General features: G+C 45.8%; 4 protein-coding genes, 1 long non-coding RNA gene and 2 pseudogenes across 14 annotated transcripts; 3 read left to right on the top strand and 4 right to left on the bottom strand.

Annotated features, from left to right (window-relative positions):
- The first annotated feature begins 38,376 nt into the window (after positions 1-38,376).
- GPR173 (G protein-coupled receptor 173) lies at positions 38,377-62,924 on the top strand. Its single transcript, XM_047716094.1, has 2 exons — positions 38,377-39,312; positions 58,871-62,924. Exon 2 carries the CDS (start codon positions 58,968-58,970, stop codon positions 60,087-60,089), a length of 1,122 nt encoding a protein of 373 aa, XP_047572050.1. The 5' UTR covers positions 38,377-39,312; positions 58,871-58,967; the 3' UTR covers positions 60,090-62,924.
- Positions 62,925-64,067: 1,143 nt separating this feature from the next.
- Positions 64,068-71,298, top strand: TSPYL2 (TSPY like 2). Of its 2 annotated transcripts, none has more exons than XM_047716093.1 (7): positions 64,068-65,033; positions 66,289-66,366; positions 66,495-66,606; positions 66,694-66,839; positions 66,975-67,072; positions 67,596-68,431; positions 70,585-71,298. In XM_047716093.1, exons 1-7 carry the CDS (start codon positions 64,233-64,235, stop codon positions 70,746-70,748), a joined length of 2,235 nt encoding a protein of 744 aa, XP_047572049.1. In that variant the 5' UTR covers positions 64,068-64,232; the 3' UTR covers positions 70,749-71,298. The 2 variants fall into 2 exon arrangements, with proteins under 2 accessions (XP_047572049.1, XP_047572048.1); XM_047716092.1 differs by having other exon boundaries at positions 67,584-68,431.
- A 3,722-nt stretch (positions 71,299-75,020) lies between these two features.
- On the bottom strand, positions 75,021-75,548 carry LOC125092261 (proteasome assembly chaperone 4-like; annotated as a pseudogene).
- Positions 75,549-132,651: 57,103 nt separating this feature from the next.
- KDM5C (lysine demethylase 5C) lies at positions 132,652-164,753 on the bottom strand. Of its 5 annotated transcripts, XM_047715349.1 has the most exons (27): positions 164,132-164,753; positions 160,226-160,303; positions 157,889-158,011; positions 157,419-157,589; positions 156,750-156,884; positions 155,902-156,025; positions 155,610-155,791; positions 154,400-154,558; positions 152,496-152,615; positions 152,206-152,364; positions 151,412-151,593; positions 151,156-151,318; positions 144,914-145,033; positions 144,610-144,804; positions 140,238-140,419; positions 140,025-140,149; positions 139,749-139,896; positions 139,034-139,139; positions 138,027-138,385; positions 137,295-137,433; positions 136,640-136,819; positions 136,356-136,493; positions 135,569-136,168; positions 135,215-135,293; positions 134,887-135,086; positions 134,657-134,782; positions 132,652-133,531 (listed from the first exon to the last, which is right to left on the bottom strand). In XM_047715349.1, the coding sequence occupies exons 1-27, from the start codon at positions 164,279-164,281 to the stop codon at positions 133,394-133,396; spliced, it is 4,581 nt and encodes a 1,526-aa protein (XP_047571305.1). In that variant the 5' UTR covers positions 164,282-164,753; the 3' UTR covers positions 132,652-133,393. The 5 variants fall into 5 exon arrangements, with proteins under 5 accessions (XP_047571305.1, XP_047571301.1, XP_047571300.1 ...); XM_047715345.1 differs by lacking the exon at positions 132,652-133,531 and having other exon boundaries at positions 133,566-134,782; positions 156,750-156,881; positions 164,132-164,752; XM_047715344.1 differs by lacking the exon at positions 132,652-133,531 and having other exon boundaries at positions 133,566-134,782; positions 164,132-164,751.
- Positions 164,754-171,350: 6,597 nt separating this feature from the next.
- IQSEC2 (IQ motif and Sec7 domain ArfGEF 2) lies at positions 171,351-247,719 on the bottom strand. 5 transcript variants are annotated; one of them, XM_047715605.1, is made up of 16 exons: positions 246,771-247,719; positions 223,752-223,781; positions 211,280-211,375; positions 191,063-191,324; positions 189,732-190,133; positions 186,318-187,213; positions 184,753-184,914; positions 184,155-184,277; positions 182,988-183,154; positions 180,279-180,418; positions 179,221-179,346; positions 177,205-177,304; positions 176,555-176,716; positions 174,809-174,982; positions 174,268-174,317; positions 171,351-173,668 (listed from the first exon to the last, which is right to left on the bottom strand). In XM_047715605.1, the coding sequence occupies exons 1-16, from the start codon at positions 247,475-247,477 to the stop codon at positions 172,703-172,705; spliced, it is 4,563 nt and encodes a 1,520-aa protein (XP_047571561.1). In that variant the 5' UTR covers positions 247,478-247,719; the 3' UTR covers positions 171,351-172,702. The 5 variants fall into 5 exon arrangements, with proteins under 5 accessions (XP_047571561.1, XP_047571557.1, XP_047571558.1 ...); XM_047715601.1 differs by lacking the exon at positions 211,280-211,375; XM_047715602.1 differs by lacking the exons at positions 223,752-223,781; positions 246,771-247,719 and adding an exon at positions 213,198-213,342.
- Positions 200,319-211,261, bottom strand: LOC125091722 (uncharacterized). Its single transcript, XR_007124737.1, has 2 exons — positions 202,712-211,261; positions 200,319-201,038 (listed from the first exon to the last, which is right to left on the bottom strand). It is a non-coding gene; the product is annotated as an uncharacterized LOC125091722 (long non-coding RNA).
- Positions 247,720-249,221: 1,502 nt separating the features above from the next.
- LOC125091488 (40S ribosomal protein SA-like) lies at positions 249,222-250,212 on the top strand (annotated as a pseudogene).
- Positions 250,213-288,358: the final 38,146 nt, after the last annotated feature.

Below are 288,358 nucleotides of genomic sequence, written 5' to 3'. Positions count from 1 at the left end.
GGATATGCTGGGAAAGGACGGGAAGAATTCAGTGGGAGATGCTCATCCTGTGATCTGCCAGGAGTGGATGAACAAAACCAGCTTAACGGCTGCCACTTTGTTTCCATGTCTGTCTCCCTCACCAGAGTCGTACCTCCTTCTCGGAAGGCTGGAAACAACCTTCCCGCTCATCTTGGTGCCCTCGAGCCAGAGGACCTGACACTCAGCAGAAGGCCAGTCCACACTTGTGGAACTGAGGGACTGGGAATGGCTGGACCCCGCGTCATAATGACAAACCCACGACAGAACCATGTCCAGACTGAAGCACGTCAGGCTGTGGAGGGTGGGATGCAAAGTGCCACAGGTCTCCGTCTTAAGACCCCTGCAGCAGGGTCACAGGAGCCTGCGGTACTCACCTCCATTACATCCCTCAGGGGTCCCCGATTTGACCGGTTAAAACAATTCTCACCAACCACAGAAGTCTAACATAGAAAAAGAGATAACTTACTGCCGAAGTGTCTGTATGAACCTGGTTCTTAGCCGGCCTGAGGCACAAATTCGGGCACAGCACACTCTGGTCGGGAAGCAGAGGCTGACCCGAAAGTCTTCCAGGCTGAGGCAGTGTCGGGCTAGTCAAGGAACACACACAGGATGTGTAATCGCAGAGGGCACACGGGACACTCCTGAAACAGAGTTTACAACTGTTAGGGAGCCCAGAGCTAGACACACACGAATCAGGCGATGCACCTCACCAGGGCCTCGACGTGGCTTCCCAACATGGGACCTTCCCCTCCAAGACTCCCTGTCCACTTGCTATATTCATCTGAGCCCTTGGTTTCAGAGGGCTGCCTGGAGGCAGTCGGTTCCAAAAGTACGGTCTGTCCACAACACCAGTTCACCCTCTTTCCGAGGGAGGAGGTCACGGGGAAGTGCTGTGCGTGCAAAGCCTGAGAGCTGGGGGAATGCCTGCTGTCCCACACTCAGAGCTCTGGCAGGTGTGGTGGGGAGATGTGGGGGGATCAGCAGCCAGTTTGCATCAAAGTGCTCACAGACACTTGGAAAGACGGCACCGCCAGTATTTTCTTTCTTTCCTTTTTTTTTTTTTTTTAAGATTTTATTTATTTGACAGACAGAGATCAGTAGGCAGAGAGTCAGGGAGAGAGAGAGAGGGAAGCAGGATCCCTGCTGAGCAGACAGCCCCATGCGGGGGCTTGATCCCAGGCCCCTGGGATCCTGACCTGAGGGAAAGGCAGAGGCTTTAACCCACTGAGCCACCGAGGTGCCCCACCGCGAGTATTTCTTTAAAAAGGTTTCCAGGAACAGTTTGGGCAAAAAGAGGACATTAATGTCTTTGCTTCCTCCCTCTGCTCTCCCCAGGTGCTAGGTTTGGGTTTTCTCCACTGCTACAGATTAGTATACGATTCTGAAATCGAACCTTTACGTTTCTTTACTCATCCCCTACTCTCCTCCAAACCCCTTTGTATGGAGGGCTGCTCTCAAAAGGGACAAAAGCATTTTCATAGAAAAACCTATTGCATAACCACAAAGACTTGTGATCATTAGGAACCGTCAGGATGAGATCCCGAATTTTAAACATTTTCAGAATGGGTTTACATCACCTCCTGCCTCCTTTGTCTCTCTCATTCACACAGTGACCAGGCTAGACTAGGTCGTTCCCTTCCTTGCTGGGCGCAGCTGCATTGAATAGCGGCCCCGCCTCACATCTTGAATCAATTTTCTCAATACATGCAGACGCTACAAGGATCGAACGAAGCCATTTTGAAATCCTCCCTTTTCCCCTCTCATTGAAAGCTTAGGCAAAAGGCTAGCAGTAAACTGACACTTACCGGGTGGCCACACAGGGGCCAGGGGCCTTTCTGGTTGGAATGCTGGGAGAGGCAGCCACAGCAGCAGGAAGCAAGGTGAAGAAAAGGCTGGAGTGCCTTCCCGCGTCTCTGCCTCTAGTTTATGGAAAGCTTTTTCTGGCTCAGGGAACTAATTAGTTTCCTCCCACTTGGGAGGAGAGAGCAAGTTAAACCTGCAACATTTTTGGCTGACCCAAAACTCACCTTTGGGAAGGCTTGTATCCTTTCCCCGGGCCCTGAGAAAATAAAGCGCTAAGTCACAAGGTGGCTACAGGAGTTCAGCCGCGGTTCCGTACCATGGGTACATCCACAGTCACCGGGGCACAAAAGGTTCATCATCTCTACCACATCACCCTTCCCTTACTCAAAGAAGTCTTTCACCATATTTTAGTTGAGTCAGGGTCTTCTCGCTAGTGAGTCCCACGGCTACCACCGCTCTTTCCGACGTCCCAAGACCACCCTTCCTTTTGGGGAATCCCCAGGAGGACCCAAAGGACTCAGCACGCACAGTCATTCATCTTCAGGGCTAAGATTTATTACAGCAGAAGGATACAAAGCAAAATTACCCAAGTAACATCTGGAGGAAACCAGTGCAAGCTTCAAGAGTCCTTTCCCAGTAGAGTCATGCTGTTTGTGCCTCCACCAACAAATCATGACGTCGCACACGAAATCTTGTCTACATGGAAGCTCATGCATGACTAACACCGTGTCGGGAGGTTTGTTTTGGGGGCTGGTCACGTACGTACTCTCCGCATAGCACGTACCAAGATTTCAGATGTCCAGAGGGAAAGCAGGTGCTCAGCATGAAACGTATTGCTTGGACAGTTTAGGAAGAGTAAAGCATCCTGCTTGGGTAGGGAATGGTGGGAAGCCTTCCGACACTCAAGTTCCCAGATGCAAGGTAAGGGCCAACATGCTGATCTCTGCAAGGATAGTGGTGGTCTCAGGCCTGCTCTGTTAACTCTTCTCTGCATAACACCCAACAACAAAGCTTCAAGATACATAACCAGGTCAGAGAGAACGGGAGGATAAATGAACAAACCTACAAATGATAGCTGTAGAATTCAACACTCACTCAGTAGTATCAGAAGGAACGGAAGAAAATCAGCACTATGTAGATGAACCGAACAACACTGTGAACTACCTGGATGTAAGTGACAAGTACGGAACCCTTCCCATAGCAGCGGCAGAATACACATTTTTTTCAAGGGAGTTTCACCAAGGTACTCTGCATCCTGGGTCATTAAAGAAATATTACAAATTATAAAACAGTTGAAATTATACAGAGAATGTGGTCTGAGCAGAAGAGAGAAACTTCCAATATGTAAGAAAGAGTGAAGAGGAAAATCTCCCAATACAAGGAAATTACACCATATGCTTCGAAATAATCCATGGTCCAAAGGGCAAGTCTCAAGGGAAATTAGGAAATATTCTGGATACTAACCCTTCACTAGATGAACTGAATGGAAAGGAAAATACAACATATCCAAATTTGCAGGATGCAGCTACCCCAGCGCTTAGCAGGAAAGGTACAGCATCAAATGTTTGTATTAGAAAGAATCAAGGATCCAAATCAATAATGAAAGCTTCCCCCTTAAGAACTAGAGAAAGAAAATAAAAAGAAACTCAAAGCAAGTAAATAAGGGAAAGAGACATTACAGCAGATATCAGGCAAAGAACAGTGGGTGAAACCAAAAGCTGGTTCTTTGAAAAGGTCAATAAAATTCCTAAGTTTCTATGCACACCGAGGCAGAAAGAAAGATAAGGAAAGATACAACTTAAGACTATGAGGAAAGAGGGGCACCTGGGTGGCTCAGTGGGTTAAATCCTCTGCCTTCGGCTCAGGTCATGATCCCAGGGTCCCTCGTCGGGCTCTCTGCTCCACAGGGAACCTGCTTCCTCCCCTCTCTCTCTCTGCCTGCCTCTCTGCCTACTTGTGATCTCTCTCTCTGTCAAATAAATAAAATCTTAAAAAAAAAAAAGACTATGAGGAAAGAAACAGGTTACAGACTCCACAGAAACTGAAAGGATTCTAAGAAATAACTCTGTGCACCTACATTTGGTAACTTAGATCAAACAAACAATTGCTTGAAAGGCACAAACTATTAAAAGTCAACCAAAACCAAGCAAACCAACCAACCAACAACCAACGACAACAACAACAAAAACCCAACTCACCCAGATAATCTGAAAAAGAAACATAAATTTAAAATTTTTATCTTTTAAAAACTTTCAGGAAAGAAATCTCCAGGCCCTGCCGGTTTCTCTGGAAAATCCCACCACACATTTAAGAAGAAATAACAGTAATTCTATGCAACCTCTTCAAATAGAGGAGAGGGAACATTTCTTGAATCATTTGATCAGATCAGCATTACCCCGATGCCAAAATCAGACAAAGACAGTACTAGCAAAACAAATTCAATAATATACAAAAACAGTAATACAACATGATCCAGTTGGGTTTATCCTGGAAATGCAAAGGCAGTGCAGTATTCAAAAACTCAACGAATAGGGGCGCCTGGGTGGTTCAGTTGGTGAAGCGTCCCAGGGCTTTAGCTTTAACTCCTGGTTTTGGCTCAGGTCAGGATCTCAGGGTACTGAGATGGATGGAGCTTTGCCTTGGCTCTATGCTCAGCAGGGAGTCTGCTTGTCCCTATCCCTCTGCTCCTCCCCCCCACTCCCTCTCACTCTCGCTCTTTATAAATAAGTAAATAAATCTTCTAAAAAGTCAAATAATAAATTCATTAGTGTATCAAAAAAAAGGAAAAAGAACCACACGATCCTATCAATTCATTCAGAGAAAGCATTTGACAAAACTCAACAGCCATTCATGATAAAAGCATTCAGCAAACCAGGAACAGAAGTGAGTTTTCTTAACCTGGATATAAAGTATCTTAGAAAAATACCTACACCGTCCATTCTACTTAATGGAGAAAATCTACATACTTTCTCCCAAAGACCAGGAATGAGGCTAGGGTAGCCACCCTCCCCTCTGTTATTCAATATTTGCTGGAAGTCCTAGCCATTCCACAAAGGAAAGAAGAAAGAAAGATCAGAAAGGAGGAAATAAAACTATTTCAATTCACAGATGACATGATTATGTACATAGATAATCCCATGAAATAAAACAACCACCACCACCTCGTAGAACTAATAAGTGCAGTCAACGTTGCCGCAGCATACAAGCTCAACACAAAAAGTCAAGCGAATTTCCACATGCTAGCAACGAACAATTACCTAACCAAACAAAAAGCAGACATCACTCGCACATACCATTTACGACAGCCTCCCTTCTCAAACCTAGCGAAACGTACACAGGATCCGTGTGCCCTAAACCACAAAAAGCTGAGGAAAGAAGTATAGGAAGACCTGAATAAATGGAGACACGTACTGTGTTCAGGGGCTGATAAAGTCAGTATAATTTAGATGTCAATAGGTCCCAAAGGGATCCCTCATTTATTTGCTTTTTAAAGATTATTTATTTATTTATTTGACAGAGAGAGAGAGAGAGAGAGAGATCACAAGTAGGCAAAGAGGCAGGCAGAGAGGGAGGGGGAAACAGGCTCCCTGCCGAGCAGAAAGCCTGATGTAGGGCTCGATCCCAGAATCCTGAGACCATGACCTGAGTTGAAGGCAGAGGCTTAACCCGGTGAGCCACCCAGGTGCCCCGGGATCCCCCATTTAAATACAATTCCAACCAAAACTCCCAGTAGGACTTTTAGGAAATATACACTGATTATGCAGTTTAGGTGGAAAGACAAAGGAGCTAGAACAGTCAAATAATTTTGAAGAAGAAAAAAATAACTGGAGGAGTAACACCAATTTTATGACTTTCTATGCAGCAACAGCCAAGATATGGAAACATCTGTGTCCACGGAGGGATCCATGGATCCTGAAAATGTGCTATAGATACACGACAGAATATTATTTGGATATACAAAGGAAGAAAATCCTGCCTTTTGCAACTACATGGATGGACCCTGAAGACTTTATACTAAGGTAAGTCAGACAGAGAAAGACAAACACTGTATGTTCTCACGTATGTGGACATTTAAAAAGCAAACTCATACAAATAGAGATGAGAATGGTGTGTGCCAGAGACTGGGGGGAAACGGTGGTTCTGGGTACCAAATTCCAGCCATAAGATGAATAGGTTATGGGGATCTAATGTAATATAGATAGCATGGTGACCATCATTCACAATACTGCATTAGCTATGGCAAGTTAAGAGACTAGATCTTACATGTTACCAGCACACAAAAACGGTCATTACGCGAAGGAACAAGAGTGTTAACTAACGTTACATAGTAAATATTTTACAGCATATACATGTATCACATCATCACCTTGTATACCTTCAGTTTACTTATGTTATATATCAACAGTACCTCGATAAAGCTGAAAACACAAAATTATCCCCAATATGTTCCAGTGGGAGCCCCTTCAAGAGATTTTCTGTGTCCTTCTGACACCAGCCAATCCTTCCTTGACCTGGCCCTTATTACTGGTACCACAAGTTGAGCCAGGCTCATTTCTTCTTTCCCTCTGCCATCCCAACACCCACGCGTACCTATCAATCACACATCTGTATCTATCAATCTATGCGTATATGCACACGTACATACTGAAAAGCACGAGTTCACATGCTTAAGAACTCCAATCCCAATGTAACACCTCAGAAATTGTTTTCTTCAGTGAGAATCATGTCTCCCAATATCCTTCCTCATTTACTGAGCTGACGAATCCCACTGGATATAAGCCATACCACCTGCACAACAGAGGCCCCCCCCTCTCATGCTCTGCTGAACCACTCCCCAACCATGACCACCGTACACCACTCCAGTTGGAATCCTTGAGCCAGTAAGCCTTCTCCCCATCCAACTCCCAGGGACATCGTCCTCACCACCGTGGGCTCTGTTCCCCATACAGCCTGCTCCTATGTATGGATGCCCTTCTCCCCGTGCCTGGGCTCTGACTCCTCAAGTGTCGGATGCCCCTACACACATACACTTGCCATGCTCTGTAGCCGCAAATGGCTTTAGGGCTGAACTGCTCAGGTACAGAAGAGAAGAGAAGAGAAGAGAAGAGAAGAGAAGAGAAGAGAAGAGAAGAGAAAGGAAGGGAAACAAAGGGGAGGGGAAGAGGTGAATACATCTCAATACAATCAGTTAATTAAGGTGAATTGGGCCAAATCTGGGCAGTATCACGAAGCCAGTGCTTTTTGCTTCTTTTCTTCCTCACTGCTCTCCACCTTTCTCTTTCTGCCTCTCTTCTCTACCCCTGTGCTTTCTCAGTCCTGTCCTCCATCAAGTGTAGAAAGGTAATGAGGGTCGTGATTCCCGTATGATCATTTCTGTGAGCTGGCTGACTGACATCCAGTGTGAATGGCGTCTACCCTGCGGCTCCGACACTCAAGCCCTCCGTCTCTCGTGACCGAGCACAAGGTTTCCCCCTCTTTTAGCAACTTCAGGTGTAAGCAGGAGAGCAGATTCTGTGTACTTCTTGGAGCCTTGCGTCCTTTGTCTGTGAAAAGGGGATGAAGACCACCTCTCTCTCACAGGTTGTGGGAGAATCAGAGACACCACCACCAGACACCTCTCGATGAGCTCTGTGTGTCAAACCCCGCGATGAAGACTTTGAGCAGCATCACAGGAATCCCTGATATCCAGGAACACACCCAGTGGATGTCCCCTCAGCACTACTGCACCTGCTGTACCTTCTTCCTGTGATGTTCTAACAAGGCAGGTGGTTCCATGGCCTGCTCCTTCATTTCCTCAGTCCTCTGCTCAGTCATTACGGCGTGAGGGAGTCCTTCCCTCATCACCCTGAATAAGTAACAACATGCTCCCCACAAACTCTTTCCTCTAACTGGCCTTATCTTTCTATGTAGCACTTGCCACCCTCTGATACTCAATATATATTTACTGGCTAACTATGAAATGCGGGACTTTGTCAGTTTTGTCCTGTATTCTATGTGCTCCTAGAAAAGTACTCAGGCTCACAGCAGGTGATCAAAGAAAATTCTTGGGGAAGGACGGCTGGGAGTCAGGACATCTACACTTCTAAGTTGCACAGGTACCCTCCAGGGCAGGCACTGGCCCCACTTGTTTTTTGACTGCGGTCCGTATTTAGGCTTCAGGAGACAGGTGACTTGCCCAACAACACAAACAGGACTTGGGGCTCTGGACTTTGGAATCACATCTGCCAGGTTCCAAGACCCTCAGTTCCTGGACAGAGACCCCAAAATTAGAAAGGTAAAAGATTTCACTTCTAAGACACAGACCCCCAAACAGCTCAGATAGAAACAAAACAGATCACTGAACACAACCTAAAAAGCATTCCAAAAATCTCTGCACAAAGAGTTCACAACTGGAGTCACAGATTCCCCAAAGCAACAGAGATCACACACACTGAGACAACTCCCACACCTCAACAAGCCAACGTCTCCACTCTAGGACACAAATTAAATCTACTCAGATATGTCACATCTTAGAGAGACTCCCAAACCATGCAGACACCTCCCAGACTAATACAAAGACCTCCACAAAAGGAGAAAGACAGAAGTTCAAATAACTCGGAAACATACAGAACCTTCCGATAAAGCCCCCAGACCAATCAGAGAACCTACACCTTGGACACAGACTCCCAAACAGCTCAGATCCTTAAGACAGTGCCCCCCCGCGCCCCGGTAGCTCATGGACATCACAACTTACAACCCCAAATCACAAACAGCTCAGAGACCTCACACCCTAGGGTGCAGATGCCAACATAGGGACCTCAAACCCAAAGACACCAATGCACAAAGCGCTCAGAAAGCGCACCCCCCGATATACAGGCACAGACAGCCTACGACACTTTATCCCATGACGAACACAATCCACTCCGGTATCCAAAAGGCTCAGAAAGATCAAATGTACCCAAACTGCATCTGTACTGACCTACCTAGAGCGATGCACATCCCCAAACTGCCTGACACACTTCACTTCCTAGGTAGGGACGCCAACCAAGCGCACAGACCTCGCCCTGACCATAACTGATGGCATCTGTACGACTGAGGCGCCGTGCCAGACGGGCCCGATTAGGCTTGTGACCGAGTTAGGTCTGAACAAGACTGAAAGCGCTCACGTGAAGACGGTACAGTCACCGCGCGCGTCCAGCGCCAGACACTGGCTACCAGCCAGCTGTTGCGCCGAACTTCGCCACCGACTAAGGTAGCATCTTCATTCCCTCGCAGCAGCCGGTCCCCGAAGAGTTCAACTCGGAGAAAAACTGCACACTGCGAAAGGCACGCGCATGCGCGCGCTCGTACGCACGCTCGCACGCACGCTCGCACGCTCGCACACCCAAACACCACACACACCCCTCCCCCTGTGCTCCAGCTCAGCCGCCGTACTGCCTCTCCCATCCCGATGACCAATGGGAACTGGGTACTCGAAGACAGAGGCGGGGACTAGGGGGTGCAGCCGGAGGCACTGTGCACCTGGGAAGGGTTTACTCTGATTAACTCTCCGGAGCCAATCACCACCTAGAAAGTCGCTGTCCCCGCCCCCTACAATGGAGAGCCAATCTCTCGCCCCGTTGTTTCCCAGCTGGACGTGACCATGTAGAGACGGCGAAGTGAGATGAAGGCTGCGGGCTCAGACCGGCTGCCCACTCTGGCTCAAATGCGCCGGGAGAATGGAGTGGAGCGGGTGGGGAAGGGCTCGGAGGCGTATTAGCGCCTCCGCTGGGGGCCGTGGCTGATGCAGACCTTCGGCGTAGTCTCCTACACCGTGGGTTATTGCAAAATCGGACCCCGCGTCTCTAGTGGTACCTTCCTGCTCAGATGGTCCTACCTCTGTGCCCGTTGGGAGGTACGTCCGGAGAGTCTTCCTGGTCCACCTGGAGCGCCCCTTAGTGGTGCGAGCCTGGAATGGCTGGTCGATGTGGACGCCCATGGGCTCTTCCAGGCTGGCCCCAAAGAGAGGAAGGCAAACCAGGATGCAAACCCCACAGCTCACTGCAGTCCTGGACTCGGGGGGAAAAGTCTTGCTAAGCTGAAGTTTACGTCCCCCCAGTGGCCACCATTGTACCAGGGAGCGTTACAAGCGTTTTCAATGTGCTGGGCGTTACGCTGGCTTGTGTCTTCCTGAGCAATGCGGAATGGGTCTAGTGGGGGTGTTAGAGGCCTGGTGTGGGGCAGGCCTCTGTGGTCGACTATCAGGAATAGATCAGAGAGATAGCAGAATCTTTGGTTTTGTTAGGGAAGGAGCCATCTCCCAGGGCCCCGAGGACACCGAGAAAGTGAGAAAAAGACCGCCGACTCCGTCACCATCCTGTCACCCCTGAACTTGTTCCCTAGGAGAATCCATTACCCTTTGTGGCTTTGGGTCTCATCGCCCGCCGTGCATTTATTTATTCATTCTGTCATTCATTCATTCATTCATTCTCTCCAAATTAGGTATCAGACCATATAATGGTTGTTAGGAATACAATTGTATGGATATAGGGGGAAAAAAAAAGAAAACCTTGCTTTCATGGAGTTTACATCCTACTGGGATCATACAGCACAAAAATGGTAGGAAGTTGTCAGGTTTTGGCAATTGCGATGGAAATTAAATCAGCAAAATGAAATAGAGGGGTGAATTTCTAGAAACACGTCAAGGAAATTCTTTCAAAGCATGTGATCCTTGAGCAGACCCCTAAAGGAGATGAATATCTGCAAGAAAAGTATCCCAGACAGAGGTAGGAGCCAGTGGAAAAGGGCAGGAGTGGAAATTGGCCCAGGGTGTATGAGGCACTGTGAGGTCTGTGGCTGCCTCAGCTTGGCTGAGGGAGAGAGGATATGAGGTCGGAGGGGCCAGATCTTGTAGCGCCTTCAGAGCCAAGGTGAGGAGTTTGATTTACTCTGTGAGCCCTGGAGGTTTGGTTTTGGGGCTTTTTGTTGGTTGGTTTGGGTTGGGTTTGTTGTTGTTGTTGTATTTTGTTTGTAGTAGAAAAGCCCCTAGGGTTCTTTCAGAGGCAGAAGCCCAGGGCACCCAGCTCACGGGAAACAGCTCCTTGCTTGCCCCAAAGGAGAACCTTCTCTCTACCCTCCCTGCAGCTGAACATGCCTTCCTTGGACAGTTCCACAGACTCACGAGCAAACCCCCCCCCCCACCAACGGTTCCCCATGAACAGCCATGTGAAAGGATGATAGCCTCAGGAGAGGCCAAGCAAGGGCCTCTGGCATGACTGAGGTCCCACACAGGTGGGTGGGCAACAGAGACAAAGTTACAGGCATGGAGAAGCCAGAGAAAGAAGAGCGTTAGAGAGACCAGGACAGAGACTCTGGCCGCACACTCTCCCCACTGAATTAGTACCCACCTAGGGGCCCCCAGCTCTGCTCCTGGAGGCTGTCTGTCTCTCCAGAGCAAAAGATGCCCCTGACGTAATAATTTCAGCTGTCTGTGATCTGGGCCTCAGTCACACTGCCTTGACCCACATTGGGACGCTCTGCTCCTCAGGACAAGGACACACTTCAGTTACGGGGAGGCTTATGCTGTACACATGGTTCCTCATACTCCCTCATGCCCTTGATGACCCTCCTGCTGATCTCAGTGCCCAAAAATGCTGCAAGGAGGGAAGCAAAGGCAGGAATCTCTAGGTTTGCTTGAGGCTTTGTGCAATGTGATGCACAGAGGTACTTCCCTCACCTCTGTACCTTCCACCCCCACCTCCACATTTCATACATCAAGCGCTGAGCCGGGGAACAGGGTGTGTGCGTGAGAGATGGGGAGACAGACATCCTGAAAGTGAGTCGGTTACATGGTCTTTGTGGCCTTGGGCAACCCTCGCCCTTCCCCCTTCCTGGTCACCCCCTACCAGGCGTTGCTGTGCGGAGCTGTGCCTGCCTCCTTCAAAGAGCTTAGGTCACATCCAGTTTCTCCCTCCTCAGGAGCTGAGATTGCCCTTCCTCCCTCGTCTTCAGCCCCCTCATGTACAAATGATGACCTTCTCCTTAGTTGTTGGGAAATTAACTGAGTTGGTACGGGTACATCAGTTTGTGACAGCGGTTGGCCCCTGGCAGGGACAGGGATAATGTTAGCTGATATGCGTCTCATCTGTATTGTTACCGTGGGTTCCCAGGAGCTGCATGTGACTGAGGAAAGGCCCCCCTGAGGATGGGGAACCGAAGCTTTCATCCCTGTTGTAGCAGGCCAGGCATGGGGACAGCACAGCAAATGTGAAGTTCCAGGTCTAGCGCTAAGCCCTCTGTGACTGAGGTCTATCCTGCTTTCCTCTCTGCCACATTCTCAGATGCAGATACATGAAGAGCTCAGAGACCCAACTCTCTGGACAATGACCACCCCCCCTCCCCACCCCAAATAGTTAGGAGACCTCGTACGCTGGGATAGAGACTCACAAGTCGTTCTCTCATCCTAGACATCAACCAAAAAACAGCTTGAAGCTTGTCACACCTGACAGCATAGTGCCAACTCTCTGAGAGGTTTCCTAGTCCTAGGAACAGCTGCTCTTCTGCTCAGAGGCCTCCTGCACCCACTCCCAGAGCCTACAGGCTGCACCCGGTGACACAGAGCGCAAATCTGCAGCTCAGAACTGCTGTATGGGCAGTGACAGTGACTCTCTGTTCCGTCCACCCTGTGGGGGACAGGCCTGGTGTCTCGCCGTGCTCACTGTCTGCTGTCACCACGGTGTCACCCAGAAGTTGGGTTCACCTCAGCGCTGGGGGGTTCTCTGGGACTGAAGGGTTCTGAGAGTCACCTCTCAGGTCTGGATCCTGGGGATGACCGTGATCTGACCCACTCTGGTCACCTCTGGTCACAGTGACTTCTGCATCCTGCCCCTCGGGGTGTTAGGGTGAGTCCTGGGTGCAAAAGGAGACCCATGGATCCTGTCATCTCTCCCATCTCTCAGCACCCACTGTAGGATACTGTATCGTGGAGAGTGGAGAGGCCTTTCCTTCTCACTGCCTCTGCCCTCTCCCCTTAAATCCCTCTGAACAGTCTCTTCCTTTCCCCAAACCTCCTCTTCTGGTGGCAGCTGCTACACCCCTTCTCTCTGCAGACAGCTCTCTTTTCCCCTTGCCAGCCACCAGGCATCCCCTTCCACCCCGGGAGCCTCTTTAACTCCATTCCCGAGTCCTAGTCACGGGGCCTCGGGTACACCCCACATCTGCCGTTTTCATCCTGTCAACCAGCACCCCAGCTCTGCCTCAGAGCACCCACGCAGGACCTTTCCTGCTCCCTGCTATTGCACAGCATTGTCCAGGACAGAGCTCTTTTCTTTGTCACGCAGGGCTCTGTCATAACGTCCCTGTTCGGGAGGAACTGAAATTCTCCAGGATTCAGGTGAAATTCTAGCCTTAGACTGGGAGTCCCGGGCAATGAATTCCCCAGGGCTGAGGGTAAAGGGAAGGTTTTCTGAGAGGAGGAGCTGCAGTGAGGCAGGTTGACACTGTGCAGGGCTGGGGCAGTGAGCACAGAGAAGGGTCCCTGGAAGGGACTGGGGCCTCATGATCACATTAGTGTTCCTGTGGCTGTCCTTAGGGGCTTTTTAGCCTCTGGCCAGCTGTGCCCCAGGGCAGCTGGACAACCCAAGTCTGTTACCTGCTTTGTCTGGGCCCGGGTGGCCTCATCGGTGACTGGGTTTTCTTGTAAGGGGGCCTAGTGAGGATTAAGTGAGCTGGGAGCTAGGAAGTTCTTAGGACACTGCAAAACAGATCAGTGATCACCTAACACTCAGCACCAGGTGCACAGGGTGCTATCTGACTCCTGGAGTGATCTCACTTAACCCTGCCCTGATGGGCAAGTGTCTTCAGCCCAATTGACTGGACGGAGGACCACTCCTGGAGTTGGGCTTAGATGGGTCCTCCAGAGCTGCACTTCAAATGCCCACCCATGGACCACAACACCTGACCACGTGAGCACAGGCACCGGGCTTGGGGCTCCTTCCCTCTGCCCTGCAAGAGCCAGAGCTGGCAATCTTCTGGTGGACCACCCAGAGCCGCCCTGGATTCCTGCCTGCCTCATCCCACCATCCCTCACCTTCCCCTTGGCCGCCTCCCGTGTCATTCAAATGTGTCAGAAGTGGCGTGGCCAAAGTGGGACTGGAGTGGCCCCGTGGGGATATCCTAGAATTGGTGTATGCCCTGTGCTGGGCTTGGCGTCTGGGGTGCAAGACAGCATCATCGTCACTTCTGTCAGAGGCTGGGACTGATCACCGTAGGGTGGGATGGACTTTATGGCCCTGCCATACACAGTATTTGCAGTGGTTGTGGTCCTTCCCTGGATCTACAGTGCTGAGTCTCACAGGGAACAGTTTCATCCTCACACCTCATCCGCAGTATACCACCAGGAGGCGAGACCTCAGAGGGGCTGTTTCTCACTTAAGTCCTGTGGCTCATTCTGGTGGTTCTAATGCTAAGGCGAAACTTTAAGAGCACCTGTTGGTCTTGTTCAAACATGACTGCTGGGCCCTATCCCCAGAATTTCTGATTCAGTATGTCAGCGGTGGGGTCCAGGAATTTTCATTTCTAACCAGGCTGAGCTTCCCCCTCACACAGCTGAGTGAAGTCTGATTCCCGTCTCCTTCCACCTCATCAGTAGTGGACCAGTCCTTTCCTGTTTCTCTCCCTCTTCACCCCATAACACACCCAGATGATGAGTCTTATCCCTAGACCCTGAAGATCTTGATGAGGTTAAATTTGTAAGTGTCTCGTACCCTGCATCAGGGCTCCTGCCCCATGAATGATGTGACGGTGTAAGTGAAAATGCTTTCCCCCACCCTGGACCGTGATGAACAGCATTGTGGCCTCATCTACCAACCTAAAAAAAAACCTTGCAAGTCTAGGCTCCTGAGGATAAGGACCTTTTTTGTTCAATATCCTTAGTCTCTCTAGTGCCCAGCACATAATGGACGCTGACTGGATGCTCACTGAATGACTGATCTTTGACCCAGTAATTCCCCTTAAAAGGATGTATGATCAACACCCACATGAACAGAGCTGTGTGTATAGGCGGGTAGTAGATTTCAATCAGGAACAACCTCTAAATGTCCATTAATAGTGATCATTGGATGGTAACTAAAAGATGAGGGGTTCACTTTTACCATGGAGGGCCCACTGACTATGGAACTGAATGAAGAAATTTGTCTATACAGATTAGAGGGATATTTTCAGGATATGCCAAAAATAGCTGGAGCAGAGAACAAATGGGAGATTCTCATAGTGGGACCTGGATGTGTGTGTGTGTGTGTGTGTGTGTGTGTGTGTGTGTGTGTGCGCGTGCGCGCAGTTTAAGTACAGAGAAATATATTTGAAAGAAACACCCAGAACTAACTCCAGGAGTAGGGCCAGGAAGGCACTGATGTACTAATGGAATCTTTCACATTTGACCCACATTCATATATTCTTTGAGTAACTTTATAATGCAAAGTTATGTGATGAAAACAATACCTGTTCCACAGAGCGTTTGTTTGTGAGGGTATCTGGAGGGTGTCCAGGAACAGGGTTCTCAAACTTATATGCCCCAGGGTCAGGCAGTTAATGTGCATAAGACAACCCAGCTCATCTGAAGGTGTGGAAAAGCAGCCCTTGGGTAGGTTTTATGTTCCCTGCCAATCAGCTTCTGGGATGGGTAGCGCCCCCATCTGAGGATACATCCACAGTGCAGCTACTGCCTACTATCCTTGTGCAGAAATGAGATCCCTGCATGGCCAAGGGCTGTAATTTTCCCAGTGAAGCTGGAAGTCGGGGTTCTTGTTATTTCCTGTTGTTGTAAATTATAGAAACAAATTAAATTGACAAAAACTGTGGATCAGTCTAGCTCTGAATATGTCATATAGAACAATGTGTCTGGGAGTGAGAATGGGTCTAAGAGCTCTCTTCCAAGACAGATCTTTCTGAAACCCTTCTGTATCCCTTTCAGAACACAGCAAGAAGTGAGAAAATGCTATTGAAATGATAAATGTGTGAATGAATACACCCTGGGTCTTTTTCTCCTCTGTTCTTTGGTCCTGGATCAGTACTCTGATTCCCACTATCTGGAGGGCAGCATCATTTGCCTTCTGACCCCTTCATCCTCTTGGTGTATCTTCCCAGTAATCACTCTGCACATAGCCCACTCTGATCCCTTCTCTGAGTTTTCAGCCCCAGCAGAGGCCCTTCTGGAATGGACCACTCCATGCCATACCCCTATCCCTGGCAGTGGTCTGGAACTTGCGTACTGATGTTTTCCTGAGTGCCAATCTCAGCTTGTTCCCTTCATATCAGCTATGTGACTGGAGATCTGCCCTCACTCTCTCTGTGCCTTAGTCTTCTTCACCGTGAAACAGTGTCAATCCTCACAGGTTATAGTGAAAAGCAAATGAGATTATCCCAGCAAGGGTTTTCACAGGACCTGACACAGAATAAATGTGAGGAAAACACTAGCCAGTATTATTATTGTTTTTGTCACTATTACTGTTTCCAGAGATGCCCTATTTTGACCATCAGTTAACTCTGGTAGTAGTCGTAACATCCTTGGGAGGTGGTTATTATTATTAATCACCGTTTTACAGGTGAGTAACTGATGTACTATGTATTAGCCAACTATCTTACTCAAGCTTACCAGAGGCAGGAGAGGAGATGTCAACACTCACTCCCAGAAATGTCTGACTCCAGAGCTCCTGCCTGTAACCCCTGGCTGTGCCTCTTCCCACAGCAGTGTCAGTGACAGCAGTAGCTGTTGACATCATAGAGGTAGCCAAAGCCGAGCAAAGACCCTGAAAGAAATATGGTCCCCATAACCTGAAGTGGAAAAACTAGATAAGCAGAGTACTCTCAGTCTCAGTCCATCACTCCTCCCTGTACATGTCCCATGGGCTAGAGAATTCATCTTGTGGGTCTTGTTTTCCAGGGGCCTCTTAGCCACTTGTAGGATCATGTCCAAGGCTGATCCAAGGAACACCCACCACTCCCTCCTATGCTGGCTTGGACATGCTGATGTCCCATGTTCTAGAGACCCTCTGCTCCTAGACCCAGAAGAACCTTCACAATCTACTTCCTGGCACTCTCCCCTCTGAGTGGGTGCAACAGCCACATTCACCCCTGATTCTGTTGATAGACCAGTGGATAAGGAGACTGATGTACCAAGGCATTAGACATGTTGACCAGGGTCCCCCTGCTAGTCCACAGCAAAGCCTGGATTCACACACTGCACATTGTGACGCTAGGTTTACTGACCTAAAACTGTATTCCCTTCTGCCCTTAGTAATAACAGATGCTCTTTAATGATGCCCACATGCCATATTCTTTACACACAATTTTATGACATCCTCATTATCATAAATAGTGGTCATTGTTAGGATAGCAACAACTGTTATGCCCTTGTACTGACAAAAGTTCAGGAGTTTCCTTGAACTTCTTCATCACAGGACATGCATGTGTCATATGAGAAAGATAGCCGATCATCTTAACACGGCATCCGAGGATTAAGTCAAGACTGACAGGATTTGGATCTGGCCATGATAGAGAAACAAGTCTGGTTTTTCCTCCCACTTTAAATAATTTTAAAAATTGGAACAGATGGTTCCTAGAGATGGTACAACAGGCAGTTTAGGACCCTGATGCCTGAGAGAAAGGGAGAAATGAGGTAAGTAGTATAATTTCCCACATCTTACTGCCCAGAGAAGGTTTTCAGGCATCAGTGCAGGGAGAGGAAACCCAGAGGTCCATGGTCTCCAAGAGTTGAGGAAACAGTTGAAATTTCAGGGAGGCCAAGACAAGCAAAAGTCCTAGAGTAGGGGCACCTGGATGGCTCAGTGGGTTAAGCCTCTGCCTTCACTCAGGTCATGCTCTCAGGGTGCTGAGATGGAGTCTCGAATCAGGCTCTCTGCTCAGCAGGGAGCCTGCTTCCCCCTCTTTCTGCTTGCCTCTCTGCCTACTTGTGATCTCTCTGTGTGTGTGTCAAATAAATAAATAAAAATCTTTAAAATAAAAACAAAGTCCTAGAGTAGAAGACCAGAGAAAAGAGCTGCTTAGATGGCAGAGAAATGCAAAGAGAGAGAGCACACGTGCTCTGGAGATCTGCATAGGGTTCCCCTGGAGTCTCAGGCTGAATTCTGACCAGTGCACCTGTGTGAAGAAATTACCCAAGTCAGGGAGAAGTACCACCAAAAAAGAATGGGTGGGACAACTCCAGAGTTCACAGAGGGATGGAATTCATTCATCTTCTCACCTACCAGAGGTGAGAAAACCTCAAAATACACAGGGTACTGGGTAGAGCTAATTACCTCAGTAATCAAGAAATTTTACCCTGGACTATAGACTGTTCTGGTTATATCTAACAATGCTAGAAAGCAAGCCTCAAAAGGATAAAACTGTTTCCAAGTAACTTAGCTGCATCCCAGCACATAGCTCAAAATTGCTTAAAGGAATTATTACTATTATAAAAACCGGAACCCAACAGGTAAAATTCACAATGTCTGGCATCTAATAAAAAACTATTAGGCAGGGGTGCCTGAGTGACTCAGTCACTTAAATATCCAACTCTTGATTTCTGCTCAAGTCATGATCTCATGACGAGCCCCATGTCAGGCTCCATGCTCAGCAAGGTGTCTGCTTGAGATTCTCTCTCTCCCTCTGTCCCTCCTCCTCTTTAAAATAAACAAATAAATCTTAAAAAAATATTAGTCATGCACAGAAGCAGAAAATGCAACCAACAATGAGTATAAAAAATCAGTCAGTAGAAACGAATCCAGAAATAACACAGGTGATACAGTGAACAGATGTGGACATTAAATCAGCTATTACAAATGTATTCTGTATGTTGAAAAAAATAGAGGAAAGAGTGAGTATGTTAATAGGAGACATAAAGTTATTTTTTAAGACTGTATTTGAGAGAGAGAGCTAGAGAGACCAGGAGAGGGGAGGAGAGGGAGAAGCAGACTCCCCATCTAGCAGGGAGCCTGACGCAGGACTCAGTCCCAGGACCTTGGGATCATGACCTGCACTGAAGACCACCCAGGTGCCCCTAGAGTTATTTTTTTTACAAGACTTTATTTATTTATTTGACAGAGAGAGAGAGATCACAAGTAGGCAGAGAGGCAGGCAGAGAGAGCGGAGGAAGCAGGCTCCCCATGGAGCAGAGAGCCCGATGCAGGGCTCGATCCCAGGACCCTGGGATCATGACCTGAGCCGAAGGCAGAGGCCTTAACCCACTGAGCCACCCAGCACCCCCTAAAGTTATTCTTTTAAGAGACTCCCATTGAACTGCTAGAAATTAAAAATACATGGACTGAGGTGAAAATTAAATTGTATGAGATTAACAGACTAGACATTTCTGATTAGACATTTCAGAAGAAAAAATTGGTGAACTTGAAGACATAATGAGATAAAAAAAAAACACTTCCTATGAAGCTTTGTTAAAAATGAATGGAGCAATAATGAGCTGTAGAACAACTTCTAGCTGCTTAATATACAAATTATTGTAGCTGCCAAAGGGAAGTGGACAGAAAAAATATTTTTAGAAGTAATAGCTGAAAAATTTCCAAATTTAATGCAAACCATAAACCCACAACCAAGATGCTCAATGAATCCCAAGCACAAGAAACATAAAGAAAACTACACTGAGTTACACTATAATCAAAATGTTTAAAAGCTGTAAAAAAAGAGAAAATCTTAAAAGATGACAAAGGGGAAAAAAGAGACTCATTATGTAACATGGAACAAAGATAAAATATAACAGCACATTTCTCTTCAGAAACAATGGGAACCAGAAAAAAGTGGAGCAACATCATTAATGTAGTGAAAGAAAAGAATTGTCAAACTAAAATTGAAAACAGACAAAATGATTTTCAATAATGAAGACGAAATAATGCCCTTTTTTAGAGATACAAATTCTCAAAGAATTCATCAGCAAATATGCAGGATTACAAAAAAAGATTTTAGGGGCACCTGGTTGGCTTAGATAGTTAAACATTTGACTCTTGATTTTGGCTCAGGTCATGATCTCAGGGTTGTGAGATCAAACCCCACATCAGGCTCTACGTCAGACATAGGGTCTGCTTAAGATTATCTCTTTCCCTCTCCCTCTGCCCTCCTCCCCACTCACCCTCTCTCTCTGGGAAAAAAAGCGTTTTAAAAGTCCTTCAGAAATAACATCAGAAATGAAATATGTGTATAAATATAAGCCACCCATTTTTTAAATTTTAAAAATAACTTTAAAATGGACAGTTTATGGCAAGAATAATATTATATTGGGGGTTATAACATAAATAAAACGAAAATATATGCCAACAAATGCAAAAAAAGTCTGGAAGAAATAAAACAGGATTATACTGTTGTAAAATTCCTATACTCTATTCAAAGTGGTATAATATTACTTGAATACATTGTGGTAAATTGTAGATATATACTATAAACCCTGAATTGACTACCAAAATAAAAGTATAGCAAATAAGCCAAGAAATTAACAAAGGAGATAAAATGGAATAAAAAAAAAACTACTGTGTCTAAAACAAAGCATAAGAAGGGAATACTGGGAATGAAGAACAGATTGGACAAATAGTAACCAAATAATAATATGCATTATGTAAACCCAGACCAATAATCATATTAAATGTAAAGAATCTAAATGACTCCATTAAAGACAATGATTATGGGGTTAAATAAAAGCAGGACTCAATTATATACTGCTTGAAAGAAACCCAATTTGAATGTAAAGGTACAAATAGGTTAAAGTGAAAGGACAAGCCATTCAAAGGATTCCACTTCCAGAATGGCAATGCAAGGAGTTCTGTGGACTAATAAAACATTTATTAGTCAAAACATTTAAAGTCTCCAGAAATTGTCCTAAGGGAATACAACAAATAAGGAAACATTTATTCAAGAAAAGTTATTAAATCTTACAATGATAGTCTGTGGCACTTGAGCCATGACCCATTCCATCCTCCACCCCCCAACTCAGCTAGATGGAAGGTCCACTTTGGGAGGATGTGGCCACAAAAATGGAGCTCCCACTCCATTCAGCTCCCAGTCAAGGACACAGTATCACTAGAGGGGGCAGGATACCAGCATTTCTCATTCACTCACACTCCATTGCAGAGGCCAAATTCCTAGTGAAAGTGTCTAAAAGGTCTGGTGTTCCCTTCCTCTATCCAGCTCCCACTCATAGGGTGGAAACCTTGCCCCAGACACAACAGGCCAAAAATACTAGAGTCTCTGTAGCCTTTGCCCCAGCTCACTCATGAGAAGACGTTTCAGTTGGGAAAGGCAGAAGCTACCACCCTCACCCAGTGCCTGGAGCAGTGGGTCAGAGATTTTGCCCAAGGAGAGAGGCACTTCATAAGGGAGAACTCCATGTTGTCCTCAAAGGAACTGATTTTAATTGAAACAGAATTTGTAGAAGTTCAAACTTAAGTATTCTCTCAAAAACAATGGAGATCCTGCTGGTGAGCAATTAAGAGAAGGCTGGTAGTTCTCTGAGAGCAACAAGCTAAACTGTCTAGAGGTTCTAGCCAGGGCAGTTAGGGTGGGCCCTAAATCCAATGACAGGTTTCTTATAAAAGTAAGGTGGAGAGAGATTTGAGACAAGGAGGGGAAGGCAAAGGCAGAGATTGGAGTAATGGATCTATAAGCCAAGGAATGCCAAGGATTGCTGGCAGCCACCAGAAGCCAATGAAGAGAGGCATGGAATAGATTATTCCTCAGAGTCTCTACAAGGAAACAACCCTGCCTATACCTTGATTTCAGACTTCTGCCCTCTGGAATGTGAGAGAATAAATTTCTATTGTTTTAAGCTATTAAGTTTGTGGTAATTTATTAGGGCATCCTTAGGAATCTAATACAACCATATTGTGAACCATAAAACAAATCTCCATAAACCTGAAAGATTGAAATCATACAAAGTATTTTCTCTCAGCACAATGGAATTTAATTGGGGGCACCTGGGTGGCTCAGTGGGTTAAGCCTCTGCCTTCGGCTCGGGTCATGGTCTCAGGGTACTGGGATCGAGCCCCGCATTGGGCTCTCTGCTTAGCGGGGAGCCTGCTTCCCCACCTTTCTCTCTGCCTACCTGTGATATCTCTTTCTCTCAAATAAATAAATAAAATCTTTAAACAAAACAATGGAATTTAATTAGAGATACCTTTTTAAAAGGTGTTTGGGAAATATGCAAATATTTTGAAGCAAAATAACACTTCTAAATATTGTGTCAAGGAAGAAATAAAAAGGGGCAAGAGAAAAAAATTCTTCAGCTTTATTAAGGTATGATTGACAAATGGAATTGGGGGAAGATGGGTGGGAGGATGGGTGAAATAGGTGAAAGGAATTAAGCGCAGACTTACTGTGATGAGCACTGAGTAATGTATAGAATGGTTGAATCATTACATTATACACCTGAAACTATGTATGTTAATTATACTTGAATTTAAAAATAGGTAAAATTTAAAAAATAAAAATAAAAGAAAAAATAAAGTGTACAACATGATAGTTTGATATAAGTTTGCATTGTGAAGGTATTCCCACCATCATGTCCACTGCCTCACATATTAACCTGTGTTTTTTTATGTGTGTGTTTTTTGTGAGAACATTTAAGTTTCACTCTCTTAGCAGATTTCAATTATATAACATAGTATTATCAACTAGAGTAATCACCATGTTATATATTATATCCTCAGACCTTATTTATCTTATAAGTGAACGTTTGTACCCTTTTACCTGCCTCTCCCTATTTTCCCCTGTCACCATTCTACTTTCTATTTCTGTAACTTCAACTTTTTTTTTTAAGATTTTACTTATTTATTTGACAGAGAGAGATCACAAGTAGGCAGAGAGAGAGAGAGCGAGAGAGAGAGAGGAGGAAGCAGGCTCCCTGCCAAGCCAGAGAGCCCAATGCTCTCTGCTTGACAGGGATCCTAGGGATCTCGATCCTAGGACTCTGGGATCATGACCTGAGCCGAAGGCAGAGGCTTAACCCACTGAGCCACCCAGGCACCCACTTCAACTTTTTTTTTTTTTTAGATTTTATTTATTTATTTGACAGAGAGATCACAAGCAGGCAGAGAGGCAGGCAGAGAGAGAGGAGGAAGCAGGCTCCCCGCTGAGCAGAGAGCCCGACGACGTGGGGCTTGATCCCAGGACTCCGAGATCATGATCTGAGCCGAAGGCAGCGGCTTAACCCACTGAGCCACCCAGGCGCCCCTCAACTTTTTTTTAATAGATTCCACATTTAAGTGATATCCTGCATAATGCCCTTCAAGGTCATCCATGCTGTTGCCAATGGCAAGATTTCCATCTTTTTATAAAGTAGTTTTCTAGAGCATCTAGGGATGAACCCTGGAAGAGGAAGATGGCAGAGCCAGAGCCAGGGGCTGAGGCTGTGACCATTTTGGTGGGAGACAGAGGCTCCAGGCCCAACATGGAACCCAATGTGGAACTTGAACTCATGATTGGGAAATCAAGACCTGAGCTGAGATCAAGGCGCAGACACTTGACTGACTGAACCACTCATGCACCCAAAGGGACCACGTTTCAAACTCCTTTACCAATTTGGGACAACCGATGATTAAGTCTATAAGATCATTCCCCGGCTGGTTAAGCCCTGTCACTAGAAGTAACAGTTGTTCTCATGTGCTACGAAATCCAGGCAGGTGAAGTCCTATTTGTAGTTTTGATTGCTGAAGGACAACAACAAGAGCAACAAAAGTGAGGTGAATAGTACTTGCTGGTATATGCTAAATGTGCCTACTGGAAAGACAAAACTACTTTAAATCAAGTTGGTTTCTGTGTCCGGCTGTGACTGCATTCTAACCATAAAAGCTTCTTACTTTGGAAGCTGAAGTTTCAGCAGGCTGCCATGATACCATCCTAGTGGCTTTAACTTCTACCCTTTCATAAAGTCCACTTCTTGTTTATCCCTTAACTGAAAGAACTTCAGTTTAAAGTATGTATATGCATCTTCACAGCTACTGAACCTCTCTTTCACCTGAACACCTTGTTGAGAACTATTTAGGAGTCTGGCTTCATACTTCCTTTATAATAAAGAACAAAATGCTCCCGGCATAGTTTTCTTTCTTTCTTTTTTTTTTTTTTAAAGATTTATTCACCCATTTTTTAGAGAGAGGAGGAGGGGCAGAGGGAGAGGGAGAGAAAATCTCAAGCAGACTCTGTGCTGAGCATGGAGCCCACAGCCCAAGATCACAACCTGATCTGGAACCAAGGGTGGGACACTCAACCGCCTGCACCACCCAAGCGCCCCAAGATTTCCTTCTTCTTTAGGGCTGAATAATGTTCTTTTTTGTGTGTATGTATATATGTTACATATGCATATATATGCACATATATAAATATAGATAACCTTTGTGTATATGTATGTGTATATATGTATATGTATGATATACGTACATACAACACACACACAAACCACATTTCCTTTACTCATTCATCTGTTGATGGACACAAGTTGTTTCTGTGCTTTGTCTATTGTGAATAATGCTGTAGTGAACATGGAAGTACAAATATCTTCTTGAGATAGTGGTTTCATCTCCTTTTGATATATACCCAGAAGTGGATTGCTGGATCATATGGTATTTCTATTTTTCGTTTCTTGAGAAACCTCCATACTGTTTTCCATAATGGTTGCACCAGTTTACATTCCCACCAACAGTGCACAAGGGTTCCTCTTTCTCCACATCCTCATCAACATGTTATCCCTTGTCTTTTTAAATAACAGACATCCAAACAGGTGTGCGATGATATCTTATTGTGTTTTTTTAAAAGATTTTATTTATTAATTTGACAGAGAGATCACAAGCAGGCAGAGAGGCAGGCAGAGAGAGAGGAGGAAGCAGGCTCCCTGTTGAGCAGAGAGCCCGATGCGGGGCTCGATCCCAGGACTCTGAGATCATGACCTGAGCCGAAGGCAGCGGCTTAACCCACTGAGCCACCCAGGCGCCCCTCTTATTGTGATTTTGATTTGCATTTCCCTGATGATTAATGATGTTGAACAGCTTCAAAAATCCTACAACTAATATTATACTCTATGGAGGAAAGACTGAATGCTTTCTCTTTAAGATCAGCAATAAGGCAAGAATGTCTGACCCTGCTTCTATTCAACATTGTACTGGAGGTTCAAGACCTTGCAGTATGGTAAGAAAAAGAAATAAATAGTATCCAAATGTAAAGAAAGAAGTAAAACAGTCTTTTTCTCATATAACAACACTGTCTATAGAAAATCCTAAAAAGCTACAAACAAAAACTAAAAACCTCTACCAAATGAGTTTAGCAAGATTATAGGATAAAAGCTCAATATTCAAAATAAACTACATGTCTATATACTAGCAATTAACAATTGGAATTTGAAATAAAAATACCATTTATGATAGCATTATAATATATAAAATACTTAGAGATAAATTTGACAAAAATGCGCAAGGCCTATAAGCCAAAAATTACAAAACATTACTAGGAGCAATTAAAGAAGATCTAAATAAATAGAAAGGTATCTTATGTTCACAGACTGGAAGACCCAATATTACAAAGATGCATAAGTTGACAACCCAATTATAAAATTCATATGAAAATGCAAAGGATCTAGAATAGCCAAAAAAAAATTTTTAAAGGAACAAAGTTAGAGGACTTACACTACCTGATTTCAAGCTGTAGTGATTAAGACAATGTGGTACTGGTGTAAAGATCAGTGAATAGGAAGAGAGTCAAGAAGTAAACCCATTTCTTATAAATATATATACATATATATAAAAATATATACATATATATGTGTATATATATATATATATGGTTAATTAATTTCCACTAGAGTATGTGATTCAATGAGGATAAGAATATTTTCAATAAATGGTGCTGGAACGATTGAACAGCCATATGCAAAAAAAATGAACTTTGACAGTTATCTCACAACATATACAAAAATTAATGCAACATAGATCATATAACTTAATGTCAAACCAAAAACTACAAAAATTTATTAAAGAAAACATAGAAGGAAATCTTAGTCACCTTTGGTTTGGCAAATATTTCCTAACTAGGACTCAAAAAGCACAGGTGTAAAATAAACATTGATAACTTGGAGTTCATCAAAACTAGAAATTTTTCTTCAAAAAGAGATTGTTAAGAAATTCAAAAGCAAAAAATAAAAAAAAGAGAAAGAGAGAAGAAAAGAATTCAAAAGCAAGCCACAGACTGGGAGAAAAATTTTTGCAAAGTATGTATGTAATAAAGAACTTGTATCCAGAATATGTAAAGAACTCTGAAAACTCAGTAATAAGAAATTGAACAACCCAATTTTTTAAAGTGGACAAAAGATCTGAATAGATACTTATCTAAAGAAAATATACAGATGACAAACAAGCATGTGAAAAAATGGTCCTCATCGTCAGTCATGAGTCAAATGCAAGTCAAAACCATGATTAAGTACAACTACACACTTATTAAGATGACTAAAATTTGAAAGACTGATGATAGCAAGTTTTGGCAAAGAACGAAGGAACTGGAAGTCTCATACACTGATGATAGGAATGAAATGTTACAGCTGCTTTGGAAAATGGTTTAACTGTTTCTTACAAAATTAAACATACATCTACTATACAATCCAGCCTACTCATTCTTATGTATTTACCCAGGAGAAATGAAAGCATATGTCCATACAAAGGTGTGTGCACTAATCTTCATGGCAGCTTTATTTGTTGTAGACAGAAACTGGAAACAACCCAGATGTCCATCAACAGGTGAATGGATAAAGAAATTGTGGTATATACATAAAATGATATACTACTCAGCACGAAAAGGCATGAACTATTGACACATGCAACCTCAAGGTTGAATGGCAAACTAATTATGCTGAGTGAAAGAAGGAAGGCAAAAAAGAAGAAAATAGATTGTATGATTTCATTTATATGGAATCTAGGAAATGCAAATGAATATGTTAGTAGACTTCAGGATGGACTGGATGTGAAGCGTGAAAGAGAGAAGAGTGAAAAAGAACTCTAAGAATGTGGCCTGAGCACTGGAAGGGCTGGAATTGCCAACAAAGTAAGAAAGACTGCGAGAGGAACCAGTTTTTAGGGTAAGGACAGGAGTTCATTGTTGGTTGTGTTGAGTTCGAGAATGCCTATTAAATATTCAAGTGGAGATGTTGAGTGGAAAGTTGGATATGAGAGTCTAGAGATCAAGAGAGAACTGGGCTGAACAAACTCTGGAAGCCTGACTTCCAGGGCTTTCACTCTTTTTTTTTTTTTTTAAGATTTTATTTATTTGTCAGAGAGAGAGGAGAGCGAGCGAGCACAGGCAGACAGAATGGCAGGCAGAGGCAGAGGGAGAAGCAGGCTCCCCGCCAAGCAAGGAGCCCGATGTGGGACTCGATCCCAGGACGCTGGGATCATGACCTGAGCCGAAGGCAGCTGCTTAACCAACTGAGCCACCCAGGCATCCCAGGGCTTTCACTCTTAACAATACGTCTCCTAGCCTCCTGCTCTTGCCCCTCCGATCCATCATTCCTGCCATGGCCAGAGGGACCCTTTGAAACTGCAAAATAGTCCATATGATGACGCTGCATTAAAAATAACGGGAAAAACATGGGGGCACCTGGCTGGCTCGGTTGGTTAAGCATCCGTCTTCGGCCTGGGTATGATTTCAGGGTCTTGGGATCAAGCCCCATGTGGGGCTCCCTGCTCAGCTCAGAGTCTGCTTTTCCCTCTTCTTCTGTCCCTCTGCCCTCTCGTGCTCACTCTCTCTCAAATAAATGAATAGAATCTTTTTTAAAATAAAAATAAATAAATAAACATAAGGAAAAAAATCAATGAGGAGGAGAGAAAACAATCTTTCGGTAGCGTTCAAATCCCCTAAGAGATAAAGTCTCATCTATATCCTAACACCCTAGGACTTTCATGACACATCCTTTGCCTTACCAACCTTCCCTGCAACTTCAGTTCTCCCCTGCACCTCTAAAAGCAGCTCCCTCTGACTCAGACTTCCCCAAAACGCTACCAGTTCCCAGATCTTCACCATGCTCTCCCTCTCTGCCTGGAAGCTCCCTGTCTCTTTCTGTCTCTCTCTTCCTGTATCTTCTTAGAGAGATCCTATCTTCTCATCCTTTAAAACTTACCTCCAATATCTCAAAGTCCATTTATCCATAACTCCACATGTATAACCCTCATGGAGAGCTTGTTCTGCAACTCTGCCTCACTTGCCTGTCTCACCTATGGGACTATGATCTGCAGGTTATTTTTTCTTTCTTTTACAAGCCATGTACACACAACTCAAGTTCCCAACAATGCCAGTGAAGCAGATATTTTAAATTGTGATGTATTTATACAATGGGATGCTATTCAGCAATAAGAATGAACTATCTTCAGACAACAGAGTGGATAAATCTCACAAACATAATTAAGTAAAAGAAGCACATATTCTCTTAGCTTTCCACTTAAATAGAGAGAAAAGTAAACCATGGTCTTAGAAATCAGACTAGTGGCTGGGAGGGGACAAGGTTGGGGCTTCTGGGGTGCTGGTCATGATCTGTTTCTTGACTTGGGTATATTGGTTTTGTGAAAACTCATCAAGTTGTCAATAATTTTTGTGCACTTTTATGTGTGTGTTATCCTTGAGTAAAGGCAAAACTAAACTAAGGTGGCTAACCATAAAAAAAAGCCAAGAAATTACATGTCAGTTGTAGTTCAATAAAAAAAAAAAAGAAAGAAAAAAGAAAAGCAAGGAAGTACATGCCATAACACTTAGGATGAGAGAGAGGGAGCTGTGATTGACAAAAGTCACCCAGAGGACTTTTAGGGTGCTGACAATGTCTATTTCTTAACCTATGTGGTGGTTATATAATTATTCCTTTAAAATGAATGTATGTTGACTCATATGTGAAATATAAGAAATAGTGCAAGTAAGGGAGGGAAAACTGACTGGAAGTCATCGGAGAGAGAGAAAAACCACGAGACAGCTTACTGGAGGGGAGGTAGGCGGGGGTATGGGGTAATTGGGTGATGGGCATTAAGGAGGGCACGTGATGTGATGGACATTGGGTGTTATATACAACTGATAAATTACTGAATTTACTACACCTGAAACATAGTATGTACTATATGTTGGCCAAGTGAATTTAAATAAAAATAAATAAATAAAATGAATGTATGTTTTATGTACCCTTCTGTATTACATTTTACCACTAAAGTGTTTTTGTAAGTATTTACATTTTCAGGATGTATTTGTAAAGCAAATAGTGCAAAAAAAAAAAAGCAAAGTGCAAGACAGTATAGTATAGTATGCTAAATTTTGTGTAAGAAAGAAGAAGAAATGAAAAACACATATTGTTTATTTGTGCAAAAAGAAACACAGTAAGGGTAAACCAAAAAGTAGTGGGATTTATTACCCACAAGGGATGAGTGGGAATGTGTTGAAAAGAATTGGAGGATGGGAATGGGGTACAGAGGATGGGACTTATACCCACTTCTTTGGTTATATTTTTTTGTATACTTTTGACTTTTAAAATCATGTTAATGTTTTACACAATCAACCAATCAACAATGATGGGGGGAAAACAAAATGGAATACGAACAGAAACAAATGAGCCCAATTCAAATGAATAACATAACTACACCAAAGGGGAAAAACAGAAAGAACTGTAAAGAAATATTAAACCTTTGTTAGTAGCTTTATTTTTCACAGTGGTGTGGGTTGACAGTTCTGAAACTACTGGATGTGTATACATTAGAATGTGTATACACTAGAACTGAACAAGTAAGTATATTGTGGATAATGAGAATCAAGTTTCTCACTGTTAGAGAAGGGAGTTAGAAATATAGAAAGGGAGAAGACTAGAATGAACATTGTGGTTTGAGATTGGAATTGGAGTACCAGGATGAACTCATGATTTTTAAGATGATAACAGAGATTGCATAATAGATAGATTATATATATATTATATATAGGAATATATATATAGGATATTCCTAGTATAGAAATAGGAATATATATATGTAAGTATTATATATATAATACTAAGTATATAAGTAAGTAAAAAAAAAATATATATATATATATATATATTCCTATTCTAGCTCTGTCCACTGAAATGGCCCAGAAGCAAAGAGTACACCTAATACCAATATCTTGGTATCGCTAACAAAAGGAACCAAGTCTGAATTCTTGGAGAAGTGGCTGATTCCAGAGCTGGGACAGGAAAAGTACAAGATGAGCCTGAACAACTTGCTGTTCCAGAAAATTAAGAAGTGTTCAGGGAATGATGGGCATATCAAAAGGACATGAAAGCAAGCTTGAAAAGACTCCCCTTGTCAAATTCTGGGACAATTTGGGCATCAAAATAAATAACGAATGTTGCAATCTATAACCCATTGGGAAAAAATGAGAATCAACAAATCCATATGACAAAACTAAATAAGTGAACAAAGAAATAAATGGAGGAAAGGTTTTTCTCTTCCTTATTATAGAATGTGAGCTAATAAATGTAGAAAGAATAATAGAATTAGAAAGATACCATTTGGGGGCCCCTGGGTGGTTCAGTTGGTTAAACGTCTGCCTTTCGTCTCAAGTCATGATCCTGGGGTCCTGGGTTGGAGCCTTGCATGACATCAGGCTGCCCGCTCAGCTGGGAACCTGCTTCTCCCTTTCCTCCCTGCTCCTGCTCTCTCTCGCTATCTCTCTGTGTGTGTTTCTTTCTCAAATAAATAAAATTGATTTAAAAAAAAAAAGAAAAGAAAATCACCACTTGGCAACCACCATCAGAATAATTATTTCAGTCAAGTGTAGTGGGATTGGGTGAGAGTGAGGGCAAACAATGGCTTGTTATTCCATACACTTCTGTGTTGTTCAAGCATCTCACGATGTGCATGTTCTTATGCATAACGTGTGTAATTAAAAATATGTTTATTCTTTTGACATGCTGAGGGACAAGTGTTTGTCACCATCCGTGCTTACTGCAAGATAGTAAGAGATAAACAAGTCACACTGAGGTGGCACCCAGGGCACCGTCTCCTGAGAAACAGAGATAACAGCAGCAGCCCTAATTAACTGTAATACTGAGAAATACACTAGAACATTGTGATAAGTGGGGTTGCTCTTGCCTGAGTTGCTCATCCCAGTGCCAGAAATATAATAACCACTGAATAGATGCTTGCAAAAGGTGAAAACAGTATATCCAGTCTGCTACCTTTGCTCAAGAAAGGGAGGAATGCAAAGTGTCAGTATTATATATATTCCAGGTCTGGAACAGGAAATGCCCAGTATGAGTTCCAGACATCTTTTCATACAGAAACCAAGAAAACTATCAAAAACTACTAGTGTCACATCAAAAAAAGCACAGAAGCAAGCCTGAACGGCTTCCCACCGGCCAAATGAGGGCTAATTTGAACATCAAGCAGAATAATGGTTACAATGGATTGAAACACACTAAATGCATATTTTTTAAAACCCATAAGTTCAGAGTGACCTTAAAAACAAGAAGAAGTAAAAAACAAACAGTCCAAACAAAAACCTCATTTGAACAGTGGAATGATAAAGCCTCAATTAATCTAAAAATTGGCATTTGTAATGTCAGAATTACATCTTTATCTTGTCTTAACTGTATTTTGGATAACACAATAGCCCAAGTTGATGAAGGAAAGTTTTTACTTACATAGAATGTAGAAAATTGGTAGAACTTTAGAAAAGTTTTCAAAAAATTTCTGATTCAGGGGCATCTGGGTGGCTCAGTCGGTTATTAGCTCAGGTCGTGACCCCAGGGTCCTGGGATCAAGCCCCACATCGGGTCCCTGCTCTGTGGGGAGCCTGCTTCTCCCTCTCCCACTCCCCCTGCTTGTGTTCCCTCTCTCACTGTATCTCTCTCTGTCAAATAAATAAATAAAATCTTTTAAAAAATTTCTGATTCAGGCAACAATCATCAACAGCTGAGATCATTAGATAAATGGTTGATGGCGAAATTTTCCATGGAGGGATCAGGCTATTACCACCTTAACCTACTGATGACCCTTAACATCATTAAAAGTAGGACCACCAGATATTGTATGCCTCCTGGTGTGATGAAATAGGAATCTCACAGCATCACCTATGAAGTGTTCTTGCAATAATAATAATAATAATAATAATAAAATAACCTGAGTGCAATAAAGCTTCAGAGCTAACTTCCATCTCCAGGAATAATGGAGAGTAAAGAACATTGTTAATGACACCATCAGGAAGCAAACAGACAAAATCAGAAGATGAGTCCATCTATAGCACAACTGCAACAAGTCAAGAGCATGACACAAAGAAAGCAAGAAGAGAGGACCTGCTCTAGATTAAGGGACCCTCAAGAGACACATCAGACAGTGCAGTGCATTCTGATTAGAACAAGCCCACTGTAAAGACATTTCACTATGAAAACAATTGGGTGACCGTGGATTTGCTTATTACTAGGCATTAACAAGGAATTGTTGCTATGCTTAAGTGTAATAATGGCATAGGGGTTTTAAAATTATGCCTCTTTTTATTATGCTAAATGAAATAAGTCAATCAGAAAAAGACAATTATCGTGTGATTTCACTGATATGAGGAATTTGAGAAACAAGACAGAGGGTCATAGGAGAAGGAAGGGAAAAATGAAGCAAGATGAAACCAGAGAGGGAGACAAACCTTAAGAGACTCTTAATCTCAGGAAACAAACTGAGGATTGCTGGGGGTGCAGATAGGGTGGCTGGGTGATGGACATTGGCGGAGGTATGTGCTATTGTGAATGCCGTGAATTGCATAAGACTGCTGAATCACAGACCTGTACCCCTGAAACAACTAGTACATTATATGTTAATTTAAAAAATAATAAAATTATGTCCCTTTTTAGAAACGCATACTAAAGTATAGAGGAATGTGATGTGATGCTTGGGATTTGCTTTGAAATACTTCCAAAAAAGAAAAAAATGGAAAAGATGGAACAAATATTGCAGAATCTTATTGTCCAATCTTTGTGGTGTGTGTGTGTGTGTGTGTGTGTGTGGGTGTTCACGCTATTCTCTTCTTTATATGTTTGAAATGCTCATAAAAAATTTGTTTGTTGAAAGAATGAATGAGAGCCCTGACTAAGAAAAATTGCAGAATAAATTGGAAAAGAAGCATTTTTATTCAAGCCTGGGGTAAAAGCCTCATCTAGATTCAGTAACTAGGACAGTTAAACATGGATGAGAAATGTACCAAACTATTCCCAGCTGTTTAGAGACCAAGTAAAACATTCCTTATGATAGGATTGTGTTCTTTTTTCTTTAAAATAAGAGAATCATTAATGCTAGGGGCTTCTGGACACCATTAATATTCTATTTCTTGAGTTGAGCCGTGGTTACATGGGTGTTCACTTTCTAACTATTTGTTAATCTGCATGCATAAATCTTATGTACATTTCTATCTGTATATTACATCTCACACTTTAAAATGTTAAACTTTTCAAAGCATAACTGAGTGGTAAAACATGGCACTCTTTCTCCCAATTCAGTATAGACGACCCATCAAGGAGAACACAGCAGCCCCACCAAGGTGTTTTTACCCACCTGGTGGTGGGTCTCAGTCATCTCATCTCAGAGATGGAACTCTTAGAGAAAGGAACATATTAGAGAAAGGAACAAGAGGAAAAAGAATTTCGAAAATCCTCTAAAAAATGTGCTTACATCCCTACCTGCTCAGTGGGTATACATAGGGACAAAAGCAGAAGGAAAACAGGGTTCTCCCATTCCTAGAATGTTGGAGTGGACCCAAGATGGGAGACTGTGGCTATAAGTTTATGACTCAGTTTCCCCTATCTTCCCCCCCGCACCCCTCATGGCCTTGCCTGTTGGCTCTTATTTTCTCATAGAGACGGGCCTTTTTTTTTTTTAAGGTTTTATTTCTTTATTTGACAGAGAGAGAGAGAGACAGTGAGAGAGGGAACACAAGCAGGGGGAGTGGAAGAGGGAGAACCAGGCTCCCCATGGAGCAGGGAGCCCGATGTGGGGCTTGATCCCTGGACCCTGGGATCACAACCCAAGCTGAAGGCAGATGTCCCAAAATTGAGCCAAACAGGCACCCCGAGATGCCTTTTTGGAGAACCCTTTTTTCCCCCTGCCAAGGGAAGAAGGCTGCTTCAGGCTGGAGGATAGGGTGGGGGGCTTGAATTCAGCTGGCCTCTCCTATGCTCCTTTGTAAGCCCTTTCTTCCTCATTGTTGTTCCTCACTGTCTCCAGTGGTCTCAGCAGAACAACCCTTTCTCCTGAGGGCCTTAGAAAGACATGGGTTGGAGGCTAACTGAGGGAAAACCAAGCTAGCAGGAATCAAGGTCAGGATCTCTGTCTTCAAGAAAAAGTCTAAAATCATCATCCTAGCATTCAGGGCCTGGCCTGTGCCAGAGTAACACCACTTATCCGGGCCACAGCAAATTACTTTCACCATGCTCCAAGTGTATCTTGCCTTCTGGGACCCCCAAACTTTTGTACAGGACCACTTTTTTTAACTTAATCATGATGTGCATAGTACTAATTATATGTCTTGGCATTATTTTTTTAAAGATTTTATTTATTTATTTGACAGACAGAGATCACAAGTAGGCAGAGGGGCAGGCAGAGAGAGGGGGGGAAGCAGGCTCCCCGCTGAGCAGAGAGCCCGATGCGGGGCTAGATCCCAGGACCCTGAGATCATGACCTGAGCCAAAGGCAGAGGCTTAACCCACTGAGCCACCCAGGCACCCCATGTCTCGGCATTATTATAAACACTTTACAAATATTACCTCATCTATCCTCACAACCCTATGCTGTAAGCATATTACGACCCCATTTAACAGATAAGGAATTTGAGGTGCAAGCTGGGTGGGAGGAAGGGATTCAAACCCAAGCAGCCTGGAGCCAGAGTAAATGCTCTTAGCCACTACACTATATTGCCTCTTAAACTTCTTCCAACTCACTTGCACTTCTTCCACACTTATCTTGGGTATCAACACCTCTCCCCACACTGCCCTGACATCCTTGAGCACCCACAGCTCCCAGTCCCCATCTTTATCTCCCATTAGGATAAAACAATCTGACTGCTTATTTTACTCTTTCTTGATTGAAGTATAACACACATAAAGAAAAGTACAAAGAGGCATAAATGCACAGCTCTCAGTGAATTGTTACTAAGTAACCACCCATGTAATCAGCATGGAAATCAAGAAACACAACGTTCCTAGCACTCCGGAAGTTTCCTTAGGCCTCCTACTCAGTCCTTCAAGGCAATCACGAATCTGACTTCTATCACCATAGATTAGTTTCACCTGTTTCAGAACTTTATCTACATGAAATCATACAGCAGGTGCCCTTTTGTGTGTGGTTTATTCTGCTCAGCTTAATGTTTATAGAATTCATCTATATTATATGTATGTGTAGGGCATTTCTTCCCATCAATGTGTAGTATTCCATTGTGTAAATATACCACAATATGTTTCTCATGTTTCTGTTGTTGGCACTTGAGTCGTTTCCAGTTTGGATTATTACAAATAGTGCTTTTATGAGCATTATTGCATATGTCTTTTGGTAAACACGTATAAGCATTTCTGTTGGGAATATACCTAGAAGGATTGCTGGGCTATGGGGTGTGCATATGGTCACCTTTAGTTGATATTGCTAGGCAGTTTCCAAAGTGATTATATCAGTTTATACTCTCATCAGCATTTTATGAGAATTTCATCCAATTCCACATTCTCAGCAACATTCAGTATTAATCTTATTCTTTTTAGTCATTTTTGTGTGTTGATTTCTTTTGTATTTTCTTAACTAATGAAGTTGTATTTTCATATCTTCCCTTCTAATCCTTATGTCCTTTATTTATTTTTCTTATTTTAGTGCACTAGCCAGAACCCCAGTACAATTTGAATAAAAGTTGTTATTGTGGGTATCCTTGCAGAAACCATTCAACATCTCTCATTAGGTATGATATTTGCTATAGGTTTTTTTTTATAGATAACATGTATTAAATTAAAGAATTTCCCTTATGTTCTTAGTAAACTTTGTCATGATGCTTTTTTTGCATATACAGAAGTGATCATATGATTTTTCTTCAATTTTCTGGAAGAAGTTGTGTAAAATTAGAAAATTGGGGGCCCTGGGTGGCTCAGTGGGTTAAAGCTTCTGCCTTTGGCTCAGATCATGATCCCAGGGTCCTGGGATCTAGCCTCACATCGAGCTCTCTGCTCAGCACGGAGCCTGCTTCCTCCTCCTCTCTCTCTCTCTGCCTGCCTCTCTGCCTACTTGTGATCTCTGTCAAATAAATAAATAGAATCTTTAAAAAAAAGAAAATTGGTGAGATTCTTTAAGTATCCTGTAGAATTCACCATTGACAGTCACCAAATCTGGAGGGCTATGGAAAGCTATTTATTTATTTATTTATTTATTTATTTATTTATTTATGAAGATTTTATTTATTTATTTTACAGAGAGAGAGAGGGAATACAAGCAGGGGGAGTGGGAGAGGGAGAAGCAGGGTTCCCGCTGAGCAGAGAGGCCGATGATGATGATGATGATGATGATGATGATGATGATGTAGGGCTTGATCCTAGGACCCTGAGATCATGACCAGAGCCGAAGGCAGATGCTTAACAACTGAGTCATCCAGGCGTCCCTATGGAAAGCTTTTAAATTTTAAGTTCAATTATTTAATAGTTATAGGATTATTTATCTTTAAATTGTTTTCTTGTGTGAGTTTTAGTGTATTGTATTTTTCCAGGAATTTTCCCATTTATCAAAATTTTGAAATTTGTTAATATAAAGTTCTTCATAATACTGTCTTATATTTTAATGTATCCATGACCCATATTGTACTTCCTCCTTTTGCTCCTGTTAAAAGTTATGTGCCTTCTATATATATTTTTTGGGATCAGTTTTAATGATTTATCATTTTTCTAGTTTTTTAAAAGAACCCATGTTCAGCTTTGTTGATCTTCTCTGTAGTAGTTCTGTTTTCTATTCTGTCAATTTCTACTCTTTTTAAAAGATTTTATTTATTTATTTGTCAAGAGAGAGCATGCACAAGCAGGGAGAGTGGGAGGCGGAGGAAGAAACAGATTCCCCGCTGAGCAAGGAGCCTGACCACACAGGACTCCATCCCAGGGCCCCAGGGACCATGACCAGAGCCCAAGGCAGACACCAAGCCGACTGAACCGCCCAGGCGTCCCTTGTCGATTTCTAATCTTATCTGTTATTTCTCTCTTTCTACTTTCATTAAGTTTAATTTGCTTTTTCTAACTTTTTGAGATGGATTTGCCACCTTTTGGAAAATAATATATAATTTAAGCTATACATTTCGAAGCATCACCTTAGCAGCACCCCACAAGATTTTAAATGTGATATTTTCATTATCAGTCAGTTCAAAATATTTGCTAATTTCCACTGTGAATTTATCTTTGGCTCATGGGTTTTTCTCTCTCTCTCCAAAGCATAGTGTCCAAACTTTCATAGGCATAAAAATAACCACCTGAGGATCTTGTCAAAATACAGGTTTTGGAGCCTCATATTGAACCTCCTAGACTGGTATTTCTGGGAAGTAGGTCTGGGGATCCACATTTCATAAGTTCTGTAGGGGATTCGGTTGCAGGTGGGCTGGCTGCAGGACCACAGATCGGTAGCACAGCAAGGGTTTTCTAAGGCAGAGAGTAAGTCTGATTCACCTGTATCTCCAGCACCCACCACTGGGCTTGGCATAAAGCCATGTTTAAGAGTGAGCCAGTGGGTGTGAGAAGGAAACAAATAAAAGAAAATTGTTTCTATGGTGTCACTTGGAGTTTTCGAGTGCTATGAATTAGCGAACCACTACTGCATCATTTGGTCCCAATTTAATCCATTCAGGACAGAAATATTTTTTTCCTTGTCTTCAAATCTCTGCCTACTAAGCTTTCTCCTCACCTGTTCCATTCTGCTGTCCTGGATCATGGCCTTAGGTATTATGTGCTTGTCTACTGGCACAGAGAAAGTAGGGGAGGCCCTGGAGGTGTCCTGAGAGGGACTGTTCCGGGCTCAGCAGCGCTCCCTACCCCTCTCCCCCCACCAGCCCACAGGCCTTGGTGGGAAAATGCCCACAGAACCCATTCTAAATGAGGTTATCTATCCTACCTCGCAGAGCTCTAAGCATCCCTCCCATCCCAAAGCTTTTGAGAAACTTCCACAGGACCTTTCTGCCTCTACGCGACCCCAATCCTTCCCTCCTCTGCACTTGTAGCCCAGGTGAGTTGCTCTCAGCAGCCCCTTGGCCGCCTCTTCCCACCTCCAGCGTGCCTCCCTCAAGCATCTCAGTGAGGCCGGAGTCTCACTTCCCCAGCCAGCTATTGTCCAGGCGGCATAGCCGCCAAGCCAGCATCCACACCCAGTCCGCCAGCCAGTGAGCCGGCTGCTCCCCAGCCTCACCAGTCCCCACCGCGCCCCGCCCCGCCCCAGGGAGGACCAGGCTGGCGGCTGAGAGTCTCCCTGCCTGCTCAGCCTCCCTCCTTCCCTCCCTCACCCTCCCGCCTGCCTCCCTCCCCCGCCCGCCCCTGAGGCAGGGACTGTGCAAATCGTGGAGAGGGGGGACAGACAGGCCGGATGGGGTCCGGCTTAAAGCCTTGGGCTCCCCACTGATACCCCGTCCAGGCTGTGGGTCCCCAACATCTTGGGACCTGGATTTGTGTGAGCTGGGGTGGTTCCCAGGCCAGAAGCGTGCCTCCGGCAGGCCCGCGGTGCCCCCGTTTTGCATCAGGACCCCCCCTTGGATGCTCTGAGCCACCCTCCTCAACCCGGATCTAAAACCCGGGACACTGCTATCAGGCCAGCCTCTCTACCCACCCCACCCCCTCTTTCTGGCGTCCATCCCCTCCCCAACACCACCTCTGCTGCTGCCTCTGGCTGTGGACCTGCACCTCTTCCCCATCCCCGCCAGGCCTGGGAAGCGGGGTGAGCCTGGATGAGAGCCCCCCAACCTGGGGCTCTCCCAGGCCATGGCCAGAGTGCTCCCAGAGAGGAGCCCTGGCCCCTGAGCATCTGCTAGAGGCTTGGCAGAGGCCCCGCGGGGACCGTGTCTTCTGAGGACAAAAGGCGGCTGCCAGCAGGCAGACGGGGAGGGGGGGGCTGGGGGAGGGGGACCGGCAGCCAGGCGGGCAGACGGGTAGCAGGGACCAGCCCTGGCCCCCCTCCCAGCTTGGCGGTGGCATGAAGATGGGGGTGGGAGTGTGTAGTGGGGGAAGCACCTGCCTGGACCCTCACCTGCCAGCTAGCTGGGCACCCCAAGGCTGTGTGCTGCCCACTTGGTGTTCCCCAGCGTCCCCAGCCCTGCCCGGTGCACCCCTTTGGTGCCTGCTCCCCCCGATGTCTGCGTTTTAGACCAGCCCGGCTGCCGTATCCACGGCAACAGAAGCAGGAGTGTCACTGGCCGCCAGATCACTGAGGGTCCCACAATGTGGCCTGGGCTGTGATTTATCCTGGGTGAGACTGCTTGAGCCCCCTACCTGGATTCCAAGACAGCCCTGCTGAGAAAGTCCAGGTAAGTAGTCAGCATCCATCCACCAAGGATGGGGGGGGGCTGAGATTTCTCTTCTGTCTCCCCACACATATTTCAGAGTCTCCATCACTGCCATGCTCTCTGTCTCTCTCTCACTCGGTTAGTGTGCCCCCACCCCCCATCCCCGCTCCATCACAAGGACTATTTGGGGACCCAAGCCTGGAGAGTCCTCTAGCCATCTCCATCTTCCCCAATCCCAAATGTCCCATGAGAAAGGGAACTACCACCTGTTTCCCCACTCCCCACACAGGGTCTGTCTTTATCATTGTGGTTGCGTTGGGGCATGAGGCTGTGTTAATATTCCTGTGTGTGCTAGCTATGGAAGGCATGCATGGGAGTCTCCTCAATGCCTGCACCCTGGGCAGGCTCAGCCTCCTGCAGCTGCCTCCTCTCCCTCTCCCTCCTCCTCCACTCTCCTCCAGGTTCCTTGGTCTGCATGCAGGGTATGTGTGTTTCTGTCTGTGTGTGTGAGCAGGCAGGTGGGTAGACATGACGGAGAAGCAGATCCCAGCGCAGACCACCCCCCAGTCTTTCTTTCCTTCTTCCCTCCCTCCCTGCTTCCCTTCCTTTTTACTTTTCCCTGTCTCTCCACACAGGTAGCACAGACTTTTGCTCGTTCCCCACTGAAGATACTGCTGTGCTTCCCAGCTAGGGGGAGGAAGCCACCATAGGGAAAGTGGGGTGGGGATGGGAAGCACTTCCAGGCCCTGGGCTGCTTGATGGCCCTGTGGGGGCCAGGACCATGCCACACAACCTGGAGGGGCCACAGTGTGGGCCTCAGCTTCCATCCAAGGCTCTCTATGTCTGTTTCGCGTGTCCATGTTGTGTTTGGGACCCCCAGATCTTATGGCCTTGTGCACAGTGGCCGGTGATCCCTGTGTCTGGAAGGGCAAGAAAGCCCAATACGTGGAGAGCGTGGATTCTCCTGGGACACTTCCTCCAGCTCCTAGCTCTGCAACTTTAGTGAGAATGTGCCATTTATTGAACCTCAGTTTTCCCATCTGTCAAAGAGACTGGTAACCCTTCCAGTCATGGGCATGTGTGGTGATTAAATGAGTTGGTGCATGCAAATAAAGGATGTGCTTAGTAGTAGCCCTGAAATGATATCAGCAAAGCTCATGGTTGATATTGTTGATTATTCATGATTAATATTGTTATTGATTATTTGGTGGAGGAACTGGTCCCTCTTCTCCAAGGTCTTGGCAGAGATCTAGAGAGGACAGCAGGTAGGCAAATGGGGGCTGGGGAGTGGAGGGGAGGCAGGAGCAGCTCAGTGTTGTAGGGAGTGATAAGTGGTGGCTATGGGCAGAGCCTCCCACCCCCACTCCACTCCAGTCTCCGTTTCCTGTACTTGCCCCTGTGTGTGTGAACACACACGCACATGCATGCACGTGCGCGTGCATGCGCACGCGCACACACACACACACACACACACAGAGGCTTAAGCTCCCATGAGCTAGCAGAGGCCTGGCTTGCAGCCTGCAGCATTCCTGGCCTTGGTGATGTAGGCGTCTCCCTGTCGAGGGGAGACTTGGCAAGAGTTGGGCCTGTGGTCAGTGGTTGGCAGTGCCAAGGCTGAAGCTTCTGAGATCGCAGAGCCTTGGGTAGAGCTGGGGTGTGGCCCATGCAGCAACCAGACCCATGGGAGTACGGGTCCCAGGGATTTGCTAACCTACAGCCTGGATTGGCGGGGGACAGTGGGGTCTGCTGTCTGGTTTCTGGGTGTGGAGATGTGTTGGAACATTGAATGAGGGGTGGGTGGCTGGAGGAAGGTCCTCAGGGCTGAGGGAGGAGGAGAGGGAGGGGAAAGTCTGAGATCCAGAAGACCTTGTGGTGAGGTTTGGAAGGGGTGGGCTTTGGGGTATAGTGTAGACTTTTCTGAAGAAGCATTTGTTGTGTAAGGGAGAGGACCTAGCCTGTGGTTTGGAGGCATCTGGGCCAGAGAGTGGGTATATATGTGTAACTGAACGTGTGCAGTCTGTGACTATGTGTCTGTCCATGGGAATTGTGGATGTATATGAGTCTATGTGTGGACCAGACCACACAGTGGTGTGTGTAAGTGAGTGAGTGTCTGGGTAGGCTTGTGTGTGCACAGGGGAGTGGGTATGACTTTGCATGTCTGTCTGGGTGAGAAAATGGGCATGTTTGATTCTGAGGCTGAGTAAGATTGTGCTTCTGTGAGCCAACAGGCCTGTTGAATGTTTAGTTGTATACGTGCATGTATCAATTTGTCTTTGGGTGTCCATTCTGGTTATATGCATATGAGCATGAGGGTTTCAGAATACCTGGGTATGCATGCCCAATTAGGTGAACATCTAGCTGTATCTGTGTACATTTGTGTGTATCTATGTGTGCACACGAGTGTAGGTATATCTAAATGGTGTGTTTGTGAGTGTAAGGGTGTGTGTGTGTCTGTGTGTCCGTGCATGTATGTGTGTGTCAATATGCTTCTGTGTGGGCGTGTCAGTAATGTACATGTATGAGTAGGTCCATTTGTGGATGTCCATGTGGATTCTCCAGCATTTTCAATTGTGTATATGTCTGTGTGTGTGTGTGTGTGTGTGCGCGTGTGTGTGTTTGAGTACATAGGTCTATAGGCAGACCTATGGGTTCACATCTGATTAGGGAAATGTTAGTGTAGATGATCACCTTCATATAAAGAGAACTAATTGTGTGGGTGGGGAGCAATGTGTGCACACATATTTTGTGCATGAAAACATCTTTTGTGGGTATGCCCATGTGTATACATTTGATTCTGTATAGTTATGGCTGTTAGGGTGGGTCTGTGCCTGTGTATATATTCACAAAAGGCTATGTGCATAGGTGAAAGAATGCATTTGGGTACATGTCCAGTTGTGTTGTGGGTACACTGTTATGTGCGAGTCCAAGTGTGGTTGTGGTATGCATGAGTAGCTAGATTTCATGATACCTGGTGCACATATTTCAATGTGTTTTGTCTGAATTTCTGAATACAAGTGTAAATGTGTCTGTGTAGATATGCCTGTGAGTGATCATTAGTGTACATGTGTGTGTATATGCTAGTATGTGTGAACATCTGACTGTGTGTGCATTTGTGTGAACATGTCTTTATACTTACCCATGTGTTCATACATCTAAGTGTGTGTTTGTGTGTGTGTGTGTGTGTGTGTGAATATGCCTGTGTGTGCCACTCTGACTGTACAGATGGGTGAATGGACCAGTTTGTGCAGTTCTAATTATTTGTATATATGTGTTTGTATTTATTCTGGAGCGTATGTCATAGAGCTGTGTATGTATGTATGTATGCCATACATACATTTGTGGGTGTGTGTGTATGTCTTTGCCATGTGTATGTGCTAAGTATTATCAATTCTTGTGCAGATGTACAAGTTCTTCCATGTGTGCATGTGTGTGAACAGAGCTTTGTGTCCAAGTCTGTCTGAGAATTTAAGTATAAATGAATCTTCATTTGTTTGCATAGCTTCTCATAGGGGTGTATGAACATGTGTTGAATACACGTGGTGTGCATTCTTACTATGATTGTGTGAGTGTGTTTTCTAAGTACATTTGCGTCTCCAAGTCTGGTTGTGTGCATATAGGAATGATTGATGTACATGTCTGTGTGCGTGTGAGTATGCTCATAGGAATACATGCCCAGGTGTATGTGTATGTCTATGTGTATTACAATGTTTGTATACGAATACATAGTCTCATTGACATGCAGGTACACATCTGGGTGTTGATGTACAGGAGTACCCTATGCATATGTGAGTGTGTGAAAATGCTTATGTGGTCACATCTAGGTGTGTGTGTGTGTATACATTTGGGAGCTAACCTCTGGGTGTCATGTTTGTTCATTGTCTCATTGAGTGTGATGTTGAGTCTGGCTGTCCATGGACATGTGGAAGTATGCCTGTATGTATACCTGTGTTTGTGAGTGAATGTGTGTCATTCATGGGCGTTATGTCATGTGAATGTGTGCGATGCCTGTATGTCTATGTTTGAGAGTAAATTGGTGTGCAGATGTGGGACCAAGTGCTGTGTGAGTGTGGATTGCTGTGAGTGTGCCTATGTGTGGAAATAAGTGTAGGTATTTGTACATATGCTGGTCTGATGGTCCATATGTAAGAGAGAGACATTTGGCCTTGGACCTATGCAAATAGGTCTAATCCCTGAGGGAGTGATAGAGGAGGGTGCTTACAAGTCTGTGTGATGCTGTGTGTACACCCCATCATGTATTTGTGCAAGTCTAAGACTCAGTGACACCCTGCTAGACCATATCAGCTCTGTGTAGATGTCCTACAGGATGGCAAGCTATAACACCTGAGTAATCCATGACCCTCTTCTAGGGGTTCCCTGGCCTCAACCATGTGCTGGGCTTTTATGGGACAGTTGGGGAGTGGGTATCTCAGGATAATTCTTGTCATCATTCACACTGAAGAAGTAGGAACCAATCATGGCTGATGTCCTCCTAGGGAAGGGGGCCTGTGACCTTTTAGAAACGGATTTCTTGAAACCCAAAGACCTCCCTTCCCATCCCCCTACCCTTGGAGGCCCAGAACAAAATGGCACTGTTGTGTCTAAGTTTGGCAAATGGTTTTCATGGAGAGCACCCAAATTATGCTATCCAGGCAGAAATCTAGATGTCAATGTGTATGTATAACTAAAGGTATATCTGGGTAGACTATAGTGTGTGTGTGTGTGTGTGTGTGTGTGTGTGTGTGTGTGTGTGTGTAGAAGGTGGTATATTTGGTAAGAGAATGAGAGAATGAGGGGGAAAGAGAGGGACAGGGAGGGAGGGAAGGGATCTAGGTTCTGTGTATGTTAGAGTCTGGGTAAGATATGTATGTGAGACATTTGGCTGTATTTCGGAGGGGTGAGTGTGAGTGTAGGTGCATGTAAATGGTGCGTTTGTGAGATGCTATAAGAACATTAGCCTATTTGGGTGGAGGATAGCATGAGAGTTACTGTATGGCTGGGTGGGAATATGTGTGAGGCTGTGTGTTTTTAAGGAGTATGTGGGTATGGGCGTATCTGGGTGGTGCAAGAGAGAGTGGGGGGTGTTGGATGATGTATGTGTTTTATAATGTAGATGTATGTGTTGTGTCTGTGTTGTGTTAAGAGAGATTGTGGGTGTTTCTGGGTAGAGTGTGTACACGAAGGAGTAGAGGTGTAATTGGGTGGGAGCATTTAAGTATGGGTCTATCTGGAAGTTTTCTAGGTGGGTGAGCATATAGGTCTATTAGGCAGTGAAATGTGCGATGGAATATATCTAGATGGTGTGTGTGCATAATAGAGAGAATTTGGGCACATCTGGGTGGTGATGGGGTGTGTGTGTGAGTGTATATATGATTGGACTATCTATGGATGGTGTGTGGGTGTGTATGTGGATGAGATGTGTGTATTGCAGGTGTGAGAGAGTATGGGTGTATCTGCATTGTGTGTGTGGAGTGTGGGTACCCTGGTGTTTAAACACTATCAGGTGTTTAAGAGAGGGGGATCTGGATTGTGTGTATGTGTAAAAGAGTGTAGGTGCTTCTGAGTGTGCTGGGCGTGTGACAGCATAGATGTATCTGGTGGGAGGAATGTGTAGGTGTAGCTGGATGGTTGTAAGTGTTTGGGTGTAACTGGGTTGTGGGGGTATGAGTGAGTGTATCTGGACATCATTTGTGTGAGGTGTGGATATATCTGGATGGTGTGTGAGAGAGTGTAGTGGTACATGTGGGCTGTGTGTGAGACAGTGTGGGGGAATCATTTGGGTGAAGCGTGTTTTAATATGAGTGTATCTAAATGGTGGGTGGGTGAAAGCACAGGTGTTTTTGGGTGGTGGAATGTGTAGTAAGGCATATCTGGGTGGTGTGTTGTAAGAGCTTTGGTCATGTATCCAGGTGTGGATATGTGTGTGAGGGCGTTTATAATTGGATGGGATATGTGAGAGTTTGGGGGACACATCTGGGTGGAAAGCGTGTTTTGGAGTGTGAGTATATCTGAATGGTGTGGAGGGGATGAGAGCAGGGATGTATCTGGGCAGTGGAGTGTTTGGGGAGGAATAAATGGATGGCATGTGTGAGAGTTGGATATATCTGAGTGGGATGTGTGTATGTGAATGCAGATGTATTATGTATTTAGATGGTAGTACAGCATATCTGGTTGATGTGTGTGTGTGTATCTCAATGGTCTGTTTGGGATGAATCTGGATGGTGTATATATGTTTTAGAGAGTGGATGTATCTGGGTTGGGCTTTGTGAGTGGGACTGTTCAGGGTGTGTGTGTGAGAGACAGAAAGAGAGAACAAGAGAAAATATGCGTGTATATGGATAGGATTTGTGTGTGAACAGGTGTCTCTGGATAATGTGTAGGTATCCGTGTGTGCAAACATACTTGGTTGGGAATTTGTGAGTGTGAGTATCCGGGTTGGCTGTGGGTAAGTGTAGTGTCTTTGAATGGTGTGCATATCATTGTGGGTGTGTGTCTTGATACCATATGTGAAAGAGACTAGGTATGCCTGGGTCAAATATGAGGGCTCTAGGTTAGGGATGTCTGTGGGTTTGAGCATATCTAAATGTTGCATATTAGAGTGTGGGTGTACTGAGTTGGGAGTTTGCATAAGTGTGGCTGCAGCTGGGTGGGGTGGCTGTGAATGTAAGTGTATTGAGGTGTGTGTATATGAGGATGGGATGTGTGTGAGAGTGTGGCTGTATCAGTATTGGGTATGTGTGTGGAAGTGGGTGTGTTGGAATGGTGTGTGTAAGAAAGAGAATGTGCACCTATCTGGGTCGGGGTGTGAGTGTGGATGTAACTAACGAAGAAGTGTGGGCTTCTCTCTGGCCGGGCGTGAGAGACAGAGAGGGTATATCTGGGTGGCATGTGAAAGAGAGTATATAGGTCAATCTGTGTGGGGTGTGTGAGTGTATCTGGGTGAGGGTGTGTGCATGTGAGTATATCTTCATAGTGTGTATGAGAGTGTTTGGGTGTATTTGGGTGGGGAATGTATCTGAGAATGTGGGTGTCTCTGCATGTGAGTGTGGGTTTATCCAGATGGTTCGTGGCTGGTGTATCTGGGTGTTTTGTGTGTTTGATAGTGTGGGTGTGTCTGGGTGGGGTGTGTGATTGTAGGTGTGTGTAGGAACATGTATATCTTTCCTAGGGCATATATGCCTCTGCTAGAGTGTCTGTAAATGTGAGCACATCCCTTTTTGTGTATGTGCTTACATGGGTGTGGCTATTGGTAGCCATGTATGTTGGTATGCAGCTTGTGTGTGCATGTGTTTGTGCTAGAGTGGTGTGAATCTGTTTGTGTGTGTGAGGTGAGTGTGTTTCTTCATGTGAGTAAGTTCAGTGGACAAGGTCTCTGGAGCCAGGCTCTGGGATTTGCATCCTAGTTCTGCCATTTATTAGCTGTGGGGCTTTGGGCAATGCACCTAATCTCAATTAAGCCCCAGTTTCTTATTTGTAAAGTAAGGGTGATAATACTATCATCATAGATTAGATGAGTTAATATTTGAAAAGGGCTTAGGACAGTGCCTGGCACACAGTAAGTCCTCTGTGCCATATCAGGTGTTACCTAGTACTATAATTATTGCACATACCTGGTGTGTAAGTAACAGTCTGTGTCCATCTGCAAGTGCAACAGAGTCGTTTCTTTTTTTTTTTTTTTAAAGATTTTATTATTTATTTGACAGAGAGAGAGAGATCACAAGTAGGCTGAGAGGCAGGCGGCGGGGGGGGAAGCAGACTCCCCACCAAGCGGAGAGCCGGATGTGGGGCTCGATCCCAGGACCCTGGGATCATGACCTGAGCCGAAGGCAGATGTTTAACCATCTGAGCCACCCAGGCGCCCCACCAGTATGTTTTTATCTGAATATGTAAGCAGGTCTGTAGTAGTCAGGATGTAAATGTGTACGTGTGAATCTTTGTTGAGTCTATACATGTAGGAGGGTTAATATCCAGGTTTATACATGATGATGGTAATGATGATGATGATGTATGTGTATAAATGATTTTGTCCATATGACTGTGTACTAGGATGTATGTTTGTGTTGTATAAGTGAATGCATAGTGTGTGCATCTGAGGGTTTGTGTCTGTCTGTGTTTATAAGCATTGGTGATTATGTGGCTGTGTATGTGTGGGTCTGCATTGCTCTGTCTATGCCTGCCTGCCTCTGTGTGTGTGGCAGTGAACCTGAGCCGTATGCCAGTATGTGTGAGCATACTGTGTGTATAATGTATGTGTACCAGGGCAACATTTGTATAAAATAGTGGATTTTTTAAAAAAAATTTATTTAAATTCAATTAATTAGTGTATAATGTATTATTGGTTTCATAGTTGGAGGTCAGTGGTTCATCAGTCTTATATAATACCTGGTGTTCATTACATTCTGTGCCCTCCTTAATGTCCATCACCAGTTACACCATCCCCCCACTTCTCTCCCCTCCAGCAAACCTCAGTTTGTTTCCTAAGATTAAGAGTCTCTTGTGGTTCTTCTCCCTCTGATTTCATCTTGTTTTATTTTTTCCTCTCTTCCCCTATGATCTTCTGTTTTGTTTCTTAAATTCCACATATCAGTGAGATCACATGATAATTGTCTTTCTCTGATTTACTTATTTCTCTTAGCATAATACCTTCTAGTTCCATCCATGTCATTGCAAATGGCAAGATTTCATATTTTTTTTGATGGTTGAGTAGCATTCCATAAAATCATGGATTATAATCTCTTAATGTAAGAGCCTGGGGTGGGGGAGGGCCTGGATCTATAGCATATGAATCGGACTTACCCTGTGTGTGAATTTCAGTTCTTATGTCTATGCATGCATGATTGTGTCTGAAAGAGTGTAGATCCATATGATTTGTTGTTTGTTTGTTTTTTTAAGAGAGAGAGAATATGGGAGTGGGGAAGGAGGGAGGAGCAGAGGGAGAGAGAGAATCTTAAGTAGGCTCCATGCCCAGCGCAGGGCCCCAGTTGGGGTCAATCTCATGACCCTGAGAACATGACTTGAGCTGAAATCAAGAGTCTGTTGCTTAACTGATGGAGCCACCCAGGTGCCCCATGCCCCTGGTCCATATGATTTGGTTTGTGTGTGTATGTGTCTGCATGTGCCCATGCACATGGTGAGTTTTCCTCTGCCTAGGCCTGTATTTCTAATGAAGGGTGGTTATCTGTGTGTGTGTATGTTTGTGTGTGTTTTGTATATCTTTGCATGATTTGCCAGTAGGTGGGTACCTACACACATACCTAACTTTCTGTATAGAAGAGGAGTGTGTGTGTGTGTGTGTGTGTGTGTGTGTGTGTACCTGTACACATTCACCTGATTGTGCTTATCAGCTGGTTTAAGTCTGGATGTGAATGCAAACTTGAATCTCGATGTACACATGTTCTTGTGTGCACTTCTCTGTCCATGTGTGCTGGTGTGTCTATGCAGTGTAACTGGATGTGAATGTTTTAGGGCACTCCCAATCTGGCACACGGAAGAAGTGAAATATCTATATGGCACATTGGAGTAAACTGAAGAAGATTAAGGGGTACTGGGGCCCGGTGAAAAGAAATTCCTTACATTTTCTTTAACACTATACAAATTGTGATGAAGAAAACAAACAATGCAAAGTTTTAGGGGAGTTATTAAATATTGAATTTGTATACAAGTTTCAAGTGAAATATTTTCAGGATTTTTTCATAGTACATTGAGCTCACTTCTGGAAACATAACTTTTATTCACTAATGCAAGTTTGTAACGGTCAGCTTTCATGCACACTTCTGAGCCTTTGATCATGACTGCCTTTATTTTATGGTAATTTGACTCCTTTAAGGACATTTTTGTCATGATTTGGTAAATTAGTTTGTGCTGAGCATCAATCTTCTACATCAAGTTATTGTGTTTCTTGGTTAACCCCACCCCCCCAAAAAAAGCCAAATGAAGCAAATAACCGTTAGTACTTCTGGCACAGATACAAACTTCTATTGTGACCTGCTACTTCTTGACCTTGGAAAGCCTGTTGATGAAGGTAAGACCTAGTCCATGGAGGTTGTGCGACACCATTTGCCTTAATGTCCTCAGTAATTAGCTTGAATATATAAAACATAGCTGCATGATTCTGCAAGTCAGCAAAACTCACCTTAAAAGCATCAGCTTTGGGGTCATCAGGTACCATTTTGGTTTCTCTGAAGCTTTCACACCATACCAACCTTTCTTAAGAAATGCAACAACTAACTGCTTATTCATCTTCTGTTTTACCTCCCTTTGGTAACTCACTTGTTTTTGCCCTGGCCAGGTAAAGACCCAGGTTTTATGCTCGAAAGAGCTAATGATCTCTTTTGTCTCATGGTGATCACCACCAACAGGAAACTGCTTGCATGAGTAGGTGGCAGCAAATGGCCAAAGAGGGTTTTTTTTTTTTTTAATTTACTTATTTGTCGGAGAGAGAGGAGCGAGAGTGAGCACAGGCAGATAGAGTGGCAGGCAAAGGCAGAGGGAAAAGCAGGCTCCCTGCCAAGCAAGGAGCCCGATGTGGGACTTGATCCCAGGATACCAGGATCATGACCCGAGCTGAAGGCAGCTGCTTAACCAACTGAGCCACCCAGGCGTCCCGGTTTTTTTTTTTTTTTTAAACTGGTTAAAACTCCTTTCTTATCAATAATTGGAACTTGGATAATTCATAGTCTTTGTTTTTTTTAAGGATTTTATTTATTTATTTGACAGAGAGAGGGAGAGAGATCACATGTAGGCAGAGAGGCAGGCAAAGAGAGAGAAGGAAGCAGGCTCCCTGCTGAGCAGAGAGCCCAATGCGGGACTCGATCCCAGGACCCTGAGATCATGACCTGAGCGGAAGGCAGAGGCCCAACCCACTGAGCTACCCAGGTGCCCAATTCATAGTCTTTGAATTTTGTGCTTCAAGGAGAGGATCCTTCTTTAAATCTAACACTTCCTTCTTTTCTTTCAATCAAACATGATGTTGAAATTTCTTGTAACAAATGCACATGAATTTTGAATCCAACCAAAAATTTTCATTTTGAGTATTTTAAAATAATTTATGAACCTTTTGCCCTAAGTAGACACAGACATTGCTCTACTCATCTTACTGAGTCTTTTGTAGTTGTCAACTTAATAACACCAACTAATTTTCACTCAGGGAACCATACATAACCTCACTTCTAAGTTGAAGTTTGGCTTTGAATCCATAAACCTTGACAGTATACATTTTTGAGTGTCTTAAAATTTTTTGATGTAATTTTATTCATGTGCTCAAAGAGCCTTTTGTTGAAATGAGTGAACATCAAATCTGCAAATGAGAATCATTCACAAAAATGCTGATAATTTTCTTTTTTTAACATTTTAATTTAATTTTATTTTTTTCAGTGTTCCAAGATTCATTGTTTATGCACCACACCCAATGCTCCATGCAATACGTGCCCTCCTTAATACCCACACCAGGCTCACACATCCCCACACCCCCTCCCCTCCAAAACCCTCAGTTTGTTTCTTTTAGCTCATAAATCTTTTTTTTTTAAAGATTTATTTATTTGACAGAGAGAAATCACAAGTAGGCAGAGAGGCAGGCAAAGAGAGAGAAGGAAGCAGGCTCCCTGCTGAGCAGAAAGCCCGATGTGGGGCTTGAACCCAGGACCTGGGATCATGACCTGAGCCGAAGGCAGCGGCTTAACCCACTGAGCCACCCAGGCGCCCCAGCTCATAAATCTTTTGATAGAATTCTTACACACTTAAGTTTAAAACAATAGAGAAAAGTGTACTGATCCCAAGGCTTCACAGAAATCCAACACACAGGTGGGTAGTAACTTGGATTTAAATCAAATTCACCTAACATCATTTACTGTGGAAATTATACCTATAGGTAAACTTTTATAGGTGAGTGCTCCTTGGTGCATGAATCTTGGCATTTTCAGAAAAACTTCCAGATGTAAACTTCATGCCATCTCAACAGCAGCTTCAGTCCACAGACTAATGCAGAGTTTCCACAATAATAGAAAATATTCGTGTATCACTTTGAATATTTCAACCTTAGTTTATTTCAGTGCTTCTTGCATTTCTCTTCAGGCTCTCTGACCAGTACTATGAATTGAGCACAATTAATCAATATTTAGGGATGCATCAATATAAAATGAAAACCCTTTTGATTCATCAATCTTCTGAGTTAGTGTCATTTTAGCGTCTTTTGACCCATCATCACTGTGTCTCCTAATAGCAATAATTGAAAGTGACCTCTTTCCTATCTTTTTACTTCATTGGTCACAAACATGATGTGCACAATTTCCCGGCAGACTGCTAGAACGTTCCTGGCAGAACGCTGAGATACTACTGGAAGGGGCATCTTAGCTTTGCTTGTTAATCATGCAATCCTGTCACTAGCTGGTTAAGCTCTATCTAAGAATATTCTAACCCAAAATAAAAAGAGAAAAGAAGGGGGCGCCTGGGTGGCTCAGTGAGTTAAAGCCTCTGCCTTTTTGTCCGGTCATGGTCCCAGGGTCCTGGGATAGAGCCCTGCATCGGGCTCTCTGCTCAGCAGGGAGCCTGCTTCCTTCCTCTCTCTCTGCCTGCCTCTCTGCCTACTTGTGATCTCTGTCAAATAAATAAAGTCTTTTTTAAAAAAAGAAAAAAGAATGTTCTAACCCATCTAATAAAAGAGTCAGATTTCTTAATTTGCATTTTCAGATGCTTTCTAGAAGTCCAAATATTTCTCTTTGTGAGAGTGCTTCATGGCCAGTTGACCAACATAGCCTACTAGGAAATAAAGTTTCTTTTTAAAAATCTTTTTAATTTAAATTCAGTTAGCCAACCTATAGTACATCGTTAGTCTCAGATGTAGTGTTCAACAATTTATCAGTTGCATATAACACCGAGTGCAAAGTTTCTTTTGATAACTATTCCATACAAATTGGACACACAGATGGCGGATGAGAGGGCTTATTTGGGAGCTGGGTCCAAATTTCAGACAATCCTTATTAAACTGCTTAAATCAGGGACAGCCTGGAGTTTTTGGAAAAGACTGTGTTTGTCTTGTGAGTCTCCTGATTTTCCAGCTTTAATTAAAAAATCCATTTTGATGGGAAAAGAAATGTCTTAAAAATTAAGTCTACTTGAGGGCGCCTGGGTGGCTCAGTGGGTTAAAGCCTCTGCCTTCAGCTCAGGTCATGATCCTGGGGTCCTGGGATCGAACCCCGCATCGGGCTCTCTGCTCAGTGGGGAGCCTGCTTCCTCCTCCCTCTCTGCCTGCCTCTCTGCCTACTTGTGATCTTTGTCAAATAAATAAATAAAATCTTTTAAAAAAATTGTCTACTTGAATATGAAGTATTGAAGGGGTCAGCAATTACTAGTGACTTCTGAAAACTGATTTAAATAAAAAAACAAATTTGAGGTCTCCTGCATTCTTAAGAGAACAGCATTTTGGAAACAAAGCCTTAAAGTTTGGCCTAGCTTTCCCTTTACTGGGTCAATTCAATTCAACCACAGTCAGGCTTTATTCTTTTATTGACAAATGTTTTTACCTAAAACAAAAGGTAATAATTTATTATGAAATAAATTATGAAATCCCACCAAGAATCAGATTTTGCTAATTTTTAATATTAAAAGCCAGTCACAAGTTAATCAATAAATAAACCAAGAAATAATAAAAATTACATTGTAACATTTTTAAAAGAGTCCTTTTCGAAACACAATATAGTTATGGATGAATGGTATAATATGCTTCTGAATACTCTGGAATTGGGGGAGTGGGTGAGGTTATAGGCAAAACAAGATCCTAAGTGTTGATCATTAGTGAATCTGGGCAATGGGTGCACTGAAATTCATTACAGGACTCTTTCTACTTTTTTTTTTCTTTTTAAGATTTTATTTATTTGTCAGAAAGAGAGAGCACAAGCAGGGAGAGCAGCAGGCAGTGGGAGAAGCAGGCCTCCTGCTGAGCAAAGAGCCTGACATGGGGCTCAATCCCAGGACCCTGGGATCATGACCTGAGCCGAAGGCAGACGCTTAATCAACTGAGCCTCCCAGGCATCCCTCTTTCTACTTCTTTATATCTGAAATGTTCTAGGAGGAAAAAGGTTTTTTTTTTTTTTTAAAGATTTTATTTATTTATTAGACAGAGAGATCACAAGCAGGCAGAGAGAGAGGAGGAAGCAGGCTCCCCGCTGAGCAGAGAGCCCGATGCGGGGCTCGATCCCAGGACTCTGAGATCATGACCTGAGCCGAAGGCAGCGGCTTAACCCACTGAGCCACCCAGGCGCCCCTGGAAAAAGGTTTTTTATAAAGGAAGAACATTCAGGGCAATTAACAAAATAGTTATATTCTCTTTATATATGCAACTCTATAAAATTAATAATAATAACTGTCATGCAACTATTTTTGTAGAAAAAAAAGTTGTGAAAAAATTTAAATAAGGTCAAATTAAAAAGAAAAACAGGTGTTGTACATGTATAGGCAAAACCAGAAAACCTCACTGACCAAAGAGTGGCAATCAAAGTAATAATCAGACTATCTGGGATGTTTCAACAAGAAGCGATCCAAACATTTACAACCTCCCTTTGACCCCCTAGAGCCTCTCTTGGTCTGGTTCCCTGCTGTGAGCCAAGCAGCTCTGCTAATGTTTCCACCTGTGCCTGAAGGAGTCGGCTGGTATGTGCACGTGTGAGGGTTTGTCTCTGGGGATAGACCTGTTGCAGGGTGTTTATATCAAGTAATGTGAACAAGTGCGTGTGTGTACACGTCTGTGTGTGCAAGAGTGTACACAGGGGCGGTTTTTCTATTTGTGGTTGGTTGTGCTTGCACATTGCAAGGGTGTGTATGTGTGTGTGTTGGAGCTGGTATACTTCTCTGCACAAGTGCGTATGTACACGAATGGATATCTGTGTACCTGTGCCAGGATGTATTTGTCTGTTTTGGTGAGCGTGCCTAATTTATGTGAAAGGGTTTGGATCAGTTGGGCTCCGTGTGTTAGAGTGTGTTAGAGTATGTATGTGTGTGTATATATGAACAGTTTTTGCTTGTCTGTTTTTGTCTCTATGCAAATATATCTGTGGATATCTGAGGGGGATTCTGTCTGTGTGTACATACGTGTGTGTGTGTGCATGTGCCGAGTTTCAAATGCATGTGAGTATGGCGACATATGTAAGTGACTTTGAGTATTATTTTGTAACAGTTTTTGTATGTGATGATATAGGTTTGTCACTGTGATGATATAGGTTTGTCACTGAGCAGTTCTCAGCCCCCTCATACCTAACACCCTATTTTACATACCATATTTTGTAACACCCATTTACTATATAAACATGAAGTTCTTAGATAATATAATCTCTCTGCACATATAATTTCAAAAGAAAATCCATACAGTATTTCATATGATATGCATATTTTCTGAGTTCTAATACAAATAAATTTATTAAAGGAAAGTGATTTATAAGGTAGTAATTTGTACTTTGATATGTGAAGGTTTGAACATGAAACTCCTCAGGAAATTCAATAAGGTAGTTAGAGGCTTGTAACATCTTACGAGTAAATGTGGATTTGGAAGGGGAAAAACCAAAAACTTGCCCCTTGCTCAAAGTGCAGGAAAATGACAGACAAAGGCCTAGGGGTGATATTTTCCGAAACAGTCAACAACTCAAAGAAAGTGCTCTCCCAAACAAAGTGCAGTCTCCTCTGGACTTAGTTGACAGCTATTTTCCTGAATAATTCAGGGTATATTAAACTAGGGGGAAATTTGTGAAATAGAGTTCTTAGATTCAAGTTTCAGTTCATTACAAGCCCAAAGTCCTAGGGGATTCGGGACATATGCTGAGTGTGTAGAACCGCCCCACACATCACTGGATGGCCAGCATCCTTGCCCTGGACCCCTAAATATTAGAAGTACATCCTGCACCCCAGCCTTGTGGCAACCAAAAATGCTCCTGCAGATTTCCAAGGTGTCCCCTAGGGGGCAGTAATGCCTATGTTGAGGACGATGCCCTGGCATTTAAGCAGGTTATACTCTGCCTGTGGACGAACATATACCGTGTGTGCATGTGCGTGTGAGGTGATGTCCCTGTGTGTGAGCCGGTTGTTGTCCATAGGTCTCCACAACAGGATCCTATGTGTCTGTGTGAGCGTGTGTGTAGTTGTCTGCATATCTTTCTTAGGGCGTCAGGGCATAGACAGGTGTGTATGTGTTTGTGTCTGCTCACACTTTTAGCCTAGGATGGGCCCAAGCTGTGGCTGCCAGTCTGCTCAGAACCCTCTCCTCACTTGTAGAGTCGCCCCAGCTTTCTAGGCAACACCAGGATTTTGTTCGTTTGCTGCTATTGTTTTGTGTTGTTTTGTTTCATTTCAGTGTGTGTTTGGTTTGGTTTGCTTTGGTTTGCTTTCCCTGAGACTCTGGGCTACAAATTATCCACCTTCTGGATCTTAGTGTGTTTCTCTGTGTCTCCCTCTCCATCTTTATTTCTGCTTCTCTCTGTCTCTATCTGCCTCTCTCCCAACCTGTCTCTTTATCTCTCTCTTCTCTTTCCTGGCATTATCCCTTGCACATCTCTCTCCCTTTGTCTCTCTCTTTCTCCCTCCCTTCTTCCCTCTCTCCTTTTGTCTCTCTCACTTTCTTCTCTTTCTTTCTCTCTCCTGTATCTCTTTTTCTCTCTCTCTGTCTCTACTTTTCTGTCTCTATTTTTCTTCTCTCATGCTCTATGTGTGTCTCTCTCTCTTTTTCCCCCTCACTCTTCTTCCTCCTTTGTCTCTATTTCTGTCTTTTCCTGTTTGTGTGGAAGGCCTGGTCCCCTTTCTCTGTTTATTTTTCCCCTTCTCCCTCCTATGTCTCAGTCTCTTTCTCACAAACCTCTCTCTTCTGTCACTCTCTGTGTGCTTCTCTGATTCTCTTTTATATTCAATCTCTCTCTGTCTCTAATGCTTTCCCCCTGCTTCCCCTCAAGGCTGAGGAGTGTGTGTGTGTGTGTATGTACACATTTACGCACACCCAGCTGTCAGCTGGTCCACAGTTCTGTGGGAGCCATCAGGCCTTGAGGGGGCTGAAAGGGGACCCACGAACCCCACTTCTCCCAAGCCCCTGCCCTAGCATCTTCTCATGGCCTTTTGGCACTGTGTCTGAGACTTCAGGGTGCCATGAAAAAGCTTGGCCCCAGGTGGCTCTGGCAGGCCATGTTGGAGCAATCTGGGAAAAAATACCAAGGGGTGACTTCCTGGGAGAGAGAAGGTAGAATGGTTCCACTCAGCCACGTGTCCCTCAACCTCAAGCCCATCCCAGCCCCCAAAGTTCTGAGCTTCTCCAGCTTGCTGCCCTCCCTTTGGAACCTACCATATTACATCATCACACTCCTTCCCCCCGTGTCCCCGGTCCACACACACCAGAAGCCCTCCTGCCCCCCACCCCCCGCCACCAAGCTTTGTCTGTGCCCTCCCACTCCTGTACTGCCCAGGCTGCTTTTTCAGCAAATCCTACCTGGATGCCTCCAGGCAGCCCTCCCTGAGCCACCAGCTGTTTTAGTCCCTCAAACAACTGATCTGACAGCCTTTGACTGAGGGCCTACTGTGCTATGCACTGCTCTTCTAGAGGAGAGTGTCTGAGTCTCTAATCCCTGTCCTGTGGAGCTTTCATTCTAATAGGGAGAGGCAGACAATAAACCGAATTTTAAGTAAATTATATAATGCATTAGAAGAGGTAAGTTCTACGAAGAAAAATAAAGAAGCAGGGCAAGGGTCACAGAGTGTTGTTGATTCTCACCTGAATTACTGTAGGAGTCTCTTATGTAGTCTCCCTACTTCGACCTTTGCCCCACCTGGTTTGTGCTCCTCATACCAGCAAGGGGGATCCTTTTCAACCCCAAGTCATATCACACCTCACCTCTGCTCCCTTGGCTCCCATCTCATTCAAAGTAAAAGTCCTCACCATGGCCTCCATGATCTGGCCTCACCACCTTTCTGATCTTACCGCCCACTGCTTTTTGATCACTCACTCTGTTCCAGGAATAGTGGTCTCCTTGCTCTTCCCCAAATACACCACGTGTGATTCCACCTCGGGGCATTTGTGCTAGCTGTTCCCTCTGCCTGGACTTCTCTTCTCTCCAATACCCACATGGCTCACTCTCACCTTCTTTAAGTCTTTGCTTAGATGACACCTCCTCCATGAAGCCTTCCCTGTCCGTTTCATCTAAAAGTAGACCTCCTCCACCCCTGGGACTTCCTAACCCCTTTCCCTCCTTTACTTTTCTTTTTAGGAACTTATCATCATCTGACCTACTATACTCCACCTATATGTCTTCTTTATCAATTAGAATATCAGCTCCGTAGGGGCAGGGATCCTTTTCTATCTGGTTCACAGCTGCGGCCCCAGTGGCTGGCACAAGTAGATGCTCAGTAAATCGTTTTTCAATGAATGAATGCACACAAGCACACTCACATCTTTATAGTCACAATACTCCCTGCCCCACTTAAAATAAAAACCCAAGTCCGGGGGGCCTGGGTGGCTCAGTCGTTAAGTGTCTGCCTTTGGCTTAGGTCAGGTCATGATCCTGGGATCAAGCCCTGTATCAGGCTCCCTGCTCAGCAGGAAGCCTGCTTCTCCCTCTCCCACTCCCCCCTGCTTGTGTTCCCTCTCTCGCTGTGTCTCACTCTGTCAAATAAATAAAATCTTTAAAAAAACAAACAAACAAACAAACAAACCAAGTCCGTGTCATGGCCCACAGTCCTATAGAATCTGGCTCCAGACCCCTCCCTACTTTATACCACTGTCTCCCCTGCCTGCCCTTTTCCAACCACACTGGTCTTCCCACTCTTTCTTGAGCATGCTAAGTGCATTCCTGATCATGAATAAGAAAGCTCATTTAATGGCTGGCTACCAGCATTAACAAAAAATCGTGAAATAGAACAGAACTAACGGAGTACATTACAGAGAGGGTCAGTCATGTTTTGTGAAACTTTTGGTTCAGTTATGTGTGCACATATGTGTATGTGTACGAGGTTGTAATGTAAAATGTTTGTCTTACTATGGGTAGCAGTCAAAAAAGTTTGAAGAACATAACCTTAGGGCTTTGCAAAGGGGGAGAAGAGCTGTACCAACACCGCTGCCCCACAGACCCACCAATGGAGGAAACAGGTAAAGGAGAACGTCCAGAGAGGTGAAACAGCCTCCTCACCCAGCAAGGAGAGGGTAGGAGCAGGAGCAGGAGTGGGCCAGGGGCAGAATCTGACACCAGCCGGGGAATAAGTGTGGAGGCCATGTAGACCCACTAACGCTGCCCTTTCTCTTTCTTCCTCACCTTTGCATCTGTATCTCGCTGTCTCTTTTTCTTGTGTTTCTTTCTATCTTCCCCCCCACCTCTCTCTCTCTCTCTCTCCCCTTCCTTTCCCTCTCTCCCTGTCTTTCTGATTCTGTTTCTTCTTATCTCTGCTCATTCTCATCCCCACATTTGCCTCTCAATTTGTATCCATTTATATCTTTGTCACCATTTTCATTTCGTTCTATCCTTTCTTACTCTCTCTCTGTGCCTCTGTCTGGGTTTTTCTCTCTGGCTCTCTCCTGCCATCATCTCTCTCTCTCTGTCTGCATCTCCGCCATTATCCCCATTTGCAGGTGCAGCCCAGCAGGACAACTGATGGAGTCCCCCAGGACCCATCGAATACCAGACTGGCTGATCCCATAGGGTTGGGAGCAGCCCCTGCCCCTCAGTATGGCCAACACAACTGGTGAGCCCGAAGAGGTGAGCGGCGCACTGTCCCCGCCATCAGCATCAGCTTATGTGAAGCTGGTGCTGCTGGGACTGATCATGTGTGTAAGCCTGGCGGGCAACGCCATCTTGTCGCTGCTGGTGCTCAAGGAGCGTGCCCTGCACAAGGCTCCTTATTACTTTCTGCTGGACCTGTGCCTGGCCGACGGCATACGCTCTGCCGTCTGCTTCCCCTTTGTGCTGGCTTCTGTGCGCCACGGCTCCTCATGGACCTTCAGTGCACTCAGCTGCAAAATTGTGGCCTTTATGGCCGTGCTCTTTTGCTTCCATGCGGCCTTCATGCTGTTCTGCATCAGCGTCACCCGCTACATGGCCATCGCCCACCACCGCTTCTACGCCAAGCGCATGACACTCTGGACATGCGCAGCTGTCATCTGCATGGCCTGGACCTTATCTGTGGCCATGGCCTTCCCACCCGTCTTTGATGTGGGCACCTACAAATTTATCCGTGAGGAGGACCAGTGCATCTTTGAGCATCGCTATTTCAAGGCCAATGACACGCTGGGCTTCATGCTTATGTTGGCTGTGCTCATGGCAGCTACACATGCTGTCTATGGCAAGCTGCTCCTCTTCGAGTATCGTCACCGCAAGATGAAGCCAGTGCAGATGGTGCCAGCCATCAGCCAGAACTGGACATTCCATGGCCCTGGGGCCACCGGCCAGGCTGCTGCCAACTGGATCGCTGGCTTTGGCCGTGGGCCCATGCCACCAACCCTGCTGGGTATTAGGCAGAATGGGCACGCAGCCAGCCGGCGACTACTGGGCATGGACGAGGTCAAGGGTGAAAAGCAGCTGGGCCGTATGTTCTACGCGATCACACTGCTCTTCTTGCTCCTCTGGTCACCCTACATTGTGGCCTGCTACTGGCGAGTGTTTGTGAAAGCCTGTGCCGTGCCCCACCGTTACCTGGCCACTGCTGTTTGGATGAGCTTCGCCCAGGCTGCTGTCAACCCGATCGTCTGCTTCCTGCTCAACAAGGACCTCAAGAAGTGCCTGAGGACTCACGCCCCCTGCTGGGGCACAGGAGGTGCCCCGGCTCCCAGAGAACCCTACTGTGTTATGTGAAGCAAGCTGGTAGACAGACAGGCAGGGAGATCATGGCTACCGTGATGGAGCCAGCAGTAAGGGAAGGGTGGGCCCCATATAGGAGCCTTTCTTTCTGAGCTCCAGCCCTAGCCCCTCGAACCACCCAGAATCTAGGCATCTTTGCCGACACCTCCCCAGGGTTGGAGACTGGGGTGGGGGACTAGAAAAGAGGCATTTCTAATTCTGTGGGGCCTGTCTCCGCTGCCTCCTTCTCCACTTCTACAATCTCTCTCATTTCCTCTCTCTCTCTCTCTCTTTCTCTCTCTTCCTTTCTCTCTCAGAAGTGACAATTCAGAAAAAGAAGTTAAGACTGAAAATGCAGGTTTTTCTACTAACAGCTGAGGAGACGGGCTTTCTTGCTTTAATGTCTCTCCTTCTGACATTGTCCAGAAGGGGGAAATTTGTTCTGTAAAATAGACTTCCAGAGCTCTTATTGCCCCCTCTGCTCCCATGCACCCTTCCGAGTCCTTTAGCAAGGGCTGGATGTTGAGGGAGAAATTCATCTGCTGACAACAGGGACCAAAGAGGGTGCTGGGTCCCCCGGGAGCAGAGACGTTTAATTGCTATGTTGTGTGCGATGTTGTTTTAAGCTAACCCTGGTCCCAAGCCTGGTTTCCTCTCCCTCCCCACCATGTCCAGACCTCCCAAGTGTTTCTTGAGCATCTGTTCAAGAAGCCAGGAGGGGAGGGAGAAGGACCTCTGGGATGGGTCCATGCTAGGTGAAGAACGGGATGTGAGCTGCACGCCTCGAGCTGAAGAGACCCGAGCTTGGCTGCATTCTTTCGAGCTGCCTCCTGGATCCCTAGTCCCCAACTCTTCTTCCTGAGGATGGAAATCCACTCCAGCCTCGCTAGGGTTGATGTGGGTGCCATATAGGCAGGTGCATTCCCCCAGGGGAAGTGTAGGAAGAGAGCAAAACTCCCCAGAGTAACTGGATCCCAGTGCCTGGGTCAGAGCAGAACTCAGCCCCAGAATTGTCTCCTGGGTTCACACTATTCTCCTGAGGATGAAAAGTTGGGGGATGGCATAAGCTCCAAGGCACTGTGGACTTGAGTCCATTCTTATTTGACCTCGTTTGGTCCCCTTCAAGCCTTGGGGGTCTGTCTCAAGCCCCTCTTGGTAGCCCTAGGCCTTCTGGGCCCTCAGCCCCCAACTTCCTTTCCCAGAACAGCCCTTCTCCCTCTTCTTCCCTCCACCCAAAATGGAGCAGACTGCAGCCAGATTCTCCAGGTGGGAGAGCCCAAGCCTCCCTCCCAGGGCAGAGTCCACTCTGGGCTCACATTACTGCCAGTTCTTATGGACTGGTGAGCCAAGCTGGCATTCCTTTGCCTGGCCTTGCCCAGATTCTTTGTCCCCCCCCCCCATTTCCTGGGGGAGGGGGAGATCTGTATTTATCTATCCTCCTTTCCCTTCCTGATAGAAGCTGTTGTCCTAAGCTCTTTTCCTACCCCCAAGACAGCCCCAGAATTGGGGAAGACTTGACCCAAGAGGAATGGGGAGGGCACTCTAGGCAGGAGAGACATTAATGAGCCTGGCTGTGGAGTGGCCCTGGAAAGGCAGGCCAGAGTGGCTGAGAGGCTGGGGTGGAGGGTACCTGTTCTCTCAGTGATAGTGATGGGGGTGCCTTTCCCAGGGATTGGGGTGGGGGGGAACCACAGGGGTGGGAGTAGGTAGGGTACATTCTGGAGGGTTTTCCTCCATTTCTTTTTTCTATCTGCCTGGATTCACCATTGGATTTTGTAAATGGAAAACTGAAAAGAACAATGCTATATTGGATGTCTTCTCTTTCTGACTCTGTGTGTGTGTGTGTGTGTGTGTGTGTGTCCTGTCTGCATGACCACATGTGGGGAGGTATGGTCAAGTGGGACTCTGTCTGTGTGACTTTGTGTGGATAGGCACCACTGCCCGGTGCACACATGTGAGCAAATGCCTGTATGTGGGGACATATGGCACACACACACACACACGTACATGTATGCACCTAATTGAAAGGAGACAAACTAGAGTATGTGCCTGCAGTAGGAAGTAGAGTGGTCGGAGAATAGAATTTTAGAACCATACATATGTATGCAGCAAGAGGGTAGACTCCCATCTTGTAAAATCTTACTCCTTTGACCCAGGCTCTGAACATGGGGGACAGGATACTTGAGAACCCTATATCTTCCCATATCCTGGAGCGCCCTGGGTTCCATCCAACTCCTGTGTCAGTCTCCTCCCCAAAACGCAAACAAGGTGTTCCTGAAAGTGGACCACTTTGGAGACTAGGGACTGGGAATTGGGGATCAAACTTGAATGGGAGAAATAACAGGGTTAGAAAATGTCCCCTACAAGTAATGGCTTTTGGAGGGACTGCTCAGTCTGGGATGGGAGCCCTTCTGAAGTGTCCACTGTATACATCTGGGACTTTGGTAAGCTTTGACTAAATTTAGAGGAGGGATGTTATGGGGGGCGGGAGGGGAAGCCAAGCCTGGGAGTCTATCCAGCTAGCCTGCTCCCTGGGCACTCAATTTACCGTTTATTTACTTATTCTCTCAGGTGCACAGAATTGAGTTGACCATAATCCTCAGTTCTTGGCACACTACATCATCATTGGTCCATGCGAGTCCCTTTTCTTCTTTGTTTTGTTTTGTTTCTTCCCCTTCATCACCCATCCCTGATCCAATACCCCCTCCCATATAGGCACCCACTCTTGTGTATTTAATGTATGTCCTTCCAATTCACCGTTCATGTGTTTATTTACATATATGTGTATCTGTGAAAAATATATGGTATTGTTATGTGTTTTAATTTACATAAACAGTATTGTACTATAAATCTTGTTCTGTTTCTTTTTTCACTAAACATTCTGTTTTTGAGAGATCCAGCCTTGTTGCTGTACGTAGATCTAATTCATTCTAGTGGTCCATCTTCTACATCTATCACATGTTTCTTCTCCATACCCTTGGTGATGGGTCTCTAGGTTGCCTCCAATTTTCTGCTACCACAGAAAGGCTGCAATGGGCAGTTTCCTACATGTCTTAAGGATGCCTAATTTAGAGGAGAGGAAACTGTCTCTGAGGACACTCCCTCAGAGAGAGGTAGTGATTTGGTTAGGGTTACAAAGTGAGGAGCACACCCGTGATGTGAATCCCAGACCAAATCCAGAACCCCACCACCACGCCAAAGGAAAGACCATCAATCTGGCCCTCCAAAATCTAAAATACAATTAAAAGCGGCATACACTGAGGAAAGGATTGGAAGGAGGGCAAGTATCAAGTGGACGAAGAGAGAGAAAATCCTAGAAAAATCTGGTGGATGAACGGAATCATAATCATTTTAATGACGCAGACGAAGTTACTTTTTGTGTGTGATTATTTCTAGAGCCATTTTGCAGAGAGGCAAAAAGCCACGTCAAAAATCTGGCTCCAAACCAAAGGTCCTAGGTTTCTAAATTCCAGGCTCCTTTAGGGCAACCCTAGCCCCGGGGGCCACATTTCAGATCTCCACAGAGTCAAACGCCGGGAATAGAGAAAGGGACAGATTTAAGAAGTGCGTAGTTGTTGAGGGGAGAGCAGAGAAGGGGGAAAACGATAGCGAGGCTCTCCCAATTTTATTTGAGCACATCCTGCTCCGAAGCTGCGTTTGTTTTTTGTTTTGTTTTTTGGTCTTCAGAGCCACTGGTACTTTTCCCATTGGATAAAACGCTGCAAGGGTGGGAGAGGGGTTTCTTCCCCCTCAGTTTTCCTTGCAGCCAATCGCCATGCAGTTTCCAACTCGTCGCTGGGGGAGTCAGCCCGATGATTGGCGGGTCCGAGAGGAGCCAATTGGAAAGCGATGAGGTGCGGTGTTGGCAAGCAGATTGCGTGAGAGCGGGCAGAGGTCGAGGGAGAGCGAGAGCCTCGGCGGGGGCTGGCAGCCAATGGAGGGACAGAACGGGCCTTTTACGTCAAGAAGGGGGTGGGTCTTGGACACTTGGCGCGGAGGGAGTAGGACAGGCGCTGTGGGAGGGAACGCCAGAGCGAGGCTGTGAGGAGAGGTGGTGGCGTGAGGTGCTGCGGCTCAGCTTCAGGTGTGACAGGCAGCGGCGGCCTGGTTGAGAGCGAAGGGGCGAGTGCGATCCCCTGAGCTGTGAGCGCGGTCACCATGGACCGCCAAGATGAGGGGCCTCCGGCCAAGGCCCGCCGCCTGAGTAGCTCAGAGCCCTCTCAGCACGACCAGCTGCCGCCGCCGCCGCCGCCGCCGCCGCTCCTGCGACTGCCCCTACCTCCACCCGAGCAGCGGCCGAGGCTCCGGGAGGAAACCGAGGCGGCACAGGTGCTGGCTGACATGAGGGGGGTGGGACTGGGCCCCGATCTGCCCCCGCCGCCGCCCTATGTCATTCTGGAGGAGGGGGGAATCCGTGCGTACTTCACCCTGGGTGCTGGGAGTCCCAGCTGGGAGCCTGCGATGGAGTCGGGGTACGGGGGGGAGCCCCCTCCTACGGAGAGCCTAGAAATATTCTCTCCTTCGGAGGCTTCTGGGGGAAGTGTGGAAATTGACTTTCAGGTTATGGAGCCCAGCAGTTTTGCTGGAGAGAAGGCCCTAGAAACCTGTAGCGCAGGGGAGTGGGGGTACCAGGAGTTAGCCGGTCCGAGGGGGAAGGAAGAAGCTATCATCATCGTGGAAGATGACGACGAGGATGAAAAGGAGAGTGTGAGGAAGAGGAGGAGGAGGAGGAAGAGGAAGCAGAGGAAGGTGAAGAAGGATAGCAAGGAGAGGAATGCGGAGAGGATAGAGTGCATCCTGCAGGCACTGGAAAACATTCAACTGGACCTGGAGGCGGTGAACATCAAGGCAGGCAAGGCCTTCCTCCGTCTGAAACGCAAGTTCATTCAGATGCGAAGACCCTTCCTGGAGCGCAGAGACCTCATCATCCAGCATATTCCAGGCTTCTGGGTCAAAGCAGTATCCTTGTCATCTATATTCATGGGCCAGGAGCCCATGACAAAAAGGGTGGGTTGGGGGGAGAGAAAGGGTGTGGGGGTGGACCCCTATTGGAAAAATAACTAGGTTTGGTGGAGGAGGAATGGAAGGAGAGGGGCAAAACATCAGAGAAGCTGGACTAGAGATGGTAAAGGGGGTAGAGGGGCACACAGCATAAAACCTGGACCACAAATGGAAAACAGGAGAGGAGGAACGTAATATTAAAAAAATATGCATCACAGGTAGTGAAATGGCTAGGGTAAGAGAGGGGCACACAGCAGAAAAATTAGACCAGAGGTGGTGAAAGGAGGAGGGGAGGGACACACAGAAGATGAACTGATTCAGAAATGATGAAGAGGGAGGGGAAGGGCACATAGCAAAGAAATTGCCCAGAAGTCACACCTAGCTCTGAAAGGCTAGATCTCTGCTTAGGTACTAGGGAGACCCCAATCCTGGCTGGAGAGAAGGGGACTAGAAAGGGGCTGGAGCCCCTTAAGGGGCAGGCAAAGGAGTATCAAATAGTGGAGATCAAGGAGTTAAATGAAGGAAATAAGAGAGTAAGAAGAATCTTGTTCGCTACTGGTGAAAAGCTTATCTCTGGGGCATATACAGACATACATACAACATGTTAGGAACACATGGGCTTAACTTCCTGGTGGAATTACATTGATATAGACCCTTGGCTCTCTCCTACAAAGTATCACATGATCACAGGCTGTTAGCACTCAGGCACACACGTATTTTGTGGCCGTGGGTCCTTGGCATGCAGACACAGAGCATCATGTGACTATTGGTCCTCAGCACCCAGACACACAGCATCACTTGGACACAAACCCTCACAGCCAGATCCACAATATCATGTGGACACAGACACCTAAATGAACATCATGTGACTCCAGGCCCTCAGCAACCAGTTACAGCATCACTTGGGCATGGGCCTTTAGCCCGCAGAAACACAATGTCTTCTGAATACAAACACCCAGACACACAGCAAATACGAACCGAGGCAAGGCAACCTAACACAGAGGTTTGACATTGCATAAACACAGGCTCACTGCATAGTATCATGGGAAGAAAAGTGTGGGTCATGTACCATGACCCACTTGCTCCACATACATCACATAAACATAGAGGGAATTCTGCTCCAGCCTCTCTGTTGCTCTGCCCTGCCTGGCCTTCCCTCCCTCCTTCTCTCATTGAACAGTCACTCCTTGACCTAAACTGCTCCCTCCATCAGTTCCTCAACCACCCCAAAATTTCAATCTTGATCAACCGACGTGATGAAGACATCTTCCGCTACTTGACCAATCTGCAGGTCAGGCCAAAGATACATTTTTTTTTTACCAGGATTGGGCAAGGAATCTGGCCCTTGGAGGTGAGGGGGGTAGGGTGGGAGGGGCCTTGGTATGGTGGGGATCCCAACATTATCTCTATCCTGAGCAGGTACAGGATCTCAGACACATCTCCATGGGCTATAAGATGAAGCTGTACTTCCAGACAAACCCCTACTTCACAAACATGGTGATTGTCAAGGAGTTCCAGCGCAACCGCTCTGGTAAGAGGCAGTCCTAGGGAAAATCCACACCCCCATCCCCCATCTGTCCTTGTCTGCTGTCCTCTCCATAGCCTCCTTTCCCTCCAGGCCGGCTGGTGTCTCACTCCACTCCAATCCGCTGGCACCGGGGCCAGGAACCCCAGGCCCGCAGGCACAAGAACCAGGACACCAACCACAGCTTCTTCAGCTGGTTCTCAAACCACAGCCTCCCAGAGGCTGATAGGATTGCTGAGGTGGGGCTCCTCCTGGCATTGCCAGAGAAAGCCTTGCTAGGCTTGCCTCTGGATGCTTGGGGAATTGGGAGTAGGCTCTGGGGCTTGTATTCATAACTGTTCCCCTCCCCCCACCCCGACCCTCTTTTTCAACAGATTATCAAAAATGACCTATGGGTTAACCCTCTGCGCTACTACATGATGGGAGAAGGGGGCTACAGAGCAAACAAAAAGAAGCAAGAAAAGGAAGAAAGGTGATGGTGGTTTTGTGGCTGAGAGGTGGTTTGTTAGGCATGGGATAAAGATTAGGCTAGTGTCACACAGGATTTGTAGAGCCAAAGGGACTTTTTTTTAAAAGATTTTTTATTTATTTATTTGACAGGGAGAGAGAGATCACAAGTAGGCAGAGAGGCAGGCAGAGAGAGAAGGGGAAGCAGGCTCCCTGCTGAGCAGAGAGCCTGATCCGGGGCTTGATCCCAGGACCCTGGGATCATGACCTGAGCCAAAGGCAGAGGCTTTAACCCACTGAGCCACCCAGGTGCCCCCCAAAGGGACCTTTGAGAGAATCCAGTCCAATATGTTTTACAAGTGGGGAGTGATGCCCATAAATGGGGTGTGATTGCCCTGAGGTCATGCAGTCAGGAGCAGAAATGGGACTTTCCCCACCCTAACCTCATCCCTGGGATCCCTTGTAGCTTACTGCCTCCCCAGTTACTACCTTTCAGTGTCTGCCTTACCTCCCACCAACCCTATACTCAACCCTAGGCTTCTCCACAGTAAAAACAGGGACAAGTGTGAGGTTGTGATCCTGGAAGACTCTGATGACTATCATCTAATGGAAGACATTATCAGTGAGACCTCAGACAGTGATGGTATCACTGACAATGAGACCATTCATGACATCAAGATCTCTGACTTCATGGAGACCACTGACTGCTTTGAGACCACTGACAATGAGATAACTGACATTAGCGAGTGCCTCTGTGACAGCGAGAGCCCTGACCACAATGAGAGCCCTGACAGTGAGACCACCGACAATGAGAGCCCTGGTGATAGGGAGACCACTGATAATAATGAGAGCTCTGATGATGAGACCACTGACAACAATGAGAGTGCCGATGACAACAATGAGAATCCAGACGACAACAATGAGAACCCTGATGACAACAGTGAGAACCCTGAAGACAACACTGATGACAATGAAGAGAACCCTGATGACAATGAAGAGAATACTGATGACAACAATGAGAACCCTGATGGTGATGAGAACTCGGATGGTGGTGATGAGAACCCCAAAGGTGGCAACCATGGCAGAAATGGCAACAACCAGGATAGCAGCGACAGTGACAACGAAGGAGACAATGAGGGCAGTGATGATGAAGATAATGACGGCAATGAAGGCGACAATGAAGGCAGTGATGATGATGGCAATGAAGGTGACAATGAAGGCAGCGATGATGATGACAGAGACATCGAAGATTACAAGAATGACACTGATGACCCTGACAAGGATCAGGATAACAGCAACAATCAGGATGACTATGAGGATGAGGTAGAGAACATCTCTGAAGAAGACTCCTCAGTGGAGGAGGAAGAAGAAGGCAGTGAGGAAGGTGAGCCTAGAACCCCTCTTGTTTTCCCTCCTTTTCTCTTCTCAGAAAAGCTGGCCCGGATCAAGGCATGAATGCAGTCTGCACTTGTGGGGAAAAGAAGCATTTTGTGCAACTTTTTAAACAAAGCAAGACCAGGGAACCTTTAACTTACAAACTTAGCAGAACCAAAGAAACAAATTCCAGTTCTAGGTGGTGGGTAGATAGGTTGTAACAGAGCAAAAGTCACAGGAAGAATGAAGAGATAGGAAGTGGGTAGAAAACTGAGAAGGACAAGTTCACACACAGAAAGCAGGGAAATGACAAACACCTTATAATTCAGCATACTCTGTACCCAGCCCAGGACTTCAGGGAACTCTCAGGCTTGTTTGTCTTTTGAGGATCCTTCACTAGTTCTGAAAGCTGCTTCTCACAAAAATGTCCAGTAAGATATGTTGGGGACATACTGCATACATTAATATCCTCAGGTAGAGTCACATGTACATTAGCACCTTAAAGGCTCTGAAAAGCCCTGCTGTAAGAAACCCTTTTAAACATTGTGGAACTTAAAATTGGAATTTCCCCAAACTTCTTGACCACAGAAACTATTGTTTAGCGTTCACCAAAACATGCATTTTAGGAAATGTGGAGAAAGGTTTGCCTGTCGGGGTCTGAGGGAGAAGGCAGTCCTTAAGATGACTCCCAGGTTTGGTCTGGCCTGGATGACTGGCAAACAGAGGTGCCAATTCTTAGGATAGGGAATAACATGGTGGCAGGATTGATGAGATACAGGGAGGAACATGGAGTTGGGAAGGCCTGTTGGACCTAAGATACAGGTAGCCCAGGCAGGTGATTGGTTTTATGTCTGGGAAGTCAGAGGATGTAAATAAAGAAGGTAATAAGCCAGAGCAGAATCCTAGCCCTGGATTCTGGGACCAGTTAGTATTAATGAAGTATTTATTGTGTACCAGGCACTATTCTGAGTGATTTACTGTTACTGGCTGATTCATTTAATCTTCACAGCAAGTCTTAAGAGGTAGGTACTATCATAGATGAGGAAACTGAAGCTCTGAGAAGGTAGAATTGGGAAGAGAACTGGGTCATGGAATGTTCTCAGAAGGAGGGGATAGTCCTCAGTATCTAGTACTGCTGAAAGGTCAGGTAAAATGAGGACTGGTATGTGTCCATCGGATTTAGCGCTGTGACCTTGGCAAAAGTAGTTTCAGTATATTAATGGGGGCAGAGACAGACCACAGTGGGGTAGGAGGAGGGAATGAGCAAGGGGCAAGGCAGTAGAGTCAAACCTTAGCTAGGAAGGGGATGGTAGAGGGCGGGCAAGGGAGATGTCTGAGCCTGGTAGAGGGCGGGCAAGGGAGATGTCTGAGCCTGGCTGTGGGCAGGCAGACCTTGGAGAGATGGGTCCCTGGGAAAGATAGAAAGAGCTGGAGGTAGAAGACGAACCGCTCCTGGGGGTTTTGGCCATCGGGTCTCTGGCAAATTTCCATTGAGTGCAGGGGCAAGGAAGGAGGCATTAGATGAGTAGATTCAGTGTAGACATATATTCAGTTACAGAAACTGAAGGAGGTGCCCCCCGGATGGTATCTTCTTTCAGAGAAGGGGAGGAAGAGCTATCTGCCCAGCCCTGGGGTGGGGGGGTGGGGGATTGGGCTAAAAAAGACAGACTGGGGCCTGTTTAGAGCAGACTGTGGAGAAAGCGGGGGAGCTGCTTTGGAATGAACAGAAGGTTTATTCAGCTGAGATCAGAACTCAGGAAGACACACACATTGACACATTACAGGGGGAGAAAAAGCAACTTTCAGAGTATCAATTTTGATAGGCCAGAGGCAGGAAGCCCACCCTGCTTTCCTGCTTCCCTTCCACTCCTCCCTTGTGCGCGCGCGCACGGGCGCACATACACACACACACACACACACACACACACACAGGTTTGTCACACACACACTGGCTTGTTCCAAGCAGAGGTGCTTGGCAAGTGTTCCAGGCCCCCAAAACCCTGGCTCTGGGCTCTGTTCCCTGTTAAAAGAGTACTGTCCTCCAGCTTCCAGAACAGTGAGAAGATAAATTTCTTTTGTTTAAACAACAAAAAAAGAATGACATCTACCTGTTCATCTAATCACCCTCCATTTTCCCCTCCTTGCCTCTCTCCCTCTTTGCAGACAGTGAACAAGAAGGCGAGGAGAGTGATAACGAGGAGGGAAGCGATGAGGAGGAAGGGATCGAAGACTCAGAAGGAGGGGAAGACTCTGATTCTGACATGGAGGAGGTGCTTCAGGTCCAAAATGCTTGGGCCAACCCGGGGAAGAGGGGCAAAACTGGATAAACATTTCACCCTTGCAAGGGCTGCCTCTCTGTATCCCTCTCCCCCTGCCCCATTTGCCCTCCCCCTCAGCTAGGGCCGCGCGGCCCCACATTGCACTTCTGGGGGGTGACCGAATTCGTACACGGGTTTAAAGTTTATTTTTATGGTTTAGTAATTGCAGAGTTCTTATTTTGGGGGTAAGGGAAAGGGGGATTCCCCCTTCCTTTTGGCCCTCCTCTCCTGCAGGCTTCTGTGTGCTGCTAAACGTATTTATTGTGATGCCTTGGTCAGGGCCCCTCTATCCTCCTCCTCGTGCTGTGTGGAGTGGACACCCTTGATCCCGAAGCGGGGAGAGCCGCCGTGGCCTTGGGGGGCTCTGCTGCCACCCTGTTCTCCCAAGCCTCTCTTTATCTCCATCCCTTGCCCTGCCCCACGCTGTGCCCGCTAGCCCGCCTTGGTGTCTATGCAAGGGCGCTTGTCATTGCAGTGTTCCTGTCCCCGCCCCCCCAGAAGCCCCTCCTTGTTCCTTGTGAAACTTGGTAATCCTAATAAAATTCTGAGCAAATTCAAAGTGCTTCTTGTAGTCTTTTGTCCCCCTTGGAGAGCCATCCCCAGGAGCCAGTCTCTTCCACAGACCCTCAAATCACTGTCTCCTCTACGCACTGGTCTGCAAGACAGTGGTATGTGTGGCGGGGTTGGGGGGAAGGTATTGGTTTTCTGCGGGAGAGCTCCGCAGGCCGCAGAGGTGCTGCGTCAGAGCAATGCGGACCATCCTGGCCAATGGCAGGGCGAGGCTGAGAAAGCCCCACCTCCTACCAGCGGCAGCAGTGGACCCCGGCAGGTAGCAAACAGCTTCCCACGCCTTTCCCTCCTGCGCAGGCGCAAAGAAACATCCTGCGCCCTAGAATATCCATTTGTTCAATGATTCATCTTTTTATTTATTGTGCGTCAAACCTTTCCTCAGGCCTAGTGTGAGCTGGGCATGGGGAATCATGGGAATCCATTTTTCTCATTTGCATGTAGTTTTTAAAAAATAGTAATCTGTCAAGACATTACATCCTAATAATTCAGGAATGCTCTCCTGTTTTAGAGAGACGGTGTAGGATTCCTGGAACTGGACCTGGAAAAAGAGGGCAAAAAAAGATGGCTCGAGCCAAAGAGTGAATAGCGAGAAGGGGAAAGCAAAGGGAAATTACGATATAGTTGTGTGATGGGTTGGGGAAGGGATCAGGATTTGGGTGTCTGAAAGGCAGACCTCTGGAAGGCTGAGTTGTTTTAAATTTTGGATAGAGTAACTTTATTTCGGCGGACACCAGAAATACCTCTAGATCCTTTGTGGCTAATAATGATAACATACAAATATCCAGGTTGGTCTTCTGCAATATACCTCCCGAATTTTCCATCCAACGCCCATGTTTTAATGAAAGGCTTCAGAAACGGTCAGATTGCAGTTTCAGAGAATGCCCTCTGCTGGATGCCAGGAGAATGGATTGGAGGGAGGGAGAGCAGTGAGGAAGTTGATGCTATTCCTCAGGTGAGAGTGGTATAATGGGCGGATACGGGAGGTTTTTAAGATATATTTTTTATTTCAAAAGTTTAAGATTTATAGAATTACTGTGAAGATATTACAGAGAGTATTCATATATCCTATAGCCAGTTTCCCCCCATTGATCTTGTATTAACATGGTACATTCGTCACAATTAATAAACCAATATTATTATTACTAACTGAAATCCATACTTTATTCAGATTTCCTTAGTTTTTAATGTAACTTTTCTGTTAAGGATGCCATCCAGAATATCATATTACATTTAGACTAGAAGTGTCAAATTATTGGGCAATTCTTTTTTTTTTAAGATTTTATTTATTTATTTGACAGAGAGAGAGATCACAAGTAGGCAGAGAGGCAGACAGAGAGAGAGGGGGGAAGCAGGCTCCCTGCTGAGCAGAGAGCCCGATGCGGGGCTCGATCCCAGCACCCTAAGATCATGACCTGAGCCGAAGGCAGAAGTTTAAGTCACTGAGCCACCCAGGCGCCCCTCATATTACATTTAGTTGTTATGTCTTTATAGGCTCCTCTTGGCTGTGACTGTTTCTCAAACTCTCCTGGTTTTTGATGACCTGGAGTCATCAATGTTTGAAAAATACTGGTCAGGTATTTTGTGGAATGTCCCTCAACTGGGATTTCTCTGATGTTTTTTCTCATGATTAGCTTAGGGTTATGGGTTTGGGGAAGGAAGACCACAGAAGGAAAATGCTATTCTCATCATATAAAGGGTACATACTACCAATGTCTTATCACTGTTGATGTTAACTCTGATCACCTGGTTGAAGTAGCAGTGTATGTCAGGCTTTTCCACTGTAAAGTTACTCCCCTCCTTGCCCCCAGCCCCCTTTCCATACCACACTCTTTGGAAGGAAGCCACAAAGGGTAGCCCATTCTTTGGGAGTGGAAAATTAAGCTCCATCTCCTTGAGGGGGAAGTATCTACATAAATTAATTGGAATTCTCCTGCATGAGAAACCTGTCTGTTCTATGAGAGCTTTTTAGATGCTAGAACCAGTGGGCTTTACATATGGGAAAAGAGGGGACTGAGAGGAGTCAGGAATGACTTCCAGGTTGTTGTGGGACCTTTGGCAAGGCCCCTTCCCTCCCTGGGCAACCTCTGTGAAATAGTTGGAATACCAGATCTTGGACATACTCCATGATTCTGACAGATGTTTTGAGGAGAGCATGAAGGCTTTGATTCCTCTGGTTCTGACCTGGGACTGCACTGTCAGAGGTGGGCAGAAGAGACTCTAGCCTGGTAAGGGGAACATCTTGCCTCATGGCCAGAGCTGAGAATTCAGGATCCTGAGTCAAAGGCATCTTGTGCGGAGGGAAGAGATACCTACATTCATAATCAGGAGCTAGTCCCAATGACCAGGGGGTGAAGTAGAGGGGAAAACAGCAGGGGCAAAGGGCCTAGAGTGGGCCAGGAGAAGAGGTCAACCTAGCAAAAGGATGCTAGCCAGTCTGAGAGTCAGATGGCTTGGGTATCCTTTTCCTCAGTGTGCTCTGCTTCACAATGTGATTCCACCACCCTCGCTAGAGGGCCTGAGTTTTCCCATCTGCAAACTTAGGTTAACCTTACTGGGGATCAGTGCTGGAGAAGCAACCTGCCTAGAATCCCAAGATGGAGACTAGCCTCGAAACAGACCTCTGAAGCCTGGCCCTCATCATGTCTTCCATGATTCTTTTCTCCACCCCTAATCAAATCCCCGGCCCCTCATTCTGGCATTAGAGACTCTTTTTCACTAACCTTGTCAGAGAAGGCCTCTGGCTTCAGGAACACTGTTAGGAGCCAATTTTGGGATTCTAATATATTTGGCTAGGGTGCTCATGTTTTGGGTTAAGGCATGGGAGAAGATGTTCTTTGCCTAAAGTGACATCTTTTCCCTGTGTCCTCACTCCTTAGTGTGTGGTGTGGCCCAGTCTGGGCCTCCAAAAGGGAAGACTGTTCCCCAAGGTCTTTAAGGTCACATCCAAGTCCAAAATATAGTCTTTGCTGAAGACCAGAGAAGACAGGCCCCCTTTGCCGGGACTCTAAACAGAAACCAGAAGGAGAACCAGGTGGAGGATAAGGAGTCATGGACCCAATATGCCTCAGGGTCTGTTACCATGCTGAAGTTACTTGTCTTTGTTTCCTTCACAGCTTACCCCACTCCTCTGCTGCAGAGGGCCCTGCGCCTGGGGGTGAGGTTCTCAGGGGCCAGGTTCTCCTGGGCTCAGACTTTTAAAGTTCCACACACTTCTGTGAACAAAAGCAGATTGTCAGGGACAAAACCAGATTCAGGAATATCCCTCCTTCTCAGGTGACCAAGAATGCCAGCACTGGCTCCCTTGGTTGAGGGTATGGAGGATGATTGGGAAGGAATCCTATTCATTTAGTAAACATTTATTGAACACCTACTGTGTGTCTGATACTAAACTGGGTGATAGGGATACAATAAAGAAACATGATAAACCAGGTCTGTCTTCCTTCCCAGAGTTTAAGACAATTTGTGCCATAGACCTGTTTGGTGATCTGGTGAAGCCTTATGGACCTTTCCTCAGAAAATAATATCTTTTAAATATATAAAATGAAATACCTAGAGTTACAAAAGAAACTGATTATATTGAAATATAATTATTAAAATATGGAAAAATCAGATATGTGCTTATGGTAATATATTTTCTCCTCACTAATCCCTTACATCATAAGACATAGTAGAGGGTCTAATGACTATCATGATATTTTTTTTTTTTTTTGGAATTCAATCCCTTTATTTCAATGTATATTGTACATAAGTTACAAATCCTCACTTCTGCCACTCTGCTAGAACTTTTCCGGAAAAGCCTCCATTTCTTCCTTGATCCTGTTTTCTACCAGTAATGCGAAGTTACTGTCTGTGTTTTGAAGGTTATAGCTGACAAACACCTGTTTCTTGGTCTTCCTGGCTAAGCGCTGTGCAAGGCCAGTAGAGGTGGTGTCAGAAGTGTCTCCGAGGAGGGAGGTAGACACAGGGATGGAATCCTGCACTCACGTAGCGGTTGCACATGGCCACGGCGAGGTTGCGCAGGTGCGGCGTGGCTCCCACCCACAGGAACAGCGAGTCCGTCAGCCGCATGACATGGAAGTGGACGAGCTGCTCCCACAGCCTCGCGCTGAAGTTGTGCAAGGAGACCTCCCCGCCCGCGGCGGCCGGCGGCCCCTCCATGCCGCCCCGCACGCCGGGCCCGGCTAGCGCCCGGAGTCCCGCTGCCCGGCCTTCGCCAGCCCGGTCAGACCCAAGCAAGCGAGCGCCCGACTATCATGATATTAAAATAAGGATGAGATTACATGATATTTCAACAGATTCATAACATCTATAATGTGATATGAAAATCTTTGTGATTTTTATTGGTGACAGAATCACAGGTACTACTACTATGTTACATTCTTTACTGAAAAAATGTTAAATTTCAATTAGAGTAAATAATGATGTATATTTTTTCCCATCCAAATTCATCGGCCCCTCCAAACCCTGGCCTTGGACTGGACTGGATGTCCATCGACCCAAATTAAGAACCCCTGATTATAGAAATGTCCTTCCTGTCTCTCCTTCCTTCTTAAATAGCTTTCCTTTGGAGCACGGAACTTGGGTTTTATTCAGGGTTTTATTGTTGTGTAACCTCAAGCCAGTTTGCCTCTCTGGGCCACGGTTTCCTCAGTCTGAAACAATGGGAAAGGTAAGAATCAAAAGGGCAGACCTTAACTATATATGCTCCAGGCAATTAATTTGTGTACTCTAAATCCTCACAACAGCACTGTTAGGAATGATTTTAAAATTATCTTCCCATTTCAAAGATGGTTAAACTGAGGCTCCTAGCGAGGCTATCACTTGACCAATGTCTTAGCGGCAGGGGCTGGTGGGTGACTGGCCAGACCCCAATAACCACATACTCCGTGGATGAAATTAGGAACTACACTCTTTTGGATCAAAAGAAACCTGGCTCAGAAATCCCTGCAGGTGGGGGGTAGAGTCGTGTCTCTGAGAGCGTTGGCTTACGCAAAGTGGCTTACGGAGAGTACGACGTCAAGAAGCCGTGGATCTATGATTGTGCAGTGACTGGCACCCAGCCTACTTTGGGCTTCGCGCCTGCGTGTTCCCAACTAATTCCCGAAGTGCTGTCAAACAGCCTGGCAAAAGGGAACGACAAGTCCTCTTCTCCTGCCAATCCTGTGAAAGGGTGGGCTTGGCTCATAAGCCAATCAAAGGCCCCCCAGGGGGCGGAGTTTTCTTCGGCAGGGATCCGGGCCTGGGGGGTAAAACTAAAGTGTTTCCATCTCCAGCCAATCCCAGGGAAGGCAGGAGGGCACTCCTCCAATGGGAGCCGGAGAGCGGTCAGTAGCTGTGGAGGCCTGCTAACCCGCTAGCTCTCTAGCCGGCTGGAGGGACGCGTCCAGTGCGTTCACTAGATCCAGCCGCCGGCCCCTCGAATCTGCTAGCGCTCGGCAGCGGCGGCGCGGAGGGCAGGAGGTGTCTGGTGAGACGCTGTAAAGACGGGGGTGTGGGGTGTGAGGGAAAGAGGCCGGGCTGGAGCGCCTGAGGGGTGGGGCCTGGGCGAGCTTTTACCTGGGCGGCCTCTTAACCCTAGGTCAGCGGGTTGCGGAGGATCGTGCGGGTAGCAAAGGGAGGGCGAGTGCCCCTGCAGCCCCAGACAACAACCAGGTGAGTACCCTGCGGAGCTCATCACCCGTGCCCATCCCTGTCTCTTGGGAAACGGTTCCGTGCAGGTCTGCAGCTCACGTGATCGTCTGCGTACCTGTAAATCTCCATCTCTCTGCTGCTCTTCTCCCTCTCTTTCTCCATCTTTCTGTCTGTGTGTCTCTGTATTTCTGCCTGTCTCCTTCTCTGAGACATACTAGACGTCCCAGACCTAGAAGGATGAACCCTGACGCTACCAAACTAGCTATGAGACCTTGAGCCATCTACATCACCCATATAGACCTCAGTTTCTTCATCTGTCAAATGGGAGTCTAATAATCTCCATCTGAGACAATTCATGTGCATCACTTTGCCCCGTGCCTGGCCCCTAGAAAATTTTCAATAAATGATGACTGTCGTGACTGAAAAAAATATATGATCTCTCTTGGTCTTTGGCTTTGTTTTCTCCCTGCCTCTCTCTGACCCTACCCCCATTGATTCTTCTTTCTCAATGGTTCTTTTAATGTTACTGTTTTTCATCTTTCTATCTGTCTCTTTCCCATCTCTAAGCAGGTTAGAGGTGCATTGTTTATAGCAATGAGTCTGGCCTGAGAGCATCTATGAGCTTAGCCTGGGGCTCTGGACTGTTCTCTGGGTTAAAAAAAAAAAAAAAAAAAAATGGAGCCTGGCCTTGGCCTGCTTCTGGCCTCACTGAGGAGAGAGCCCTCCTTGTTCCCCACCCTACTGTGTTAAACAGGGAGAGACCTCCAGAGTGGGGGAAAACTCAGATGAAAAAGTGAACCAGGCCCTTTATCCTTTATTATGTTGGTCACCACAAGAAGACCAGGATTCTCCGAGTTACATCACCTTACAGTCCTCTTTTCTGTCCCCATCCTGAAATCCTTTAACCTGACCTTCTGGAACTCACTGTCAATCAGCGGCAGAATCTCCATTCTCACCTTGCCTTCTGAATAGTTCCTTCATTTTCTTGCCATGCCTTAGTGGTTCTTATACCTATTGGACCCAACACTCTATTTTTATAATTTCTATTTTGAAATGTCCCTTTCACTGTCCTGAAATGAAGTGCATAGATAACAGAATCTGTTTACACACATAATTCCTCCCAACCAATGTAATGTCCTAATTGTAATATAAGGGAGAAGTAAACAAAGAGTAATTTCTAATAAAACAATATGTATTTCAATATGTAAAGGCTGGGATATAATTTCGCTAGAAGACATAATGAATGGTCTTGCATGTAATGATCCTCATGTCCGGGAATATGACACTTACATCTGTGTTGATTGCTGACTCAGAAACCATGGGTAGGGTGATGTGATTTTCTGAGTCATGAATAATTCTTCATAAAGTTTTAAACAAAACCAAGGGTAGTCCTCCCTCAATTTATATGGTTCATTTGATTTTCTAGAGTAGTCAGTATATACTAAAATCCATGATCTGGCCCCCATAACCTCTCTGAACTTTTCTCCTACCATTCTCCCCACTTGTTCCCTCTATTCCACCCGCACTGGCCTCCTTTATGCTACTTGAACATATTAGGCACACACCCACCTCAGGGGTTTGTACTAGGCCATCCCCTGGACCTGGAAGGCTTTTCCCCAAAATATATACTAAGCTCATGCCCTCACTTCCTTCAGGCCTCTACCCAGATGTCACTTTCTCAGGGAGGCCTACCCTGACCATCCTGTTTAAAATTGCAGCTCTCCCCTAACATAGACCCCAATCTATTTTTTCCATAGTGCTCCTCACCCTCTTCTATAACATATAATCTACACCTTTATTGTGTTTGTTATTTATTGTTTGACTCTTCTACTGGATTGTAAGCTCCAGAAGGGCAGAGATTTTTCTTTTTGTGCCTTGGTGTATGCCTATTACCTAAAACAGTGCTTAGCATAGAATAGGCTCTCTCAATAAATGTTTGTTGAATGAATAAATGAATGAAATGAACAGGTTTTTCACTTACATTGTTGTTTGGAGGGATGTTCTAAAGTTGTATGGTATGCAGCACAATTATTTGCTGTGTGGAGCTGTCTTGTGCACTGTAGGTTGCTGAGCACCCCTGGTCCATGGCCACTAAATGTCACTAGTGATCTCCAGTTATTGCAAAAATAAAAAATGCCCCAAAACATCCCTCGACTGTCTGCCCCCCTGCTGAGAACCACTGCTTGAATAGAAATTGGCTTTCTCCTGAGCACGCTGCTCCCCAGAAGTCCCCTCACACCCCTCTTACCAGCAGGCCAAGAGGTGAAGGTAGGTGTCATTACTCTAATTGGCCTACCCAGACACTTTTTCTCTCTCTCCTCCTCAAACCACCTTTTTTTTTAGAATTTAAACATTTTTTATTTTTAAATAACTTCAGGTTTAAAAACCTATAAAAATAGTATGAAGAATTCTCATATATCCTTCACTTAGATTCCTTAAGTATTAATAAATTATGCAACTATCGTTCAATTATCAAAATTAGGGAGTTAACATTGGTAAAATACTATTAATGAAAGTTTAGAACTTATTCAGATTTCATCATTTTTTCCACTAATATAAATTTTATCTTCTGGGATCTAATTCAGGATCCCATATTGCCTTCAGTTGTCATATCTCCTTAGACTCTTCCAATCTAGGACAGTTCTTTAGTCTTTCTTTGTCTTTCATGACTTTGATACTTTTGAAGAGTCCTGGCCCACTATTTTATAGAATTTGGGTTTGTCTGATGTTTCCTTGTGATTATAGTTAAGTTATATAATTTTGGCAAGAAGACCGCAGAAGAGATATGTCTTCGGTGCTTTATATCAGAAGGCACATGATGTCAGTTTGTCCCAATACTGGTTTTGTTCACTTTGACTATTTGTTTAAGGTGGTGTCAGCCAGGTTTCTCCAGTATAGCTCCTCTTTTTTCCTTGGTAACTAGTAAGTAATTTGTGGGAAGATACTCTAAGATTATGTACATGTCAACCACCTTGGGGTTTTTTGTTTTGTTTGTTTGTTTTGGTGGTTTGTTTGTTTTTTTAAGAGAGGGTGTTGGGAAGGGGCAGAGAGAGGGAGAGAGAGAACTCTAAGCTGGTTCCATGCCCAGTGTGGAGCCCAACACGGGGCTTGATCTCACAACCCTGAGCTCATGACCTGAGCCAAAATCAAGAGTCAGGCACTTAGCCACCTGAGCCACCCAGGGGCCCCACAACCACCTTGCTTAAACTTCAGACCATCAGACTAGATCATTACCCACCCATCTGTGTTTTAGTCAGGTACAGACATACACACATACCTGTTCCCATCATACTTCTTTCTAGAATTTAGCTACTAGCTCACCGTCACTGTTTAACACTACCCCAGTCTCACTTCTTGGTGATTTTAATATCCTCATAGATAATCCTTCCAATGTTCCTGTCACTTAGTTCTGTGATCTGCTTTCCTATAATGCTCTTGCCTTTCAGCCCCACCTCAGCCACGCTCTCCAACAGTCTTACCCTTCTTGTCAGCATGTATGACGGCACCACTTCTATACTCTGTTTCGGGCATCCTGCCGCCCAGCCAGTGCTTCTTATCCTTCTAGTTTACTCCCTCCAGCTCCCAACTCCCAACAATCCCTCAACACCACCAAGACTGAACATTTTCACTACCCTTTACTTCCTCCGTGTTCCCATGTCCTTCCTTTAATCAGCTTAGATTCCATGTCCATCATGATAATCATCCCTTTGCATACATCCTCGCTTCCTTGGCGCTGTGTACTTCAGCATGTTTATAGGACAAAACCCCAGCCCTGCTTAAATCCAACTTTCTGCCTGCCCCACTGCACTTCCCTAGACCGTTCACTCCCCTGTCTTGCTGACTGTTTTGTGTCTTTTCTCTCCCCAAATCTCCTGATACCGCTTCTTCCATCCTATGCTCAAGCTTCTGGCTTAACTGAAGGATCAAAACCATCAGAGGAAAACCTGTACGGATTCCCATCATCACACCTAACCACCATACAGCATCTGTATTCACACACTCTGCCTTCTTCTCTGTTATTATGAATAAACTAGCCCTGCTGTCATCAAAATCCAGTCCCTCTACTGGCACTAGAACCCATCCTCTTTTACCTCCTTGAAGACAATGCTTCAGCAATTTCCCCCTCTCTACAAGATCATTTCCATTAGCACACAGAGATTCTGTTATTGTTCTCATATTTTTGTTACGGCTTTATTGAGGTATATTTAATATCATAAAATTTCAGTGTTTTTTGTATATTCACACAGTTGGCAACCATCACTGCAATCAATTTTAGAACATTTTTATTGCCGCCCCCCAAAAGAAGCTTCATACTCATTAGCAGTCCCTCCCCAGACCTCCCCTCCTCTCAGTCATAGGTAACCATTAATCTGCTTTCTGTATCTATTTATTGATTTCTCTAGTCTAGACATTTTATGTAAATGAGATCATATAATATATTGTTTTTTATGACTGACTTCTTTCATTTAGCATAATGGTTTTGAGGTTCATCCATGTTGTTGATGTAGCATTCCTTTTTACTGTCAAATAATATTCCATTATATGGATATGCCACATTTCATGTATCTTATCCGTTTGTTAGTTGATGGACATTTCAGTGTTTTTCACGTTTGGTATTATGAATAATACTGCTCTGAACATTTGTGCACAAGTTTTTGCACAGATGTGTGTTTTCTTTTCCCTTTGGTAGATACCTGGGAAGTGGAATTGCTTGGTCATATGGCTAATATATGTTTAACTCTTTGAGGAACTGTTCACAGAAGTGGCTGTACCATTTTAAATTCCCAACAGCAATGTATGAGGGTTTCAATTTCTCCATATCCTCACCGACACTTTTTACTGCCTGTCTTTTTTATTATAGCCATCCTAGTGAGTATGAAGGGGTACCTCATTGTGGTTTTGATTTACATTTCCCTAATCACTAATAATGTTGAGCATCTTTTAATGTGTTCATTGCCTATTTGTGCTTCTTCTTTGGAGAAATGTCTCTTCAAATCCTTAGTCATTTTAAAATTAGATTGTCTTACTGTTGAGTTGTAAATGTTCTTTTTATGTTTGGGACAGAAGTCGCTTGTCAGATATGTGAGTTGCATATATTTTCTCCCATTCTGTGGGTTGTCTTTTTACTTACTTGATGGTGTCCTTTGATGCACCAAAGTTTTTAATTTGGGGAAAGTCCAATTAATCAATTTTTTTCTCACTTGAGCTTTTTGTGTCAGATCCAAGAAAACATTCCCCAACCCAAAGTCTCAAAGGTTTCTTCCTGCTTTTTTTTCCTAGGAATTGTATGGTTTTAGCTATTACATTTAGGTTGATGATCCATTTTTAGTTCATTTTTGTGTATGGTGTGAGGCAAAGGTCCACATTTCATTCTTCTGCATGTGGATGGCTAGTTGTCCCAGTACCTTTTGTTGAAAAGAGTATTTTTTTTTTTTTAGATTTTATTTATTTATTCGACAGAGAGAGATCACAAGTAGACGGAGAGGAAGGCAGAGAGAGAGAGAGAGGGAAGCAGGCTTCCTGCTGAGCAGAGAGCCCGATGCGGGACTCGATCCCAGGACCCTGAGATCATGACCTGAGCCGAAGGCAGCGGCTTAACCCACTGAGCCACCCAGGCGCCCCGAAAAGAGTATTTTTACCCCTTCGAATTGTCTTGGCAACCCTTGTCAGAGGTCAAATGACCATAAATCCTAAATGTAGAAGTTAATTTTCTGGATTCTCAATTCTACCTCATTGATCTGTAGGTCTGTCACTATGTCAGACCACACTGTCTTGATTACTATAGCTATGTTGTAAGTTTTGACATCAGGAAATGGGAGTCCTCCAACTTTGTTCTTCTTTTGCAAGACTATTCGGACTATTCTAAGTCCCCTGCATTTCCATATGAATTTTAGGATCAGCTTGTCAATTTCTGCAGAAAAACAGCTGGGATTTTTATAAGGATTATATTGAATCTATATATCCATTTAGGAAGTATTGTTTTTAACAATATTAAGATTCCCAATCCATGAATATGAGATGTCTTTCCATTTAGATCTTCTTTATCTTCTTTCAGAAGTATTTTGTAGTTTTCAACATATAAATCTTACACTTCTTTTGTTAAATTTATTCCTAGGTATTTTATTCTTTTTGTTACTATTATAAGTGGAATTATTTTCCTAATTTCAGTTCCAGAGTGTTCATTGCTAGTGCATAGAAATACAATTGATTTTTGTTTCTTGATCTTCTATCCTGACACATTGTTGAACTGATTAGTTCAAATAGTTTTTTACTGGATTCCTTAGAGTTTTCTATATACAAGATCATGTCATCTGCAAATATAGTTTTACTCGTCCTTTCTAATCTGGATTCCTTTTCTTTCTTTTTTTTGACTAATTGCCCTGACTGATCTTCTAGTACAGTGTTGCCTAGAAGTGATGAGAACAGGCATTCTTGTCTTGTTCCTGATTTTAGGGGGAAGGTATTGAGTCTATTCATACAGTATATTGGTCTAGAGTTTTCTTGTGATGTCTTTGGTTTTGGGTATCGGAGTAATACTGGCTGCATAGAATGAGCTGGAAAGTGTTTCTTCCTCTATTTTTGGAAGAGTTTGTGAAGGATTAATATATGCTTTTTTAAATGTCATTTGTCTTTTCTGTTCCTTTGTTCTTCAGTTCCTCTCTTGTGTTTAGTAGATATTTTTTATTTTAACTTTTTAATTTCCTTGTTAACTGTATATATGTTTAGTTAGATTTTTAATAGTTGCTCTGGGGATTACAATTAATATCTTAACTGGAAAAAATCTACTTCAAATTAATTTGAATTTCAATAGTAACTTTGTTCCAATATGCTTCTGTTCCCTCTTTCCTTCTTTGTAGTGTTATTATCAGATGAATTACTTCTTACATTATAAGCCCATCAACACAGTTCTATTATTATTACTTTATACAATTGTCTTTTAAAACAGGAGAAGGGACGCCTGGGTGGCTCAGTTGGTTAAGCAGCTGCCTTCCGCTCAGGTCATGATCCCAGCGTCCTGGGATCGAGTCCCACATCAGGCTCCTTGCTGGGCAGGGAACCTGCTTCTCCCTCTGCCTCTGCCTGTGCTCGCTCGCTCTCTCTCCCTCTGTCCCTGACAAATAAATAAATAAAAATCTTAAAAAAAAAAACCAGGAGAATAAGAGTTACAAATAAAAATACTTTCTTTCAGGGGCACCTGGGTGGCTCAGTGGGTTAAGCCTCTGCCATCAGCTCAGGTCATGATCCCAGGGTCCTGGGATTGAGCCCCAAATCTGGCTCTCTGCTCAGCAGGGAGTCTGCTTCCCCTGCCCTCGCCTCCGCTGCCCCCCCCACCTACTTGTGATCTCTGTCAAATAAATAAATAAAATCTTTAAAAAAAAATACTTTCTTTCATAATACCTATTTCAAGTTACCACTTACTGTCCCTTAATTTAAGCCTGAAAGTAGTGTTTCTTGTAGGATAAGTCTTCTAGCAACAAATTTTTTTCAGTTTTTGTTTATCTTAACTTCTCTTTCATGTTTGAAGAACTAGTTTATCTAGATACAGAATTCTGAGTTGACAGTCTTTTTCTGTAAATATTTTAAAGATGGCATCACATTATCTTCTGGCCTCCATGGTTTCTGATGAGAAGTCAGCTGTTAATTTTATTGAGGGTCCCATATATGTGATAAGTCAGTTTTCTCTTGCTTCAGTCAAGATTTTCTTCTCATCTTTGCTTTCATCGGTTGCATTATCATGTGTCTAGGTGTGGATTTCTTTGAGCTTACTCTGCTTGCATTTACTTCTTAAGTGTACAGGTTAATATTTTTCATCAAGTTTGCAGTGTTTTGGCCCCTTCTCTTCCACTTGCCCTTTTGGTACTCCCGTTATGCATATGTTGGCACTTTTGGTGGTGTCCTATAGATTTGTGAAGCTCCGTTTTTTTTTTTCTTGGTTCTTTTTTCTTTCTGTTCTTCAGAATGTATAATTTCTATTGCCCTATCATCACCATTACCCTTTCTCCTTTCTGCCAGCTCAAATCTCTTATTGAGCTCCACTAGGTGAATTTTTCATTTCAGCTATTATACTTTTCAACTCCAGATTTTCTGTTTGATTCTTTTTATGATTTCTATGTCTTCACTGATATTTTCCATTTGGAGAGACATTGTTCTCAAACTTTTCCTTAATTCTAAAGATATACTTTCTCTTATTTCTTTGAAAATATTTATAGTAATAGTTTAAAGTCTTTGTTAACTTCCAAACATGGACTCCCTCAGGGTCATGTTCTTTTGGCTCCTTTTTTTTTTTTTTTTGTACATGTAACATACTTTGTTATTTCTTTTCATATCTCATAGTTTTTTGTCAAAAACAGCATTTTTTAATGTTCTTATTTATTTAGGTAATCTCCATACCCAACATGGGGCCGAACTCATGGCCCCAAGATCAAGAGTCGCATGCTCTTCTGACTGAGCCAGCTAGGCACCCCCAAACCTGGGCATTTTAGATACTCTAGTCTAACTCTGGTATTAATCTCTTCTACCTTAAGGTTTGTTTTTCTGGGATATGTGTGTGTATGTGTGGTATTTGTGTGTATGGTTGTTTTTATTTTTCTCATTGCTGTTTATTTGCTCAGTTACCTTTCTCAACTAATTCTGTGGATTCTGTATTCCTTGCACTATGTGGCCCCCTGAGTTCTCTGCTAACATTTTTTTTAACTTCTTGTTTCTGTTTTTAAGCCTGAATTCCTAAGAGATCACACCTGTGTAAGTATATGTTGGTGGTCAGCCAGTGATCGGCTGGATTTCCTTAAATGCCTTGTCCATATGTCTTCCATCCTTTGCCAAGAGGATCTGTGTGAGAAGGCATGTCTTCAAACTTTAGCCAGTTTACAAGGCAGCCTTAGCTTTCACATTCTGCTTATAGTCAGCCAGAGGTGAGTGACTTGGGGCCTCTCCTTTTCCACCTCTTTTTTGGGCATGTGCATAGCCTTGAAGCCCTTTAAATACCTGGGAATATATCAGGGCTTTTCAAAGTTTCCTGTGATTGTCTCATTCTCTAGGATTTCCTTTTAAATTCCTGGTCAAAGGAGTCAGTCCTCTTTGTTGTCTTCAATTTAGTCAGCTTTTGCCTACTATACTACTGAGCTAGAGAGGGAAAGAGGATGGGAATTAGCTACAAGTTAAAATGTCACAGAACCCATTGTCTTACCAAGATTCAGTTGTTTCTCTTAGATGATTTTTCACTTCATTCTGTGTCTTTGGTTAACTGCAAGTTTTGAAATGGTTGTTTTTAGTTGGTTTGCCCATATTTTAATTGTTTTAAAGAGAAAGCCAGTTCACCAAAGTCCTTATTCTGTCATTCCATTTATTTCCTATGGCTCCCATCTTTAAAAAACTTTTAAAACCCGATTCATCACACATCCCCGTGCAACTATGACTTTCTCTATTACCCTAACAGCAAAACTCTCCAAAAGAACTGTCATTTCTCACTTTCTCCTACTCTTCTATTCTGTTTGTTCATACAAAATATATTAGATATGTAATAAAAATTATATACATGAGTTATTCAAGAACCAATGCAATGAAAACTGAAGAAGTCACAACTCCACCCAAGAGTAACATTAATGATAGCATCTGTGCCTATGTCCTTTACTGTCCTATTCCCCATATTCTCCACTGCCAGAAATTACCATTCTCTTGAGTCTTATGTTTAACATTTCTCTTGCTTTTTTTGATATATTTTTTTCATATTTGTGGAAATGTTTAACCAATACATTATTTATTTGGCTTGGTCTTGAGCTTTGTAAAAAATAGCATCATACTCTATGTGGCCTTCTGTGACTTACTTTTTTTCACTCATTATTATGTTTCAAAGATTCACCTGGGTTCTTGTATGTAACTGCAGCTTGTTCATTCTCAGTGCTGTTTATTTCATTGGGTGACCATAAAACAAATTATTCATCCACTTATCTGTTGGTAGACCTTTTTTGTTTCCAGCTTTTTGCTCTTAAGAACAGTGCTACTATGAATATTCTTTTTTTAAATATTTTTTTCAAGATTCTATTTATTTACTTGACAGACAGAGATCACAAGTAGGCAGAGAGGCAGGCAGAGACAGAGGAAGGGAAGCAGTCTCCCTGCCAAGCAGAGAGCCGAATCCGGGGCTCCATCCCAGGACCCCGGAATCACGACCCGAGGCAAAGGCAAAGGCTCTAACCCACTGAGCCACTTAGGCAGCCCCTACTATGAATATTCTTGTGCGTGTCCCCTAGTACACATACATACCCATCTTTTAAAGGTGTATACTGAGAAATAGACTGGCTAGTTAATAGGATGTGTAAACATTCAGCTTGACAGTATCATGCCAAAATGTATTCCTATTTGAAGGTTACCAGTTTATATACCTTTCAGCAATTTGTAAGAGAGCCCATTGATACACACCCTAATCAGTACTTGATACTATCCCACTTTATTATAATGGGTGTGAAATGATATCTCATTGTGGACCTAATTAGCATTTTCCCTATCACTAATATGGTGGAGCATATTTTTCATGTTTATTGGCCATTCATGTTTCTTCTTCGGTGAAATGGCTGTTAATGTCTTTTGCCTATTTTTTAAATTGGGATTTTTCTCATTTTTATTGATTTGTAGGAGTTAGTTAATTATTTGGATACTCATCAGTTGCCATTTATACATGTTGAATATCTTTTCTCAGTTTGTGGCTTTTTTTTCTTTAAGGTATCTTTGCATGAGCAGGAATTCCTAATTTTTGTTGAGTTGAACAATTCAATCTTTTCTGTATAGTCAACACACTTTTCTTTATCATAAAGACATTCTTTATTTTCTTCAAATATGAGTTTAAAATTTCTATTTTTCCTATTTATGTCCTTAATCCAAATGGAACTGATTTTTGTGTGGTATAAAGGTATGAGGGAGGGAGCCAGTTTCTTTATTTTCCACACAGATAGTCTCATGACCTGAAATGCCACTCCAGTCATACACCAAAGTTCCAGATCTGTATTGGTTCATTGTTGGGATCTCTGCTATTGGCCAACTTTCTGTCCCTGAGCCAGTATCACACGGCCTTAATTACTTTACTACCTTACCACTTTAATTGCTTTGGTTTCATGAAGAATCTTAACATTTGGTACAGCAACGTCTTCCCATCTTATTCTTCTTCAGGAATATTGTATGTTCCTGGCGCTTTGTTATTTTAAACACATTTCAGAATCATTTTGTCATGTCCTACAGGAATATTGGAGTTGCAATGCATCTATAGGTGAGTTTGAAGAGAATTGCTATGTTGGTGATGCTGAGTCTTCCTAGCTACGAACATGACACACCCTTTCATTTTAAATTAATTCTTGGATGTCTCTTGGTACGGTTACCTAATTTCCTGCATAGGGTCTTGCATATCTTGTGTTAGACTTATTCCCTGGTATTTATGGTTTTGCTGCTATTATAAGGTAGATCTTGTCATTTAACAGGTTTCATCTCATTTGCAGGGGTAGAGAAATGAAGTTGATTTTTTTATGTTACTATTCCAGCCATTCACCTTGCTAAACTTTTTTTTTTAAGCAAACTTTTAATTTTAGACCAATTTTATAGTTACAGAAAAATAAGTAAAGAGATAGTATGGAGCGTTCCTGTGTACTCCTCACCATATATTTGTCAAAACTAAGAAAGCCGTATTGGTATAGTCCTATTGACCAAACTTCAGACTTTATTTGGATTTTTCAGTTTTCCCACTAATGTCTTTTTTTCTGTTCTAGGATCCAGTTCAAAATACCACATTGCGTTTAGTTGTCATCTCTGTTGCCCTCTGCTCTATGAGTTTCTTAGTCTTCCCATGCTTTTCATGCTCCATAACAGTTTTGAGGCGTACTGTATAATGTCCCTCACTTTGGATTTGTCGGAAGTTTTCCTCATAATTAGACTGGGGTTGTTTTTGGAAAGAATGCCATAGAGTTGAAGTGCCCTTTTCATCACATTATATCAGAGGTATGTGATATCCCCATGACATCACTGATGTTGCCCTTAATCACTGGCTAAGGGAGTGTCTGCCAAGTGTGTCCACTGTAAAGTTGTTATTTTTCCCTTTTTATTTTGCCCCCCTTCAAGGAGAGGGAGAGGATTAAATGCCACCTCTGGAAGGGGCCATATTTACATGTAGTATTTGGAATTCTGTAAGAACTATATCTTCTTCTTGTTTATTTACCTGCCCATTTACTTATTTATTCAGTCGCCTGTACGTATCAGTGTGCACTGGTGCATATTTATTTAATAATTTGAATTATAAATCCAATACTTTGTCATTTGTCTTGTTGCTCAAATTGTTCCAGCTTTGGCCACTGGGAGCTCTTTCAAGTTCGATCCTTTGTCCCTTTTCAGATGCCTCCATCTTTTGTTTTTTAGCACTGCCTTACCTGCTTTGGCACTACACAATGCTCCTCCTCATCATGTTATTTTCCTGTTCCATCCCTAGAATTGACCATTTCTCAAGGAGCCCTTGTTTCTTCTAAGTTTTCTGTATATTCTTTCTTTTCTTTTTTTTTAAAAAGATTTTATTTATTTATTTGACAGAGAGAGAGAGAGATCACAAGTAGGCAGAGAGGCAGGCAGAGAGGGGGCGGGAAGCAGGCTCCGTGCCGAGCAGAGAGCCTGATGTGAGGCTCGATCCCACGACCCTGAGATCATGACCTGAGCCGAAGGCAGAGGCTTAACCCACTGAGCCACCCAGGCACCCCACTTTTCTTTTCTTTTTTTTTAATTTAAATTCAATTAGCCAAGGTATAGTACATCATTACTATCTGTATATTCTTTTGTGTTTTCTATGTTGACAACAATATCAGCTATAAACAGTGACAGTTTGGTTTTTTCCTTTCCAATCTTTATGCCTTTCGTTTGTTCTTCTTGTGTTACTGAGATGGACAGGCCCTTCAGTACAGTGTTCAAGAGAGAAGACAGTAATGGGCATCCATGTCTTGTTGGGTATTTTAAAGCAAAAACCACTAACTTTTTTCCCTATTAAGAATAATATTTGCTGAAGATTCCTCCAGGTGTTAGCAGATTAAAGCAAGTGCCAACCTGTCACTATGCTAAGAAGTTTTTTATTATTGTTTGAATTTTTTTTATATCAAATACCTTTTTTATTTCTTAGGATCATTATGGGTTTTTTTCTCAATAATGTGATAATGTGGTAAATGCTGTGTACGGATTTTCCTCATGGTAGACTACCTTTGCATTTCTGGTATAAACACTACTTGGTCATGATCTTTTCCTTTTTATATGGTACTAGATTTAGTTTGTTAATATTTGTTTAGGATTTTTGTATCTGTGTCCATGAGTAAAATTGGCCTTTAATTTTCCTTTCTCTTGCTATCATAATTTGCTTTTGGCCTCAAGTTCTGCTGGTATCCCAGAATGAGTTGGTGTTCCCTTTTTTACAATATTCTGGAAGATGCTATATGACTTTGGAATGATCTCTTTGGTAGGATTCTCCTGTAAAACCGTCTTGCCCTGGTGTTTTGCTTTTTTAACATTGAATTGATATGTAACTTCTAAATAAAATCTTTTCAAAAATTTAAATGAGAAACTTGAAGTCTGCTCCCATAACATGTTTATTTTATATCAAGTTTTATGCTTGAAGTGGCTACACACAGTCCTGATAGAGACTTTTTAATGATATGTTCTTCAAATTCTTAACAGTCACCACCACCAAGAATCTCTCTGTACAATGGAAGTGCTAAAGTATTTAGAACCAATTTTTAACATGTTCAGAAATGTTTAACAATTGAGATGATAGCAGCCTTTTTTGTTTTACTGACAAATATGTTGTGAAAATTCCTTGACAGTGTGATTAGATTTCAAATCCGACTGAACTCTTTCATATTAATTATTTTGAAATAATGATGAAGCTCTTATTTGCAGAACATGCATCCCTGTTAGAACCATCACCCTGCAGCTAGCTTGGACACCATTAAAAGGGCTCATCAGCTGCAAACGGATAGAAGTATCTGGTATTCGTGAAGACAGAGTTTTGGGGCTGCCACCTGGAGCTACGCCCTCCAGAAGCCCCTGCTTGGCCTCCCTGCACCCAGCTCTGCACCAGCCAGTCACAACTCCGGCTGTGTGTGGCGTTTCTTGGCAACTGGAACGCAGACTCCTCCAGCAGCTGCACGGCCCCCTTGTCCTCAGTGAACAGAACACCACAGAAGCTGGCTACTGAAGAGGCTGTCCAAGTGATAGAGCTCCACCTTGGCTCTGCTTAGCACATTTCCCACAAAGCAGAACTGAGTGCTGGATGTTCTGCATTCGTGTTCACTACCCACGGGGACTGTAGAGGGATTTGTCCGGCCCCATTTCCCTAAGGACCACCCTGTAAGGATCTCCACAGGAGGCTGCCCATAGAGAGAAGGGGCCTGCCTGGCTTCTCCACTGCCTTAAGGCCTACGGGGACACCTCCAGGGCTGAGGGGATCAATACTTTTTCACCTACCCCTGATCCACGTTATCAGCTGGAAAGTTCTGCCTCCTAGTTTTTGTTCTTTTATTTATTTGTTTGTTTGTTTTTGGTAGGAAGAGTCTTAACTGCTTCTTCTATTCCTATAGTAATTAGAGGGCTATTCGGGATTTCTTTTTGCTTCTTGAGTCAATTTTGGTAAGTTACCGGTTTCTAGGAATTGGTCCCTTTTATCTACATTCTCGAATTTATTGGCATAAAGTTCCCTTTTTAAAAAAATCCTCTGCTGTATATAATCTGTAACCATGTCTCCTTTTTCATTGCTAATATTGGTTATTTGTGCCTTCTCACTTTTTTTCTTGATCAATCTCACCAGAGGTTTGTCTATTTTATTAGTCTTTTCTAAGAACCAACTTTTGGCTCTGTTGCTCCTCTCTATCGTGTCTTTGTTTTCTATTTCTTTAATTTCCGCTCTTATCTTTTTTGATCTCCTTCCTTCCACATTTTTTGGATTTATTCTGTTGTTCTTTTTCTGATTTCTTATGTTGGACATGGAGCTCACTAATTTTCAGTCTTTCTTGTTTTATAATGTGTGTATTTAAGGATATACATTTCCTTCCAAACATAACTTTTCTACACATTCAAACATGTCATACTTCATTATTGTTCGGTTCCAAGTACTTCAACATTTCCAGTGTGGTCACTTCTTTTGGTGAGTGATATAGAAGTGTGTTTATAAATTTCTAAATGTGCGGGGAAGTTTTAATGTATCTCTTTGTTATTGAAATCTATCTTAATTGCATTATGGTCTGAGTATGTGGTCCGTGTGATAACAACTCTGAAATTTATTAAGACTTGTTTTATGGCTTAATACATGATCAATATTTTTGAATGTTTCCTATGTGCTTTATAAGATGTATGTTCTCTAATTGTTGAATACGGAGTTCTACACATGTCTATTATCAAGTTTGTTAATTGTAATGTTCAGATTTTCTATATCTACACTGATTTTTTGGTCGTGCTATGCCAGTAATTGTAAGAGGTGTGTTCATTTTCAGCTATGATGGTAGATTTGTCTGTTTCTCCTTATAGTTCTTTTTAAAAATTTTATATACTTTGAGGATATTTTATTAGGAATATTCAAATGAAGAATTGTTATACATTCCTGGTAAATATGTAATGACCTTCTCTATTCACAATAATGCATTTTTTGAAGTCTATCTTATCTAACCTTAACACAAGCTTTTCTTCTTGTTTGGATTTGTGTGGTATACAATTTTCCATCCTTTCACTGTTCAACATTTTCATACCCTTATGCTTCAATTATATCTCTTGAGAACGGCATGCAGCTGGACTCTTAAAAAAATCTAATCTGATGATCTCTTTTAATGGGCAAGTTTAGTCTGTTTCCATTTTCTATGATATATTTGGACTCGTTTCTACCATTGTACTTCTTTATTTCTATTTCCTACCACCACCTTTTCTATGCTTTGTTTTTCCCTTTTCTGGCCTGTTTTTTAGTTTTGAGATTTGTTTATTTGCTTTCTTATTCAATTTTTTCTTCTGTACTATTTGAAATTTACACATTCGTTTTTTTATTCTTTCTGTGTTTATCCTTGAACTTTTACCATCCATGTGTAACTTATAAGGTCTAAAGTTAAATAGCATTTTAACTTCCCTCTTGAAGAATGCAAGAACCTTCAACTCTGGTCACTCCTCTCTTTACCACATGCTATTGTCTTGAATATGTTAGTTTGTTTCTCTTTTTTTCCTAACCTCACAAATTCTATATCATCATTAGTATTATTTCATACCTGTTTGGATTTACATGCATACATTCTTGCATCTCAGACCATCATTCTGGGATCATTTTCTTTTATCATAAATACAATGTTTAGATGTCCTTTTAGTACAGGTCTCTTGGTGTTCAATTCTCCCGGTTGTTGTCGTTGTATGCAAATGTCTTTATTCTATCCTCATTCTTAAAAATAATTTGTTGTAAGTATTTAGAGGTCTGCTGTCAGTCTAATTGCTATTTTTGGTAGGTGTTTTTGTTTTCTTCTACTTGGGATACTTTTAAGAAATTCCCTTTGTCTGTCTGTCTGTCTCTCTTTCTCTCTCTCTGAGAGGGGCATCTGCAAGGGGGCATGCAGTTTCATTCTAACATGTTTAGGCATGTATTTCTTTTTTATTCTGCTTTGGAAATTGCTTCATGCTTTTGCATTTATGTTTTTCATAACTTCTAGAAAATTCTCAGCCATCATCTTTTCAAATATTGTCTTTCTTCCACCCTTTCCATACTTTCTTTCTCAGAATCCGGTCAATCATGTTTTGGGCCTCATTGTGTCTTCCATATCTCATAATGTCTTGTTGATATTTTCTATTTCCTTGTCTTCCTGCATTTCATTCTGGTCAGTTTCTTCAGATACGTCTTTTAGTTTACTGATTCTCTCTTCAACTCTCTCTGTAGGTTAGCTCTATTTAATCTGTCTACTGAGTTTTTTATTTCAGTAAGTATATTTTTCATGTGTAGAAGCTGTGTATTTTTTGCTTTCTAATTTGCCTAGTCATCCCTAATAGTCTCTTTTTTGCTTGCTCACCTTTGTGGTTGTATCTTTTATTTAAAAAGAACATCTTATACCCTTTTTGTTCAACCAATAATCACTGTTTGCATAAGTATGACATTGTCATTATTGTTCACATCTATACCACATAGTACACTCTGATTATATATCCTCTATTGTATACCTTTTTGTTTTCCTAGTAATCATCTTTGTTTCTTTTGTCTAGTGTTATCATGCCTATTACTAATTCTTTGAAATTCCTTTTAAAATCCATATCATATCATGTCTCTCGTCTGCTCAAAATTCTCCCATGGCTCCCAGCTCCCTCAGAAGAGAAGCCAAAGCCCTCACCATAGCCCAACGGTTTACACAATGTGGTCCTTGTGCCCTTGCTGACCTCATATCCTATTAATTTTCCCATTACTCACTCTTTCCTAACCACCCTGGCCTCTTTGCTGTTCCTCAAACATGTCAGGTACCCTCCCCCTTCAGAGCTGTTGTGCCTGCTATTCTCACTGCCAGAACACTCTTCTTTGCATACCGTCTCATGAGTTTCCCACCCACTTCTAGTATGCTCAAACGTCACCTCCCTAAAGAAGCATTCCCTGACCAAACTAGTCCCATTCACCAGTGTTTTCTAACCCCTTATCCTACTTGATGTCTTATGTTTTTGTACAGAACACTGATCACCACCTGATATATTTTCTGTTTATTTATTGTGATTAGTGTTTGTCTTTTCCCAGTAGACTGTAAGCTCCACAAAGCAGGGATTTTGTTTTGTTCACTATTGTATCCCCAGTGCCAAGAAAAACAGTGTATAGTAATATTTAGTAGACACTCAATAAATATTTATGGAATAAATAGTATTAATTAATTGTTAATTAATGAATGTGCATGATAGAGAAATGCATTGAGAACTAGGCTAGTCACGAAGGTCTTTTGTGCCATGATAAGGAGCATGGATGTCGTTGTTCAGAAGGGTGAGGGTTGTGAAGAAGCGGTAAGGATAGCTCCTGGGTTCTTTCGAGAAGTAAATTCCTGGTTGGTAGGCTGGTGACAAAGACCTGTGTTCTCTATGACTGGCTGTATGCCCTGAGGCTCCTGAAGGTGGACCTGCCTCTTTCTCAAACACCCCTCACACTGCTGTATTGTCAGCCTGCCTGTTACCTGGTGAAAACCAAAGCCCCAGCTCTCACTGGGCCTTCTGATTCCAGCCAGGATCCCCCTTTCTCCTGCTTTGTGAGGAACTGTTTCTTGGTCCTGGGTCAAGCAAATCACCCTCATTAGACTTTTTCTGTTACTGGATTGGGAAGTAGTTGGGGTACAGAAGCTGATACAGACCCTGGCACATAGTAAGTACTGTTATAATGGTGGACAACACGAGGAGCTAAGTCTCAGCTCAAAAACAAAAAACAAAAAAACAAAAAACAAAACCCTGCCCTTTTCTCCCCCATTGTCAAGACTGAAATAGGTTGTAAGGTTTTAGTCCTGACTTTCCCCCCTAAACTCATTGGGGACCAACATGGCTCCAGTGTATCTGCTTGCCCACGACTCTTGAGATACTAATTCTGTTGTCTAAGGTGTAACCTACTGCCTTAGTTTTTTGTCACCCACTGACTTCATCAGAATGCCATCAGTATACGCAGGGCCCTATAGCATGCCTCTAGAGAGTTCTCTCTCCAGGCCAACATGAATTCACTCATCATTACCAGTATAACCATCCAACTAGTTCTAACTTTAATTGAGCAAAATTGACTGACCACCTGCTGTGTGTCAGGCCTCCTGCTCTGCACTGAGGAGCCAGAGATGAACAAGGTGTGTCCCCTGACACAGAACTGTAATTCAGTGTGGCCAGTGCAGTAGCCATGGGTACAATAAACTGTGAGAGCCTCTGAGGAACATAGAAGTCAGGTCAGGGGACCAGGAAAGATTTCTTAGAAGAGATGGCATATCAACTGAGCTTTAAAAATATAAGTGAGAAGCTTCTGGATGACTAACAAGGGACTTCTGATCCCAGACAGAAGGGAGGAGGATAGTCCAGGCAAAGGGTACAACCTGGGCAAAGGCCCAAAGATAGGAAGCAAATGAAGTGCACTAACCTGCCTAACTATGATTACTGTACACCTGTCTTTCTTTGAGATCATCCTGAGATACTCTAATACCAAAACCCAGATATGAGGAGTTGGTGGGCCTCCGACATATCAAGGTGTTCAGACTCCTCAGAAAAGTCATGAAAAGTTGGTCAGACATGACTGCCCATGAGCTTGTCCACACTAGCTTCCAATGTCCCTGGCTTCCTTATCTAGACCACGATGTTTGTGTGAACTGCTTCCTTTAGGCTTCCCTGGGGTTGCAGTCATTCTCACTCTCCTGGAGATTAGAGTCTCCCTCAGCCCTATAGGATTCTCCCTCAGCCCTATAGGATGGGATAGGATTCTTCAGTGGGAACACGGGAAGTAGTGTTTAAGGGTAGACCCCTCTTGAGAAGTGGCCTGTTTTGGCTATTTCCTTAGTACACAGCAACACCCAATGGGGGAACAGTGACAGTGAGGGATTAATTCGGGGCAAGGGATTTCCTAAGCATTTAATAATGCTTTTCTCTTCAGAACATACCTGTCAGGTACTAAGAGGCTTTAAAGGGTGTGACAGCTCTTCAGGCCAGAACCTGCGTCTGTTGAGGGGCAAGGCTGCTGCCAGGATTCATGCTCTCAGAGGTAGGACTCACCGCATCAGAAATGCTTTCAATCTCTGTTTTAAAGTTTCTTGGGCCCTCTTGGAGTTTGGCAAAAGTCTCAGTCTTAGTAACCATCCCAGACACAATCTGGAGGATATGGACAGGAGGAGGGGATCAGACTGGTGGTGAGGCAAATTTGAGGAAACCATGTTAAAAGCGAAAGTTCAAGAGATACAAAAAAAATTTTTTTTGAGAGAGAGAGCAGGGGGAGGGACAGTGGGAAAGGGAGAGAGAGAATCTCGGAGGCTCCATGCCTAGTGCGGAGTCCGATATGGCTCCCAATCCCACGACCCCAAGATCATGACTGGGAGCCTGCTTCTCCCTCTCCCTCTGCTGGCAGCTCCCCCCTGCTTGTGCTTTCTCTCTTTCTCTCAAATAAATAAATAAATAAATAAAGTCTTCTAAAAAATCTACAAAGATAAGGGGCACTTGGGTGGCTCAGTGGGTTAAGCCTCTGCCTTTGGCTCAGGTCATGATCTCAGGGTCCTGGGATTGAGCCTCACATAGGGCTCTCTGCTCAGTGGGGAGGCTGATTCCCCTTCTCTCTCTTCCTGCCTCTCTGCCTACTTGTGATCTCTCTCTATCAAATAAATAAATAAAATCTTTTTTAAAAAATCTACAAAGATGAATACCATTTGCTTTGACATGGATGGAACTCAATGGGATTATGCTAAGTGAAATAAGTCAAGCAAGGAAAGACACTTACCATATGGTTTCACTTATATGTGGAACATAAGGAATAGCATGGAGGTCATTAGGAGAAGGAAGGGAAAAATGAAGGTGGGGAAATCAGAGGGGAGATGAACCATGAAAGCCTATGGACTCTGAGAAACAAACAGGGTTTTAGAGGGGTGGAGGGCGTGGGTTAGCCCAGTGATGGGTATTAAGGAGGACACATACTACATGGAGCACTGGGTGTTATACGCAAAAAATGAATCATGGAACACTACATCAAAAACTAATAAATGGTTTTGGTGACTAAATGGTTTTGGTGGTTAATGGTGGCACATAACATAATAAAAAAATCTACAACAAAGGAGGCAAGAATATAGAATATACAACAAAGAAAAGACAGTCTTTTCAATAAATGGTGCTGGGTAAACTGGACAGCTAGGTGCAAAAGAATAAAATTGGACCACTTTCTTATACCATACACAAAAATAAACTCAAAACAGATTAAAAACCTAACCATGAGCCCCCAAACCATAAAACTTCTAGAAGAAAACCTAGGCAGTTATCTGTTTGACATTAGCCATTTTTTTTTTTTTATTTGACAGAGAGATCACAAGCAGGCAGAGAGGCAGGCAGAGAGAGAGGAGGAAGCAGGCTCCCCGAGAGAGCAGAGAGCCCGATGCGGGGCTCGATCCCAGGACTCCGAGATCATGACCTGAGCCGAAGGCAGCGGCTTAACCCACTGAGCCACCCAGGCGCCCCATGAAGACATTAGCCATTTTAACATTTTTCTAGATATGTCTTCTCAGGCAAGGAAAACAAAAGCAAAAATAACTTACTGGGACTACACCAGAATAAAATACTTTTGCCCAGCAAGGAAAGCATCAACACAATGACAACGCAACCTACTAAATGGGAAAAGATATTTGCAATGATATATCTGATAAGGGATTGTATCCAACATACATAAAGAACTTACACAACTCAGCAACAAAAACAACAACAACAAAAAACAATCTGTGCAGAGGACTTGAATAGATGTTTTTCCAAAGAAGACATCCAGATGGCCAACAGACACATGGAAGGATGCTCAACATCACTGATCATTAGGGAAATGCAAATCAAAACCATAGTGAGGTATCACCTCAAACCTGTCAGAATGGCTAGAATCTTTTGGTTCTCTCTTTTTAGATAAGAAACAAGAAGTGTTGATGAGGTTTTGGGGAAAAAAAGGAACTGTCCTGCACTGTTGATGGGAATGCAAATTGCTGCAGCCACTGTAGAAAAGAGTATGGAGGTTCCCCGAAAAAATTAAAACTTGGGGTGCTTGGGTGGCTCGTTTGGTTGAGCATCCAACTCTTGATTCGACTCGGGTCATCATCTCAAAGTCATGAGATCAAGCCCCATGTCAGGCTCCACGCTCAGTGCAGAGTCCGCTTGAGGTTCTTTCTCTCCCTCTTCCCCTCCCGCTGCTTGCATGCTCTCTCTCTCTCTCTCTCTCTCTTCTCTCTCAAATAAATAAAAAATCTTTAAAAAAAAGTTAAAGGGGCACCTGGGTGGTCCAATCACTTGAGTGTCCTACTCTAGGTTTTGGCTCAGGTCGTTATCTTGGTCATGGGATCGAGCCCTGTGTCAGGCTCCATGCTCATCTTGGTGTCTGCTTGAGATTCTCTCTCCTCCCCCTCCCACTTGCACTCTCTCTCTCTCCAAAATAAATAAATAAGTCTTTTTAAAAACAAATTAAAAATAGAGATGCCATATGATCAAGTAATTCCACTACTGGATATTTACCTAAGGAAAATGAAAACAGTAATTCAAAAAGAAATACACATCTCTATATTTATTGTAGCATTATTTACAATAGTCAAGATATGGAAGCGACCAAAGTGTCCATTAATAGATGAGTGGATAAAGAAGTGGTATATTACTCACTCATATAAAAGAATAAGATCTTGCCATTTGTAATAACATAGATGGACCTAGAGGGTATAATACTAAGTGAAATAAGTTGGACAGAAATACAAATACCATATGATTTCACACATATATGGAATTTAAGAAACAAACAACAAAGAAAAAAGAAACAATGAAACAAGCTTAAATTCAGAGAACAAGTGGTTGTCAGAGGGGAGGTGTGTAGGGGGATGGGTGAAATGGGTGAAGGGGATTAAGAAGTACAGACTTCCACTTACTAAAGAAATAAGTTATAGAGATGATCAAAGTACAGCATAGGGAATAGAGTCAATAAGATTGTGAAAATGTTGTTTGGTGACAGATGATGATTACACTTATCATGGTGAGCACTGAGCAATGTATAGAATCATTGAATCACTATGTTGTACATCTGAAACTAACATAACACTGTATGTTAATTTTATGTTAATTTAAAAAGTAGAGAATTCAGGGGAGCCTGGGTGGGTCAGTCAGTTAAGCTTCTGACTCTTGGTTTCAGCTCCAGTCATGATGTCAGTGTCCGGAGATAGAGCCCCACGACCCACCCACATTGGGCTCTGCACTCAGCAGGGGCAAGGGAGGGGTCTGCTTCCCCTCTCCTCTGCCTATCCCCCCTAGTAGCATACTCTCTCCCCTCTCTCTAACATAAGTAAATAGATCTTTGAAAAAAAAGCAGAGAATTCAGAGGGGCCCACTTCCCAACAAACCATATTTTTACCAGACAACTAATTTCTGGTTCACACAACAGCCCCCTGGTGCCTTAACTGGTGAGCTATGGGTCTGTTTCCCCAGACTCACTCATAACCTTACCCACTGACTTCTCCAGAAGTGTGTTTTGTAAACTCTTGTAAAGCTGAAGCCAGACTATGGCCAGGTTATGCATGCCTGGGCATCTTCACCTAATAATAACCTCAGTGACCAGCTAACTGTGTGCTGGCCACTCACATTTTCAAAACAAAAGGTGCATTGCTTAGCAACATATACATGGGAGGTAAAATTTTCAAGAAAAGCTGGAGAATGATCATGTAAGGCTCAGGATAATGGTTTCGTCTGGGACAGAGGAAGGTGATACATGAAGGAATGCACAGGAGGCTTCTAAAATACTCTAATGTTCTAGCTCTTAACCTTGTTGGTGGATATATAAGTGGTTTATTATTCTTCCTTAAACTGTAAAAATAAGTTTCAGAAACTTTTCCATATGTTGAATGCAATTAAAATTTTAAAAGAAACACAGTTTTCAAACTTAGTAACATTTACCCCTGAAGGAACACATAGAATAAAAGAGAATCAATAAATGCATTAGAATGTCTTCCTATGGAGAGAGGGGTTGGAAATGGGAGTGGAGAAGGAAGAGAAAATGGAATGCTTGAATCAAGAAAAAAAGATATGTATTCTACTGATCAAAGATAACAATGTGATACAACCAGCGGAGTACAGTTTTTTCTAACTTCTGCACCTCAATATTGAATGTGATCAAAGCTGGGCCTTATTAAATCTGGTCTAGGGACGCCTGGGTGGCTCAGTTGGTTAAGCATCTGCCTTCCACCCAGGTCCTAATCCCAGGGCCCTGGGATCAAGTTCTGCATCAGGCTCCCTTCTCAGCTGGCAGTCCGCTTCTCCCTCTGCCTCTCCCCCTACTCATGCTCTCTCTCTCTCAGATAAATAAATAAAATCTTTTTTAAAAAAAAATCTGGTACAAGACAAATAGGTACAAAGTCAAATCACATGAATATCCAAAAGATTATTATAACCAAGCAGGTGGTGGCTACAGAAAGGTTTTCAAGATGGAGGATTTTGAAGTCCCCTCTGAGTGGTCATTTCTCCAAAGTTTCATCTGGGAACTACTGCCCAGTGTTCCTGAAGAAATCCAAATGCAGCCCTTGGCTCATCAGCCCGTTTTACAGTAAAACTCAAAAACCAGCAGAGAAAGCAGGGAAATAGACTCCTGTCCCTACAAGAGGAAAAGACCATATACCCTCATATGTTAGAAGTACAGTCCCATGTTGGACCATGTCTTGGAAATTGCCTCTGTAGTTTGCTTTTTTTTAGAGATGTTTGTTAGTTTGTTTGTTTATAGAGTGCATGCAGGCAGGAGTAGGGGCAGAGGGAGACAGAAAGAGAGATCTCAAGAAGACTTCATGGTGAGTGCGGAGCCCCACATGGGGCTTGATCTCACGACCCTAATATCTCGACTTGAGCCGAAATCAGGAGTCAGTCACTCAATCGACTAAGCCACCCAGGGGCCCCGGAAATTGCCTCTGTAGTTTAAAGACAAGAAACTAAAACCTGGCTTTTGAACAAATGAGTGCTGGAGTAAACCTCAGCCATCCTCAGCCTGGAAAAAAATCACGGGTGTTACCATCAGTCTACTCAGATCACCTGTAACCACACTACACCTCCTTTTGTGTCCCAGTGTTAGTGTCCCTGTCTCCTTTGATGGACAAATGAACATTTTCCCCTCTGTATTAAAGTCACATATTCTGTGTTGTCACTCCGCATTCAGTTTGCCTTGTCAGATCTATTTGCTGCAGTTGAAATCAAGATCAAGGCAAGTATTCCTTATGTGAGGAAATGACGCCCTCTTACCATGGGATGCCTCACTGAGGTATGCGCCTTCTTGGCTAACCCCTGCGTGCATGTCTACTAATATATCTGGTAGAACTATTTCTTGCAAATTAAACAGAGTAATGAGCCGTAGGCAAGTCGAATGGTAACTGGACCTCCCCCTGCCATCTGTAACAATTTGATCTGACCCACAATAGCTGACTTTCTGGGTTGGGCACTTGCAGAAGTCCGAGTCAGCTGGTGGACAGCTGGCCTTAACAAGGGATGGCAGCTGCTTAGGACACGCCCGTTTAAGTAAAAATTACACAGCACCTGTTGCCACCTCTCTGTCCCAGGGCCCACTTTCAAAACTGGCAGAAGAGGGAAGAGATCCTGTTATCAATGTCCTCCTCAAATGGGGCATCTTAATGCCAACTCAGAATCTATGCAATAGCCCTATTCTGGTAAGAAAGTCAGGCGGATGTGTTTTTTTTTTTTTAATTTTTAAAAAACTTTACTTATTTATTCATGGGGGGGGGGTAGAGGCCCAGGTAGAGGCAGAGGGAGAAGCAGGTTCCCTGCAGAGCCGGAAGCCCAATAGGGGACTCCATCCCAGGACTCTGGGATCATGACCTGAGCCAAAGGCAGACGCTTAGCTGACTGAGCCAACCAGGAGCCCCTGGGCAGATGTATTCCTTTTTTTTTTTTTAAAGATTTTATTTATTCATTTGACAGAGAGAGATACAGTGAGAGAGGGAACACAAGCAGGGGCAGAGGGAGAAGAAGAAGCAGGTTCCCCATTGAACAGGGAGCCTGATGCAGGGCTCCATCCCAGAACCCGGGGATCATGACCTGAGCTGAAGGCAGATGCCCAATGACTGAGCCACCCAGGAGCCTTAGCAGATGTGCTTCTAAGAGCAGACAGGTCTGCCACCATGATCAGGACCCATACTGTATCAGTGAGTATGTCACCCCTTTATGCTAGAGTTCTAAAGCCGCTGTCATCCTCTCCATGAATCCAGTTCAGGCTTCTTTGAGGTTGATCTGACCAATACTTTGTTTTTCTGTCTCAGGACACTCCAATTCCCCCAAATTCTGCAGGCCCCACTAACTTGACAGTGTTGGTCCTCAGTATGCCTCAGCATCACCTGAGAGCAGTAAGTCTCCACACATAAGACTCCAGGTACATTTTACTATCCTGAAATGGAATTCAGTAGTAATGAAACCCACCTCCACACCTACTTCTTAAAAATAAAGCTAAGGTGCTCACTTCAACATAAAAAAGGAATATCTCAAAGGCTTGCTCTGCATCAGTTGAGCTAATCTTATGACTCTTATCCTTTAGACCATTTATATGGTGACTTTTAATGTTGAGCCATAACATCTTTATATTTCTGAGGTAAACTCTCTCTGGTCATCAGCTTTTGAATATACTGACTATACTGTTAATATCTGTTAGCTAACATTTTATTTGGGATTTTTGTTTCATCAATGTAATAACCCTAGGATTTTCTTTTCTTGGGTTCTCCTTATCTGGTTTTACAATCTAGGTTACAGTAGGCTCAAAAAGTGAAATGGATAGGTTTCACTCTTTTGTTATGCTTAAAATCAGAAACCCACAAGTCTGCTACAACTCACCTACAAAACCAACTAGGGTTTTGGAGAAAGAGAGTTCTTTGACTACCATTTCTATTTCTCGAATACTCATTGGACTGCTAAAAACCTCTCTTTTTTGTGCCAATTTTAACATGTTCTGGTTTTCTAAGAATGTATCCTTTTCATCTAGGTTTTCAAATTCATTGGCATATCATTCATGCTTCTTTTTGGAAAGATCTATTTTGTCATAGTTACTGCCCCCTTTTTATTCTGCATCTGAGTTTTTAAATTTTCTCGTTTTTTTCTTGATCACTCTTGTCAGAGATGTGTTCTCCTTTTTTTTTTTTAAGACTTCTTAAAATTTATTTGACAGAGAGAGAAAGAGAAACACAAGCAGGGGGCGCAGGAGAAGAAGAAGCAGTCTCCCCCCTGAGCAGGGAGCCAGACCCGAGGACCCCAGGATCATGACCTGAGCCAAAGGCAGACACTTAACCCACCAAGCCACCCAGGTGTCCCTGTTCTCCTTTGTTAGTCTTTTCAGAGACCAGATTTGGTTGGGCCAATTTTTACTATTGTCTTTTGTTCTCAATTTCATTTATTTCTGCCTTATCATAATGATTTCTTTCTTGTTTCTTTGAATTTAATCATATACACTGTGTAGCTTTGGCACAAAAACAGAAAAGTAGACCAATAGAACAACATAGATGAAGACCTGTGTGTATAAAGAAACCTAGCATATGAGATCAATGGAGAAAGGACAGTTATTTAGTTGATGGTTTTGAAAACTCTGGCTCGTGAGTGACATGGAGAAAAATAAAACCATATCCCCACCTCCAACCACATATGAAACTGCACTCTGGATAGAGGACCTAAATGTGGAAGATAAAACTCTAATGTTAATAGAAGAAATTGTAGGAGGATATCTTTGTGACCAAAAGGCTTGGAATAACATCTGAGATGAAACTTCAAGACTGTAACCTATATAGTAAAGAGTTGATTAATTTGATTGCATCAAAGTTAAGGATTCATGCTTGATGAGAGACATTATGGGCAATGGCAAGACATCTACAGATTGGAAGAGGATATTTGTAATGTCAAAACCAACAAAGGGGGACACCTAGGTGGCTCAGCCTGTTGAGCATCTGCCTTCGGCTCAGGTCATGATGCCAGGGTCCACATCAGGATCCCTGCTCAGCGGAGAGCCTCCTTCCTCCTCCCTCTGCTGTTCCCACTGCTTGTGCTCTCTACCTCTCTGTGAAATGAATAAATAAAAATCTTTTTTTTTAAAGAAACCAATAAGAGATTTAATATCCAGAATATATAAACACCTTGCATGAATCAACGAGAACACCACCAGCAATATAAAATTGAGCAAAGTGTAGAATAAGCAGTTTGAAGATGAAATATTTGAAAAGCCAACAGCATAAGATGAGTATTCAAGATCACTGAAAATCTGGGATGTTAAAATAACAGTGAGATATGATTTCATATCTCTGAGATTGACAAAATTAGAAAGCAGGATGATGACAAGTGATGGCGGGGATGTGAGGTCCTACAAACGCACCTGTGTGGCTGGGGGGAGTATGGAGTTGGGCAGCGGTTCTGAAGGGCTGCCTGACAGTACATTGTCAAGTGAAATATGCATGTTGTATATAACCCAGCAGTTCTGCCCATGGGGATAGTAAATCCCAGGGAAATACACAGAGACATAAGGGGACATATGTGAGGGTGTTCATCACAACATTAAACCCAAAAAGAAAAGGCAAAACACTAAGCCTCCAAGGGCAAAAATACAAGCCCTCAGTCATTAAAGTGAAGTTTTCCAACCCATGTGCTCAGGTATCTTACAGTGCTGCAAAGCGTTTCTGGAGTGGGGGGTAGTTATTGATAGCTGTAATTTTTAAAATAATGCTAAATTTTTAAAAAATATCTCTAACAAACATTTACAACTTTTTTTTAACCTGTTTTGAATTAGTTGGAAACTGGGGCACCTGGGTGGCTCAGTGGGTTAAGCGTCTGCCTTCGGCTTGGGTCATGATCCCAGGATCCTGGGATCCAGCCCCACATCAGGCTCCCTGCTCCTCAGGGAGCCTGCTTCTCCCTCTCCTTCTGCCCTGCTAATGCTCGCTCTCTCTCTCTCTGTCTCTCAAATAAATAAAATCTGTAAGAAAATAAGTAAAATAAATAAATAAATAAATAAATAAAATCTGTAAGAAAATAAGTAAAATAGTTTGAAACCATGTTTCAACGGTACAGTATTCGGTGGTTCCCTCTGTGAACTTCTTTAGATCCAGTGGTTATTACTCTGATACGAAAGGCTTAAATTTCGGAGAGAAGCTCTGTGCAGGCTGCACCATGTAGGACTCCTCTGACCTCTGGGAATTGTTTCCCTTGATCTGATTTTCACTTTGCTCCTGTCTTGTGTGCATATGTATGGCATTTAAAATTGTGGGGCGCCTGGGTGGCTCAGTCGTTAAGTGTCTGCCCTCGGCTCAGGTCATGATCCCAGGATCCTGGGATGGAGCCCCACGTAGGGTTCCCTGCTCCGGCAGGAAGCCTGCTTTCCCTCTCCCACTTGCCCTGCTTGTGTTCCTGCTCTTACTGTCTCTCTCTCTCTCTCTCTCTCTCTCTCTGCCCAATAAATAAATAAAATCTTTTTAAAAATAAATAAAACAAAATAAAATAAAATTGCGGGGCGCCTGGGTGGCTCGGTCTTTAAGCGTCTGCCTTGGGCTCAGGTCACGATCCCAGAATTCTGGGATCGAGCCCCGCGGGGGGCTCCCTGCTCAATAGGAAGCCTGCGTCTCCCTCTCCCACGCCCCCTGCTTGTCCCCCCCAACCCCCGTCAAATAAATAAATAAAATCTTTAAAAAAAATTTTTTTAAATATTGTGTTAGATTCACTCTGTTCTTTTTACCATTTTTTTTCATGTAACACAGAAGTTATGTAAGTTACATCTTTGTTATCAGAGTCATGGGCATCTACTGATCGGTGCTGCTAAAAGGAGCACAATTGATTTTGCTTATTTTCTCAGTTGTTATTTCCCCCATTTTTTTTCTGCTTCCTCCTTCCCTCCCACCATTTCTCCTTCTCTCCCTCCCTTCTTGCCTGCCAGCCTCCCTGCCTTCCTTCCTTCATCCTTTTTTCTTCTCTCTCTACTTTCTCTTTGTAATTCTCTCTCCCCGATTTCTCTTTCTTCCCCGTCTTTCTGTATTATTGGATTTTGATATTAGCAACTAGCCGCATGCTGATTTTTGATAGAAATTCATTCTGAATTATTTCCTCTAAAAATATGAAAACGTAATATTGGAATTATTTAATTAGGTCAATTCATTAGAGTGCGCTGATTATAACCCCTTGCAGCTTCAGAAAAAATCTGTTACTGAAAATATATTCATACATGAGTATAAGTAACCTTTATTTTGAATATTTAGAATTTTTAGAGTTTTCAATTAGGAAATTAATCAACAATTAATATTTCATTTACCACATGTGGAATTTTTAAATTTTCAATGAAATTTATTTTAAAGCATTCTAAATGCATCCTGATAATAAAAACCATTTTTGAGAACCTAACATATAAATAGGTGTAATTTATACAAATATTTATTTCTAAATCCGTATTAGAGTTCTCCAGAAAGACAGAACCTATATCCATGTATATGGAGAGGGAGGGAGAGAGAAAGAAAGGGAGAGAAAAAAAGGAGGGATAGATTTATTATAAGGAATTGGTGCAGGCAAATCAGGTAGGCTGAGAACCCCCAGATCTGTGGAATAAGCCAGCAAGAAGAACCAGGAGAACTGATGGTGTATTTCCAGCCCAAAGCCTGGCAGGCTCAAGACCCACAAAGAGCTGCTACTTCATTTTGAATCCGGAAAGGATTCAAAAGGCAGGAATAAGGTGATGTCCCAGTTCAAAGGCAGTCAGGCAAAAAGAATCCTCCCTTACCCTGGGGAAGGTCTGTCTTTTTGTTCTATACAGGCCTTCAGTGGATTTGGATAAGTCCAACCCACATCAGGGAGAGCAACCAGCTTTACTCAGATTACTAATATAAATGTCAATACCATCCCAAAGCACCCTAATGGAAACACTCAGAATAATGTTTGGCCAAATAACCGACACTCTGTGGCCCAATAAAGTTGACACATTGAGTTAACCATTACAAGTTTACCCCCATCAACTTGACACTTATACACATCTCCTTAAACCAGACTTTAATCACCAAATGAAGACAATAATGAGGTCAAGCTTCCACCTAAGATGATACAGTTATCTGGCATACAACCAAAAATGCACTATCCACTTCCCCAGAATGGAAGATAAAATCCTTGAGAGATGTTAACTTTTCTTTTTGATATTTCATAACTTAAATCCTCTGGTGTAAAATTAACCATACTGAAATACCTTGATACAAAGCCAATGCATCTTATGTTACATGATAAGGGGATAAAAGAGGGCAAAAACAAAGATATAGATAGATAATAGATAGATGATAAATAGATAGATAGAGGCTATGGGATAAACAGTACACACCCACATATATTCATATCAAAATAAGGAGAAAATAGTCATGACAATTATAGTCCTCCTTTCTGTAAATAGTAACATGGTCATCGTTATATTTATAGCCCCCTTCTTCCACCACCCGCTCTATATTTCCTTTGCCTTTAACAAGCATCTCAGCTGGTTGTGCTCCTTTACTGGTGGGGTAACTCAAACCTTCATTCCTGAAGGGTCTGGGCCATTAATAGTCCTGCCTGGATCAAATTGCTGTTTTCCACTGACCTTAATCCCAGGGCACAGTAACGCTAAGAGATGCCAGAAAGGGTCATCCATACGCAGACAGACTATTCCCTACTACCAATGTGGGGGAGCAGTCCAATTTCCCCTGGGTAGTCAGGATCGATCACACAGCCAGCACAGTAACAGTAACTGTCTTCTTTGCCTGTTGAATCAGAGGCCTGGGCAGCCCAGAGTGTCGGAGTGGCAGACTCAGCTTCCAGTTCAATGGACTCGTTGTGTCTCCTGGTGGAAGCCTTCCTGCCTTTGGAACTAAGGCCTCTAGGCCAGTGGAGGATAAGATTGTTGGAATAGGAAGCAAACACTTTTGTGAATGGGTCACTGGGTGTAACAGTGAGAGGTGCCACTTTATTTCCAGTCCTTGATTCCTGGACCCATGGATTTTGGCAATGGGAGAAATAGCACAAGGGCTGATGCTGATTCAGAGCACATACAGCCTTCTGGAGAACCTTCCTCCAGCCCTGCAACTAGTGCCACTTAACTGGCCCCATAACTGAGCCTTCAAAAGGCCATTCCATTAGTCCATGAAGCCAGCTGCTTTCTAATGGTAGGGAATTCCGTGAGCATGGGCCCATTGCTGCATTTTTGGTGAGTTCTTTGACGGAACCAATGCTGTGTAAAATAGTGTGATAGTGGGTAAGGCATGCTGTAAGTCCACAGATGGTGGTTTTGGCAGAAGCATTAACTACAGGGAAGGCAACACTGTATCCAGAGTAAGTGTCTTTTCCAATAACAACAGAATCTTGCCCCTTTCATAATGGAAGGGAACCAATGTAATCAACCCTCCGCCAGGTTGCTGGCTGATCATGCTGGGGAATGGTGCCACACGGGGGACTCGGTGTTGGTGTCTACTGCTTGCAGGTTGGGCACTCAGCAGTGGCCAGAGACAGGTTGGCCTTGATGAAGAGAAATCCATGCTGTGCACAACCTCCATCCTTGCTACGATGGCCATTTTGTTCCTGAGCCCTTTGGGTGACAAGGTGAAGGAGTCGGAGAGCCATGGAACAGGTCATCTTATCCACTTGACTATTAAAACTCTCCTCTGTCGAGGTCATCCTTTAGTGACCATTCACATGAAACACAAATATCTTCTACATGGTTTGCCCATTCAGAGAGATCTGTTCATATATGTCTTCCCAAAACGTCCTTGTCACCAGTTCTCCAATCATGTTTCTTCTAAGTCTCTTGACCATCCAGCCAAACGATTGGCCACAGTCTATGAACTGACAGATAAGCACACAGCTGGACATTTCTCCTTCCCATCGAAGTGAATTGTGAGGTGCACTACCTTAACTTCTCCCCATGGGGAAGATGTCTTTTCACCACTGCCTTCAGGGATGTCCCTAAGCTCTCGTGCGTGCTGCTGCCTGTTGTGGAGAACCATCTGTAAACCAGGACTGAGTCTTCTCTCCCTCTGTCAGCTGATTGTAAGGAATACCGCATGAGGCTCCTTCCCACCCCTGGGGTTCGCTCTTTCCAGCCCCTGCAGCCACACGACTTCTTAGCCTGTTGCCTTTGACTTGGGGCCTTGGGGGCCTCATTAGCTCTAGGGGTCCCTTTGGGCTCTTGATCTTCTCAGAGGAGGGATGCATTTCCTTCCTACTCTTCCTGCACCCAAATTGGGGGGAAGCTGAGGAGGGGAGAAACAACCACAGCTTACTTCCAGGACTGTCTTCTCTGCCCTGAGCTTTGAGGAAGAGGATCCCCTTCCTCCTTTCCCTGGCCACTGCTGCTGCACCCTACATCCTTTCTGGGCTCTGGACCCTCACCATAGAGGGGATGTGGCCCGTTGGCATGACATAACCTGGCGGCAGTAGGAAAAACTCCCTTCTGTGAAGGGGAAGCAGACTGGGCCATAAGGAAACAGCGGGACTGGCTCAAGTGCCTGAGGTTTGCTTAGGGCACGGGAATTGGCCGTGTGTTACTTAATTTATTGAGAGGAGTGGAGTAGGTGGCTTTTTTCCCTCCTTCTTCCCCCGCCAAGAATAAAATTTATTAAATTATCTGGTGAAGCAAAAAAAAAAAAAAAAGAGAGAGCGAAGGCAGTGTAGCAGGAGTGAGGAGCACGGACACTGGGGCTACTTCTTCATGTAACTTACTTTTGCCCTCAGGGCTTGTCCGGGCCCCATCACATACACGTAAACACTGTTTCCATGGAATGTCGGAATGATGCTGTGTGCTGCCAACTTTATGGCATAGTGGGTCAGATAACACCCGGTTCATGATGGGTAGCTCACATCACATGGTGACTTGGTGGCCCATAGTTAAGCTTTCAGTCTCTGCTGAGGTCCAGTAGCAGGCCAAGAGCTGTTTCTCCAAAGGAGAGTAGTTGCCCCCAGAGGATGGCAGGACTTTGTTCCAAAATCCTAAAGGCTCACACCGCACTTCATCTCTGGGAACCTGCTGAAAGCTCCAGATGGCATCCCCGTCTGCCTCTGACACCCCGAGTCCCATTGGATCTGTAGGGTCATTTGGCCCAAGCGGCAGAGCAGATCGCATGGAAGCTTACATCAGTTGCAGAACCTTCTCTTGTTCCGAGCCCCACTCCAAACTAGCAACTTTTTTAAGGGCGCTAGAGGAAGGAGGCAGGGTAATACACCGAAATAAAGAATATGTTGCCTCCAAAAGCCAAAGAGGCCCATGAAGCATTGTGCCCCATTTTTAGTTCTCTAAGAGGGGCCAGCTGCAACAACTTATCCTTCCCCTCGGAAGGGATATCTTAAGATACCCCCATACAACCAGATCCCCCCAAATTTCACTGAGGTAGAAAGTCCCTGAATTTTTGTTGGATTCATTACCCACTTTCTGATGCCAGATGTCTTACCAATACATCTAGAGAGGGCTTGCTATTTCTCGCTCACTAGATCCCAGTCAGCAAAACGTCATCAATGTAATGAAGCAGTGGGAGACCTCATGGAAGGGAAAGGTGATAAAGATATATGTGAACTAAATTAGGACATTGGGCTGGAGAGATGATATACCCCTAAGGTTGGACAGCGAAGATGTGTTGCTGGCTTTGTGAGCTGAAGGCAAACCACTTTGGGTGGCCCTTATTAGCAGGTATGGGAGGGGGAAGAAGTTTGCTGATCAACAGTTGCATACCAGGTACCAGGGGAAACCAGGGGATGTGTTAATTTGCTCAAGCAATGAGTCTGCATCTGGTACAGCAGCTGCAACTGGAGTCACCATCTGGTTAAGCTTACTATAATCCACAGTCATTCTCCAAGACCCATCTGTCTTCTGTATAAACCAAATAAGAGAATTGAGTGGGGATGTGGCAGGAACCACTACCCTTGCATCTTTCCAGTCCTTGATGGTGGCGTTGATCTCTGCCATCCTTCTAGGGAGGCAGTACGGCTTTAGATTTACTATTTACTATATTCTTCAGTAGGTGCAGCTCTAGTGGCGTCCATCTGGCCTTTCTCACCATAACAGCCCACACTGCACAGGTTAGGGAAACAATATGAGTATGTGCATTTCGATTATGTACTTAGCGGCTGAGTATATAGATTGCAATTATGAATTCCAGACTAAGGAAATAATCACAAGATGGATTTGGGGACCCACCAGGGACATTGTGAGATGGAACTGAGCTAGAACTCCATGGATCACCTGGCTTCCAGAATCCCCTGCTCAGACTGGAGGTCCACAGTGAGGTTCAGGTGATCGTGGTATGTCACCTGCTAGATAAATATCACAGTGACATTTTGGATCTCCTGGAGTCAGGGACAGTTCAGAGCTAGAGTCCAGGAGTTCCTGCAAAGATCTGATCATTTCCTTCTACCCAAGGCTGTTATCCTGGGGAAAGGCTGGAGGTCCCTTTGGGGGAAGGTTAAGAGAAAGATTAGCATTGTAAATTTGTGTGTTCCTCAGTGTTCCTCAAGGAGACCTGGCCTCACCATTCCAACTCTCAGGATCATATTCCTTCCCCCATCAATGCTCTCACTTTAACGGTAGACACCCTGTGAGCGGCAAGTTCAACTTGTGTTATAATTCAGCCAGCTGTAGAGTGAGATTCTGTGTTTGATTTTCAGCCATCTCGGCCATGTGGCTACAGAAGATAAGGGTCTCCAGGGCAGACATAGAAGCTTTCAAGTCATTTATATGGCTCTTGCACTGGGAATTCAAATCCTTGGGCTCATCTTCCAGTCCCCGCCCCCAGCCCCATCCCTGGCTAACTTTGTCCAGTAACATTAGGAACAATCAGCCAATCTCATTACATTTGTTAATTTGTTCAAAAGTAAATATAAGATCACCCAGATCCTTTCTTCTTTTAAGTGGTTGATTAGGAGTATTACATGGTAGTATTTTTTGTATCTCCTTAAGTCCCTGCCGTGGACTATCAGTTCTCTCTTTAATCCTGGAATAGAGTCATTAGTGTTTTTAAATGTAATCAGATTAGAGATCCAGTTCCAGAAATCCCAGAACCAATTCAGAAAACTTATCCTTAAAATTCTGTTCCTCTAGAACCACTTTCAGTACCCAAATCTGTATTGGTCAGGGTTCTCCAGGGAAAGACAATCGATAGGATGCAAATATAGAGATAATGAGATTTATTATAAGGAATTGGTTTATACGATTATAGAGGTGGACAAGCCCGAAGACCTGCAGGATGACTTGGAAAGTGGGAGACCCAGGAGAATTGACGGTGTAGTTCTAGTCCAAAGGCCATCACAACCAGGAAGAGTCATTGTTTCATTTGAGTCTGAAGCCAGGAAAACGCTGCTATCTCAGTTCAAAGAGAGTCAGGCAGAAAGAATTCTACTTTATTCTGGGGAAAGTCAGCTTTTTTCTTCTATTCAGGCCTTCAATTGACTGGCTGAGGCCCACACACGTTCGGATCAATCTGCTTTCCCCGATCTACTGGTTTAAATGTTAATTTCAGCCAAATGACCCCAAGAATAATATTTGACCAAATATCTGGGCAACCCATGGTCCGGCAAAGTTGACACATAGAATTAACCATCACAGTATCATAATGGACAACTTTTGGAGTAAAGCTGCAATGGCATCATATTTTCAAGACCAACTCCAGGTCCATGAATGATAAGTGATGGGGATCAGCACACGTTCGGATTTGGGTGCCTAACAAGCCCTTATTTCTCAGCTTAAATGTCTGATTTTCATGGAGAATTATTGAGAGAAGCAACAATGCCAAGCAAATGATTCCAAGTTAAAATATCCAAGCAAATATTTCATGAATTATCTTTTTTTAAGATTTTATTTATTTATTTGACAGAGACAGAGACAGCAAGAGAAGGAACACAAGCAGGGGGAGTGGGAGAGGGAGAAGCAGGCTTCAAGCTTCTGATCAGGCAGTCCAACACTGGACTCAATCCACCTGAGCCAAAAGCAGACTCTTAATGACTGAGCCACCCAGGCGCCCCATGATTATCTTTTATTTTGGAACAGTCACAAAGTTAAAGAGAAGTTGCAAGAACAGTATAGAGAACTTCTTTTACTGAAACACTTGAAAGCAAGTTGAGACCCATCTCTTCTGAATATTTTAGTGGGTTTTTCTACAAATAAGGACATTCTCTTACATAATCATGATACAACCATCAATGTTAATATACCACTACAAGATAATCTTCATATTTCATTCAAATTTCACCAATTTTCCTGATAATGTCCTATAATTTATAGCCAATGGACCCAATCAAGGATCATGCATTGCATTTTTATGAATATTTTGAAACAAAGAAATTTGTGTAGTGAGACACAGTGATAAAAAGATATAAAGGCTTTGCATCTAGAGTTTGTTATGAAAATACCGAGATTCTAGTAATACATTGTTTTATTTATTGTTTTATACAGACAAACCCTTATCTGTTGTAAGAGTATGCCTTTTGATCTGATTTCCATGGGAAATTTTGTACTGTTGGTATGATGACTCTAATTAAAATATAAGGCACTAACGTCCCACCTGTTTTCATCTTTAAGACAAAAGATCAGAACATCCCTCTTTGCTGTTTCATGTGTGTAAGCTGATCCAAAGGAAGAATATTTTCCAAAGTTTGTAAGCAAAAAACCAAATTGAGGGGCACCTGGGTGGCTCAGTTGGTTAAGCGGCTGCCTTCGGCTCAGGTCATGATCCCAGCGTCCTGGGATCGAGTCCCACATTGGGTTCCTTGCTCGGCAGGGAGCCTGCTTCTCCCTCTGCCTCTGGCTGCCACTCTGTCTACCTGTGCTTACTCTCTCGCTCTCTCTCTCTGACAAATAAATAAAAAGAAGAAAAAAAAAACACCAAATTGAGTTTTTTGCCACAAACCATTCTCACCTGGTAGATTTGTTGAAAAAAGATTAGCTGACTTCTTTGGGTCCTTGAATATACTTTATAGAAATTTGGACAGAGAGAGATCACAAGTAGGCAGAGAGGCAGGCAGAGAGAGAGAGGAGGAAGCAGGCTCCCCACCAAGGAAAGAGCCCGATGTGGGGCTCGATCCCAGGACCCTGGGATCATGACCTGAGCCGAAGGCAGAGGCTTTAACCCTCTGATCCACCCAGGCGCCCCTACTTTATAGAAATTTGGAAGGAACATGTGAAAATAGATTAATGTGCACTGACAAAGATTAGAGGGTTCAAAGCAAAAATTCAACTTTGGAAAAGTGAGCTTTAAAAAAAATCATACCTTGGGGCACCTGGGTGGCTCAGTGGGTTAAGCCTCTGCCTTCGGCTCAGGTCATGATCTCAGGGTCCTGGGATCGAGCCCCACATCAGGCTCTCTGCTCAGCGGGGAGCCTGCTTCCCTTCCTCTCTCTCTCTGCCTGCCTCTCTGCCTACTTGTGATCTGTCTGTCAAATAAATAAAATCTTTAAAAAAAATAAAAAAATAAAAAATAAAAAAATCATTCCTTGGTAGTATAGCTATTATAATTCAAATCAAAAAGAAAAAAATTAAAAGAAGTAGGGTAACATTTGTGGATAACGTGAAGAAAGGAACCATTATTTAAAAACTATTAAAAGGTTCAACTGGATTGAAATGATTTCAAGAATGAAATAGATGGGTGCCTGGGTGGCTCTGTGGGTTAAGCCTCTGCCTTCGGCTCAGGTCATGATCCCGGGGTCCTGGGATCGAGTTCCGCATTGGGCTCTCTGCTCAGCAGGGAGCCTGCATCCCTCTCTCTTTCTCTCTCTCTCTCTCTGTCTGCCTCTCTGCCTGCTTGTGATCTCTCTCTGTCAATTAAATAAATAAATAAAATCTTTTAAAAAAATAAAAACAGGCATCAATATCTTTAAAAAAAAAGAATGAAATAGAAATTCTGGCTAATAGAGAAAGTCTGCTTTTCCATTTCCAAGTACCTGCACCTACTTGAGAAAAAAAAAAAGCTTTTCTCATTAATAGCAACAATCAAGATTTAAAGGTCATTAGCAAAAAGTCCTGATCAGGAATTGTATCCATATTAGAGCATAAAACCTTATGTAAAATGCATATTCACAGAAGAGGCTAGATTATATCATTAAGAATCTGAAAATACGGGGTGCCTGGGTGGCTCTGTGGGTTAAGCCTCTGCCTTCGGCTCAGGTCATGATCCCGGGGTCCTGGGATCCAGCCCTGAGTCTGGCTCTCTGCTCAGTGGGGAGCCTGCTTCCCTCTCTCTCTCTGCCTGCCTCTCTGCCTACTCGTGACCTCTTTCTCTCTGTCAAATAAATAAATAAAATATTTTTTAAAAAAAGAATGAAAATACTTAGATATTTGTATAAATTAAAGATTTACTATCTTCTCTAATACTGTGTATTTTCTTTTTTGTCATAATGATATATATGTTTATTTATTTAAAGATTTATTTGTTCCTCTTTTTTAAAACTTACTTTATTTTAATTCAGTTAGTTAATATATAGTGTATGATCGGTTTCAGAGGTAGAGTTCAGGGCCACCTGGGTGGCTTAGTCGGTTAAACATCTGCCTTCGGGTCAGGTCATGATCTCAGGCTCCTGGAATCAAGTCCCTCACTGGGCTCCCTGCTCAGCTGGGAGCTTGCTTCCCCCTCTGCCTGCTCCTCCCTCTGCCTGCCGCTCCCCCACTTATGTTCTATCTCTTTGACAAAAAAATAAATATATTTTTTTAAAAAGAGGTAGAGTTCAGTTATTCATGGTTGCATATAACACCCAGTGCTCATTCCAACAAGTGTCCTTCTTAATGCCCGTCCCCCAGTTACCCCATCCCCCTACCAGTTACCCCATCCCCCCACCTCCCCTCCAGCAACCCTTAGTTTGTTTCCTATAGTTGAGTCTCTTACTTTTTGTCTCCCTCTCTAATTTTTTTTTAATTTTTTTTCATTTTTCAGCATAACAGTATTCATTATTTTTGCACCACACCCAGTGCTCCATGCAATCCGTGCCCTCTCCAATACCCACCACCTGGATCCCCCAACCTCCCACCCCCCCGCCCCTTCAAAACCGTCAGATTGTTTTTCAGAGTCCATAGTCTCTCATGGTTCACCTCCCCTTCCAATTTCCCTCAACTACCTTCTCATCTCCATCTCCCCTTGTCCTCCATGCTATTTGTTATGCTCCACAAATAAGTGAAACCATATAATAATTGACTTTCTCTGCTTGACTTATTTCACTCAGTATAATCTCTTCCAGTCCCGTCCATGTTGCTACAAAAGTTGGGTATTCATCCTTTCTGATGGAGGCATAATACTCCATAGTGTATATGGACCACATCTTCCTTATCCATTCTTCCGTTGAAGGGCATCTTGGTTCTTTCCACAGTTTGGCGACCGTGGCCATTGCTGCTATAAACATTGGGGTACAGATGGCCCTTCTTTTCACTCCATCTGTATCTTTGGGGTAAATACCCAGTAGTGCAATTGCAGGGTCATAGGGAAGCTCTATTTTTAATTTCTTGAGGAATCTCCACACTGTTTTCCAGAGTGGCTGCACCAACTTGCATTCCCACCAACAGTGTAAGAGGGTTCCCCTTTCTCCACATCCTCTCCAACACACATTGTTTCCTGTCTTGCTAATTTTGGCCATTCTAAGTGGTGTAAGGTGGTATCTCAATGTGGTTTTAATTTGAATCTCCCTGATGGCTAGTGATGATGAACATTTTTTCATGTGTCTGATAGCCATTTGTATGTCTTCATTGGAGAAGTGTCTGTTCATATCTTCTGCCCATTTTTTGATATGATTATCTGTTTTGTGTGTGTTGAGTTTGAGGAGTTCTTTATAGATCCTGGATATCAACCTTTTGTCTGTACTGTCATTTGCAAATATCTTCTCCCATTCTGTGGGTTGCCTCTTTGTTTTGTTGGCTGTTTCCTTTGCTGTGCAGAAGCTTTTGATTTTGATGAAGTCCCAAAAGTTCATTTTCGCTTTTGTTTCCTTTGCCTTTGGAGACATATCTTGAAAGAAGTTGCTGTGGCTGATATCGAAGAGGTTACTGCCTATGTTCTCCTCTAGGATTCTGATGGATTCCTGTCTCATGTTGAGATCTTTTATCCATTTTGAGTTTATCCTTGTGTATGGTGTAAGAGAATGGTCGAGTTTCATTCTTCTGCATATAGCTGTCCAGTTTTCCCAGCACCATTTATTGAAGAGACTGTCTTTTTTCCACTGTATATTTTTTCCTGTTTTGTCGAAGATTATTTGACCATAGAGTTGAGGGTCCATATCTGGGCTGTCTACTCTGTTCCACTGGTCTAATGTGTCTGTTTTTATGCCAGTACCATGCTGTCTTGGTGATCACGGCTTTGTAGTAAAGCTTGAAATCAGGTAATGTGATACCCCCAGTTTTATTTTTGCTTTTCAACATTTATTTCATTTTTGCCTTTTCTCCCCTATGATCCTGTTTTGTTTCTTAAATTCTACATGTGAGCAAAACCATATGATATTTGTCTTTCTCTGACTGACTTATTTTGCTCAGCATAATACCCTCCAGTTTCATTCACATCGATGTTGTAAATGGTAAGATTGTATTCTTTTTGCTGACTGAGTAATATTCAATTTTATATACATATATATAAAAGTTCTTCTTTATTCATTTATCTGTCGCTGAACATCCAGGCTCTTTTCATAGTTTGGCTATGGTGGACACTGCTGCTATGAGCACTGGAGTGCAGGTGCCCCTTTGAATCACTACATTTTATCTTTGGGGTAAATACCTAGTAGTATAATTGCTAGGTCATAGGCTAGCTCTATTTTTAACTTCTTGAGGAATCTCCATACTGTTTTCCAGAGTTGCGGCACCAGCTTGCCTTCTCACCAACAATGTAAAAGGGTTCCTCTTTCTCCACATCTCACCAACATCTGTCATTTCCTGACTGGTTAATTTTAGCCATTCTGACTGGTATGAGGTGGTATCTCACTGTGGTTTTGATTTGTATTTCCCTGATGCGGAGTGATGTTGAGCATTTTTTCATGTGTCTGTTGGCCATTTAGATGTCTTCTTTGGAGAAATATCTGTTCATGTTTTCTACCCATTTTTTTGTTTTTTTTTGGGGGGGTGTTGAGTTTGATAGGTCCTTTATAGATTTTGGATACTAGCCCTATATATGATAAGACATTTGCAAATATCTTCTCCCATTCTGTAGGTTGCCTTTTGGTTTTGTTGACTGTTTCCTTTGCTGCGCAAAAGCTTTTTATCTTGATGAAGTCCCAATAACTCAGTGTTGCTTTTCCTTCCCTTTCCTTTGGAGACATGTCTAGCAAGAAGTTGTTGTGGCCGTGGTCAAAGAGGTTGCTGCCTGTGTTCTCCTCTAGGATTTTGATGGATTACTGTCTCACATTTAGGTCTTTCATCCATTTTGAGTTTATCTTTGTGTATGGTGTAAGAAAATGGTCCAGTTTCATACTTCTGTATGTGGCTGTCCAATTTTCCCAAGACAGTTTGTTGAAGAGACTATCTTCTTTCCATTGGACATTCTTTACTGCTTTGTTGAAGATTAGTTGACTATAAAGTTGAGGGTCCATTTCCAGGTTCTCTATTCTATTCCATTGATCTGTGTATCTATTTTTGTGCTAGGACCATATAGTCTTGAGACAGAAGAAAGAGAAATTAAGGAATCAATCCCATTTACAATTGCACCAAAACCAATAAGATACCTAGGAATAAACCTAACCAAAGAGGGACGCTTTGAAACTCTGAAAACTACAGAACACTTACGAAAGAAATTGAGGAAGACACACACAAAAAATGGAAAAAATTCCATGCTTATGGATTCAAAGAACAAATACCGTTAAAATGTCTGTACTACCCAAAGCAATCTACACGTTGAAGGCAATCCCTATCAAAATACTAATAACTTTTTTACAGAAATGGAACAAATAATCCTAAAATTTATATGGAACAAGAAAAGACCCTGAAAGACCAGAGGAATGTTGAAAAAGAAAACCAAAGCTGGTGGCATCACAATCCCTGACTTCAAGCTCTATTACAAAGCTGTAGTGATTTATTTGTTTATTTGAGAGAAAGAGAGCATGTGGCAGGGAGGGGTAGAAGGAGAGGAGAGAGAAACTTTAGCAGACTCAGAGCTGAACGACCCTGAGATCATGAACTGAGCCAATACCAAGAATCAGATGCTTAACCAACTGTGCCACCCAGGTGCCCCTTGTCACAACTATATAAAATAAATACAAAGGAGTACATGTTTTCATCAAGCCCACTTCCCATCTCTTTCTCAGTACCCCCTATCTCCTCTGAAGTAGAGCCATAGCCACAGCCAGGGTGATGTCTTGCTCCAGCTATGAGAGCCCAAGGACCAGGACTGAGGAAGAACATCAGATAATAATAATGACAGCTAGGGGCACCTGGGTGGCTCAGTGGGTTAAGCCTCTGCCTTTGGCTCAGGTCATGGGGTTCTGGGATCGAGCCCCGCATCGGGCTCTCTGCTCAGCGGGGAGCCTGCTTCCTCCTTTCTCTCTGCCTGCCTCTCTGCCTACTTGTGATCTCTGTCAAATAAAATAAAATCTTTAAAAAATAATAATAATGACAGCTAACATTTACTGGGGACTTGATTTATGCCAGACACTAAATACATAGGCTCATTTCCTTCTCACAATAACCTTCTGTGATAGGTACTATTATTCTACTATTCTTCTTCAATATAAATGTGGGAACTGAGACCATACGAGATTAAGCCATTTGCCAAGAAAATCACATAGCCAGTAATCAATGGAGGCAAGAGTTGCAGTCAGGCAGTTCAGCAGCTCCTGGGGGGAGGGCGGAGGTGGTGTGTGTGGCTCCCCCTCTGAGTACCCCTTTATATGCCTGCTCTTCTGGGCCCCTTTATGCCCCCTTTGAGCCTCAGCTTTTCATCTGCACTGCTTGGTGGTGAGTGGAGCCTATATTGGGACTGTCCCAGGCCAAGCTACAGGTTGAACAGATGACCACATAAGCCACACAGCAGGACGGGCTGAGCTGGGCACTCTGAGGTCTATAGTTAGGGGAAGCAAGGAGTAATGAGGCACCAGCCCCTAGTCCAACTGACCCTAATCCCTGGTCTAGAGGAAAGGTCTGGCCTTTTACCTATTCCCCTGTCTGGACCTGATCAAAGGACAGCAAAATGGATAACATTACCAGGGCGGGGCAGGGGGAAGCACAGGCAGGAAGGTGCTAGAAGGGAGGTCCTTGGAAGAGAATGAGCCCTGAATACCAGGTAAAAGACAGGAAAGGGTTCAGTCCCAGCAGCACCTCAGGGCACTAGCTGAGGAGTTGACAGCACCACAGAGGACACTGGCCCTGAAGTCATCTCTGGAGCTTGAGCCCCTCTAGCCAGCTTCAGCTCCCAGTCTCTCTGCACCTGGACCTTCCTCTCAATGCAGACTCTTGGCCCCACCTCTAAGCCCCATCTAGCTCTGTTTCCCACATGTTGCCACTACCGTGACCTCAGACCACCCCTTAACTCTCCCAAGTCCCTACATAATTCCTGCGAGATCTGGATCTAATCCTACACCCTCTAGGAAACCTTCTAGTGTCTAAATTAAATTTCGTCTCTTGATAAACTGAATAAATGATTCCCCCTTTTCCCATTCACCATTCTCAGGGAGTCAAGCTAATATTTCAATGTAAAACCTTTTTTAAAAAAATTTTATTTATTTATTTGTCAGACAGAGATCACAAGTAGGCAGAGAGACAGGCAGAGAGAGAGGAAGGGAAGCAGGCTCCCGGCCAAGCAGAAAGCCCGATGCGGGGCTTGATCCCAGGACCCTGGGATCATGACCTGAGCCGAAGGCAGAGGCTTTAACCCACTGAGCCACCCAGGTGCCCCTCAATGTAAAACCTTTTGTTTGTGTGTGTCCTGGCAAAGTATACTGTTCTGTTCGCATGTATTTGTAATGTATTGTGAAAATTAATAAAGGGAAGCCTCACTAAAGTGGAATTGGAAAGCCAGAAGGGGGAGCCATTCTATTCAACATCATTCATAAGAAGAACTGTCAATTACGGACCCCAACAGAAGAATTGTTAACAGAAAAGAAACATCAGTTATAGGCCCCAATGGAAAAGATGTACATTGCATGTCTTGCAAGAAACTGACTACCCCTACAACTCAACCAATGAGAAACCGTCAGCACCTTGAACTCTTGCTTTTCTCCAGTGGCCTTTCATTGAAAATGGCCCCTTCCACTGGAATTAAAAAAACAAGAACAAACATACAAACAAAAACAATGCCTTCCGACTTCTTCCTTCTTCTCCATAAAATAACTCCTCTATTTATTGGACTTGCCTATGGTTTTCCGTAGCTTGCATGTCCCAAACGGCAATTCTGTTATTCCTGAATAAACCCATCTTGCTGGTAAAATAACTGACTGTTTTCAGTAAACAGTCTCTAAGGGTCTTATGTCATATATTTTATTCTGTTTCCTACTTGTTTACATAGTGATATGTGTCTTTTAATTTTTTAGCTTTTTCTTTTGTAATAATTTCTGACATAAAAAGTTACAAAACTGGGGGCGCCTGGGTGGCTCAGTCAGTTAAGAGTCTAACTCGATTGCAGCTCAGGTCATGCATGATCTCCGGGTTGTAAGATTGAGCCCCGTGTTGGGCTCCATACTGGACATGGAGACTGCTTAAGTTTCTTTCTCTCTCCCTTGTCCTCTGACCCCACTTTTTCTCTAAAAAAGAATTTATTAAACTAGTGCAAAGAATTCTCATATATCTTTTACCCAGCTTCCACAAATGTTACCATTTTACAGGATCACGGTAGAATTATTGAAACCAGGAAATTAACATTGATACAATACAATCAAATTAATCTCTTCAAATTTCACTTTTGGAGTTTACCAGTTTTCCCTCAATTGTCTTTTTTTTCTATTCTAGGATTCCTCCCTTACAATTAGTTATCATGTCTCCTTAGTCTCCTCCTGTCTGTGACAGTTCCTCAGTCTTTTCTTGTCTTTCATGACCTTAACACTTTTTTAAAAAAGATTTTTATTTATTTATTTGACGGACAGAGATCACAAGTAGGCAGAGAGGCAGGCAGAGAAAGAGAGAGGAGGAAGCAGGCTCCCTGTGGAGCAGAGAGCCCGATGCGGGGCTCGATCCCAGGACCCCAGGATCATGACCTGAGCTGCAGGCAGAGGCTTTAACCCACTGAGCCACCCAGGTGCCCCGACCTTAACACTTTTGAAGAGTATTGGTCAGTTGTTTTGTAGCTATCCCTCAATTGGGTTTTTCTGATGTTCTCTCATGATTAGATACAGGTTATGATTTTTTTTTTTCTTGAGAACACTTTTGGTAGGAATGCAAACTGGTGCAGCCACTCTGGAAAACAGTATGGAGGTTCCTCAAAAGTTAAAAGTAGAACTATCCTATAAGCCAGCAACTGCACTACTAGGTATTCACCCAAAGGATGCAAAAATACTAATTTGAAGGGGTACATGCACCCCGATGTTTATAGCAGCATTGTCGACAATAGCCAAACTTTGGAGAGAGCCCAAGTGTCCATCGACTGATGAATAGACAAAAAAAGATGTGGTGTGTGGTGTGGTGTGTGTGTGTGTGTGTATTACTCTGTCATCAAAAAAAATGAAATCTTGCCTTTTGCAACAACATGGAGTTAGAGAGTATTATGCTAAGCAAAATAAGTCAAAGAAAGACACACACCATATGATTTCACTCATTTGTGGAATTCATGAAACAAAACAAATGAACATGGGGAGGGGGGAGAAAAGAAAACCAAGAAACAGACTGTTTAAATATAGAGAACAGACTGATGGTTCCGGGGGAGGGGGGACGGGCCAAGTGGGTCATAGGGATTGAAGAATACACTTGTGATGAGCACTGGGTGTTGTATGTAGTGTTGAATCACTAAATTCTACACCTGAAACTAATATTACACTGTATCTTAACTAACTGGAATTTAAATAAGAACTTGGGGGAAAAAATGAGTACCACAAAAGGGATTCACCCTTAGTCCATCAGAACAGGAGGTATATGACATCCGTATGTCTTATTTTTGGTGATGTTAAACTTTAACACTTGGTTAAGGTGGTGTTCACCACTGTGAAGTAGTAATTAGTAACTAACACGTGGGAAGACACTCAAATTATTTATGTAAATATCCTGTTTTTCATCAAGCTTTCACCCACTAATTTTAGCATCCACTGATGATTTGTGCCTGACACAATTGTTACTGTGGCGTTTACCAGATAGGGAGTTTCTATTTCAATCATTCCTTCTACGTTTATTAAGACTTTATGAGACTTCTACTGTGGTGAAGATGCTGCCTTCTCCCCTCTTTATTTATTCATTCATTCATTTATTTGGTCATTTGTTTGTTTCTTCCATTTTTAGAGAGGAAAAGGGGGGAGGGGCAGAGGGAAAGAATCGTAAGCACGCTCTGCCCCCAGCATGGACAGCGCCTGACGTGGAGCTCAATCTCACAACCCTGAGATTATGGCAAGAGTCAGATGCTCAACCAACTGAGCCACCCAGGCGCCCCTATGTGTTTATTTTTATACAGACTCATGAAGTTTTATTTTATGGATTATAATTCATTCATCCATTATTTATTTTGTTGATCAAATTGTCCCAGATTTGGACATTAGGAGATCTTTTAAGTTGGCTTCTTTGTGCTTCTGATGTTTCTTTCATTTTTTTAAACGCTTCTTTGTTCTCTAGTCCCAGCCCTGGAATCAACCATTTCTCCCAAGGGGCAATAATATGTTTAGATAGATAGATAGATAGATGATATAGATATTTTATGTATTAGAAATATGTTTATATATGTATCACCTTTATTGGGATATAATTACCTCTAAAGTGTACATGATACATATAAAACCTTTACTGAAGTGTAATGCATACATCATTCAGTTCACCCACTTAAAGTATATGATTCAGTGTCTTTTAGCATATTCACAGAGTTGTTTGACCATCCTCACAACGTAAGTATAAAATATTTTCATCACCTCAAGAAGAAAACCTGTACCCATTAGTAGTCATTCCCTATTTCCCTCCAGCCTCCACCCACTGCCTCCCAAGGCAACCACTAATCTCTTTTATGTTTCTATAGATTTTCCTATTTTGGACATTTCATAAAGATGCAATCACGCAATATGTATCTTTTGTGCCTGGCTTCTTTCATTTAGCAAAATGTCTTCCAGGTTCAACCCTTTATAGAGCATGGGTCAGTACTTCACACATTTTTATTGCCAAATAATATTCTATTGTATGGATAGACCCCATTTTATTTGTATATTCATCAGTTATGGACATTTGGGTTTTTTCCATTTTTTTGCCTCTGATGAAAAATGTCGACAATATATTGGAAGATTTATTTGAGAGGCTGTGTGTAGATTTTCTATCAACCTCAACTACCTCATATGCCCGATTTTTCCTGTCTACTTGCCAGGGATGGACACCCAGATTGCTTCTAATTCTTTGCCATCCCAAGTTTTGTTGGGATCTGCGTTAATTATAGAATTGTTGAATCATTATATTGTATGCCAAAAGCTAATATAACACTATATGTTAATTATATTTCAATTTTAAAAAAGAAAACAACCAGCCATTTGACTTTGTTCTTCTTTTTCAAGATTGTTTTGGCTATTCAGGACCCCTTGAATTCCATATGAATTTTATTAAAATTTTATTTAAAATTTAAAATTTTTATTAAATTTTTATTAAAATTATTAAAATTTTGGGGCACCAGGGTGGCTCAGTGGGTTAAAGCCTCTGCCTTCAGCTCAGGTCATGATCCCAGGGTCCTGGGATGGAGCCCCACATCGGGCTCCCTGCTTGGCGGGGAGCCTGCTTCCCCCTCTCTCTTTCTGCCTGCCACTCTGCCTACTTGTGATCTTTGTCTGTCAAATAAATAAATAAAATCTTTTTTAAATTATTAAAATTTTATTTAAAATTTTATTTTATTTTTTATTAATTTATTAAAATAATAAAATTTATTAAAATTGTATTAAAATTCCATATGAATTTTAAGATTGGCATTTCCATGTTTCTGCAAAAAGGCTGTTGGACTTTTGATAGCAATTGTGTTGAATCTGCACATTACTTTGGGTAGTACTGACATCTTAACAATATACAGCCTTCCAATCCATGAACATAGAATGTCTCGCTTAAGTTCTTTCAAAAATGTTTTCCAGTATACAAGTCTTTGTATACAAGTCTTATACAAGTCTTCCATATACAAGTCTTTGGCCTCCTTGGTTACATTTATTTTTAGGTATTTCTTTTAGATGCTATTGTAAATGGAATTGCTTTCTTAATTTCATTTTTGTATTGTTCATTGCTAATGTATAAAAGCACAACTGATTTTTATGTGTTGATCTTGTGCAGTGCAACTTTGCTGGATTTATTAGCCTTTTATGCATCAGTTGAGATGATCATGTAGGCTTTCCCTTTGTTCTATTATTGTAATGTATAACCTTAATCAGTTTTCTGATGTTGAATCAGTCTTGCATTCCTGGGATAAATCCCACTGATCATAGTGTATAATCTTTTTAATACACTGTTGGGTTGGTTTTGCTAGTATTTTGTAGAGGATTTTAGTGTCTATATTCATAAGAGAAATTGGCCTATAATTTTCTTTTCTCGTGATGTCTTTTTTTTTAAGATTTTATTTATTTGACAGACAGAGATCACAAGTAGGCAGAGAAGCAGGCGGTGGGGTGGGGGGGCAGGGAGGCAGACTCCCCGCTGAGCAGAGAGCCCGATGTGAGTCTTGATCCCAGGACCCTGAGATCATGACCTGAGCCGAAGGCAGAGGCTTTAACCCACTGAGCCAACCCACTATACCAAACCAAGCTATAGTCTCAACAGCTTGGTTTTGCTTTTATTTCCCTTACCCTAAAGACGTATCTAGAAAAACGGTGCTCCTACTGATGTTACAGAAATTACTCCCTGTGCTGTCTTCCAGGATTTTATGGTTTCCTTTCTCACATTTAGGTCTTTAATCCATTTTGAGTTTATTATTGTGTATGGTTTAAGAAAGTGATTTCATTTTTTTATACATAACCGTCTAATTTTCCCAACACCATTTGTTGAAGACAATTTTCCCCACTGGATAGCCATTCCTCCTTTGTCACAGATGAATTATCCATATAATCATGGGTTTATTTGTGGGTTTCCTCTCCTATTCCATTGATCTATGTGTCTATTTTTATGCTAGTATCATACTGTTTTAGTAACTACTGCTTTGTAATATAACTTGAATTCTGAAATTGTGATGCCTCCAGTTTGGTTTTTCTTTTTCAAGATTGTTTTGCCTATTTGAGGTCTTTTGTGGTTCCATACAAATTTTAAGATTGTTTTAGTTCTGTGAAAAATGCTGTAGGTATTTTGATAGGGATCACATTAAATCTGCAAGATTGCTTTAGGTAGTGTAGACATTTTAACAACATTTGTTTTTCCAACCCATGAGCACAGAATGTCTTTCCATTTCTTTGCATTGTCCTGAATTTCTTTCATCACTGTTTTATACTTTTCAGAGCACAGGTCTTTCACCTCTTTGGTTAAGTTTATTCCTAGGTATTTTATTGTTTTGGTGCAATTATACATGGGATTTTCTTAATTTCAATTTTTGCTGCTTCATTATTAGTGCATGTAAATGCAACAGATTTCTGGACATCAATTTTGCATTCCACGATTTTAGTGAATTCATTTATCAGTTCTAGTAGTTACTTGGTGGAGTCTTTTAGGGTTTTCTCTATATAGTATCATGTCTTCTGCAAATAGTGAAAGTTTTACTTATTCCTTAGCAGTTTGGCTGCCTTTTGTTTTTTTTTTTTTTTAAGATTTTATTTATTTATTTGACAGAGAGATCACAAGTAGATGGAGAGGCAGGCAGAGAGAGAGAGAGAGAGAGGGAAGCAGGCTCCCTGCTGAGCAGAGAGCCCGATGCGGAACTCAATCCCAGGACCCTGAGATCATGACCTGAGCCGAAGGCAGCGGCTTAACCCACTGAGCCACCCAGGCGCCCTGCCTTTTGTTTTTTTATGTTGTTTAATGGCTGTGGCTAGGACTTCCAGTACTATGTTGAATAAAGGTGGTGAGAGTGGACATCCTTGTCTTGTTCCTGATCTTAGGGGGAAAACGCTTAGGTTTTCATCATTGAGCATGACGTTGGCTATGGATTTTTCATATAAAGCCTTTATTATGTTGAGATATGTTCCCTCTAGACCACCTTTACAGAGCCACCTTCATGAGTGGCTGCTGTACTTTGTCAAATGCTTTTTCTGCATCTATTGAAATGATCATATGGTTCTTATCCTTTCTTTTATTAATATGGTTGTATCATGTTGATTGATTTGTGAATATTGAAACACATTTGCCTTCTGGGAATAAATCCCATTTGATCTTGGTGAATGTTTTTTTAATGTATATTTGGATTGGGTTTACTAATATTTTGTTGAGGATTTTTGCAACTATACTCACGAGAGATATTGGCTTGTGGTTCTCTTCTTTTGTAGTGTCCTTATCCGGTTTTGGTAACAGGGTGATACTGGCCTCAGAGAATGAATTTGGAAGCTTTCTTTCCTCTTCTATTTTTGGGAACAATTTGAGAAGAATAGGTATTAATTCTTCTTTTGTAGAATTTGCCTGTGAAGCCCTCTGGCCCTGGACTTTTACTTTTGGGGAGCTTTTTTGATTGGTAGAGTCAAACTTTTCAATATAGATGCACTTATCAGCAATCTTGGATGTACCGTGTTAGTCGAAGCAGGAGGAGCATTTGTGAGATTTGTTCTATTGATCGACTGAAACCTGTACTCAATAGCAGTCTGTGTTAAATGAGGTTAAGATGCCAGATATACAATGTAGAGGGAGGAATCACTAAATGCCAGGTGTAATCCATTTAACTCACCTTCTGGCCACGTGGATAGTCCTTTCACAAGGGTGTTGAGAAATACATTATGAGGTGTGGCAGAGACTAGCTAGGTGGTCGTTAAGCCTGTTTCCTCTTCCTTTTCAGGACAAATTCAGACTACATTTTCCAATGTCCCTTGCAGTTGTGTATGACCTAATCAAGGAACTTCCATTTGCCTGGCTAGATTTCAGACTTGCTATAGACCAGCGACTCCTTTGTGTCTCCCACTTTCCCCTTTTTTGAACTGGAATGTCTGTAGTGGTTATCCTGTGCCTGTTCCATCTTTGCATGGTGGGTGTGTTGGGGACAGATGACTTGTAAGTTTGACAGATCTACAGGTGGAGAAAAATAGTACTTAAGGAGCCATACTTCAGGAATACACCCAAGGGGCCACGTTCACACCTGGTCCTGATTTAGATGAGATTGTGGACTTTGAGATAATGCCTAAATGGAGTGGGAATGGGTAAATGTATTCTGCAAGTGGAAGGGATGTAAATTACTAATTAACTAGTCAGTTGCCAAGATGGCGCCAATGATCTTCACCTCCTGGTATTGATGCCCTTTTGTCATCCCCTTCCCTTGAGTGTGACCTGAACCTAGTGACTTACTCCTACTGAGGAGAATGTTGCAAAAGTGGTGGGATGTCACTTCAGAGATTGGGTCAAGAAGACTGACTTCCATCTTGCACTCATGCAATTCTCTCTCTCTCTCTCGGTCTCATCTCACTTGACTGGTCTGGTGAAGCAAGTGGCCATGTTATGAGCTGCCCTGTGGAGAGGCCCACATGACAAGGAACTCAGGACAACCAACAGCCAGTGAGGAACCGAGGCCCTAGGCCAACAACCCTCAAGGAATTGAATTCTGCCCACACTCATGTGAGTGAGCTTGGAAGCAGATCCTTTCCCAGTTATGTGTTGAGATGACTGTAGCCTTACCTAACACCTTGACTGCAGCCTGTGAGACCCCAAAGTTGAAACCCAGCTAAGTCGTGCCCAGATTCCTGACCTACAGGAATTATGAGATAAATATGTTTTTAAGCCCCTAAGTTTTTGGAGTAATTAGTTACTCAACAATAATGAATACAGGCATGAATAGGTTATGCACAAGTTCTGCAATATAGACTTCTACCTACCAAGGCCAATCTGGTTGTAGCATTGCTGAGTTCCCACCTGCCAGTGGCAGAGATCAATAATGAGCCCCTGCCATGAAATATTCTCTGGGTGCAGGCTGATTACTTCGGTCCCCTTCCATCATGCCTCACAGAGCTGTAGGTTCAGACTTGGTGCAAATCCCAGCTCTGCCAAGCTGATATGCCTAGACCAGGCCTATTTTTTGAGAGGTCTGCTTCCCACGTGTCCAACAGGAACTTTGTGAAATGTCTCCCATAGAACTGCTCCCTTCCCTTTCCTAAGAGTGCCCCAGGGGCAGAGGACCTATCTGCCTTGATATCCCTCTTCTCCCATCACCACAATTTCAGGACTTCTGAGAAGCATGATCAGTGTCTGCTTCTTCAGGCCCCCGGTGACCATGGACCTGGGCCCCAGACCTCACTTTCATAGGTTAACACCTTTACCAATGAGATTTATGTAGTGCAAAGGGAATAGAGTTCATATGCAGTGGGGCTCCAAATGCTGCTCCTGTCCTCCCTCCTTCTGAGCCCTGACTGTGCAGGACCCTGACTAGAAGTAGGGACAGAGGATTTGGGTCTGGGCCTTGCCTTCCCTCCAGGAGCTCCCAGAATGGTGGGAGAAACAGACCCATTAATCCTAGAGTGTTTCAAACACCATGTAAGGCACAGTGGAAACACTAGCAGGAGGGAAGCTGTCAGTTGGGCTTCAGAGAACGAGTTGGGGGTGAGTCCTCAGTGGAAGTGCTCTCTTCTCATCCTTGCCACCTGCAGACTCAGGAGCCATCCTGAGCGATGTGGTAACCTCTGGGAGGATGCTGCCGCAGCAGCAAGGATGTGTCTCTATAGAAAATGACTTCTAGGTGAAGATAGCTTTTTTTTTTTTTTTAAATTATGCTGTGTTAGTTACCATACAGTGCTTCATTAGTTTTTGATGTGCTGTTACATGATTCATTGTTTGTGTGTAACACCCAGTGCTCCACGCAATCCGTGCCCTCCTTAATACCCATCACCGGGCTCACTCCTCCCCTCAGGCCTCTCCCCTCTAAAACTCTGTTTCTCGGAGTCCACAGTCTCTCACGGTACGTCTCCCCCACCAATTTCCCCCCTTCATTTTTCCCTTCCTTCTACTAATGTCCTCCATGCTATTCCTTATGTTCTTCAAATTAGTGAAACCATATAATTGACTTTTCTCTGCTTGACTTATTTCACTCAGTATAATTTCCTCCTGTCCCGTCCATGTTGATGCAAAAGGGGTATTCATCCTTTCTGATGGCTGAGTGATTTTCCATTGTATATATGGACCACATCTTTATCCATTCATCTGTTGAAGTGCAATCCTGCTCCTTCCAATTTGGCTCTTGTGGACATGATTGCAATTAACATTGGAGTGCATGTGCCCCCTTTTCACATCTGTATCTTTTGGGGTATATACCCAGTAGTGCAATTGCTGGGTCATAGGGTAGCCCAATTTTACCTTTTTAGGGAACCTCCACACTCTTTTCCAAAGTGGCTGTACCACCTTGCATTCCCACCAACAGGGTGGGTAAGAGGGTTCCCCTTTCTCCACAATCTCTCCTGTTGTTTCTTGCTTTGTCAATTTTTGCCATTCCAACTGGTGTAAGGTGGTATCCCAATGTGGTTTTGATGTGAATTTCCCTAACAGCTAATGATGTTGGACATTTTCTCATGTGTCTTTTAGCTATTTGTATGTCTTCTTTGGAGAAGTGTCTGTTGATGTCTTCTGCCCACTTTTTGACTTATTTTTTTGGGTGTGGAGTTTGAGTTCTTTATAGATATCGGGTATCAGCCCTTTATCTCTTCTTTAGGGTTCCTCTTTCTCCCCATCCCCCACTCATCTGCTCTCCCCGCCCCCCACCACCCCACCCCACTCACTGCCAGTCACTCCTTTTCTAGGTGAGTGCCTGGGAAGGGGGACGTTTGTGCCACCAGAGCAAACTCTCTGGAAGAGGCCATGTTTGACCAGTGTTACAGGATCAGAGCTAGGGCCTCTCTCGCAGAACTCACAGGATGCACATCCACTGTGAGGAATGGGGCAGGACTGTGCCGAGATGGAAAAAAGGTTGTCTGCAAACTGCTGAGGGCTGGGCCATAGCCTGGAGGACCCCAGCCTAGGCCCAGAAGTTTGCTGGCCTGGGAGCTGCTGGAGGTCACAGGTGCCCCTTTTCCTCTCCTGTTGGTCTGCTTCCAAGGGGCAGACTGCCTTGAGTGGGAATGGTAGTGAAGTGCTGAGCCTAAGCCCCCTCCCGTCTGTCATAGCTCGCAAGCCCGTCTCTTCTGAGATGTTTCTTCCAACCCTCCTTTCATGATCAATTCTGAATAGGTGTGCAGACAAAAGGCCGGCCTTTTCCCCTAGACGGGAGGGCTGGGGTTGAACTGGGTCCAGGACCCGGGTGTCCACTGGCTTCTGCTTCCCCTTAACTTGTACAGCCCAGGCCTCCTGACCAGAAGACTGGAGGCAGGGCTAAGCCAGTCCCTCCCACCAATCAAAACTACCAGAAGAGGGTGGGCTTTCTCACTCATCACTAGGTTCTTATCAACTGGAAATCTTGGAAGGGGTTGAAATGGAACCAAATGAACCCACTGAGAGAGCACCCATGATGAGAAAGGGTGGACTAGTGACAGTCCCTGATCTCGTCCAACACCCTCATTTTCATGACTCTGGGGGTGCTGGGTGGCTCAGCTGGTTGAGCATCCAACTCTTGGTTTCGGATCAGGTCATGCTCAGGGTCGTTAGATCAAGCCCCAGGTTGAGCTCTGCACTCAGTGAGGAGTCTGCTTGAGACTCTCTCTCCCTCTGCCCCTCTCTCCCGCTCACACACACACTCATTCTCTCTAAATAAATGAAATCTGAAAAGCAAAACAAAATTCTGGGGCCCAGAAAGGGGGGGGGAACTCTGTCCAACATAAAGGAACCATTCATATTTACATTTAAAAGCAAACTCAGCTTGAAACCATCACACTAAGTGAAAGAACACAGTCACAAAGGATCACAAATTGTATGATTCCATTTATATAAAATGTCCAAAATAGGCAAATCCATATAGATTAGTAGTAGCCTAGGGTTGAAGGGCCAGGGGGGGTGGGGGCCAGGGGTATGGGGGGACAGGGGTAATGCCTAAGGAGTGTGGTTTCATTTTGGAATGATGAAAAAACATTCTAAAATCTTTTGCAGTGACAGTTGCACAACTAGAATATACTAAAAGCCACTGAATTGTATACTTTAAGTGGGTAAACTGTACGATGTATAAATTATATCACAATAAAGCTGTAAAAGTGAACTTGGGCTGCAAATGACCACACATCTGAGCTTTAGTCTCCATTCACAGGGGCAGAAGAAACCCTTTAGGGTAAAGAAAAGTCAGGGAAGCATCCCTGAACATGGCATATGGGTTGGACAGGAAAGCATTCCAGAAAGAATGAGATTATAAATATAACCTTGATCTTAAGGGCAATAAAGCATCATGGATGGTTCTAAGCAGCAACAGTGACATGATCAGATCTGTACTTTAGAAACATCGCTCTAAATCACTGGATTTTACATTTAAAACAGGTAAACTTTACGATGTATAAATTATATCTCAATAAAGCCAAAACCAAAAATGCCTCTGGGGGGCTTGAGGAAGATGGACTGGAGGGCGTAAGGTTGGAGGGGACTGTGGCAGTTTAGGCGAGAGGTGTCAGGCCCACCTGCTGGGAGATGGGGAAACTGGTCTGGGGATGGGGTAGGGGGAGACTCAGGATGTCTTGCCCACAGGTAAGGAGAACCCGGTAGAACTTGTTTTCAGAACCCAGAGCTCCCAGACTTCAGCCCTAGTGCTCCCGCCAGCACTGCAGCTGCTCCGCTGACAGGTGATGGAGGCACTGTTCTCCCCCTTCAAAGAGAAATGCACTTCAGAAACATATTTCAAAAAAATGTTGCTAAGGGTTTTATTTCTAACAAGAGGAAAATAATAAAATAAAATTAAAATAGGCTTCAGTTGGAACCAAGTTTCTTGTTTTGCTTTTTTTTTTTTGAACAAATTAATTACACACCAACAATCTTCTTTTATTACAACATGAACCCAGGAGGAGGAAAGGAGACAGGGTAGGACAGGGAGAGAAGGTCAAGGTGATTGTGAGGACAAGCACCAAAAGCTTTCTTCAGATCACAGGGAGCCAACTCAGCTCCCCAACCAAATTCATTTAAAATAAGAACTGTGAGCACAGCTATGTGAAGTTTCCTCCTCCTGGGTAGAACAGTCAGGGGAAGGGGGGCGGGGAGAAAGGAGAGGAGAGGGAAGGGGATAGAAAGTGGGTGGGGTGGGGAGGCAGGAAAGGGGAAGGAGGAGAAAGAGCGAGAGGGAGAGGGAGGTGAGGTTAGTGTAGCATGGCCTGGCCAGGGCCAGAACTGGGGAGAGAAGGGAGAGGAGTTTCCCCCAGTTTGCATACGCACTGGCCTTGTCTCTGGAATGGTACTGGCCCAGCCCCAGCCACCCCCCTGCCCACCTGCCCATCCATCTATCTGCCTCAGGTGTCTGGGAATGCTGGTTAGAGGCTACCAGGGAGGGGGACTCCAGGGGCCGGCCCCCAGGAGCTGAGGTCTGAACAATACCTTGGAGTCAGAATATAAAAGTCAAGGGACTCAGGGGTGGGCTTGGGGGGGTGGCCATCCCCCCTTCTTGCCCACCTCCCAAGAAGCAGGCTTGATGGTCAGAAAGAGGATCCTTGAGGCCAAGGGGGGGGTCTTTGTTGGGGGTCTGTGCTAGACTCAGCCACTGTCACAACTGTTGCTGAGGTGGCTGCTGTGGGCAGGGCCCATGCAGCCGAGGAGTCAGAGTAGAGAAAGGGGCCGAGGGGCCTGAAGTGGCCCCTAGCGCCGGCTCCAAGCCATTCTGGTTCTCCTGGGTGCTGGGGCTGCCAGTGGTGGGCAGGGGTTGGGGGGGGCCCTCACCCCCAGTCTCCTCCTCCAGCTCCTCCTCCTCCTGGGCCTCCTCGGCCTCTGGCCCTGAGCTCCGTACCCTCTTTGGCTCTAGCTCCTCTCGGGCTGGGTCATCGCCCTCCCCACCCCGATCCACCTTCCGCCGTCGCCGCCTCTCCAATGCCCGGCCCCGTGCCCGGCTCCCATGGCGCTCTGCCTTCTCCAGCTGTGTATCAGACAGGCAGAAAGAGGTGTGGGCCAGTGGTCAGGCCGGGGATCTCTGCCTCCTTGGCCTGACCTCCTGGCCCTGTCCACGATCCCTGTCCTCACCTCCAGAAGTGTGCGGATCCGCTCCACGTCTGGAGGCTGCCCAGCCCGCAGTAGCTGCCAGATGCTGTGGTTCTCATCCAGGGTCACCTCAAGCAGGTCCCCTTCTAACATGAGCTCCTCCAGAGGGGCCCGGGTTGCTTCGGGCAGCTCTAATGCGGGGCCAGTCAACTGTGGCAACAGTGAGGACAGCAGCTCCAGGTCTGGCGGGTTGCAGGGACAGGCCGGGTTAGAGGATGCTCCTGGCTGTATCCTCACCACCACCACAGGGCTGAGGGGTGCGGGGCCGCTGGGGATATGCAAAAAACAGCCTACCCACACCTAGACCTACCTCTCTTACCTGAGCCCTCCCCAGGGGCTACCTTCTCAGGACTGGTCACACTGTCTCCGTTCTCCAGCAAGCCCGGGACCTGCCAAGGAGAGCAAGGACGGATGGTGGTAACTGAAGAACCAGGTCCTATTCCCCACTGAACCCACACTTGGGAAGCTGCGCCTCCTGGAGGAGGAGAGCGGACAAAGACTGTGGCAGGGAGCAGTCTGGGGATCTGGACAGAATGTAGAATGGGGCAGGGAGGCCAGGCCAAGAGAGATCAAAGTCAGAGAACAGAGACGGGGCTGGAGCCTACACGGGGGCAGGGGCTAGGAGACAGGAATGTGAGGGCAAGAGCTGGGTCGGGCAGCTCACCTTGGGCATATCCTTGCCACTGCCTTCTCTGAGAGGGTCAGAGGCAGGGGCTGAAGGGTAGGTAGGGGGCTCCTCAGGCTTGGGTTCAGCCTGCAGCCGCTGGCGAAGCTCAGCCAGCCGTCCCAACAGAGCAGTCACATCCTCAGAGGCCAAAGCCTGCCTGGCGCGGCCTTGCCAGCTGATGGCCCTCTCTGTGAGACACTGCAGGGCCTCGCCCTCAGGCAACCGCACAGGCAGTCTCTGCAGGGCCACCAGCAGTGCCAGGATGGTCTCCAGGCGCGGGCGCCGTGAGCGCATGCACAGCGGACACAAGAATTTGGTGTCCCACTCCCACCAGGCCAGCAGTGGGGGGGGGGTGGGACTGGGCCTTGGGGAGCTGAGGAGGCGGGGTACCGACACACATCGCCCATGGAACCAGTCCTGGCACAGGTCACACTGCAGAGCTCCCACCCCAGCCGGCACCTGCCCACACACACAGACAGAGGTTGCAGAGGAAGCCGTGGCCGATGATGCCAGTGGACTGGGCTTGGCGGAGTTGGTGCGACGCAGCTGCAGGATACCCTCCTTCTCCTTCTGTTCCCCCTCCTTGAAGGCCACGATCTGGCATGCCCAAGACAGCAGGAGAGGAGATCAGCAGCCTATCCCCTCCCCGCTCTGACACCATTAACATCCTACTCCCAAACCAGGAGAAGCAAGGCCCAGGAAGCAAGCAGTCTGCCCAGGGTTGCTCCCCTCAGACACTTATCACTGCCAGGCTCTCCTCTCACTGTGGGCCCCAGCTCCTTACCACAGAGCCTGGGTCCCTGAGGTCCTGTGCAGACAGTCCCAGCAGCTCCGTGTCAGATTTGTACAAGCCCAGCTCCTTCTCCATCCATCGGCTGCGCTTGGTACTGTCAGAGCCGGCGTCTGCACACGGGCAGAGCACCTAAGGCAGGCAGACAGGGTGCAGATGAGTAGGCTTCCCCTACCTCCCACTCCCAGTACTGCCCGACCCCGACATCCTCCTCTGAGCCATCTCACAACAGCAGGACTGGAGGCAGGAGAGGCTGGGGATCAGGGTCCAGGCCTCACCTCCAGCAGTGTGTAGCAAGAATTCTTCTTGAGGAAGGTCTTGGAGGCCTTCTCCCTCCAGGAGTGCGCTGTCAGTACATGCAGCTCTAGCTGTCTCAGCTCCTCCAACCCCACAGGTAGGTCCCGGCCCACAGCCACTAGGCCCTCTAAGTCATCCAAGCAGGGGTAGTGGTCACCATTCTGGGACAGGGACAAAAGAAAGTTCAAGTCAACTTGCTATCATCTACCGAAGTTTCTCTGTGCGCCGCCCTGAGCTGGGAAGAGGCACTAGACTTGCAGTCTTCGGGCAGAACAGAACAGGGATCGTGCTAAGGGAAGCACTCCTACAACTCCCGCACTCCTACAACTCCCGGGTCAGCCCGCAGATAATCAATCCAGTGAGTCCCCATGACCATCAGACTCATCACTTTGTTGTGGTCTGCCCCTTACACCCTCCCCTGCCTCTACCACTCTGACCCTTTCTGCAACCTCTCCACCCTCAGGCTGGCCTTGTGAGCCCGCATCACATGGCTTACCACCAAGCATTTTCCCTCCTCTCAATGTACTGTGCCTGCTTATCTAGGCAACCCAACCCAGCACAACCCAACATATGCCAGCTCTCCTAGCTGGACTGGACGCTCCAGGGTGGAGGGCCAGGGGGCAACAAGGTCCTTACCTGGATCTCGTCCACATCAGCAATCCAGGCCCGGGCCTTAGCAAGAGCCTCCTTGAGAGCCTGGATTTTGGGCAGGTGAACAGGGATGTTTTCTGCCTCGTGGATTATGGCCTCAAGCGTGGCTGGTGGATGCTTCTGCCTAAAGACAGGGGGAAAAAGAGGCCTCAGTCTCGAGTGACCTGCCTAACAAGCAGCCTGGCCTGACCATCATATGTATCAGCAGGGGCCCCTGGAACTGCCACTTAGGCCTGCTTGCTAGTACTCTGCCTACAGGGGTCTGCCAGTCCTGCCCGCTCCAGACTGCACGCACCCACCCAACTTCCACCATAGCCTCTGCTTGTCTGCCAGCCTATTCGCATTGCGTACACGACTGGTGATATTCATCTGGTGCTGTAGTTTTGTCAGGTTGCCCTGTGTGTGGCTTTTCCCGACGTCTGTCCATCTGCCTGTTAGTTCTTATGCTCCTGTGCGTGTGCCTACATTAGCCTGTGGAACTAGTCCTCTATGCATCTCTGTATCTGTCCATCTCTGCTTCCCCGTAAGCCTGTTTCTGCCTCTAGGTATACATGGACTTTAAAAAAAAAAAAAAAAAAAGCTAGAGAACAAAAAAAGGGAAGGAAGTCAATATACCAACACCAGAGTCTGGTACTCAAGGCCACCCATGGGAATCACTGTTGGCTTTTCCACTAAACTGTGAAGGTTGGGGCAGAGGTGGAAGGGCGGTTGACCTACCTGGCCTCCAGGCAGAGGTGGGCTTTCTCCTCCCAGCGTTCAGCAATGGTCAGCAGCTCCTGCAGCTCAGCCCGGGCCTTATCGACAGCAGGGCTAGGGGCCACGCTAGCACCCGCGACCAACAGTCCACGCATGACAGCCAGGGTGCCCCTTCGGGCTGAAGGGGCCAACGTGCGTTTCACCTCATCCAGCCATCGTGCCTGTTCCACCTGCCGCTGGAGCTGCTGGGCCTCAGGCACCTCCACCCCCAGCTGCTGCCCCCTCTCCAACAGGGACTGCAGGAGCCCTGGACTGGAGGGCAGTGAGGCCAGGGCCTCACGGGCCTCAGCCTGGTAGGCCTCCACCTGTTCCAGAATACCCTACCAGGATACAGAGGAAGAACAAACTCCTCAGCTGGGCCCATCAGAGGTCCCACCACCAAATACCTTTGCCCCACCTACCTACTTACCCTCCAGTATTTGGGAAGAGAGCCTAACATGGACTGTGCTCTCCTCTGCCATGCCCTAAGGTTCCCTTCTCGTTAGACTACCCTGGGGAACTTGTTAAAACACAGATTCCTGGGCCCCACCTCTAGAGAGTCTTAATAGGGTTTGGTCAGAAGTCTATGCTTTAAATTCCCAGAGCATTCTGATGTATACACCAGGAGACCCTCTGCCCTAAAAACACTCTGCTATGCTTGGCCTCCTTACAAACCCCTACGCTAACACTGGTGTCTACTGCCCTCTTTGTCCCACCTCTCCTCTCCCTTCCTCAACTTGACTCAGCTTTCCAGGCCCACAAACATCCTTGTTCCTTTCTCCTCTTACACCTCTACCTCTTGACTCCATATCCCATACTTACATCACCTGCCCCTTATGCCTTCCTTGTCTCCCAGCTCCTGTTACTCTCACAGGGGCATCCTGTCTTGCCCTAACATTTAGCATTTAAGGAAGCCAAGAGTAGCCTGCTGCTCAGGTCTCCCAATCCCCCTGAACCCTCATCAGCACTCTGAGTGCATTCCTCCTCACCTTGACATCCCCAATCTGGTGCATGGCACAAGGCAGGTTGTTCATCTGGTCCAGAAAGGCCCGGAGCTCAGCCAGGGTCATCTGTAGACCAGCCGCCCTGTGGGGCCTATGGAGTTTCACATGGGGGGTTTCAGGTCCAAACCCAGTCCCCTCCCTCCATCTCTGTGCTCAGACCCAGTGCTTTTCCTCATACCTGCCCACCTTGATCTTTCCTACTCCACAGTACCCCCCAACTGTCCAGATTGGGGGGGTGGTGGTGGTGGTGTAAGAAACCAACACATTCATATGATGAAAGCAAAGAATGAGAAGAGGGGAATACAGGATATATTGGGAAGGGGGTAGCTTAGAAATTAAATGACGGTAACAGAAGCTGGACTTTTCAACTCATCCTCTACTCTGAACTCTCTGATCAGGCTGATGCTTCTCTTCTTGTCCCCTAAGCTTTCCACAACTCCTCTCTGCCCACAAAATCCCTAAGCCCGCTGGAAATCTCCAGGTACTGATAAAAAGAACCTTTTCTAGCTTTTTTAGCACTCTTCTCCATTCTAGTTGCCTGATCTCCTTGCCCTCCCAACACCTCTTAGGCCACCTTGCGCCACAGTACTTGTCAGCTTCCTACTAACGTCATCTGCCTAGTGGCACTCAGAGTCCACTTCCCCTAGATGCTGGCTCCTCAGCAGGCAGAATCTGAGCCTGCCACTTCCCACTGCCATACCCAGCTTCTTGGCCGCTGACGAGTCCCAGAGCCCGGGACACGCAAGCCTCCGCCTCGCTCAGGCAGTTCTTCAGTCGCTGCAATAGCTCACTGTTCGGGAACCTCCGTTCACGGGCCTCAGACTCTAGCGCCCTCAGCTCTTCAAGGCCTGGAGAGAGAATCAAAGCAGCAAGGAGTAGGCAGTATTGAGTAAAGGCCAAGGAAGGGGGTGGGGGGGTACAGAAGAAAAGGGAAGAGAACTTGCCTGTGGAGTCCCTCCGTCCCCCCATCACTCACTGCGCTTCCGCCCATCCTCCACCTCCAGGGCCACTCGAACTTTGTTGGCCCAGGTGTCAAAGGACTCAGCCCGAACCTTCAGCTTATGCAGCATGGCAGGGAGCTCATCCAAGGTGTATCGATACCTGGAAGAAGATGGCAGGGAAGCACACGTCTGGCCCAGCTCCGCAGCCCCCTGCTCAGACCAATTCCCTCAGTAGGTCCCCTGCTCACCGCAGGTACTGCCGGCTACTGGAGCACTTGCAGAGGTCATTGATGTGGGAAAGGCAGACAAGGCCGTCTGGGCAGTCATAGCAGGCCAGGGCTGATAGGAAGCACGTGGTCTTGCACTTGATGCACTGGCGCTCATCATCTGGGAGTAGCTCAAAAGCCTCTCGCTCAGCTTCCGTGATGCCCTGGGGGCATTCAACCCAAGCACGTTATATTGAACCAGAACAGGGCTGCAGATAGGCCCTATCTCTACCACGACTGAGCCCCACGTTAGTTAGACTCCAATCTGTGCTGAGAGTTCTGGAGAGCAAACTCCACAGAATATACTGCCTCTGTGAAGTTCAAGCTCTTGAAACCGGGAAATCAGATGAACCAGGGCAAGATCAGTGTGGGCTGAGAGGGAAAAAAAAAATCAGGCACGATTCAGATCAGCAGAAAGGGCCTGTAGGGTGAGAGAAGATGAGGAAAGTGGTGGGCCAAGGCACCAGAGAGGTGGCACTGTGTGGGAGTAGCCAAGGGAAAGGCTGTGAACAAGGCTGTGCTGACTTGTAGTCACTCAGCACCCACCGTGTTCCAGGCACTGCGCTGGCAGCTTGGCAGGCAGGACACACTGCAAAGCACATATAGAACTCACAGAAATAAAACTCTGTGCTTGTGTCCAGTGTTTAAAGATACTATTTTTTTTTTCAACAACATGGCTTCCAAACCTATGCCAATGGCTTCATCTGTTACTCAGATGAAGAAAAAGAATCCTGTTCCAAAAATGGAGGAAAAGACAGCTATGCTGAAGTAACTGAAAGACAATATGATGCTATGGATTATGGCCAATTTTAGGGATTTTTAAAGGGAAATTCTTGACTAACAGTTTTTGTTCTATACTGACTGTAACACCTAACCTCTGCATCAGAAAGGAGTCTGTTGTACATTACAAATCCCACTCTGCCACGTACTAGCTGTGTGACATGGAGTAAATTAAATTTACACCTCTCTAGGTTTCTATTTCCCCATCTTATAAAATGGGAGATAATGGCACCATCTTCATTGTGTTGTCATGAAGATTAACAAAGGTACAGCAACTAAGGACTTAGAAAAGTATCGTAACATTTAGAATAAGTGGAATCACCAAAGACCCATAACATCCAAAACAATCTTGAGAAAGAAGAATAAAGCTGGAGGCATCATACTTCCTGATTTCAAACTACACTACAAAGCTATAAAAATTAAAATAGTATGGGACTTGCATAAAAAATGACACAGACCAGTGGAACAGAATTAAGCCCCAGAAATAAACCCTTGCATATACAGTCAACTAACACTTGGTAAGAGAGCCAAAAATACTCAACAGGGAAAGGACAGTCTCTTCAATAAGTGGCACTGAGAAAACTGAGTAACGATGAGCAGAAGAACAAATATGGGTCCTTACACTACTCAAGAAAATGAACTTGAAATTGCTTAAAGACTTAAACATGATACCTAAAACTGCAAAGCTCCTAGAAGAAAACATAGTGGTAAAGTTCCTTGACATTGGTTGGCAATGACTTCTTGGATAGGACACTTAAAGCACAAGTAACAAAAGCAGAAATAAGTGGGACTACATTAAAGCATCTGCACAGCAAAAGAAATCATCAACAAAATGAAAAGGAAACCTACGGAATGGGAGAACTATTTGTAAACCATCTATTTGATGAAGGGTTAATATCCAAAATATATAAGGAACTCATCCAACGTCAATAGCAAAAAAACCCCACAAACAATCTGATCAAAAATAGGCAGAGAACCTGAACAGACATTTTCCAAAGAGATACAAATGGCCAAGAGGTACATGAAAAGATGCTCAATGTGACAATCATCATCATCAGGGAAATACAAATCAAAGTATCACCTTACACTTGTCAGAATGGCTATTACTAAAAAGACAAGAGGTAATAACTGTTAGCAAGGGATATGAAGCAAAAGGAACCCTCATGCACTGTTGGTGGGAATGTAAATTGATAACACTACCTGGAAAACAGGATGGAGGTTCCTCAAAAAAATTCAAAACAGAACTACCCTATAATCTAGCAATCTTACTTCTGGATATATATCCAAAGGAAATGAAATCAGAATCTCAAAAGAGGTACTTGCACTCCCATGGTCACTGCAGCATTTTTCACAACAGCCAAGATACAGAAACAACCTAAGAGTCCATCAGTGGATGAACAGATCAAGAAGACACGGTATAGACATACAACGGAATATTATCCAGCCATGAGAAAGGAGGAAATACTGCCAATTTTAACAACATGGATGGACCTTGAGAGCATTATACTAAATAAGTCAGACACAGAAAGACAAAAGACTATAAAATGTCACTTATACGTGGAATCTAAAAAAGCCAAACTCACAGAAACAAGAGTAGCATGATAGTTTTCAAGGGCTGGGGAGTGTGGGAAATGGAGAAATGTTGGTAAAGGCCATATTCCAGTTAGAAGTTCGGGGAAACCAAATATTTACTATTATTAGCTCTAATTTTCATATTAAGGATACCTATTTCATAGGCCTTTCCCATTTTACTAAGGAGGAAACTAAGTCTCAGAGAGAGGGTCTGTAACCTGCTCAAAATAAGAATCTGACTACAGTGTATTTTGACTTTAAAGCCAGAGAGTGCTCTAAGTTCAGATGCAGCCCCTAGGCATTTTTGGATCACAGATTCCTCTGAGAACTGGATGTGAGCTAGGAGCACTTTCCCTATAAAATTATTCAAATACACACACACACACACCCCTTTTACAGATTTTTAAGACTGTGAGGGGTGGGTCCAGAACCCTTCTCTAAAGTAAGAGCCAAGTATAAATACTTCTCAATGTCAGGATGAGAATACCTAGTCTTCCCACCTTGCTTTGACTCCCTTGTTATAGTCTGGAACAACCCCAGGGTCATTTAATAACAGCATTGAACAGAGAGAGAAAATGATGCCTGGGAAAGCCCAGGGGCTTACCAACTAACACCATAAACTTCCAACATTACCACAGTTGAAATTCTCCTTATAGCCCATACTCACGGGAAAGTTATACATGAGCTTTAAAATAAGAAAGTGTTACCCTAAATGGGCATCAAGGGGTCCCTCAGGACCAGCATTCCTTTGTAATACTACAGAGGACTCTTACCAAGTTACTCCTAATTGGGCAAGTGTGCGGCTTTAGGAAGGCAGCTGAACTATATGAGTAGCAGTCCCACTCAACTATAAACGCAACTGACCACACACTTATGAGAGAATAAAGGAGGACTACCTTAAAAAAATAAAATACGGGCGCCTGGGTGGCTCAGTGGGTTAAAGCCTCTGCCTTTGGCTCAGGTCATGATCCCAGGGTCCTGGGATTGAGCCCCACATCAGGCTCTCTGCTCGGCAGGGAGCCTGCTTCCTCCTCTCTCTCTGCCTGCTTCTCTGCCTACCTGTGATCTCTGTCAAATAAATAAATAAAATCTTTTGAAAAAAAATAATAAAATAATAAAATAAAATAAAGGAGGACTGCCTTGTATTTGGAAGTATCACCCCAGTATGAACTACTAAATCATCTAAATGTAACATAATGGGCACTTCCTAAGAAATGTTCCATATTTCAATCATTTTCTTCATGTATTAATATTACCAATAATAGCAGCTATTAAAATGCAAGTCCAATTAATAAATGCATTGACATAAGTCACCTTCCTCAAGCTTTACAATTCCCTTGCAAGTTAGGTATTTATTCTCATTTTATAGAGTGGGAAAGTGAGACTATCAGAGGTTAAATAACCTGAAAAGGCCACCCAGCTAAATCAGCAGTTGTAGTTTCATACGCCAGCCTGTCCTGTTGGGTTAATTAAATAATGACAAATAGCAGTGACAACAGCACTTGCTATGTGTCAATTACTTAATAAACATAATCTTTAATCTATCAACTATCCCAAAAGACAAACATCATAATCCCCATTTTTCAGAGGCAGATACTGACAGTGAAGTAAATTAACTTGCTCATAGTTGTTGATAAATGGCAGAGCAGAGAACAGAATGTGATTTTTTTTTTTTTTTTTAAGATTTTATTTATTTGAGAGAGAGCGCATGAGCCAGAAAGAGCACAAGCAGAGGGAGGAGCAGAGGGAAAGAGACAAGCACACTCCCTGCTGAGCAGGGAACGCAACGTGGGACTTGATCCCAGCCTGGGATCATGACCTGAGCCCAAGTCAGACCCTTAACCAGCTGAGCCACCCAGGAGCCCTGGAATGTGATTTCCAATCCAGATGGATCTAGTTCTTTTTACTATACCCCAAGAATAGAAGCTACATCTACTTTTTCCTTCCCCCACTTTTGCCAGGATAGCATGCCTAATTCAGGGCCCTCTTCCTTTCACCCTACCTTCTCAAGCAGGGCCTTTCGTAGACGCCGTTCCTCCTGCACCATGATGAACATTTCCTTATGCACAGCTGCTGCCAGGTTCAGGTCCAGCTTCTCTGGGCAGGCGGCCATCTTACAGATGAGCTCCTCATGGGAGAAGACGCAGTATCTTCGGAGCCGGCGATAGTGCTCAATGCACTGGCGCCCAGCTGGCAACTGTGGACAGATTCAAGGCTGAGTGTGGCCAAGTCTGAAGGCTGTGGTGCCTCAGCTTCTCCACAAGCCTCCTGCTTTTCCCTGCCAGCCCACCACACCCCCGACTCACCCAGTCAGCAGTGCAAAAGTTGACAGCCTCTGCAAAGTTGTAGCCTTGGTTGAAGCCACTGTGGTAAGCACGAGGGAAGGTAATGACGAATTCTCCGGCACACTGGTTTGTGCGGACAACCTGAGGAAGAAGATCAAGGTCACTGAGATAGGTTTTCCAGAGTCGGGAGAAACTTGATTTAAGAGCAGGATCCTTAAGGAGACAAAGGAGGGAGAGCCTGAAGGAACAGTGTGACAACAGATTCTCAGTTCCTCCAATTCTAAAAAGAAAGGACCACTGGCCTCAGCTCTCAAAGTTGAGATTTATGTTGGCAGCAACAGGAAGATTTGAGTCAAAAGTAGGAAATGTACATATCAAAACATCTCAACTTTTCTACTTTTTTATAAAATTTAAATTACCACTTTTCATTAAGCTGGCAATGGCATTTGCATTAATAATTATTTTTATCAGTCACTTAGGCAGTTCTAAGAGCCAAATGGTCTACAAGATTTGTTTTAAAATCAGCAGTCCCTGCCATTCTCCACTCCTCAGAGCCAATCACTTTCACCTCTTCTGATTATTTTGGCATTTACCTTAACAACCCTAAATAACCTGCCTCTAGACTTTAAAGATAGCCTCCTGTAATTTCTCAGTTTGCTTAGTTTTCGGCACATGTCTTAGCAATTTAATCCCAAACTTTAAGACAAGTGTCCAACCCTGCTCTTGCCTGTCAGTTTTCACCTTTCTGCAGCAGAGCCCTATGATCTGTTCCAACCTGAACCAGCTGTCTTCCCCAGACCATCCCTCTCCTATGATGATCTCTCCTGTTCCCTAGAACCCAGGTCTTCCTCTTTCTCGGTGTTTACTCTTTGGCTATACTTGAGCACATTCTCCAATAGCTTCCCAGGAAGTGGTACAAAGAACTTTTTTTTTTTTTTGAAAATTGTCTCTACTCTTGTACTTCATAATTTGACCATGTAGAATTCTAAACTGAAAACCATTTTGAAGGCATGGTGCTAGTCTTCTAGATTCTGGTGCTCCTTTTGAAGTCTTAAGCCATTCTGGTATCTAATGCTTTGAATTAAAAATTCACCAGCTATACCTTGGTGTGCATCTATTTTCATTCATGTACTAGATAGGCCCTTTGACTCTGAAAACTCAGTCTTTTGGTTCAGGGAAATTTTCTTAAATAATTTCATTAATAATTTCTTTGTTTTCATCTATTCTCTTTTCAGAACTCATTATTTGCATATTGAACCTTCTGAACAAAATCTCCTTTCAACTTTACCATTTCCCCATCTTTATTTTTTTATTCTATTTTCTGAGGGATTTCCTTAAATATTTATCTTCTAAACTTTTTTCTTCCCCTTTTACTATCACAGTTTTAATTTCCAAGAGCTCTTTTTTGTTCTCAGGATGTTTTCAAATAGTATCCTGTTCTTACTTCAGTTTGCACTATATGCTATCTCTGAAGAGCTTCATGAGGTTTCTTTCCCTTTTTGAAGTTTATTTCTCTGCCTGCCTAACCTGTTTATCCAAGTTGCTTTGTTTGGTTGGTTCTATTTTCTAGAGTCTCCTCAGCTGTTAATCTGTGACTGTAAACTTTAAGAGTTAGAAATGGAAAAGCTGAATGGAAGTTCCGAGTATACTGGTGAAATCTGTCAACTGTGAGCTTCACTGTAAGGTAATCTGGAAGTGCCACTGGGTCTTTCTTTTTGGGCCACTTATATTCTCCAGAGAGAACTCTCTCATTTTTTGCCTGAAGGAAGATCTGTCTGCCAGTGTTCTAAGAGCCAAGTGGAAGAAGACAGCTGGGAACCTTGGCATCTACTATGTACACAATGATGAATCCTACTTTTGTCACTATTACCTCCACCCTCAACTGTACCTAGAAGACCTCAGTCCAGAGTTCTTTTATTGTAATCTCTTCAAAAGTAAAGTCTTTTTCTTTAGTGAGGGATGGTCACACTTTCAGCTGCCCAGTGTGGAAGGGGACCTCATAGTTATCTATATAGGTATCCTTATTTTCATCTATCTTTCTTCCCAGAATGCCTGGTGTCACTGACTACTGAACCTCTGGAGGATTTCTGAGGTATAAATCAGGTTGGTTGGTTCTCAGATGTCTCAATACTGGCCTAAGACTCAGTTACCTCATCTATTTTCTAGCTTCAAGAATTTTATCACTGTATCCTCTCGTTTTCTCCATTTTATTCATTTTTTAAACCTTAAAATAACAAACAAAAAAAACAAAAAAACCTCTGTGCCATTTGAGCAGAGTTTCAGAAAGGAATGGAAGCAGCCACATGTATGTTTAATTTGCAGTCTATAAGGAGGAATCCCACAAAGGTTTTTAGGATGAACATTCAGTGCTGATGAATACACAGTGAAATAGGTACACTGCTGGTAATGGTACCAGTAACTTCTACTCTCTGGAAAACCAAATTGTTGATATAGATCAAGAACCTAAAATGTTTATATCCTTCAACCCAACAATTCCTCTGTGAGGATTCTAGATTACTATGGAGAGAAATAACATACAATACTGAATCTGCCCATTCATGAATACATCTCCACATTTATTCAGGTCATACATCAGTTCCCACCTCCAATACATTTTCTTCTTTGCAAAGCTATCCCTACTTAGGGGCAACACCAGCATTTCTGCTTGGATTATTGAACTGGTTCCCATTACTAAGCACTAGAATTATCTTCCAAAAAACGCAAATCTGACTGGCAAGCCCATGGCTGAGAACCCCTTACTTGAAACCCCATGTCTACATGATGTAGCCAAGGCTCCAAGGCTCCAACAGGCAAACTCTTATCTTCCCTCAAGGAACACCACTTCTACAAATGCTTTCCTGACCCCCTGTTTCTAATGACCCAGTCTGTTGTCCTTTTGAAGCAGCTCTAACATTTACTCACCTTTATCTCCACTCAACTGCACATACCCAAAGGCAGGGACCAGTTTATTTGTCTTCAAGGTGTTGGCCAGAGACTTTGCACACAGAGGGGGAGTTGTAGCAATACTTGCTGAACTATCTAGACCCAGTTAATTTTATAGATGCGAAAGCGGAGTCCCAGAGAAGCTTTAAGCAGCAGAGCCAGAAACAGAATTTAAGGCTCCTAACTCTTCCACCCTCACTTTGGCCATGTGCCTTTACTATTTCCTATGCAGTTATCTAAAAAGGCTCTCCTTACATTCTGCAGTCATTAAAAATGTCCCAATGTCCATCGAGTGGTGAATGGATAAACAAAATGTGGTACTTCCATAAAATGTACTATTCCACCATAAATTTAGGAACAAAGTTCTGACACATGCTACAACATAGATGAACCTCGAAAACATTATGCAAACTGAAGTAAGTCTGATGCGAAAGATTACATATTATCCTGTGTATGTGAACTGTCTAGAAAAGGGAAATCTCTAGAGACAGAAGGCAGATGAGTGGTTGCCTGGAACTAAGGATTGGAATGGAGACTCACTACAAAAGGGCACAAAGGATCTTTCTGGGGTGACAAATGTTCTAAAACTGGATTGTGGTGATGGTAGCACAACTCTATAAATTCAATGAACTGTGTGCACTTAAAATGGGTGAATTTTATGGTATGTAAATTACATTGCAATAAAGTTGCAGTGTTTTGTTTTGTTTTTTTTTTTAAAGACGGTTATAAATAGTTCACAGTAAGGAAGCAAAAATCATTCTAGACCAGCATGATCCAATAGAAATATAACGCCAGCCATATATATTTTTTAAATACTCTAGTAACCACATTAAAAAGGTAGAAAGAAACAGGTGAAACTAACTTCAATGTATTTTAATACATCTACAATATTACCATTTCAGTGTGTAAGTGGTATATAAAAGTATTAGTGAGATATTTTCATACTAAGCCTTGGCATCCAACATGTGTTTTATACTTTCAGCACATTTCAGATGAGATTAGCCATGTTTCAAGTGCTCAGCAGCCACATGTGGCTAGTGGCTACCAAACTGGACAGTGCTGTTCTAGATCATTTAGACTTAAAAAGAAATGACAATATCCATACACTGATTATTGTTACGTCAAAATTCATGTAGAAAAATAACAGAAACATAATGAAGTGTGAAGGAAATAGGGATGACCACTCTAAATTTCCATTTTCTGGAAAGGGAACAGATTTCTTTTATAATGAAAATAATACTTACTCTATATAGCTATAAAAAGAAATGGCTGCCTTCCACCCAAGGGGAAGGGGGGGAGGGAGTGGACTAAAGATAGCTCCTTGGGGAGCTTCAGCTGGCCCCACTACAGCCTGCCAGCATGAGAATATGAAAATCAAATGCCTTGGATTGAAGGGATACTGCCAAGTCCAGAAAGCCTGGAGCTGGTGGGAACCACCTACAGGAGGGGCAAGGCCGGGGGTGGGGGTGGGGGGTGAAGCAGCAGCTGGCCAGAAAAGCTGGTGAGCCATGAACAGGACAAATGCTGTGGAGGTGGAAGCAAAGAGCACATGTTTAAAAATCTGTATTAAAGTTTTCTTAAAAAGAGGAAGAATTAAACAGCTATATATCTTAGCTGCCTAAATCCTTAAGGATCCTCTTCCACTCTTATAATTTTTCTTGACCCTGTAGGCAAGGACTAAGGCTGTGCTGTGGGTCAGGAAGAAAGGAATGTAAGGAAAACTCAGACCCAACACCTACTTATGAAGAGCAGAAGTGGAAGGGTCCTTGATCACTTCTACCTCTCGAGTCCAGTAGTTCTTAAACGGAGTGAGGCAGTGAGGGAAAAGGATACCTAGCCCCCACTGCCTCCAATAGAGGAAGGCTGCCTGAATTGCTGTGGGATACACTTCCTCTAATTCCCTAGATCCCTCAATGCTTAGTTAAGTATCACTAAAGTATACAATAAAAAATACTGTAGCTTATGTAGTGTATCAAAACAAGTTGAAGGCAAGAAGAAATGTGGGTGAGAACTACTGACCTAGTCCAAAGCCCTACTGTACAGATGATTGGGGATCTCAAGGAGACATTAATTCAGTATGTAGTGATTGCCTGCCACATCCTTCCATTAGACTAAATGACAGGGCAGCCAAGGTGGTAGCGGTGGGGGGACACGTGGGGAGGGGAGTTGAAGGAAGCAGGGAGGAGTAGCAGCACAGAATAAGACTCAAAACACAGGTGGAGGATGTACTAATTACTGTTCCTATAGAACTGATTAGGCTGTCTTAAGATCCACACCAGAAAACTGGCTGATCAGCTAATGCCAGAAATTCCCTTATAGGCAAGCCAGACTATATAGCAACGAAACATTTTATGGAGTGGGAGAGGAGTCCACAGAGGAGGAGAATAGGTTCAGTCTAGGACTCTGGGTTCAACTTTATTTATTTTTATTTATTTAAAGATTTTATTTATTTGACAGAGGGAAGACACAGTGAGAGAGGGAATGCAAGCATGGGGAGAGGGAGAAGCAGGCTTCCTGCGGAGCTAGGAACCTGACGTGGGGCTTGATCCCAGGGTCCTGGGATTATGACCTGAGCCAAAGGCAGATGCTTAACAACTGCACCACCGAGGCACCCCTCAACTTTTTAAATTTTAAATGTTGATGGATATTAGCACTTTTTAAAAAGAGATTATGTACCTCCTCCAACTTGAAATATGATATAAAACTATGTAAGTATAAAGTGTACAACATGTTGACTTGATACACTTACATGTTGCAAAAGAATTACTACCATAGAACTTACCACCTGTTACATAAGTAAAAAACCTACCCATTGCTCCCAGAAGGGCTACTATATAGAACACGTCAGACTAGGCTAATTACCCCCATTATTCATTCTCACCCTCTTTCACAACAGTATGAATTTGTAACTGTTACATTACCATCCAAGATAAGAATCACATTTTCCAGTCTTCTCTGCAGCTGGATGTGGCCTTGTGACTAAGAGGAGATGAATGGAAACGATGTAGGTCTTTAAAAATAAGGAGACTTGTCTTGCCCTGTCCTTCTCCCATTTCCCTCTTCCACTGGGTAGAATACAGACATGAAAGAAGCCATCCTGAGGTGTCGCACTCAAATGCATGGCCTAGTGGGCTCACCATCACATTGCGTATCTAACCACTATTAGAGTCTCTATTACAGTTGTCAAAATAAAACAGAAGAGGAATGAGAAAGAAGCAGGAGTAGATTCCACATGATGACCACCATGACCATCACAACCACCGGCACAAAGGACATGCTACATCATTCCTACCCTTTGTCCCTATTTCCTAAGCACTCACCGGCACACCATGGGACATGAGGGTGTTGGGATTCATGAGGGTGACAAGTTGGTGCAGGAGGTCAGGCTGGCTATCAAAGAGCTCAGGTGTCAGCTTCTTCATCACCTCTTCCAAATGTTCTGCCGCAAGGGAGGGTACCCCATACCAGGTCTTCGGCTCACCCCTGGCCACGTGGAAAGGGGACATACAGAGTGGTCACACATGTGGTCCTGAGGGAGCCTACCCTGCCTCCCTGGCTTCCCAGGGCCCCGCTCACCAATGGAGGTAGTTAATGGAGTAACTCCAGTGATCCTCAATATGCCAGCAAAAGGCTGAGAACACCATGCCCACATACAGCCAGGGCACCTTCATGCCAGAAATATCCGCATTGATGTGGCACAGTACAGACTGCTCCAACACTGGCATCACATTCAGGTTCCAACCACTGGTGGCATACTCCTGTCAGGTTGGGTATTTGTGGAAAGGGGATGAAGGTTATGTTAAGAAGCTGAGCTCTTTAGTCCAGAGAACCTTAATTTTGAGGTCCCAGACCTTTCACACGTCTGAGAAATATTACAGATGTTCTCCACCTCCTACCCACCCCCACCCGCCAAATGCATACACACAAAATTCCAATTCCCTTCAATTTTAGGGAGTTCTACAGATATACTCAACTCACCAAAATACCTGCAAGCTAAAAGCCCTGCTCTGGACCAAAATGCCCCCTTCTCTGGAGGTAGGCCTGGACCCTCATTTTTTCCTGCACATACAATACTAGTCTACTTCTTATGAATAAAGCAGGCACCCTGGCAAGTATTTCATACACCTTCTCATTTAACTCTTAACAACAAATTTGTAAGGTAGATACTAACCCCACCCTACAAAGAAATAGCCAATCTTGTGGCTAGAGATGCCATGCCAGATACCGGACTGTGTTTTTTACATATACCATCTTATCTAAATCTCAGAGCAGCTGTGGGAAGTGGGCATAATTACCCCCACCCAAAAGAGATACTAAATGACCTGCCAAAGTGCACACAGCTGACATATAACCACGAATCATCCACTCACCTCCTCCTCGGGGGTTAGGTGCCGCTTACTGTCACTGACAGGGAAACCACTGCCAAATTCTTTAGAATGGATGTCAGCCCCATACTCAACAGTCACATCTTCCTCAATGCTGTTCACCAGCCGCCAGAACTCCTTCTCCACAAGTTCTGTAGGCACCATCTGAGGAACAGGGGTAGCAGATGACCATGGCCCATCACATCCTAGCTCCAGTGACCCAGAAGAGCTAAGCCCATCAGGCACCAACAGCTACGACCCTAGCCCTGACGCTACCCCAGCCCTCCATCACCTACGTGCACGGGCATGTTGAAGTAATCAGCTTTAAAGGAGTCGGCCATCTCGCCAAAGCTCTGCAGTGTGTATTCCCGGGTAGCCTGCTCAAAGCCAAAGGCTTCAGGGGGCCGCTTACACTCCTGAAACCCAAAGGAGAACAGATCACCAAGACAGAGGGCACAGAGGTGGAGAATCCTTAAAAACAAAGCTGGAATATGGGGGAGCAGGGAGGAAGAACAGCCCAAGGTCTGCACTCAAGGCCCTGGAAGCAGGCCTCACTATAGCTCTACCTTTTTCTCCCAGCGCTTCAGGTTAATTAGTCTTTTCATTCCCCACATGCGCTGCTGCCATTCTTTTGCTCTTCTCTTCCTTTAGGACTTTACTATCAAAACCGTGACCTCTGACTTAAATATGCTATGCTATGCTCTTCTGCCACCGTTGTTTCCTCTTGAGCTAAAACAGGGAGTTTAAACAGGATGCCTAAGGAAGTTTTCTTATACCCAGACTGGAACTACAAGCCTGGGGAAATGGCACCGAATATTCTAGTAGCTCAGAGGGTGGTAGTCAAAGGCATCAGCTTCTACACTGTTAAATCCTACACTATTCCTGTTCTTTAGGTGGTCTCGGAAGGGAGGATGTGAGACTACCTCACTTTACACCGAAGTTCATGGTTTTAGAGGAGAGCTTTATGTATCCCAGAGTTAGACAGACTCACTCATGTCTGAAAAAAATCAATGTCGATCTGGTTCACTGGCCCTCAACCACTTAGAGAGCCAAGTAGAGCTGACAGCCTTCACTGTCTATCATACTGTTAGTGTCCACACTCCTCCCTGAAGGGATTTCCACCACATCCAAGGCCATTATGCACCACCCTGATCTCTTTCCTCAGCCGTGTGTGTGTGTGTCTGTGTGTGTGCATGCATGTGCACGCAGCTGGTCTCTAGGACCACAGATGAGTCCCTAACATAAGACAAGAGACCATCAACATCTGTTCTCCAGAGAGAAATGCAAATGAGCACCCAGAATTTGGATGAAAGAGGGAAGCAAGCTCATGAAACGGACCTGGCAGACTTACTGAGCCTCTTATCCCTCGCTGTTGCTGCAGCTTCAGATGCTCTCCTGACTGCCCCTCTTGCCCTAAGTACGTCCTCCCAAAATACCCCTGCTCCAGCATGCCCCATCCCCAAGGTTACAAGGCCTGCCCACCTCTTCTAGTTAAAGCCTGCACCACTGCAAACTTAATCAAATAATCAAAAGGAAAACAAAGTATTATACTCGTATGATAGTCCCCCCCCCAAGAAAAATGAATCACTACCCATGAATAAATGCAATGATATACAAAAATAATTATAAAATAGCAAATGAAAATACACAGTAAGAGCCTAAACTGCTTAAAGATAGTTATATATATGCAACAACAAAAAGATGAGAAGAAAATACACCAGACTATTAACAACATCTAGGTGATGAAATGATAGGTGATTTGTCTATTTTCCAAGCTTTCTAAATAAAACAAAGAATAAAAAACTTGGAAATCAAAAGAAAGATTTTTCTCCATATTCCGGTCCTCCAAATCTCATTCCTAACACCTTCCCTGATTACTACCCTTAGTCATTTTCCTCTCCTCTGAACTTCTATGCCTCAGAATTTCTAATACATAATTTAGCATCTGACTACACGTCGGCATACAATCTGTTCAATAATGACTCTCACCTCCCCAGGTAGTCTGGGGTCTCCCAGGGGACATAAATAAAGGCTACGTCTCCTCTTCTTTCTCCCTAAACTCTGCCTAGCCTAGCCCCACTCCAGGGACCCAAAACATTAAACCAGGGCTGAGCTGGGAAGTTGCTGTCAGTAAGGCCTGATGGAGGCAGGCAAGAATACCCTCTGAGGCAGACATGAACTAGGGCTGGGAAGGGCTTACCGCCATGACACACTTCGGGCACCGCCAGACACCCTTGGGAATCTCAGGCAGAGGAGGCAGCAGGCAGAAGATGTGGTAGTTATCATCACAGCCATCACACAGCAGAAGCTTGTCATCTTCATCCCCTCGGGAACACATCCGGCACACATATGACTCGATCTGCCAGGAAAAGGAGGCAACAGTTCATCAATCGAAGCTCTGTCCAGCCTTCAAACTGTCCTCCAAGCAGCACCCTAGTCCACAGAGCTTTCTATCAGAAACCCATCGAGCCTGTTGGCTAGAGCATTCACAGCCCCGTTATGGGTGAGTCGTGCTTATTTGGCAGCTTAACTGTATGCATGTACCATCTCCCCAAATGAACTGGTAGAGCTGTGAGAGCAGTCTTTATCATGCAGTCGTGAAATCTCCCATTTTTATTCATTCAATAAACACTGAGCACTTACGTGTTCAATGCTACGTTAGACTCTGAAGTACAGCAATGAATAAGACATGGCATCTGCCTTCAAAAGGCACAAAGTACTCCAGAGATACATATTCATAAAAATTAAAAGGTAACATGGAAACTGCCAATACCAGCTCACAGAGGGTACTAGGGGAGCCTAGAGAAGAGAGCACTCAAATCAGCTGGAGATAAGGAGGGACAGCCTTGAGGAAGAACTTCACTGAAAACGTGACACTTGACAATGACATCTGAAACTGACTGGAATCTGAAGGCCAACTGAGTTTGGCAATGAGGCAGAGCACGGGGAAAAGTCTTCCAGGTGGAAGAAACAGCAGGTGCAAAGGGATGGGGGAAAGAAAGAGCATGGTGCATCTCAGGGGAAAAAATGAACATACCTACAAGTAGTTCAGTGTGGCTATAGCAGAGGAGTGAGGTGGGCAGTGCTGGGGAATGAGGCTAGAGGTCAGCAGGGACTGGATCATGCATGGTAATGAGGAGCTTAGCCTTTATCCTGAAGCAATGGAGGGAGCCTCCTTCTCTGGACCCTTCCAGCACTTCCTGTTGACAGCACTTGATCACCCTTTCTTGTCCTTTGTTCCATTTTCCTTGTGAGTTGGCCTTGTTTCCCCAATTAAGTGAGCTACCTGAGGGCAGGGCCCAGCAGGCCCACTTTTCTGCTTAATGCAACCTGGTCCAGAGCCATGCTGGGGAAATGCTCGCTGAAGGGATGAGAAGCAGAGCATTAAGAAGTCAGGGCTGGGTCCTTACAAACTGGGCATTGCTGTGGTTCCTCCGCAGTCTCATGGTCATCTTGGTGCAGGGCTCTGGGCTGTGACTCAGCTCCTCCTTGCTCTCCAGGAAGGTCTTAGGTGAGGTTGACTCCACCTTCACATCCCCGCCTGACTCTTCCTTCACCACTACGGTGGGGGGACACTCAGGCCCTTCCTTATCTGGGAGAGGGAAGAGGGGCTCTAAAGCACAGGTCTAGAACAGTCAGGGCCCCGCCTCCTCTCCCCAGGTGGGGCCATCCTTCACACTGCCTCAGCCTGTCAGGCCTTACCTTTCTTCCGCAGGGTCTTATCCTTGGCCATGAGGCCCAGGCCCATCATCTTGGGGCCTGCCCCATAGATCTGCAGCTTCTTCAGCTCTGGATTCTTTTCAATATCTTCCTCCGTGGGTTCCGGCTGGGAGGGAAAAAGGAAATGAATCAAATCTGCTATCTGAGGCAAACTGCCCCATCTTAAAAGAACAATAGCTTGGACTATATACCACTTGGGCTCATGCCAGGAGGCAGAGGCAGGCCTGGGCAAGAATTCAGAGCTCCTTTTGGAGACTAGGGTTAAGTGAGCTCCCCCGTTAGCCCTCTTGGAAAATTAAGGTGGAATTCCAGTTTTCCCAACTGTAACATGAGAATATTAACTCCTACCTTACAAAGTTTACAGAGTAATTTAGGAGTAACATATAGAAAGAAATCTAATAGTGTGTGGCACTACCAATAAATGGCAGTGACTAATACGATCTACTAAATGACATGCTTTGGTGAGCCCAGGGACAATGTCTATCTTGTTCTCTGTTGCATCCCCAGTGCCTAGAACAATGCCTCGCACATAAGCTTCTACCTGAAGTTAGGATATAGGTATAGGGAAAAAGAAGAGGTCTACCCCAGAAGCAGAGTGAGTCCAGAAAGAACAAGACAGGCAAAAAAGGGCAGACACACAAAAGATACTGTATGAGCAGATCAAGACCCAACTCAGAAGCTCAGCTGAGAGCGAAGGAAAGAGCAAGAGTGAAGCACACTACTGCTCAGAACTCAGAGAACAGAGCGAAGGGAGAGTGAAACAGGGAAAAGAACTTTGGTCAGAACTTCGTGGACTCCCACCCTCAAAGCTCTGGGTTAGAAGTACTCACATCAGGCTGCAGCCTCTTGGCCCGCCGGCCATAGCTATTGAACTTGGAAGGCTGCACAGACTGTCGAAGGGGGATACTGTGGGGTTTGTATTCCTTGTCCTTTTCCTCATTATCAAATGGACGCGTGTTGCACTGCTAGAGACAAGTGAGGAGTAAGGCTCAGGATAGGGGGCCACAGCCCCCAACGATGCCATCCCTCTATCCTTAACCAATGGCAAAAAAAAAAAAAGCTGTGGCTGCACTCACCTGACTCACAACAAGAGACCCTGTTCCACTGGTCATTACCAGGGACACCCGCACACACTTTGAGAATTCTTCTTGTCTTTGCTTATGTCACTCCACCTTCAAACCACCTCCCCCCAAGCATCTCCATAACTAAATCAGATGCCATCTCTTTCCAGACCTCTCTAGCCCAGAATGTCTCTCCCTCCTTGGAATTCCTTTATCAGTTATGACCTTGTCACATACTGGATAGTAGGCTGGCCCTGCAGGTAACTCCCAGACCCGTGACCCTGGGCAGCATGGGAAGAGAATAAGCACTACTAGAAAAGGATAGAGTCTAGCTCCCAGGTCTCGAGCCCACTGAACCAGTTCCATTAAGAGCAAGTATGAGAAATCTGCATCTGGTCTAGGGGAAAGCCTTCTTCCACCCCAGCCTGGCATCCTTACCACCAGGTTGGCTCCAGACTGGTACATCTCATAGGGGTAAACGATGCGTTCATAGTGGGAGCGTAGCAGGGAGCCAATGTTTTTGCCTGGTGGGTAGTTGAGGCGCTGGGCTACCCGGGCCCACCGACGGTCTTTGCAGATGGCTTCATAGCCACCTTCCTCCACCACGATCTGCAGGGACAGGAGGAAGGGATGTGGATGTGCTGTGTGTATGTACATAAGGGTGAAGGCCTGAGGAAAGGGTGATGAGGACAATTCCAGCCCCTCACCTCACTGGAGGCTATCCCCTCCTCCTACCACCACCATCGCAGTAAGAGATGCCAAGAAGTTCCGATGACACCTCATGTGTTATGAGGCTGTGTGTGCCCCTTCCACTGCAGTGTAGAGCTCTAATATCCAAACCAAGGGAGCCCCCAGAGTACAAAAGATATTAAGGGGTGGGGAGGGGCTTGAGAAAAGCCTTTTCTTACTTTGCTGAGACTGTAGAGATCTAAGATCCGTCGTTCTACATTGGGAATCTTTAAGGAGGAGCCCTGGATTTCCCAGAATTTGGCAATCTGGTCCAAGTAGTTCAGCTTCACTCTTGTCTGGGCCTGGAAAAGAAATGGCTCAAAGACGCTGGCCTCCCCCTCCACCTAACCCTTGTCTTCTGGCCTATTCTTAGGAGAGGAGAAAGGGTACAGAGCAGCCCACCATCCAGGGCCTCTCCCAGTGAAATGGGTCCCAAACTCTAGGCAGTGCTTAGTCTGCCTACCTCTCATCTCTGCCACCTTCCAGTCAATAGTATAAGCCCAAGGTCCCAACACGGAGAAGGCTGGCTTTATATGCCTTACATGCACACCCTCTCAAACTCTCTGACAGGGCTATATGAGTATCATCATCTCTTTTACAGAGAGCCTCTGCTTTCTTAAGTCACAGAGCAGATACCAAAAGATCTGAATGTCAAATAACTTAAGTTTTAGCTATTTCCTACTACTGATTTGCTGTACAGCCTCTGGACCTCCATCTTCTGATTATAAAAGGGAAATAAAATAACTGCTTACTCCAGAAGGGTGAACTTACAAGAGAGACAGTGAAGGTCCTCTGGAACCTCCAAAACTGCATCTAAGCTCTAGGCATGTTTCAGAGATTGAAGGTCCAAAAAAGCACATTTACCTCTTCTTACGCACCACGAAACTTGTCCCATGGTAGCTGAAGGCTGAGTACCTACTGAAGAACTAAGAGATAAGTGTACCAGAGCAACACTAGCACCTGGCCAACCCAGGACCTTATGTGGGCCGAGGATCCTGGGAACAAGGCATGTGATCATGCTTCCCTGAAATTTCACTGACCCAAGAAAGGCTCCCCAAGGTCCCAAGTCTAGAACCACCTTGCATGGGTCAGAGCGCCTGATTCTAGGAAGAACTAGAGGAAGTCATTACCGTTCACTACCTTGCTCAGATCCTATGAGAGGAACAGAAACAATTTTAGATCATAGATTGGGAAAACTAAGGTCTATATGTAGGAAAAAACAACCTATGGCTCTTTAGCTGTGAGAACCTGGAAGAGGCCAAGAACTCTACTCCCTCCACTTTAACCCCTTAGCTTTCCAATCTTGGCCTCATCCCTGCTCTTCCCCATCATTAGCCAGCACAGTATCTCTAGAAAACCTGTTCTTGTCCCATGCTAGGTGACATCTTGCACTAGCTGTAACCCCACAGATCTGGTCAGATCAATTTCTTCAAGAAACTTATACCCTCTTCATGAGATTTTTGTTCTGACCAGGGCAGCACATAGACTGACTCTAAAACATGGTTCTCAATGAGGGGAACAATTGTGTCCACCATACCCCACCCCCACCGGGGCATTTAGCAATGCCTGGAGACATTTTTGGTTGCCATTACTGGGAAAAGGTATTACAGGCATCAAATAGGTGGAAGGAAGCCAGGGATACTGATACACATCCTAAAATGCACAGGACAGCCCCTCCATGACAAAGAATTATCTGGGCCAAAATGTCAATAGTATCAAGGATGAGGAACAGTGGTCTAGAAACAAGTAAGCCTCTAGGTCATGGGTTTCCAGTTTGGCCTAATATGCCCCCTCCCCAGGACATCTGGTAGGGTTCGTGGATATGTAACAATGAGGCAGAAAGGTGGAAGCAAACTTCTAAACTACATCTTCTGTGGGAAATTCCAGGATCTTCCCTGGAATTGGCTTCAAAAGACCCACTCTTATGACCCTAGGGCATTCTCAGGCCTTTAGTGGAGAACCTCATTTATCCATGCAAAGGGCCTGGACTTCCTGTACAGAACAAAAGGGAGAGGGAAAAGCCTACCTGCCTGACCCTGGTTCAAATTTATAACCATTCTAGCCTCCATACAGACCAGTTCTTGTGTTGTTCCTGCCCATCCACCTCACATCCCACCTTATCAAGCCACATAGAAGGAAGGTAGGAAGCACAGGGCTGTGGATGAAATGGATCATGAGGCCACATTCAGCTGGCCAAGAAAGGCCTAGCCAACCTGTTTCCCTTTGTTGACTCAGGTACAGTAGGTTAGCTGGCAGGAGAGCTTCATAAGTAGCAAACCTTTAGGGAAATGGACATGCCCAGTCTTTGAGCTATCAAACTGGAGATGCTAAATGCTCCTGCTCTTGGGTTATATTCAGAGCTCTAAAGCTTCCTCTATGACCTCCATGCAACTTCACAGAAGAGAGAATAAAGATCGGTTGGGTAAAGTACCTTAGCCCGAGAAGGAATGGGGAAGTGAGATCAGAGCTCAGGTATCCATTCACCCAACCCCGCCACCAGTTGCTAGTCTTCTCACCTCTAGTTCATTCAGCCTCTGAATTCGGGGAGTAAACCTGAAGTTGTCCACTTCTACAGCAAATGGTGGCTGCCAGTCCTGGGGGGTTACAGAGGGGATAGGGAGTTGGGTTATTCCAGCACAGTGTAAGACCCGAGGGCACCACAAGCAGCTCAGCATCCCATCAGACCATCACACCTCTGGCCACCTCAGACCCTTAAACCTAGCAAACACCCAACCCACTACCCACTCCCCAGAACTCACAACAAGGCCCTACCCGCCCCTCAAGTCCACACTCAATGCCACAAGCACGTGTCCTGGGAAATTTCTCCCAAGTCCCTCCCAACAGTACAGTGCCAGGATTTCAAGAAAGAGAAATATGGGGCCCAAAACAGTTGGCCCCAAACTCTCCCTACATCCACATTAATTCCTTGTCCCCCAGGCATGTGCTATAGGACACAGGCTGGAGGTACTGTTAAGCACAAAGGATCTGGAGTCAGAAGACTTTGGTTCATGTTCTAGCTCTGCTACTTATGAGCTATGGGATTTTTACCCTTCTGAGCTTGTTTTCTCATCTGTAAGGTGGGAATATGAAGACCTGTTGTAGCTTCCTCATAAGACTGAGATGAAAAATTAAACTCGTTTTCAAATGAAAATGCTATCCAAAGGAGTTGTCCTTAAGACCTGGTATCTTAAGCTGACCCCGCACACCAAGGTAGCTTGGCTCCGATTTTACCAAGATTTAAAGGCTTGAAACTTTAATGTCTGTTCTCTCAGTTTAAAGGGCCTGAGATAAACACTGCAGGGAAAAGCAAAAATCTGCATCACTCACCCAGTCTGGAAGGCTTCCTGTGGTTCCTCTCTCAAACACCTGCCCAGTACAGGAAGAGGTGGGGGTGGGTGGGGGTAGGGTTAGTGATGGAACAGCCAACTGTAGTGGCAAAGAATGGGAGAATGTGGGGAGGAGGAAGGAAGTCAGGGAAAAATAATGGAAGTGGGGGGGTGACTGTGCCCTGCCAGGTTGGCGCTTGTTGTGTCCTACCCAAAGGGTGGCTGTGGGGAGCCCCTCACTGATGCCCTTTCCCCCAGAACCTCCTATGCAGTCCCCTCCTCCTCAGAGCCCCAGCTCCTGCTGGAGTGGTAAAAAGAACCTAGAGTAACCCAGACCAATGCCCTCATTTTACGAATGGGGAAAGTGAGGCCCAGAGAAATGTGATTTCTCCAAAATCACATGCTGATTTAGTGGCACAGCCAAGAACCCATGTCTTCTGATCTCCAGTCCAAAGCTCTTTGCACGACACCAGTGTTCATACACACACACATGCATACATATGGAAGCGGGCAGTAATAAAAGAAAAGAAAAAGCTGTTGGCCTCTTCTGCACACACTTTTAGAAAAGGGCCAGAGGATTCATACTTGCATGCACACATACTCCCCCTTAACCCCCAGCTGAAGCAGGTTTGCAGCAAACACCTGAGGTTCAGTGAAGCACGGGTAAATTAAAAAAAGGAGAGAGAGAGAAAAGACTAAAATGGTATGGTTCAAGCCCAGACAAGCTCCCTGTGCCCTCTTGCCACCCATCAGTAGTGCACACCCCTTAGTGCAGGTGGAAAGGTACTCAAACCCAAAATTTCAGGCACCCTTCTTTCCTGCTGAATCAAATTCTAGATAAGTATACCATCAAGCAGTGTGACAGGAAACAATAAAACCAAATCCTAGAGCAGGAGCTGTGGGTGCAACAGATAGCTGGGGAAGGTCCAGCACACCTCCCTAGGACCTGCGAGCTCTCTCATCCTGCCTTCAGTCTCATACACCTGTGTGCCAAATACACCAGTATTATCAGGATGGTGATTTTAAAAAGTTGGCTACCTGATGCCGGAAGCAAGGCCCTTGCAAGATCCCCTGGGTCTCCTCCAGGGTACCAACACTCTCCTCCCACCCATTTTCTCCAAGACTAGCAGTAAACCGTCTAGCAACTCAAACCCAAATCGACCTTCCTCGGGCAAACCTCCAATTTCCAAGCACCCACCCATACACACACTTTCCCACTCTGGGCCCAAGCATCATTTGGGCAAGTGCTTCAAATTCCAGCTAGAAGGCCTGGCTGCCTAAAGGTGGCGTAGGAGCAGCCCTACAGGAGGAAAAAACAACAAAACCAGAGACCAGCTCTCCTGTATCGGAGGGAAGCACATTATTGAGGTAGAGACAAGAAGCACAACAAAAGATGGCCCCCTGCAGGTCTCTCTCTCTCTCTAACACACACACACACACACACACACACTCTCATGTGCTCAGGACATGTCACTGTTCCCCTTCCTGGTCCCCCAAGGAAGGGTAACAACACCTACACAAAGCCTGCCCGTTAAGTCCAAGACAGAAACATGGAAATATAGGCCTCAGCCACCCCCTATGTCAGATACACTTCTGTTCCAGAAGCCTCCTGGACCACTCCAGGGAGTACCTCCTTGAGGCTGCCCAGGACTCCAGCCTCTCCTTTTCTGCTAGCCTTCTTGACTTCTCACTACCCAATTTCACTCCTTCATTATGAACAACGCTACCTCAGAGATTTGTGGCCAGGCTCCAACTAGGAAAAAATCAGCTTACCCAACACCTCTGAGGAGATCCATTTGAAACTAGCCTACATCTGTGACTGAACACCGGAAAACACCAAGCTGGATAAGGAGGCCTGCGGTGCCCTCCTCAGGTGGCAGTTTAAGGCCTCCCACTCAAAAACACCCTGTTCCAAACTCAATTCCTGCCTTTGGAACCCCAAGTGGTGACTGAACAACGCATATCATCATTTCTCCTCCATGCCAGCAAGGTGGCAGCCTATCCTAGCCCTTGGGGGACTTCCTGCGGCCTGAAGCCAGGCATAGGAACAAAGATATGCCCTTTGTCATTGACCTCTGAGAATTAAGTGTTCTAAAGGAGACAGACTTCCATAGCTCCATTCTGTTTCTGGGAGTCCAAGAATCCCCTATCCTCCAGGACCGGCTACATCCTGGGACAGAACACAGTACAAATCTTCTGAGTAGGACTCATACCCCGCTGACAAGCTGACTGGCTTAAGCCTATCCACAGAAGTCAAGTCTGAGGGGTGATTTGTAGGGAAGGATATTGCCTTCAACTAGGAAAAGAAGGGGACAATTCCCTACACCTATCTCAGGGGAGCCAGATAGAGCATTCCCTGTGAGCCTGATTTCCTGACTGATCTGCCATGACATTATCATAGATGGATTGGTCTGGCAGGGTGTGAGTAAATATGAGTCAACCCACAGAGAAGCAAACCAATGACCACATCAAACACCTTCGCAGTCACAATAATTACCACTTACCTAGCGCCTACCACACACACACTCTACCTAGTTTAATCCAATTCTCGAAATAACCATTCATGGACTCATTTCACAGGCTCAGAAAGATTAAGTTACTGGTCCAAGGTCACACAAGTGGTAAGCTGCACAGTAGAATTTTGAACTCAAGTCTGTCTCCTTTTACAGCTATGGTCTTTCCACTGCACCACATGGCCTGCCTTAAGGAAAGTGATGACAATAAACGGAAAAATGGCCTTATTCAATGCAGCCTTGATCTGGGTGGTCCAGGGTAACTAAGAGATGTGCAGGTACCTCTCTGAACTCAACCCGGCCCACTAGGCATCCCTGTTTTGAACCTTACCAAGGATGAATCTAAAAGGCGGAATGGAAGTGAGGGTGGGTCTTTGACCCCCAAGTGCCTAGGGGGGTCTCACACCACGCGAGGGCCCCTGGCCCCATCATCCTTTCTCCGACCCCGCACCACATCCACGGCGGTCCCAGCCACCCCATTTCCCCACACCTCGAGATGCCCTCCGCCCCAGAGCTCTCAGCCAGCTACCCTACTTCTTCATCCCCAGCCTCGCCGGCGGCGACCACAAACCCCGGGCCTTACCGCGGGTGGGCGGATCTTGCAAATGCCCGACTTCTCGGCGATGGGTCTGATTTTCGCGATGTAGCCTAGAGGGTCTCGAAACTCGGCCCAGCTAGGCTCGAACACCGGGCACTCCGGCGGCGGCAGGAAGTCGTCTGACCCCGGCTCCATGGTGCGCCCTAGGACTGGAGGGCTCGGACCACCCTTAAGGACTCATGGCGGACGCCACTGTATGAAGCCGAGGCAATGCTCGGGGACTAGGCCCTAAGCGGGGCGGCCGCCGCCCGCCAAGGGCCTTGGGGGGCGTGTAGCTGTCGCGCTCTGAAAGGCTCAGGCTGGCGCTACTGCTACCGCCTCTTCGTCCTGCTCCGTTTCTTCCAAACTCTGCCGCTGCCTCCCAGCTACCGCAGCCTCCACCACCAGTTACCTCCCAGCCGCCGCGGCCTTCATCGCCGCCGCCGCCATCTTGGTTTGTCAGCGTCTCCCCCCCTCCCCTCACCACAACAAACCGAATCCCTCCGCGGCGTGTTCCTCCGAGCGTCGTATACCTTGCGTGAGGCCAAGCCCTAGGAAACTTTCATCCCGTAGGGAGAGCTGAATCTGCAAGTGTAGGCTCCCTATTTGAAAGCGGGAACTCAAAAGCACCTCCCAGACTGAGAGCAAATAGTCCGCCTCGGCGGCGGAGGAGCAAAATTGTAATTAAACTGCCGGATCCTCTTTCCGGATGGACCGGCGGCGCACGTTTAAAGGCCAGTGGTGCGCATGCGCGTTATGAAGACAGACCGGAAGAGGAGCTGGCGTTGGTGGGTGGTGGGCCCAAACTGGCTCCCCCCACTATGACCTCAGCTCTGGCGCGGGCCCCGCCCCAACATTTTCTTCTTCAGGGTCTTTCCGGTGTGGGATGCAAAAGAAGGCTTTGGGTGCCTGATTGCTAGGGACCTCTTATGCTGGCAAGCATGTTGGGAAAGACTTAGGGAGCTCCCAGCTCTAGGTGCTGACACCTCTGGGGCTTTGAAAGGAGGAAAGCAAGATGCTGCTCCCCCCCGGGGATTATGGATTTTTAGAATTCTGGGTCCCAAGGAGAAGAAGGAAATACATATTTCATCCAAGGTTATGTGTAGAGGCCTCTAAGAGGTGGGGCTTCCATTCATACTTGCAAAGAGTCATTGTCAGCATTTAAAAAAAAATGAACACTTTGAATTCTTCTGTATGAAGCTTTTATTGTGGGCACATTTGTAGAATGGACTCCTATAAAACAGGCCTGAGTGTATATATATTTTGATTGTTGGATGTTTTAACAACAGCATATTTACCTATTGCCTACTAGTGCCTACTGTATGAAACACCTACCATTTGTGAGCCTACAGCGTACTTACGAAACGTATGTGTACATGATCTGTATTTATTGTGCATAGCCCCCGTCATATGCATTTGAGTACCTACTATGTGTACATCTATTCCTATTGTATGCGTGGTCATTGAGCAGTTTCTGAATAGTTTTATTGCAACTACTTTGAGTATCAGACCAGTACTTTGCCCACACACGCATCAGGTATCCGAAGCATTTGACGAAGATGTTATTCCTTGGTTGTGGGCCCACTGCATACAATTTGAACACCTACTGTGCACATATTAGAGTACATGTGTACATGCTGATTAAATGCTTATTTTGTGTGCATCAGACTGAATTCCTTAAGGGCAGGGACCATGTGGCTTTATACATCCCTTGCACTTGTCACCATAAGCAGTAAATGTTGAGTAAACAAAAGAAAAAATGAATGTATATTTTTGAGCATCTTTAGTATATAGTGACTGAAAATACTATATGATTTTGCAAATACTTTCTGTGTATATTAAGCATCTGTGACAAGCTTGAGTACGTTTGAATTAGGAACAGATAACTGTACCTACATGTCCCAGTTAGGTCCATCATTCTGCCTACTTTGGGAAGGAGCTGAAGACATCTTATCTAATAGAGCAGTACACACCAGTAGGAGCCCACACCTTAGTGTCAGATAGGCCTAATTACTTTAATCCTTATTAATCTTTGCAATTTCCCTTAACCTTTGTCTTAGGAAAGATATAGGTTAACTTACCCATTCTGTAGACAAGGAACTACATTCTAGAAAGATTAAACTTCCCTACTGTTACACAGGAAGTTGCTACCTCCTGGTCAAATGCTCTTCCTGTCACTTGCTCTCACCAGGAATAGGACCAGGCAGAAGGGTGAGGAGAATGCAGAAAGTGGGAGATATGCCAAATACGAGGCCCAAGGCTGCTCAGCATCTCCATCGAATGCAGCTCAGTGAAGAGCAAAGAATCAGGAGTCAGAAGACCAGGTTTGGGGGCTCAGGTCAGCCCACACATCCCATAGCCTTCTCTGATGGCCTTAGCCCAGACACCAGCCCCACCATCTTGGAAGCGCAAATGGAAATTGCACGGAGTCTTTGAAGCCAGTCAGATCTAATTCATTCACTCACAAATATTTATTAAACTCCTCTTATGCACCAGGCACTTTTCTGAGCCCTGGGAATATGATGGCAACCAAGACAGTCCCCACTTTCCTGAAGCTGACATTCACCAACAGAGATCTGCCAAGTACCTCTTCTTCCTTAGCCTTGATTTTCTCATTTATCCAAAGAGGCTCTGTAATCCCTTCCTTACAGGGTAGTTATGAAGATTAGAGATAACCATAACTGCCACTCATCAAGGACCAAGGGCTATGAAATAGGTATGGTTATCCCTCTTTTACACATAAGGGGACTGAAGCTCAGAGAAGTATGAACCTACCATGTCATATGGCTAGTAAGGGGCAGAGCTGGAGTTCAAACCCAGGTCTGTCTGACTGCTACGCAATTCTGCCTGTAAAAGTCTCAGATGGTGCTTCCCGCCCCCACCCCCCCAACCCCAGTGCGGTGCTCAGGAAACGGGCTCCTTTCCCAACCCTTGGGTCTTGCTGGAGATCAACCTAGATCCAGGCACTGCTGAGTTAAGAATTGGAAAGCACCAGGGAGCTCACCATGGGCTGGGGGCTAGGTTGGCCTCACCCACCCACCTGGGAGAGCGAGTCTGGCATGGAGCCAAGGCAAAACAGTGACTGGAAACTTCAGCTGGCCTCTCCACAACACTCACCCCATCCATGTCTTCTGAATGGGCAGGATGAGAGTGACTTTGTACCTTACTTTTTGATTTGCAAAATAGGGTCCCCTCTAGTTCTGAAGTAGGTATGAGCTGTGAGTTCTAACTCCTGAATAGCTCTGGAATCCATCCCCTCCTCCCCCTGCCATTTTCTAATCTTCTCTTCCCCTGAGAGCCATTTACTATCTCTAGCCTGGATTATTAAAAGAGCCTCTTCAAGGTATCAAGGTGTCTGTGTGAATTCATGAATGTATCTATATGCAGAACAATAAAATATGTTCAAAATAGCGATAATTCCAAAAGAATTACTATAGTGGATTTCTAACTCATTGAAGAATGAAATAAAAATCCATGACTCCACACTGATATACATATATAAAAAGAGAGAAAAGGGAAAACTTGTCCTTAAAGGAAGGATGGAGTAAGATGATCATCAACAGATGCTCAGAATTTTTCCAAGCAAAAAAGTAAATTCTTAAAACATAGCTCTAACACTGAAATTTTGGCCCAAATCTTGCTTCCTAGATGCTATTCTCTACTAAAAAGAACCAGGGGTCCTTGGGAAAAGTGGCTGGTTCCAAGACTGGGGAAGAGAAAGTGCATGATGGGCCTGGAGCATCTTGTGGTGCCAGAAAACAAGGAAGTGCTCAAGAAAAGAAAGGAAAAAGAAAAAGATGGAGACTTGCCCAAAGGCCATAGAAGCCAGCTCCCAGAGAGCCTCCTGCTGGCCAAATCTGGGACATTTTGAACATCATAATAAAGAATGATACTAATGTGTTATAACCATCGAATACAAGAGACAATCAAGAGTGTCAAGACAAACAAGAGGATACAAACAAATACTTGTAGAAGAGGGGAAAGCTCTCCCTTACAGTGGAAAGTCAACTAATCCATGTCAAAAGTATGATAGCATTTGAAAATCACCATTTGGGGGCACCTGGGTGGCTCAGTGGGTTAAAGCCTCTGCCTTCGGCTCAGGTCATGGTCCCAGGGTCCTGGGATCGAGCCCCGCATCAGGCTCTCTGCTCAGTGGGGAGCCTGTTTCCCTTCTCTCTCTGCCTGCCTCTCTGCCTACTTGTGATCTCTGTCTGTCAAATAAATAAATAAAATATTTTTAAAAAAGAATTGAAAATCATCATTTGGCAATCTGGATAAGCATCAGTGAATCCTGGTGGGTGAAAGTTTGAGGAGAATGGGATATTTACACAATCTCAATGTTGCTCTCCACGAGATGCTCATTTATTATAAGGGGGAAAAAACAGTAACTTTACAGTGGGGAACACTGTGTAGCTCAGTGTGTCACCGCATCATACTTTAGGTCCTCAGGAGGCTAGGGGGAAAATACCTGTTGGCAACAGAGGAAAGAGGGCACACTGCCTGCCAGCCTCTGGGCTTCGAGAATATGCCATGCCTGCCACCTGGGCTTCCCTCTCCCATTCCTTCTCACTATGCCACTAACAATCACACACTCACACACCTCCCTCCACACCCTTGTCTACCCTGCTCCCTCTGACGAATGCCCTTCTTTACCAGGGTGATTCCTACTTACCACTCAAGACTCAGCTCAAGGGGCAGTGCTGAGGGGTATGCTTGCTCACCCATACCGCCACCCAAAGTTGGGTTTTCCCCTTCTTTGTACCCCCTTCCCACATACTCTGCTCCCTTTTGGGCCTATACTTAGTATCATATGGCATGGACATTATCCCTGCCAGGCTGTTTCCTCCTGAAGGTCTTGTCCTGCTCTAATATGGCAGCCACCACCCACACATGGCTATTTCTATTTAAATTAAAAAATAAAAATCAGTTCCTCAGTTATACTGGCCACATTTCAAGGGCCCAATAGCCACATGTGCTAGGGGTTACTGTACTGGACAGCACAAATATAGGACATTTCCATCATCACAGAAAGGATTATTGGACAGCTCTGGTCTAGGACAAAGAACACTGTGAGTGTCTAGGACCTTTGTCCTTTGTTATGTGTTGTCCCTTCCCATCCATGTCCCCAAAGAGATGGTCAGTAGAACCTTAGAAGGCTGGACAGCCACTGGGCTTCTTGTCTTCAGGCCCTCAAAGAAATGGGGAGGTGAGGAGCCGAAATACCCCTCCTCCACAGTCTGGACGGTGAGGCTCCGGGGAGCAGAGGATAGGGAGGGGGGACAGGGACAGCCGAGTGCTGGTGCTGCACTGAGGAGGGGAGGGTAGAACATAGGAAAGAGCTGAAGGAGGCATGAAGATGAAGAGGTCCAGGGGCGGTGGGCGGGGGGGGGGGGGACGGGGAGGGGACTGTCGGTACGCAGGTTGTACCAATCAGGAAACCAACCAATGCAAAGATACCTTACTCTAGGATTCAGCTCAGAAAGAACTATACATTCACTCAAATCAACAAAATTTCAGTGTCATCTGTGCCGTGCAACACTCTGGACAGCAATGATTCAGACCATTGTCACTCTTGACCACTTGTGGCCTAGTGGGGAAGAAAGAGGACATGAAAGATGTCAGAGGATGTGATCAAGGGCACATTTTGTGAGGGCTGGGTCTTTTAAGCCCAATCTCACCAGAGGGAGGAAATCTTCATCAGGGAATTGGGGAGGCACCTTTGGCGGGGGTGGGGGCAGGCACAAGTAAAATATGGAGCCGGAAAATTACACACAGGCCTTCTCCGGGAACAGTGAGTGGGTGGTCGAAGTGTGGGCGAGGAATGAGGACGAGGAGATCGACTGGGGCCACGCGGTGGAGGACCTCCAATGTCAAGACAAGGAGTTTGCATTCGTTTCTGTAGGTGGCAGAGAACAGCTTACTGTGCAGGAGGCAGGCATTTCACACGCATCTGTGAACAATTTCCCTGCAAGATTATTATCCTTATTATACAGGTGAAAGACCAGCCTCTGAGGGGCTAGGTGAGCTGCCGACAGCAACCTGGTCAAGTCTGTGACTAAGCAAGGATTCGAGGGCTAACAGCTAAACTTTGGGAAGACAAAACCAGCATTAGGTTGAAAGTGGGAGAAGGGGGAGCAACCAGGGAAGAAGCCAACAAGCAAAATGCTTATTGGACTTCATTCTGGCCCCTCTGGATCTAAGTTCTTCAAAAGCTCAGGTTGGATCCTGGAGGAGGCATCAAGATGGCCCCAGCTTCTTCTTCCACTAGAATGTGCATACGAAGTGGAAAAACCGAGACACCTCTGGCTATTCCAGACTCTAAGAAGGCACCAAAAATGTTTACTGACTGCTGCTTCTGGGAACGCTGCTGACTCTAACCAAGAGCCAATGTTCAGCCCCATTCCTCCTGGACTCTGCAAAGACATAATTGGTGGGGCTGGAAATGTGTTCATTTCCTAAGGGGGCGGTTATGGGGACTGGAGAGTGGCAGGAACCCCTGTCCCAACTTGCTGTGTGGACTTGGAAAAGACCCTTCCCTTCTCTGGACTTGTCCACTCCCGTGTAAGCTGAAGAGAATCCAGCTATTTGTTACCTGACAACCTAAGTATATACATGTTGAGAGCTCTTACAATGGATCTAGCCCCTGGCTTCCTGGCCCAGGTCACCTACCTGCCCACCTACCCTCCAGGGCAGAAACATGGCTTGCCCCAGGGGTGTGGGGAGGGCCCCAGGACAAAGCCAGGCCAGCCACAGGAAGGGTAAGCATGGATGGCAGGAGAGCAGAAGGAAGTCTCCAACCTGAGAAAGGAAGAGCAGGGAACTAACTTCCCGAGCACCTACTCCACACTGTCTGCTTGACATTCGTCACTGCCTGTCATCATCACAATTCCATGTGGCAACAGCTCATCCCCTCCAGTTTTAAATCAAGAAGACCAAGTCTGAGAGGGTGCTTTTCTCAAGTGTGTGTGCTTCAGGAGGGAAAACCCCAGGATTTGAACTGGCTCAACTCCAAAGCCCATACACCCTTGCTGCTGTTACACGGCAGTTAACAAGCTGAGATGGGGAAACCTCCCTCCTCCCCCACCTTCCACCCACCCAAGGCATCTCACCCACCCAGGTGCCTGGGCTGCTACCCTTCACTCCTCACCTCCCTGGGCTAAAGGCCTCTCTCTCCATGGGCTCCACCCCAGGGGGAGGGGGCATAAGTAGGAGGCAGAGGCGGGAGGTGAGCACAAGGTCTTTTATGAGGCATCAAATATACATTCTTATATACAAGGAGGAAAAAAGACAATGCCTGAACCCCAGCTCCTCTCCGTACAGCCCCTCTGGCTGCTGCCCTCCCCCACCCCCAAGCCCCTGGGTCCCTGGACCTTCATACAGCCAGGGTCTGTCTGTCTGTACTACAGCCCATGGTGGGTGGGGGGCAGAAGGAGACAGGAACTGAGAAAGGAGCTGGGTATATGGGGCGAGAGGAAGAGCTGGGGCTTGTAAAAAATATATTTATAATAAATAAACAGGGCTGTAAAGGAGTTGGAGAGGCGGCAGAGATTTTGACGTACAGAAGGAGTCAGGCATCCTGGCTCCCAGCCCCCGCTCTGATGGCTTCAATCTGCCTCAGGAAGGACATCATGGGCTTATGGTGGCCCTCTGGGAGCCTATCTCCCCAGGGCTGATGCTGGCTGCCCTGCCCCAGCGAGGTGTATGTGGGCAAGATCTGTAAAGTGCATTGTCTTCAGTTGTAGGTGGGGTAGGTGTAAGGGAATGGGGGGCATGCAATATGGGTGAGGGAGGGCAGTGCCCTTCTCATCCCAGACTTGAGTCCCCCCCGCCCCCCCCCCCGCCCAAACCTGTCTGGACTTTGATCAGGATAAGAACTTTGCTGTGAGAGGCAAGGTCCCAAAGCTGAAGAGGTCTGGGCTGAGGCCCCCTGGAAAGAGGACAGAGGCTGGCTCTGGAGGGGAGGGACTGCCCCTATGGGGGCCAGCGTTAGTGGGGGCCCACCCACTGAGGGCACCTACAGCCCTGTTCCTCGGGCAGGTGGAGAGACACATGGAGGAATTTAGCCAGGCCCTGAGGTCTGAGAGAGGACGGAGCCAACTGAAGGTTGGCCACAACTCTATGGAGCTCCCTCCTAGCCCTGCGTGGCTAGAGGTGCTCTAGGGAAAACTTCACCCTCACTGCTCCTGACACCTGTCTGCCCTTCTCTGCCAGCCAGAGCTAACAGGGAGCCCACACTGGCCCAGAGGTCTGAGGCCACTTCAGGGAGTGAGGGTTGGGGGCGGGGAGTGGTGATGGAGAGAGTAGAGGGGGAAAAAAAAAAAAAAAGAAGGAGGATCTCCAAAAGGTCCTCACCACTCCCCAGGGCTTGAGAGCCCTGCATCCAGGCTTCAAGTGGCAAGGATCCTTGAATCTGGAAGGAAACCCCACAGCAGCTGTTGTGGGTTAGAGGAGGGGTTCCAAGGCAGGGAGGAAGTGGGGAGGAGGGCATCTCTATGTGTACATATATTTTGGAAAAACCGGGGAATCTCTTGTGGATTCCCCAGACCTCCCTGGGCCCCAGCTCACTCCCTCTGTTCATCAGACCACGGTGCTGATCCGGCTTGGCTTGGCCTTGGGGTTCGCACTGGGTGGGTTGGCCGTGCCAGGGGGCCCAGAGGCGTGCAATGGGCCATGGGGGGAGGTGGGCGGCAGGGGTGAGTGTGGGGTGTGGGGTGAAGGTGGGGGCAGGGGTGGGTAGGAAGGGTGGGGTGGGATGGGTGAGTGTGGTGACAAGGGTGACTGGGGGTGGTGAGGGTGGGAATAGGAGCCCCCTGGTGGCCGGGATCCAGGGCCCCCAGTGGCCCCTGCTGCTGGCATCATCTGTGGGTGGTGGCTGAAGATGAAGTGTTTGGGGCCCTGTTTGTGGGCTGGTGGGTGCTGGGGGGCAGGACTGTACAAGGGCAATGGGGATGTGGGCTGGTGCAGGGGGTGGCGGCCGTGTGGAGCAAACTGAGGGTGTCCTCCAGCCCCCCGTCTGGGGGCCCTGCCTGGCCGGCCCAAGGTGTAGTGCTGGGGGCCTGGAACAGGGCCATGGGCGTGGAAGTGGCGATGTGGCCCCACAGGTGGGGCCGAGGCAGGTGGTGGTGGAATGGAGCCCAGCTGGGGCAGGGGTGGGGGCTGCTGAGGAGGTGGGGGGAGAGGGGGCTGCTGGGGTGGGAGGTAGGGCGGTGGGGCAGGGCCTGGTCCTTGGCAATATTGGGCATGCAGGGCCTGGAGCTTGGACTGCCCATCAGGCAGCACCCCCAGGCCACCGTGGCTGTGACCATGGTGGTGGTGGTGGTGGTGGTGGTGGGTGGAAGAAGCAGATGAAGAGGAGGCAGAAGCCTGGCCTGTCGGCGGTGGTGGCATCTGGAAGGGCCCCTTGCCCCGCTTGCTTCCAAACAGGGAGCCCAGGAAGGATGAGGAGTTGGAGACGGGCCTCTGGCTCTTGTACTCCTCTGGCGGCGGGGGTGGGGGCGGAGGTGGCATCCTCTGGTGAGGGCGTGGACTGCTAATAACAGACCCCTGGAAGCGGGGAGGGGGGACAGTCAGGCCAGTCTAGACTTCCTAAACCCCCAACCCTAAACTCCACCCGGTCCCTGAGGGCTGGAGCTGGGGAGACAGGAACATCCAGGGCATAATGAAAGCCAGTAACAGTCCTGTACTTTGTACGCGGAGCTCCCCAGCTTGCAGAGCTCTGCTGTCACATCCACTATCTCATCTGAGCCTCCGCCAGGAGAGGAAGAATCAGTAGGACCTCCTCCTTATCCCCATTTTGCAGGCAGGGAGAATGCTAGGCCCGGAGAGACACAGAGTGACTTGCTCCGGCTCAAAGGGCAGGACTTGGAGGTGAGAGCTTCTCACGGTCCAACTCCAAGGGCATCTCTACTCAGAGTCGGCCCTGGGGTTGAGAGGGGCTAGGGAGAGTGGAAGACAGACTGAGAGACAGGCAGAGTGAGGACAGACAGAGTTGAGGACAGATGGAGAGAGTGGTTGGCTGGGAGAGGCAGCCTCGAGGTTCCCATCAGGGAAGAGGGGGAAGCAACAGGTCCCCTCTTCCTCTGGGGCTCTGAGGCAGGGCAGGGCTCATGCAGAGGGCGAGTGGGGCAGGAGCTGGCACTTACTTCGATGGTGCTGTCCAGCGATCCCACGCTGTTACGCCGCCCCCGCTTCCCTGCACCCACAAGCAAGGAGCCCAGCGTCAGAGCAGCAACCCCCCCTCCCCACCCTGCTGGGCTCCAGAGCTGGGCACCAGGCCTGGGCCCCTCCCGGGGACAGACACCCCTATTCCCTTTCCCCCATTGAAGAGGGGAAGGTGGGGAGGAGGAGAGGTGGAGGAGGAGGCGTGAGAGGAGGAAAAGATGGAGAAGGAGGAGAGGTGGTACCGGAGAGAGAGAAGAGGAAAGAGAGGAGGAGAGGTGGAGCAGCGAGAGAGAGGGGCTAAGACTGTGGCCCCACTTCACATTCCCTGGCCCAGACTCTGGGCTCCACCTGATCTGACCTGGCTCCCAGGCCCCCTGCGGCATGGTGCCCAGGGCTCTGGATAAAGGCAGGGTGCATGCGTGTATGGTGGGTGCAGGGAAGGCTGGCGGTCAGTGTGATAGGAGGCAGAGAGGACGCCCTGTCCCACATCTCCCCAGCCAGGGCAGGGCCCCAAAGACTTGCCTGCGTCAGAGAGGTCTCGCAGGGAACTGCTGAGTGCGCCCCGTTTGAGCCCATCGCCTGCCCCATACGTGTCTTCCAGGCTGCTGCGGGCCAGCGTGCCATTCACTGAGTCCTTGGCCCCTCCCGGCTGTGAGGCGTTAGGCCGCATCATACCTTTCTGCTTCTCTAGCTCCGCTGGGTGGTAGTGGGAGAGACAGGGAGAGAAGGTCAGGGATAGGAGTGAAAGGCCACCTGACAGATGAGCCTTCCCCACCCTTGCCCACTCTCTCCCCAGGGCTCCTGCTTTGCCCACTGGACAGGCAGCATGCTACCCCCAAACCTCAGCTCCATCTTTGAAGCTCCCCTCCCCGCTGCCCACACTGCCCAGCCCCATTTTGTGCCATGTCCTCTGGCTGGGTTTTCCCGCTGTTCCTCTCTGGTGCCTGCTCCTCCTGTTCCTCCTGCTCCTCCCCTCTTCCTCTCACCCTTCTTGCTCCCAGCTCCCCTGCCCACTCTCAGTCTGGTCTTCCAAACCACCCCTGCCCTTCAAAACAGCTTCACAGCTGCTGGTCACAGCAGGGGCAGGAAGGATTATGGCAAAGGGCAATCATTCCAAAGTCTGCTCGGTTCTCAGATATCTTGTTCCAGAGCAGAGGGCTCCTGGAAGGACAGGAGCAAGAAACCAACAGGAATCGAAGCCTCTATTATATGCCAGCAGTATGCTGGGAGCTGTGTTTACTTGATTTCGCTCCATCTCACGACAGTTCAGAGGTAAGGCATTATCGTCCACATTTTTCAGAGGAAGAAACTGAGAATCCGGGAAGTCATAGAGCTTGCCCAGAGTCATACAGCTGGAAATGGGGAGCCCATATTCTGGAAGCAGGTCTGCCTGAGTCCAAAGCCTACATTCTCCAGCCTCTTTATACCCCACCTCCCTGAGGAGGTCATGGAGACCTCTATCGCCTTCCCCCTCATGTTGGTACGCTCACCCCTCTCTAATTAGCCCCTGGGTCTCAAGGATCTGGTAAACTGAAATGTATGACCCTGCCTTGCTGAGGAGTAGCATTGACCCTGGAACCATGAAGAGCTCACCAAGCAGCTGTCCACTGCCTCAGTTTCTCTCTCTGTGTCTGCCTGCCTCTTTCTCCTCAACACCATGTTACTTAACTGTGACTGCTTAGCCTGGAGAAGAGAAAACTTGGAGGGCATCGAGCGGAATGAGATGTAATCACTATTTCCCATTATATATGCTGAAAGTGACTTGATGCGGCCTCTGGGGGCCAGAAGAATGGGTGATAGGGACTCAGCTCAGGAACTGGAATGTGGGAAGAGGACACCTTATCTACCTTACCTCATCGAATCTCCACAACTCTGTGAAGGAGATTTCATCTTCCCAATGTCACGTATAAAGAAACTGGGGCTCAGGGAGTCAGGCAACTTGCCCTGGTTTACCTAAGTAATAAGTAGCAAACCTGGGATCTGAAACTAGAGTCCTACCTCCAGAACCCTGATTCTTCTCCCTGCCACCTTTCAATAGAAGGAAGAGTTGGTTCACAATTAGGGCTTGGCGTAATAATCTGCTGTTCAGAGGCAATGAGCCTCTTGTCACTGAAGGTATTCAAGCAGAGGCTGAAAGTTTCCTTAGAATGAGGGTAGGAAGGCTGGACAAGCTCACCCTCGACTCTGAGCTTCTCAAAGGACAGGATTCTTGGTCTCTGCAGGGTGCTGTGTCAGGAAAAGGGGAAAGAGGCGCCACTGGCTACTCACACTCCACGCGGTATTTCTCCATCTCCTGCACCTCGGCAATGGACTCGCGCAAGTCAGATGTGAAGCGAAGCCGGTCCTGGAGGCTGGGGGCGTTGAAAATGATGAGGACTTTGCGTTCCCCGCCAGGTACCGCGGACAGCAGCTTGATCCCAAACTGGTAATCTGTGGGGAAGGGGGAGGTCGGGGATCTTTAGCAGCTCCCCTTTGCCCAACCCCGCAGCCCCCAAACTTCTGGTACTCATGGCCCCGTTACTCCCTGTACTCCAGATATGAAGGCAAATTGAACTCTAGCTGCTCTCTCAAACCCCTTCCTTCACGTCTCTGCTTCTACTCACATTGCTTCTGCAGCCACCCAACAAAGCTCCTCTGGCTTGGTCCTTCAAAGTGCAGCAAGATCACCATCTCTTTGGCCCATCAGAAAACATACACACCCCAAGGTTCTCTCTGCCAGACCATGAGCTCCCCAGGGCACGGACCTAAATTATACTTCACCCTGGTCTGCCCTGCATCCCAGGACCAAGTAGGTGCTTTGGAGATCTTAGTCCCATCGTAAAGGGCTCCAAAAAAACCAGAGGTTGGTACGGATGAAGGATGAGTATGGGGGCCATGGCATAGACTTTTGGGATGCAGGAATCCAGGAAGGGACTCACATGAATTCTGGAAGAGCTGCATGTGCATTTCCACGAGAGGAAAGGACTGACGGAAGCTGTACGTCACCAAGATCTTCTTCTTCTGGAAAATTTTGGTGACCTTTGGCGGGGGGGTTGGGAAAAAGACAAGAGGCAGGGTTTGGGGTGGGGAATTTCCACATGACACCTATTTCTCATAGCCGCCCTCTCCCCTCCCACCACCACTAGCGGACACATACACACAAACACACATACCCATGAGCTGGGAAGAACTGAAGCTTGAGAAGCAGAACAGAAGAGACGGGAGAAAATGCAAGTTCCTCATATGTAATGACGACGCACAACAGGCATATACGATTTTTACAGGAAGTAATTGAATGCTGTCCTCTCCAGAAAGCCTGTTGTATCTAACACCTCACACGGACTCCCCTATCCCACCCCCTTCTCTGAGCTTCTGGTAAGCTGCTGCTTCCGTGCCTTTCACCAGGAGGCTTTAGCTGAGCACTGTGCGGGAGTGGTCGCCCCCTGCTGGACTGGGAGCACCAAGAGGAGTCTGGTTTTCGGGTTTCTTGCCCATCCCGGAAGATCCCAGCCAACAATGGCAAATGCCAATGAACCCATGTCTAGAGCTAACGCGTCTTCCTCTCAATAGCCCAGGGTCTTTGTCAAGTAGTTGGGCACTCTGGATTCGACCACCATAGGCTCTGAACACCTCAGGCAGTCTACGAGTGGCATTTAAAAGCAAAATACTTCATTTCAGGGCTGTTACAGCATGTGGTTATGCAAAGCATTTTTTTTTTTCAGTCCTTCGGACCGTGAGCTCCCAAGAACAAGGACTGAGTTTTGCTCATCTCTGTGAACCCAGTGCTTAGCACGGGGCTGGACACACACTGGCGTCAGTGTGTGAGAGGTGGTGAGACATTTACTTAGCACCTGTGTGAGCCAGGCCCTCTTCTGGGTTAGGCTATTCCCCATCTGACTTGTTAACTCCATCCTCAGGACAACCCATGAGATAGGGATTAGCCCCACTTCACAGAGGAGGAAATTGAGGCTTAGAGAAGGCATCGGAGGGGCTTCATCTAAAGCAGCAATTCTCAACTAGGGATGACTTCGAACCCTGGGGGACATCTAGCAATGTCTGGAAACAGTTTTGCTTAAAGGAGTGCTACTAGTATCTAGGAGGTCGAGACCAAGGATGCTGCTATATGTCTTCCAATGCACAGAATAGCCCCCATAACAGTTATCCTGCCCCAAATGTTAATAGTGTTGAGATTGAGAGACCCTGTTCTAAAGAATTAGAGAAGACCACGGGGGTAGGGTCGGGGGGAACAGGTCACTGTCCTCAAATCCCTGAGGAGCAGAAGAAAGACTTGTTCTCTGTGATTGCAGGGGCCCAGGGAAGATGGTTAGAAGAAACCCATTGGGAGACAGTTTCTACCAATCAGAGCTGTCTAACCAGGAAACTGGCTGCCTTGGAGGAAGGCAGTCTTCTGTCTCCGCAGTCATGCAACCAGGGGGCCATGCAGGATACTGGTTCTTGCTCCACGTAGGTTGGAAGGGAAACCCTGAAATTCTCTTCCCACTGGCAGAGTCCTTAAGAGTCCCAGCTCTAAAAGATGCATGTCTACAGTGGTGACAAGCTTGGTTTTCAGAATCACTTTGATCATCCTGACCACCTGAAGGTTTCGGAGTAACCTCAGGGTCACAGGTTCCTCTCCTTCCAGCCAACACTCTGGGCTACAGAGATGGACAGGGACTTTTTCTATGGCTTCCCAGGTTGTAGGTCTGTCAACTCCCCTGGTCCTCACATTTTCTCCCCCGTGCAGCTGTCCACCACCACCAAATGGATCCGAAAGGGGAAAGAGGGGGAGAGGGGGCCTGTGCCTTATCCAAGACGGCACAGAGCCCATGGAGAAGCACCTCACCCACCACGCCTCCACCCGCTACCGTTAACGTGGTTCACCCCAGACCCAGGGTCCAAGTTCACCACCTCCTCTTCATTTCCTTCCCCTGCCCCCCGTACCCCAAGGCACATACCACAAGGAGATCGTTGAAGAGGAATACTTCCCGCTGATGCAACCCTAGCCGCTGGGGGCGGTTTGGATCTGGCACCTCATAGAGTTGACAGCAGCAAACCAGTCGACGGTGAGGAAGAGACAAGACCTAGTCAGGCATGAAGAAATAGGTGTCAGCAAGGCTAGCATGCCAGCTTCGGGCCTCCGGCACCTTACCGTTTAACCTCAGGAGGAAGTCTACCTCTGATACATATCACTGTCACTGTGACACGAGGAGTCCGAGCAATGGAGGTGTCGGCTTGCCTTTGTTCTTAGAGCTCTCTCTGTCTGGAGTGCCTTTTTTGCCCAGTTGCATATTCCACTCTTCCTCCCCATCCCAGTTCTATGACTGAAAATGACTTTTCCCTCCTTTCTGCTCCCTTAGACTGACTATAAGGCAGAAAGAAGTATTATGCTGACACTCCCCACTCCCAGTCTGTGAATGTCCCCAAGGACAGAGACTGTCTGATTCATATCAGTGTTCCTATTCCCTAGTGAAATGCTGGGCTCTGTGGAAAGGCATCTGTAATGTTTTTTTAAAAAAAGATTTTATTTATTTATTTGATAGAGAGAGATACAGCAAGAGAGGGAACACAAGCAGGGGGAGTGGGAGAGGGAGAAGTAGGCTCTCCACTGAGCAGGGAGCCTGATTCGGGGCTTGATCCCAGGACACTGGGATCATGACCTAAGCCAAAGGCAGACACTCAACCAACTGAGCCACCCAGGCATCCCAACATCTGTAAATGTTTGTTGACTATAAGACTAGAGGGTGTTCTTGGTTTTGGTTATCAATTAACTATTACCTTGGCTCCTCACCTGGGATGGAGAGGCAAAACTACAGGTGGAAAGGATGTGCACTAGAGGCATTCCCCCAAGAGCATCTCACTCTGCACCACGACCCCCGAGGAATGCATTATCACCCACTCCATTCAGCAGGAGACGGGGGGTCTGGGGCTCAGAGAGGGGAACTGACTTACCTGCCACTCAGTGGCAGAAGCCAGCCCAAATCCTGTCCCCTCTGCAGCCCCCCAAGGCACTTACCGGTTTCTTGCCCACAATCATGCGCTCCACAGCCTGCACCTGGGACACATGGTCATCATTGGTTCGCAGTTCACGGCCCTGGATACGCTGGTAGATGCCCACCAGGAGGTCTCGGGGGATGTCTTCACCATTGTCAACCCCTGCGGAGGGGAGCAACACAGGGATATATTGCATAAATGTGGAGAGTGGGTGGCAGGGGTTCTCCACAATATCCCACACTGAAGCAGGAGTGCAAACAATGGCTATGACTGGAAGGAGAGGGCACCTTCAGTCCTTTGGTCAGGACTGGGCCAGAAAAGGCGTCCTTTGCCAAGCAATTGGATGACCAGCTGCTTTCTTTCCCAGCATGGGGATTTTTTTCTAAGCAATTCAGAGCACACTGTGATGAAAATCATCAGATACTTTTTTCTTTTCTAACTAGCAAAAATAATGTTAAATTATATATCCAGTGTTAAAAAGAGGGCAGGGAAGCGGGCACGTATATGAACATAACTGTTTTGGAAGATAACTTCGCAAACACTTGAATATTCCATGACTCTTTTTCTCGGAATCTGCCCTAAGGAATTACTCAGAAATACATGCAAAGATACATGTACAAGTGCTACTTACAGGAAAACTTCGAAACAACCTAAGTTCTCACAATAGAGGCCCAATTAATTAAAGCTGAGTGTATCCAGTTAAAATAATTTACAACTATTCAAAACTTGGTGTTTACAAAAAGCATGAGAAAATTCCTGTAACAAGGTAAGTAGAAAGAGCAGGATAATAAATCACATTCACGGCGCGATCTTAACTTCATAAAAAGTTCCATATGCAGAAGGAAAAAAGACTAGAAAGCAACAAAATAAAATATCAACCACGGTTGCCTCTAGGGGGCAGAATTCGGGATGATTAAACAATTTTTTCTCATTTGCTATATTTCCGAAGTTTCTGGGTATGAGCAAGTATTCATTTCATTTGTTTGCTTATTTATTTAATAATTGGAGGGGAAGGATATATGCATATACAATATATATACACATATACATGTATATACATATATATACATATATGTATTTATATATGTGTATATATATTTGGAGAGGTACTTCCTCTCCAAATACATATACACACATATACATATGTATGCACGTATATAAGTGTGTATATGTGTGTATGTACATGTATGTGTGTGTACATACAGAGAGAGGAGGACGGAGGGAGAGAGGATGGGTGAAAAATGAATGAATGAATGAATAAATGACTAATAGCAGGATTCTGGGAGACAGCTCCAGATGGCCTCTGATCTAACTCTCCTCCCAAGTCTACCATCCTTCTCCACTCCTGACTGTCTGCTGAGTGAAACCCACTCACTCTTCCCTCTAAACCTTCTGCTAGGGAAGATGTTTCTCCTTTGGAAATGCCACACCTCCTCCTGGGGCAGGTGTTAAGGGAACATCCGTCATCACACCGCCTTTTTACCTCAGCTGCCAAAGAGCTTGAGCCCAGCAACCGTGCACAGCCTGCTGGTCAGCCAATTTGTCTCATCTGTTTGTTTTTCCTCAATTCTGTTTCCCCCTCTCATTTCTGTTTAAATAATCCTAACGTCTGTGCTGTTTTTAGTAGGCTGGTCTTTGGTGAGATGCCAGGGCTTGACATCAATACAATAAACTAAGAAAAAAAGGTCAGGGTGCCTGGGTGGTTCAGTGGTTAAGCGTCTGCCTTTGGCTCAGGTCATGATCCCAGGGTACTGGGATAAAGCCCAGCAATGGGCTCCCTGCTCAGCGGGAAGCCTGCTTCTCCCTCTCCTACTCCCCCTGCTTGTGTTCCCTCTCTCGCTGTACCCCTCTCTGTCAAATAAATAAATACAATCTTAAAAAAAAAAAAGGTCAAGGTGACCCCTCTCACCTGGCATTCAAGGCCCTCATGTATTGATTCCCACTGACCTTCCTGACTGCATCGTCCACCCCATCTTGATTGTTTTCTCAACAATTTGTCCTACCTCTGTGCCTTTGTATTCTTACTGCTACCTAAGCCTCCTCTATTGCTATTCTGTCACATTATCCATGCCTTCAAGGCCCACCTTAAAATGAAAACGCTACTTCCTCCAGAAAGTGCGTTGGAGGTGGGCTCTCTCTCCTCTGAGCTCTGACTGCACTTGTGGCCTGTCTAACATCACGATTCGCTCTTTCTCTTGTGTTGGGTTTCTGGTCTAGTAAGTCAGTTTGTCCCACAAACCAGGAGCTTTAAGGGCAGGGGCTGGGGTGTCCTTAGCGCCAAACACAGGGCCGGGTACATGGGAGGCACTCAGGGTCAGCTGGCTGGTCAAGGGAATAAGTGAACATATGGATGGAGGAAAGGGTACAGAGAAGAATTAAATGAGTCTTTATGGGCATAAATAAAGAGGAGAGGGAAAGAGGAAGTGATGTGTCAATGAGTGGATCAGTACAAGCTCTGTAAGAGCCAGGGCTTTTAGCTCTCATGCTTACTGCTATAATAACCCCAGAACCCACTTGCTCATTATTCGGTGCAGGAATGAGCAGACAAACAATATTCGAGCAAATTAATAAGGGAATGTGGCAGCTTTGGCAGAAAAGGAGAGAACCCCATAGGTTCATCTCCAGGGAGTCTATGTGATCTTCCCCCTCCTTCCCCAGCCCACCCCCAATCTGCCCACTCTCCCTTCCCAGGTGAAGAATGGGACAAGCTGATAGGGAGGTGTAGGGTCACCTCTCAGGTTCTTGATGAAGTCATCTAGTTTCATCTTGCGTTCAGCCTTGACGCTGGGACTGTACATGTCGGTATTGAGGAGGATGATGGCAAAAGCGAGGATGAAGATGGTGTCTGGGTTTCGGAACTGGCGCACGAGGGCTGGGTTACACACACAGTACCGCTGGCTGCAGGGCGGGATCATGGCCAAGGTTAGTCACCAGTAAGCTTCACCTACCCACCATCCCTCGCCCCCGCCCCACCAATCCAGTCTGGTGCCCCCAGCCTTCTCCCCCAAGAAACATCCCCAAGCCTTTTGGGCATGTCTTCTTCCTTCAGTTTCCCCATGACTAGCGTGTAAAAATCACTACCACTACCTTTTACGGAGCTCCGCTAGGGGACTTAGGTATATTGTGTCATGGAATCCTACCACAAGCCTGCAAGGTAGTGATTGGCAGCCCCATTTTACAGAGGAAGTAATGAGACCCAAAGCAAAGAGGTAAACTGCCCAAGGTGAAAGAGCTGGCAAAGGGTGAAGACAAGATGAAAATCCAGATCTTTCTGACTTTAAGGCAAATCCTTCTCCCATTATGAGCAACAAGTTCTCCATCATTCTCCTGTTTCTCTGCTACATACCCCTAAGTGTTGGGGCCAGGATTTCTATCCAGGTCTGCCTGATTCCCAAAGCTTCAATGGTAGAGGATAAGAGTTAAGGGCACTGGGTCATGGAGGCAAACACACTTGAGTTCAAATCCCGGCTCCACCTCTTACTCATTGAATGACCCTGAGCAAGTTACTTCACCCCCTAAACTTCCAATTTCTTATCTGCAACATGGGGATAATAATAAAAGCACCTACCTCATTGGGTTGTTATGAGTATTTGGTCAAACAATCATGCAAAGTGCCTAGCTCAGCACCTGCTATCTGGTGAGGACTCGACAAGTGTTAGCTGGGGCTGCTGTTGTCGTCAGCTATTGGATGTCCACATCTCAGGTGCTGAGCTAGATACTCTAGGTACACTACCTCTGATCCTCACAACTGCACGACTGCCTGGCAAGATAGGACTTATAATTTCCATTTTCTGGTGTGAGGAAAGTCTGAGGTTCAGAGAGGTGACTTGGAGACACAGACTCCGCTGCCCCCTGGAAGGAGGTTAAGGGCAGTTTTGGGAATGGGAGACAGGCACACCTGAAGGCTTCGATGAGTCGCTCCACTTTCTGGGCCTCGCCTTGAACCCGGATGTGGGATTGGAACTTCCGGAGTGCATCATCCAAATCCATGGAGGAGAAGTCCATCTCGTCCACCACACAGCTGTGAAACAAAGAAGTGGGTATGGCACTCTCAAATCCTCTGTAGAAAACCTCTGACCTATCCTGACCTGCCCGAATAGACAAACACCCCCACTGCCAGACTTCTAAAATCTGGACCCATGGCCCTAGCAAGTACTTACAAGGATGGAATGTTTGAAATGGAATCCATCCCAGAAAAATCAAGGCCAGACACATGGTTACTAAGGGTCCTTTCCATTGACCCACTCTTTTCAGAGACAGGAAAACTGAGGCCCAAAGCAGGTCAGAGGACAAACAGGGCCACCCAGAAGACTTGTAGAAATAGGGCCAAGAGAGATCAGACCTTTTTGAAGTACAGGGGCATGGGAGCAGGAAGGTCTCTTCATCCTGTTTTGTAAAGTTTATCTGTGCAAAAAGGACCAGCTGCCCACTTCCTCCCTCCTGCCCTCCTTTTCCAGGAATCCCTGGCCCAGTCTGCCCCATCCTGGGGTCCTCACTCCAACACATCTCTGTTGAACTGCTTCTGCCGGTTCCCTAGGAATTCCCCTATCATCTGCCGGCTCAGGCCTTTCCGTTCCAGGATAAAGTGAGCCACTCCCACCGGTGTGTCTGACAGGAAGCCCCGCTCGATCAGATACTGGATGCCCTTCTCTGGCTTCCTGCAGAAAGAGGGGAGGTAGATGAGATGACTATCCTCCAAGAACTCGGCCCTCTGTCCCACTACTTGAACTAATTTGGGGTCCAACCACAGCCTCAAAGAACCAAAGAAGTTGAATACATAATTTGGCCCAATCCCTTCACAGATGTGAAAACTGAGGCCCAAGGAGAGGAAGCCACTCTCACAGAGCTTCCAAACTCCAAGGTATCCTCAACCCAACTTCCTCCTCCATGGGAGCCACACTACGATGGAAAGAAAATTAAGATCTAATGAGAGGCCACTCTATACCAGGAGCTTCCATACCCCTAGCAGGCACAGAGGAGTCCTGGGAAAAGGCGTGAGCTCCAGGCTACGCCCTTCTCTCCCAGTCACAAACCCTCTGAATAGGAAAGCAAAGAGGTTACCTTGTCTGCATCTCACATTCCACCCAGACAAGGTATTACCCAGCCTCTGTGGGTGGTTCAACAGACAAGATACTCCCCACTTTCCACAAGGCCAAATCTGGGTCTGAACTATCCCATATTCAGAACCCCAGAGCCTTAGGTCCCCATGAGGCTGGAATTTGGAAGGGACTTTGGTGCCACCAGAGTCTCAAGTCCATTACTTACCTGTTGTATGACTCAGGACAACTCCTTTTTACTTCTCCAAGCCTCAATCCCTTCTCTATAAAACAGGGACACTACTTCCCACCTTACTGAGCTATTGCGAGAAGTAAATACAGGTGACGGCATCTACTAAGCTATAAAGACATAGGGCATCCATTTTCTCTTCCTTTTCTGACCAAATGTCACGCTTCCACTCCGCTCCTAGGCACCTGGCACAAAACCAGGCATCTGGAAAGAGCTCGGACATGGTCACGGACTACTCCAGCACCCCACGCTGCCCCCCAGTGCCTCAGATATACACCCTGCTAAGAGATGGAAGCCCTGAAGCCCAAGGAAGGAACACACCTTGCCCAGGGCTGCACACACAGTTTGGCCAAAGTCGGGTTAGGGGTCCAGGGCTCCTGGGACTCAGAGCAGGGCTCTTGATACACTGTATCACCTCCTCACCGAAAAGGGGATGTGGGGGAACTGAGGTTCAGAACCTATCCCTATAGACAGCAAACTGGGGCCCAGAGAAGGAAGCTTCCTGCCCCAAGTCCCACAGCCAGTCAGAGGCAGTACTAGGACTAGAGCTGCTTCTGAAAAAGGGTGTGTGTGTGTGTGTGTGTGTGTGTGTGTGTTTGTGGTGGGGAGGGCTTTCTATTCTGCCACTCTGCTGCCCAGGCCAGGGAGAAAGCCCATCCACAAAATGAGAGAGGACAGCGGAAACAGGAGCTCTGCTTGGAGTCCAGCCCCCGTGGTCCAGGCATTCCCGGCAGGATAGGGAGGGGGTGAGGAAGCAGGAGCAGGGAGCACGTACTTATTGAACAGGTTGAGGCCAATTCTGTAGTGCCGCCTCTGCACCACGTCATTGTTAAAGGCTGGTGAGTCCCAGCTGTGCCTCGTCTCCCGCTGGTAAGTCTGCTTGCACAGGCCTGTGGCTGGAGGCTCCCTCAGGCTGTCCCTCGAAGAGGAGCCAGAGCTGCAGTTGATGGTCTCATTGGAATTGCTGGAGCTCTCAAGGCTCTCATTATCTCCACCATCAGAGTTCTCGCCTGCTGCCTCACACTTCCCCAACCTCCGACCCCCAGCCACACCACTGGGCCCGGTGCCACTGTTGGGGGCTGGTGGCAGGGGCCCTGGCGGGGCTGGGGCTGGGCCCTCGGGGGCTGGGTAGTGGCGGTGTGGGATTGGGGCCCTGCCTGGTGGCCCCTTGTGCTTCAGGGTCCCATGGGGGCTGCAGCCATCAGCCTCATACACCAGCTGGCGGTGGACAGAGCCGCGATCTGAGCGGTCACTCAGGTCCACGGAGCTGTCACTAGGAGGCTCAATGGTAAGCAGGGGGAGGTGGGCGGCCCGCAGCCGGAAATCCCGGCACTCCAAGCACCCAGGACCCCTGCGAGTGCCTTCCTCACGGGCACCATCTTCCCGGGTCCCTGGTGGCACTGGTGGAGGAACTGGTGGGAGAGGGGCTGGTGCCCAGAACTCAGGCCGGCCCTGGGGTGGGGGCTCTGTGCTGGGCAGTCGCTCAGGGGATGGTGGGGGAACTGGGTCATCCAAGTAGAGGGGAAGATCACTGAAGGATGTGGCCGAGCTGTCCTCTTGCTGTTCCTTTGACTCCCGCTTCTCCAGCTGGGCTGACCCTGGCTCCTCAGACATGGGCCCTGATGGGTGGCAGTTCAGGGCCTCATCAATGGATTCAGCCAGAGACTTTACCTGTGCGGGCGGAAAGGGGAAGCGGGAAAGGGAGAGAAAGGGAGGAAAGAAGAAGGGAAGGAGGATGGGATGGTGCAAGGGAGTAATGAGGAAGGAAGGAAGAGTGAAAGGGAGGGAGGGAAGGAGGGTAGAGGGGAAGGAGGGAGGGAGGGAAAAAGGGGAAATCTTCCTAGTGGGTCAGCCAAGAAGAAGTGGGTCCCCTCCCCCACCTCCACAGGTTCTCTGCAGTATATAAAACAACTCCCAGGGAGCCATTGTGAGCTCACAGGAGCTGGGTAATGGTGACAAGTTCTCTTCTCAGAAATCTCAGTATCTCCTTCATGTCCCTATAGACCCAAGCCAAATGCCATCTCCTCCCTGATTCAATTCCTATTTCTTGCCTCTGCCATCCCCCAGGGTAAACCAAAATCTCGGCTTCCTGCAGGCTCCCAGAGCCCTCTGTCTGGTTCTGTCTTAGGAAATCCATATATTTATTATTTGAGATCCAAACCATGGCTGGTAACTCAGCTTCTCTGTGGTATCCAGTCTCTACACCCTTGTGTACCACACTGACCCAGGCGTGGTCTGTGGAACCAACAGTATATGGCAGAAGGGATGGGATGTCACTTCTGGGATTAGGTTACAAAAGACTACAGATTCCTTCCTGAGAACTCCTGTTCACTCTTCCCTCTCTCTCTCTCTATCTCTCAGACCCCTTGTTCTGGGGGGAAGCCACACCATGAGCAGCCCTATGGAGATGTCCACATGGTGAGCATCTGTAGTCAAGCGAGTGAGCTTGGAAGCAGACCCATCATCCCCAGTCAAGTCTTCAGAGACTGTGGTCTGCTTGGCTGGTGACTCTGGCTCAGGGTCTCATAAGAGACCCTGAGCCAGAGTCACCAGCCAAGCCACTCCTGGCCCTCAGAAACTGCATGAAGGAATAAATATTTCTTGTTTAAGCTCAGTCTTAAAGTTCAGTTTTAAGCTACTAAATTTTGGCATCATTTGATATGCAGCAATGTAACTAATACACGTAACTAACACACTTCTCCATTGGACGTGGACAGCACTGACAGCTGGGCCCAGGCCTGGTTCCTCATAGGATCACCAGACTGTGATCCTGTAACCCCCATTCTCCCCTTGAGGGCTGGGTCCAGGTCCGGCTTCCCTCTTTTCAGCTCAGCTCAACACACTTGACACAGAAGAGGTATTCAATTAAATGTCTGTTGTTATGAATGGATGAATGATTTCAATCTTCCCTTTAATACTTCTTTCCTTCCCCCTACATATACCCCCTCCAGGGATAGCCCAGGGGTTACCCCTAGCTCCAGGGAAGCCCATCCTGGCTGATGGCAGGGCCAGATCACAGAGATTAGAGAAGAATGATCTCTTCTCTTACAAGGCTTCATTCATTCATTCTTTCATTCAATAATCTCTGCCAAATACCTCCTCGGTTTTAGGAAGGAAACTAACATGTACTTAGCAGCCACCATGCATAAGTGCTATCATGTATATTTCCTAGCTGAAGTGACTCTTCACACCAGCTTTAAAAGGAAGGTTTTACCTCTGTCTTATTGATCATGTTTCAGTGAGGTTAAGAAAGCTGCTGAAGATCACATTTCTGGGAGATGGCAGAACTGGGATTTGCACCTGAATGGCTCCACAGACTATACCCTTGAGCTGAGAATGATCTTCTCCCACCACCACAGCCTATTACATTCCCGCCATTCCGTGTTTTTGCCAATGCATTGCCTGGGCAAGCAACACCCTCCCAACAGTCTCTAACTTGCTAAATCTTATCTGTCTGGTAAGGCCCAGCTCCAGTGCTATTTTCCCAAAGAAGCTTTCTCTGTTCGTCCCAGAAGAAAGTTTCTTTTCCCTCCTCTGGGTTCCCATGGTACTCTTGGTGGTCCTTCCTCATGGCTTGGAGCCACTCTGCTTCAGGGGACAGTCACGCGCACATGTCTGCTATTTTCTACTGGCTTCGGAGAGCCTTAAAAACAAGGACCCTGGACAGCTCTCATCTGTCTCCATCAAGGTGCCCAACCCTGAGCTTGGTCCCTAGTAAGTGCGGTATAAGAGAAAGGGCACAGAGTTTGAAACCAGACAGAGCCGAGTTCCACTCCAGTTCCACTCCAGTTCACCTCTCAGGGATTTGGAGCCTCAGTCTCCTTCTTTGTAAAACTGGGAAACCACCACCATCACCCCTGCCCCCTCCCCTGGTCTCGCGGGGGTCTCGAACACACAGCCCCTGGCATGGAGTAGGAGCTCATCACCTGTTGGTTAGACCTGAACTCAATAGTGGGTCACGTTCCAGAGAGTGGGAACATAAATTTTCTTTGTGTTCTCCATGCCTAGATTTTTAACTTGCTTGTTTTAACGACCTGATTTTTCCGTCTGGCCAAATCTTTCTCCTCAATCTCACAGCCCCTCCTCAAATGGTCTCCAGGCAATTCCTTTTAGTATGGAACATGGGTAAAGAGGCATAGGAGTAGCTAGGGCATGGGGATGGGGAGGAAAGGCCCTTTTCAGTACTGACCTGTTTGGAGAAGGAGTCCTCGAGCTCTGTGATATCATTAGAAAACTCTCCAGATGTGGTGACGGAGCTTCCCCCACCATCAATGCCCCCTCCACAGGAGCCTCCATAGGGGAGCCCTCGTTCAAGCCGGTGGCTCCGGGCACCAGCCATGGCACCCTCGTCCAGCGAGGCAGGCTTGCCCTCGAAGTACGCGGGGTTCTGTGCCTTCTCGTACTCCTCGAAGGAGAACTGCATCCTCATGTTGGAAAGGATGATGCGGCGGGACATGCGGCTCTCTGAAGCTGAGCTGCGGAGCCGCTCAAAGTTCTTGTTCATGCGGTACTGGCGAAAGGCTGTCTGAATGGTCCTGGCAGCCCTGCGGCTCAGGAAGGAGCCCCCATACTTCCTCTCCAGCATTTCCACCTAGCAGGGGAGGGTCGAGGGGAACAAGGTCAGAAACTCACGCCAGCCTCATTCATCTCCCTGAGCCTCAACCACATACCACCCCCCCCACCCCTGGCCCCAAGTCACAGCTAACTGCCTAGAGCTGCCTGGACACGCCAGGCTGGGCTCTGTGTGGTGTCCTCATTTTAATCTATGATAGCACTTGGCACATGAGGCTGGATGGTGGTTTTCTTTCTTATTTACAAGAGGTAGAGGTCCATTATTCCAAAAAAGTTAGAAAAAAACCCAGAGAAGCCAAAAACAGTGAGAAAGTAAGAAGTAAATTGAGAGCCAGAAGGAGGAAAGGAAAGAGGAAGAGAGAGAAAGGAGAGAGAGAGGGAGGAAGGGAGGGGAAGTGGGGAGAGAGGGAAAGAAAGAAAGAAGGAAAGAAGAGAGGAAGGAAGATCAGTTTGGCTAAAGTCACGATATGTAGGAATAACCACAATTAACATTTTGGTGTACATCCTTCCAGGTTTTCTTTTTTTTCCCTATATACATGGCATTTTGTGCCCCCCAGCCTTTTTTTTTTAACTAAATGATATCCTGTGTGATATATGTGATATACTATAGCACAGTCTTCTGAAAGTGTCAATGGATGTGTGTGCTTCTCATATTAGATTTTTGGAGGACTGGGTCTGGGTCTTATTCATCTTTACATTTCCAGTGAGGGCTTGGAGCTCAGTCGATGTTTGTTGAGTGAACAGGAGACTCAGCGGATGGGTGGTGAATGAGTGGGTAAGTCCCCAGTAGGGCAAAGGATCCTAGAGCTAGTCTCCCATTCTGGGCTCCCTATCCCTCCCTGGATACCACCCTCAAGTATCCCTCTTTGGGGATCCCTCCCTTGGTTCTCTCACACCCTTATTCCCCCTCCCAGCTCCCATTCCCAGCCAGAGCCATCTCCTCTGCACCTTCTTGTCCTGCAGGTCCGTGGAGAGTTCATAGCTGTCCGACAGGGCCTTGGAGCGCTTTATCTCCTCCTCCTCCTGCTTCCTCAGGGCGACACTGGCTGGCTGGAGGCGAGCTCGCTGAGCCCAGGGAAGGCCCACCCCAGCTGGGGGGCCCCCCATGTGGCTGCTGGTGGGGGGCAGCTGGCTCAGCCGGTAAGGGGGTTGGCTCCCAGGACTATCAACCGCTGTGCTCAGGTCACTGCCTGGGGCTTCACCCTCCACACTGTGGGGATGAGATAAGATGAACCAGGATGTGGGACCAGGAGATGGGCCTGCTCAGCCAGACTGAACGTGGGTGGACCAGATCCCTTCCCACAACCCCATCCTCCCCAGCTTCCTCACAGACATAGGAACCCCAACATTTAAAGGCCAGAGGGGAGGTATACTCCCCACCCCAAGCTGCCCTTGGCAGTCCCTTCCCTGCAGGCCCTCTTGACTTCACAGCCTTACCATCATTGCCCTTCTGCCCCACCGCTCACAGCTCCAGCTGCTTAGACTCCTTTACCTCAAAGCTGGGTCTTCTCACAGGCTTGTCCCGGTTCCTTCTCACCCCTCACACCTGGTCCACCATGGCCACGTCCCCTCACAGCCTTATCCACAGACCAATTTCCTCCCAGTCTTGTCCACTCAAGTCCCTTTTTCTTATAGTCCTGGCCCCTAACAACTCCATCCCCAAACCTTCCTTCCCCTGACAGACCAGTTCCTTCACAGAGCCCCCTCCCCACCGCAGGCCCCTTCCCCTCTCAGCTCCAGCCCCCTTATGGCTCTGTCCCCAACACCGTTTGCTGCACTTTCCCTCCCAGCCTGATCCCCCAGCACCACCCCAGATCAGCTCTGACGCCAAGCCTGGGGCCCACTCCTGAATCCTGTGCCTCCAGACTTAGCCCTCCCCTGCCCAGCCCTGCCCGTTACAGCCCTGCCCCTGCCCTCTGCTGCCTGGACACTGGCCTGGCCAGTTCCCAGGGTTCCTTGGCTGCAAGGGCTCGGGCTCGGAGACAGAGAGAGGCGCCTCCCATTCAGCATCCTCACAGATAAAGAGCTGCCCTGCGGGGCAACTTCTTTTTCCTCCTCATGGCCTCCTCTGTTCAGCTGGGGGCGGGGGAGGCAAAAGTCTTGAGGTTGAAGACTGGCAGGAGCTGGGCACGGGACCTTGCCCGCCCTGGTTACCCAGAGCTGTTGTTCCGCCAGACTTGCTCCCATGGTGCCATGGCAACCAGGCTGCCAGGGAACCCAGGTGGCGACAGCGCCCAGGCGCCCTGAGCCTAGTAGGCAAGGTGAGGAGTCACAGAGGTGAGGGGAATGGAGGAGGGGGGCTGGGAGGGGAGGGACAGGTGGGTGAGGCATGGGGGCTGTGGGGGGAGTGGGTGTGGTGGAGCCCAGAGAATGGTCTGGTTTGGGCAGGCACATGGTTGAGGGGGCTCTTAGCTGGAAAGGCTTAAGGGGCCACTCCTCAAGCCCTACTTGGCAGAGGCCAGGGCGCAGGGCAGGGCAAGCGGGGGTGGATGTAGGGGGACTCCCTACCAGTGTAAGAACTTCAGCTGGATCAGACCTGCCAGCCTTGTGGGAGAGCACTTTGGGCTGGGGCTGGGTGCAGTGGGGAGGCAGCACCCACCCACCTGGCTGGGTCCCGGGCTGCAGGGGTAGAGCTCAGCTCCACCTTAGAGGATCCCCTCCCCACCCACCATTCATCCTCCACCCTCCCAACGTCATGCTATAACACTGCCAGGAACAAGGCAGAAGCAGACTGGGGAGCTGCCCTCTACCCCAAATCCTCTCTCCTCCTGGGCCTCAGGGGTTGTGAACTCCCACTTCAGGTGTCAGACCTAGTCTAGCCCTCCCCTTCCCCCCCGCCAACCCAGGCATCTAAGATGCTCCTCAGGACTGAAGGATCCTGCTCATCAACCTTTCAAACCTCTCCCTCTCAGCATACAGCTTAAACCCAGTTTTGAGCCAATTGTCTCCTCTGTTCGTAAACCATATGTAGCTCCCGCTGCCCACAAGAGATAGCCCAAGTTTCTTATTCTGGCACCTGAGGCTTCTCAAAGACACAATAGCTAATGCTTATGAAGAACTTAGCACATCAGGCACTGTTCTTACCACTTCACATTTAATAATCTGTTTATTCTTCAAAACAATCCTATGACATAGGTATTGTGATTTATCTTCATTTTATACATCAAGAAACTGAGGCCCAGAGAGGTTAAGTAACTTATCAATGGTCACACAGCTCCTAATACTAGAGTCAGGATTCAAATCCAGGCAGTCTGACTCCAGAGCTCATGCCCTTAAACATTCAGCCAGACTGCAGGGTGAGCTGCCAGCCTCCCATCCTCTCCACCCTTCCCTTCAGCCTGGCCCAGATCCTGTTTCTCCCAAATACTCCTCTTTCCACCTCCCAAACTGCTCATATAGTACCTTCCACCTGGAATGCAGTCCCTATCACCTCTGCCATCTGCAATCCGAGAAATCCCCCCACACCCTACTTCTATCAAGATTCAGGTCATATGCCACCACTAAGAAGCCCTCCTGAAGCCCGCCTCCAGCCAGAAATTATTGCTGATCCTGTTCAGAGCTCCCACTCACAGCACATGTCTGTCCTTCTTTTTATGGCGCAGGTTAGCTTTGGCAAAGCGTGACAGCTATTTGTGTTCCTGACTCCCAGAATCCCAGCACAGGAAGAGAATTTGGTAATCTAGCCAGCCCCAAGCACAAGGCCTGGAACAGAAGAGCTCGATAAAACCTCTGGAGTGAAGGAGTCAATGAATAAGCTCCGGTGGCTGTGCTGATCCTCCCCCCTGAGCCTTGACCTCCGCCGGCCAGTGTCCTCTTCCAATCCATTCTCCATCCTGTGGCCAGAGAGAGCCCTCCAATGTACAGATCTGACCATTTTGCTCTCCCACTAAAACCTTCCCAGGGCTCATCCGAACTCATTCAATGAACAACAGTTGAGCATTTTTGGTATGCCAGGCCCAGTGCTGGGTGCTCGGAATATATTGAATATAATATAATTATAGAATATAATATATAATAGTGAACAAGACACATAAGATGTGTTCCCTAGGGGAGGTGACACTCTAGCGGGAGAAACAGACTATAAATACATACTATCATTGTAGGTAGAGATAAGTGCTAGGAAGGAAAATATGGCAGAGTGGTCAAATGCACTGTTTTCAACATGGCGGTCGGGGAAGATCTTTTGAAGAAATGGTGTAGAAGCCGAGCCCGGATGGAACTGAGGGAGTGAGTAGTGTGGTCACCTGAGGCCAAAGGAGTCCAGACAGAAGGTAGAGCCAGCGCAAAGATGTTGAAGTAGAGCAATGCCTGGCACGTTTCAGAAACAGCAAGAAAGCCAGTGTAGCTGGAGCAGAGTGAATGAGGGGAGAGTGAGAAGAGGTAAAGTTAGAGGAGGAATGGGAGCCAAATCATGAAGGGCGATGAGCCCATGATAAAGACTTCGACTTCTGCTCTGATTGAGATGAGCAGAAGAGGGACGTGATCTACCTTAGGCTTTATAGGGATCAACTTTCGGGGGGATAACCTCTAACTACCTCAGCAGAGCTGTGGATGGCTCTCCTGATCTGACCCCTGCCTCATATATCTTCTGCCCCATGACTTCAATCTGACTACATCCTGCTCACCCTTCAACAGTTAGCTCAGGTGCACCCTTTCATGCCTACCTGCCCCCTCCACACGGCTTGGCTTACAGGTCCTTCCTCTGCTGCCACAGGGCCCTAGAGTCACCCCATCCCTAGGGCAAGAGCATCAATGAGCTGACTGAATTCTTGAAACTTATGGCAGACCCCATTAGCCCCGTGTTATAGATGAGGACACGGAGGCTCAGAGAGGTAATATAAACTTGCTTAAGGTCACACGGCCTATTAAGTGAGAAAGTCAGAAAGCAGACACAGGGCCCAGGCTGTCTTCGCACGTCGCACGACATCTTGTTGCCTCTCACCACTTCTGGCTCCGCGCTGCCCCTGACTCTCTGCTCTTTGGTAATTCTTCCCTTCGGAGCTGGCCCCTAACTTTGATTGCAAAGGGAAGAGGGGCAGGGAGGTCAGGCTGTCAGTACAGTCTCCCCCAAGAGGGCCTGGCAAAAAGGACAGTGTTTGAGGGTGTCCTTCCTGGTATCATACATATTGCTGAAAAAAACCGGACCTGGGGATGTGAAATCCCTTTACTCAGAGCCCCCAAAACACTGAGAGGTATGCTGATCACATGGAAAATCTCTCTCTCTCATATGCACACATGCACACACATGGACACACACACACACTCACACACACACACACACACACACACACACACACACACACACGATATGTGCAGTAAAAAGCTGGGAGGCCCAGCTTCAGGTCTTGACTGCCATTTAGCAGCTTTGTGAGCCTGGCCATGTCACTTTACCTCCCTGCACTTGTTTCTCATCTGTGCAGGGCTAGAGGGAAATGCAATTCCCTGTTTGGATTCTTGGACTTCAGAAAGGGCCTGGGAGGGCCCCCCCCCCACCACTCTGCTCTGGACTTCTCCCAGCCTGGAGCAAAGAACACAAGAACACACACACACGTGCCTGTGTGCACTATCTTCTGGGCCATTCTGTGGGAGAAACTGAAGAGCATCCTCTGCAGCAGGGCGGGGGGCGGGGTGGGGGGGAATAAACCACGTTACACAAATAACCACAGTACAAAACTGAAAGTTCTCAAGGCTGGGGAACAGAGGAAGTGTTGGGGGAGCTCAGGAGAGAGATTCCTTCTGCTTGGGGGTGGCTGAGCAGAATAAAAATAAACTCACACTTGCAGCGCACCTTCCCTGTGTCAGGCATTTTCCGCACATTATTTAATCTGCATGACAAATGTGAAGGAAGAATTAGGATTCCTATTTTGCAAGTGAGGAAAAAGACTCGGAGGGGGAAAGTTAACTGCCAGAGGTCTCAGAGAGAGCAAGTGGCAGAACAGGAATCCAAAGCCCAGTGTCTGGACTAGTTCCCCTGCAGCTTTAAAGGCTTCCCTGGGGAGGAAGTGTTGACCAGGACCTTGCCTCGGAGGAGCTGGTAGAAGTGAGTGAGTGACCTTGTGAGCCAAGGCATTAAGACGGGGAGAGGCAGGACATTCTGTAAGGATTTAGGGTAGCATGGGCATTGACTCTCCCAGATGCTGCTCCTAATGGGAGGTCTCTCTCCCTCCTTCCCTTTATTGGTGCTGCCCGGAGCCAGGCAGCCAGCAGGGGACAGGATCAGGATGCAGTTGCCATGGAAATGAATGGGGGCTGTCGCTATGGATACCATAAGATGAGGGCAAGAGGAAGCTAGGGATGCTGAGGACTATCCCCATGACAACTTAGGCTGGAAGGGGCGGGACCGGAAGTGGGAGACAAAAAAACAAGAGGAGGAGGTCGGCGCACCTAGATGAGAGCAGAGGCTTGGGGCTTTGGAGGAAGAACCGGTCGGGGAAATGGGACACAGGGGTGCGTGGGGCAGAGGAGCGGAGGGACCCCAATCACCTCCATCTCCTCTGATGGTTCTTCTGCAAGCTGTTTCTCCTACCCAATCCCAGTGCCCTGGAGATTCCAAACCTGAGGCCAGCCCCGCTTGACATAGGGGCTGACAGGGGAGGGGGCCACCAAAGGGGCTGACTAGGGAGACAGCAGGCAAATGTGGGCTTGGGGGCGCACAGACCTGGGCTTGAATCCCAGCTCTACTGCTTTGCAGCTCTAAAAAGAATTGCTGTCATTTACTGAGTACCTACTTTTGGCTAAGCCTAGCAACTCTGCTAGGTCCAGGTTGTTCTCCCTGAAGGAGATAACAGATGAGGAAAATGAAATGCAGAGGGATGAGTAACTTGCCCAAAGTCTCAAAGCTCAGCAGTGGTAGAGTCAGGAGTCAAATCAATGCTACCACTCTTACCCCTGTGCCCCTACCCCTTGACACTGAACCCCCCCACCCCCCTCCCAGGTCTGATCTGTATTCTCCAGCTCCCTGGGCCTTCCCACAGTGACATGCGGAGGGCAGAGGCTGGGTAAATATCTGTGGAGTGGGAGAAGCAGCAACCCAGGAGGAAGCAGGAAATACTGAGGTTAAATGGAAGAAGGGCCTGACTTCGAGAAGAGTGAGTCATGGGTTTAACTGGCCACAGGGAGAAGAAGCCACAGAACAGGGATGGGCTTTATGAACCATCCAATCCCTGAGATCCAAACTGAGGCCCACATAGTCAAAATGACGTGTCCAGAGTCATGAAGAATGAGAACCCAAATCTCCTACCTTCCAGGCCAGTGTCCCTGCTTTTAGTTTGAATAGCCCCTTGAATCTGTCCAGCTCCCCCCCCAACCCCTTTGAGCTCACAGACAACAGCTGGGCAACAGCAGGTAACTTGCACCTGCTAGGCTAGTGAGCCCAGTGCCATTGCTCATACTCTTCCTTGGTTTCTTCTGCCCAGGATGGCCTCCCTCTCCCCTTGGCCCCAGACCTCATCTGCATCTTGCAGCACTCTGAGCATGTGAGCCCTCCTGGAGAGTCAATTCTGACTCATTCTGCCCCGCCCCCAACACACAGAACCCGACAGGGTCAGCTACTCCCCACTCTGCATCTTGTGCACGCTCACGTCACGGGTGGTCCTTACCGGCAGCTAACTTGTGATGTGTCCCTCCCCTTCCCTGCTCCTGTCTCCCAATGGCAGTGGCTGATACGAGTCACCTCTGTGGGCTCTGCAAGTCCAGGCCAGGGCACAGCACACGGCACGTGCTCAGTGGCCACTTCAGTCCCCTACGACAAGTGACTGTAGTGCATGTCTGAGTGTGTGTGATCATCCTGCCCAAAGACTGTCACCCTAAAAGCCATGGCCCCACATGCTCAAAAGCCACCCACACACAGTCTCATGATTATCTCTACCAGGCAGACACAGAGAGCCTGCCGGGCACAGAAGGTCGGCCCCTCGCACCATCAACCTTACACACATACTCAGAATTCCTCACACCCAGCCTCATACAATCACATATCCTTAGATACATAACAACGCATGGTCTCTTACTACTGACCCACCCACCCACCACACATAGGGACACGCACACGTACGTGCAGGCATACACATTTCCGTCACAGCTGACGGAAACCTTCCCCCTTCCTGCGGCACAGGCCCTTGGCCAATTCCATTGCCTACACAGGTGTCCACACCTCCTTGGCTTCCACAGTGATCACCTGACCTTTATTTGGCCTCTGCCTCCATTACATTGAACCCCCACCCCCACCCTACTTCCAGTCAGATAAAGGGTAGAATGGTCTCTCCATCCACAGGTCATCTAGCCTCCCACACCCCTGGAGACCAGCTGAGCAGAGCAACCTACACACCATTCCCCAGCATAACCTTGGAGCTCCCCGCCAGGGTTTCCTCCAGGCTGTGCCGGTCTCCTGTGATGCCTCGTCATGTCTGCCACCCATTCGAACCCTTCTCAGCCTTCCACTCTTTGCCCCTCCTCCTCCAGCAAGCCCTCCCTGACACTACCACCCTCCTCAGCCCATCCTGACACACTCCCTCCTCTTTGGGCTAGGAACCAATTTTGCTCAACAGTGAAGCTGTATCTACTCTACCATTTCTGCCCCTCATGCCCTGCCTCTTTTTCCAAAGGAATTCTCACCTCCCCTGGGAGATGGAGAACTCAGGGAGAACAGAGCCACTGTCTTCTTTTGGAGCCCTCACAGTATTTAGCTTAAAGCCTCATCGGGACGCCTGGGGTAGCTCAGCCGGTTAAGCATCTGCCTTGGGCTCAGGTCATGATCCCAGGGTCCTGGGATCAAGTACTGCATTGGACTCCTTGCTCAGGGGGGAGCCTGCTTCTCCTTCTGCCTACAGCTCTCTCTCTCTCTGACAAATAAATAAAACCATTAAAAAAATAAGAAAATAAAATAAAGCCTTCCCCACAGTTAGGTGTTCAAGCAATGCCTTCTGGAAGAGTAAAGGAGGGAAAAGAGGAAGAGACAGAGGAAGGGACAGAGGAAAGGTCAGAGGGAGCTGAGAAATAAATTAGAATTTGAATGAATAAGTGAGTAGATGAGTTGAGTTGCTGAGTGAGGGAATAAGGTGAGCCTCTGTGAAAAGGACTGGACCAATGTGATAGGGATGCTGAAGGGAGGGCTGAAAGAAAGGAGAGGAGGCACTCTCACGTGGACTCAAATCACACTTGCCCCACTGTGCACCAGACCCTGTGCTGGGCTCCTTGTGTTTCTTTGCTAATCTTCACAATAACCCGCAGAGGTAGATATATTCTCACTGTGCTCAGGAGGAAGATGAAGCTCAAGGAGAAGAAAATACTTGCTCAAGATTACACAGGCAGTAAGTGAGAGAACTGGAAGGTAAGCTCAGATTTGTTCAATGCCAAAGGCTTAGAAAGGGAAAGCTGGGGGTATGAACCCACTTGGGGGTCTCCTGACTTTGCTCCATAATGTGAAGACACATTATGGAAGGTGTGGGTCCTATAGTCCCTAAAGGATACCTTCCACCCTCCTGCCAACAGCCTCCAGGGAGTCTTAGAACCAGCTTCTGGAAGGTGCAGGAAATATTTAGCGTCATTGCATCTGGAGGAAATGGCTTAGATTCAGAGATCCCTAAAGTTGTAGAATCAGAACCTTGAAAGTACAGAATCAAGGACTCTTAAACCATCACAGAGTATTAAAATCATACCATCAGAAGCTTTTTAAAATAATAGAATCATGAAATCTTTTAAAATAATAGAATCATGAAATCCACAGGACTGGAGACTCCCCAAATCAGTGTTGTTGTAGAAATAGGAACCACAGAATTGCATGGAATGTGCCATTGAATTGTCATATTTTAAATGCGTGTAATTATACTTCCTTAAAATTGTTGCACCTGAGATCGACAGAATGTTGGAGCTGGAGGAGCCCTTGGAGAGCCTCTGACCCAACCCCCCCTCCTCCTCTCACACATGGCAGAGGTGGGGAACTAGGTAGCAGAGGGGCCAAGCAGCGTGTCAGAGCTGGCCTCAGTTTGACAGGCTGGAGAAGGCAGCAGGCTTGCCCCGGGTGAGAGTGAGAGCACCACACCATTCATTCATTGAGTGCCTGCCTCTAGGGTGTTGACAATACCAACAATCAAACCCTATTCTCTCTCCCAGGCCCTGTCCCCAGCCCTGGATAGGAAAGAAGGTAAAGCCCTGGTGGGGATGAGGAGAGGGAAGTCGGGGTTAGGGTGGAACATACATCAGACAGAGAGAAGAGATCAGCTTTTATTGATGGAAATTCCTTTGTACACAGCGACACACGCACTCTGAAAGGCCTTTTTCTCCTGATCATATTTACAGAGCACTATGGGAGTGGCAGAGGGCATGGGACGAGGCCTTCAAGCGGCGGAGGAGATGGCAGCAATGGCCGCAGCGAGGGAACGAGCAACGGGGAACTAGGCAGGCTGGGTCCCGCCCCCGTCTGGTCCTCTGAGCCCTAGGCACCCTGCATCTCTGTTTGTGCTCACAGAGGACAGAGGTAGGTCCTTGGGATGTCATTTGGAGACCTCTCCAGGAGTGGCAGGCTCCAGGGTGCCTGGGAAATAGGGTGCGGGTGCGGGAGGGTCCAGGTTCCAAGCTCCAAGCTCCAAGCTCTGCTGCTCCCATATTTTAGTCAGACCTAGGGCTCCAGCCTTTATAATTCGGGGGCTGGAGTCCAGGGGAAACAGCAGTAGGGGTGTGTGGGAATTCCAAGGAGGTGGGGGAGGAAGGGGCACGATGCTTGCCCATCCTGAAGCAGGGACAGGGTCCCATAGGGGATAGCGGGCGGGGGGGTGAAGGGGCTGGTTAAGGCTTTTGCTTCTGCATAGAAAATGACCCTTGTCCTCTCAGTTACCGAGAGGAGGGACTACTGCACTCGGAGGCCGGACAGCAGAACTGATGAGCGTCTTCCTCTTCCTCTTCCTCAGTCTCCTCCTCCTCCTCCTCTTCCCTGGGGCCAGGAAGGGCAGGGTAGAGGCCACAGGCGGGCGGGTGACAGAGAGAGGCAGAGGCATTAGTTTGCAGAGCAGGGGAGATACATGAACGGCTTTGGAACCAGGGTGGTGGGCTAGGAGTGGGGTCTGAATGGGAAGGCCAGTGTGACAGCTTACCTAGGGCCAGGCCCAACTCAGTCTCCAAGGAGCCTGCAACAGCCCTCCCCCACACCCAGGCTGGGCTCGCTCAAGGTCATGCCCAGAGTATACCAATTCCATTTCAGACCTGACAGGTGCCCAACCTTCATTTGAATAGAAATAGCAGCAACCTGCTTGGTGCTGGCTCTTTGCAGACATCATCTCATTTAACCACTGCAACAACACGGCAACATTTTAGAAATGAGGGAATTGAAGCTCAGAGAGGTTGAGATAACCTTCCCAAGGTCACATAGCTGGCTGAGTGGTAGAGTCAGGATTTCAGCCCGGAGTTCTCAGAGCTCCAAGTCTCAGACTCATCCCACCGGGTCCTTTAGGTGAACTTGGCACAACCGCTAGAAATCCGCCCTGCCCTTGAAAGACAAATATTTGTATTTCCTGGAGGCTCAGGGTCAGGGAAATTGGCGATGTCAGAAATGGAGTGTGGAAAGCCCACAGCTTTGGAAGCAAACAGACCTGGGTTCCAACACCAGCTCTGTAAGTGCTTCCAGGCTATGTGCCCCAGCATGCTATTGCCCCTCTTGAAGCCTCAGTGTTCTCATCTGTAAAAATGGGGCTCATGATGCCAACCCCACGGGACTGTTGCAAGGACTGGAACATACATCAAGTGCCTGGCAAATAAGAGTAACAGGAACATGGTGGTGGTTACTGTTAGCTGCTCGTGAACGGAATCTATTTCCCAAGGTGGCCATTGGCACTCACGCAGAAGAGCCAAGGTGGCGGGGGGTGGGGGGAGACAGTGCAGGAACAAGCTCCTGGCCCCAGGGTATTGCACACAGGAACCAGGGGCCAGTCCGTGCGTGGCAGTCCCTGGAGCTGGGCTACAATTTCGTGGCATGGATGGACAGACACTAGGGCTCAGGGGGTCCAGCTGCTTTGGGAATGGAAAGGCTGATCTTCTGGAGATAGCTAATGAAACAGTATCGCCCCGCTCCCAGACCCCTTGGCTCAAGGGAGACAGGAAGTATGGAAGCCAGGAAACTGGAGGATTGGGAAGAGATGAGAAGGAAAGAGGACAGGGACAGGCAAGGGAAGGCACTGCTGTCCACCAGACAGGCAGACGAGCCCCCACACACACAGGTAACATGCGTACTCGCACGCAGGCACCCGAGCACACATGCACCCCCTCTTCATACTCAAAGTTCCCTCTAACACATTGTCCCACAGTCAGTGAGTCAGCAGAACCACGTGAAGCAGAACTCAAGTCTGGGGCAAGACACTCGCGCTTCCTGAGTCTCCCATTCCTCATCTAGAAAAGGAGCAAATACCACACCCCTCAAGGCTATCAGGAAGGACAAGTGATCTTCCAGTCCCACCACTCACTTCCCTCGCATTCAGGTCAGGCCTCTGCCACCGCTCACCCTGATCCCGCCATCCCCTCCCGATTTCTTCTCTCTACCCTTTTGGACCCATTAGCCTTCCTAATAGAGTCTGCAAGTGCAAATCTCTTGCATGTCTCTGCTTAGACGCCCACCTTGGCTCTCCATCACTTCCTGGATAAAAGGTCAGACTCTCCAAGTTGGCATTCAAGGCTCCACCACCATATGGCTTCACCTGGTCTTATCTGGTAGAGAAAACATGGGCTTTAGAGTTCCCCAGACCTGGGTACGAATATCAGCCACACCTCCTACTAGCTGGGTGACCTCGGGTCCACTTCTATACTTCTCTAAGACTTATGTTCCTCATCTACAAAGTGAGAAAATGCCCATTCTGCAGGGTGTGGTGGAATTAAATGGAGTCAAGTATGTCGAGCACCTGCCACAGGGTATGTTTGGGGCTTCATACACAGTAACTCTTATTATTACTGTCATTATTAGTGACTCACTTCATGCTTAGCCTTCATCAAACCAGCTCGTTCATTACTCCCTTAGGATGGCCAGCTTCTTCATACCTCCGTGCCTTTGCTGACTCTGTTTCTTCCCTCTGCACATATCTTCTGCCACTGAGATCCCATCTGAACATGATTGGCCCTGTTTAAATGCTGCTTCTTGCAGGAAGTCCTCCCTGACTCACAAGGAGAAGTATTCCTTGCTTCCTCTTAGCTTCCCCATCCCTGCTCTTGGTGGTTGCTCCAAACTCCACTGAAGCATTTCTTTCACCAGCCCCCTCAACGCCCTTGTCTTCGCCCCCACTACCCCTGCTCTGCCTCTCTGTGAGAAAGAGAGGGCCCCTATACTATTTAAGGCCAGCCCCTCCACTCGGGCTCTGGGCCCACCCCTGCTACCTCCTCCACAACTACCATCCCCTCTCTCTCCCGTGTTTCAACTTCTCTCTTTCTCTCTTTCTGTTGCCTCCTTCTTACCAACATTTATAGAAGCTCAAGTCTCTCCCATCTGGGAATAAAAACCCTCTATCTGCCCCCACATCTCCCTCTAGCAATCACTGTCCCTCTCTCCTCTTCACAGCTAAGCTTCTTGAGAAATTCATCTCCACTGGCCATCTCCACTTCAGTACCTCCCACGAGCTCTCCAACCCACTGCAATCTGCCTCGTGCGCCCACCCTGCCACCAAAACTGTTCTTAGCCAGGTCGCCGAGGACCTCCTAGTGGTTAAAGCCAATAGACTCTCTCCCACCCTCATCTTCCTTCCCCCAGCTGTAACATTTGCCACTCTTAACAAGCCCCTCCTTTGTGCACGGATGGCTCCTGCCTTCCTCTGCTTCTGTGAGCCCACTCCCTGCTGGTTCTCCTCCTACTTCTCTGACCACCCCCATCTCTTCTTCCTCTCCCCATCTCTTATGCGTTGGTTCCTCTTCCCCAGTCCTGCTCTGGCCCTCTTCTCTTTCATTCCATACCCCTTGTCAGCAGTCCCACTCCATGGCCTAACGTCAGGGATGGCTTAGGCCCCCTCCCCCATCTCTGTCTCTGTCTCTGTCTCATGGATCTCTCTCTTGGGTCTCAGACCCATCAAGTCTAATGCTTGCAGAAAGCTCCGCCAGGATGGCCTTATGGCCTTCAGGGCTCACCGTGACCTCAAACTCAGCATCTTACCACTGCAAACCTGTCCTCTGCATTTTGCACCTTAATGAAAAGCACCACTTTCCACCCAGTGGCCCAAGCGCAGAACACACCTGGGGGCCATGCTAGATTCTTCCTGCTCCTTTAACAAGTCAGTCACCAAATTCTGCCGATTCCACCTCCTCATCTTCTACTCCTCTCACCCCTTGTTGGTTCTTTCTCCAATCATACTAGTCTCCCTGCTGTCCCTCAGACATGACCTGCACATGCTTATCTCAGGGCCTTTGCGCTCCACGTTCCTTCTGTCTGGAACATCGTCCCCCAGAGAGGCGTGGCACCAGACACATTCTATATATTTTGTTGTTTATTTATCTATTATCCATCTCACCCACCATAAGATCTATCAGGACCAGCATCTGTTCTGTTAAGTGCTGTATTCCCAATGCCCAGCACAGCGTCTGGCACTCAAGAAATATTCATTTAATGCATAACTCCATTGCCAGACCCGAACACTGAAACTCACTGTGAATTCCAACCTCTGTCATCTCCACTCCTTCCCATCCCCACTATTTATTCAGCCTACTACTCCAGTTCTCTCTTCCTCCCAATCACCTCTCGAATGCATCTCCTCTGCTCTATCCTCATGGCTGCTACCTTAGCTTCTCTCTCTCCTGAATTACCACAGCAGCCTCCTCCCTAGTTTCCCTTCCTCTAAAAAGCCTCTTTGACGTGTCACTTTGTCTACTCAAGATCTGCTCCTGGCTCCCTAGCTGCCTACCATGAAGAAGGAAGACTGACTGTCCCCAGAGAGCTGTTTGAGGCAGATCTAAACTCCACCCCCTCCCACATTTGATTTCACCATCCCTCACCCCTGGGCCTTTGTGTGTCCTCCCAGAGCATCCTCCCCCATCCCTAGCTCTCCAGATCTTTGGGGACCTTGAATGACTGACTCAAACATCACTTTCTTTAGGAAACAACGTGACTCACAACCCAGACGTAAATCCTCTCCAAAGTCCATAGAGAGAGAAGTGTCTTCAGTGTCTCTCTGGGATCTCTAAGAACCGAGCAGGCTGGAAGCTAGTAACCACCAAGGACACTGAGTGCTGGGTAAGCATTAATAGAGGTTCCCTTTTCCTCTTGCAGTTACCCTGGATTCATGTCCCTGTGGCCAGCTCATCCTTGTCTCCTCCCTTCCCTTCATCTTCCATCGAGTCTATCTCATTAATAACTCTCAAAGACTTTTGATTCCGTAATTTGAAATTAAAATGCTTCTATATGACCAGTGCCCACTGGAGTAGTGCAACAGGGTAGTTCTGCTCAAATCCATTCCCTTCTGTGCCAATACCCCAGTTTAGGCCCTCCAGCTGGCCCCCAGGCATATAATCCACTTCTCATACTCACTGCTAATGGGATGTTTCTAAAACACAAATTTCACCAAATTTCTCTCCTGTTTAGGATCCATTCCCATGACACTTTGTCACTGGCAACACTGGTTCTTGACCTTTTTGTAGGAGCACAAACACTTTATGCATATAACAAAAGCCATGAACCATCTCCCCCCCCCCCCAAAAAAAAAATGCACAAAAAAAACCAAGTGCACACACAAAACACTTTGCACTCAATTTCAGGAGTTTCATGGACCACTTGTAGCCCATGTCACCCCAGGTTAAGAACCTCTGGCCCTACCCAATAACATCTAGGTTCTTCTGCATATGCCATTCCTTCTTCCTGAAATGTTCTTCCACACTTCACCCTTCTATCCCTGACTACCTCTTACTCATCCTCTAAGACTCAGCTCTTAGGTTAAGTTGACCTGCAGCAGTCCTGGACTAGGCCAGATCCCCTCTTTGCGGCTTCCACAGCACCCCACCCCAAACCAGGAGCTCCTCTATCATAGCACTCCTCGGTCTCCCTAACTAACTGGGGACTTGTGGAAGGCAAGAACCATTACTCAGCATAGGCCCTGGCTACAACAGAACTCTGTAAGTGTCTCCTAAAACAAACACTAAGAACAGCTATGCTTTTTTTTTTTTGAGTACCCATTATGTGCCAGGCACTCAGCAATTGATCTCCTCTATAAACCTCACGATGTTAGTGGTATTGTGTTTCTTTTAACAGATAAGGAACTAGGCTCAGAGATGTGAAGGGAGTTGTTTACAATCACCCAGCTAGGGAGTGAAAGAACTGGGAATGAAATTGAGATGTGCTGGCCCCAGTGCAAATATTGGTCCACCATGCTTCCCTGCCTTGGACTGTGAGACTGGAAGATGGCATCAGTAGAACAGGGCCAAGAACCAGGAGCAGAATGCCCTGTGTGGGCTCCATTTCCCAGGGCCACCTGCCCATTTTTTCCCTCCTGTGCCACCTTCATGGCAAGACCAGAGACGTGGCTCTCTCTTCTTATAGTGCAGTCCCCTCCGTCCTGTGTACAACTCTCAGCCTTCTCATCTCAAAGTCCCACTATGGTTAGGCCCATTCTTTGCTCCAGAACCATCCCCAGATCCAGTCCAATCCAATCTAATCCAATCCAATCCAATCCAATGCAACACACTTGCCTATGAGGAACAGAAGACATGGGTGGTCCCTGTCCTTCAAGAGTTGATAGTCACCCAGGAATTTTACATGTACCATCTCCAATCCTAAATCAGCCCTGAGAGTTAAGTAGGCATTATCCTCATTATGCAGATGAGGAAACAGAGGCTCAGAGGTTAAATGGCCTGCCCACAGTCATAGATTTGGTAAGTGGTCAAACTTAGATTTGAATAAAGAAAGGTACTGACTCAAATATTTCCCCCCATTACATCATCCTGCTTGGAATAGCCAAAAAGTAGACAAGACCAGTTCAGTCAGGGTTGGGGGATGAAGGAAAGCTATTGCTCTTTCAAGACTCAGCACCCATGTCCCCTCCTGTAGGAGCAGATGCAATTAGGTGCCCTTCTTCAGGAGGCCCTCTGAACCTATTTTTGTCCCATACCAAACCACACTATGCTGTCATGGTCTACCTGTCTCTCCCTTTTAGACTTCAGCTCTAGATGGTAGCACCAGATGGTAGGACCAGATACAATTCAGTCCTGTATCCCACAGAGGCTCAGCACAAGGCTTAACCAAGGGTAGGCCAGACAAATCTTGCTAAATGAATCAGGTGGTATTTGAGCTAGTTATTAAAAGGAAAAGCAAGATCTGAACAACGGGACACAGGGAAATGGTGTAGAGGAAGAAGGAAATCAATTAGTAAAAGGGAGGAAATGAGACCAAGGAAAAAGGCCAGTGATTTTGATATCATGACGGGATACGTATAACATGTTTTCATCATTGTTATGTGGATTTTCTTTTCCTTACGACAATGGGATAACACTACAAGCCTTGTTCTGCCACTTGCTTTTTTTCATATAATAATAAGTCTTGGAGATTCTTCCATGCCAGTACAGAGATAGATCTTTTTCTTTTGATCTGTAAGAGTATCACATAGTAGGGGTGAATCATGAAGGAAAAGCTGCTCTCCATTGACGGACAGGAAGATTGTTTTAATTTTCGCTATTATAAACAATGCTGCAATGAACATCTTTGCATTTGTCTGGAAGTAGTTTTGAAGGATAGGCTCCTAAAAGTTGAACTGTAGGGCCAAAGGAATGCATATTTTGTGTGAAATGTGGCTAAAAGTTATTTTTGTTGCTTTAACATTTTTATAGACTGGCTAAAAGATTATTCCTCCTCACATAATCTTGTCTTTATTTTGAGTAGCATACATCATGCAACCTTTTCATTAAGAGTTGGCTGAGAACGCTATCCTACAAGGGCATGTGATAAAAGAGTTGCACAGTACAGTTTAAGCTTGTAGTTGGGATTGAATGTTTTAGAAAAGACCTCTGGTTGGGGGACCACCTAGCAGTAAAGCCTTAGAGAAGTCTACCTCCCTCCAAGACATGGTTCTCAGGTTAGAAGTATGCGCACATTTAAGAGTCTGGGGACAACTGACAAATAGGTGCCATTAAAAAAAATTGCACCAATTTGCACTCCAGTCAAGGAATGTGAGAGCTTCCGTTTCCTCACAACTCTTTCAGTCTTCTCATTTGGCACTTTAAAATTGGTACTTCGTTGATGTTTTAGTTACATTTCTTTAGCTATTGGCAAGCTTGAGTAATCTTTCTCATTCATCAGCTAATGGATGTCGATTTCTTCACTGAATTGCCAAATCGTGTTATTTCTCTATTTTAAATGTGGTATACAACTTTTTCTTATTGGTTTCCAGGTGTTGATATACAGACATAGATATTAACCTTTGCCTGATATCTATGTTGTTGTTTTCCTAGCCTGTTGTTATGTTTTAACTTTGTGTATGGTATCTTTGTCCAAACAGAAGTTCTTAACTTTGATGTAGCCAGAATTACTGCTTTTTACTTTATGGCTTCTGGGTTCTTCAGTCATGCTCAGAAAGGCTCCTCCACCTTAGTATTATAAAAATATTCCATATTTTCTTCTGGTACATTTATAGTTCTATCCTTTGTTTTCAATTTTATATGAGACAGAGGTTTGACTTCATTTTTCCCCAAATGGTAGCCAATGGTCCCATCCCACTTACTGACTCCCTACTGATTTGATATTTGTTTTTTTATCATAAATTAAATTCCCATATAAATATATGGGTTTGTTTCTAAACTCTGTTTTGTTCCATGTATGCCATCCTCCATTTCTGTGTTATTATATGTAATTTCTGCAGCTTTATGTTAAGTTTGCATTTAATAAGACAAGGTTCCCCTCATTGTTCTTCTTTTCCAAAATTTTCTTAGTAATCCATGGGCATTCACTCTTCCAAATGAACTTTAAAATCCAATTGCCCAATTCCCAAAGAAAATACCAATGAAATTTTAATGAGAAATGCATTGAACCTTTTGACCAAATTGAGAGGAAAAATACCATTTTTACTATATTCAATCTTCCCATCCAGGAACAGGATACGACGCTTGACTATTCAATTCTTCTCACAGCCTTTAATGAAATTTTATAATTTTCTACAGAGAAATATTTCATGTTTCTTGTCAATTCCTAGGAATTTTATCATTTTTCCCTACTACTTCTATTATGTCTTCTAATTAGTTATTGCTGGTATTCAGAGAAGCTAATGGTTTGGGTGCATATTTATCTTGTGTCTGGCCATCTCACATAATTTTTACGTTAGTTCTAATAAATTTTCCTCTTATTCTTGTTGATTGTCTAAGTAGCCAACCACACAATCTTCAAAGAGTGCTAATTCTGAGTCTTTCTTTCTAATATTTATACCACTTTTTTTCTTTTTTTAAGCCCACTGGTTAAAACTTCTAGAAAAAAAAAATGTTGGTTAGTGACAGCGAGGCAGTCATACTTATTTTGTTCCCAAACTTAATGGCAATTTATCTAGTAGTTCACAATTACATCTGATGATTGTCTTTGGTTTCTGATAAAAAATTCTTTACCAATTTAAGAACATCTTCACTGATAGCTTACTATAGTAGTTATCTATTGCTGTGTAACAAATTACCCAATATAGCAAGAAATAACCAGGACAGTTACTAAGAGTTCTAAAATCAAGAATGGATGTGTAATTGTATCAGATTATTTTTCAGCATTTATGGAGATAGTTATATGTTCCATTTAATTTAATCTATTAATGTAATCCATTACAATAACAGCTATCCTAATGTTGAACAATCCCTGCATTCCTGGGACAAACCTTCATTTGTCACGATGCATTCTTCTTTCAATACACTGATGGATTCAGTTTGATACTTTTATTTAAAATATTTGTGACTGTATTAATATATGAGATTAGGCTATAGTTTTCATATTTTTTTGTCTAAACCTATCCAGTCATACTAGCTTTCTGGAATGAACCAACTACCCAGAGAGAGTCCATTTTTTTCTATTACCTGATCTTTCCAGATTTGAAAGAACTTCCATCATACCAGAACGTCCATGATACCAACTGGGCCCTGGTACCATTTCTAAGGAGAAAACTTTGACCATCTTTTTAACTTCTTCTGTATTGTTCTATTCTAGTCAGCTTTTCTGTCACTCCTTATATCATTTTGGTAATTTATATTTTCCTAGAAAACCACCCATTTCATCTACAGTTTTATATTTATTGGTATAAAATTATACAAAGCATCTTTTATGACTTTTTTATCTCTTCAAAATCTGTGGTTAAATCCCCTTCATCATACCTTATTTTATTTGTGTCTTTCTTGCCTTTTTCTGTGTCATATCTGTCAGAGGACAGTCTGTCTAGTTTACCGGTCTTTTCAAAAATCACCTCTTAGTTTATCAAATCTTTTATTTTCTATTCCATGAGTTTCTGGTTTTATCTATAGTAATTACTTTATTCTGCTTTCTTTCAGTTGTTCTTTTTCTAAATTCTTGAGTGGAATAATTAGTTCATTAAATTTAAACTGTCTGGTTCTCTAATAAAAGCATTTAAGATGATAAATTTTCCTCCAGGAATCCCCCATGGTCATATCCCGTGGGTTTTGATATATAGTATTCCTGCTGACATTTATTCTAAAGAGTCTATAATTGATACTTACCCTAAATAGTCTATAAATTCCGTTCTTATTTCCTCTTTCACCCAAGTATTTTTTCAGCTTTCAAATAGGCCTAACCTTTTTGTCATTGCTATGAATATTTCATGTTATTGTATTATAATTAGAAAACTGTAAAATGTGATTTTCAATTACTTTGGAAATAATGTTGTTCTCAGAGGTGTGGGCGATTTTCCCCTCTGCCTAAACACCCTTCCCCATCCTAGCCAACTGGCAAACTCTTACTCTTCCTTCAAAACAGCTCAAATATTACATATTCTTGAACCAACCACTCCCACTTTTGGGGGCAGATATCTAGGGAAGGATTTTTAAGGAAGGACAACTACAAACAGAATCTGAATGTCCTCCTTGGTCTCCTACCTGGTCTCCCAGTCACACTCCTCACATGCTCAGACATCCATTCCACATTCATTCCAGAGGCTAGAGGGAGGTGGGAAAGCGGGTCTGGCAATCCTATGGCAGATCTGTCCGGAAGGGTGAAGGATGGAGGGGAGGGATGGGTCTAGCTCTTACCTGCTCTCTGCCAGCCTGCCTGAGGGGGTAAGCTTCATGGAGTCAAGGACCTGAGTAGGACAGCAATACTGGTGTAGAGTATGAGACGCTGTGGACCTGAGAGACAGCAAGAGACAGAGAGAGAAAGAGAGACAGAGAGAGAGAGACAGGGAGGGAGGGGAGAGGCAGGGTGGGGAGTAGGGACAAGGAAGTGAGAGTGAGTGGGTAAGTGAGAGGGGAGGGAAGACTGGGAGGAATGGGTGGAGGAGGATTGGGAATGGAAGAGGAGGGGTGGGAGGTGGGGAGGCAGGTCAGGAGGGAGAGGAGGGAGAGGAAGCAGAGAAGGAAGGAAGGAAGGAAGGAAGGAAGGAAGGAAGGAAGGAAGGAAAAAGAAAAAAACCACAAAGTCAAGAAAGAGAGGACGGCACTCGAACCACAAACAGAACACAATGACAACAGGGGGCAGCAGAGACAAAAGAGCCGGTCTGGGCCTCCTGTGTTCCAGGTGACTCCGCGGGGACCTGAGCCACGGAGACACTGGGACACCACAGCAGGGAAGGGGGAAGGGAGCCCTCCTCACACCAGACGCCACACGGGTAGGAAAGAGGGCAGGGGAGGGGAGATGAAAGAGAAAGGGGAAAGCTGTATAGGGGGGCTCCCCCTTATAGAAAGGGAGGAAGAGATGGAGAGAGAAGAGGCTCTGGATCCAAAGAGGGGGAAGAACGCAGGCCAAGTGGGTGGAGGAAACACTGTAGGAGGAGAGGGAGAGGGACGGAAAGAAACCGAAAGAGACAAGGAAAGGGTGAGACAGAAAAGGAGAAAAGACAGAGAAAGAGGAAGACAGAGAAAGGGTGAGACAAAAGACACGGAGAGAAGACAGGGAGAGGCAGAGAGCACCAGAGCAAAGGAGAGGAGCAGCGAGGGCGGAGGAGAGCTGACAAGGTCTCAGTGGTCTAGGTGACAGGATGGGGACTGGGGCTGAGTGGGTGGGTGGGGCCCAGTGAGCCAGAGGACCGGGTGGTTCCCAGCAGGAGTCTTGGCTTCCAAGGTCAGTGTTGTGCCCCCAGCCCAGGGCACAGCCCACACTCCACCCCCCAGGGCTGTGCCCCCACCCCTAGTGCAGGGTCCAAAGGCCCCGTGCCTCCTGCTTCCCATAATTAAAGTCCAGAGACTGGCGGGGGCAGGGGTGGGGGGGGCCGGAGGGACAGTAAGGGGAGTGAGGCTGAGGGCCTGGTTTATCCAGTGCAGGGCGGACCCTGGGATTGGAGCTGGCCCTTCCAGGTCAGCCAGCCCCTGTCCCCCCACAAGCCCCTGAAGGCAGGTTGTGGTCAGGGCCCAGCCATTCCAGAGCCCAAGTAAAGGCTGGGAAACGTGGCTGCAGGCCATTCCAGCTACCCAGTATCTCATTTGTGATTTGGAGGATGCCCAAATCTTAGATCCTTATAGACATCTTAGAGTCTGTTCTTGTCAGAGACTCTGAAGTACTTGTCGTCATCAGAAAGAGTGTTTCTCAAGTGCCATCTATGTGCCAGTCAGCAGCCCCAGTTCTTGACTCCTTATCTCATTAAACCTGAGACACAGAGCCCCTCCAGCTGCTGAAATGTTCGCATCAGAGAAGCTCAGCGGCTGTGGGGAGCCCTACAGTGCTGAGCCAGACTAACAAGCCAAGGGGGCCACTAGTTATAGCCCTCAAGGGCCCATGGACTGTGCTGCTCAGGGCTCCAGGGTCCTCCCAGTGCTGGGCACCCAGAGGTCCATGCGCTCACCGGCTCTCACAAACTCCCTCCGAAAGCCAAAGGCCTCCAAGAGTCCATGAGGGGAGCCAGGAACCAGGAAGACAGGAGGCTGCTGAATCAGCAGCCCAAGGCCCGTGTCCAGGCCGGGGCAGGGAAGGAGGGGGTCAGGCTGCAGGGTGGGAGGTGGGGGGCTAGGTTCCTACCTGCTACTCCTCTCGGGGGTCTCCATGGGTCTGGACCTGTCCTGAGGGCAGGCCCCCTGGCCAGGCGGTGCCTCCACTTTGTCACCACCCCCTCCTCCCCTGCCCTTCCCTAGAAGGAGGAACCGAGGAGGCGGGGCCGGGCCAGCTGGGCGGTAGGCCAGACTGCAACTGGAAACTTTGCTCCTTCCCCTGCTTCCCCAGGAGGCCTGGGAACGCCAAGTAAGAGGAAGCAGTTTTGAGAACTCACAGTTGACTCCTCCAGGCCAAAGCCAGGCTAAGCTCCCTATATGCATCTTTGCTGGAATCTCCCAAAGCACCCTCTCAATTATGTGTCACTAGCCCTAGTCTCCTGAGGGGAAAACTGAGGCGGGGAGACTAAGTAATTGGGCACAGGTACTGCAGCTACAAAGTGGCGGAACCTCAAGTTCAAGACCTGATTTGGCCATTCCCCAGATCAGGATTCTGCCCCCCTCGGCCATACTGCTGAAAACTTTTCACAGAAGCTCTTCAATCTTCCGCGCAATTAAAGAGACTCTGTTTTGTTGCTGTGCCCTGATGCTCCAGATCAAGTAATATTCAAATCAACCATTTGGGGAAATCAAGATGAGGCCCTGGCCAATATGCCTGACCACTGCAATAATCTCACATTCTCTTCTGTGTGGTTTCCTGGACTGGCTAAGAGAAACACTCCCTGAAGAGAAAAGCAAAAATCAGAAAAACGCCATTCTGGATCAAGAGGCTCTTCTCCCAGGGAAAATGCCCTGCCTGACTTGATAGATGGGGAAATTGAGGCCTGTAGAGGGGAAGAGTCTTGCTAATGTTCACACAGTCAGTCAGACTAGAATCCAGATGCCCTGACTCCCACCTACCTGTCACATATGGGTGGGGCTGGAGAAAGGAGAGAATTTGGACGATGTAAAGGATTGTGGGGGGGGGGGGGGGCAGGGTGGTGATCCTGAAGAGTCCCACAGCTCCAGCTCAGAGTGCTCCTGTCCTTTCACGGCCCCAGAGCCCAGGCCCCTGGCTGTTCTAAGCAGAAGGCGGCCCTGGGAGGAGCCAGGGGGGCAGTGATCTAGAAGGAATAGGAACTGACAGGCAACACACCAGCCTTCCTGCCTTCCTGCCTCCCTGCCGGGGCAGCTGGTTCCTCTCAAGAAAGCCAAAGCCGCTGAGAGATAGGCCCTCCGGACCACTGCAAAGTTGGCATCTGTGGGCCAGTTGTGGCCTCCTCTCCCTCCTCCCACTCTCTAAAGCCCCTGGTCCTCAGGGCTCAGCTCCAGCCCCAACTGCTGCTTTTTTCTCTCTCCTTCAGCAGCCCTTCTCACTCCTGCAGTTGCTGTGCCTTGTGCCCACGCACCCCTGGCCAGACCTTCCTCTTGGCCTGGTAGAAGCTGAGAGACAGAAGTTCTAGTCCCAGCCTGAGGGTTGTGTGACCCAGGGCAAACTCCTTCCCCTCTGTGGTGAGGCAAAGAGCCTATACCTGGGGGCCAGGTAGAGCCACTGCAAGTCCCCGCTCTACCACTTTCTAGCTGGATAACCCCTCCAAGGCTCAGTTTCTTTATCTCTAAGAGACAAGTGGCAAATTTCTACTTCACGGGTTCTTGTGAGGATTCAGTGAAACAAATGTGCATATATGATGAAGAGTCAGCTTAAGCCTGAAAGAGTCTGACCTCTCTCCCAGGAAGACTGGGGAGACCCACGGGGAAGCCTCTTTGTTTCAGGGAAGAGGAGAATTCTCGGAAAATATCTCTGAGCCACTCCTGGAACTCAGACGTATCTAAGCATGTTGGGTAGACTCATGTGATGACCCAGTGAGCCAAAAGGAAGAGGAATTAAGGGTGAGGAGCTTGACCCCAGCCGCAGGGCACTGGTGGGGCCTTCACTCACTTATTCAACAGGTCCTGTGGACCAGGCACAGGGCCTTATCTCATGGAGCTTGTATCTGAGAGGAGACAGACATTCACCAACGAATGGAATGAAGCTGGACAAAAAGGCGAGATGGCAGGGGAGAGTGTTCCAGGCTGAGGAAACAACTTGGACAAAGGACCCAAGGCAGTATTTCCAGGAACTGCGAGGAGGCCAACACAACTGAGTGGAAAAAGCGAGGGGGAGAGAGGGGAGACTGGAGATGTAGGCGGGGACCCAATCCTGCAGAGCCTCTGAGGCCATGATAAAGTTTCAGTATTGATACTAAGAGCAGTTTGGCAGCCTGTGGTTCATGGGTGCCCCCATTGTGGGGAGGGGGAGTATCTCTGAAGCCCTTGAAATTGTATGGAAAATATTAATGAGTAACAGCATGTCTGAGGGGAGAGCAGATGGGTTTATGATCCCCAAAGGCCAGGGAAGCTCCTTATACGATTCCTTTCACTTAGCGCCAACCCTAAGCTAGGGGCAGGCGCCCTAGAACCTTCTCTGAGCTGGCTGCTAGTCTTAGCCTTCCCCCACCCCACCCTCAACTTCAACCAGTGCTCCACCCAGACAGAAGTGCTCACATTCTTGCCTACAAGGCTGTCCAAGCCTTCCCTTGGCTTCCACTCAAAAGCCATTCCCCACCCTCCCACCCCCACTGCCCCATCTCCACCTTCCTAGCTCCCCTTTGTTCTTCACAAGTCAGCTTAGAGGTTGTGCCCTCTGGGAAACCACCCTGACCCTCCCCCCCCCCCAGTTTCCTTCCCATCCTGAGCTTGTCTCTGCATCGTCTGTTCACATGCTGATGCTCCTTCTGGGCCGGGCCCGGTGGGGACAGGGGCTGGGGCTTATTTATCCCCGTGTCCCCAGCACCCAGCACAGGGCACCTAGTCACACAGGTCAGTAAGTGGTTGGTGTGGTGGTAGACAAGCCAGCCTGAGGCGGGGGCTGCAAGATGGGCTGGTGGACACTAGAGGGCACTGCGGCCTCTGGAATCGTGGCCTGATGCTGCCCAGGAGAACCGAGGTGGGGCCCCAGGACCAGGTGCGCAGGGAAGCAGGGAGTTTTCTGTTCTTGGGGCATGCAGCTCCTCAGATCTGGGCCTAATTGATCAGGGTCCCAGTTACAGCCTCCCTATTTACCTTCTGCTCCCGTTCTGGACCATTTCTCATGACAGCCCCGTTCCTCTGCAGATACAGCTTTAGTTCTTCACAAACGCAGGTGACAAACATGCCTCCCACAGTCATGGCATACATTTTCTGCTCTGCCCGAGACACTCTCCCCTTCACCTCACCCCACCCCCACTCCTCACCTGGCCAACTCCTACTCGCCCTCCAAGTCTCAGCTTGGATGTCAGTTTAGAGACGCCTCCCTGGCCCTCAGGCTTGCTTGGGTACTGAGATGATCCCGCCCTGCACTTCCCCAGTAATTGTCTGTTTTCTCATCTGTTTCCCTAATGGACAGTGAGTTTGTTCCAGGCAGGACTCTAGTCTTCACCATTGTATCAACTGCCTCTAATTTAGCGCAATGCCTGGCACACTGGAGGTACTCAATAAATCATCCTGGAGTGAGTGAATGGATCGGTGGATGAATGGATGGAAGGGTGGGTGGACAGGTGGGTGGGTGGATGGATGGATGGAGGACTCTGGCAATTCACTTTACCACCACAGGCTTCAGTTTCCCCACAGCTGTGATGTGCACACAATTACCCCTACTCGGCAGGGTGGCCAGGAGGTTTAAAGAGAATGTGTGCCAAATTCTCCCTAACAGTACCTAATACACAGCAGACATTTTGTGGATCAAAACCAATTATTAATATTTGGAATAGTTTTTTTAGAAAGGCAGGGAGGGGGAAGTTGAAGGAGACTCTGCCCTGAACCTGGGATTATCTCTCCCACTCACATTTAGGATTTACACGTGGAGGATGGCTTTAATGATAATGAGAACACTATCAATCTTGTTAAAAATAACAACAGCACCACCGGCCAGAAACAGGAGGCCCCTGGGGAGGCAGTGGGCAGCCTCTAAGTCTCAACCAGAGCATGTGAGGCCAAGGCCAAAGTCAGAGCCGTGGGTATTGCCCCTGCATCTGGAGAGCAGTCATAATGGGCACAGCTGGTTCCAAACTCTTTACTCATAGGTGAAAACTTGTCTAAGAGGTCATTAATTCTCTCTGTAATTAATGTAAAAACTGCAGGGGTTTGTATTAATGGAAAAGTAAGCTCAAGCGTCAAGCTGATAATATTGATAATGTGTGCTTGTAATTATATACTGCAGATAACTATAAATTCAGTCATGCGCTAATAAAATGTGAAAATTCCCAAAGCCACCAACAACTTGGTAGCAGCTGGTACTATGAGTAGCATTTATGCCAGTTGTTCCAAGGCTATGAAAACCACCACACACTTGTAGCAATGGTAATATTTACTGTGCCCTTAAAAACTGCTCTGGCATTTAAAGGGGGGGAATTATTTTGATAAAATGGGGTGTTTTGACGGAAGACCATGGAACTTGAAAGCACAGTCAGCAAAGGTCAACTTGCATTAGAGTGGGAACGGAAGTCTTGATGGATGGGCAATCTGACCTCCTTGGGCTCTGAGCAGACCTTCCCTGCTCCAGGCACTGACCTCGCTTGCGCACTAAGAAAAACTGCTTACCGTGGAAGTATCTCACCTCTCTCCCCTCACCCACTTCTAAGGGAACGGACTCCCACCAACAGCCCCTTGCCGTCTTGTGTTACCCCAGGCTGGATAGAAACACTGCAGGCATGTGAAATGGACCCTTAAGCTGGAAGGTCACGTAGCTTGTGGGTTGGCAGCCACAGCAGGTCTTGTGAAAGCAGAGCAGGCTAGTCCAGAGAGACGAGTCAGTGACAGAGAGATGACAGGGACCAAGCAAGCCATGAGATACATAGAGAGATGAGACATGGGCCTGGGAGATGCAGAGAAAGAGAGAGAGAGAGAAAGAAATATGGGTTCTTGACTTCTTGGGCCTTCTTCCAGTTGGTGTGAGGCCTGGCTCTGCATACTTCATTTCTCAGATTCTGTGAGATATAGCCTCACAGTAGTAACCCCCCCCCCCAACTCTTTATTCTGGAGCGAGTTTGAGTGGGCTTCTGTTCCCTGCAACAAAATGTACCCAGACTAAGACAAGGGAAAATTGGGGATATAAGTGCAGGGCTTGCATAAGCAAAACCACATAGGGAATATGATGCAGGGAGTGGGGAAGGCAATTATAAAGTGTTTGTGTTTGCTCACTCAAATGCTCCCTCATTTCCTGATACTTGCTACCCCAGACACACGCTACAGCCCTGCACTCACACACGCTGACATTCAGTGGCATGCAGAAACAAAGGCAGGGATGACTCGAGATGCTTTCATGCAGACACCCAGATGCACACAGACAAGTTCCAGCGCCCCTGTGCTCTCCACACCCGCAGGGACATGGAACCGGTGGCACACAGGAGTGTGCCGACACACATGAACTCAGTGGCGCTGCCCACAAGGCTCAGGGCAAGAGTCGCGCCTTGACTGGGCTCTGCGCAGCCTCCCTCCCCAGCTGCCAAGTGACTCATCCCCAGGGCGGCTAATTAAAGCCAGGACAGAGGGGACAGAGGCAAGGGGAGGGGAAGAGAGAGAAGGCAAGTTTATTTTGGTGCCAACTAGGCACGCAGCCAGCTTAGGGGTCACCCACTTCCTGGGGCTGGGCCAGGCATAGGCAGGGGAAGGCAAAATAGGAAGGGGAGGGAAGACCCTCTTACCCCTTCTTGTCCCTCACAAGCTTCATGGAATGGCACCTCCTTTGGGAAAATTACCCAACTCCCCCCCCCCCCATCCTCCTCTATCCTACTGCTGTTCCAGCTCTACCCACTCCCAACTCTTGTCCTCACAACTGGCTTCTCCTCTTCAGCACGCTCCCATATGGGCTTGCCAGAGCCGGCTTGTCTGTGTGTGTACTCTGCTTTTGTCTCCCCAGCCCCAGCCCCAACAGACCACCCAACACAGGTCCAGTACCCAAGGAATGCTCTGCGTACTTCTGGAATGCAGTTGGGTTGACTCCAGTATACAGTGGTGACTGCAGCTCTGATGGTCTGAATGGTCCTGAATTGTCCTGTGGGCTAAATAACTTCAGCTAAGATTGGTCTCCTCACTGGTAAAATTACAAGAATATACACCCGATAGCATTATCATGGAGCTTAAATGAGAGAGTACAGGTAAAGTGGTCAGCGGGGGGCCTGGCATACACCAGCTTCAGCGGGGCTCACTGAGTGCTGCCACTAACACCCCACCTCAGGCCTGGGGTAGCAGCAATTAGGCAGAGCCGAGTTTCAAGCCCAGTTCCACCCCGCAGTACCCCGGGGAATGGCAAACAGAGTCACATAAGCTCACAGAGCCTGCCTCACCCAAAAAATGGAGATTCGTGACGTGATGCCAGAGATATACTGTAAAGATTTGAGCCTGTCAGGCATTCCATGTGGAGCCCAGCCCTTAGAAGTTGCCCGAGAAATGGCAGCAGTGAATACTCAGGGAAGCAGGGAGGAGTTCAGACCTTTGGGGCCAGAGCATCCCAGGAGGGAGGAAGCAGGCTGGATGGACCGGGGCAGCCAGGGAATGCTTCCCAGAGTGAGCAAGATGGAGTTGGGCCCCCAGAGCCAGAAAGCATTCAGCAGACACTCAAGTGACAGGGTTCCAGGCACAGGACATGGTGGGAACAGAGAGTTGGACAGGGAGGGCAACAAGGCTACACCACCAAACAAGAGGCCGCATGTGAGGGAAGACTTGAACACAGCTGGATTGCCTCCGGGGACTGGTGGCGTCTCCAATATGTGGCTGGGGGAGCCTCAGAATGTTCGTGAGGTCTCAGCTACCCCAGATTGCCAAGAGGTCAAAACAAGGAAGAATCTTACAGATTATCTAATTCAAACTACCATCGCCGTTGGACAGATGGGGGCACGGAGGCCCAGAGTGGGAGGCCTCCTCTGGGAACTGAGCCAGCAGTGGCTCCTCCTCCCACTTCTCCTCCCCAATGCAGCGGCTCCCGTTGCCATGGGGACATCCCTGACTCTGCGGGTGTCAGTGACTCCCCCTTCTCTTCCCTCCTTCCCTAGCAACGGGCCACCTCTTCGGCTCTCATCCTTGCGTGCCTGGCAACCCCAGCCTGGTCCCCAAGGCCCCCTAAGTCTCAGCCAGAGCCTCCCTACCATGGCAGTGCCTCCAAACCTGGGATCCCTGGGCTTCTGGCTTCTGGCAGCAGAGGTATCAGCCCGGCCCCTCCTACCTCTCGGGGCACATCTCCACATTCCTCAAGCTTGACTATCCATTAAAGACAATGGACTGGGGTAGAGGAGGGCAGAGAGCACTACTTTGTACTGTGCACTATTAGATGCTGAACCCTGTTTTACTTTCATTTCTCTCACCTCACCCAGAGAAGTCAGAACTGTCCCCATTTCACCATGAGGAAGCCCAGGATCAGAGAAGTTCAGAGACTTTGCAGAGAGCGCACAGCTAGGAAGCAGGCTCCACTGAGAACTAGCTTTGTGAGCTTGAGCCATCACCCTCTGCAGACCTTGGTTTTGAGTGCCTGTAGGCTTGACAACTTTTCACAAATCCACAGGAAGTCGGGCACCTTCCTCTGCCCACAGCCCTCACGCTACACCAGCTGTTCAGCTCTAATTAGACTCCACACTTCCTCTGGCACCCCATACTTAGAAGCCCTCAGGCCTCGGTGGCTTTTCGATTTACTGACCCTGCTCCTTCCTTGCTGTTCTGCTGTCAAAATAGCCAAGGCCTAGCCCCTCTCCTTGGCGTGTCTTCTCCCCATCTAAACCTTTCCCTTTTACACACATAGACACACGACCTTTATTAGATGAGGACACTGGGGGCTCCAAGGGATGAACAGATTTTTCTAAAGTCACATAGCTAGAAAGTGACCTGGCCATAAATAGAGCCCTTTGCCCGGATCCAGTCACTGCCCTTGCTACCCTGCAGAGTCCAGTCTCTCCCTGCCAGCCTTCCCTGGCTCCCACTGATGACAGACGGTATCTGACCTAACCCCCGCTCCCTTCCCGTCCGTGTTCTGAACTTTAGCTCTTTTCCTGCCCAGATCTATTTCAGCCCAACCCACCGTACCCATTCTGACCTTGTCCTTACTTCTGATGCACACTGGTTCCACTTCCAGGGATGTGAACCCAACCCCACCCCACCCCCACCCAGCCTCCATGCAGTCAGCCTATCAGTCTGCCACAGCCCAGATCGGATTCTGCCTTCTCCAGGAAGCTCTCCCAGACTCCTAACTGAAGTGAGCTCAAGAATCTAGGTGAGGTCCTGGTAGCATCCTCACATGCCGCCCCCCCCCCCGCCACCCCTGCTCATAGCCCTCAGTTCCAAGTTCCAGGCTCTTCCCACCATGTTTGCCAGATCTTGCCCCACAGGGGCTATGCTTGAGGACCCTTCCACAGCCGGAATGTGACCCCTGCTTCCCAACTGCTGAGTCCTCAAGGCCCCTGTAGTCTCCTGGATGGTGGGCCCAGGACGGATTTGGGAAGTATGCCTTAATAAAACAAATGCTGGCTTTGGAAGCAGACAGCACAGGGTATGAGCCAGAGGGATTCCACCCTGACCTCTTGCTCTTCTGTCCTTGGGCAAGGCGCTGACCCTCTGGGGCACCTCCTTTTCCTCATCTGTAAATCAGGGATCCCAAAACACATCTAACAGGGCTGTTGTGAGCACTAAATAAGATCATGTTCAGAGTTCTTAATATGTAAGAAGCAAATGATCACCGCTATTATTACTAATATTAGGATGATGATGAGAAGGATTATTATTATCTGCAAGGCTGTCAAGAGCTCCTGCAGTGGTGGCGTGGGCAGGGCTCCGGGCTTGGTGCCAGGCAGACCTGGGTTTGAATCCTGGTCCAGCCATCTCCTTGTTGCGTGGCTGTAGGCAAAACCCATACCCAGCCCCAGCTTCAGTTTCTTCAACTGTAAAACAGTGATGATAAAGCCGGCCCAGGTCCCTCCTACAGTGTCACCGGGAGGATCAAACAAAAGGAAGGCCCTGACAACATTTGTAAGTTGTAAAGGCCCAACGCATGTCATCATGGCTTATGATTAGGATCATTAGTAAACACCCCGAGCTCTAGGTTCCAGGGACTTCTCTGCTGCAGAGAGCTGGGAGCTAGAGATGGCTTTGATCAGGTTCCTTGACGAGTAAGTAGCAGGGCTCTCAGTGGTGTTGCCCTGTTGTCTTTCTCCAAACCCGCAGTGGGACAGTGGGATCTGTGTCCTTTGTCAGACTAGTGCCTTCCTAAAAGCTAGGACAGGCTGTGCCCATGCTGTACTCCTTGGCTGCATGCTGGGACTAATCGCATCTTGTCATGTACTCTTTGCCGGGATGCTAGGCCTGACTGCCTCCGTCACAGTCCCCCGCTTTCCTGCTGGCCACAGCCCCTACCCTGGGCCTAGTTATCAGTATGTTCATCCCGGGGCCCCTGCCTGGAAGCAGAGTGTCTCATTATGCACTCCCAGCTGGATGCTGGGGTCCTCAGTCCCCCTCCCACACTGCTTGAATGGCCAGACCTGGGCCACTGCATACGGTTGGGCAAGCTGTGCCCTGTGCAAGGGTTCATAGCCAAGATGGGGGCTGTGAACAAATGGGGGCTGACATGCAACCTGTGCTCTGCTCACTGAGCTGGGAACCCTGGTGAGAGGCTGTGGTAGCCCCTGGTACCCCGTGGTAACCCCGTGGTAGCAGGAAGGAAACATTCTTCCACCGATCCACTCAGTGGATTCCACCCTTCACAAAGGCACTGTGTATGCTACTTAGGCACCATGTAGCCCTGGCTGGGACTCAGTGTACCCATCCCATGCCTCAGTTGCCTGGGTCCCTCTCATCTCAGAGGCCCACCGCATCGCCCCTGGCCTAGATGCTGAGAGTGAGTAGGCCTTAGCCTGGGGCCCCCATCATTCCCATATAGACCCTATCCTTGATACTTGTGACCTCACAAAGCCTCTAATGGGTTAAGGCCCCAGAAAGGCACAAACAGCCCTTGTCTTTACCCCAGTTGTATTTCCACCTCCTCAAGTGGCAGACTGATCACACTGTGACAACTTACTGAAGCCTGTAAGCCCTTTTTAGCCAGCATGTAAGTAAAAAATGTGCCCTCGTCACCATAAGGTATGTTTATAATGTGTAGAGTGTGTCCCAGCAGAAGTCCACCTGGATCCCACCACTAAGCGCTAGTGCAGTTTGGGGCGCAGCACCAGTGCTAGACCAGGGAAGCCCCCCTTCTCTCATGCCCACTTCTCCTAAAAGGAGAAGATGGAGAAGGTCCCAGGTCCAGAGCCAACCTCTCTGCAGGCTGGCGTTCCCACCGGGGCAGCAGCCATGAGTCCCTCTAGAGTTCAGACCAGCCCAGAGGAGCTAGGGTCAGAAAGGCTGAGGAACAGTTTTCACCCCTCTGCCCACGCCTGCCACACTCACCCTAGCCCTCCCACTCGGCTCCATACCCACTCCTAATACCAATGGGGCAAAACCCCTGGGGTCGACCCCTGCCCCTGCCCATGGATTCCCCAAGTAACAAACCAGAGGGCCCCACCCCAATCCCTGTCCCATCTCTCAACTGCTACTAGAGAAAGGGGGTACTGACCTGACTGTCCTGGAATTCTCACCATCAGATCTGAAAGGGAAACAGAAAAAAAAAAAATCAACAATCAGCAATATGCTCTCGATACTGCTTCTCCCTGTGCCCTAAACAACGGCCTCATGCCCAACACATATCACGAATATGAGGGATGGGGTATTTCATGCAGAGAAGAGCCAGCACGAAGGTTGGGAGATGGTGACGGGCCTGCCTGGCTTGTTGGGACAGGGAGGGGTACAGTGTGCCTGGGGTGGATGGAGCAAGGGGAGGAGTGGTAGGTGGTGAGGTCAGAGAGGAGTCTGGAACCAACCACCTGGGGCTTCGTGGGTCAGAGGGGGAAGTGAGGCCCAAATCCAAGTGGCTGAGAGGCAGCCTGCAGCTGTGGGCCAGAGCACAGCCCAAGCTTTAAACACAGAGGGACCTACCCTTGGATATTCGTTCTGCCACATACCAGCCCAGTGACCCAGGCAAGCCACCTCCCTTCTCAGGACCTGAGCCTCAGTCTCCCCACTTGGAATACAAGGCCAATCCTGGCAGGGTTGTTGGGATGATTAAGCCCTTTGTAACCCAGCAGACAAATGCCAGGTATTATTAACAACATAGAAAAGGCTTTGCCAATTGCCTGGTCCAAACTGCTTATTTTCTAGATGAAGAGAAAGAGGCTGAGGGGGTAAGTGAGTCAGCCACTGGGCTCCTTTCTACTACATTGGTCTGCCTTCTTCATTGTGAGGCCCCCTCAGAGGTGAAGGAAAGGCGAGAGAAGAGAATGGAGTGGAGGACAGCTTTGAAGGAACTGAGGGAATGAGCGAAATCTGAGACACGCCCTTCTGGCTGCTCTTCCTCAGAGCGGGGTGTGTGGTGGGGTTGGGGGGGCACTTAGACAGTGGAGCTGGTGCCTTGGGGGTGGGGAAGGGGAGGAAGAGAGACCAAGGAACTTGGAAGAAGTGGGAAAGTGTGGGAAGCAGCCTTTCTCATCCCCTATGTATTCTTCCTCCTCCTTTACACCCCTCCCCACTCCCTGCCCCACCTTTTCCCCTGGGGAGAAGAGAAAACACATCACGGGCTCTGTCCTCAGGTGAGAGAGCCAAGACTCAACCTCAGTGAGAGGAGCATCATCTATGCTGTGTGCAAAGTGAGAGACGGATGCACAGGGAGAGGAGGTGGACCTCAGGAGGGAGTATGTGTTAGAAGAGTGAATGGAGCCCTCACGGGGTGGGTGGGCAGGCAGGCCTTAGGGTGCTGGAGCTCTAACTGGGTGAGTACAGCATGCCCAGCTTTTTTTTTTTTTTAAGATTTTATTTATTCTTTTAAGACAGAGAGCTACGGAGAGAGAGCGAGTGCATGAGCAGGAGGAGAGGCAGAGGGAGAAGCAGACTCCCCTCGAGCCTGGAGCCAGAAGTGGGGCTTGATCCCAAGACCCAGATCATGACCAGAGCCAAAGGCAGAAGCCTAACCATCTGAGCCACCAAAGTGCCCAGTTCTGCTACTTGCTAGCCACATAATCCTGGGGAAGGCACTCCCCTATGCCCTGCCTTGGCTTTTTCACTTGGAAAATGGGGTGGGGGAGAGAACCCCTCCCCTCCATCAGGAGGCTGTGAGGCTCCGCCTAGCACAGTGTCTGCGTGGCCGTGGTGCATATTCAGCCAAGGACAGTAGCACTAACCTTTAGCCTTCAGAGCTCCCTAAAGGGACAGAGGACCAGGGCCACAAAGCACCTTTTTGCATTTATTAAAACTTTCTGTCTCACTCTGCAGCAGCAAGATTGCTTCTGAGGCCTAGCCCAATTCTTCATAGGGACCAGGCTGGAGGGGTCTGACTTCACTGGCTCCCCAACTGTCAACAGAATTGAGGCCAAACCCTTCAGCCACCCTCCCTAACACTAATACTCTGCTCCAAGCAGGCTCTGTCTTCTCGGATACCCCACCCCACCCCTAACCCCCAGCACACACTTAATCAGACCCAGACCTGGGAATGAATAGGAACCTTCCAGGAGCTCACAGGTGGACCCGCTTGCCCCAATCTTCTTTAGAGCATAAGCAACCTACATAATCACTGCCATCAGTGTGAATAATCACTGAGCCCCTGCTAGGCACCAGGCACAGGGTCAGACTCTTTGATCCTGCAATATGGGAACTGCTCATCCAATTTTAAGATGATGAAACCGAGAGTCAGAGAGGTCAAAATGATTTGCCACACATCATACAGGTAGGGGATCTTGGCATAAACCCCAAAACTCATGCTCTTACCACCACCCTCCACTGTACCAGGGGCTCAGTCCTGGGCACATACACACTGTTAAGATGAGTTCCCTTATCCTACCTCCCTAATGTCAAGACAGAATCTTCTTCTCCAGGGCTCTTTGTTCAGAGAGATTATCACATATGCACCTCTGTTCCAAAAGCATTTTTCTCTCTTTTTTAAAAGATTTTATTTATTTATTTGAGAGAGGGAGAGCACAAGCAGGTGTGGGGAGGGGCAGAGAGAGGGAGAAGCAGACTCCCCACTGAGCGGGGCTCGATCCCAGGACCATTCTTTGGGAGACAGCGCAGACCTGGATAAGTCACTGCCCCTGGACCTTGGTTCCTCATCTATAAATAATGGGGCTATGTTAGTTGAGTTCCAGACAATCTTAGGCCCTAAGCTTAACCCTAAAATATTTCATTTATTCAGAATGCCAGAGTTTCTCTTTTGCATCAGCTGGGTTCAGCTGCCTACATAGAGACCCAAAGACTTGGGGTACCAGGCCTCTCTTTATCAATCCAGGTCAGGAGAAGAGATCCATCTCTCCTGCTACTCCCACAGTCTTCTCCTAATGAAAGGCCCCTTAGACCCCAGTCTCAAAAGGTTTAGTTGGGCCAATTCCTATCCTTAGGAGTGGTCCTCAATAAACAGTAACTTACTAAAAGCTGTGAGTACAGTGACCACATTTTCTGAACCTAAAACTTGGCCATGTAATCAGACCAAGGATTTTAAGTGATCTCTACACCCAATGTGAGGCTCAAACTCATGACCCCGAGATCAAGAGTCTCATGCTCTTCTGACTGAGCCAGCCAAGAGCCCCTGACCAAGGACTTTGACACTGCTGCTTTCAGGTACAAGAAGCAGTTTGGCAAGTGGGACAATAAATAGCAAAATATTGAAAGTTCCTGAAACTTTGAGGGACTTACGGGGACAATAGGCCGGAATACTTGAAAAGAATGTAAGCCCTTGAGTTGCCATATTGGGGTTCCTACCTTAGCCTCCTGACTGGTTCCCTGCCTCTGGTTTTGGTACTCTGAGCCTCCTGTAAACAGTGTGTGGGGAAATAATAAGGTGCTTTGCCCTAAGATCCTGGAATTAGATAAACAAGATGATCCTCTGAGAGCTAAATTAATAAACATAAAATACATCAAAAATGAGACATGCAAAGTTACCTGAAAGAGAAAGACTGGTCCTCAAGTCAGGATTTGAGTTGAGTAACATGTCTAAAAAATTAGGTGTCAAAAGAAAGGAGACTGGACACCCATGGAGGTAGATTTTTTTAAGGAGGCTTGAAGGAGGGGCTCAGTAGGTTAAGCATCTGCCTTTGGCTCAGGTCATGATTCTGGGGTCCTGGGATCCAGCCCGCACTGGGCTCCCTGCTCATTGAAGAGTCTGCTCCTCCCCCTGCTCATGCTCTTTCTCTCTCATTCTCTGTTCTCTCTCAAATAAATAAATAAAATCTTTTTTTTTTTTTAAAGGAGGCTTGAAGGACAACTGTGAACAGGGCTCCTTCCAGCAGTGCCCTGAGGAGAAAGAGGTGGGTACACTAGCCCACGGATCTCACAGGTCTCTTGCAAAGCACAGAACCAATCCTGGGGTAGCCATGGACCTTCTCTCCTAGCCATCACCTAGTCTAACTGCAAGTCTCCTTAGTGGAGCACTCCCTCCTCACTGCTGAAAAGAACATCTCTAAAATGCAAATCAGCTGACATGGTTCTCCTGCTTCAAGTATTCAGTAACTCCCCCTATTGACTTCCCTGCCTGTTCAGCCCAAGCACTCCAAAGCTCTCCATCTCACTCTGCCCTCCCATCGACTTTTCTAGCACATCTGGTACTTGCTACCTGGAACACTCCTGCCCCTCTCTAGGTCTTTTAACTGTGTTACAGCAATATGTGAAATAGTTTTAAAAGTCAAATTGTGAAAGGATCTCAACAGAATGAGACTCCTTTTCAATGTTATTTTTTTTCTGAGTTCACTTTCAGATTTCTAAAGTGTATGTTCATATTATACTGCTAATCTGCTTGTGAAATTTATTTTCTTGTGTGTCCTTTTACATTTTTTTGTGTAATAAATATATGCAGATTTTCAAGTCACAAGGACTGTGAGGATTATAATAGAAAACACAAATTCCCCACTCTACTCTCTTCCCACCCTTGACCCCCACTGTCAGAGACAAACCCTCTTCATCTCTTTTAACTGCTTGCTCAGGTATTTGCCTTCTCATTTCTAAAGAACCCAGGCAGGGCGCCTGGGCAGCTCAGTCAGTTAAGCAGCTGCCTTTGGCTCAGGTTATGATCTCAGGGTCCTGGGATGGAGGACCGATCCTTGCTCAGCAGGGATCCTGCTTCTCCCTCTGCCCAACTCTTCCCCTCCCCTGCTCACGCTTACCATAGTATGTGTGGTAACTGTATTTCATTTCCCATACAACTTTTCTTTTTTCCTGGTATTGATGGTGATGACTTTGCTTGCTTAGTTTTCTTCATATCTATGATTGGTTTTCCCCGAACTCTGTTGGGAATACATTTCTCCTCTCAATGTGTTTTGACACCTCAGATAACCCATCAGATTTTTTCTTTTCTTTTTTCTTCCTTTCGAGAATTTGTCCCAAGTGCAATTCAGGCTGGGTGCTCTCTAGACCCGCATAAGGGTGCACGGAGGGTCTTGTCCCTGCCCAGCACTCTGGGATTCCTTTCACCTGTCTTCTGTGTTGGATTTCCTATTTCCTAGATCCCTTGGCCTTTTTTCTGACTTTAGGTCCACATTTTGCTGGAGCACATTCTCCAGTGTTCCCCTGAGAAAAGAGGCCAGGGACATAAAATCTTTAGACCTCATCTGTCTGAAAATGTCTTCCTTATGCTCTCTGCCTTGATTGATAATTTGACTGAGTATAGACTTCTAGGTTGGAAATTATGTTCACTCAGAATTTTGAGAACACTGCTCCACTGTCTCCTAGCTTCCAGTGTTGCTGTTGAGAAATCCAATGCCATTCTCTTTCTTGAAACTTTGTGCATGATATGTTTCCCCCCCCCACCCCAGGAAATTTTCAGGATCCTCTCTTTATCCCTGGCATTCTGCAATTCCACAGACATACCTTGGTATGGGTCTTTTTATCATTTTATCTTGCTGGTTACTCAGTGGGATTTGCATTTCTTCAGTTCTGGGACATGTTCTTGTATTTTGGCTTTGATCCCTTCCTTCCTGCTGTTTCCTCCATTCTATTTCTGGAACTCCTGTTGTTGGATGTTGGAGTTCCTCAACTGATCCTCCAATTTTCTCATCTTTTCTCTTCTGTTGTCTATTCCTTCATCTTGTTATTCTGCCTCCTAGAATATTTTATCTCCTTTTATTTTCTAATCCTTCCCACTGAAATCTTTATTTTGACTCTCGCTATCTTTAATTTCCCAGGTTTCTTCTCCTCCCTCCTGACCTCAGTTCCTTCCAAGTTCCTTTGTTTTCTGTTTGCTTGTTTGCTTGCTTTTTTGGTCACTCTTATAGGTTCAAATAGCTTTGTACTATCTGATCATCTCTAGCTACCTAAGACTTGCCCGTGTGCGTGCGCGCGCATTTGTGTGTGTGTGTGTGTGTGTGTGTGTGTGTGTGTGAAATGTCAGTTGCACTGAGGTTTAATGTACATAAAATCAAATATACCTGTCTTAAGGGTCCTTGGCTGGTGATCCTTGGCAATTGGTTCCCATGACACTAACAAGCAGATGGGAAGCTCTGTGCATAGCTGAAGCTTGCCAAATGGTGGGCTTCACTACAGTTGCTGGGCTGAAGCCTGTTCTTTTGTTGAAAGACTCCCACGTGTCATCTTTTGGAGGCCTTTTTCTAGAGCCTTTTAGTTTCCTCAGAGAAGACTACTTTGCTCTCTTGTATGCTCCCGACTTTGGTGTCCTAGAAGTAGGGGAGTGGGAGGAGGTTGGGGTCGCACTGTTTTGGGATGCAGATCCCTTTGCTTACATCCCTGTTTCATCCCACACTTCATTGTGCCTGATATCCCCAAGCCCAGGGCCCCTTAACTTCAATTTCTCCAAAGAATCAACCCCCATCTGCAGAGATGGGGCTTGGTGGTGGTGGGGGGGGGGGTGAGGTCCCTCACTTGATGGGGCCAGGAAGGGACAAGAAGGTCTGTTCACAGACTTTCAATATTCTCCCTGTTTTTAATTCCACACCTCACCCAGCCTTCTGTGGTTCCTAGCATCTCTGAATCCTAAGCATTTCTGGGGCTCTCTGGGCAGAATAGCTTACTTCTGGTCAGCATCCCAGACCCTGTGTGTTTCTACCTTTTTTATTTCTTTACTCATATTTCAGCTGGGTTTGGGGAAGCAGCAGAGATAAATAAGTTTATTCAACTCATTATGTTTAACAGGAAGTTCCTCTTCTTACTGCGGCCAACTCCTATTCATCTTCAGTGACTCATTTAGGCAAGGCCTCCTCCAGAAAGCTTATCTGAATGTCTCTAGGCTGGATGAGGAGGCCCTCCTCTGTTCTCCCGCAGTGTCCTTTTCTTGCTTCCATCACAGCCCTGATCAAACTTGTTCTGAAAGTGTCCATTTCCATGCCCGACTCTCCCTGTAGATTAGGAGCCCCTGTAGATGAGAAGCAGTCTAGGGCTGTGACTTAGTCATGCCTGTACCCCCAGATCTCATGGTCTGGCCCACAGAGGTACAGAGCTACTATGTGGTGATGGAATGAATGAATAAATGAATGACTACCCGAATGAATCAGACCCAGTTGGAGGGACCATCCAGAAAGGGAAATAAGCTGAAGATGATTGTTTCTCTCCAAGGCCAGTTCCCTAAAAGCTGTAAGTTCCCTAAAAGCTATATGTGCATGCTTGCCCACTGCAGCATGACTTAAAGCAATGGAAAAATGGGCCCAGCTTCTATGCCCTACATTTGGTGGATGGTTAAGTACATTATGGTATATCAGCTGCCGTTAAAAATAATGCTTGCGAGGGATGCCTGGGTGGCTCAGTTGGTTGAGCAGCTGCCTTCGGCTCAGGTCATGATCCCAGCGTCCTGGGATCGAGTCCCACATCGGGGTCCTTGCTCATCAGGGAGCCTGCTTCTCCCTCTGCCTCTGCCTGCCATTCTGTCTGCCTGTGCTTGCTCTCTCTCCCTCTCTCTCTCTGACAAATAAATAAATGAAATCTTAAAAAAAAAATAATGCTTGCGAAGAATATGCAATTACATGCGGGAAATGCTCAAGTGAAAAGAAGCAAGAAAAAATTGTATGTGCTATATCATTTCAGCTATATGAAAAGAATAAAAAGAACAAGGGAAATACACCAAATGCTCGCAGTGGCTGTCTTTGTGCGCTCTAATTACGGGTAATGTTTTTCTCCTCTACTTTTATTTTTTTAAGATTTTATTTATTTGGGGTGCCTGGGTGGCTCAGTGGGTTAAAGCCTCTGCCTTCAGCTTGGGTCATGATCCCAGGGTCCTGGGATTGAGCCCCACATCAAGCTCTCTGCTCAGCAGGGGGCCTGCTTCCCCCCCCCCCGCCCCGCCCCCGCCTCTGCCTACTTGTGATCTCTGTCAAATAAATAAATAAAACCTTAAAAAAATGTGAGGAGACAGAATCAACAGTATAAAGTTATTTTCACAGGCCATACACACGCACTCACTAAAAATGTTTTAAAAATATTTGTCTCTGTCAATTAAATAAATAAAATCTTTTAAAAAACTATGTGATTTACATCTGTAAGGCCCTGTTTGCTCCTTAGTATAATGGAGATAACAACAGGGTTAACCCAACAGAGTTGCTGGAAGGATTGTGGTTGTAAAGAATATGTAATAACATTGGAAAAGGCTTAAATGAGGAAAGGCTGCTTAATAATCGTTGTGCAAATATTGGTTATGGTAGAGTTGACGGGGCCTTCTGTACTCCACATCCCCTCTGCCCAGCTTTTTCTTTTTTTTTTTTTTTGCCATAGCTCTGACCACTATAGGACATATTCTGTGTCATCTTGTTTCTTTTCTGCCCCTACTCTACAGCCCGCCCCCCGACATACACACAATAGAATATCAGCTCCGCAGGGCTGATATTTTATCAGGGCTGAGATTTTATCTCTTTGTTCACTGTGTCCAAGCACCTAGAACAATGCGAACAGAGAAGATGTTCTTCTACAGTTAAGTGGATATCTGCTCCTTAGGGGCAAAAAGGCATTCTTGGCGAATGGCATGGGGGCATACAGAAGTCTGTTAAGCTTAGGAACCCTAGAGAGTTCAATACAACTTGAATACTGGTCAGGAAGGGAAGACCATGGCTAGAGAGATGAGTGGAGCCATGGTCTGATCAAAAGGAGCACACGAGAGCTTTCCTAGACCATAAATGGTGTAAAGACTTACTTGTGACGATGGCCAGGGAATGGAAAAGCCCTCGGGGAGAGGCAAAGATACCTCCCAAGTTCAAGAGCCACCTAAATCATGACAATGTGAGAAGTGACTGTAAAAAACCTCTTGAAAGATAATTCAGCTGGAGAAGAAGACTCCTGCCTAAGGGACCAATCTGAGCCCAGAATCAGACCTAGAAATGACACAGAGGGAGGTAGAGAGGTCAGGAGGGTAAGAGAATGGTGACACACAAGAAAATCTCATAAGGGTTAATAAGAGAGAACAACCAGATGAAGCACCGGACAAATCAGAAAGCTTGGGGGATAATGAAGCCACTTTCAGTAATGGATCCACCCGACATCCAAGGCCAAAATGGTGGCAGGGAAGCAAAATTAAGGCTGTGGAAATTTCAGCTGCCGTTTATCCTTTTGCTGGTGATGACTCTTCCTAAGGGGTCCTTGATTACCACTATTCATTGAACAAGTTCTGGGATGCTGAGGATGATGACGAAGATGGCTGCATACTTCAAAGAAATGTTTGGCTATTGTTTTTTAAATTTCTTCCTCAGAAAATAATGAAGCAAGTGCCACTTCACATTTTTTATTTTAAAAAGAAGACAGGCAGAGGCTACAACAAAGAGCTTTGAATACCAGGCAAGGGTATATTGTTCTGTAATTTCTGGGGAGTCCTTGGGGAGCTCAGCCCTGGGCGTGATAAGGTCAAAAGCTGCCTTCCCCCAATTCATGCTCCTTCCTGTCAAGCAGGCTTTATTTGGTCTTTCGCTTATTCTGCCTTCTAGTAATGCAGAAAGAATAAAGTGACTATTTATTAAGCACCTACGAAGGTTCAGGCTTGTGTTATGTTCTTGACAGCTGGGCGAGATGGTTATTCTTCTTGCCATTGTATAGATATGAATACTCAGGCTCAGGGTAGCGATGTGATTTGCCTAGAGTTACGCAGTTAATGAGCGGTGGAGCTGAGATTCAAGTCTGGGTTGGTCTGACTCTAAAACCAATGCTTTTAACTGCTACAGCTGTGGTTTCCTTCTGTCATGTCAGAGCTAAGTGGCACTTCATCTCCCATACCAGCCTGTGAGCTTGGCCTCTCTCCCTCACCTGGCTCCAATCTCCCCTACACACCAAGCCGCCCAAGCCCGTGCCCCCCCCACCGCCTCCGCCTCCCCCCACCCATGAGCATTGGGGGGGAAGTGCTTCTGAAAGAAGCAATCATTCAAGGTCAGAGGGGGAGCGCCAAAACAGGAAGGTGGTGTTAGGTACAGGTATTGCAGCCCAGATCAGCTCGACATTACAACAACAACAACAACAAAAAAAAAAAAAAAAAAAAAAAAAAAAAAAAAAAAAAAAGGAAAAGAAAAGAAAGAAGAAGAAGAAGTGGGAGTGAGAGAGAGAAAAGGAAAATGGAACTGGTTCTCTCTCCAACCCTCCCTTCCTGCCTCCCTCTGCTAGAGGCAGAGGGATGGAGGTTCAGTGATGATGGGGAGGAGAGTGGGTGGAAAGGGGAGCAGCTTAGAGCAGCTCACTGTTGCAGAAACCTCAGCTCAAACTCAAAGCCCCCTCCTGCGCGCTAGGGGCCCATCTCTGGCCTACCTGCTCCTACTGCCTAAGCAAAGGAGGCTGGGTTGAGCTCCTGGGAGCCCACTAAAATGAATGTGAAAAATAAAACAAGGTATGAAGTCCTAACAGTGAAGAGGATGGAAGAAAGTGGTATCAATGAGAGATTTCAACAAATTTCTGGAAGCAAAACAAAAACAACAAAAACAACCAAAGAGGAGAGTGTTCATAGTTGAAGGAGAGCCAGGGACACCACTCAGGGGGTTGCAGCCAGGGTGGGAGCCAATCCGGCCAGCAGAGGTCCAAAAAGACTCCAGACATGGAGATGGTAGGTATGAGGAAGGGCAGGCAGGAATGGTCAGGATCTGAAAATGGGGGGATATGCTGAAGGTAAGTACATGAAATCCTGCCCTGCTCCCCTAAGCCCCAAATCCAGAATCCAAGCTACCTGGCACGGCAAGATATCAGAGAGCTCCTGGCTAAGGGAATGAACCTATCTGCAGTCAATTAGGGCCCCCAGGGGCCTGCTGGTGTCCCCAGGATGAAGTGCTTTTCATTCTGGCATTCAGGGGGCACCCATTATAATAGCCAGCCCCCTGGAGTCTCACCTAAAATAAAACCAGCAAATGGACAAGCCAGTCGGGGTGTAAGGGCATCTCAACCAGACTTTCTCCTAACTCATTCATAGACTATAAGATAGAAAGTATGAGAGAAGATAGGCAGCCTCGGGGATCAATCCAGGAAGTTGCACATCTAACTGGCAGACATTCCAGAAAGAGAAAACAGAGAAAATGAAAGGGAAGAAACTACCAAAGAAATTATGTAAGGAGAGATCAAAAGAATCTGACTGAACAGACTCACTGAGTACCAGGTTGAGTGAATGGAAAACAGACCTTGAACTGATTACATAGGTTACATAGCTGGTTACATAGGTGTATTTGGCTTGTAAAAATTGACTGAGCAATTCATTTGTGACATGAGCACTTTTCTGTATGCATATCATATTTCCATGTGATATCTAAAAAAAAAAAAGAAAAAAAAAAAACCTTCTCGAAATCTCCCAGCAAACTCTCTCCAGAAGGTGTGCTATGATTATCCTGCAGTTTCAAGGAACTCCTGGGACAGTAACGACATAAATGAGCAAGTGAGCGAACAAATAAGGGAGAAAGAAAGTTCTGGTCCCAAATACAAAGCAAAGTAAACAGTGGCATGATTTTGAGCCATGTCATAGAGCATAAGAAAGGAAAATGCGTTTGAGCTTTTTTTTTTTAAGATTTTATTTATTTATTTGGTAGAGACACAGCGAGAGAGGGAACACAAGCAGGGGGAGTGGGAGAGAGAGAAGCAGGCTTCCGACTCAGCCCAATGTGGGGCTTGATCCCAGGACCCTGAGATCTTGACCTGAGCTGAAGGCAGACGTTTGACGACTGAGCCACCCAGGTGCATTTGCTTTTGACGCTAGGAACATCTTCCTGGGAGTACAGAAATTGTGACAACAGACCATGGAAACTGAGGTGCAATTATAGTCCTAAGCACATGAACACAGTGCGTTATTGGTGGTCGGTTTGTCTGGATAAACCACCAAAGACCTAATTATTACAGAATGCAAATGCAGTCAACCTGTGGAATGCAAAAGTACTGAGCACAGAATGTGGGAGGTGCAAGGGTGGAGGAGAGAGGGAAGGAAGGATGGGGCCCTAATAACTATGTCTTAGAGACCAAGTGGTGAAGAGATAGTGTGGAAAATGGATGGAATAGGAAACCGTAGTTTAAAACACTACTTGCTAAAGTTACAAAGGTAACTAACAGAGGAACCGAAGTAGTAGTATAACTATCGCAATCTATGAAAGGGAGATAGAGTCAGGTGTTGTAAAGAAGCTAGATCCTCATTTGTCCTAGTAGAAAGAAGTCAGTAAATAATGTTTATGTTGATAAATGAAGGGCGCCTGGGTGGCTCAGTCGCGATCCCAGGGTGCCTGCACTAGGCTTCCCGCTCAGCGGGAGTCTGTTTCTCCCTCTACCTCCTCCCTGCTTTTTGTGATCTCTTTCTCTCACAGTGTGCTCTCTCTCAAATAAATAAATAAAATGTTTAAAAAAGATAAAGTTGATAAATGAAGAAATAACCACTGAAGCATGTTATTTAGAGATGTGAAATCACCACCAGAAAACCTAAATGGTAAAAGCAGTCACCTCTGAGGGCTGGAAGGGGGGAATAGGGAAACATAGGCTTTTTTTAAAAATTTTATTTATTTATCTGAGAGAAGAGAGAGACAGTGAGAGAGAGCATGAGCGAGGAGAAGGTCAGAGGGAGAAGCAGACTCCCCGTGGAGCTGGGAGCCCGACGCAGGACTCGATCCCGGGACTCCAGGATCATGACCTGAGCCGAAGGCAGTCGCCCAACCAACTGAGCCACCCAGGCGCCCTAGGCTTTTTACTATATACATCTTTGTGTACTCTTTGCCTTTTTTTTTTTAATGTTTTATTTTTAAGTAATCTCTCTGCCCAACATGGGGCTAGAACCCACCAAGCCCAGAGATCAAGAGTCGCATGCTCTACTGCGTGAACCAGCCAGCCTCCTGCCCAGTATTTGCCTTTTTAAAATTATGCATATGTACAGCTTTAACTTAATTTAAAAAAAAACAAGCCCCTCCTCTTTCTTTGGACCTCAGTCTCCCTCACGGAATGGACAGAAGAGGGACGGTGATGATTCCACGTGATGTGAGGGCCTGTTCTCCAGTGCAGCCTTCTTTTTAGAGCAGATATGAGACAGGCTAGTGAAGGATGCCCCCAACTAACACCTCAACTCCTTCTGGAGTCACAGTAGTCGGTGAGGGTACCTTCTCAGCTGCTCCAGCCTGTACGGCCCTCCAGTCCCCTTCTAGCCCCACGGTCGTCTGTCCAGCCTCTCCAGCCTTCCATTCATTTGACTATTTACACCAATTAGTTATTTATACCTGCCTGAGTCACAAAGGATTTGAGGTGGCTTACTCCAATAACACAGATAAAGAAAGAATTAAAAAATTGAACTAGAAAATAGGACTCAGAAAAAGAGATCAACAAAGATGCTCAAACTGTATTTCAAATTGGCCGGTAGCGGGGGAACAAGAGCGAGATACAATGAGCCATGATAGCCTCGTATTAGGAAGGAGGAAATACAGCTGTTCTCCAGGGACACAAATCTTTGCCGGGCAAGAAATTTTGCAAATCACTGTCTGTGGGAGATTTCATGAAGGAGAAGGAAAGGACTGGTTTGGTTTTGTTTTTTAAATTTTTTTTTAAAAGCTTTTATTTGTTTATTTGACAGAGATCACAAGTAGGCAGAGAGGCAGGCAGAGAGAGAGGGAGAGGGAAGCAGGCTCCCCGCTGAGCTGAGAGCCCGATGTGGGACTCGATCCCAGGACCCTGAGATCATGACCTGAGCCGAAGGCAGCGGCTTAACCCACTGAGCCACCCAGGCGCCCCTTGTTTTTTAAATTTAAAGTTGTCCTACTTTAATGATGTGCTATCCAAATATTTGGATGAGTTAAAGCCTATTAAAAACTAAAGAATCTCAGGTAATATCATGATTATAGAAATGAAGTATAAGAGGTGCACCTGAGTGGCTCAGTTAAGCATCTGCCTTCAGCTCGAGTCATGATCCCGGGGTCCTAGATTGAGCCCTGGTTGGGGCTTCCTGCTCAATGGGGAGTCTGCTTCTCCCTCTCCCTCTGCCTCCCCCACCCCACTTGTTCTCTCTCTCTCTCTCTCTCTCAAATGATTAAATAAAATCTTTTTAAAAATACAAAAAGAAAGAGAGACATAATGTATAAGAGCATGTACTTTGGCACAATCTTGAATGATTTCATGTGTTTTCTTCCCCTGAAAATGACTATTAAGCACCTAGGGGTATCAGGAAATGCTATTGAAATGATCTCAGTTAATCCTGAGAGATGGGCATTATCATGCCATTTTCCAGAAAAGGAAACTAAACCTCAGAGAAGGCAAGATGACATAGCTGAGGTCCTCCAGTGGGCTGGGGCACAGCCGAGAATCAAACTTGGGTCTGTGTGCTGGTAGCCACCCTTGTGGGGAGCACAGCACAACATGTAAACTTGTGGAGTCTGTGTCCTACACCTGAAAACAAGTGTGATATTGTGTGTCCACTACACTCAAAACAAAACAAAACAAAACAAAACAGAGACAAACTTAGATCTCTCCATCTCCAAAGCTCATTCTTTGTGTATCATACAGTGGGGCCTCAAAACCAAGGCATCCGGGCTGGAGATGCTCTGCCCAAGGCAATAGGCACCCAAGTGATGACAGACACAAGCCTGCCCTCTCCCATGAAAACAGAAAAAAGGGGGGTGACTGGCCTGGCTCTCAGGCCGAAAGTTGCCTCTGAGCTGTCTCAATTACATTTAATGAGGACCTCAAAGGCAAAGAGCAGCAGGGAGAAAGGTGGGCCTGGGTGGAGAAAGGGAAATCTGGGCGTTCTCCCTCACTGTGAATCTAGGAGATCTGATTTCCGAGGGGCTGAGCCAGACAGGGTGGAGGGTCTGTCTGCCATCAAAGCAAGAGACCCTTTCTCTGAGGGATGCCTCCTCTTCATGGCTTCCTCCCCAGCAAGTCATCAAGCCTCCTCAAGCCCAGGTTTTCTCATCTGTAGGACACAGAGAGAATGGGCCCTGCAACCTTCCCAGGATTTCAAGGCATAAAACTGCACTTTTGAGGGATGATTCTTTGAACATGGGCACTAACATTAGCGTCACTCTTCTGGTCAGAGCTCTTCAACTCACATGTTGCCTCAGACGAGTCCTTTCTCTCTGGGCCTCACCCTTCTCATCTGTGAAATGAACAGCTTGAGCTGGATGCTTTTTCAGGGTCCCTCTGGCTCAAGTTTCTTGGCTTTTATGCTGGGATCACTGAAATCGTGCTAGTCACGAACAAGGCCCAGCAGCTGTCTACACACCCCTGTCACAGCTCTTGCCCCCATGTTGTCACTGTCTTTCTCCTCCAGTAGATTATCTCTACGCCCCACTGCCTGAGATCAGGCCTTATCATCTCTCATGCAGACTGTCCCACTAGCCTCCTCACTGGATGCCCTCCAATCTGTCCACTTGTGGGATCTCTCCAGAACCTAGCTCTCAACACATCATCCCACACTCTAAAATGAGCACCTCTTTCCTCAATCTAAAACCCTCTCCTGGCTCCCAATTCCCAATAGAATAAAGCTCCTCATCCTGCTATTCAAGTGTCCTCCTGATCTGGGCTGGCTGACCCTGCAGACCCTCCTCCAGACCCTTCCTGCCTCGCTGTTTGTGTTTCAGTTTGTACTGACCTCATAAAAGTAAGTGCTCCCCTCCCCCACACACCCAGCTGGTTCCATGTCTCCGCACATTCACTGATGCGGTCCCCTCTGCCTTAGCCTCCCTTTTGCTCTCCATTTCCACCAACCCACATACTGTCCTTCTTCATCTAACTCACTCCTACTCATCCTCCAAGTCTCAGCTCAGGCATCACCTCTTCCAGGAAGCTCTCCCTGATGGTCTAGGTAGATGTCCCTCTTTTGGGTACCCACAGCCCCCCTGTGTTCCCCTCTAACCCACAGGAAACCTCAGTACATTCATCTTCCCTACCCAACTGTGAATGCCGGGAATCCGGGAACTGAGTAATATTAACCACAGAACTTCCTGCTGGCAGTAGTACAAGACATGGCACATACTAGGCTCGTAACATTCACTGGACTGGCCTCTCTTTCAGAAATGCAGTAAGCTCCCATATGGCCTCTCCCCCCAGCTCCTCTGCAGCAGAGTTTGGCCAAGTTATTAATAATAATAATAATGCTTCTTGCTAAGGAAGCAGACACCGTGTGCTGAACACTTCACCTATGTCATCTTATTTAATTTGCACAATAATCATGAGAAGATTCATAACTATTTAGGAACTGGCCAGCCCATCAGATGGACAACTGCCTCCCTCCCACTGTTCTAAGGGAAATTTGGGGAGGGAAAACGATTTAGGTACTTTTCATCACGGATATGATGACAGTGATTCTAACGTGGCTATAGAGAGGAAAATACTGGCTTTGTTCAGGTGAGGGCAGCATCTTAGAATCCAGCAGGAAATCACAAGGCCCAGATCTGTGGTCATATTATCCCTTTAAAAGGGTATAAAAATCACATAGCTACAAAGAAATGGGTCGATATTAGGGAAACGGTACATATCAGGTGCTATTTGGGATAAATTTCCTTCCAAAATATTAGAGGACTCATCCTGATGAGCCCACGGGGCTCTGGCTTGTTACCTTTGTTTTGAAGATGTGCAGTGAGGATCCTGACCAAGTTGTTTTGTTTGCTACATTACACCTCTAGGGGGCAGGGTAGCCCCACAGATTATTTACCATCCTTCTCTCTCAGCTTTCCATCCTGATCAGAGCCTTGATGGGTATATTAGGCAGAGAGGCAATTTTCTGATATATTTGGCGGCAGGGTGGGGGTGGGGAGAGGTGCAACATGAATCTTTTCTATCAGAAAACATAGTTTTCTCATTTGCTACTTGAGAAAACCGAGGCTCTCAGAGTTAGGTGACTTGCCCAGAATTGGAGAAAAGTCCTCCTTCCACGGTGCTGCATTTTCCCTGACTGCTAAGGCCCCTAGAGAGATTTGGCTCTTAAGTGTTTGAGAACAGGCTTCCCCACATAAATGCTTTCAACGTGGATGCTTGGAGAGAGACCAAATAACTTCCAGGAGAAAGTCGGAGTAACTAGCAAACTACCTGGCCCTACATGAGTTACATCAAAAGTGGAAACCAGTCATTTACTCAACATCCTTCTCTAAGACCAGGGTTTATCCTTCTTCCAGGGAACACAGCAGGAAAAGAGTCAAAGGGGCTGAGTCTTATTTTGACTCTAAGACCCCATGCCTGGCCCAGGGTCTGAACCCAATAAAGACTTGATGAAAAATAAGTCACTTTCCACTAGACTGGGCAGACTGTGCACGGGTCCTATGCATGTCTAGGTAACGATGAGTGGACTGGCCGCGGCGTCCCCAAAGTTTTGTCTGACTCTGCTACCCTGATATCCTACCAACTGGAAAAATGAGTGAGTGCAAAAAGCACCAAAGAGTGGAGGCCAAACCACTCCTGGGAGCATGAGGACAAGGCCACACAGGAGCCAAGAGGATTCTGAAGTGGAGTTATTTCACACCACCAGAGCCCTGGAATGAGGAAAGACAGAGGCACCTCTGGCCATTAGTGCGCCAAGGCTTAATCTGACATTCATTTGTCTATTCACTGTTTCCTGGGCAGCTAATGTGTGCTGTGCTGTGTGTTTCCAAGCTGCTTGCTCTCTCACTCATGCCCAGAGCACCTGCCATAGGCAACATGATCTCGATACGTGTCAGTTCAATCTCAAGCTGAAGGAGCTCTCGATCCAGTAGGGAGGACACGAGATGCAAACAAAGAACCGGGGCAAAGTGCTCGTTTCAAGGGCCAGAGGTAACCAACATGGGAGAGGGAAACCAACAAACCAACATGGGAGAGGGGACAGGGCAGCTCGGCCTTGGGAAGCGGATGGAGCAGCAGCCCAGGAGAAGGAGGCAGCATGAGTGAAGACCGCGAGACCATGAGCAGACTGCGCTGGCTAATGAGGGGGTACGCCAGCCCTTCTGGTGGAGCACGGTGTATGGGAAGGGGCCTGGAGAAGAGGCGAGAGGAGAACGGTGAGTTGGGTACCGATCCTAAGAGGGCCCTGGGTGGCAGGTGGAGGAGTCCTGCAGAAAGCTCGGCCTGGCTGTGTGTTACCAGAAGCTTGATGGAGCAAAGGCAGGGGAGGCATCTATGAGAGGAGACTGTGGCAAAAATCTAGGCGGCAATCAGGAGCCGGACCCTGACTCGACTAGTGGTATCTGGAGCTCTGCCGGGGGGTGGAGGGGAGGCCAGAGCTGTGCCTGGAGTGTCTTTAAAGTCTTTCTACCTTGCCTGCGGGAGGCCATGGTGTCTCACAGACTCAAGCCAGACACTTCTGGGCCCCATGAGCTTGTGTAACCTCAGGCAGGTCGCTGTACCTCTCTGATCCTCATTGCCCTGTCTGAACAATGAGGATAATACTACCCCTTCACTAACCTGGCAAGGGACTCTGCAAATGAGATAAGCGGCCAGACTGCATGGTGGGTGAGAGCAATGCAGATGGACCCTGGAGCCTGCCACCTGGGCTCCTTCGAGCTCCTTCTCAGTCCTGCTGCTTATTCACTGAGTGACCTTGGGCAAGTTAACCAACCCTTTCTGGGCCTTGGTTTCCTCATCTGTGAAATGGATTTAATAACAACATCCACATCAAAGGATTCATGTGACAACTGAATGAATTAATACATGGAAATCGCTTAGAACAAACAGTGCTTGGCACTCAGTAAATTCAGTAAAAAGAAGGAGAAGGAGAGAAGAAGAGGAAGAAGAAGAAGAAGAGCTAGCTATTCTTACATAAAGCCACATAGGGTGGCACCTGGCACACAGAAGGCTGAGACTCACTCAGCATGTGTGTGGCCTCTTCTCCATGCTCCAGGTCTTTACTATGCTCTCAACAAATTCAGAGGCCCCAGTAGGCAAGGCAAAAGGTGGTGGGGGATGAGATGAAACAGTAGCAGAGGGCAAGCCTGAGTCCAGTCTTTCTCCCGCATAGGCCCCCGTCTGACACCAGGAGACACCTACTAACCTCAAAGCCCTCCAGCCAGGTACTCAGCCAGAGGCCTGCCCTGCCCTGATCCTTCCTTCCTCCCAGATCCTGCACACCCCCACCACCCTTGCTGCCTGTTTTGTGCTGAGCACTGTCGCTGCCATGGGCTAAGCCTGGCACCCTGTGTCTCTGGCCAGTAGGAAGGGGCTCTATAAGTGCTGAGAGCACGGTGTTTGCTCAGCCTGGGGGCCCCTCCTGATCTGTACACGCAGCCAAGAAATGTTTGTGGATGACAACAACCCCATTCCTGCCCCAGATCTAGACGGAGAAGCAAGACTCCTCTAATTCTCATTCAACTCAACATTATCATTTCCTCCCACACAAGTATAATGCTTCCAACACAGTGGGGGGAAAATAAATGGCTTACCCTCCTGGGAAGAAGGAGAACCCCAGCCCCGGGAAAAGCAACCAAGACCCCAGAGGAGACACACTTCCCTGGGGCCCCTCCCTGGGCTCACTCTCATCACCCCCACTTCCCCCCAGTGCCCTCGGCCCCTGCAGGAAGCACACTGACACAACCCAGCAGCCACGCAGTAGACCATGCATTGCCCTGGCTGTCAGGAACACCAGGCCGGGCCCTCTGGTTGCTGTCCCCCAGTGTGAGCTAGCTTGCAGGGTGGGTGGGCAGGGGAGGAGGTATGCCTGGAGGGGGGTGGGCAGAGGATGGAGAGTTACCACCCAACCAGCTTCAGCCCACCACCGCCTACAGCGGAGCCAGAGCTGGGCCCCATGCACAAAGCGTGGGAAATACAGCTCTCTTCAGTGTAGAGTGTCTCAGCAGTGTCCCCCAGCACACCCATAAATCATTCCAGGCGCCAGAACTGCAAGGGGGGCCAGGCCAAGATCAACCAGGAACGCAGAGCTCTTCTCTGATCATCTGGAGAGGGGCGGCCATGCCAAGGATAAAAGATCTGAATGTTGATGGAGCCCAGCAGTGACTAACAAACAAAGAAGCAAACAACCAAGCAAAGCCCTCACATCCAGAAGACCAGTGGCCGGAAGGAGGTTGAGCCTCCTCTCACTCTATGCTGCACTAAAAAGGCCACACCCAGAGCACAGCAGAAGGCAGACTGGCATCCGGGAACCTGTCCAGAAGAGACAGTGCGGGAGGATGTGGGACTCCGGCGGGGGGGGGGCGGGGGGAGTGGAGCAGGACATGGGTGGGGGTGGACAAGACAGCCACTTTCAGCTGCAGCAGAGCTAAAGTTCCCAGGACCAAAAGTCTGTCTTCGGGATAGTGTGACCTCGGGCGGGTCGCTTCACTCCTCTGAGCCCCCTCAGTTTCTTCAGCTATAAAATGTGCATTGTGGTGACAGACCCACAGGGTCGCGGGGAGGACTGAATTAAATCCCCAGGTACACGGGGCCCTCAGCAAGAGGCAGCTGGCCTCTCTCCCCTCTTTCTCCGCCAGAGGGAGCCTGGGGACCAGAAACGCCTATAGCCTGTACCCGCTTTACCTATCCTCCCCCAGTGCGGCAGCCTCTGCTGCGAAAACTCCCACCCTGCCTGCCCTGGCTTCCCGAGGCAGCCTTCTCACCCACTCCTTACAAACCCAGAACGACCCGGCAGGGGAGTCTCCTCGGCAGCTGTGGTGGCAGCAATGGCTACCGCAGCAACAGGCCCCTTCCTGATGCCTGGCTGCGAGGGAGAGTGGAAAGGAGGGAGACACAGGACCCTCTTCCCTCCCCCGTTGGCGCCCCCACTCATCCCAGCGTCAGCTCCTCCTGCTCAAATCCTCTAGATATCTAAGGCTCTCCTGGCCTCTCCCAGCTTGTGACCTGGCCAGGTCCCGAAGCCAACAGACTCCTGTGGGTTGCCAAGCTCTGGTGGAAAAATGACAGGCCTTGGAGCAGGTGGACTTGGGTTCGAGTCCCAGCTCTGTTAGGAGCCAGCAGCATAACCTTGAGCAGAACCCTTTCATCTTGGAGCCTCGGTTTCCCCATCTCTAAGATGGAGTTGCTACTGTTCACTGCACAGGGCCTGTTGTGAGGCCCCAAAGAGGCAAAGGTGGATGTGCAAATATTTAATATATGGTTAGGAGAGATTTAAAGTACTATCTAAACCCTCCTATTAATCCAGTTGAGGGAAAGAAATCCAACAAACAGCCTGGAGGGTTTACAAAAGACAGAGAGGCAGGCCTGTGCGGATGGCAGAAGCACAGAGCTCAAGAGCAAATGGGCTTCCAGCCAGCCAAGAGATTCAGATCCATGGCTGCAGGATGGAGAATCTGAGGGTAATGGAATCCTGGAACTGGGAAGACCCAGGTCACTTCACTGGGCTCTACACTGGATTCAGGAATGGTGCTTTCTCTGGCTCTTCCCGACACCCACTGGCCCTCTACTGGACATGTCCAGCACCCCCTGCCCCGGCCAACCATCTCTTGAGTCAGTCCACTGCATCACCATCCAGCCAGGTTGGAAAGTTCTCCCTGAATTATCCCCCAATTTCTGCCTGCTCCTGGTTCTGCTCCCTCGAGCCACACATAATGAGACTATCACAGGCCTGACCACTCTGGAAAAGTATTCCACAGCCAGGCTCAAGGACCACCATGTCCATCCAGTCTCTTACTCCCACTCCCACCAGGGGCCTCTCCTGAAACAGCCTCGTTCAGTGGGTCTGGCCCCTTCCTTCCTCCAGCGTGGGACCCACACAAGCAGTCAGTCTACGGGGAATGGGCTCCCAGCAGTCATGCCTGGACAGGAGAACCCATCTCCCTCGCCCCCGGACTACTCTGGGGCAGCGCACACCAAAACTCAGCTGAGGGTGCACTGCAGCGGAGCCCAGCTGAGCCCTCGAGCTGCAGCTGCTGCTCCTGGGGCCCAGCCATCTCAACCCAGCACCCCAGCCTGCTGCCTCACCACGGGGGAGTTGCAGAGAGCTGTCTCCCGGCAGATTTCCTGAGGCAGAAGGCTTCCCCACCCCCAGCCCAGCCTCCAAGAGACACTCCACTGGTTGTGGCACATGGTAGGACCAGCTGAGCAGTGAGAGGAGGGGGAAGGCTGTCCATTCGCTAGAGGACTTCAGACTTGCTCTGTAGTGTGGCTGTATTAGTCACAGAACCATCAAATCTAAGCTGGGGGACCTTAAAGAGCATTCGAGGCAGACAAGATATGGGGGGGAACTGATGGCCCGAGAGAGGAAGGGACTCAGTCAAGGTCACGAAGCCAATCTGCAGCACAGCTGGAAGGGGGACCCAGGTCTCCTAACTCCTGGTTCAGTGTTCTTTCCAATACAGCAGAAGGAAAAGCAGGGAGCCTTCAGGGAAGCCCTGTGAGCCTGCATGCCCTTGACTCTCTTAGCCTGACATTTATCTCGACCAGCTCATGGTACTGTCTGCAAGGAAGAAGTGGACCCAGCCTATGTCCCACCAACCCAAGAGACACTGCCAACATGTCCCGAATAGGCTGACACAGGCCCCAGAAGAGAAACTGGCACTGATCCAACAAGAGGGAAGATCTGTAGACTTCCCTTCCTGGTAGCTCTTTCATTGGGTGGTGTTTTTCTCCAGGGTGGAGAGGGGTGGTCTTTGAGGAACTAGCCAAGGGCCTGGCCTCCATCTTTGCTCCCCCATCTCTGCTCCCCCCGCCAGAATGTGCTGCAGTTCCCCTCAGAGGGGCGTCTCAGCCTCCAGCAGCCATTCTGGTCCCCACCTGCCTATCTGGGAAAGGATGGGTCTGAGACTGTCAGAGACAAGATCAGGCCTGCACTCAGCACCTGCAGAGGAGACCCAAAGGTTGGTTGGGGGGGCGGGGGGAGAATGGGGGCTTTCTTTCCCTCGGGGCTCTGAGGTGACACCATCAGATAATAAAAATCCCAAGCAGCACCTCCAAAATAAATAAATAAATAAATAGCCATCCTCTGGCAAGGGTACAGCTAGGCGGTGAAGAAGTGGAGGGGTGATGACTGCTGTAGGCCCTCACTTCGTGGTTTTGAGAAAGAAGAGACACCTGCACTCATCTGGCCAACCCAGGCTGGGGTGGCTAGAGAAGGGGAGGCGGCTGCTTGAGGAGGACCCAGCTCCTCCTGACAGGCTGGGACGGGAGAGGAGGACATGGAATCAGGCACGGACTTCTTACTTTATCAGCCATACAAGTTGGAGAGGGAACTAGAGGGGAAGAGCTGGGGTGAACGGAGGGGTGGGTGGTGGTACGAACACACGTTCCTTACTTTCTCTGGAGGGTTGTGGCCGGGCTGGTGCTGGTACTGGTGCTGTGGCCGCCGCCGGCCCCGGGGCTGGAGCTCCTGGATGCGCCACGGCTCATCTGGCCCCGCTCCCGCGGTGGCCGGGGCCCCACGCCCACCGCCGCCGAATAGCCGGCTTCCTTCTCGCGGCCCGGGTGAGCTGGCCCGGTCTCCCGCCCGCCACGCTCGCGACCCAGGGCTGGGTTCTCGTGGTGCAGGTGGCACTGGGCCACGTCGCGCTCGCGGGCTGGGTAGCCAGTAGTGTCCTGGAGCGGGTAGGCGGCGTCCCGCTCCTTGTCCCGATACACCGCCTCCCGGTTCTGGTAGGCGCCGTCCCGGTTCGGGTAGCCCACGTCCCGAGCCGCCTGGTGGAACTGGCTCTCCCGCAGCTCTCGGTGGTGAAACTGGGTCTCGCGCAGGTTCTGGTACTGGCTCTCGCGGCCGGGGCTATCCCGCGCGCCGTGGGGGTCCCGGTGCAGCTCCCCGCGGTGCAGCTGGCTCTCCTCCCTCAGGTCGCGGTTCTCCTGGGTGAGCTGGTCCAGCTGGCCCTCCAGCTCTTCAATGCGCCGCCGCTGGGTCTCCAGCAGCTGCTGCTGGCTCTCGATGATGTTGTTCAGCTCCAGCAGGTACTCCACCGCCCGGTTGGGGCTCTCGGATCCCGGACCGCCCGGGGGCCCCGACCCCGCCTCCATTCTGGCTGCCCAGGGGCAGGGGAAGGGGCAAGAAAGCCCGGTCCCTGCTCGCTCACGGCGCCACCCTCCCCCGGGCCCAGCCGGGGGAGGGGGCCGGCGGGACGCGAGGGCGCGCACCGGGCTCGAGGGCCCGGGGGCCCGGGGGGGCCCGGGAGACAGCTCTGGGGCCGACGGCACCGGGAGCAGGAGCTGAGGCTACCGCTGCCGCCGCCACCGCCACGGCTCAGGAGGACGCGGCCCACGGCGCTCCGCCCGCTGCGGAGTCACTGCGCAGCGCGGCCGCGCGGGACCGCCCCGGCCGCCGGCCCGCCCCCCGCCCCTGCCCCCACCCCGCGCGCCCGGCCCGCCCCCGCGCGCCCCACCTGCCGCCGCCACCAGAGCCCGAAGGCAGACCCGCCCTGAGACACTCGCGCCGGCCGCAGCATGGGCTGCGGGGAATCTCTCTGTGCCACCGCTCCCAGGGGCTTCACCCAATGCAGCCCAACGGAGCCCTCCATCTCGGTCCATTCCAATGTCCCTGGGGTCGTCTCAGCCCAAGATCCTCATCTAAGACATCCCTGGAACACCCATTGCAGGCAGCCTCCGGATCCGGGCCTCCAGAGGACTCCGCCGGGACGTCCTATCTCAGGCGACCTCCCTCCCGCCCACATCCCGGGTAGTCCCGGGATCTCTCATCCTAGCCAGTCCCTGGACTATTCTTCCATCTCAGCCAGCCCCATGTCTCTCCAGCCCAGGGAGGCCACAGCTCCCACTTCCCAGGCAGCCCCCAGAACATCACCTCCCTTTCCCCACAGTCATCACAGCCATTCACCCCCCACTGCAGCCAGTTCCTAAACTCTCCATCCAATGCAACATCCAGATCCCCCACCCCCTCAACCCCAGGATCACGAAGGTTACCCAGTCCCTGGGTCCTCCAACCAAGGAGGTCCCAGGATCCCATCCCAACAAGTTCTGGGACTCCCCATCGCAGCTTAGGATCAAAGCTCCATTCATTCCTTCAACTCTCACTTTCTGCCCTCCTTTGGAAATGCTCTCCATTGTGTCCATCGTCTTCATCCAGTGGAACTGTACCCATCTTTCAAGACTTAAATGCCACCTTATTGAAGCCAACCTTGATTTCCCTGGCCAGAAGTGCTCGCTTTCTCTCTTCTCTCAACCTCCCATTTCACTTCTTTACACTTCTCTTGTGGTACTAGGGGACAAGTGGATCTCTGCTTTAAAATGCATTCATTTGTGTTCTTATTTTATGTCCTCTGCCAGGTCGAGCTCCTTAAAGCCAGAAACATGTTTTTATTCATCCTTGTGAGCAGGTTGGGGTAGAGGAGAAAGCATCCATTTTATAGTGAGACAAAAAAGGATTTAAATTCTATCTTCTCTCTGAACTTCCATTTCTCCAATCAATAACACCTGTCTGGTAGGAGTGGTCTTAGAAAAAAGCAGGTAAAAACATTTGGCACAGAAAGCACAATCCACAGAATAGGAGAAAATATTTGCCGATGGTATATCTGATAAGTGTTTTGTATTCAGAATACACAAAGAACTCTTAGAGCCCAACAACAAGAAGACAACCCAATGTTTTTGAATGGGCGAAGAATTAGAAGAGACATCGCTCTGAGGAAGATACAAAGGGCCAATAAGCTCATGAAAAGACACTCACCATCATTAGCCACCAGATAAATGTAGATCAAAAACCACAATGAGACACACACACACACACACACAATGAGATTTCTGTGCTACCCATATGGTGTTGTTTTGGGTTCCTGTCATAACTTTCACAATTTCCAGAGCCTTTAGTGTCCTCCACATGAAGGAGGAGGCTGTCCTTAAAGTCTTTGCAGCAAGAACCCTCTTAGGTGGCACAAGCTTGACTTCCAAGCGGAACTGTACATCTCTAAAGAGAAAAATGAAGGCATCTACAGCTTAAATCTGAAGAAAATCTGGGAGAAGCTTCTGCTGGTGGCTTGTACCGTTGTTACCATTGAAAACTTGGTTGCCGCCAGTGTCATATACTCCAGTAATAGTGGCCAGTGAGCTCTGTTCAAGTTTGCTGTTGTTCCTGGATCCACTCCTACCGCTGGCCACTTCACTCCCCGAAACTTCACTAGCCAGCTCCAGGCAGCCTCCCCGGAGCCATGACTTCTGGTGATGTCTGGTCCCAGGGCTGATCACCAGTCTGTCACCTAAGTGTCTTATGTTAATCTGCTTACCAATGCTCTGTATTACACAGACACTCCTCTGTGCCATGTCAGCATTGCCATCCCATGCAACAACAAGGCAGAACCCTCGGTGGGTCTGGACCAGGAAGTTCTTTCTGTGCATGCATGGCATCATCTCCCATGAGCACCCATGGGAGGTCATGCCTGATCTCTACTTCTACAGAGATCCTGAAGAGATTGAAGAGGAAGAGCAGGCCACTGTTGAAAAGGTTGTGTCCAAGGAGGAATTTCAAGGTGAACGTACTGCTCCAGTTCCTGAGTTTACTGTTACTCAACCCAAGGTCCCAAACTGGTCTGAAGGTGTGTACGCGCCTTCGGTGCCTTTCATAGAAGTTCCCTGCTGAAGACTGGAGCGCTCAGCCCACTACAGAAGACTGGTCTGCAACTCCCACTGCTTCAGCCACTGAATGGGTAGGAACAACCGTTGGGTGGTCCTTTGGGATGCAAAATGGTGTGGTCACTTGGGAGGGCAGTTTGAAATTTTCTCAGAATGTTAACCATAGAGTTACCATATGACCCGGGAATTCCACTCCTAGGTACATAGCCAAGAGAAATGAAAACATATGTCCACCAAGAAACGTGTACGTGAATGTTCATAGCAGCATTATTTGCAATAACCAAAAAGCAGAAACAATCAAATGTTCATCTGTTGATGAATGGGCAGACAAAATGTGCCATATCCACACAATGGAGTACTTTTCAGCCATAAAAAGGACTGAAGTAATGATCCATGCTAAAACATGGATAAACCTTAAAAACATTATGTTACGTTATGCTAAATGAGACACGAAAGGCCACATATTGTGGGATACCTAGGCGGCTTAGTTGCTTTAGCGGCTCACTTTTTATTTTGGCTCAGGTCATGATCTCAGGGTCGTGAGATGCAGCCCCCTCTTGAACTCCATGCTGGGTATGGAGCCTGCTTAAGTTTCTCACTCTCCCTCTTCTTCTGCCTCTTGCTCCTGGCATGCGCTCACTCTCTCGTTCTCTCTCTCTCTCTATTAAGAAGAAAAAAGGGTCACATATCGTGATTTTACTTATATAAAATTCCAGAATAGGCAAATACATAGAGACAAAAAGCAGAGTAGTGCTTGCCAGGAGCTGGGGCATGTGTTGGGGAAAGGGGAGTGACTACTAACAGGTATGAGGTTTTTTGAGAGAGAATGAATGTTCTAAAATTAGATTGGTGGGACTCCTGGGTGGCTCCCTTGGGTAAGCCACCGACTCTTGAGTTCAGTTTGTGTTTTCAGGGCTGTGAGATGGAGATCCGAGGTGGGCTCCTCGTTGGGCGTGTAGTTTGTTTTAAGACTCTCTCTATCCCTTTCACTCTGTCCCTACCTCTTTCTCTCTCCCTCTCTAAAAATACCATAAATAAAAAAATAAAATTCAATTGTGGTGATGGTTGCACAACTCTGTTAATTAAAAACCACTGAACTGTACATTTTTAAAGGGAGAATTTTATGATATGTGAATTTTATTTCGATAAGGCTAGTTTAAGAAAAAAACAAATACCTTGCACAGAGTGTAGCACATAACAGCAATTACAGTAGTAATAACTAACACTTCTATGGAGCTAACAATGTGCCAGGCACTGTGTTAAGCATTTTACATTACATCACTTAATCCTTATGACAATCCCATGAGGTAGGTAGTGTTATTACCCCCATGTTACAGGTAAGGAGAGTGAAACCCAGAGGTTGAATGACTTGCCCAGGGTCACAAGGAGGCATAGCCAGGATGCTCAGAGTTTTCCTTCTCGCTTCTTCATATCTTTTCTCAGTACTTTATACAAAAAAGATGCACCATCTTTGTGTTAACACATCCATCAAACACTTCTATTCATCCAGTGAACACTTACAGAGTATTTATTATGTTCTAGGCAATACCTGCATTCTCATCCTTATCCTTGCTTCTTTCATTCAGATTCCCTGTGGGGCATGGGGTGAATGGGTAGGGAGATTCATTCACAAAATACTTGTTGAGTCTCTACTATGTGTCAAACACTGTTCTAGACACTGAGGATAGAATAATGAATAAAATAGACAACAACCTCTAACCTCATGAAGCTAACATTCTAGTAGAACAGAGAGACAATAAACAAATAGAAGATACAGAGCATGTTGGATGGTATACTAGGTGTCTTTGCAGATGTCATCAAGTTAAGGTGAGGCCATACTCCATTAGTGTGGGTCCTAATCCAATGACTGGTGTCCTTATAAGAAGAGAGAAACTTGGACATAGACACACACACACACACACATGCACGCATGCGTGCACGCACAAAGGGGAATGACATGTGAAGACAGAGGCAGACATTGCAATCTACAAGCCAAGGAATGCTAAGCATTGCCAGTAACCACCAGAAGGTAGGAAGAGACAAGGAAAGATTCTTCCCTAGAGACTTCAGAGAGAAGCATGGTCCCACCACCACCTTGATTTCAGACTTCCAGCCCTCAGAGCCCTGAGAGAATAAATAAATTTCCATTGTTTGAGGTAACCCAGTTTGGGGTACTTTGTTATAGCAGCCCTAGGAGACTAACACTGGTGCTCTGGAGAAAGACCAAACAGGGAAGGATGATAGAGAGCCCTGGGTGAATCAGACATAGCCTGTGCCCTCAGGGAGCTCCCGGTCTAGTCAGAGAGCTCCAACCATAAGTCACAGACAGGACTAACAATACAAGGTGTAAAGGACCAGAGCGGAGGCACAGCAGGACTGGGGTGCTGGGATGTCTTTATGGCTGTGAAGGTATTTGAGCTGAGCTTAAAATTTTAACAGGTGGAAGTGGAAGAGCTGAGAAAAATACCTGTTGCATGGAGCCACGTGTGCTGGGAGGAAAGGAACGGTCAGTAAAACAGTGTGTGTTTGAGGAGCCACACACAGTTTGGTTGAAGAAAGCACAAGATATAAGTGCGTGAGCAGGTGTGTGTCTGTGTGTGTGTGTCTGTGTGTGTGTGTGTCTGTGTGTGTGTGTGTGTGTTGTAAGGGATAGGAGGTAGTGGGAAGACATGGCTTGATTTAGCTTAGAGAAGACTCCATTGCCAAGCTGGAGCATCTGGACTTTCTCTTACAGGCAATGAAAAGTCAGGAACATTTTTGAGCAAGAGAGTAACATGGTAGGCGGCGACGGGGGCTCCACATGGATATCATATGTACCAAACATTACACACCACAAGGTGAGTTTTGTCTTGGTTCATTGTTATTTGGTTGAAACTGTGGTACTACCTTTTTGTTTTTTCCTGCCTGATGGCTCCCAGGGTCATTTCCCAGAAGCCTCAGCCTCTGGCATGATTGCTCCAATTCTCCTTATCCTAGGGCCGGCTTTGCCAAGGAATATGGAGCCAGAGCAGGAAAGAGCCCTGAAAAGCACATCTCACCATTACCAGTATCCAGTCATCAAGAACTCATCACAATAACAAGAGCCAGGAAATATTTTCCTCAGATGCAAAGGTGGCACCTGTTCAAATTGGTTTTTCCTGTTGGGTTCTCACAGCTCTGTCCATAAACAGATCTTCTCTTATACTGGTTAGCTGCCAGACACGAGATGGGAAAATCAAAAATTTTTTAAAAGTCATTGTTCTTTCCATCAAAGAGTTTACAGGTCCAGAATGTCAGAGCAGAAGTGACGTTAAAGATTAGCTCACTTTTCAGATGAGGACGCTGAGGACCCAGAGAAATGATTTGCACATACTTGCTGTGTGATCACTAGGCTACAGTTCCTTACTTGGGCTATTTCCTGAGGTCCAGTGTTCCAAAGAGTCTTAAGATTGCAGACTATAAAGAGCAGAATGCTAAGGAAGTGCCTATCTGTGAGGAACATAGGAGAACGAAGAAGGAAGGGAAAAGGAAGTCTCTCATCTCTGTGGGGATCCCTAAAGAGATAGCAGTGCTTAAAACTGAGACAGCATTTAGCTAATTAATTAATCAACTTTCCAGTCCTCTTTTCCCTAGTGGGGGAAGGGACAAGATATATCCAAAGTGCCTGTCAGTCTTGGAACAGTCTCACAGAAAGCAATCCTAATAGGCTAGTCGGGAGTTTTGTTTCAGGAAAAATTTTCTCTCCGAAGAGGATTTGTAAGCTTGATCCTGTCAGAACATAAAACCACATAACCCAATGTGTTTCCAAATTTGTCCTAGCTGCCATAAAATTTTGAGCCAAATTCAGAGTCCAATTATAATCCAGTTCATTTTGGGTACCTGGCAACATCTATTCGTGCTTCCTTTACATGGTCTCTGGTCTGTTTTCTTCCACATTTTTATCCCTAATTGTCTTTCTTTCATGTTATAACTGATGAGCCTCCTAATATCCTCTTTAAGGTAGGCGGGATATAAATCTTACATAAACTAAACTATATTTACAGATGCTAAGGGGATTTGAACTAGTGAAGAACATTTGCAGGAACAGATGATATTTGGCCTAGAAGAGAGCAGGCTTGTGAAGACATGATTACTGGCTTCAAATATCCAATAGGCTGTCAGAGGGGCAATGCAGTGGAATTATTGTGCTTAGTTCTGACGGGCACAATCAGAAGCAGTGGATAAAAAGTACAGGAAGACAAATTCCCAGAGGGCAGAAACTTCTCAGAGGCAAAGCTTAGCAATGACGGTGAGTTCACTACCATGGGATGTCTTCACGTAGTGGCTGGATGGCCTCATTTGGAGGGCTTATTGCATAGGGAATGTAAGCACTGGATGGAAGGGTTGGATGAGATTATTTAAAAGGCCCTTTCCAGCCCTAATAGATGCAAAATACAGCTCTATGTGTAGAAAAGAAGACTGGGTGGGGGGACAGGTGGGGAAAGAGGAAAAATACAAAAGTTCATCAAATGCTAGAACATTCTAGTCAGAAGCAGCAAACCCTAATTGCTTCCAAGATCCTTGTACATGGAAAAATGGTCCACAAACAGAATTCCTGGCCGCAATTTCCCCAGTCTTATTCCATCTGACTCCTACAGGGCAGGAGAAACGAAAAAATCAGCTCCATTGCTCCTGCTGCTGTTATTCAAGAAAGAGCACATCAAGACCTTTAGAGCTGGAAGGAGCCTTAGAGATCCTATTATCCCAACCCCACACTTTAGAACTGGAGAGAAAGAAGCCCAGAGAGTGGAAGGGGCCTCCCTGTCTACCTGTCAGCCCCTTCACTGACCACGTGGTACTAAGGGGCAGAGACAATTTTGTTTGCCCTTCAGTCCCCCACCTAGACGGGGCTGCAGGTCCTTGGACATGGTGAATGCCCAGTAGACAGGTGGAAAATGGAACTGAATCGCCCAGAAGAGCTGGAAGTAGAAGCTGGGTCTTCTGGCACCCCCACCCGCAGCCCACAATACTTTCCATGACAAAATTTCATCCACTTCAATTCAACAGACACTGATTTGGCATATCTGTGTGCCAGGCCTGGAGCTATAGCAAGAGAGGAACAAGAGGCAGGCTGTGCCCTCAAGGAGCAACCGGCTCCTCCTGGGAGCTGGGCTCTTCCTTTCTTGGGCCCTGCACACCTGCTGTTCTTTTGGCGTAGAAAGCTCTTTTCGCTGCCTTTGCCTACTTACTGCCTATTCATCCTTCAGATCTCAGTTCAAATGTCAATTCTTCAGCGGCACCGTCTCTCACTCCCAGATGAGGCAGATCCCTCTGATAAACGCTCTCAGTGAGTCTTTCTCCTTCCTTGAGCTTAGCAAGTATGTAATTACATATTGATTTGTGCGGTTCTTTGTTTGCTTTCTTCCTGCCTCCTTCACTAGACTATTAGCTCTACAAGGGCAGATACTCCGTCTGTTACGCTCCCCACTGTACCACGAGTCTGGCAAAAGGCCTGGAACATGGTAGGTAAGCAATAAGTAATCTATGTTTGTTGAATGCATGAATCAACAACCTAATGGGGTATATAGATAGATAAATCATAACTACAGTTCACTGTGATAAGGGATATATGGTAATACAGAAATCAATTCCGTAGGAGGGAGAAAGCCAGCTCTTGTATCAACGGATCTGGCCTCGTAGAATAATTACACTGCCAGACAATCAAAGCAGGGAACTAACAGCATAGCCTTGAGAAAGTGCCAGTTGGGGGCACCCGGCTGTGTCAGTCATTAGAGCATGGGACTCTTGATCTTGGGGTCATGAGTTCAAGCCCCACGTTGGGTGTAGATTACCTAAAAGAAGAAAGGAAGGAAGGAAGGAAGGAGGAAAGAAAGGAAGGAAGGAAGAAGAAAAAGTGTCTGCTGTGTTTACACAAACCAAAGCTGTGAGTGCCTGGAGACTCACAGTAGTTCTGCCACAGTAGCACAGACTGGGCACCTGAGTACCAGGCACGAAGGGCAGAACCAGACATTGGGCTGGCAAGAACAAAAAGACGCTGCTGGTATTTGAAATCCACAGATCTCTCTGTTCCTCAGTGATGTCCTCTACAGGAGAAAGACCCAGAGGATTAACTGGTCCTGGAATGAGGGGGCAGTTCTGCATCTTTGGTGGTGGTGGCCGGACGGTGGGGGGGGTCTGGTAAGACCTTCTCCCAAGCATAAGAGAGTGTTGCCCTCTAGTGGTAATAATGATCATGATCACTATAATATCAAGTAATGGATGTGGCCCTTATTAGGGTGACCATCCACTCCGGTTTGCCCGGGATCATTTCAGCACTCAAGTTCCACTTTCTGGGGAACCTCCTGGTCCCAGGCAAATAGTGAAATTTGGTCATCCTACCCCTTGATGATGTTTAGTGCACGATGCATACACATGATGTCATTCGATGGCTCATAGCCCCCAGGGCCACGAATGAGGATTCAGGCTCCAGAGACCTGTAGAGCTTTAGCTACCCAGCCTGATTCCCAAATGAGAAAAGAAAGCCCAAGAGAAGCAAATTCCTTGTTCAACATCACATTACAAATTTACAGCAGAAGTGGGATCAGCATGTAGGTATCCAGACCCACAGTGCCATGCTCTCTGTCCCTGCCTGGCATGCCCTTGCGTGCTTTGTCAATTTGTGTAGGTCCCACGCCCTCCAGGAAGCCTTTCCTAAACTACCCACCTCTCAATACTTTCAGAAAGCTTTCCCCTGAAATACTCATCTAACACTTAGCATGTGCTATAGGTACTGGGGTTTTTTAATGCTTTAAATAAATAACTGGGAAAAAAAGTAAGGCTCCTTGGCCTCCCACCCCCAAACCCCCACAGGTACTGGGGAGGAGAGCAGCCTCTGGGCATGAGTGTCAGGTGTTCCCATAGTTTGTTCAGGGCCCTGAGGAAAAGGCATTTGACACTGCAGAGCAAGGAAAGAAGAAGAGAGAGATTTTTTGCAATTACCAGGTGGGATGGATTTGAGAGCCAAGAGATGAGCAGAGGTGAGAAGGCATATCTGTGACCTTAAGAGGAAAGGAGAGAGAGTGAGAGCCTTCTTTGCCCCAGTGATACCATTAGGGAATAGGTCCTAGTTTCTTGCTACCAGAATTGCAGTGTCCTTTGGTGTTCCCCTGGTCCCTGTCAAGGACCCCCCAAATCAGCTCTTGCCTCTCCCCTCCACTGAGACAAATTTGCAAACTCCCACATCTCTGTGGAAACGGCAGAGAGCAGGAGAGAAGAAAAAAGGAGAAAAATCCACCCACATGCCAACAAACTGGAAAAAAAATAACCCAGGCCTTGTCTCACTCAGCTGTTGGCTTGCTGCTCCCTCCCACTGTGATGGCTGCTCCTGCCTCCTGGGCAGGGACCTGGCTCAGTGAAGCCTCCCTTGCCACCCTGAGCTGGCTTTAGTCAATATTCTCCCCCAATCTCAGCTATGGAAAGGAGGGTCCTACAGCCTACGGATAGGAAAGCTGGAAGGAAAGACTGACAGAGCCACCAAATGCTTGTGACCAACTACAACTCAGTTCCCATCACTGTCCCCTAAACCATGAGGGGGACCATTCTCCCATCCCAGGGAGAGAAGTCCTTGACTTCTCTCCCACCAGGCAATTTCTTCCTTAAATGCCGTCCCTTGACCATTCCCTCTGCTACCTCTCTCTACCATTTCATTTTTAGGCTCTATTTTCAGGCTAAATCCCTCTACTCCAATCTTTTCATGCTTTATCCTTTTTTCACCTTCTGCCCAGTTCTGGGCATCATACCTTTAAAAAAAAAAAAACAAAAACAAGATTCAGCATGTCAGTAAGAAAGGAAGGCTCTGGAAGTCATCACTATTAGAAACTGTTAAAGAAAATAGAGGTGTTTAGTAGTAGAGAGGATACAGACTCATAAATCATGGCAAGATGAAACCACAAAAAGCTTTTTGGATTACTTTGTCCAACCCTTCATTTTCCAGCTGAGGTTACTGAGGCCCAGAGGGGGAAGAAGACCTGGGCTGTCATGCAGAAGAGGGGACAGCTTTGGTCCGTGGGCCTCCAGGAAACAGAAGGAGGACGAGTGGGTGAAAGATTTGAAAAAGTAGATTTAGATGACAGTTTTGTTTCTTCCTTCCAAAACCTTACCCCTGTTATGTTATGTCCTTGTCTTACTGTGTGGGATCTCCAGTTCAATAGTGAACAAAAGGGGCCATAATGGGCATCCCTGTTTTGTTATTCATTTTAAAAGGAAAAATTTGAATGTTTCACCATTATATATGTTTGCTGTAGGATTTCGGAGGTTGCTTTCATTGGGTTAAGGAAGTTCCCTCTTACTCCTACTATGCAAGGTTTTTTGTTTGTTTGTTTTGTTTTGTTTTGTTTTTGGTCACTAACAGGTGTCAAATTTTATCAAAGCCTTCCTCAGCATCTTTTGTAATGGTCATGTTTTTTTCTTTTCTGATCTGTTTTTATGGCCAAGGATGCAGTATTTAGCTCAAGAGAAAAATGAAATCTCTAAATTACAAAACTACCCACAGAGGCATTGGCTGCCTCATAGATCAATGCAGTCAGCTCCAAGTCACTGGAGATGTCCAAGTGGAAGTGCAGCCATTCAATATATATTTAGGTCCCAGGCTCTGTTCTAGGTATAGACAACTCAGTGGTTAAGAGGGTCCCAGATCAATTGGTGCTCACATTTTAGAGAAAAGATAATAGACACAAACAACCAACACATACAAGAAGATCATTTCCAAAAGTTAAAAGTTCTTTGAAAACAAATGGAAAAAAAATGTACAAAGGCAGTGTGACTGGGTAGGGGTGGGGAACAAGTTTAAATAGAGTAGGCAAGGATGGTCTCTCCAGGGACGTGACAGCTAAGGCAAGACTGAATGACAAGAAAGTAGTCATTTCATGAAGATCCAGAGCCATGGCATCCAAGACAAAGTGAAACGCAAGGTCAAAGGCCCTAAGATAAGAATGAGTTTGGTATATTCAAAGGGTTTCAGGAAGAAGTCTGACTAGGGAGAGCAAGAGGGGAGACTGATATTAAATGAAGCAGGAAAGAAGTTCTGGAGCAAGACTGTGTAAGGCATATTACTCAGTCCTAAAAAAGAATGAAATCTTGCCATTTGTAACTAGATGGATAGAGCTAGAGGGTAAAATGCTAAGTGAAACAAGTCAGTCAGAGAAAGATAAATAAACCATGTGATTTCACTCATATGCAGAATTTAAGAAACAAACAAAGGAAAAAGGACACAAACAAAAAAATAGACTCTAAAATATAGAGAATAAACCGGAGGTTGCCAGAGGGGAGGTGGGTAGGAACACAGTGAAATGGTAGAGATTAAGAGTACACTTATCATGATGAGCCCTATACATGAGTCTTGTATAGAATTGTTGGATCACTATATTGTACACCTGAAACTAATATAACACTATATGTTAATTATACCTAAATTTAGAAATAACTTTAAAAAGACTGTGCATGGCCATGCCAACCATGGGAAAGTGTTTAGATTTTATTGTAGGTACAATGAAAAGCCAATGGAGACTTTGAGCTGGGAGTGATATGATCTATAATCATTCTGTGTGATGTGAGGAGAATGGATTATAAGGAGGGCAAAATTGGAAACAGACAAGTTAGTAGGCTAGTTATGAAACAAATTAGGAGGTACAGGTCCCATAATAGCTTATGCTAGGATAGTGATGGTAGAGAAAGTTAAGTGGACAGATTTGGGATATATTTTTACCTGAACATCATTATCAATCAACTTGATCTCATTGACATTTATAGATTACTCCATCCAACAGCAGAGTGCACATTCTTCTCAAGTCTGCAGTGAACACTCAACAAGATAGACCATATTCTGGGCCATAAAATATATATTAACAAATTGAAAAGAATAGAAATCACACGAATTATGCTCTCAGACCACAATGGAACTAAACTAGAAATATGTAATAGAAAATAGCTGGAAAGTCCCCAAATGTTTAGAAATTAGACAACACATTTCTAAATAATGCATGAGACTGTGGACTTTGAGAAACAAACTGAGGGTTTTGGAGGGGAGGGGAGTGGGGGGTTGGGTGACCCCAGTGATGGGTATTATGGAGGGCACGTATTACATGGAGCACTGGGTGTGGTGCATAAACAATGAATGCTGGAACACTGAAAAGAAAAGAAATAAAATAAAATGGAAAAAAAAGAGAAAAAAATAATGCATGTGTCAAAGAAATCTCAAGAGAAATTCTAAAATATTTTGAATTAAATGAAAATGAAAATACAGATTATCAAAATTTGTAGCATTGTAGAAAACCCCAATCTACACACACACACACACACACACACACACACACAACCTTCTGAAGTAATGAGAACATATATAACAAGGTTGCAGACACAACTTCAATACGCAAAAATCAATTGCTTTCTTATATTCCAGCAATGAAAAATTAGAATAGGAATTTTTATTTATTTATTTATTTATTTATTTATTTTTAAAAGATTTTATTTATTTGACAGAGACACAGAGAGAGAGGGAACACAAGCAGGGGAGTGCGAGAGGGAGAAGCAGGCCTCCCGCTGAGCAGGGAGCCCGATGTGGGCCTCAATCCCAGGACCCTGGGATCATGACCTGAGCTGAAGGCAGACGCTTAATGACTGAGCCACCCAGGTGCCCTAGAATAGGAATTTTTAAGAAAATGGTACTACTTATAGCAGCTGCAAAACAATGAAGTACTTAGGTATAAATGTAACAAAATACCAAAATATGTACAGGATCTGAATGTGAAAAGCTACAAAACACAAATAAAACAACAACAACAACAACAACAACAACAACAAAGAAGATCTAAATAAATGGAGAGATATTCCATGTTCATGGATAGGAAGACTCAATGTTGTCAAATATTTCAGGTCTTCCCAACTTGATCTATAGAATAATTTCAGCTAAAATGCAACCAAACTATTTTGTAGATATAAACAAAGTGATTCTCAAGTTTATATGGAAAAGCCAAAGACCTATCATAACCAAAATGATACTGAAGAACAAAGTTGGACGATTCACACTACTGATTTCAAGACAGCTACAATACTATAAAACTACAGTACATAAGGCAGTGGTATTAAAAGAAAGAATAGACACTTAGGTCAATGGAAAAAATGAAATATATATAAAAATGGAGTCCAAAAACTTGTTGATGGAGGTACAGGATGAAGAAAAGTAGGGAATCAAGAAGGACCATCTGTATGAGATGAGAGGAAGATCAGGTTAGATCCTTTTAAAATTATCTTCCAAACTTTGAGTTTAATTTTTTTAAAGATTTTATTTATTTATCTGACAGAGAGAGAGAGATCACAAGTAGGCAGAGAGACAAGCAGAGAGAGAGAGAGAGGAGGAAGCAGGCTCCCCGCCGAGCAGAGAGCCCAATGCGGGACTCGATCCCAGGACCCTGGGATCATGACCTGAGCCAAAGACAGAGTCCCAACCCACTGAGCCACCCAGGCGCCCCCAAACTTTAAGTTTTAATAAAAAATTATAAGGTCTATGATTCCTTGGCCTGCCCACATATTTTTCCTAAGCTACTACAGCTATACTTGGGGCTGGTGTCTCACTACTTACAGACATCATACCTCAAGCTCAGTCGCCTTTCCTCTTCTTTGGAGGGGTTGCTGGGGGTCCTCTGCAAGTGGGAACCAATGAATAGGATGAAGCTGCCTCTAGTCTTGGTTTTAAGAGGCTTCAAGCTATGTGTATCAAAGATCTGATTACCCTATAATTATGTGTTAATGAGGCATGAGGGAGGAGCTGGAGAAGGGAAAGAGAATAGGGAATAGAGTTTCGGGAAAAGATGAAGAAAGAGAGATGGGGAGGGAAGAAAAAGTGAAAGAATAAATGATCTGTTGGCAGAAAGTGGGGAGAGGAGCAGGACACAGTAGTACATGGGAGCCTCTAGGAATAGATGCCTCCAGCCCTACTAGCCTCAGCCCATTTCCTCAGCAAGATCCCCTCCTTATTTGCAGCCCTTAGAGAACAAAGAGACTATTATATAGAGAAATAACCCTCTGTAGTGACTGCATCTAGTCAGAGTGGAGGGGTGGATGAAGAGAAGTGGATGGAGTTAGAGCAATATACTTAACTTTCTTTTTTTTTTAAATAAAGATTTTATTTATTTATTGAGGGAAAGAGAAAGAGAGAGAGAAAGAGAGAGAGCACATGAGCAGGGACAGAGGGAGAGGAAGAAGCAGACTTCTTGCTGAGCAGGGAGCCTGATGCGGGGCTACATTCCAGGACCCTGGGATCCTGATCTGAGCACAAGGGAGACGCTCAACCAACTGAGCCACCCAGGGGCTCCAATGCTTCACTTTCTGTCAAGTCACAGACCTGTATGAGAGTGTGATGAAAGCTATGGTCGGCACACTCTCCCAGGAAAATGTTAATATACATAATCGTACCAAATTTTGCTTACAACTCAGCATGTTCGTGTATTTTCTAAAACCTTCCAGGGCCTATGAACCTCTGTGTAGAATCTCTGAATAAGAGAATATTCAGGGGATGCCTGGGTGGCTCAGTGGGTTAAAGCCTCTGCCTTCGGCTCAGGTCATGGTCCCAGGGTCCTGGGATGGAGCCCCGCATTGGGCTCTCTGCTGGGCAGGGAGCCTGCTTCTCTCTCTCTCTCTGCCTGCTTCTCTGCCTACTTGTGATCTCTGTCTGTCAAATAAATAAATAAACTCTATAAATAAAAGAGAATATTTAGGAGGTGAAAATCAGCACTATTAGTGAGTGGATTGCATGTGATAGTTAACATAGTGAGTCAAAGAAGAAGCCTGGATTTATGGCTGACATGACTGGGAGGATAGTGGAACGAATCACTGAGACAGAGAACACCCAAATAAGGACCGGTTTCAGAGGGAAAACACTGAATTCGATGTCTGGGGGATCCAAGGAGAGATATTCAGGAGGCAGTTTGATTTATGGATCTGGAGTTCAGGAAAGAAATGTAGTCAGGAGCTGGAGAATTGGGAGCCATCAGCATGTAGATGGTTATTAGGGCCATAGGAATGAATGAGATCACCCACCATGGTTGTACAGACTGAGGAGAGAAAAGGGTCTTGGACATAACCCTATCAGACACCAACATTTGAGGAAAGGAAGATGGAAAGGGGCCCACAAAAGGGAATAAGAAGTAGTGGCCAAAGAGTAAAGAATAGAACCAAGAATAGGGTGTCACAGAAACCAAGGGCAAATTATCTTCCAAATGAAGGGAACAGGTCAACATTACAAATAATACATGAAACAAAGTCTGAAAACCATCCACTAGATTTACCAACAAGGTCACTGGTTGTCTTGCAGAGAACAGGGAGTGATGGTGGTGGATGGCAAATTACAATGGGTTAAGAGGAAGGAGTGGAAGGCAAAATGCAATGGGTTAAGGGGAGATTGGAGGAATAAAAAATTAAAAGAGGAAAAAAAGTGAACAGGAGGTGAGGAAATATGTACACGAGTACAAACATTTTCAAGCTGTTTGCCCATGCAGAGAAGTAGGGCAGGAACTAGAGAAACTGTTGTTGTTGTTAATTTAATTTAATTTATTTATTACTTTTGGTGAGAACACTTAAGTTCTACTTTCTTAACTAATTTCAATTATACAGTACAGTGTTGTCAACTCTAATCACCATGTTATACATTAGATCCTCAGACTTCTTCTTTTTTTTTAAGATTTATTTATTTATTTATTTGACAGAGAGAGTTCACAAGCAGGCAGAGAGGCAGGCAGACAGAGAGGAGGAAGCAGGCTCCCTGCTGAGCAGAGAGCCCGATGCGGGGCTCGATCCCAGGACCCTGAGATCATGACCTGAGCCGAAGGCAGCGGCTTAACCCACTGAGCCACCCAGGCACCCCAGACTTATTCTTCTTATAGCTGAAAGTTCTTACCCTTTTACCAACCTCTCCCCATCTTCCCCACTCCCCTGCCCTTGGCAACCACTTTTCTCCTGTCTGTTTCTCTGGGTTTGATTTTTTTTTTCCTTTTAGATTCCACACATTGCATGGTACAATGTAATATTTATTTTTCTCTGTCTGACTTATTTCATTTAGCATAATGCCCTCAAACTCCATTCATGTTGTTGCAAATGGCAGGATTTCCTTCTTTGGTGCAGCTGAATAATAGCCTGAGTATATATCTGAATATATAATATAATATAATATAATAATATATAATGGATGCATATCACATATATCACATATACTGTTAGGTTCTTTCCATATCTTAGCTATTGTGAATAATGCTGTAATGAACATGTGACTGCAGATATCTCTTTGAGGCTCTGTTTTTATTTCCTCTGGATATATAACCAGAAGTGGGATTGCTGGATCATATGGTAGTTCAAGTTTTTATTTTTTGAGGAACCTGCATGCTGTTTTTCATGGTGGCTGCACCAATTTGCATTCCCACCAACAGTGCACAAGAGTTCCCTTTTCTCCATGTCTTTGCCAAAACTTATCTTTTGTCTTTTTAATAATAGCCATTCTAACAAGCGTGAAGTGATATTGTGATTTTGAGGTGCATTTCCCTGATGATTAGTGATGTTGAGCACCTTTCATTTACCTGTCGGTCATTTGTGTATTTTCTTTGGAAAAATGTCTATTCAGTTCCTCTGCCCGTTTTTAATCTTGTTGGGGTTTTTTGCTATTGAATTGTATGAGTTCTTTATATATTATGAATATTAACCCTTATCAGATATATGATTTGCAAATATCTTCACCCATTCCATAGGTTGCCTTTCCATTTCAAAAAGGTATGAAGAATAAAGACTTTCCTTTGCTGTGCAGAAGCTTTTTAGTTTGATGTAGTTACACTTATTCATTTTTGCTTTTGCTGCCTTTGTTTTTGGTGTCAAATCCGAAAAATCATTGCTAAGACTACTGTCAAGGAGCTTACCCTGTATGTTTTCTACTACAATTTCAGGTCTTATATCCATGGTTTTAATCTATTTTGAGCTGATTTGGGGGTATGTTGTAAGATGGAGGTCCAGTTCATTATTTCGCATGTGTCTGTCCAGTTTTCCCAATACCATTTATTGAGGAGATTATCCTTTCCCCAAGTGTATGCCTGGCTCCTTTGTTGTAAGTTAATTGACTGTATATGCATGGGTTTACTTCTGGGCTTTCTATTCTTTCCACTGATCAATGTGTCTCTTTTCATGCCAATGTCATACTGGTTTTTTTCCAGTTTTATTGAGATATAATTGATATGCAACACTGCATAAGTTTAAGGTGTATAGAATAGTAGCTTGACATACATATATTGCAAAATGATTAAGTTAGTTAACATAAGTTTAGCTAACATCTATCCCTCATATAGTTACAGTTTTTTTTTCCTCGTGATGAGGACTTTTAGGATTTGAGAGCATACTGCTTAGATGACTATAGTTTTGTAATATAGATCAAAATCAGGAAATATGATGCTTCCAGCTTTGTTCTTTCTCAAGATTGCTTTGGCTATTCAGGATCTTTCATGGTTCCAACAAATTTTAGGATTGTTTGTTCTATTTCTATGAAAAAATGCCATTGGAATTTTGATAAGGATTTCACTGAATCTGTGGATTGCTTTGGGTAGTACAAACAGTTTAATAACAGTAATTCTTTCAATCCATAAGCATAGAATATCTTTCCAATTATCTGTGTCTTCTTTCATCAATGTATTATAGTTTTCAGTGTACAGATCTTTCACCACCTTGGTTAAATTTATTCCTAAGTATCTTACTCCTTTCAATGCCATTGTAAATGGGATTGTTTTTTCTTTTCTTTTTAAGATTTTACCCACTTATTTGACAGAGAGAGACAGCAGGAGAGGGAACACAAACAGAGGGAGTGGAAGAAGGAGAAGCAGGTTTCCCACCAAGAAGGGAGCCCGATGCAGGGCTCAATCCCAGCACCCCAGGATCATGACGTGGGTCCAAGGCAGATGCTTAACCGCCGAGCCACCCAGGCACCCCCAGGATTGTTTTCTTAATTTCTCTTTCTAATAGTTCACTGTCAGCATAAAGAAAAACATCTTATACTTTTTTGCAACTTATTTTTTAAGATTGATTTTGTACTCTGCAAATATGCTGAATTCATTGATTCTTTCCAACAGTTTTATTGTGAGTCCTTAGGGTTTTATATATATAATATTATATCATCTACAAATAGAAACAGTTTTACTTTTTCCTTTCTGATATGGCTGTCTTTTATTTCTCTTTCTTGCCTAATTTCCCTGGCTAGGACTTGCAGTACTATGTTGAACAAGAGTGGCAAGAGTAGGCATCCTTGTCTTATTCCTGATCTTAGAGGAAAAATTTTCAGGTTCTCCCCACTGAGTGGGGTATTGGCTGTAAGCTTGTCATATATGGCCTTTATTATGTTGAAGTATCTTCCCTCTATACCCAGTTTGTTTAATTTTGTCAAATGTTTTTTTCTGCATCCATTAGGAAAATCATATGATTCTTATACTTCATTTTGTTAATGTGGTGTATCACATTGTTTGTTCAGTGGATGTTGAACCATCCTTGCATCCCCGGAATATATTCCACTCGATCATGGGCATGATTCTTTTAATGTATTTTCGAATTCAGGATAGGACATTGGCCTGTAATTTTTTTCCTGTAGTCTTTTTATCTGGTTTTGTTATTGGGGTAATGCTGGCCTCATAAAATGAGATTGAAAGTGTTTCCTTCTCTTCTATTTTTTAGAAAATTTGAGAAGAATTGGTATTTATTTTTCTATAAATGTTTGATAGAATTCACCTGGGAAGCCATCTGATCCTGGGCTTTTCTTTACTGGAGGTTCTTTTTTTTTTAAAGATTTTATTTATTTATTTGACAGATCACAAGTGGGCAGAGAGGCAGGCAGAGAGAGAGAGGAGGAAGCAGGCTCCCGCTGAGCAGAGATCCCGATGCGGGGCTTGATCCCAGGACCCCGGGATCATGACCTGAGCGGAAGGCAGAGACCTTAACCCACTGAGCCACCCAGGCACCCCTATTGGAGGTTTGTGATTGCTAAGTTAATCTCATTACTGGTAATTGGTGTGTTCAGATTTTCTATCTCTTCATGATTCAGTCTTGATAGGTTGTATGTTTCTAGGAATTTATCCATTCTTTGTAGGTTGTCCAATTTGTTGGCATAAAATTATTCACAGTCTGTTATGATCCTTTGTATTTGTTTGGTTTCAGTTGTAATGACTCCTTCTTCATTTCTAATTTCATTTATTTGAGTTCTCTCTCTCCCTCTCATTCTCTCTGTTAAGTCTAGCTAAAGATTTGTCTACATTTTCAAAGCTTTTTAAAAAATCTTTTCTATTGTCTTTTTCATCTCTATTTCATTTATTTCACTCTGATCTTTGTTATTTCCTTCCTTCTACTAACTTTGGGCTTGGCTTGTTTTTCTTTTTCTGGTTCCTTTAGGTGTAAAGTTAGGTTGTTTATTTGAGATCTTTCTTTTTTCCTTTTTTTTTAAAAGATTTTATTCATTTATTTATTTGTCAGAGAGAGAAAGAGGGGGAGGGAGAGAGCATGCACAAGCAAGCAGAGTGGCAGGCAGAAGCAGAGAGAAGCAGGTTCCCTGTGGAGCAAGGAGCCTGATGTGGGACTCGATCCCAGGATCCTGGGATCATGGCCTGAGCCGAAGGCAGTGGCTTAGCTGACTGAGCCACCCAGGCATCCCAGAGATCTTTCTTTTTTCCTAATGTAGGTGTTTATTGCTATGAACTTGCTTGTTAAAACTGATTTTGCTGTATCCCATAAATTTTGGTATGTTGTATTTCCATTTTCATTGTCTCAAAAATATTTTTTCTCTTTTGATTTCTTCTTTGACCTGTTGGATATTCAGTAGCATGTTGTTTAATCTCCACATAACTGTGAATTTTCCAGTTTCCTTCTTATAATTGATTTTTAGTTTCATATCTTTGTGTTTGGAATAGATGCTTGATATAATTTCAGTCTTCTGAAATTTATTAAGACTTTTTTTGTGACCTAACACATGATGCATCCGGAAAATATTCCATGTGCACTTGAGAAGAATGTGTATTCTGCTGTTGATGGATTGCATGTTCTGTGTTATTGTTCTTTTGAAAAAAAAAAAACAGTTTTATTGAGATATAATTAAATAGCATAAAATTTCCCTGCTTTACATATATAGTTTAATTAGTTGTAGCATATTTACAGTATTGTACAGGTATCATAACAATCCACTTTTAGAACATTTCCACCTCCCCAGAAAGATCCCTCATGCCCATTTGTAGTCACTCCCCATTCTCAGCCCTTGCCCCGGGGAACCAATAATCTAGTTTCTGTTTCTAGAGACTTGTAATTTTTGGAAATTTCCTATAATTGGGCTTTTAATATGTGGGGTGTGTGTGTGTGTGTCTGGCTTCTTTCATTGAGCAAAATGCTTTTGAGGTTCTTAGATAGTATGGCATGTATCAACACTCTGTTGCTTTTTATTGACAAACATATATGGATATATCACATTTTGTTTACACATTTACCACTTGGTGAACATTTTGAACTGTTTCTACCTTTTAGCTATTATAAATAATGCTGCTATGAACATTCAAGTACAATTTTCTATGCAGACACATTTTCATTTCTCTTAGGTAGATACCTAACAGGGGAACTGCTGGGTCACATGGTAAATTTATGTTTAACATTTGAAGAAATGGAGGCAGTGACTTTTTTGAGGTAAAGTTCACAAAACATAAAAGTAGCTATTTTAAAGTATACAATCTGTGGCATTTAGTAAATATATAGTGTTGTGCAACCATCACTTTTACCTTTATAAAACATTTCAACACCCCCAAATGAAATCCTGTACCCATTAACCAGTCATTTCCCATTCTTCCTCTCTTCCCAGTCCCGGGAAACAAACAATGTGCTTTCTGCCTGTATGAATTTACCTTTTCTGGACATTTCATGTAAGTGGGATTATACAATATGTGGTCTATTATGTGTGGCTTCTTTCACTTAGCATAATTTCTTCAAGATTCATCCATGTTGTAGCATGTATCAGTACTTTGCTTCTTTTAATGGCTAAATAATATTCTATAATAGGGACACACCACCATTTTGCTTATCCATTCATCAGGTAATGAACACTTGGCTTGTTTATACCTTTTGCCTATTGTGAATAGTGTTATTATAAACATTCATGTACAAGCATTTGTTTGAATACTCATTTTCAGTTCTTCTGAGTATATACCTAAGAGTGGAATTACTGGGTCATATGGCAAATCTATACTTATCTTTTGGGAAAATCCCAAACTTATTTCCACAGTGGTTATACCACATTACATTCCCATGAGCAATATACAAAGGTTCCAACTTTTTCATATCCTTGCCAATACCTATTTTCCTTTTTTTAAGTTACAGCCATTCTAGTGGATGTGAAGTATTATCTCACTTGTTTGCATTTCCCTGATGGTGAATAATATTGAGCATTTTTTTCATGTGCTTCATGGATATTTATATATTTTCTTTGGAGAAATTTCTATTCAACTTCTTTGTCTATTTTCTTTTAAGATTTATTTATTTATTTGAGAGAGAGAGAGAGCATGAGCAGGAGGGGCAGAGGGAGAGAGAATCTCAAGCAGACTCCACACTGAACACAGAGCCTCATGAAGTGTTCAATCTCAGGACCCTAAGATCACAACCTGAACCAAAACCAAGAGTTGGCTGCTTAACCAACTGTGCCACCTAGGTACCCCACTTTGCCCATTTTCAATTTCGTTGATTTCCTTTTTGTTACTGAGTTATAGGAATTCTTGGTATATTCTAGATACAAGTCCCTTATCAGAGGTATGACTGACAAATGTTTTTTCTTTATTCTATAGGCTATCTTTTCTTTATCTTGATGGTGTCCTTTTATACACAAAAAGTTTTTCCTTTAAGGGAACCCTCCTACAATGTTGGTGGGAAGGCAAGCTGGTGCAACCACTCTGGAAAACAGCACGGAGGTTCCTCAAAAAGTTGAAAATAGAGCTACCCTATGACCTAGCAATTGCACTACTGGGTGTTTACCCTAAAGATACAAATGTAGTGATCTGAAGGGGCACTATGGAAACTATAGAATGAACCTAGATGTTCATTGGATGTTCAATGGATAAAGAAGATGTGGTATATATATACAATGGAATACTATGCAGCCATCAAAAGAAATGAAATCTTGCCATTTGCGACGACCTGGATGGAACTAGAGGTTATTATGCTTAGTGAAATAAGTCAATTGGAGAAAGACAACTATCATATGATTTCCCTGTTATGAAGAAGTGGAGATTCAACGTTGGGGGGTTGGGCGGTAGGAAAAGAACAAATGAAACAAGATGGGATCAGGAGGGAGACAAACCATAAGGGACTCTCAATCTCACAAAACAAACTGAGGGTTGCCAGGGGGTAGGGGGGTAGGGAGAGGGTGGTGGGGTTATGAACATTGGGGAGGGTATGTGCTATGGTGAGTGTTGTGAAGTGTGTAAACCTGACGATTCACAGACCTGTACCCCTGGGGCTAATAATACATTATATGTTAATAAATAAAAAATAAAAAAATTTTAAAAGACCAAAAAAAAGTTTTTCCTTTTAATTTTGATGAAGTCCAATGTATCTGTTTTCTTTCATTGCCTATGCTTTTGGTGTCATATATAAGAATCCATTGCCAAATCCAAGGTCATGAAGATTTATCCCTAGTTTTCTTGTAAAAGCTTTACTGTATTATTTTAACTCTTACATTTAAGTCTCTGATCCATTTGAGTTTATTTTTGTATATCATGTAAAGAAAAGTGTTCAACTTCATTCTTTTTTCATGTGGCTATCTACTCATCCCAGCACCATCACTGAAAAAGCTATTCTTTCCCCCATTGAATGATCTTGGTATCTTTATTGAAAATCAATTGACCATAGATGTTTCAGCTTATTTTGGACACCAAGTTTTATTCCACAGATCTATATGTCTATCATTATGCCAGTACCACATTGTTTGATTACTGTGGCTTTGTAGTAAGTTTTGAAGCTGGGAAGTGTGAGACTTCCAACTTTCTTTTCTTTTTTCAAAATTGTCTATGTGGGGTCCCTTGCAATTCCATATCAATGATAGGTTTAACTTTTCCTTTACTGCAAAAAAGATCATTAGGATTATTTTTTAAGCATAGTTGGCATTATATGCTATATTAGGATCATTAGGATGTTGATAGGGATTGCATTTTTTGGTAGATGGCTTGGGTGGTATCTCCATCTTAACAAGGTTAAATCTTACAATCCACGAATATGGGATCATTCCATTTATTTAGTTCCTATTTAATTTCATTCTGTAATTTTTTTTAGTTTTTAGTGTACAAATCTTGTATATCCTTGGTTAAATTTATTCCTAAGAACATTATTACTTTTTATGTTATTGTAAATAAGACAACCTTTCTTTAAGATGAAGGAAACTTGAACCTGTTTAACGGCTGACTCAGTGGAGAGGGAGGGACTGAAGATACAGGAGGGAGAGAAAAAATTGATAGATCAGGGACGCCTGGGTGGCTCAGTTGGTTGGGCAGCTGCCTTCGGCTCAGGTCATGATCCCAGCGTCCTGGGATCGAGTCCCACATCGGGCTCCTTGCTCATCAGGGAGCCTGCTTCTCCCTCTGCCTCTGCCTGCCATTCTGTCTGCCTGTGCTTGCTCTCTCTCCCTCTCTCTCTCTGACAAATAAATAAATAAAATCTTTAAAAAAAATTGATAGATCAAGGTTCCTGAGGAAATAGTTGGGCATGGGGCATAGAACATCAGCAGAAGGATTAGTCAGCCTGAAAAAGGGCATCTCTTCCCTATGACAGAAAGGAAAGAGCAAGGACTGGTCAGATGTGGATGCTCATGAGTTTGCAGGTAGTTTGTGGCAAAAAGTTGAGAGCATTGCTGCCTGGGATATTCTATTTTAAGTTCAGTAGGAAGTGAAATGGGGGGGGAGAGGAAACTGTAGGAGGGCTAAGGAAATGGAGATTTGGCAAAGCTGCTATGGAGCCTTGGAGACAAGAGCAGGGAAACAGGATTCCCAAGGTGCAGAAGAGGTTGGGGACCATGACTTTTTATTGGCTTTTTCATTTAAGCAATTATATGAGCATAGGATTAATATAGAGAGGGTGGAGAGTTGTATTTATCTGGATTTGGGGCTGTGATAGAAGGACAACAAGGCATATGACTTAGGATATTATTGGCTATTATAGCAGATTGGGCAGATTTCCACTTTTCAGGGGAGAGAGGCAAGATTCATTTAAGTCAGGAGGTGAAATATGTGTTAGTGAAGGATATGAAGATTGGAGTGAACATAAGTATTTTGGGTGCTCAGCATTCAAACACTCATACTATTTGGGAGGAATCACATGATAGGTTTGGAAGCAGGGTGCTACCATGCACTACTGAAACCAGGGAGGGGCGCACGTATTTCTTCTCCCCATCCCCTCATGGCTAGTGCATGGGCCTGTGACCTCAGGATGGCAAATCACATGATCCTGCCTGGAACCTTGAATGTTGAAGGAGTGATGCAAAGGTGTGTAGTCATTTAATGATTTTTCAACCAGCTACTGCAAAGTCAAAAATCTAATAGTACAGCAACGGTATCAAGGGACAACAGGGTCCAGCTGTAGTGGCAAGTATTAGTTGGCAATGGAGACAAAAGCATCATGCTATCAGACCATTCCTACAATAAAATCTTTGCCGTGTCATGTCATCCACCTTTGGTTCCTGACCTCATCTGGTTCTCCAGGCCTCTTATGGACCCCATGAAATATGTGACACCATTTTCTGTCAGGATGGGATTTTATGTTTTGATAATAAATGAATCCCAAATCTCAATAACAACACATACAAGTTTATTTTTTGCTCATGCAAAATCTATAACAAGTTCAGTGGCTTTTCAAGATAGCTCCTTTTCAAATGAGAACTCAGGGATTCAGCTGACATCTTGTGGCTGTCTCATCTAGAACTTGAGGCCTCCATGGTTGCCATAGCAGAACAGAGAACAGAAGGATTGAGCATCAGTTCTTCAATGCACTATTGGCCAGAACTCTTCACATGGGCTCATCTAACTCTGAGATGGCTGGGAAATGTGGGGAGGCACATGGTTATCCAAGAAACAGTTAATGACTTGGACACACAGGCCAGTAATTTCATTTTCTGCTACAGTCAACCAAAGTCACCAGTGATGCAATATATTATTTATAATCAAGAACCATGACTAATAAAGGATATAGGTGTTTAGAACATTTACATATATAGAGATAGATCTTTTTTCTGGTTATGAAAGTGATACATGTTTTAGAATTTGAACATTACATAAACATTTAATGTAGAAAGCCTAAAGTCCCTCATAATCTCACACCCCTGAGATAACTTAAGTTTGTTATATAGTCTTTATATATTTTTCCATTCTAGTAGTAATGTTCTATCAAAAATAGGATAATACTATAGTTATATTTTGCAAGTGCCTTCTTTGATTAACACTATATATTTGACATTGTTCTAACTTATATAGATCTATACTTTCTTGTTAGTTCCCACCATTTTTAGTTTTAATAATTTTTTATTATTTTTTTTAATTTATTTTCAGCGTAACAGTATTCATTGTTTTTGCAACACACCCAGTGCTCCATGCAATATGTGCCCTCTCCAATACCCACCACCTGTCCCCCAACCTCCCACCCCCGCCCCTTCAGACCCCTCATATTGTTTTTCAGAGTCCATAGTCTCTCATGGAATTTTTAATTATGCAAGTAATATAGGAGTAAATGATCCTTTAAAAAATTTTAAAGTATTAATGTAAGGCTAAAGTTATTTTTGACCATCACCCAATTCTAATTTCTTCCTTGACTTTACATGTATTTGAATGATTGCATAGTATTCCATTGTATGAATGCAATATAGTTTACTTGAGTAATTCCCTATCAGTGGACAATCAGCTTTTTATTTTTACTGTGGAGTATATGCAAATGTTTTCCCAAGGGTGTTGTTTGACTATGTACAGTGTCACTCACTAAATTGAAGAGTACATTAGTATACAGTTAGATTTACCTAGCCTTATGTTGTTACTTGGGGGAAAAAAGTGAAAGACATAAAAGTATATATAGTATACTTTTGTGTAAGTATACCTTTTGTGTAAGAAAGGATGAAATAGGGATAAATATTCACATTTGCTCATACTGGCATAAAGGAACATTGGATGAATGAACAAGAAATTAATAAAACTAGTTATCTAAAGTTTTCAAGGGTAAACAAGTAGACAGGACAGGGTGCGAACACTGCATATCAGTGTACACCTATTTATATAGTTTTGATTTTTTAAACTATATACATCAGGCTTCCTATTGCTGCTGTAACAAATTACCACAAACTTATTGGCTTAAAACAGTGCAAATTTATTATCTTGCAGTTCAGGAGACCAGAAGTCTGAAATGATCCTTTTGGGACTAAAATCAAAAACTGTGGTTTGTTTGTTTGTTTTTCTGGAGACTAAGAAAGAATTATTTCCTTGTTTTTTTTCCAGCTTTTACACTTTTATTCTTGGATTCCTTGGCCTATGGCCCCTTCTTCATCTTCAAAGCCAGCACTGAGGCATCTTCAAATCTCTCTTTGTGATCTCTGTATCTTATGTCGCATCTTCTCTGACCCTGGCTCTCCTCCCTCCCTTGTGATTACATTGATCCCCCCAAATAATCCAGGATAATCTCTCCAAGTCAAGGTGCGTTTTAGTTCATTAATTTTTAGTGTTGGCTAATATTCCATTGTATGGCTATACCACAATTTTGTTTATCCATTTACCTGTTAATGGGCATTTGGGTTGTTTTTAGTCTTTTTGTGTGATTATGAATAATGTATTGCCAGGGAGGAGGGCTGAACATTTATATTTTTAATACATCTGAAACTTATTTTGGTGTAAGCAATGAAATAGAAATCTACTTCATTTTTGTCAAATCACAAGCCAGTTATCCCAAAACCATCTATTGCATAATCTATCTTTTCACCAATGAATTAAAATATTATCTTTTAATATACTAAGTTCTCCGTAGACCAAATGACTTTTTCCTGAGCTTTCTATTGTGTCCCATTGATTGAACTGTTGGTTTTGAATCAGTACCAGTGTGTTTTAATTGCTGTAGCCTTACAATGTGTTTCAATAAGTGGTAACACTGATTGGTAGTCATTACTCTTCTTTTTCAGAATTTCCCTGGTTATTTCTGGATGTTTACTATATAATTTAGAACTGTATATAATTTAGGACTGTAATGTGAATGAAAAATGATTTTGGTTGCATTAGATTTATAAGTTAACTTGAAGGAAATTCACATCTTTATAATACTGAGTATGCCCATGCAGGAACTAAATATGTCTCTCTGTTTATTCACATAATTCTTAACCTACAAGTTCCCAGAGGGTATAGTAGAAAGGTTTTGGAAGAAGAGAGGCATTTCAAGTTTGGCTAAAGGGAAAGAAAACACAGAGTTCTTTGAAATACGGGAGAGAATAGGTGATTAGAGCAGCTTATATAAATGATGGTTACTATAGTTATCTATTACTAAGTAACAGAACTATAAACTTGGTGGCTTAAAAAAGCATTTATTCATCTCATAGTTTCTGTGGACTTAGTTGGGCCCAGGTTCTCTGCTGAGTTCTCTGTTTTGGGGTCTTTCACAAGGCTACAGTTAAGATGTCTGCCATGGGCGGGGTCTCATCTGAAAGCCTGACAGTGGAAGAATGCTCCTCTAAGATCACCTGATTGTTGGCAGATTTTCAGTTCCTCAAGGACTGCTAGACTGAGAGACTCAGTTCCTGGCTGGATGTTGGCCTTCACTTCCTCGGCACATGGACCTCCCCAACACAGCAACTTGCTTCATCAAAGCCAATAAGGAAGAGAGTCCAATAGCAAGATGGTAGTCACAGTCCTATGTGGCCAAATCCCTAAGTGACATTCCATCACCTTGGCCACATTCTATCAGTTAGAAGTAAGTCCCTATGTCAGCCCACACTCAAGGAAGGGATTGCACAAGGATGTGAATACCAAGAGTCACAATTTGCCAAGGGAATGTCCTAGAAGTCCCCTGGAGCACGGGGATAAGAAGGAACATGGGTCTTCAAGGTTCTCCTATAACTTAGATCAACTGCATTTCCAAGAGAATTGTGGTCTCTGGTGGAAGAAGAGACTCCAGGCTCATTAGTCCAGGTAAATAACAACCATTTCCATGTGTGTAATGCTTCAGGGTTTACAAATCTGCTTTGGAGCCATCATTTCATTTGATTCTCATAACAATCCTGTGAGGTGGCCAAACAATGAAACTAAGGTTCAAAGAGGCTATAGGGCCACCTCAGATCTTACAAGGAGTGGCAGAGCTGAGATTAGAGTCTCAGTCTTCAAATTCTTAGCCTATTACACCAGACTGCCTTCTCCAAAGCACAGAGATATGCTGTTTTTTTTTTCTCTTTAGTAGCATCTCCCCCCTTCTTCCTCCCTCTCTGTGTTCTTATCATGGCTCAGTTATTACTAGCCAGTCAGTCAACTTCACCACATCTTCCAGAATTACTGCAGGGGAGCAGAGATAATGTTTGTAAAGTTCCTAACCCACTTTCTGGTACACAGCAAGATCTCACCAAATAGAAGTTATTGGCTGTTATTCTTTCAACTCTTCCAGGCCAGTCTCATTGCTACTCATCTTTGGTTTTGCTCCTTCCCATGAATCTCTGTGGTACTACAACCCAAGGTACAACATTCTTTCAAAAAACACCAATACCAGGGCGCCTGGGTGGCTCAGTGGGTTAAGCCTCTGCCTTCAGTTCAGGTCATGATTTCAGGGTCCTGGGATTGGGCCCCATGTCGGGCTCTCTGCTCGGTGGGGAGCCTGCTTCCCACCCTGCCCCCGCCTGCCTCTCTGTCTACTTGTGATTTCTTTCTGTGTGTCAAATAAATAAATAAAATCTTAAAAAAAAACACCAATACCCAACAACTTCTATAGGCAGACAGTGTCCACCTCCCAACACTTCCAACAAAGAGTATTTGGTTGTCAGTGGTGACAACTTTCTGCTTTCTTTTCCCCCAAAATAGAAAACCAAAATTCCAAAAGTGTAGCTATAATACCTAGTGCCCAAATTTGGTTCCTAAATGCCATTCTCAACTAAAAAGAACTAGGACTCTTGAAAAATTGCTGATTCCAGGGCTGGGGAAGGGAAAGCACAAGATGGCCCTTCGGCATCTTGTAGTGTCAGAAAACAAAGAAGTTCTCAAAGATGGAGACCTGCCCAAAGGACACAGAAGCCAGCTTGGAGGGCCTCCTGCTGGCCAAATCTGGGGCATTTTGAATATCATAATAAAGAATGATACTAGTATGATATTAATATGCTATAACCCATTGAATACAATAGACAACAATGAGTTCATGGAGATATAAACAAATACATGTAGAAGAAGGGAAAGCTCCCCCATACAGGGGAAAGTCAACTAATCCATGTCAAAAGAATGAAGGCATTTGAAAATCACCATTCAGGGGCACCTGGTTAAGCCTCGGCCTTCAGCTCAGGTCCCGCATCGGGCTCCCAGCTTAGCGGGAGTCTGCTTCTCCCTCTCCCATTCCCCCTGCTTGTATTCTCTTTCTCTCTCCGTCAAATAAATAAACAAAATATTTTTTAAAAAAGAAAGAAAAAGAAAATCACCATTCAACAACCTTAAGAATCATCAGTGAATATTAAAACCTGTGGGTGAAAGTTTGAGGAAAACAGGATATTTACATAATCTCAGTATAGCTCTCCACAAATACTCATTAATTACAAAGGGGAAAATAGTAACTTTATAGTGGAGAAACACAAATAGTCATTATGTGCCTTCTGATATGATGCACAGCATTACTTCTGTGATATTCCTACCAAAATGCATAGCATGAATTTCATCATAAGGAAATATATCAGACAAACCCAAATTAAGATACAGTCTAAAAATAGCCTGCACTCTTCAAAAATGTCAGTGGGGTGTCTGGGTGGCTCAGACTGCTAAGCATCTGCCTTAGGCTCAGGTCATGATTCCAGGGTCCTGGGATGGAGCCCCACATCCTGTTCCTTGTTCCACAGGTTGCCTGCTTCTCCCTCTCCCTCTGCCTGCTGCTCCCCCTGCTTGTGCTTTCTTTCTGTCTGATAAGTAAATAAAATATTTTTAAAAATGGGGGCGCCTGGGTGGCTCAGTGGGTTAAAGCCTCTGTCTTTGGCTCAGGTCATGATCCAAGGGTCTTGGGATCAAGCCCATATCAGGCTGTCTGCTCAGCAGGGAGCCTGCTTCCCCCACCCCCCGCCTCTCTGCCTACCTCTCTGCGTACTTGTGATCTCTCTCTCTCTCTCTGTCAAATAAATAATTTAAAAATCTTTTAAAAAATAAAAAAATCTTGGGGCGTCTGGTGGCTCAATGGGTTAAGCCTCTACCTTGGGCTCAGGTCGTGATCTCAGGGTCTTGGGATCGAGCCCCACATCGGGCTCTCTGCACAGCAGGGAGCCTGCTTCCCCCTCTCTCTCTGCCTGCTTCTCTGCCTACTTGTGATCTCTCTCTTTCTCTGTTGAATAAATCAATAAAATCTTGAAAGAAAAAAAAATCTTAAAAATGTCAGTGTCAGAAGACACAAAAAAAGACCAAAGAACTCTTGCCTATCAAAGGGGACTAAAGAGGTATGATGACTGAATGCACATGATTAAGAGTTTTCTTTTGCTATAAAGGACATTTTTGAGGATACTGGTCAGTTCTAAGTAAGTTCTGTAAATTATATTTATAATAGTATTGTATCACTGTGAATTTCCTGACTGATAATTACTTTGTGATCATGTAGATAATTCTTTGTTTTAAGAAATACACATTGAGGGGCAACTGGGTGGTCAGTCAGTTAAGCATCTGCCTTCAGCTCAAGTCATGATCCCAGGGTCCCAGACTGAGCCCCGCGTTGGGCTCCCTGCTCAGTGGGAATCTGCTTCTCCCTCTCCCTCTGCCCCTCCCCCTGCTCATGCTCTCTCTCTCTCTCTTTCAAATAAATAAATAAAATCCTAAAAAAAGAAATACACATTGAATTATTTATGGGTAAAATGGCATCATGTCTGCAACTGACTCTTAATTAGTTCAAGAGAAAAAAGAAATATATATATATATACAAAATATAGAAATTATATATATGAAATATAGAAATATATGTATGAGACAGAGAAATAGAGTAGGATAAACAAATGTGGTAAAACGTTAACATTTGAGGAATCTGGGTGAAAAGTATACAGCAGTTCTTTGTGCTATTTTAGGAATTTTTGTGTTAATCTTAAATTGTCTAAATAAAAATATAAAAGAAAAATTCCCAATTAAAAAAACACAGTTAAAGAACATCTACCAAAAAACTAGAGCTAGCGTCATACCTAATGGTAAGAAGAAATGCTTTCCCACTAAGATCGGGGACAGGGCAAGGATATCTGGTCTTATCACTCTTTTCTTATTCTTATTAATGAAATAACACAAGAGAAGGAAATTAAAGGTATACAGATTGGGAAGGAAGAAATAAAACTGTCTTTGTTCACAGATGGCATAATTGTTTACATAGAAAATCCCAAATAATCCACCAAAAACCTGCTGGAACTAATAAACAATTATCACAAGGTTGTAGGATACAAGGTTAACATATAAAAGTCAATTGCTTGCCTATATACAGCAATGAGCAACTGGGATTTTAAATAAAAAACACAATACTGTATGGTGACTAACACAACATAATAAAAAAATGAACAAATTTTTTAAATACATAAAAATCTTTAAAATAAATAAATGGATGCCCCCCAAACCACAATACTACTTGTATTAGCACCAAAAAAATGAAATATGTACATATAAATCTATCAAAATATGTATAGGATCTATATAAACTATAAAACTGATAAATCAGAGAAGATAAATGGAGCATATACATGGATGGAAAACTCAATATCGTCAAGATGTCAGTTCTTCCCAACTTGATCTCTAGAAGGAAGGGGGCAAGATGGCGGAGAAGTAGGAGATGCTGTTTCAGCTGGTCTCCTAAAGTGAGCTGATTATCTACCAGATCACTCTGAACACACATGAAATCAGCCTGAGATGTAGGATTATACACTTCTGGATCTCTATGGGGGCAGAAGACACGAGTGGACAGGTAAAGCGGAGTGGGAACATAGCACTGATATCGGAAGATAAACAAAAGGGGGAGGGAGCCACCAGAAGCGACCCATTGGAAAGTAATACCCAAATATGAGAGTGCCCTGTGATTGGAAACCAGCATTAACTTGGATTCTGGTTAAAAGCACTCAAAGACCAACCTGATCTCTAGATTCAATGCAATCCCAATTAAAAAAAAAAAAATCCCGCCAAGTTATTTTGTGACTGTCAACAAACTGATTGTAAAGTTTCTCTGTAAATGCAAAAGTGCGCAGAATAGCAAACATGATATTGGAGGAGAAAAATAAAGTCTCAAGACTGACACTACCTAATTGCAAGACTTACTCCTAGTTATGGTAATCAAGGTGGTGTACTATTGGCAAAAGAATGGACAAATAGATCAATGGAACAGAACAGAGAGCCCAGAAATTTACCCACACAAATAGTCAACTGATCTTTTCACAAAGGAACAAAGACAATTCAATGGAGAAAAGATAGTCTTTTCAACAAATAGTGCTGAAATAACAGGACATTGACATATAAAAAACATTAATCTAGACACAGATCTTACACTATTCACCAAAACTAGCTCAAAATGGAGCACAGACCTAAGTGTAAAACACAAAACTACTAAATTCCCAGAAGACAACTTGGGGAAAATCTAGGTGACCCTGAGTTTGGCAATGACTAAATATAACACCAAAACACAATCCATGAGAGAAAAAATAATCAACAATTGGGGTGCCTGGGTGGCTCAGTGGGTTAAAGCCTGTGCCTTCGGCTCAGGTCATGATCCCAGGGTCCTGGGATCGAGTCCTGCATTGGGTTCTCTGCTCAGCAGGGAGCCTGCTTCCTCCTCTCTCTGCCTGACTCTCTGCCTACCTGTGATCTCTGTCTGTCAAATAAATAAAATCTTTTAAAGAAAAAAGAAAAGAAAAAATAATCAACAAATCAATAGATTGGACTTTGTTATTGGCAGAAGACACTATTAAGAAGACAAAAAGAAAAGCCACAGAATGGTTAAAAGTATTTGCAAAACACATATCTGATAAAAAATTGGTATCCAGAATATATAAAGAACTCTTAAAACCCCAAAATAAGAAAACAAGCAGTCCAATTTTAAAAAGGGCAAAAGACTCCAGAAGATACCTCACCAAAGAAGAGATGCAGATGGCAAATAAACCTATGAAAAGATGTTCCAAGTCTACGTCATTAGAAAAATGCAGCTTAAAACAACATTGAGATACCATTACATGCTTAAGAGAAGGGCTAAAATCCAAAACACTGACAACACCAAATGCTAACGAAGAGGTGGAGCAACAGGAATTCTCACTCATTGCTGGTGGGAAAGCAAAATGGTACAGCCATTTTGGAAAACAGTTTGGCAGTCTCTTACTTGTATACTCTTACAATACAGTCCAAAAATCATGCTTCTTGGTATTTACCCAAATGAGTTGAAAACTTATGTCCGCGCATAAACCTGCACATGAATGTTTATAGCAGCTTTATTCACATTTGCCAAAACTTTTAAGCAACCAAAATGTCCTTTGGTATATGAATGAATAAACTGTGGTACATCCAGATAATGAAATACTACTTGGTGATAAAAAGAAGTGAGCTGTCAAGCCATGAAAAGACACAGAAGAACCTTAAATGCATCTTACTTAAGTGAAGGAAGCTAATGGGAAAAGACTATATACATTGTATGATTCCAACTATATGACATTCTGGAAAAGGCAAAACTATGGAGATAGTAAAAAGATTAGTGGTTACCAGGGGTCAAGGGAGGGAGGGCTGAATAAGCAGAGCACAGAGGATTTTTAGGGTAGTGAAACTGTTCTATATGATATTGTTATGGCAGATACATGCCATTATACACTTGTCAAAACCCATAGAACATACAACACAGAGTGAAACCCAATGTAAACTATGGACTTTAGTTAATGTAGAAGTCAATCATATCTCAATAAAGCTGAAAAGAAGAAAAATAATTCTTTATCATTATTGGATTATCAATTGTAATAAAGGCACCATACTAATGCACAGTGTTAATAATAGGGGAAACTGTGTTTGGTCAGGGGGTAGATGGAAAAACTCCGTACTTACCACCCAATTTTCATTTAAACCTAAAGCTGCTCAAAAAAATAAATAAATAAAATAAAGTTTAGGGGCCCCTGGCTGGCTCAGTCAGTATAGCATGCTACTCTTAATCTCAGGGTTTTGAGTTCGAGCCCCACGTCGGGGATAGAGGTTATTTAAAAAAAAATTTTTTTTTAAAATTTTTAAATAAAGTTTATATATAAAAACACAATGAAGTATTGATACACACTACAACCTTAAAACATGCTAAGAAGTGAAAGAAGTCATTTGTAGAAGGCTGCATATCATGATTCCATTTATATGAAACATTCAGAATAGGCAGATCTATAGAGACAGAATGGGGAGATGGGGGCTTTGGAGTGACAGCAAAGGAGCACAGGATTTCTTTGGGGGTTAATAAAAATGTTCTAAAATTTACTGCAGTGATGATTGCATAACTCTGTGAATACACTATAAGCCATTGAATTACACACTCTAAGTGGGTGAATTAGATCTCAATATAGCTGTTAGAAAAATAAAAATACAGCTATACACACACTTGTATAGGCTTAGAATATCCACACACAAAGGACATTCAAAAAAGTGCTACCAGTTTATCCCCAGTAGAAGACGGGAGAACGAAGGTGAGCTGTGAGAAAGAGACATATTTTTCACCAAATATCTTCTTGTATCATTTCAAAGTTTTATCCTGTGCATGTCTAACATACTCCAAAGTTTCCCTCAAATACTACTGCTTCCAACAAGCCTACCCTGCTTTTCCCAACTTCTCTCAAACAATGATCTTTCTGCTACCTCCCAAAATAAGACACAGAGGAAATCAAACCTAAAACTCAGCCTTGTACAATTCAAAAGAAAGAAAGCAAAGTAACAAAAGGAATGCCAAACCCATGCAGAAAGGAATTCCATAAGTATCTCCACTCAATAGGATATTTTGCTCTATTTAAATAATGTTTAGGGACAATTTTAATGGGAAAATGTTTATGTGAAAAGGGCAGTATATATATGAACCTAGAGCATGATCTCAAATAGGTTTTTAAGGACAAGAATAAAGCCCAAATACACTGAGATGCTAACATTGATTGTGTTTGGGCAGTAGGGTGTTTTTTTCCCCTCAAAATTTTCATCAATGAACATGTATTACTTTTGCAAGGAGGGGCAATTACTTTGCTGTTTGGGGACTTCTTGGTAGTGGCTGAGGTTCCTCATGGCCTCAGACCAGGCTCATTATCATCACTGGCTCCTTCCTGTCTCCCCTTGATTCCTTTCTTTGTTCACTTTATTTATTTATTCTCTAGAATTCCTACGCCCCACACTCACTCCCATTCCCCCCACCCCCAAAACAACACTTCAGTGTATTTAGTGAACTTTACTTCTAGCATCAGAAAACTTTCTCTTTAATATATATGAAATAGAAACATGTTTTAGTATATACATAAATAATATATAGATATATATTATAGTGTTCTCGCTCTATAAAGAGAATATGTGTATTTATACATAATATATAGATATTCTCTATATATAATTATATATTATTACATTAATTACATAATATATAATATAGAGAGAATATAATATTTATGTGTGACATTCATATACTATATATTTGTTATTACTTTTTAACAGAAAGTGCCCAGTCCGGGCTTTGAATTCTAGCTCTGGACCTTCCAGAGCCAAACTCTACCCTTCCTTTTCAAAGTACCGTCCCCACCAATCCCTCCTGTCTTCAGGCTGCTCTCAACCTGGCCACTCTTGTCCCAGTCCCTTGCAAAACCATGATCTAATTTGTGTTGGAGCCTTGCTCGTCCCCTTTCATTGTGGAGCCTGACATACCCATGCAAGTCCGGCCCTTGCTGCTTATTAGGCAGCTAAACTTATGTAAGTCACTTCCTCTCCAGGAGCCTCAGTTTTCCAGAGGTGAATCATGATCTTAATAATTTCCACATAAAGGAGCTACTTCAAGTGTTAAGAGGTTATGATGTACAGAGAGACCCGAGCAGATAACAAGTTCAAGAAATGTTCGAGCTCCATTTTTCACCCCATCCCCTTACTCCTCTTGATGTCCCCATAGCTTAACGTCACAGTAGGTGTTTAGGATATGACTTCTTCCTTCTTTTCTGCCTTGCCAATTGTTTCTCTAAGACCCAGGTTGGAGGCACAACTCCACCATTAACTAGTACAAACCTGTTTTCCAAAGTGAATCATGGGAGAATGGGGACAAGGTGAAAAGTGACTTGGAGCTGAGCAAAGCTGGAGTCCCAGCATGACCATATTTACCTGTGTGGCTTTGGCCAGTCACCTGAGACTCTGTGTGTCTCAGTTTCCTTACCTGCAAGGAAGAGGGAAAATAAAACACCTACCTCAATGGCCACCCTCACTTTCTATCTCAGATCGCACCTCTTCTCTTCCAACATGCCTCACCTTCAGGCTCAGGACTTGGCTGGGTTGGCCTCACTCTCAAACATCTGACCCACTCCACGCCCTCTCCCAGAGAAACCATGCCCTGGAACCCAGAGGAACCTGCCAGGAACTAGTGACATCTCGCAGGCCCTTTGAGGCAAGAGTGTGCAACCACAGGGCTGAACCCAATTTCCATTCCTCATCCGACCATTCATGCACCTGAATGCATGCAATGACTAGTCACTGACACTCCTCAGGGGGCCAGGTGCTGGGCTTTGCTGGAGACAGAATTCCTGCCTTCAGGGAACTTCTGAACTGCTAGGAGAACACATGGGGGCAGACGGGGTGGAGAGGGGGAGGTTCTGGGGACTGTGAGAGCCCAGAGGACGGGATCCAATCCCACTTGGGAATCAAGGTAGGGATCTTGGAAGAAGTGACATTTGGGAGTTCATCCGGTTTGGGAATTCAGTGTAAAGGCCTTCCATGGAAAGACACCTAGACAAGAGAAAGCCCGGTACCTTGTAGTAACCACTTGTCATTAGTTCAGTGGTCAGAGCAGAGCATGTGAGACTAAGTGTGGCAAAAGAGGAGATTGGAGAGGTTTGGTGGGGGTCAGAACTCTGGACGGCCTTAAGTGCCAAACAAGGAGCTAGAAATTTAATGCTGCTTGGACTGGAGGATGTAAAGGAAGAAAGCAATGTGTTGGTTTCTGCCTCACTGCTCTCTCACTGCTGGTGTGCAAAATAGTAGGTTGAAGATGGCCAGTCTGGAAGCAGGAAGCCAGGGAATAGACTTGGGGTCACTCATATGAGGGATGTTGAGGCTGAAGCAAGGCAGTGGCTGAAGATGAGAAAAGGTGGGTTTGAGAGACAGAAAGGAGAATCAGCTAGACTTGGTGAGGAATTGGCTGTGATGAGAGAAGGGGGTTTGGGATGCACATAGGCAGAGGACACAGGGGAAATGTATTGTGCAAGTGCCAAGGGGATGATTAAGGCAAAGATAATAGCAAGAGGAAGTCTGAGGGCTGAGAAATTAGTATGGGATAGAAAGGCAGAAACACCTTTTTGGACAAGGAGGGATTCGGGCTAAGACTCACCATGTGACCTTGGGCCAGTCGTTTTATCTTCCTCTGGTTCTTTCAATTTCCATCTGCTGGGGCTGCCTATCTGGCTCAGTCAGTAGAGCATGGGATGCCTTATCTCATGGTCGTGAGTTCAAGCCCCACTTTGGGCATGGAGGAAAGAAAGAAAGAGAGAGTGAAAGAAAGAGAAAGAGAAAGAGAAATAAGGAGAAAGAGAAAGAGAGAGAAAGAAAAGAGAAGAAAAGAAATATGGCTAGATGTCCACCTGCTAACTCAGGAGACAGAGGATGATAATTGTGAGGAATGAATCACATAAAAGAATGTTCAGAAGTGCCTAGCCCTGTGGGAGATTTGGAGCGGGAGGTATGTGGCAGCTGGGTTCCATCCAGGGAGAGGTGAGGCTGGGTTGCCATTTGTGCAACTGCATTGCCATTGGCAGTGGCCACACTTCATACCTGCAGAAGAAGAAGGTGTGCAGGAAGGGTAAGTGTGATCTGAACACAGCATGTTGGCTTTGAGAGGGTCAAAGGCCAAGACAGTCAAATGAATCTTACCCTGGGAGGCTGTATCTTGACAGTCAGCACTGAAGAGCCTCTCTGAATCATGAACCCGAGAGAGCCACTTCCTCAGGAAGTATCCAGGCCCGGGAGGCCTGAGGCCTCTGGGTTCTGATATCAAGTCAGCGCCCAAGTTGCTGTGCGACCCTGAGTCATTTCTAACCTACTCTGGGTCCCAGGTTTCCTGTATGAATGACAGTGAAAGCATGTGTGTTGGTGGAACGGTGGATGAAATGTTTCTAAAGGTCCTCTCCAGGTGTGTTATGCTTTAGTTCCATGACCCTGAGTCCTTTTTAAAAAAGGTTGAATCCTGTTTCCATCCCTGACTTACTGTGTGGCATTGAGCCAGCTGCTGGAAGGAACTCTCTGGGTCTTTTTTCACATCTGGAATATCAGGAGATTGAGCAGGAGACCCTCCAATGTCCAGTGATTCTCCCTGGAGGACGCTCACCCTCATCTTCAGCAGAATGCCTCAGACAGATCAGAGGAAAGTGAGGTGCTGGTCACAGACGACCCTCCTTCCAAATCTTCCGACTTCTCCCACTGCCCTCCCCTCCTTACTGTCAGGAGCTCGCAGCACTGGCTCTCTTGCCAAACTTGTTGCCATGACAACGGGTTACAAATAACTCAGATGCAGACGAAGATTTTAACCCAAGAGCTGCTGGTCCAAGGTCTTCTAGCTCCCTCCCCACACCAGGCTGAGAGAACAATCTGACATATTTTTTGGGTTCAAGTGACTTCCCTGATCACAAGCCTGCTAGGGCTCCTCAGCGTCACAAAAATAAGTCCTGGTGTCTGAGGCTCTCCTAAAACCTAATTCAAATCTTTCCAATCACATTTCCCACTTTAAAGAGACATCACTCCTATTTTGAACACCTACAGTCTGCCAAGGCCTGTATTGGATGCTTTACACATGGTAGCTAAGAAATCTTCCCAGAACTCTATCAGATAGGCATTATTATTCCCATTTTTGTAGAGGAGCAAATTGAGGCCCATGAATGTGACTTGAGTAAGGAGGTCAGAGAGTGAGAATTCAAACTCAAATACATCAGATTCCCAAACCCAGGCTTTTTCCACCACGTGGTTCACAAATATTGGTTTACACACTTGGGGTATATCCAGATAATCTGGGGCAGCTAAAAATTCAGATTCTAACTTCCATTCAAGAAGGTGGAACACATCTGTCTCCTCTAATTCTTGAGGCCCTATAAAATAAGAGTAAAGGAATCGTGTACAAACCCACATCTTCAAAACAAAACAAAACAAAACAAAACAAAACAAAACCTGGAGAAGGTTCCATTGATGGGGGTGAGATTTCAACTTTCTGGCAAGCAGAAAGGGGATGGAGCAGTGGTAACTGAGAAAGCAGGGCCAGGAAGGGTAGAGGCACAGTCCACATGTAAAAGGGGGACCTGCGGAGAGCCCTGGTCTACCCTGCAAAACCCTGGTGAGACTCTGGCACAGGAGAGCTATCCTGATGGTAGGCAGGAAATGTAGAGCCCCTGACAGGGGGAGAATTGAACGTATGTGTTGGAACAGTTGACTCCCCCGCTCTCCCTCTGCCCTTTCCCGTGTTTGTTCGCAAAAATCAGAAGAGCCAAGCATCTGCACTTAAACAAAATACAGAGGGTTTCTTAAAGAAATCAAACAGTTCCAGAGCAAAGCCTCCACTTTCTGGACTTAGGGGCCCTCCAGCAGAATATGCAGGTCCTTACCCAATCACCTTAAAGGAAAGCCTACCAACCAACCAACTTTCTATTGGTTTCTTCTTAATTCAATAGGCTGGCAGGTTGGAACATCTGAAAAATATGCTAATAGCGTTATGAACAAACTGGTCAAGCAAAGGCGAAAAACTAAGGGTGTGCCCATCTCAAGTGAAAAAAAAAATAACAAGCAATTATTAAGTTCAGGAACACAAAAAAAGGCAAAATAAAGCCAGGTCATTAAAGTACATTTCTTGGCTCTGTGGCAACTACTGATTTACTAGAAACTGGGATATAAACATATTGGAAGAGTGAAGGGGGTG

Source organism: Lutra lutra, chromosome X (assembly GCF_902655055.1).
Source record: "Lutra lutra chromosome X, mLutLut1.2, whole genome shotgun sequence".
Taxonomy (NCBI): domain Eukaryota; kingdom Metazoa; phylum Chordata; class Mammalia; order Carnivora; family Mustelidae; genus Lutra; species Lutra lutra.
This window is presented reverse-complemented; position numbering and strand designations above follow the sequence as displayed.

Excerpts from the sequence above, each read along its gene's own strand:
- GPR173 (XM_047716094.1), top strand. The coding sequence starts at position 58,968 with ATGGCCAACACAACTGGTGAGCCCGAAGAGGTGAGCGGCGCACTGTCC.
- KDM5C (XM_047715344.1), bottom strand. The coding sequence starts at position 164,281 with ATGGAGCCGGGGTCAGACGACTTCCTGCCGCCGCCGGAGTGCCCGGTG. Across the intron at positions 152,616-154,399 it reads GCCCGAAGTGTGTCATGGCG|GAGTGTAAGCGGCCCCCTGA; the intron begins GTAAGCCCTTCC and ends TTTGGGTTTCAG. Across the intron at positions 135,087-135,214 it reads GGAGGGCTCAGGTAAGAGAG|ACCTGGAGCTGCTGTCCTCA; the intron begins GTAGGTCTAGGT and ends GCAACCCGCCAG.
- IQSEC2 (XM_047715605.1), bottom strand. The coding sequence starts at position 247,477 with ATGGAGGCGGGGTCGGGGCCCCCGGGCGGTCCGGGATCCGAGAGCCCC. Across the intron at positions 211,376-223,751 it reads GAGAATTCCAGGACAGTCAG|GTCCACAGCGTCTCATACTC; the intron begins GTCAGTACCCCC and ends GCTGTCTCTCAG. Across the intron at positions 184,278-184,752 it reads TTCAACAGAGATGTGTTGGA|CTGTGTGGTGGACGAGATGG; the intron begins GTGAGGACCCCA and ends TTTGTTTCACAG.
- TSPYL2 (XM_047716092.1), top strand. The coding sequence starts at position 64,233 with ATGGACCGCCAAGATGAGGGGCCTCCGGCCAAGGCCCGCCGCCTGAGT. Across the intron at positions 66,840-66,974 it reads AGGCTGATAGGATTGCTGAG|ATTATCAAAAATGACCTATG; the intron begins GTGGGGCTCCTC and ends CTTTTTCAACAG. Across the intron at positions 67,073-67,583 it reads AAGCAAGAAAAGGAAGAAAG|GCTTCTCCACAGTAAAAACA; the intron begins GTGATGGTGGTT and ends ACTCAACCCTAG.